At 44.5% G+C, this 288,358-nt stretch overlaps 4 protein-coding genes and 1 long non-coding RNA gene across 6 annotated transcripts; 2 read left to right on the top strand and 3 right to left on the bottom strand.

The window, feature by feature from the left end:
* Positions 1-45,194: 45,194 nt before the first annotated feature.
* LOC122929615 lies at positions 45,195-46,168 on the bottom strand. The gene is made up of 4 exons (XR_006387988.1): positions 45,891-46,168; positions 45,613-45,787; positions 45,330-45,509; positions 45,195-45,226 (listed from the first exon to the last, which is right to left on the bottom strand). It is a non-coding gene; the product is annotated as an uncharacterized LOC122929615 (long non-coding RNA).
* Positions 46,169-74,988: 28,820 nt separating this feature from the next.
* Positions 74,989-93,235, top strand: AMH (anti-Mullerian hormone). Its single transcript, XM_044283234.1, has 7 exons — positions 74,989-75,400; positions 75,799-75,968; positions 76,933-77,053; positions 83,840-83,957; positions 84,607-84,629; positions 92,032-92,057; positions 92,290-93,235. The coding sequence occupies exons 1-7, from the start codon at positions 74,989-74,991 to the stop codon at positions 93,160-93,162; spliced, it is 1,743 nt and encodes a 580-aa protein (XP_044139169.1). The 3' UTR covers positions 93,163-93,235.
* Positions 93,236-128,238: 35,003 nt separating this feature from the next.
* JSRP1 (junctional sarcoplasmic reticulum protein 1) lies at positions 128,239-224,046 on the bottom strand. Of its 2 annotated transcripts, XM_044268944.1 has the most exons (5): positions 223,898-224,028; positions 184,120-184,286; positions 134,634-134,791; positions 134,335-134,405; positions 128,239-129,234 (listed from the first exon to the last, which is right to left on the bottom strand). In XM_044268944.1, the coding sequence occupies exons 3-5, from the start codon at positions 134,773-134,775 to the stop codon at positions 128,614-128,616; spliced, it is 834 nt and encodes a 277-aa protein (XP_044124879.1). In that variant the 5' UTR covers positions 134,776-134,791; positions 184,120-184,286; positions 223,898-224,028; the 3' UTR covers positions 128,239-128,613. The 2 variants fall into 2 exon arrangements, with proteins under 2 accessions (XP_044124879.1, XP_044124874.1); XM_044268939.1 differs by lacking the exon at positions 184,120-184,286 and having other exon boundaries at positions 223,898-224,046.
* Positions 224,047-224,217: 171 nt separating this feature from the next.
* OAZ1 (ornithine decarboxylase antizyme 1) lies at positions 224,218-241,310 on the top strand. Its single transcript, XM_044268954.1, is given in 6 exon segments — positions 224,218-224,410; positions 233,127-233,184; positions 233,186-233,272; positions 234,376-234,548; positions 237,360-237,445; positions 240,957-241,310. Coding segments are annotated over 6 exon segments (654 nt in total). The 5' UTR covers positions 224,218-224,291; the 3' UTR covers positions 241,088-241,310.
* Positions 241,311-273,461: 32,151 nt separating this feature from the next.
* On the bottom strand, positions 273,462-276,077 carry LOC122927211 (zinc finger MYM-type protein 1-like). The gene has a single exon (XM_044278854.1). The coding sequence runs from the start codon at positions 276,075-276,077 to the stop codon at positions 273,462-273,464; it is 2,616 nt and encodes an 871-aa protein (XP_044134789.1).
* Between the last annotated feature and the right edge of the window lie 12,281 nt (positions 276,078-288,358).

Below are 288,358 nucleotides of genomic sequence, written 5' to 3'. Positions count from 1 at the left end.
GACCTGAGTTCTGACTCTGCACCAACCATCACATATAGCGATTTCAGAGGAGGTATATAAACCTGTTGCGGAGGTACATTGAGGCAGGTCTACTCTATGGATCTACCATTGATAAATTGGTTCCCCCCTTTCCTAGTAGACCATCCTGGTATTTCCTCCTTAAGGTGCACAAGTCACTGACCCATCCCACTGGACGCCCTATTGTGTCGGAGGTTGGATCAGTGACTGAACCCTTGTCGAGATACCTAGATTGGTTACTGCGTCCCACTTTACTTAGATTTCCCACATACTTAGGTGACACCAACAACTTCCTCCTGGCACGTGAGGATTTCCAGTGGCAGGATGGTTGGAGTTTGGTGTTCCTGGATGTGGTTAATCTTTACACCCGGATTCCGCAACGTGGGGGTGTTAACGCAGTAGTTGAACTTGTAGAGCATTCAGGGAGAGACCCTTTGTTTTGTGAATTTGTAGAAGAATCGCTGCTATTTATCTTGGAGAATAATACGTTTCTTTTAAATGACCAGTGGTATAGGCAAATTTATGGGACCGCCATGGGGACACCTGTCTCGTGTACCTTCGCTAATATATTTTTAGGTAGATTTGAGGATAAGTACATCTTCTCGACGTCCAACCCATTCCTCAGTTCCATACATCTATTTTTACGCTACGTGGATGATGGGGACACAGGAGCAGTGCGAGCTATTTGTGGCCCATCTTAATGGCACGAACGACATGAACATGATGTTCACCCTCAATTTCGGGGGGGTTGTCCATCGAGTCGTGTCGTTGTGGAAGGTGGTGCCCTGCATACCGAAGGGTATCGCAAACCCACTGCCACCAATACCCTGCTGCACCATGGAAGCTATCACCCACGTAGCGTAACAGAGTCAGTCCCTTATGGACAATTTTTGAGACGGATTAACAGTCAGGATACAGTATTCCTTAAGCAGGCAAAGGAACTGAGGGATAGATTGGTCCAACGTGGATATCCGCCTGAGCAATTGGATATAACAAAGAAGGCGAAGACATACTGTCACGGCCATGGTCATGGTCGTGACTCTTGAACCGCATGCTGTTGCCTGCGGTTTGTATGTAGGTGTTCAACCACAGGTGAGGGCCGCTAGTGTGCTGCCTCACTTGTGGTTGCCGCGGGCAACAAGTTATGTTGTACTTTTGCAGCATAGCAGCCTGAGCTGTTGTTAGGCAGCTTGCTGTAAGTGCATGCGGTTGTACTTGGCAACTTGGTTTGTATGTGTGCACTTTCCTTGTTTGGTGTGCACGGGGTTTATTTGTGTGTATTCCCCTTTAAGTTGCTGTCTTCCCTTCCCTGGTGTTGGAAGAGTTAATTCCCTTCTGTGTGTGTGAACACTGGGTGTGTCTCTATGTGGGTGTGACTACTTGGCCCTATAAAGCCTCAGTGTATAGTGCAGTTCAGGGGGGTACTTCAGCCATCCTCCTGTGTATTCAATCTGCCAGTGGGGGCCACCCTTGTGGTCATAAACTAACTGTGACTTTTATTATGTTGATGTCCACTTGATGTTTTCCTTTGTTATGTTATGCACCTATGGATCTGGGTTCCTGTGTGTTTGTGTGTGTGCTGTGTCCATTGGTGTTTGGGTGTAGACACTTGCTGTATTGCACGGGATCCAGTCTGTGTGTCTGTGGCAGGTAGGTGTGGAAGTGCTTTTCAGTCTCCTGCCATATCCATAGGCTGTTTATGTTTTTTTCCCTTTGCAGCTTGGCTAGTGAGACTCCTGTTCTTCCGTGCCTAGGAGGAACAGGTCGTCTTACCCTGCTCCTTGTTCCAGGGCAATCCTGAGGGCTAGCAGGGACCCCAAGGCATCCGGTGTATGAGCCCTCCCACCTTCAGGGTTGGCTCATATGGTTAGGAGTCAGGGTCAGGTTAGGGACGCGATAGGAGGTGACCTGCTCCCTAATTCTGTCGTCCTGGCCAAGCAGCGCTTAACATCTTCTGGCATCGCACGGATGAGGGTTTTCCCCATCCTCAGCCGTGACACATACACACAGCGATCATTGATGAAACGCAAAAAATGTAACGTTGAGAATGAGGCAGAGAAAAAGGACAGATTTGTGTTTGTGTTTAAATATACTCCAATGGCAAAAAGTATAAAGAGAGCAATTTTGAATAATTGGGAGATTTTAAAAACAGAAGGAGATCTGGGCAAACTTGTAGATCAGAAACCAATATTGGCTTTTAAAAGATGTCGTACATTTAGGGACATCTTGGTGCGTAGCCGCTACAGCGAGCGAAAACCACGCAATTGGTTGTCACTCGGTAAGCCGGTTGGCAACTATCGCTGTGGTGATTACTCCCAGTGCGGTTATATGCTTCAGGGTCGCAATCTCTTTTTTGGAGGTATCGAACACTGTGTACATCAATTCATTAATTGCAGGACAACATTTGTAGTCTATATATTGATCTGCGTATGCGGGTCTTTTTATGTAGGAAAGACAAAAAGATCCTTAATGGAGCGGGTACGGGAACACCGTAACTCTATCAGAACAGGCAAGGGACGCACTCGCCTCATTGAGCATGTACGGTGCCAACATGGAGGAGATGCGAGTGTTATGCGATTTGCGGGTTTAGAGCAGGTGCCCCCACTATTACAGGGAGGTGATAGGAACCGCATCCTGCTCCAAAAGGAAGCTCGGTTTATTATCAAAACCGATGCTACTGGTTACCTGGGCCTAAATGAACGTAATGATTTGTCAGCATTCATTGAATAAGACATTGTACAAATGTGTCTCTCTTTTTGGAATGTATCTTTCACTGCAGGGAATTAGTAATTAAGTTTTGTATGTAATTTACCCCTGATGGATATTTAGATATTATTCCCTCTATACATGCCAGTCATGTGTCACTTCTTTGCAACTTTTTTGTATCCAAGTTCTTACTGCTTTTAAATGATAAATGAATGTATCTATGTATCTATGTCTCGTGTGTGCACTGCTGCCACAGCGTCCTAGGTTTTCAAGCGATGGGTTGGTTGAACCCTCCCCTAGATGACGCTATAAGGCTACTTTCACACTAGCGTTCGGGTTTCCGTTCGTGAGCTCCGTTTGAAGGAGCTCACGAGCGGACCCGAACGCAGCCGTCCAGCCCTGATGCAGTCTGAATGGAGGCGGATCCGCTCAGACTGCATCAGTCTGGCGGCGTTCAGCCTCCGCTCCGCTCGCCTCCGCACGGACAGGCGGACAGCTGAACGCTGCTTGCAGCGTTCGGGTGTCCGCCTGGCCGTTCGGAGGCGTGCGGATCCGTGCGGATCCGTCCAGACTTTCAATGTAAGTCAATGGGGACGGATCCGTTTGAAGATGCCACAATGTGGCTCAATCTTCAAGCGGATCCGTCCCCCATTGACTTTACATTGAAAGTCTGGACGGATCCGTCCCAGGCTATTTTCACACTTAGCTTTTTTTTGCTAATATAATGCAGACGGATCCGTTCTGAACGGAGCCTCCGTCTGCATTATTATGAGCGGATCCGTTCAGAACGGATCCGCCCGAACGCTAGTGTGAAAGTAGCCTAAGTCAGCGCACACACAATCTTCTGCGTGGATTAAACAGCCGGAAGAAGCGGTGCAGACCGCGAAACGGCCGTCGCTGTACATTGAGTCTCCATGTGAGTCTGCCCCCTGTATGTCCTCTGCAATAAAGATGTGAAGATTGACGGTGAGTGCTGTTGATCTTTGTATCTTGCATCTCACTACTTATTTGTTTAAGTCCTGCACCCCGCTGTCCTGGATAGTCGGAGGAGGCCAGATCTGGGTTCCGTATCACTACAGGTGCTAGACGGTGCCTTCAGCATTTCTCGCTATATACATGTTTTGGGACTATTTGTACACTTCTGGTAAGTATTTGATGGCTGCAAATATGAGCTGAAGGTTTTTCAGGTTCACCTGCCATTAAAGTGAATGGGGCCCGCCGCAAACTTGCGGTTCGTGAACATTTGATCGCGTTTGCGCACCGTCCCGGCCAATGTTTGTCCATCACTACATGTGTACTGTCTTCCCCCATTTCCACCTCTTTCACATGCAAAGCGTCCGCCTTTATTGTGAGTAGCAAGCGTTTCAGTAGAAACAGAAGTTAGATGGTTATGCTGATAATAGCGGCATCACCGCTCACCATCTGTGTTGATTCCTCAAAGTTACGTAAAACCTCACAGAGGTCAGACATCCATGCCCACTCTTCGTTTGTGAAGAGCGGAAGCTGACTGGAAAGGCGACGACCATGTTGCAGCTGGTAGTCCACTACTGCCCTCTGCTGCTCACAAAGCCTGGTCAATATGTGGAACGCGGAGTTCCAGTGCGTGCTCACATCGCACAACCGTCGGTGAACTGGCAATTGCCAGACCGGCGGCATCTGTAGATGACTTTCTTGAATGGGCACACACACGGCGCACCTTCACCAGTAGCTCAGGCAAATTGGGGTAGGTTTTGAGAAACCTCTGAACCACTAAGTTGAACACGTGGGCTAGGCATGGTATGTGTGTGAGATTGCCGAGCTCCAAAGCCTCCACCAAGTTACGGCCATTATCAGACACAATCATGCCTGGTTGTAGGTTGAGTGGCGAGAGCCACAGCTCAGTCTGGTCTCTTATACCCTGCCACAGCTCTGCGGCGGTGTGCTGTTTGTCACCTAAGCAAATTTGTTTTAGCACGACCTGTTGCTGCTCCCCCACTGCAGTGCTACATTGCTTCCAGCTACTGACTGATCGCTGACTGGTGCTGCAAGATGAGAATTCAGAGATGGAAGTGGAGGAGGAGGAGAAGGGGGAGTTACAGCCATTAATGTAGGTGGTGGCGGAAATCCTGATGGAAGTAGGGTCCGCAATCCTTGGCGTCGGTAGCACCTGTGCCATCCCAGGGTAAGTCTCGCTCCTGGCCTCCACAATGTTCACCCAGTGTGGCGTCAGGGAAATGTAGCGTCCCTGCCCACAAGCACTTGTCCATGTGTCAGTCGTTAAGTGGACCTTCTCAATAACTGAGTTGATCAGGGCACAGGTGATGTTACGGGACACATGCTGGTGTAAGGCGGGGACGGCACACCAGGAAATAAAAGTGGTGTCTGGATCCTGAATAACGAGGGACGGCCACCGCCATCAGGCTGTGGAAAGCCTCAGTGTTCACAAGCCTAAATGGCAACATATCCAGGGCCAGCAATTTGGAAAGGTGCGCATTTAGTGCTATGGCCTGTGGGTGGGCGGCTGGGTATTTGCGCTTTCGTTCAAAGGCCTGAAGTATTTGGCCCAGCTATTAGGGTGCTTTGATGCCATGTGGCGGATCATGCTGGTGGTGGTGAGGTTGCTAGTGTTTACTCCACTGCTCATTTTAGTACGGCACAGGTTGCAAATGACAATTCTTTTATCGTCTGCCTTTCCTCAAAAAAGCGCCAGACTCCAGAAAACCTACCCCTTGGCAAGGGAGATTGCCACCAGGGGGTGCTCTGGGGAACAGTTTTGGGCCTGTTTGGTGTGGCCCACCTTCTCTCTTTTGCAACCCCACTGCCTCTTCCAGTCTGTTGCGGTACTGTGGGTCTCTCCCCCTGCTGTCCTTGCTCAGCTTGCCACCTTCCCAGGTTGAGTCAGTGATTTAATTGTCCACAACGTACTTTTCCACTTACTCACTCTGGTCATCCTCCTGACTTGTTGACCTAACAAGAACCTCACTTATTGACAACTGTGTCTCATCCTCATCATGAACCTCTTGAGACACTAATTGCGGTTTACTTATTGGCAACTGTGTCTCATCATCATCATCCACCTTGTGAAACACTAATTGCCGTTCCCCACCGTCATCTTTTTCTGACTGTAGATGCTCAAGAGTTTGGGAATCAGTGCACAAGATCTCCTCATGTCCCTCTTCAAGCGGGCTTGGCTAGAGAGCCAAATCAAGGAATTGTGATCAAAAGAGCTCCTCGGAATATCCGAGTGTGGGATCACTTGTTTGCCAAGACTATCCATGGTGGGAGGAAGGAGGATCAGGGCTAGAATTCTGTTGACCAGACTCTTGGCTACTGAGACTGGACCCTGTGGAAGACAGGGTGGTGCTTAACCGACTGGAAGCATTATCTGCTGCAATCCAACCGACCATCTGCTCGCACTGGTGTGTCTTCGAGAGTGGTGTCCTGTGCCGCCCTGCAAACTGGGACATGAAGCTAGGTATCGTGAATTAGTGCATTTCTTGTGCTCTGGCAGCAGGTACAGTTTCACTGCGCCCAGGGCTACGGCCTCTGCGTGCACCATCAGCAGCACAGCCACTTCCCCATCCCTTAGTGCTCGCCTTGAGCATATTAAATGGTATATACAGTGGATACAAAAAGTCTACACACTCCTGTTAAAATGTCAGGTTTCTGTGATGTAAAAAAAAATCAGACAACGATAAATAATTTCAGAACTTTTTCCACCTTTAATGTGACCTAAAAACGCTACAACTCAATTGAAAAACAAACTGAAATCTTTTAGGTAGAGAAAAGAAAAAATATAAAAATAAAATAATATGGTTGCATAAGTGTGCACACCCTTAAACTAATACTTTGTTGAAGCACCTTTTGATTTTATTACAGCACTTAGTCTTTTTGGGTATGAGTCTATCAGAATGGCACATTTTGACTTGGCAAGATTAATCCACTCTTCTTTGCAAAAACACTCCAAATCTGTCAGATTGCGAGGGCATCTCCTATGCACAGCCCTCTTCAGATCACCCCACAGATTTTCAATTGGTTTCCGGTCTGGGCTCTGGCTGGGCCATTCCAAAACTTTAATCTTCTTCTGGTGAAGCCATTTCTTTGTTGATTTGGATGTATGCTTTGGGTCTCTGTCATGCTGAAAGATGAAGTTACTCTTCATGTTCAGCTTTCTAGCAGAAGCCTGAAGGTTTTGTGCCAATATTGACTGGTATTTGGAACTGTTCAAAATTCCCTCTATCTTAACTAAGGCCCCAGTTCCAGCTGAAGAACGACCGCCCTAAAGCATGATGCTGCCACCACCATGCTTCACTGTGGGTATGGTGTTCTTTTGGTGATGTGCAGTGTTTTTTTTTGGCACCAAACATATCTTTTGGGATTATGGCCAAAAAGTTCAACCTTGGTTTCATCAAACCATAACACCTTTTCCCACATGCTTTTGGGAGACTTCAGATGTGTTTTAGCAAAATGTAGCCTGGTTTTTATACAGCTAAAGGGAAGCTATATGTTGGTTGATGACTTAATCACCAATATTTCTAATTTATGTAAACAGAATGGGAATGGTGATTTTAAGTTAAAACTTAACTTTTAATTAAGGTCCCTCAATATTCAGATTTGATACACAAAAGAAGTGCATGATAACACAAGGGATAGAAGATAGATTAGTGCATTGCGGCACCTTAAATAACCAGTGGTCCTACCGTTTTAGCCGGGATCCTCCGATTTCCATAGATGTCCTGGCCGAGCTACGTGACATCCTAATAGAGGCCAAACTGAACAGGATCATCTCAGAGACAGAATTAGATTTTTTACACCCAAAGTTCCCAGTGACGGCAACATTTTACAGTCTCCCCAAAATACATAAAGGCACAAACCCCCTGAAAGGATGACCTATAGTATCAGGGATAAGGAGCATATGTCAAAACCTAGGCAAATATGTTGACCAGATCCTTTTACCCTTCGTCACCTCCCTGCCCTCCTATACACAAGACAGTATGGACCTTCTCAAAAGAATAGATGGCATTACACTAGACCAACAGTCGATCCTGGCAAGTATACTCATCCATACCTCACGAGGAAGGTCTCAGAGCAGTTGAATACTATCTAAGTATGAGGGGTCAACAGTTTGGGGAACACAACCAATTTGTTCTTAAACTCTTGAGATACATCCTAACACACAATCTTTTCCTTTTTGATGGGAAATGGTACCACCAGCTCAGGGGCACCGCGATGGGATGTTCTTGTGCACCATCCTACGCAAATTTGCTCCTGGGCTGGTGGGAGACCAACAACGTCTTCATGAAACAATGTCATCATGGACAGGGCCCATCGTACTGTGGGCTCGGTACATTGATGACATATTCATCATCTGGAATGCATCTGTACCAACCTTCACAACGTTTGTTGGTAAACTCAATGAAAATGAGCTAGGCTTACGCTTCACATACGAGATAAATAAAAATACCTTTCCCTTTCTGGACATACTGATCTAGAGAAGCGGTTCGGATGAGTTGACTACCACAATATTCCGCAAGCCAACATCAACAAATTCTGTGTTACACTGGAGCAGTAGCCACCCTCTACCTCTAAAGAGGGGAATACCACGGGGGCAGTATCTGCGTCTAAGACGCAACTGCTCCAACAAAGCAGAATTCATTAAACAGGCCGGGATCCTGAGGAATAGATTTCTCTCCAGAGGATACACCGACTCAGTATTAAGGTCAGCATACCAACTGGCATCATCTTCATCACAAACTGAGCTACTGGTACCCAGAACAAAAACCCAAGATACCAGACAAAAAAATCTGGGTAACTGGTACATTTGACGAAGCTGCCAATGATGTAAGAAACATCTTACAAAAATACTGGTCCATCCTAATGATGGATCCAGACATTAAGGAGAGAATATTTGACTATCCACAGATCACCTTTAGGAGGTGAAACAGCCTCAGGGATATGCTGGTGCACAGTCACCATAACACAACTGCAAAAGGAACCTGGTTGGATCGAAGACCACTAGGGTGCTTTAGGTGAAGCGGATGTGTCGCATGCAGCACGATACAAACAGGAAAATCATTTGTCAGTATCAACCTTCAAAAATCTTTCACAATCAAAGACTTTGTAAATTGCCGTACTAAGGGGGTTATCTATAGAATCACCTGTGAATGTCCTTTAGAATATATAGGCAAAACGAAGGGAGAACTGCGCAGACGAATTGGCGAACATCTGGGGGATATCACGAATAGAAGAGATACAGCTGTATCTCGTCATGTACATGAATACCACCATGGAGACCCGTGGAGTATCAAGGCCATGGGCATTGAGGTAGTCGCCCCCCCCCCCCCTCCGCGAGGAGGCGACTGGGACCGCATGCTGTTACAACATGAAGCACGCTGGATCCACACCCTGCGCACTGCAGCTCACCAGGGCTTAAATGAGCAACTTTGCTTCGGCTGTTTCATCTGACACCCATAAGATGAGTTATTGAATCCATAATTCATATAAATAACCTGGCTTCAGTTACCCCCCAGTCAACTATAGCAAAATACAATAAGGGATGCGAATCCCTGTATATGATTCGGATAGGCCCGTCCACACTGACATGAGAATTGCACCTAGCATATGTCACTTTCGATGCATTCCACATCAATAACCCTGCTGCGGTTATCCTCCTGATATAACTGCACCTATCATGTGTCACCTTCGATGCATAGCATACTAATAACCCTGCTGTGGCCATTCCCCTGTCATAAGAACTGCACCTATCACATGTCATCTCTGATGCATACCATACTAATAACCAGTGGCGTAACTAGAACTGACTGGGCCCCACACCAAATTATTGAATGGGGCCCCCCCCCTCACGGGCAACTTCTTCAAACAACCCCCCCCCCCAATGCAAGCCCCAGTCCTGCAGCTAGTCAAAAACATTCACTCAGACCAGGCCCGGCTGTGACTTTGTCCGTTTCCCACACATATACTGCATATCATGTCACTGTATATAATACTATTGTGGGGGTCCTTTTACAATTTAGTCCTCATCTTAGGTGGGCCCCTTTTGAGTTCAGGCCCCGCAGTAGCTGCGTCCCCTGTCTCCACTATAGGTACGCTCCTGCCTTTCACAATATTACAGCTATACACACTATACAATGCCAATAAAAGGTCTGTTACCATAACTACAAGAAAAATGCAAAAAAAAGTACTCAAAACAAATATAAATAGGGAGAGTTTACATTTCCGTTCTTCTGATGTGTCAAATGGATCCTGTTGCATCCGTTATGCACATTTGGCATCCGTTTGAGCCATTTCTGAGATCTGTTCTATCAGACAGAAAAAAGTACTGCGTACAGGAGTTTTCTTTCTGTCTAAAAAACGGATCTCAGGTAGAAATGGCTCAAACGAATGCCAAATGTGCATAACGGATGCAACAGGATCCATTTGTTTACAGGATCCTTTTTTCTGTTCTTCTGACGGATCAGAAGAAGCGAAAATGAAATGGAGATGTGAACTCTTGCTTACTTGAATACACAGAATAAAATAGCATAACCAATTTCAAGCAAGTACAGGAATAGCATCCACTGGGCAGTGTATTTCCCCTATGCCTCCTCAGTATGGGGCTGACTGTATAAATATACACAGACATTCAGTATATAGTCTTAGGCCTGTTTCTCATTTCACATATGCATTGAAATTTCCACCAAATGCCTCCACTGGTGAGAAAACTAGGTTCTGTTATATATATATATATATATATATATACAGTATAATAGATAGGAGATAGATGATCACACACACACCTTTCACATACACTTGCCTTTTAGGCAGGCTAGATGGATTTGTCAGGCTGTGGAGGATCCAGAAGAGTTTCTAACCCCCCGAGCACATGGCTGGGTGTCTCCTCCTCAGAGAGCAGTGCAGCCCCCTCACTGTGTCCCGACGCTGACAGCAGAGCAAAGAGCACTACTGCCCTGCCGTAATATGACCGTAAGTGAAGAGGAGCAAAAGGGGGGGGGGGGGTTCTTAAGGAAGCTCCAGGGAGATTTTTTTAAAGGTAGCAGCTGCTGACAAGAGCTGCTGTTATCGTCAGTGCGGCCCTCCACTATACGCTGCCTGCTGCCTGTGAGGCCAGAAGTTTACATCATAGTACATGCAACCCTGCCCTGCTGACACCCCTGCTACTGCTCCCGGGCCCCTTCTAAGCTCAGGGCCCCGAAGCAACTGCTTCCCCTGCTTCCCTGATAGTTACGCCCCTGCTAATAACCCTGTTGCGGTTATCCTCCTGATATGAGAATTGCACTGATTATGCGTCATATCTGACGCATAGCAAATTAATGACCCTGTTTTGGCTATCCTCCTTTTAATCATAGTAAAATATAATACTGGATGTTAACCCCTGTCCCCGATTTTTGACAAGCTCATCCACACAGATATGAGAATTTCACTCATCATGTACCGCTTCCTATGTACCCGTGTTGAGATCTAACCGACCAGAATACACTTATTTTAATCTTACTGCAAAAAATGCCACTACAACATACATCGACCTTGCTATAGACGATGTCATAATGATTGTTGCCATACAACGTCTCGGTTACTAGGCAACCTACCAAACATTGGCCGCTGGATAGGATGTGTCTCGGGCTGATGACATAATCCTCGGCCGCTTGTAATGACGCTCTCCCATCTGTTCGCGCCAGCATGCCTCTTACCGTGCTGTTTACTTTCAGCATGGACAGCGCATGCGCGGTGACGTCGACCGCCCCGCTGAAGTCACCGCGCTGAGGTCAAATGATGTTTAATGAGGAGAAATAAGGGGCAGTAACATATTATAAAAAACTAAGGTTTATTAGAAGTAATTAAGATCCCAAATGGGGAAGACAAGCCCCTACCAGACAAAACAAAACAGACAACAGTATGGGGCCCACGTGGGTGAGTCCCCACAAAGTAGGTCACTCAGACAGAGCTGACCAACAGTTAAACACAAAAATTGGGTCTTTGGCGGTGCCTTAGACCTGAGATAATGCCATAAGGCAGAGTAAAGGGTAGATCTTACCGGGAATGCCAGTCAGGACAGATATAGTCCAATGCACAGGAGGTGGAGGAGCTTCTTGTGTTCTGAAAAACATCCTCTTGTCAGTGATACCTGGGTTCCAAGGGGCTACAGGGAAAAATCTATCCCTGTTAATGCCCTACTTGGCCTATGAGCCCCTATGGTATCCTACTAACACGGGGTCCTGTCCCCGCAAGGGGTGGCCACGTCCGGAACCTAGCCCTATTAAGTCGCCCTAAGTAGCCCTAAGGGGACAACGGGATGGTCCTGATAATAATAAGGGCTAGCAGAGTGGGATAGGGGACATGTGTATGATATATATGTATGGAGACCCCTTAACTCTTCAGGGGACAGGGATCAAAAGTGGAGGATAATATCTCCGCTCCTGCCACCGTGCGATAATATATCTAGATCAGAAAGAAACGGGGGGCCTGTTGGTTAAGAAGACCTGACTAGACCGGTGTGGTCCAAATCAGCCCAGATACCTGTGAATAGCAGAATGACAAAGAAAAATCCATTCAAGTACCGAATCTGACATTAGTCTTTATAATTGTGTCATATAACTGGTTAGTTTACTCACAGTTCTGATCAAGAGGCATAAGGCATAAGAGGCGGTGCTCCCAGCCCAATTTGATAAATATCTAGGTTGGAAGGAGGGGTAAGCAGGGGAAGCCCTGTGAGTTGCGCAGACCTGATTGGACTGATATAGTCCAGATCAGTCCAGATACCTAAGGAAGTTGAATGACAGAAGAAATAAGGCATAAGAATAAGTTAACTTACGATTTCAACATGGAGCGCGTGTGGCAGGTACCATGTGAAGCGGCAGTGCAGATAGACTGACCGCTTGTGTATCGGCGTCTGTCGGCGCTAATGTGAGCGCCAATCAGTTTAAATCAAAGAAGCAGGCTAGCTGTGCGCCTGCGTGAGGAGTGCGGCCGGCGTCATGTGACTATACGTATGTCAGATGACGCAACGGTCCGCCTCCATCCCAACGCATGCGCAGTCGTCCAGTAAGCAGCCTGGCTGCCGCGCGGTTTCAGTGACGCGGTGATAGACGTCATTGTCCGGACGCGTCATCCTGTATGGGGCGCGGCATCGGCTGTAAGGTGAGGATAACGGCGGTGGGAGGAGTCGCTTATTAAATACAGACGACTCCTACTACTTCACCTGTGTTGGTGACAAGAAAGCCACCCACACCGTGGGACCTCAAAAGAGGGGCATTAAATGGCAAGCCGCCCCCTTAGGCCTAGGCAAGGTGTAATTGCCACAGTAGGCAATAAGATAATATATAGCTGTAATTCATCTGGACCATTATGAAATGGTAACATCTGAGTGGTGCCAACAGCGTATGAATGGGCCCAGATGGAGTGTAATGGCCACTAAGAGACATATAAACCATACAAAACTAAATGATTGAGAACACCAGAGACCGATTGGATCAGATGGTGTTGTCATGAGATTAGCAATGTATACTACGATCCCAAGGCCAGGCGGCCCCTGATATATGGCGACAGGAGCAAGGCCTTAAGGTTATGAAGCCACAACCACAGCCAGAGCAATACAAAAATTACAAATAATGCAGTTGGCAGGGGTAGGGGGGCAAGAGTAACCGGACTGTCCAACCTCCATAACAAATGCTGGTGGAGGGGGAAGGGGTATTGACCCAATCACAGAAAACAGCCGAATTGCAACTGGTCGTTAAGGCCAAGGGGGTTGGTGGTCCTCAGCCTGAAGATCCACCAACACTCTCTCTGGAGAATTCTCCTGTCCCAATTCCCTCCGCGTGGTGGCTTCCTGATCACCTCCAGTCCTATAAACCTGATCCCTGATGAATTCCCGTCGTGGGCGGAATGGATGTGTCTCGCTACTGGGGTATCCCTGTTGTTGCGGATGTCGCCCAGATGCTCACCTATACGTACCCGTAGCTCCCTGCGGGTCTTACCAACATACCTAATGCCGCACTCACAGGTGAGGAGGTAAACCACGCCTGCGGTGTGGCAATTAATGAAATCCCGTATACGGTGGTCGGGGTACGTGGGGCCAACTGTAACCTCTTTGCCCTGGATGACGTATTTGCAGAAACTACATCTACCGCATTTGAAACATCCATTCACCGGTTGATCCAGCCACGTCTTCTTTTTAGGAGGATTGTAATGGCTATGTACAAATTGATCCCTCAAATTGGTCCCTCTCCTGAAGGTCACTGATGGATAAGGGCTTACAACAGCAGTCAAGTCTGGATCCATCAGGAGAGTGTCCCAATTACGTGCTAGGATCTCCTTAATTTCTCTAGCGGCTGAATCAAACGTACAGATGATGCGTAACTTATTTTGTTGTGGACCGATTGTGGGGCCCACCGTGGGATGTAGGAGTGTGGTACGCGTCTCCTGTCGGGCACTTTGATAGGCCTTTCTCAGCGTGTTATCCGGGTAGCCCCGTGCCCGGAAGCGCTGTCTGAGCTCGTTTGCCTGTCGTGTAAATTCACTGGGTTCCGAACAATTGTGTCTGAGTCTCAGATACTGGCCAACTGGGATCCCACGTTTCAGTGGGACAGGATGGCAACTGTCCCACCGAAGGAGTGAATTTGTGGATGTTTCCTTGCGGAAAATAGTGGTCTGTAGACCCCCCTTGGTGTCCCTCGAGATGCAGATGTCTAAAAAGGGCAAGTTGTTATGTACAATCTCCGACGTAAATCGGAGGTTGATGGTGTTACTGTTAAGCTCATCCACCAGCCTCTTGAACTCGTCCTCTGGCCCGCTCCACAAGACGAAGATGTAATCTATGTAGCGGGTCCAGAGGACGATGTGATCCATATACCAATTGGGTGTCTCACCAAAAACTATGGTCTCTTCCCACCAGCCCAGGAGCAGATTAGCGTAGGATGGTGCGCAAGAACTCCCCATCGCAGTGCCCCTGAGCTGGTGGTATATACGACCGTCAAAGAGAAAACATGAATGGGGCTTTTGTAGAATTAACTCGCATCTACAAAGAACACATCAGCTCCTGGTGGGAGGTCCAGGGCCTAGAAAACTATATAAAATAGGGTATTGTACCCAGAGGGCTACGTATTCCCCTTACTCCATCCAGCCGCATTAGGAACCCGGAATTATTACTTAAGTGGGAAAGGGAGGCCACTAATAGCTCCATAAGATTCATGCAGATCTTGTTGGAGGAGGAGAAGGGACTGTTGGCAAGATTGGAGAGTAACCTGACGGATCAAATTGACATAACTAAGAAGTTTCACCAGGACACAGACTTTAGTGTCAAAGAAAGTCAGCTCCAGAACACCATAGAGAAATATCAATATTTTCTCAAGGAGCGTAAGCATCGACAGTTCGCCAGGGACTCCCAAGATTTTAAGGAGAATAGAGCGTACCTATTTCTGACCAACCCCGACAACCAACAGAAAACGGACGTCTCCACCTCTGAAACAGACGCCTCTGACAACGAAAGAGATAGATACCCCAAGAATAGGGGACGGGGACGCGGAGGTTATAGATCGAGACGCCGTGGTGGCCGATACAACACCAATCAATCAAATTACCAGACACAATGTACACAATGCCCCACTGCCATCTACATCTTCAGAGTTACCCTCAGCATCCACTTTTTTAGGACAACCAATGCAGAATTCCCTACGGAACCGCAACACAATACCTCCACCCAATGGTTAGGATGTACTGATGATAGGTTGGTTATTAACCTGTCATCACGGACCCTTACAGAAGTGGAAACTAGGGTTTTGAGACGCGGCTTATCCTTTGTCCCTACCACTCCATTTGACCTATTTCGGCATAAACACTTTAGGCTTAGGGATAAAAAAGAAAGTCGCGAATTGGGCATACCAGTGGAGATCCTTGGGGATGTACACTTCTTATTCAACCTTGATAGTACACCCGACAACCCAGAGGGCAGAGGTCCCTTCACGAATCTTAAGAACAGGAGTAGCAAAATGCCACCTGTAGGAGACATTTCTTGTATAGACGTCTTCCTTAAACAGACCACCGCCAAAATTGCCAAGATCACCCCCACTAGAACCAGGCCTAATTGCAACAGTAAGGAGAGACAGGCGATAAGGGAGCTATCCGCGGACGCCAGCATTGTGATCAAACCCTCCGACAAAGGGGGTAATGTGGTCGTCCTGGATATCTCCGCGTATCGCGCTATGTGCCTAACACTACTACGTGATAAACAAAGTTATGAGACACTACCTTCAGACCCTACACCCAGACTCCAGCAAGAACTGCTAGATATCCTGACTAAAGCCAAGGTGGATGGCCTCATTAGTAGCAACGGACTTGAATTCCTCCTTCCAACATACCCGATCATGGCAACCTTCTACTGTCTGCCCAAGGTCCACAAGGGCACAGTACCCCTCAAAGGGCGGCCAATTGTCTCAGGGGTAGGTAGCTTGCCACAAAACAGTGGGGTGTATGTTGACCGCATACTAGGCCCTTTTGTGCAATCTCTCCCATCCTATGTGAGAGACACGGGGGACCTTCTCTCTAAATTAGAAAACATCAATCTGGAACCCAGCTGGTTTCTAGCATCGATTGATGTCGAGGCATTGTATTCCTCAATCCCCATGACAAAGGCCTCGCTGCCACAGCATACTTCCTGAAGGCAAGGGGACTTCAGTTTGCTGCTCATAACAAACTAGTTTTCGAACTCTTGAACTTTGTTTTGACCAGCAACTGTTTTCTCTTTGACGGTCGTATATACCACCAGCTCAGGGGCACTGCGATGGGCAGTTCTTGCGCACCATCCTACGCTAATCTGCTCCTGGGCTGGTGGGAAGAGACCATAGTTTTTGGTGAGACACCCAATTGGTATACGGATCACATCGTCCTCTGGGCCCGCTACATAGAGGACATCTTCGTCTTGTGGAGCGGGCCAGAGGACGAGTTCAAGAGGCTGGTGGATGAGCTTAACAGTAACACCATCAACCTCCGATTTACGTCGGAGATTGTACATAACAACTTGCCCTTTTTAGACATCTGCATCTCGAGAGACACCAAGGGGGTCTACAGACCACTATTTTCCGCAAGGAAACATCCACAAATTCACTCCTTCGGTGGGACAGTTGCCATCCTGTCCCACTGAAACGTGGGATCCCAGTTGGCCAGTATCTGAGACTCAGACGCAATTGTTCGGAACCCCGTGAATTTACACGACAGGCAAACGAGCTCAGACAGCGCTTCCGGGCACGGGGCTACCCGGATAACACGCTGAGAAAGGCCTATCAAAGGGCCCGACAGGAGACGTGTACCTCACTCCTACATCCCACGGTGGGCCCCACAATCGGTCCACAACAAAATAAGTTACGCATCATCGGTACGTTTGATTCAGCCGCTAGAGAAATTAAGGAGATCCTAGCACATAATTGGGACACTCTCCTGATGGATCCAGACTTGACTGCTGTTGTAAGCCCTTATCCATCAGTGACCTTCAGGAGAGGGACCAATTTGAGGGATCAATTTGTACATAGCCATTACAATCCTCCTAAAAAGAAGACGTGGCTGGATCAACCGGTGAATGGATGTTTCAAATGCGGTAGATGTAGTTTCTGCAAATACGTCATCCAGGGCAAAGAGGTTACAGTTGGCCCCACGTACCCCGACCACCGTATACAGGATTTCATTAATTGCCGCACCGCAGGCATGGTTTACCTCCTCACCTGTGAGTGCGGCATTAGGTATGTTGGTAAGACCCGCAGGGAGCTACGGGTACGTATAGGTGAGCATCTGGGCGACATCCGCAACAACAGGGATACCCCAGTAGTGAGACACATCCATTCCGCCCACGACGGGAATTCATCAGGGATCAGGTTTATAGGACTGGAGGTGATCAGGAAGCCACCACAATTTTTGTGTTTAACTGTTGGTCAGCTCTGTCTGAGTGACCTACTTTGTGGGGACTCACCCACGTGGGCCCCATACTGTTGTCTGTTTTTTTTTGTCTGGTAGGGGCTTGTCTTCCCCATTTGGGATCTTAATTAATTCTAATAAACCTTAGTTTTTTATAATACGTTACTGCCCCTTATTTCTCCTCATTATCTCTGTTACAGAGCAGTATATCCCGGGAGAGTGTTGTTGCACTATCTCCCTCTAGGGACCACCCCCATTTTTCTTGTTTACAAATGGTGTTTAAATAGGAGCGGGCGATCTACCCTAAGCAGGCTACATCACGGCCTCTGGACACATCGCTGCGCTTCATGAGAGGGACCCGATCATCACCAGGCTGCCCTCTCAACACTGTCTGCTCATCGCTAGGCAAGCACTGCATCCTGATACATGAGTGGAGCCTGGGTTAAAGGCTACCACCTTAAGGTATCAATTGTGTCATCCATTTTCTACCATAACTGTGTATAACTGTGTGTGTTGACCACTAACTAAAGATATCAACACCTTATGTTATTACATTATATTGCCCCTTTGTGTGTGCCTAATACTCCCCTGTTGAGTTATTTTACGAAACATGCGTTTAGGGATTAGCTACACTAGGGCACAATAGGGCCAAGTAGCAAAAGGGCAAGGTTCCGGATGGGGTTGTTCTTATTAGAACGGGTGCTCCGTGAATAGGATGCTAGGGCCGAGATAGCACCTATATTTTAGGGTTGTCTAGGTACCTCTAACCCACTAATACCCCTTACCAGCCTTAACTGCTCTTTTTCACAGTAAGCCTATACTTACTGGACATCTACGGAAACCGGAGGATCCCGGCTAAAACGGTAGGACCACTGGTTATTTAAGGTGCCGCCGTGCACTAATCTATCTTCTATCCCTTGTGTTATCATGCACTTCTTTTGTGTATCAAATCTGAATATTGAGGGACCTTAGTCTATCTGAGTAATTAAAAGTTAAGTTTTAACTAAAAATCACCATTCCCATTCTGTTTACATAAATTAGAAATATTGGTGATTAAGTCATCAACCAACATATAGCTTCCCTTTAGCTGTATAAAAACCTCCCCTGTGGCATGGCAGGGTTTCTGGCGGGAGGTCTAAACATGGATGCATGGCTTGCAGAAGCCAAGGAAGTATTCTCAGACAAAACATATACCCAAAAAAATTTACCCCTTCATTCAAATCAGTCTTTAAGGAGCTCAACAAACTATATTGTGAACACATCTCCAGCTGGTGGGAGGTACAAAGCTTAGACAACTACATTAAGCACGGAATTGTCCCTAGAGGTCTAAGAATTCCCATTGTCCCAGTACCTAAACAAAGGAGCGCGGGCTTCAACGGTAGATGGGAACAACTAGCTACATCAAGTTCTCTACAATTTATGACCCTACTGCTTGAGGAAGAAAAGATTCAGCTGGAGAGCTATGGCGAGAAACTGAAAGCACAAATTGAGATAACAAAAACATTCTCACAAGATCCTGAATTCAGCAACGCTGAAAAACTATTACAGACGTCTGTTGAAAAATTCCAGTACTTCCTACGAGACAGAAAACATCGCCAATTTAACCACGACTTTGCGGAGTTCAAAGAAAATAAGGCTTACTGCGTCCTTTGCGAGAAACCAACAGCGAAAGAAAGAGGCAGCCTCTGATCTATCCACTACAGAAACAGACATCTCAGACAGTGAACGGGAACAGCCTAAAAGAAATAAAACCAGAAACTCATACAGAAGAGGAAGAGGAAACAGGGGAAGAGGCCAATCTGGAGGTGCTCCATCTAATTTTTTAGACCAAGTAATCTCCTACCCCCTGAAGAACCGCTCCAGACAACGGGAGCAACAGGCCCTGAAATAATCAATCTATCTAATAGGCCGCTATCTCCCTCAGAAATGGCAGTACTGAGTAAGGGACTCTCATTTGTCCCGACACAGTGCTTTAACGAGTTCTCTTGGATAAAAGATCTCAATTTATTTATCCGAAAACTGAGATGGCACAAATGCTTCAAATCAGGAGATAAGCGCCAGTGTCGAGAACAGGGAATTCCCGTTGACATGCTGGAAGATGTAAGACTATTAAATAGTTTATCTGATACTAACAATCAAGAAGAGGGAAAAGGACCCTTCACCTCCTTGAGGGCAAAAAGTTAAAAATTGCCCCCGTTAGGAGACATTCCATGTCTGGACGTGTTCCTCCAAGTAGTGACCACAGATTTGTGTGAACTAGCAGCTTCAGACCTACCAGGCAATCTCTCCAGTAGATAACAGAAAATCATCTCAAACTTAAAAAAGGATGAATCAGTCACGATCAAACCCTCGGATAAAGGGGGCAATACCGTAATCATGGACACGGAGGACTACTGTAGAATGTGCCTACAACTTCTAAGAGATAAACAGAATTATGGCACACTTACCTGCAATCTGACAGCCCTTTTCCTGGCCGAGCTACGTGACCTCCTAATAGAGGCCAAACTGAACAAGATCATCTCAGAGACGGAATTAGATTTTTTTATACCCAAAGTTCCCAGTGACGGCAACATTTTACAGTCTCCCCAAAATACATAAAGGCACAAACCCCCTGAAAGGAACACCTATAGTATCAGGGATAGGGAGCATATGTCAAAACCTAGGCAAATATGTTGACCAGATCCTTTTACCCTTCGTCACCTCCCTGCCCTCCTATACACGAGACAGTATGGACCTTCTCAAAAGAATAGATGACATTACACTAGACCAACAGTCAATCCTGGCAAGTATAGACGTAGAGGCCCTGTACTCATCCATACCTCACAAGGAAGGTCTCAGAGCAGTTGAATACTATCTAAGTATGAGGGGTCAACAGTTTGGGGAACACAACCAATTTGTTCTTAAACTCTTGAGATACATCCTAACACACAATCTTTTCCTTTTTGATGGGAAATGGTACCACCAGCTCAGGGGCACCGCGATGGGATGTTCTTGTGCACCATCCTACGCAAATTTGCTCCTGGGCTGGTGGGAGACCAACAACGTCTTCAGTGAAGCAATGTCATCATGGACCGGGCCCATCATACTGTGGGCCCGTTACATTGATGACATATTCATCATCTGGAATGCATCCGTACCAGCCTTCACGACGTTTGTTGGTAAACTCAATGAAAATGAGCTAGGCTTACGCTTCACATACGAGATAAATAAAAACACCTTACCCTTTGTGGACATACTGATCCAGAGAAGCGGTTCGGATGAGTTGGCTACCACAATATTCCGCAAGCCAACATCAACAAATTCCATGTTACACTGGAGCAGTAGCCACCCTCTACCTCTAAAGAGGGGAATACCACGGGGGCAGTATCTGAGTCTAAGACGCAACTGCTCCAACAAAGCGGAATTCGTTAAACAGGCCGGGATCCTTAGGAATAGATTTCTCTCCAGAGGATACCCCGACTCAGTATTAAGGTCAGCATACCAACTGGCATCATCTTTATCACGAACTGAACTACTGGTACCCAGAACAAAACCCCCAGATACCAGACAAAAAATGAGGGTAATTGGTACATTTGACGAAGCTGCCAGTGATGTAAGAAACATCTTACAAAAACACTGGTCCATCCTAATGATGGATCCAGACATTAAGGAGAGAATATTTGACTATCCACAGATCACCTTTAGGAGGGGAAACAGCCCCAGGGATATGCTGGTGCACAGTCACCATAACACAACTGCAAAAGGAACCTGGTTGGATCGAAGACCACTAGGGTGCTTTAGGTGCAGCGGATGCGTTGCATGCAGCACGATACAAACAGGAAAATCATTTGTCAGTATCAACTCTTTCACAATCAAAGACTTTGTAAATTGCCGTACTAAGGGGGTTATCTATAGAATCACCTGTGAATGCCCTTTAGAATATATAGGCAAAACGAAGAGAGAACTGCACAGACGAATTGGCGAACATCTGGGGGATATCACGAATAGAAGAGACACAGCTGTATCTCGTCATGTACATGAATACCACCATGGAGACCCGCGGAGTATCAAGGCCATGGGCATTGAGGTAGTCGCCCCCCCCTCCGTGAGGAGGCGACTGGGACCGCAAGCTGTTACAACATGAAACATGCTGGATCCACACCCTGCGCACTGCAGCTCCCCAGGGCTTAAATGAGCAACTCTGCTTCGGCTGTTTTATCTGACAGCCATAAGATGAGTTATTGAATCTATAATTCATATAAATAACCTGGCTTCAGTTACCCCCCAGTCAACTATAGCAAAATACAATAAGGGATGCGAATCCCTGTATATGATTCGGATAGGCCGTCCACACTGACATGAGAATTGCACCTAGCATATGTCACTTTCGATGCATCCCACATCAATAACACGGCTGCGGTTATCCTCCTGACATGACTGCACCTATCACATGTCATCTCTGATGCATACCATACTAATAACCCTGTTGCGGTTATCCTCCTGATATGAGAATTGCACCGATTATGTGTCATATCTGACGCATAGCAAATTAAAGATATCAGCACCATTTGTTATTATACTGTATTGCCCCTTTGTGTGTGCTCAATACTCCCCTGATGAGTTCTTTTACGAAACATGTGTGTAGGGATTAGCTACACTAGGGCACAATAGGGCCAAGTAGCAAAAGGGCAAGGTTCCGGACGGGGTCGTTCTTATTAGAATGGGTGCTCCGTGAATAGGATGCTAGGGCTGAGATAGCACCTATATTTTAGGGTTGTCCCATGTACCTCTAACCCACTAATACCCCTTCCCAGCCTTAACTGCTCTTTTTCACAGTAAACCTATACTTACTGGACATCTACGGAAACCGGAGGATCCCGGGTAAAACGGTAGGACCACCGGTTATTTAAGGTGCCGCCGTGCACTAATCTATCTTCTATCCCTTGTGTTATCATGCACTTCTTGTGTGTATCAAAGGGATATTGTGTATTGAGGGACCTTATTCTATCTGAGTAATTAAAAGTTAAGTTTTAACTAAAAATCACCATTCCCATTCTGTTCACATAAAATGTAGCCTGGCTTGGATGTTTTTCTTCATAAGAATAGGCTTTCGTCTTGCCACACAGCCCAGACATATGAAGAATACGGTAGATTGTTGTCACATGTACCACACAGCCAGTACTTGCCAGATATTCCTACAGCTCCTTTAATGTTGCTGTAGGCCTCTTGGTAGCCTCCCAGACCAGTTTTCTTCTCGTCTTTTCATCAATTTTAGAGGGACATCCAGTTCTTGGTAATGTCACTGTTGTGCCATATTTTCTCCACTTGATGACTGTTTTCACTGTGTTCCATGGTATATCTAATGCCTTGGAAATTCTTTTGTACCCTTCTCCTGACTGATACCTTTTAACAATGAGATCCCTCTGATGCTTCGGAAGCTCTTTGTGGACCATGGCTTTTGCTGTGGGATGCGACTAAGAAAATTTCAGGAAAGACCAACTAGAGCAGCTGAACTTTATTTGGGGTTAATCAGAGGCACTTTAAATGATGGTAGGTGTATGCTGACTCCTATTTAACAGGATTTTGAATTTGATTGCCTAATTCTGAACAGGGCTACTGTCACGGCCATGGCTATGTCCGTGACTCCTTCCCGCATGCGGTTGCCTGCGGTTTAGTTTGTGTGTTCAACCACAGGTGAGGGTCGCTGTGTGTGGCCTCACTTGTGGTTGCCGCGGGCAACTAGTTGGGTTCTGTTATTGTCAGCAGAGCAGCCTGAGCGGTGCTAGGCAGCTTGCTGCTTTGGCATGCGGTCTCACCTGACTTCCTTTATGTTAGGTGTGTGTGTATGGTGTACACTGTGTTTTATGTATTGTGTGCACTTCCCTTTTAAGTGGTGTTTTTCCCTTCTCTGGTGCTGGAAGGGTTAACTCCCTTCCTAGTGTGTGTGTGAGTCACTGGGTGTGTCTGACCGTTGGGTGTGGCCTCTTAGGCCTATAAAGCCTCTGTCTTTGGCTGGGCTCAGTAGGTTGCTTCAGCCAGGCATAGCTGGAGCAGCCTCCTGTGTGTTACCATCTACCAGTGGGGGCCTCCCTTCTGGTCATAAATCTTTGTTACATGGTGTTATCTAGGTGTGTGTGGGGTTTTGTATTATTGCAGCTTATGGTCCAGGGTTCCTGTGTGATGTCTGGTGTGTGCTGTGTTCCTTGGTGTCTTGTACTAACAGCACCTGCACATGGGTTCCTGGTTGTGTTGTCTGTGGCAGGTGAGTGTTGTGTGGATTACTTTTGCCTGTCACTGCCATAGCTTTTTCTGTTTCCCTTTGTAGCTTGGCCACATTAGACTCCTGTTTCTCCGTCTCCGGGAGGAACGGGCTGTCTACCCAGCTCCTAGCCCAGGGAACGACGAAGGGTCAGTAGGGATCCGAGGTTCCTGCGTATGGGCCCTCCTACCATCAAGGTCGGCTCATACAGCTAGGAGTCAGGGTCAGATTAGGGAAGCGCTAGGAGGTGACCTGCTCCCTAATTCTGTGGTTCTGGCCAAGTGACAACCCTTCCATCTCCTGGCACCGCACGGCTGGGGGTTTTCCCCATCTCCAGCCGTGACAGTATGACCAGAAGTGCTCCTCACCTGGTTCCCTCGAAAGAGGGTGAAGCATGTACCGCCGTCTGCGGAAGGGGTACATGCGCGCTCTTCGGAGGGAGAGCGTTATGGGGGTTTCGCCGCTGACGGCGCGGTGAGTGACTTTTCCCCGCCACTTCCTCACCGTGTTCATTTGGCGTCCCCTGTTATTTTTATCCCCTCACCCTGGTGTTTTTTGGTGTGGGGTGCACACCTTCGGAAGAGGGTGCAGCATGCAGTGCCATCCCCTTGTGGTCTGCATGCGCGTTCTCCGAAGTGAGAGCGTCCCGGGGGGGATCACCGTTAACGGCACAGTTGGTGGCTTATTCCCCACCAGCGTACCTTCCGTGTCCGTGTTGGTGATCCCTCGTCCCTCTCCATGTTTCATCTCTGGTCGTTTGCTGGCAGCACTCCGTAAGTGGTCCGGCTGCGTGCTGGTTAGGAGTGTCTGCTGGCAGCGACTGGAGTGGGGATGTGAGTGGAGAGTCTCAGAGTCCACTCTCAGTGGTTCCATTCCCGTGTCGCTGTGTCGGGCTGCAGGCCTCGCTGGACTGGCTGAGTGTGTGCTGGGAGAGGATGCAGCTGCCAGCGACTTCCTGGGAACCATGTCCTGTGAGCGGACGTTCCCTTCTCCTATCCCCTTGTGCGAGTCTCTCACCGGTTTCCTTTTTTTTTGGTGGGGGGGGCTTTGAGGGGTGGGAGTGTCACGGCCATGGCTATGTCCGTGACTCCTTCCCGCATGCGGTTGCCTGCGGTTTAGTTTGTGTGTTCAACCACAGGTGAGGGTCGCTGTGTGTGGCCTCACTTGTGGTTGCCGCAGGCAACTAGTTGTGTTCTGTTATTGTCAGCAGAGCAGCCTGAGCGGTGCTAGGCAGCTTGCTGCTTTGGCATGCGGTCTCACCTGACTTCCTTTATGTTAGGTGTGTGTGTATGGTGTACACTGTGTTTTATGTATTGTGTGCACTTCCCTTTTAAGTGGTGTTTTTCCCTTCTCTGGTGCTGGAAGGGTTAACTCCCTTCCCAGTGTGTGTGTGAGTCACTGGGTGTGTCTGACCATTGGGTGTGGCCTCTTAGGCCTATAAAGCCTCTGTCTTTGGCTGGGCTCAGGTTGCTTCAGCCAGGCATAGCTGGAGCAGCCTCCTGTGTGTTACCATCTACCAGTGGGGGCCTCCCTTCTGGTCATAAATCTTTGTTACACGGTGTTATCTAGGTGTGTGTGGGGTTTTGTATTATTGCAGCTTATGGTCCAGGGTTCCTGTGTGATGTCTGGTGTGTGCTGTGTTCCTTGGTGTCTTGTACTAACAGCACCTGCACATGGGTTCCTGGTTGTGTTGTCTGTGGCAGGTGAGTGTTGTGTGGATTACTTTTGCCTGTCACTGCCATAGCTGTTTCTGTTTCCCTTTGTAGCTTGGCCACATTAGACTCCTGTTTCTCCGTCTCCAGGAGGAACGGGCTGTCTACCCAGCTCCTAGCCCAGGGAACGACGGAGGGTCAGTAGGGATCTGAGGTTCCTGAGTATGGGCCCAGCCGTGACAGCTACAGCTACAATACCGATGACATCATCATACCAAATAGAATAAAAACGCACATGCGATCAGGTGCATTTTCCATGCGTTTCTGATGCGTTTTGTGTAAAAAACAATAAAAACAATAAAATCCCCCTTATATAAGGTATAAAAAGCATACTGGATAGTAAATTTCATCCAATTCGGGATATGGAGAAACTCTATTCAGAGAAGAATAGGGAAATCTATCTATTTCAAACAGAGGCCTATATACGTTTTTATTTATTCTATTTGGTATGATGATGTCATCGGTATTGTCATTTTTATGTTTTATTAATTTATGAGACTTGGATGTATCATGTAAGATTGTAAAACTATCGGGTTTTGGGGTATGACTCCATATAACTATTGGATGTTTTCAAACAGATCCTTTTGTGTGTCACCAGGCACATGAAGGGATATTGAAGACGCAAGTGCCGATAATGCGTTTTTTCATGCGGCTATTTCATCTGTTATCCTGATACTGATATTACCATGTCTATATATATTTTAACATGTTTATATTATTAATGATGTTAGTGTTGCAGGATTTGATGTTTCATATGGAATATAACTAGGTTTCTATACCGGGTTTTCCTGATGTCCCAATTAGAGCAGTCCCACCTGTGGCTGGCTCTCTGGGAGGATATAAAAAGCTGTTTAGAGCTCACTGTCTCTACCACTGAGGAAGGGGTGTATACCCTGAAACGTGTTTGGGCAAGTTGGGACAGTGAGCCTTTTCCCCCCAAGTACTACAAGTGACCGGAAAGTGACTACGTCGGTCGGGGTGATCTGCATAGCCAGTCTCGCATTGAGGTGGTGTTTGTCAAGCTCTACGGAAATATGCTACAACAACTCCAGCTGATGAGTCACGTGAGACGTCACGTTTAGACTCTATACCACGTGGGACGCCGCGTCAGCTGTGATCGGCTGCTACCTCGATTCTCCACAGTGAGCTGAGTGGAAGCATATGGTAAGAGATCTCTGTTGCTATTTTGCTACTATATCCGAAGAGTGACTCTTTTCAGGACTTGACACAAGTGTCGATTCTTCTATCCTGGAGGCTTGAAACTGGACAGTGTTTGGTATCTTTACCTCCATTTGATACACTTGAACCATACACCTTGGGAACATCATTCAGGTCACTCTGACCTGCTGAGACTGATTCTATAGTGGACAGTGTCTCATGAACCCCTGAACTATTATTACCAACAGGTTTTTTCAGGACCCTGCCTTCATTTATATATTTTATTGTACTGATACAATGTTTTTATGTATGATGATCTGATGCTATATTAAATTTGTACCCCTTACTACCGTTTCCTGTTCCCTTATACGGAGTGCCCCTCACTTTTTTCTATTATCACTTTTTTCTGTTATACAAGAGATGTAGCGCAGGTAATGTCACTGTCACCATCGGCTAAGAAAAAAATTACACTGAATGTCATAGATATTTAGGATGTGCAAACGTTATACAGGAGATGTAGTTCAGGTATTGTCGCTGTCAGCAGCGACCAAACAATTGTCACAGGTATTTAGGATGCGCAAATGTAACACAACAGATGTAGCAGAGGTTGTGTCACTGTTAGCAGCGGCTGAACAATTGCATGCAATTTAGCGCAGGTCAATAAAAATAATTTTGAAAGAAAGAAAGTATGGGTCAGAGGAACGAGATAGAGAGGGAAAAATCTTTCTTTATAGTGCCCTATGAATCATTCAGCCCAGAAGCACCCCAAATGGTGCAGTGACCGGAATAAGATGGCTGCACTAATTGGCAGGCAGCCATCTTAGCTGAGGGCGAGGAGGAGTTTTTCCGCCCCCCTGCAGCCTCGATCGCTGCGATTGGCCGGTTAGTGAAGACCGGCCCATCGCAGCGCCGGCAATGTGTGGAGCTGCAGGGGGCTTGGCTAGAGGTGGGAGTGGATTATGACATCAGCCCATGTCTCCTCCTAGGTCAGGGAGGGGACAACAGACACAGATGTCCCTTCCCAGCCAAGCGTTTCCTAATTCTGTGAAATGCATGATGGGTCCAAGTGTTCACTACACACCTTGAAATATTCCTTGAGGGGTGTAGTTTCCAGAATGGGTGACTTTTTGTGGGTTTCCATTGTAGGGCCACCTAAGGGTGTCTTCATATGCGACATAGCTCCCAATTACTATTCCAGCTAAATCCGCTCTCCAAAAGCCAAATGGTGCTCCTTCCACTCTGAAGCCCGCACAGCCCATACTTCAGTTTTTGAGCACACTTGGGGTGTTTCTGTAAACTCCAGATTCAGGGTAATAGATTTAGAGTTTTGGTTGGCTGTTAACCCTTAAAGGGCTTCTGTCACCCCACTAAAGTCATTCTTTTTTTTGGGGGGGGGGGGGGGGGGGCTAGTTAAATTCCTTATACTGCGATATATGAAAATATAATGCTCTTACTAACTTTCCTTCAGCAGTTTCTTCTAAAAACGAACTTTTATAATATGTAAATGAGGTCTCTACCAGCAAGTAGGGCATCTACTTGCTGGTAGCCGCCGCAAAAAAACGCCCCCTCGTCCTGTTGATTGACAGGGCCAGTCGCGATCTCCTCCTCCGTCCGGCCCTGTCAGCATTTCAAAAATCGCGCGCCTGTGTTCATTCGGCGCAGGCACTCTGAGATGAGGAGGCTCGCCGATGACGTCTTCTCTTTCGGTGATGTCATTGGCGCAGGCGCACTGAGGAAGTTCTGAGGAGGCGAGCCTCCTCATCTCAAAGCGCCTGCGCCGAATGAACACAGGCGCGCGATTTATGAAATGCTGACAGGGCCGGCCGGAGGAGGAGATCGGGAGATCGCGGCTGGCCTTGTCAATCAACAGGACAAGGGGGCATTTTTTTGCGGCGGCTACCAGCAAGTAGACGCCCTACTTGCTGGTAGAGACCTCATTTACATATTATAAAAGTTCGTTTTTAGAAGAAACTGCTGAAGGAAAGTAAGTAAGAGCATTATATTTTCATATATCGCAGTATAAGGAATTTAACTAGCCTCCAAAAAAAATGACTTTAGTGGGGTGACAGAAGCCCTTTAATGTGTTGAAGAAAAAATGTATTTAAATTAAAAATCTGTTAAAAAAAGGGAAGTTTTGAAATTTAATTTCCATTTTCCTTTAATTATAATGGGGCACCTAAAGGGTTAACAAAGTTTGTAAAATCAGTTTTGAATACCTTGAGGGGTGTAGTTTCTAAAATTGGGTGATTTATGGGTGGTTTCTAATATGTAAGCCCCAGAAAGTGACTTCATAACTGAACTGGTCCTGAAAAATTTTGGTTTTGGAAATATTGTTCAAAATTGTTAAAGATTTTAAGCTTTCTAACGTCCCCAAAAAATAAAATGTAATTTTTTAAATGATCCATCCGATGAAGTGCGGTAGGCATATGGGGAATGTAAAGTAATTACTATTTTTGGAGGTATTACTATCTATTATAAAAGTAGAGAAATTGAAATTTGCTAATTTTTCTAAATTTTGGGTAAATTATATATTTTTAAAATAGCTAATAATGATTTTTATTTTACTTATTTTTACCACGGTCATGAAGTACAATATGTGACGAGAAAACAATCTCAGAATGGCCTGTACGAGGAAAAGCTTTTCAAAGTTATTACCACAAATGACATGTCAGATTTGCAAAAAATGGCCTGGGCAGGAAGGTGAAAACTGTCCCGGGTAGAAGGGGTTAATATCTAGTTTTTTATTACCCTACATCTATCTATATTACTTTTTCTCCCTGTACATACCCCCTGAGGAACCCACTTTCTGGGGAAAACGCATCGGGGTGCGGGTTATTGGTATCACTGGATTTCATAGGGTTTTTAGGGCGGTTTAAGGTACGAGGACAGGGAGTCCCTACCATTTGGGGGCATCCTTGTGCTGAGGGATACATAGGGCGCTATAGGAATAGATTTTCCTTTTCTATCTCCTTCCGCTGACCCACACTTGAACTCACGAGTATGCTAAGTGAATTTCTATTTACTACATTTGCCTGTGTTTTTTCATGTGTTTTCTTTTGGTCATGGTACCTCTTTTTCTTGACTTATATTTTGAGCATCATAATTTATAAACATTTTTAACCCCTTAGGGACCGGGCTCATTTTCACCTTAAGGACCAGGCAATTTTTTGCAAATCTGACCAGTGTCACTTTATGTGGGGATAACTTTAAAACGCTTTGACTTATCCAGGCCATTCTGAGATTGTTTTTTCTTCACACATTGCACTTCATGACACTGGTAAAATGGAGTAAAAAAAAAACATTTTTATTTATAAAAAAATACTAAATTAGCAAATTTCTCTACTTCTACAATACATAGTAATACCTACAAAAAAAGTTATTACTCTACATTCCCCATATGTCTACTTCATGTTAGGATAATTTTGGGAATTACATTTTATTTTTGGGGGACGTTACAAGGCTTAGAAGTTTAAAAGTAAATCTTGAAATTTCTCAGAAATTTTCAAAAAATAACTTTTTAAGGACCAGTTCAGGTCTGAAGCCACTTTGTGAGGCTTACATAATAGAAACCATCCACAAATGACCCCATTCTAGAAACTACATCCCAAGGTATTTAAAACTGATTTTACAAACACCGTTAACCCTTTAGGTGTTCTACAAGAATTAATAGAAAATAGAGATGCAATTTAAAAATTTCACTTTTTTGGCAGATTTCCATTTTAATAATTTTTTTCCAGTTACAAAGCAAAGGTTAACAGCCCATATGTGGTCGTAAACCGCTGTACAGGCACACGGTAGGGCGAAGAAGGAAAGGAATGCCATACGGTTTTTGGAAGGCAGATTTTGCTGGACTGTTTTTTGACACCATGTCCCAATTGAAGCCCCCCTGATGCACCCCTAGAGTAGAAACTACAAAAAAGTGACCCCATTTTAGAAACTACGGGATAGGGGGGAAGTTTTGTTGGTACTAGTTTAGGGTACATATAATTTTTTGTTGCTCTATATTACACTTTTTGTGAGGCAAGGTAACAAGAAATAGCTGTTTTGGCACCATTTTTATTTTTTGCTATTTACAAAATTCATCTGACAGGTTAGACCACGTGGTATTTTTTATAGACCAGGTTGTTACGGATGCGGCGATACCTAATATGTATACAATTTTTTTTTATGTAAGTTTTACACATAGTCTGAGAGCCATAGTGTTTTCTGTTTTTGGGCAATTATCTTAGGTAGGGTCTTTTTGCGGGATCAGATGACGGTTTGATTGGCGCTATTTTGGGGTGATATAAGGTGACAAAAAATGGCTTTTCTTACACCGTTTATCTTTTATTTTTTTACGGTGTTCACCTGAGGGGTTAGGTCATGTGATATTTTTATAGAGCAGGTTATTATGGACGCGGCGATACATAATGTATACTTTTTTTATTTATGCAAGTTTTACACAATGATTTCATTTCTGAAACAAAGAAAATCATGTTTTAGTGTCTCCATATTCTGAGAGCCACAGTTTTTTTGAGTTTTGGGGCGATTATCTTAGGTAGGGTCAAATTTTTTGCGGGATGAGATGACAGCTTGATTGGCACTATTTTGGGGTGCATATGACTTTTTGATCGCTTGCTATTACACTTTTTGTGATGTAAGGTGAGAAAAAATTGCTTTTTTTTATACTTTCTTTTTTACGGTATTCACCTGAGGGGTTAGGTCATGTGATATTTGTATAGAGAAGGTTATTTTGGACGTGGCAATACCTAATATGTATCCTTTTAAAATCATGTCTGTGAAGGTTCTCATTTATCCAGGTCATAAAACACTCGGTAACACTGACATGGAAAAGGATCTAGGAATTTTTATAAATAGCAAACTAAGCTGCAAAAACCAGCGTCAGGCAGCTGCTGCCAAGGCCAATAAGATAATGGGTTGCATCAGAAGGGGCATAGATGCCTGTGATAAGAACATAGTCCTACCACTTTACAAATCGCAGACCACACATGGAGTACTGTGTACAGTTCTGGGCTCCTGTAAACAAGGCAGACATAGCAGAGCTGGAGGTCCAAAGGAGGGCAACTAAAGTAATAACTGGAATGGGGCAACTACAGTACCCTGAAAGATTATCAAAAGTAGGGTTATTCACTTTAGAAAAAAGACGACTGAGGGGAGATCTAATCAAAAGGATTTTTAATAAACATCACATCCCTGTCTGCTTTAAACCCAGCAACACACTGAGGCAGCAACTGGTTTACCCAAAGGACCCAATGCCTAAACACAAGATGGACAACATTGTGTACGCAGTCCAGTGCAATGAGGAATGCTCAGAACTGCATATCGGCAAAACAAAACAACAACTACATCAGCGTATGGCTCAGCATAGAAGAGCCAAAACCTCTGGTAAAGATTCAGCCGTGTACTTACATCTAAAAGAAACAGGTCACACCTTTGAAGATAGTCAAGTACGTGTTTTGGATAAGGAGGCCGATTGGTACAAACGAGGTGTGAAGGAGGCCATCTACGTAAAAATGGAGAAGCCAAGCTTGAATAGAGACGGGGGCGGGTTAGACATCTATTGTCTGGCACATACAATGCTGTCTTGACATCTTTTTCTGGGAGGTCATTGTCACCTACTGACTCCAATTAGGATAATGGAATCAAAACCTCTGAGTATATTGCTGGGTATAATTACCAGATGTTGATTCAGTTACATATTTATTCCCAAAGAATCTTGTACAGTCACTCAGAATTGAAAAAGCTCATTGGAAGAGAGAAATCTACAGTAAGTCCAGTAGCCTTGATTTATTCTTTACAAAAAAAAAAATCATGTTTTAGAGTCTCCATAGTCTGAGAGCCATAGTTTTTTCAGTTTTTGGGTGATTATCTTAGTTAGGGTCTCATTTTTTGCGGGATGAGATAATGGTTTGATTGGCACTATTTTGGGGTGCATATGACTTTTTGATCGCTTACTATTACACTTTTTGTGATGCAAGGTGACAAAAAATGGCTTTTTTTACGATGTTTTTTTTATGTAAGTTTTACACAATAACAGCTTTTTTTTTAAACAAAAAAATGATGTTTTAGTGTCTCCATATTCTGAGCCATAGTTATTTTTTATTTTTAGGCGATTGTCTTAAGTAGGGGCTCATTTTTTGTGGGATGAGGTGACGGTTAGATTGGTACTAATTTGGTGGCCATATGCCTTTTTGATCGCTTGCTGTTGTACTTTTTGTGATGTAAGGTGACAAAAAAATGGTTTATTTAGTACAGTTTTTATTTTTTACGGTGTTCATCTTAGAGGTTAGGTCATGTTATATCTGGTCAACTTTTTTTCCCCCTAATTTTTACTTTATTTGGGGAAAATTACATTTTTGTTTATTTTTACTTGAAACTTTAAATTTTTTTGGGGGGGGAACTAAATTTTTTCAACTTTGTTTTCACTTTATTTTTTGTTCCACTGTGGGACTTCAACTTTTGGGGGTCTAATCCTTTACAATGATTCCAAAACTTCTGTATTGGAATGCATTGGCTATATGAGTAATACAGTGTGTATTACTCATACAGCTACTGGCCTGTGAGATCCAAGTGGGGCTGGATCTCACAGGCTCGTCACAGGAAGGCAGTGCCAATGCCTCAGGAAGGCATTGCAATGCCTTCCATGCCATAGAGTCCCCCCCACAGCCCCACAGGGACCCGATGGCACTACTGCCCGCCGCCGCCTGCAAGATATAAAAGCCGCAAATCGCAGGTCTGAATTGACCTGGAAGACTCTTGCTGCAGGAGGGGGAAATGCTCCCCTCACTGCCCAAGGTCTGGTCCCTTTGGACTCTTAAACTAAATCCAGCTCAAATCTTTGCAACCTCTCACTTGGTAGGAAGCAGGAGTCCCGCACTTCTGCCCAAAGGGGGGGGGGGGGGGAGGAATGGTAAGTTCCATTGTAGCTAAAGGTTATCTCTGCCAGATACACTGCCACCAGGCACAGTACATGAATATAGCAGTTTTTGCATATAAAAAAAACACTTTGCTTCTGATGGTATAGTTGGTGGAGCAAGCCAATACAATGGTGGCAAACAGGCTAACAATAGGAATGTATGAGTGGTAGTGTCCCTTTGGGCCACTACACATACAATACAAGATTGGACTGTTGTCTTTGTTTCCTATATAACGTGCTTATTCTGTGTATTATATAGCCCCACCCAGTCCTTCATACACCCCAGGAGTAACATACAACCCTTATATAGAAAAATAGTTTACTGATAACATAGAGATGACAAAGCAATGGACAGTCGGCGTAACTACCGGGGAAGCAGGGGACCCTGGCTGACAATGGGCCTTGGCGCCCGGCAGCGTGTCATTCAGATTATTTGAAGAGGACCTTTCATCGGGATCTCCCTGCACTTACTATTATATCTGGGCGCCGCTCCATTCGCCCGCTGTTGCCCCCGTTACTGTCTCCCATGCTGTATGATAATTACTACTATCAGAGCAGGGAGGAGGAGACTGTCCTTTTTCTCAATAGGCGTTCGTTCTCCCTTCTCCCTGGCTGTGACGCTCTGCGCTGCGATTGGACAGCGCTACAGCCAGGGAGAAGGAACGCTCATCGAGAAAAAGGGCAGTCTCCTCCTCCCTGCTCCGATAGTAGTAATTATCATATAGCGCGGGAGACGGTAACGGGGGTCACAGTGGGGGAACGGAGTGGCGCCCAGATATAATAGTAAGTGCAGGGAGATCTCTGGGCGCCACTCTACATGTCCTGCTACTTAGTTAACAAAGTACGGACCCATGAAAGGTCCTCTTTAATACAGTTTTTCAGGCCAGGCCCCTTCACATAATCATCCTTCCATCGTCCATTCATGTCTGTGCCCGCTGCCTGTGTGCCCCCTTGCCAGGGCAGCCACTGGCCCCTGTCTGTGCCTCCCTGACTCTTTCAGCACAGCCCCTGACACTTATCTGCACCCATCTAGGCCTTGTCTGTTCCCGCCATGGCCTGTGGGCCCCCAGGCCACTGTCTGCGCATCCTTGGCCCCTGTCTGCACCCCTGGACCTGGCCCTTATCTGTGCCCCCCCGGCCTTTGTCTGCGCCTCTGGCCCTTGTCTCTGCCCCCTTGGCCCCTATGTGCGCCACCCTGGTCCTTTCTGGGCCCCCCTGGCCCCTGTCTGCACCTCCCTGGCCCCTGTCTGTGCCCCTGGGCCCTGGCCCTTTTCTGTGCCCCGTCCATGGCCCTTGTTTGGGCCCTGGCCCTTATCTGCGCCCTGTCCCTTGCCCTTGTTTGCACCCCGCCTGGCCTCTGTCTGCTCCTCTCTGGCCCCTGGGCCCTGTCTCTTATCTGTGCCCCCTCCCTGACCCTTGGCTGCGCCCCCGGTCCTTATCTGTGCCCCCGATCCTTGTCTGCACCCCTGGCCCTTACCTGTGCCCCCCTGGCCTTTGTCTGCACCCCTGGCCCCTGTGTGCGCCCCCCTGGCCCTTGTTTGTGCCCCCTTGGCCACTGTCTGTGCCCCCCCCCGCTTGCTGTTCTGCCATCTACTACTGCTTATATACGCAGAGGGTGTTCGCTTATATGTGTCATAATAAGCACTAGTACATGGTGGAAAGGGGCCGAAAGGGGAGGCTGTCATATACTGAAAGCTATAGACAGTATCATCCCCCTTCCCAATTTTTTATATAAAAATAAATAAACAAACAAAAAAAGTCTTCACTATTAAAATATAAAATACTAAAAACACAGTTTATGTGACCAACTCGACTCCCCCCCCCCCACGCACCAAACAAAAAACCTTGTGAGTGCGATGACGTCAGCGAAGGTACTTTTGCAGGTCCTTTAAGAAGAACAAAGAAGAGGATCCCCGCTGCGCGATCAAGTGGATCAGGTGAGTAATGTTTTTATTATTTTTCACCCTCAAGTGACATTTTACTTTGCATTCTGTATTAAAGAATGCTATTATTTTCATTTATAACCATGTTATAATGGAAAATAATAAAATCTACAGAACACCTAACTTAAACCCGAACTCCAGTGAAGAAGTCCGGGTTCGGGTCTGGGTACCACATTCAGTTTTTTCTCACGTGGGTGCAAAACGCATTGCACTTGCGTGGAAAAAACTGAACATCGGAACGCAATCGCAGACAAAACTGACTGCAATTGCGTGCCTACTCATGCGGGTTTCTCGCAATGCACCCTGAACGCATCCGGCCCTCAGCCGCGACACCCGTGTGAAGTGGGCCTTAATGGCTTTGTCTTTTTTTTTCTTCTATTCATGACCTATCCAGATCGGTGGGGGCGACTCCCGACACCCCCACTGATCAGCTGTTTGAAGAGAAGGCAGCACTCATACAAGCGCTATCTTCTCCTCATTGTTAACCTGCTTACCGACTGCAGTGAAGAGCAGTGTAATTGCAACTATGGCATCCCCATTCACATTACCCTACTACTCACTTGGACAGGAAGGAGCTGTTCCATTGAAGTGAATGCAGTTGCAAGAGCAAGCAGGCAAACAATGAGGCGAAGGCAGTGCTTGTATGATCGCTGCTTTCTCTTCAAACACCTGATCTGCGGGGGGGCTAGTGTCAGGGCCCGCGCTGATCTGATATTGATGACCTATCTTGAGAATGGGTCATCAATAGAAAAAAAGCTGAAAACCCCTTTAAGGAAATGATCTACTTTTGTGAAACTGATAACCGATTCGGATAGGACATCAACATTAGAGCTCATGCACACAATAGAATTTTTCCCCCATGTCCATTCTTTTTTTTTTTTTTTGGCCTGTATGTATAACCATTCACTAGTCAGTCTATCTTTATATTTTTGTAGATCCGTTCTTAGGAGCCCAACCACCTCCTTAATATTTCCAGTCTGAAGAGAGAGGTATTTTATTGCCAGACTACAGTTCTTTATTTCTTGGAATATGTCTTGCAAGCTAGGCGCCTGCTCCCCTTTATTAGAATTACATTCATCTGCCTCTTTTATCTAATTAGTACCTCTCTCTCCAGTCTGGAGACCATCATCAGAAGTTTTCAGATTAATATTTTCCACTGACCCAAAGAGTTCCCCCTCCGGGTCTTGGGGTGTGTCATATTTCTTTTTCTTAGGGGGGGACATCTGACTTCTCATATTAGTCAAAAGTTGTTGCTTAGTCCTTTCTGTTTTTTTTAAGCATTGGGAAAATTGAAGTGTTTAATTCCAGTTGCCCCCGCCCCTTTTTCCCGGCCCCCTGTCTGGCCATCTTTACCTTGCATAGCTGACCAAATTGAGAACTGTCCAACAGTAAAATGGCCAAGCATGTAGATTCCTCCCACCGTCCCAACAATTAGTACCCTAGTAGCCTAACTTACAGTAAAGGTATTCAGCATACTACATTGGCACAGTATTCTTTATGTCCACGTCCCCCTGCCCTCATGCAGGTATCCCTCACTCTGGCCGGCTGCCCACAAACTTAGGCCAGTTATACATTAGAAGGTGTATTGCTCTGTTAGAAGCAAGCCACTCTCTCTTCATTTATTGGGCAGCCGGTCACAGAAGGCGCAGACAAGCTACCTATGCAAACAGGGGGGGAGGCTGCATTTATATGTGTATAGCAGTCCTGCTCACAAACTGTTCAGTGCATTCAACACACCTAAACATTCAGACCAATTAGCAGTATTTCCAGTTGGTATAGTGACACGCTTGGCCAACTCAAAAATCAAGCTCGTCCATTGGTGACATCTATGTCGCAGCTCTACAATATTATGCGGTCAATAATCAGTCAATAGGTTAATATTGCAGCTCTACAATATTATCAGTCAATAGGTTAATTCATGCCATGCTATAAGTATAATTAATATAATTAGCACAAGTGGATTCACGTTCCAATTAATGTAATTAGTACCTTTATAATCACAAGACCATTAGTATGGTTAGCTCTATTAAACTGCGGCAAAAAATTTCACCAGAGACAGTAGATGGTAACGGCTTTTTACACCTATATAACGGGCGGGCAGTTTTTTCGGACTATTCGTTCCACACAATAGTGTCATTAGTGCAGTTCAGCCACAGAGCCAATTAGTATAGCAAACACCACTGTGCTCCAGACCAGTTACTATGGTTAGTTCCGTTAAGTAATCCCAGGTGTCTCCGCCGATCATATAGCATGGCAGTTTATGCAGTTTTTTTGCAAACACAAAGTTAGTTGGATTAATACATTCCACACTTGTCATTCTTCAATCCATCTTCGTGACTAGATACAAACTTGGGAACAACTGGGCCAAGATATCTCAGACCACAAAAATGTTGTGGAAAGGGCCTATAGACTGCCGGCGAAACTACCCCCTCCCGGAACAAGACCGAGATTAATAATCATTAATCTATTATCAGTAAGAGACAAGGAGGAGATAGCATGTAGGTCCAGGAAGAAAGGAGTCTGGAGTGTAAGGGTGCAGCAGCGATGCTATTTCCTGACTATGCTAGGGCAACGGTAAGGGAAAGGAGTTAGTTCATTGATATAAAAAAAAGTTGTGTTTACATAATGTAAAGTATTCAATGATGTTTCCAGCTAAGCTACGGGTTAAATGGTAAAATAGAACCTGGTTCTTTGATACCGCAGAGGCGGCGGGTGAATGGATTAGAGAAAAAATAAAAAGCTGAGGTGAGAAATGGGCTGGGAGGGAGTAATGGTAAGGAAGAGAGCCAGGGCTAGATGCTATCCTGGGTCATTCAGCAAGGGTGGGACAGGTGTTGTCTTAGCTGCTTGTGTGTTCTTCTTTTATTTTTATTTTTTTTGTCTCTCCCTTCTCTCGCCCCGGCATGTTCCCTCCTCGCAATCAATGCAGGGGATAAACTACTTTTGGTAACAGGAGATTTCAATAATTTCATGGATGGCAATATAGATAGATGTAGAATAGGTAATACACAGGGAAAGTACACGGGCACTAAACTAAAAACTATCACAGAAGAGTTGGGGTTAGACTGATATTTGGAGGGTAATGCACCCGAAGCTAAAGAAATATTCATGTTTTTCTAAAACGCATAGGAGTCTATCACGGATTGATTTAGTCTTCACTAACGATAAAGGTACACTGGATATTGAATGAGTCAGGTACAATCATTTTGGATCACAACCCCATAAATATAAATCTAAAAAGGGAGGGGAAAAAAAAAAAGAGGGATGAATATAAATGTCACGAGGGTGTCAAGAGCCACGTCTGACTCCGTTATACCCGGGGTCAGGAAGTCGCAGCGGGTGGCTGCGCGCTCTATGTCTAAAGATCACGTTGTTTCTTAGTGATTGTTTTCTGTGTTTGCCTTGCAATCCTTTTTCTCTCACTCAGGGATCCGTAGCTTCTCCTCCTCAGCTGTTTCTTGTCTGCCACTCCCAACCTCCTTATATTCTCCTCTCACACTTCTCTAGTTGCCAGTTATAGAGCTTCCTGCCTGGACTTCTATACTGACCCACTGGAGCTGTGAATCCTGGTTGTTGTTCCAGAGTGCTACCCTCCGGATCCCTGTTGGGCTTTTTGTTGTCTCCTGTTGTCGCCCACTGTAAGGTACCTGTAAAAGGTAGTGTCCGTAGTGGAAATAGTGTGCTTGAGATCCAGGCAAAGCGTCGTCAGGCGAATAGTTCAGAATCAAAATCCGGAGAAGAGTCAGGCAGGCTAAGGTCATTCACGATCTGGCGGCAAGGTACAAAATCAGCAGGCTGTAGAATAGTCGGGATATCAGGCAGGAGTTCAATACAAGGAAGATCACTGAAGTCAAAACACCCAGGGAAGAAATCCAAATAAACGGGCACTGAGTGATGACCTCACTTCCTATTTAAAGGCTGTCCAGATTGAGAATTGTCCACAGCTGGCAGCAGGTGGAGCTAGAGAGTATGATGTAGTGTTGAACACAGTAAGGACATTCCCAAAGTCTAGATCTCTTCTGTAGCACAACAGGTAAGGCTATGGTTTAAGAGACCAGGAAGATCCTGGTTCGAATACAACCCGGGTCATGACAGGGCCCCCTCCCCAATGGACCCCTCCGGGGGCCTAGCGGGGCTTAGTGGGAAACGAGGTATGGAAGTCTCGTATAAGAGAAGGGGCATGCAGATCTTTGGCTGGAACCCAGGAGCGGTCTGTGACAGGATACCCCTTCCAATGAACCAGATACCGAAGGCCACGGCCCTGTCTTCTGGAATCAAGAATCTTGGAGACTTCAAACTCATTTTGTCCATCAACAAGAACAGGAGGAGGTAGTTGTTGTGATCTGGAGTAGCGGTTGAAAATAGCTTTTTTGAGGAGTGAAACGTGGAAGACGGGATGTATCCGGAGAGAAGAAGGTAATCTTAAGCGATAGGAAACTGGTCCAACTCGAGCAATGATCCTGTAAGGACCGATGAATCGAGGGCCCAATTTGGTAGAAGGTTGTTTCAGTCTCACATACTTGGTTGATAGCCAAACTCTGTCCCCCACCACATATGGAGGTATATGGCGTCTTCGTCTGTTGGAAAAAAACCTGTACTTGCCTGCTGACTTCCGTAGTAATAAACGAATCTTCTTCCAATGTAGTAGAATATTTTTCACCCGCTGATCTGCTGCTGGTACACCAGAAGAAGGCTGGAGTAGGGGAAAAGTCTGAGGGTGATAGCCTAGGGCTGCGTAGAATGGTGTGGTATGAAGAGCACTGTGCCAACGGGAATTTAGGGCGAACTCAGCTAAAGGCAAATACTCAGACCGGTTGGAGTGTAAGGCATTGACATAATGTCGAAGGTAGGTTTCTAGGGTCTGGTTCATGCGTTCGGTTTGACCATCAGTTTGAGGGTGATGTGAGGTAGAGAGTGAGAGCGTTACTCCCAGTTTCTTGCAGAACGCTCTCCAGAATCTGGAAACGAACTGGGATCCGCGGTCTGAGATGATATTGGTAGGTATGCCATGATGTCTTACAATATGGGAAAGGAAAAGAGTGGACAGTGCTTTCGCTGTAGGTAATCCCGGAATCGGCACAAAATGAGACATTTTGGAAAAGCGATCCACTGTGACCCATATAGCAGTCATGCCCTCGGACTTGGGTAAGTCTACAATGAAGTCCAAGGTCAAATGGGTCCAAGGCTGGCGAGGTGCCGGAAGTGGATGTAACAGTCCAGCAGGTAATGTGCGGGGTACTTTATTAGCAGCACAAGTTGGGCAGGCAGCCACATAGTCAGTAACATCCTTTTTCATACGAGGCCACCAGACATGACGCTGCAAGGTCTTAAGAGTGATGGTGACACCAGGATGACCGGATAACACGCCATCATGTGCCCAGAGGAGTATAGGTTTTCTGAGACTAGGGGCTACGTACAGGCGACCTGGTGGTATCTTCAAGCCCTGGGGAACACGATTCTGGGTTTCTTGTAGTTGTTGGGAAAGGGCCGTAGAGATCTGTGCGACAATTTTGTGAGGTGGGATTATATACTGCTCGGCTGGTTGATCTTCTTCAGAGGAAGCGAACTGTCTGGAAAGAGCATCGGCTTTTTTGTTTCTATGTCCTGGAACGTAAGAAAGGACAAAATTAAAACGGGAGAAAAACAGAGCCCATCGAGCCTGACGTGAGTTCAGACGTCTAGCAGTCTGAAGATACAGTAGGTTTTTATGGTCAGTGAGGATAGTAAAAGGTTTGGAAGCCCCTTCCAGAAGATGTCGCCATTCAGACAATGCCAATTTGATGGCCAGTAGTTCTCGATTCCCAACATCATAATTCATCTCTGCCGGAGAAAACTTTCTAGAGAAAAAAGCTACTGGATGGATTCTACCAGACTTTGGCTGTCTCTGGGAGAGTACGGCACCTGCTCCAACCTCAGAGGCATCAACCTCAACAGTGTACTGGAGGTCAGGATTTGGATGCAGAAGAATTGGAGCTTTACTGAACATGTCCTTTAATCGCTGGAAAGCTGATTTTGCTTCTGAAGACCACGCCTTGCAATTTGTACCCTTATTAGTCATGGCAGTAAGGGGTGCCGCAATGGAGGCAAAACTCTTAATGAAGCGTCTGTAGTAATTTGCAAATCCTAAAAAGCTTTGGAGTCCTCTTAAAGTGGTCGGTTGGGGCCATTGCAAGACAGCGGAAAGTTTTTGAGGGTCCATTTGAAAACCGTCAGCACTTATGATGTACCCAAGGAAAGGAATACAGCTTTGATGGAAACTGCACTTCTCGATTTTTGCATAAAGATGGTTTTCTCTAAGCCGTTGTAATACCTGTTTCACATGCGAGATGTGCTCTAGAAGAGTCTTGGAAAAGATTAAAATGTCGTCCAAGTAGATGATCACAAAACGGTTGCTGAAATCATGAAAAATTTAATTCATGAAACGTTGAAAGACAGCAGGTGCGTTACACAAGCCAAATGGCATGACCAAATATTCAAAGTGTCCATTACGAGTGTTGAATGCTGTCTTCCACTCGTCCCCCTCATTAATTCGAATCAGGTTATAAGCCCCTCGTAGGTCTAGCTTGGAGAATATAACAGCCCCCTTAAGTAGATCAAATAGTTCAAGAATGAGTGGCAAAGGGTAGGAGTCCTTTACGGTGATTTGATTTAACCCCTGATAGTCTATGCATGGTCGAAGGCCCCCATCTTTCTTTTCAACGAAGAAGAAACCTGCTCCTACTGGAGAAGAAGATGGTCGGATAAAACCTCTTTCCAAGTTGTCTCTTACGTATTCCTCCATAGAGTTTTGTTCGGGCAGAGACAGGGGGTAGGTCTTTCCTTTGGGAAGAGGTGCTCCGGGAATCAATTTAATTGTACAGTCAAAAGGACGATGTGGGGGTAACACCTCTGCCTTTTGTTTGCAAAATACGTCTGCAAAGTCATGGTATTCACGAGGCAAGGTAGGTGGGATAGTCACAGGAGCCAACATGCAAGCAGAAAGTCTTTTGGGTTGAGACAAACAGCGAAGGCGACAGGACGATCCCCAGGAGGTTAGTTCTCCATTTTCCCAATCAAAAGAGGGGTTGTGAACAGTGTTCCCTCTAAGCTTTGGCAGTTGCTGAGCGGGGTCGGCTTAGAGATGGGCAATGCTTAGTCAAAGGTGGGCGATAGGACAATCAAACAAGAGATCATTGCCGACATATTGGCAAAACAATAAATCTAGCCTACTAAGTAAGACAAGATAAAACAGTTACTCTGCTTACCATAGAAAGTAAAACTTTTTATTCTTCTCATGTCATAAAATGTCAGTCATCTGCCAAACAACCAAGATAAAGCATGAAATGTGGAACTAAGCCAATCCTAGCAACGTCTTCTTCCTTTTAACCTTGGATAAGTAAACCTAGTGGAAGACAAGAGGTACATATGTGATAGAAATCCACTACTAGTACAGACAAAACCAGCCAGCCAAACATCAAGGAGCTATAGCCTCTCAATCTACTTACCTTTCCACATGAAGCACCCATCTTGTATTATTTCTTTCAGGTCATTAAACTTCAGTCATCTCATCTGTCAATTTCCTTTGGAAAGTGTAGGCAACACCAAACAACCAATATAAAGCATGAAATGTGGAACTATGCCAATCCTAGCAACTTCTTCTTCCTTTTAACCTTGGATAAGTAAACCTAGTGGAAGACAAGAGGTACATATGTGATAGAAATCCACTACTAGTACAGACAAAACCAGCCAGCCAAACATCAAGAAGCTATAGCCTCTCAATCTACTTACCTTTCCAAATGAAGCACCCATCTTGTATTATTTCTTTCAGGTCATTAAACTTCAGTCATCTGTCAATTTCCTTTGGAAAGTGTAGGCAACACCAAACAACCAAGATAAAGCATGAAATGTGGAACTATGCCAATCCTAGCAACGTCTTCTTCCTTTTAACCTTGGATAAGTAAACCTAGTGGAAGACAAGAGGTACATATGTGATAGAAATCCACTACTAGTACAGACAAAACCAGCCAGCCAAACATCAAGAAGCTATAGCCTCTCAATCTACTTACCTTTCCAAATGAAGCACCCATCTTGTATTATTTCTTTCAGGTCATTAAACTTCAATCATCTCATCTGTCAATTTCCTTTGGAAAGTGTAGGCAACACCAAACAACCAAGATAAAGCATGAAATGTGGAACTATGCCAATCCTAGCAACGTCTTCTTCCTTTTAACCTTGGATAAGTAAACCTAGTGGAAGACAAGAGGTACATATGTGATAGAAATCCACTACTAGTACAGACAAAACCAGCCAGCCAAACATCAAGAAGCTATAGCCTCTCAATCTACTTACCTTTCCACATGAAGCACCCATCTTGTATTATTTCTTTCAGGTCATTAAACTTCAGTCATCTCATCTGTCAATTTCCTTTGGAAAGTGTAGGCAACACCAAACAACCAAGATAAAGCATGAAATGTGGAACTATGCCAATCCTAGCAACGTCTTCTTCCTTTTAACCTTGGATAAGTAAACCTAGTGGAAGACAAGAGGTACATATGTGATAGAAATCCACTACTAGTACAGACAAAACCAGCCAGCCAAACATCAAGAAGCTATAGCCTCTCAATCTACTTACCTTTCCAAATGAAGCACCCATCTTGTATTATTTCTTTCAGGTCATTAAACTTCAATCATCTCATCTGTCAATTTCCTTTGGAAAGTGTAGGCAACACCAAACAACCAAGATAAAGCATGAAATGTGGAACTATGCCAATCCTAGCAACGTCTTCTTCCTTTTAACCTTGGATAAGTAAACCTAGTGGAAGACAAGAGGTACATATGTGATAGAAATCCACTACTAGTACAGACAAAACCAGCCAGCCAAACATCAAGAAGCTATAGCCTCTCAATCTACTTACCTTTCCACATGAAGCACCCATCTTGTATTATTTCTTTCAGGTCATTAAACTTCAGTCATCTCATCTGTCAATTTCCTTTGGAAAGTGTAGGCAACACCAAACAACCAAGATAAAGCATGAAATGTGGAACTATGCCAATCCTAGCAACGTCTTCTTCCTTTTAACCTTGGATAAGTAAACCTAGTGGAAGACAAGAGGTACATATGTGATAGAAATCCACTACTAGTACAGACAAAACCAGCCAGCCAAACATCAAGAAGCTATAGCCTCTCAATCTACTTACCTTTCCAAATGAAGCACCCATCTTGTATTATTTCTTTCAGGTCATTAAACTTCAATCATCTCATCTGTCAATTTCCTTTGGAAAGTGTAGGCAACACCAAACAACCAAGATAAAGCATGAAATGTGGAACTATGCCAATCCTAGCAACGTCTTCTTCCTTTTAACCTTGGATAAGTAAACCTAGTGGAAGACAAGAGGTACATATGTGATAGAAATCCACTACTAGTACAGACAAAACCAGCCAGCCAAACATCAAGAAGCTATAGCCTCTCAATCTACTTACCTTTCCACATGAAGCACCCATCTTGTATTATTTCTTTCAGGTCATTAAACTTCAGTCATCTCATCTGTCAATTTCCTTTGGAAAGTGTAGGCAACACCAAACAACCAAGATAAAGCATGAAATGTGGAACTAAGCCAATCCTAGCAAGGTCTTCTTCCTTTTAACCTTGGATAAGTAAACCTAGTGGAAGACAAGAGGTACATATGTGATAGAAATCCACTACTAGTACAGACAAAACCAGCCAGCCAAACATCAAGGAGCTATAGCCTCTCAATCTACTTACCTTTCCACATGAAGCACCCATCTTGTATTATTTCTTTCAGGTCATTAAACTTCAGTCATCTCATCTGTCAATTTCCTTTGGAAAGTGTAGGCAACACCAAACAACCAAGATAAAGCATGAAATGTGGAACTATGCCAATCCTATCAACTTCTTCTTCCTTTTAACCTTGGATAAGTAAACCTAGTGGAAGACAAGAGGTACATATGTGATAGAAATCCACTACTAGTACAGACAAAACCAGCCAGCCAAACATCAAGAAGCTATAGCCTCTCAATCTACTTACCTTTCCAAATGAAGCACCCATCTTGTATTATTTCTTTCAGGTCATTAAACTTCAGTCATCTGTCAATTTCCTTTGGAAAGTGTAGGCAACACCAAACAACCAAGATAAAGCATGAAATGTGGAACTATGCCAATCCTAGCAACGTCTTCTTCCTTTTAACCTTGGATAAGTAAACCTAGTGGAAGACAAGAGGTACATATGTGATAGAAATCCACTACTAGTACAGACAAAACCAGCCAGCCAAACATCAAGAAGCTATAGCCTCTCAATCTACTTACCTTTCCAAATGAAGCACCCATCTTGTATTATTTCTTTCAGGTCATTAAACTTCAGTCATCTGTCAATTTCCTTTGGAAAGTGTAGGCAACACCAAACAACCAAGATAAAGCATGAAATGTGGAACTATGCCAATCCTAGCAACGTCTTCTTCCTTTTAACCTTGGATAAGTAAACCTAGTGGAAGACAAGAGGTACATATGTGATAGAAATCCACTACTAGTACAGACAAAACCAGCCAGCCAAACATCAAGAAGCTATAGCCTCTCAATCTACTTACCTTTCCAAATGAAGCACCCATCTTGTATTATTTCTTTCAGGTCATTAAACTTCAGTCATCTCATCTGTCAATTTCCTTTGGAAAGTGTAGGCAACACCAAACAACCAAGATAAAGCATGAAATGTGGAACTATGCCAATCCTAGCAACGTCTTCTTCCTTTTAACCTTGGATAAGTAAACCTAGTGGAAGACAAGAGGTACATATGTGATAGAAATCAACTAGTGGAGTCAAATAATACAGTAAAACTTACTGTACTTACCAATACATGTGAAGCAACAAACTTCAACTGTTCAAACTTTGCAACGTCTATCTTTTGATGTGACCCATTTGGAATAGACTTTGTCTAGGTCAATCCTTTGTCCAGAATTCAGGAAGAATTTGATCCTCATGAGCATTTCCAAGTGTGGCACTTCCAAACGATTGCGACTTTTTGTCTTGATCATATTCATTAGACTGAAACCACGTTCACAGTCACAACTGGAGGCAAGGAAAGTTCCACAGATATCTGCTAGGGATGCAACAGCTTTAAATTGCTCCTCTTTTAACACAAATTGCACAAGATCCTGAAAGGACTGCATCAAGCCACATTTTGTTTTCTCGGCTATAACAAATCTTAAATCCTGGTATTGTTCTGTTACTGTCTTCAGTATATCTTGGTCATCATCTTTGTATGGCAAACAATCTCCAGAGTATCTTGAAACAAGTGTTGCTATTTCCTGACAACCTTGTTGATAATGTAACGTACCACTGAATGTAGACATATCGAAAATTCTCCACTCCATCAGCTCATTTTCTGGAAAACGACATTCCAAATGTAGACATAAGCGCTCCACAAACCTAATAATCGGAGCCATATTGACTTCGTTTTCATTATCTTCCATTATTTTACACACTTGCTCACTCCAATGTACTGTCTCACCAAGGAACTGTGAACGTAGCTTACTTATTTTAGCCCTAACATATTGGTATGCATCGAGAGTAGTAAGATTGTTTTTTTGTAAAATCTTACTTAACTCTGCCAGCTGGCCGACAACGTCGGAAAAAACATGCAGAGCAGCAGAAAACTGTGGGTCCAACATTTTTTTCTGACAGTATTTAGAAATTGGATCGTTGTTTTTTTCTACTTGTTTGTTGCAATACGCAAGTAACACATCCAGATTTCTCATTACTGCCCGTAAAGCCATGTGTCTAGATAACCAACGAACCTCATTTAATGCCTTAAAAGAGAGCGTCTCACATTCCAGAACGTCTGAGAGTTCTTTAAACTCTGCTTTCTTGACAGATGACCTACTAAACATAGTATAAACTGTTCTAAGAAACATCTCAATGTCGCCCATAAGTGAAACTTTCTTACATGCATCCTCAATTCCCAAATCCTCTCGATGAGCTACACAATGTTGTTCAAGCAAATGAGGTATGTCATTACGAAGACGAGCAGCAACACCATTTTGCTTTCCAAGCATAACAGAGGCTCCATCAGATGTGAACATCACCATTTTCTGCAAATCCAAGTGATTATCAGAATAAAACTGCTTAATGGCATCTGTCACTGAACTGCTATCACAGCTGGTTAATTTTGTAATGCCTGCAAAAATTGTCTTGTAAACATCAGTGTTAAAAGGACGGAATTTTGCATATAAAATAAGCATTTTGCTTACTGATATATCGGTGCTCTCATCAACTACAAGTGTATGAAAAGTGGCACTTCGTAATTCAGCCATCATTTCAGCTTGAACTGTCTCATTAATACATTCTACAAATTCAAATGCATAGTTTTTCCCACGCCAAGACTGTGGAATTGCTAGATACTTTGCCATGTGATCATGTATGTCTTGGACAGAATGCATGGATGCATTCATATTAATAGCCAATAAAACATTATCAATCAATATTTTTATTTGGTCGCGACCAACAGCTTTGCGAAGTGCTATTTCTGCATTATTTTGTCTTTCCTCTGCAGTTTGAGCCAACATCTGTAATAAACCTCCTGAATTCTGTCGTCTAATTTTTGCAACTGCCTCAACGTGGATTTTCTGTTTTATATGTCTCTTCAAGTAATCGAGCTTCCAACTGTCCTCCCACCGTTTTCCTGTAGTAAAGTCACCATTTATTCCTGCTTTCACGCAGATATTGCAAATAACAGCATTTTGGCTGTCCTGGAATGTGAAAACGTCACCTAATTTCACCTTCTGTTTTATAGCAGAGTTTGGCATTTCAGTTTCTATGATCTCACATAGCCATTCTTTTTTAAAATGACTGCTGGACTTTTTTGCAGTAGAACTTGAAGCCCTAGATAGAGGGGGTGTATTAACTAAAGATCGTTTTGCCATTTTTTGTCTGCAGTGTGGAATTTCAATCTGCATCAAATTCACCAAATATCTATCTGGAAGGCCGGCCCGGGGAGAGAGAGAGAGAGAGAGAGAGAGAGAGAGAAAAATTGTATAAATATGAAATATTAAGTATCGTTCTGTATATCTGTTCTAGAATTTGGAGATGTATATTTAGGAGTTAGGTTAGGACCAAGCAGGGGCGTAGCTAGAAATGACTGGGCCCCATAGCAAAAAAAATTTATGGGCCCCCCCCGTCCCGAATCTCCCACATACCTCTCAATCCTCGCTGCCACATCCGCAGCGCCTCATGCACTTGCGACAGTTACGCGTAGGACTGAGCATTGACAGTTGGTCACTGGCAACGCATTTGTGCCAGTGTAGGAAATGTATGAATCTAAGTGTGGGTTCACACCTTAGCGTACTCTGTATGCACTTTTTTCAGGCGTTTTTATCGTGCGTTTACATACGCGCGAGGAAACAAGCAAATGCCCATTGTCGCGCGTTACCGCTAAGTCTATGTGCGGGAACGTGCGACAATACGCCCCAAAGAAGCTCCTGTACTTCTTGGGGCGTAGGGCGTTTTACAGCGCGTTCGTACGTACTGTAAAACGCTCAGGTGAGAACCATTCCCATAGGGAATCATTGGTTTTTGCCTGTTGAGCGTTTTACAGCGCGTAGGAACGCGCTGTAAAACGCTCAGGTGTGAACGCAGCCTAAATGTCTGTGTATTAAAGAAGATTGGTAAATTGTACAGGGGTCTGTAACACAGGAAGGAGAAAGTACACATCGTGGGGGGTGTATGTGTATGAGACAGAAGGTAGGGATATGTATCTTGTGTAGTTAGGGTATTAGGGACAGTAAGGGGTATATATCTAGTGCTGATACACGTGTAGGCGAAGAGCGGCTCTGTATCAGCACTAGATATATACCCCTTACTCTCCCTAATACCCAAACTACACAAGATACATATCCCTACCTTCTGTCTAATACACATACACCCCCTACGATATGCACTTTCACCTTCCTGTGTTACAGACCCCTCAGATAGGATTAGGTGGCTGTGTCCACTAACCATTACCAGAAATGCAGCTGCACCTGCCAGGCTTGAGCAGGTATATGTGTGAATATGGATTAGGGAAGATGCTGAGATCCGGCTGTACCTCACTCTCAGCATCTTCCATATTCACACATATACCTGCTCAAGCCTAGCAGGTGCAGCTGCATTTCTGGTAATGGTTAGTGGACACAGCCACCTAATCCTATCTGAGGGGTCTGTAATACTTGTCCGCTCTAGTCTCCAGTTACAGTACTCCACGTCTGACTCCACTCACTGACTGACGCTGCCGCCTGCTGCTTCGGTTGGACATACATCGCAACAGGGGCAGACTCAGTCCCACTCCCTAGCCAGCCCTCACCTCAGCCACTTGAACCGACCGACACGGTGAAGCCGTACCGTACTGTGCGCGCCGCCAAGCCAGCCAGCCACCCACACTCCAGCTTCCTTGTACATGCCGCTTCCACCTCCTACACTTCCAGCGAACCACAGCCCAGAGTGCCTCTCTGCCTCCGGCTCCGAGTCCGACCGCCCCCTATCACAGCGCCACGCCCGGGCCCGGCCCACTCGCCACATGGTTTTATATTATTATTTTTTAATCCTCAGCCGGCGGCGGGCTCCCAGTGGCGTAGGGCCCCATAGCCATTGCTATGGCTGCTATGGCGATCCCTACGCCACTGGGCGCATGGGTGCTTGCCCTGTAAGAGCCCAGGGAGCTGTTCATACCCTGAGGACTAGGGGAGAGGCCTAGCTAACAACAGCAGGTTGCAGCATGCCAGGAGAGACAAAACAGAATTGTGGTGGCCTGATCCAATGCAAGGAAGCTGAGGAAGATCGACGGGTCCAGGTCAACAGAGGAAGAGCAGACGGGCAAGAATTTATTCACTGTTGCATGTTGCTGTGCTGCTGTTTCTGCCATTCCCGAGTCTGCAGCAAGAGGGGAGATGAGAGGGGGCTTTACGGCGGCACATCTGTATTATAAACTACTGTAGAGGCTAGAGGGCCCGGCGGCCGGCCAGAGGCTATTCAAAACTCACCTCGCGCCGCCAGCCACCGCACGTCTGCAGGACCACACAGTCACTGCCGCCTGCCTGCTGCTTCTGAGTGTCTGACTGGGAGGGAGCCGGAGATGCGCGCAAACCACGCCTCCGGGCGGCTCCTCCTCACTCAGTCACTTAGACCTCACCTCACTCAATGTCTGCTTCCGCGGCCGCCCCCTCTGACACAGTCACGTGAGCTGCCTACTGCGCTGCGCCGTGCGCACTGCCCCCGGGCCCCGGCACTATTAGATCACATTTTGAATAGGAAGCGGCGGGGGGGCCGTGGGCCCCCCTGGCTCAGGGGCCCGGTCGCAATTGCGACCGCTGCGACCCCTGTAGCTACGCCACTGGGACCAAGGGTAGGATCCTATTCCTATGAGTAGGAAAGCATCTCTCAAAGGGTGGAATTCATCATCAAAGCCAGTTTTTCTTCAGTGAGAGCAGCTCTGTAGCAACAAGCTCCCTCTCTACTACAATGTTGACGGTATATTTACTTAGTTGCTCAATGTGCAATCTATTGTAAATCTAGCCAGTGTGTGATATGATGTAGTGCATTAGGCAGTCCTACAGTGATCGCACATGTGCTTCTTACCAGGCTCCTGGTGGGCAGCGCTTAGCGGTCAATCTAGCATGCATGTGATGTGGTACATTCTGGATATATGAATTGGGAAATTCAAGGTTCGTAGAATCGTAGGTAGGACATCTGGCTTCGCTGTACTTTAATCCGTACAGAATATAATCCAGTGGACCTTGGTCTGAATAAAAATAAATACAATTTCCTTAGAGGTAATGTGATTTGGAATATTCGATTTTTTGCTCAGTTACAGACTAGAACTGTTCCAGTCTATAGAGCAATATACACAGAAAAAAAAAAAAACATTTTGGCGTTTACTCCTCTCCTTCCTAATATGCTATTTTCCTAATTCCACTGTCACTCCATACCACAACAATGAATATGATTTGAATAGAAGATCCACACTTACCTGCACTTGTACTGTGATATCTTCAATTTGATGTTCATGCAGGAAGCACTATTTTGGAAGGACTTTAAGAGACTTTAAAAAAAGAGAATGTAAGAATACATCTATCAGGTCATGAGAAGCACACTATCACAACATTTCAAAAAAATTCACAAGTACATTCACTTGAAGTGACCCAACAGAACTTACCTTTGTAGCAATGTCTTTCCTCTGCCCCAGGCTCTTCTGTCTGGCTTGCTGCCTTGGTGGGAACGGAAGTGGACGGACAGTGGAGTGGATGGACAGTGGAGACAGAACCGCACACAAAATGTCTCCTGCGGAGTGAAGAAAGACCTTGCTAAGTGCTAACCCAACACTGTGGTTAGGCCACCTGACTGACCAGCAGTGACGACCTTACCCAGTGCTGTTGGGCCACATTTAGCACACCAATACCTTTGCCTCCCAGTCCCTGGCCCCTTCATTTAACTTACAGATTCTTGACACCCTCCTCTCTCTCTCTTTATTTTTTTGTTGTCGGCCCAGCAGCAGCACTCTGTCTTTCCTCTGCCCCAGGCTCTTCTGTCTGGCTTGCTGCCTTGGTGGGAACGGAAGTGGACGGACAGTGGAGTGGATGGACAGTGAAGACAGAACCGCACACAAAATGTCTCCTGCGGAGTGAAGAAAGACCTTGCTAAGTGCTAACCCAACACTGTGGTTAGGCCACCTGACTGACCAGCAGTGACGACCTTACCCAGTGCTGTTGGGCCACATTTAGCACACCAATACCTTTGCCTCCCAGACCAGTCCCTGGCCCCTTCATTTAACTTACACATTCTTGACACCCTCCTCTCTCTCTCTTTATTTTTTTGTTGTCGGCCCAGCAGCAGCACTCTGTCTTTCCTCTGCCCCAGGCTCTTCTGTCTGGCTTGCTGCCTTGGTGGGAACGGAAGTGGACGGACAGTGGAGTGGATGGACAGTGGAGACAGAACCGCACACAAAATGTCTCCTGCAGAGTGAAGAAAGACCTTGCTAAGTGCTAACCCAACACTGTGGTTAGGCCACCTGACTGACCAGCAGTGACGACCTTACCCAGTGCTGTTGGGCCACATTTAGCACACCAATACCTTTGCCTCCCAGACTCCCAGTCCCTGGCCCCTTCATTTAACTTACACATTCTTGACACCCTCCTCTCTCTCTCTTTATTTTTTGTTGTCGGCCCAGCAGCAGCACTCTGTCTTTCCTCTGCCCCAGGCTCTTCTGTCTGGCTTGCTGCCTTGGTGGGAACGGAAGTGGACGGACAGTGGAGTGGATGGACAGTGGAGACAGAACCGCACACAAAATGTCTCCTGCGGAGTGAAGAAATACCTTGCTAAGTGCTAACCCAACACTGTGGTTAGGCCACCTGACTGACCAGCAGTGACGACCTTACCCAGTGCTGTTGGGCCACATTTAGCACACCAATACCTTTGCCTCCCAGTCCCTGGCCCCTTCATTTAACTTACAGATTCTTGACACCCTCCTCTCTCTCTCTTTATTTTTTTGTTGTCTGCCCAGCAGCAGCACTCTGTCTTTCCTCTGCCCCAGGCTCTTCTGTCTGGCTTGCTGCCTTGGTGGGAACGGAAGTGGACGGACAGTGGAGTGGGTGGACAGTGGAGACAGAACCGCACACAAAATGTCTCCTGCGGAGTGAAGAAAGACCTTGCTAAGTGCTAACCTGACACTGGCTAGGACGCCTAACATATACTACTTCTTGTATATAGTATTAGTGATATGGAGCACGCTGGTATAACCTGGGCATCTCCTGTATATAATTATATATGTACAGCTGGTAGTGGTATAAGAAATCCTCACAGCCGCAGGCTCACACGACTATTGTAAGTATAGCATCAAAGGATGAGGCAGCACTCCAAATGAGGTGAAAAAATGGTGGATCTTTTATTCCCCTTGCAATGTTTCAACCGCTCAATGCGGTCTTTCTCAAGCAATGCTTGAGAAAGACCGCATTGAGCGGTTGAAACGTTGCAAGGGGAATAAAAGATCCACCATTTTTTCACCTCATTTGGAGTGCTGCATCATCCTTTGATGAGATATATATATATATATATATATATATATATATATAGTTACTTTTTTCCACCATTTTCCTTGGCTTAGACTGTCTGTGAGACAAGCAACATTGCCAATGCAAAACCTGAAGGGAATGCAAAACTGTTCCAGAGAGACTCACTTTAGCCTCCCTGGCTATCTCTTATCACGATCAGGCTAGGCCAGAGAGACTCATTCACTTCACTCACTCTCACCTATAGGATTGGTTGCTGAACTGGTCTCTCCTGGTATTTCTAGAGTGTTAACTCGTGACATGAAGTGGAGAACAGTGGGGGTCAATAGTGGCACTAGTCCCCTGCCCACAGCCCCCATCACCAGACTAACCCCCTGATCGGGCACAGTGCTCTTGATTTGCTCAGTCCAATAATACTGAGAACTGAGCAGCAGCTGATCAGTGCAAGGAGGAAACAGATAATTAAAGCCCAGGCAATGCCATAGTTTGGAGAGGTAAGTAACCACTGGACCCCAGGAATGCAGCATTAACCTTTCCACAGACCACAGCCCTCCACCAGGGTTGTTAACATTAACCCTTTTATTGTCCTAAGTTACCAGGGAGATGTTGTCTCATTAAAACAACTTATTCTCTATCCACAATTGTAGGTAGCCTATAAGAGAAACTGACTCACTCTAGTGTGTACCTCAGGCTCTGGCCTGGCTCTAAGATGGCGGCGCCGCCGACACTACCGCACCTTACTGTCTGCTGCTGCTGCTCGGTCCTCCTCTTCCTGCAAAAAGAAGGAGGAGGCAGAAATAGCGCGGCAATACGTGGTAGCTGGTAGGCGGCGCCAGCGCCCCGCTGTATTGAGCCGCACAAGACTACGTCGGCGCCGTCACCAGATGAGTCTGACGAGTGACGACAAGTGCTGGCATTTTGCCAGCAGCGTTAGCAAACGCGCTGTAGGCTGAGTGAGCGGGCAATTTAAAATTGTGAGCGGGGCCACAATAATTGCTGCGCGGCCGCCCAGCCGCGCAGCTTAGAGGGAACACTGGTTGTGAAGTTGTAACCATGGGTAACCAAGGATGATAGGCAGAAGTGGAGAATCAATAAGAGACAAGACAACTTCCTCTTTGTGGAGGAGGCCTACCTGCAGGGTGATTGTCGTAGTCTCGAATTTCACAATACCATCTCCCAAGGGCTGTCCATTCAGGGTGGTAATGTTCAGGGGTCTAGACTTAGGAACAAACGGGATGTTGTTCTTTCTTGCAAAAGTGTAGTCCAAGAATATACCCGCCGCTCCGGAATCCACAAAAGCCTCACAGAAAACAAGCTTAGAAGATAAATGGATAGTAGCCGGAACAGTAATCTTGGTCTTGGAGGATTTACCTGTAAGGTCTAAGCCAGCTCCTCCAACACTGGTTAGACCCTGCCTTTTACTGGACGGGAGGGGCAGACAGATACTAAATGTCCTTTAAGTCCGCAGTACAGGCACAGGCCCAATGAACGCCTCCTTTGTTTCTCTGACTCAGTTAGGTGGAGACAGCTCACCTCCATGGGTTCCACAGGTGTCTGGGGTTCAACAGAGGTTTCAGGTTCTGGCTGAGGTGGTGCTTGGAAGTTAGGGGCCAAACGGTAAGCTGGCCTAGGAAACTTGCAGGTTCTAAGTCTCTCTTGGCACCTTTCATGGTACCGGACATCCAGACGAACACACAGCTCTATGAATTTCTCAAGGTCTTCTGGGAGATCCTTATAGACTAATTCGTCCTTGATGCGATCCGTAAGACCTTTTCGGAAGGCTGCACGTAATGCCCTTGAGTCCCAATTTGTTTCAGCAGCAAGGGTACGGAAATCAATAGCATACTGTGCCACAGATCTGGTGTCTTGTTGTATGTCCAAGAGGGAGTACTCAGCTGCAGAAACTCTACCTGGCTTGTCAAATACAATCTGGAGAGAGGCCAGAAATTTTTCAGCATCTTGGAGTACAGGATCGTTGCGTTCGCAATAAGGAGAGACCCAGGCCAGGGCCTTCCCCTTTAACAAGGAAATTACAAAAGTCACTTTGGCAGACGAAGTGCTAAAAGTTGCAGGGTTGTTGCGGAAATGCAAACGGCAAACATTTAAAAAGCCTCTGCAGTCCTCAGTATCACCACCAAACTTGTCAGGCAAGGGAAGTTTTGGTGGTACAGAAGAGGCGGGTTGGACCGTAGTAGGAGTAGGATCCGGAGTCTGAACCGTTGCAGAGGAACCAGGCAAACAAGATTTGAGCATGGTGCAAAGTTCATCTAACTTGGCGTCCAGGGAAGCAAGATGCTGTTCATGAGCTCCGATCAATTGTCCCTGACGTGATAGTCACGCCGATCGTGATAATAAATGTAGGTTGGATAAATATAACAGGCATACACAATAAGGTTTTGAAAGAGATTAGGGAATATTTTGATATAAATGAGGGTTCAGCGACAAATAACATGGTTTGGGAGGCTGCAAAGGCCTTTATTAGAGAGATTATTACAAAATATACGTTATCATGTAAGAAAAGTTTAAGGAAGAAACTATTAGTATTAGAACATGAGGCGGAAAGGCATGAAAAAAAAATATGTTGAAAACCCTGTAGAAGCAAATTACAAAGAATGGATAGCGTCACTAAAATGGAAGATGAATTGTTTCTGCAGGCTGAACAACAAAAAATAAAATTATGTGACGGATAATTACATCTATGCATATATAGCGGGTAAAAAGCTAGTGGCCCTGGTGGCAGCACAGATAAAAGAAAATAACTATATTCATTCCCTAGTAGACAAATTAGGACATAAAACTATTGAACAAATGGCTAAAATAGAACTACTTAAGGAATATTTTGAGGATATATATAGTAGTAAAATAAAGAAAAATATGGCGCAAATACAACAGTTTTTGGAAAAAATTACTATCGCTACCTTAACTCCAGACCAAAGGGAAAGCTTGGAAACACCAATAGACCCCAAAGAAGTGGATAAAATACTAACAAAGATAACTAAGAATAAGACGCCAGGTATAGATGGTATCCCATTTGAAGTGTATGCCCAATATAGAGAAATAATGATCCCAAAACTACTAAATATGTGGACAGCCTCGAGAGAGTCAGGTAAATTGCCGGACTCCTTGAGGGAAGCCTTTATCACACTTATCTTAAAACCCGGGAAAGATCTAATTTTACCAGATTCATATCGCCCCATCTCACTGATTAATACAGATAATAAAATATTAGCAAAGATTCTGGCAGCTAGGCTTGGGGGGTGGGGGGTAATGTCAGGGCTTGTGCATGAGGAACAGGCGGGATTCATGCCGGGCAAAACCACAACTGAAAATATTATGAGGTATTTTGTGAACATCCAAGTGGAACCCACAAATAGTGGCGAGAGAATGATCCTTACTATAGATGCCTCAAAAGCTTTCAATACTATAGAATAGCCCTTTTTAATGACAACTTTGAAGAAAATGGGATTTTGCGATATATTTTCGTCTCTTGGGTCAAGCTATTATATACTGAAATATCGTCGAGGGTGATTTTGAATGCAGAATATTCTGATAACATACCTATTGGCAGGGGGGTTAGTCAGGGTTGCCCTCTCTCCCCTTCTGCTATTTGCTATAGCTATGGAACCCTTAGCGGACTTGATCAGGCAAGATAAAGATATTGAGGGCTTTAGGTATGGATCTCACGAATAAAAAGTTGCTCTATATGCAGACGGCATTATGCTGTTTGTGGGCTCCCATGGAATACTTTTGAGATATTTGATGAGTGCAGTATAAACTGGTCTAAGTCGGCATGCATCCCGATTGACCCCATGAATGGTTTAATACCGAGTCAATTGGAAACTAAGAGAAAAGATGAACCCGTAAAATACCTAGGAATTCAAATGAATCCTAACCCTAAAAATGTACTGCCCAAAATACCAGAGATTAGGAAAATAGAAGTATGGAAAAAACTATATGTCTCAATGGCAGGCCGCATTTCACTAGTGAAAATGTGTATCCTACCCTCCGTGAATTATATTATGTGGAATGCGCCAGTAATAATCCCCAAAAATATTTTCTAAAAATTTGAACTGAAAATTTGGTGGAAATATGGAATTTTCAGATGGGACAGGTATGGAAGGAGTAGATCTTAAAAATGAAGGCAGAATTGGGAACAAGGACTTGAGTCTCTTCTATCTACAATTGAAACAAGCTCTACGAGCGTCGTTAGGAAGGGGAACACAAATTGATACTCTCCCACTCCCCCTAGCCAATATTTTTAAACTAACAGCAGGAAAGAAATTGGTGTCCAGGATATATGAACTTCTGTTATATCAAAAGTAGAAAACAAAAGGACCCAATTGCCTAATGTATAAATGGCAGGATGTCTTGGAGCCTCAATGGGAGGAATTTGGGAGAAGGTGATAAAGGCCAAAAATGGGGTTCCAAATAATTTCTCCCATAGGATCACTCAATTTAATATAATATACCGGTTATACTACTCCCCTAAGATGTTGATGAAATATTATAAAACCAAAGATTTTAGCTGTAAGAAATGCGGGCAGTTGGGTGTGGATGATGTACATATACTATGGACATGCATGAAGATCCAAGAATTTTGGTGGAAGGTGAATGAAAGAATAGAGGAATATCATGGGTTTAGAGTTCCTTGGGAGTTTGAAACATGTATTTTGGGGAGGATGGATAAGATAGAGTCTGCTAAGTATCGAGATATAGCATCCAAACTTCTATTCCAGGCCAGGAAGTGCATTGTAGCACATTGGGGAGTGTGATTCCTGAGGTCAGAGAGTGGGAGAATCAGGCTAGAGTCTCGCTTGCCAGAGAGAAATTCCACCTGGTATCTAAGAAAAAAAAAGTTAGATTTGATGGACTCTGGCAGAAATGGCTAAAATGATCGGGGATGCGGGGATGAGGGGATGAGGGGATGAGGGGATGAGGGGATGAGGGGATGAGGGGTGCTGTGGGTGGGAAGAGGGAGAGACTAGGATATTTTTTCATTATTTTTTCTTTTTTCTTTCTGTCTCAGTAAGGGAACAAGCAGCGGGGAGGGGTGGGAGTATATTTATGTACAATTGTGTATATGCTGTTACATAATATAAAGCAAACTAGATTGACTGATGAATATTGTATGATAATTTGTAAAAACATTAAAGATTAAAAAGTAGGGAACAAACAAACAAAAACAATGGGCTTGGCAAAAAATGGAAATTACACAAAGTGCATTACATGCCTGTATGTCCAGATGGTGTTTCCACTGGCAAGGAAAGGACATTTCTGCAGGAGCCAAAAATAAAGAATGGCACGCCCTAGGGCAGAATCAGTGTTCTACGTTTTTTTTTAAACAGATTTTAAAATGGGTATCGGAAGTCGGCTTCAGTACTGGCTGGTACCTTGGTTTTGAAGCCAACTTCAGATACCTGTTTTTAAATCTGTTTTAAAGGGACATTGACAGCCCCAATTAGCATAATTAGGTATATTTACGTGAGTACAGGTCTTATAAAGTCTATTAAAATGATCTAAGTATCCCCCCTGTCCACCTTATAAGTACCAAAATATAAAATTATATAACCTGCTTGTCCGGTCACCAATCTGCCCAAGGGGCGGCGTTTCATCACAAAATGCGCCCAGCCAGCCGCTCCTAACTGCCGTTCTGAAGCCCAGCTCATCAATATTCACTTCGCTGGGCGGCGGCTACAACTCTCCCGACTCAAGTGCCCGGCGCATGCGCATAAAGCAGAGGCTGCAGCACTTGAGTCCGGAGAGTTGTAGCCGCCGCCCAGCTAAGTGAATATTGATGAGCTGGGCGGCGCTTCAGACTGGCAGTTGGGAGCGGCTGGCTGGGCGCATTTTGTGATGAAACGCCGCCCCTTGGGCAGATTGGTGACCGGACAAGCAGGTTATATAATTTTATATTTTGGTACTTATAAGGTGGACAGGGGGGATACTTAGATCATTTTAATAGACTTTATAAGACCTGTACTCACGTATATATACCTAAATATGCTAATTGGGGCTGTCAGTGTCCCTTTAAGTTAATCAAATATCAAAGTTATTATTATAGCGAAGTTTGAAGTGAATTGACTTTGGATCTTGACTTCGAAGATCAGTACGCTTAACCCTAGTGAGGATGCTTGTTACTGATAATCTAAGCATGTAAGGGGTATTTCAGACGAGCAGATTCTGTGTGTGGAATCCGCTGCGTGAATGACAGTCTGCGTTCTGGATAGCAGAGACACGGAGCATTAACATGATTGATAATGCTCTGTGCCTCTGTGTGACATTACATAAAGATACAGATACAACACAGTACATAGAGGACACCACCACACACAGTTGCCTCCCTTCCTGTCCTCCCTGGATGCTAAGCATATGTGGCTAATAATGTGTATGTATATAAAGTATATCCAGAGTCCACTAATATATAGGATCTACACTTCTACCTAACTCACATCCAGTACCTGACCATTCGTATATGTACATATAGAGACTTCTTCATAAACAGCATATATAATCTACACATGTGTAAACACGTCAAATGGAATTTCAGACTACAAATATCTATATGTACACATATAAAGTCTACTGGGATACTTATATACATACACACATAAACTTAGCTTGCTCCTCAAGTGTTGTTGGTCCAGGGGGTGGCAGGAAGAGAGAGAGTCCCCAAGTTTCAAATAGGATATATGTTCCTGTGTCCCAGGACCAACCATGGACTCCACCCTATGACCACCCAAATATCTTCCCAATCTGTTGGCCAAGAGAATGTTGTCCAACTGCTTTTACAATGTGCCCTTCGTGCATTTGATATACTAAAAAGGGACACAATGACCAAATGCCTTCTGGCCATACTGATATCACTCATGGGTGAATCTCACTGAATAATATCAGTATATGCTATATCATATTTGTGTGGTCTTGGACTGAAGCTCTGGCTGGGAACCATATTTCCCTGTAATAATATTTAAGTACATCCATTCCGACTTGATTCTAGTGTGAAATTACGGCCTGATACTATTGCTCTTTCACCCTTGCAGTTTATTTTAATTTACAATATGTCGGATGGGCAGTGGCCAAAATGTTTCTGGAGCTGACAGAAGAAGGGGGGGGGGGGGGGTTGCATCAGTTGCAGCGACAGTCCAGAGCTGCCCGCGTCATCTAGCAATAATGTTTTGACCAGCAACCCAGCTGTCCTTGAATGGTTGTCTCAGTCTTCTACTGTCGCAAGTGACATCAGACACCCCAGCCAAGAGTCGGTGGGTACTACAGTCCCTCTCTTTTCATGTGGTGGACTCTGCAACTTTCAGAGAACTGTTGGTTTGTTCTGAGCCAAGGTGAAGAGTCCCAAGCAGTCATTACTTCTCGAAAAAGGCAGTACTAGCCCTGCACAGGTTTGTTGAACAGAAGGTGGGCCAGTCCTTGAGCCTGTTGGTGTTTGCTAAAGTTTACGGCCGGGGGGACATGTGGAGCTGTAACTACAGTCAAGGACAATATATGTCCTTTACGACCCACTGGGTAAATGTAGTTCCTGCCCAGCCACACCAGCAACTTGGCCAGGTGACGGCACTGCCGCCTCCACGTTCTCAACTGTAGGTCCTGCACCAATGTGCTCCTCTGCCTTCTCATACTCCACCTTGTCCTGAGCCTACACTATAGTCACAATTTGGAGTGTTCTTCCAGCATACCACATGTGCATGGCATGGCGGTGTCACGCTGTTCTGAACTTAATTTGCCTGGGCAAACGGAGTCACACAGGGGAGGAACTGCCAACTAAAAATCGGAATAATTGTCACCGACAAGAAGAAGAACATCATGTTTAATCTGGTTGTAAAGCAGTTCCTGAAGTCTTCCACCCATCTGCAAGACATCCTGAAAATGGCCAGGAAACTATGCATGCACTTCAGCCACTCTTACACTGCAAAGCACACCCTTCTTGAGTTGCAAAGGCAGAATGGAGTTTCCAAACATTGCCTCATATGTGATGTTTCCACCTGGTGGAACTCCACCCTCCACATGTTGGACCGATTATATGAGCAGAGCAAGGCCACAAGCGATTTCTTGTTGATGCAGCCGGACAGGAGCACCCCCCGGTGTAACTTTGACGTTAGCCAGTGGCAGCTCATGCATGACACCTTCCGTTTTCTCAGGCCCTTTGAGAAGGTCACTTTGTCAGTCACCAGGACTACGGGATGAACAACGTCATTCTACTGCTTAATGTCCTGGAACAGATGCTGCTAAATCTGGCTAGACAGGAGACGTGGGGCATACATCTCACAGCCACCTGAGCCCTGTGGAGGCTGAACTGGAGGACGTGGACATTCACGCACAAGCAATGTATACAGAAATGGGAGGTTTTTCTGCACAAGTGACAGGAGAGGAGGAGCAGGAGGAGTTAGAGTGCGATAAGGAAGACCAGGCAGATGACCCTGACACACCGTGGCAGTATGCAATGGAGATGGAGGCAGGGTGTCCCTCCGAGTCCCTTGCACAAATGGATAAACTGAACTACTATCGATACATCCTATGTAGTCAGTTGGCCACTGCCTATGTGTGCCATCGCCCATCCTCATGAAGGTCTGACTGGGTGGGCCCTCTGCGCTCACATTCCAATACCATGGCTTCTGGAGGGGGTGGGGGGCAGGAGCAGCACCAGCTCCATCAGCAGCAACTTAAGTGTAGAGTCTTACTTACCCTGCCTAGTGAAGAAACCACCCACCACCAGCAGCAGCAAGACATGAAGCAGAACCTGAACCAGCAGGTGGTAGCATACTTGGACTGCATCCTGCCATTCCACATTTAAGATCCCCTGGACTACTGGGCAGCCAAACTTGATTTGTGGCTGCAACTGGCCGAGTTTTCCCTGGACAAGCTTTCCTGCCTAGCCAGTAGTGTGGCATCAGGGCAGATGTTTGGTGCAGCGGGGGTCATGGTTATCCCAAGGAGAACTCGCCTTTCCACCCAAAATGTGGAGAGACTTACCTTTGTGAAGATGAATCAGGCTTGGATCAGCCAGGATTTCCACAAGTCAGTGCCTGATGCATCATACTAGATAATTCTGGGTGCCACACCCAAACTTTGTCAAAAGAGACCCGTTTCTTCTGGCCATCTGCTTCGGCCACTATTCAGATGCTGCCACACACCTGTTGCCATGTGCTCCTACTGACACCCACCATCTTGTGCAGTTATTTCCACAGCTTTTGTCCCCACCTCCCCACTCTGTGACTGGGCCACAGTGTTGTCTCCTCATGCTTTTGCCACCCTCACCGCTCTGTCACTGGGCCACTGTGTTGACTCCTCATATTGTTGCCACCCTCACCACTATAATGGGGCCACTATTGTCTCTATTTGGCCTTTTTGAGATCACCATTTATTTTACTCTTCTTCTGATCTGTCAGAAGGATGGATAAATGAGAAAAACAACAGATCCTGTCTTTGAAGCAGCCATAAGGCCTGTATCTTACAGTCCCTATTTTGCATCAGGATTCGCTCATGCTTTGAAAGCCAAAAGCAGGAGTGGGTACAAAACACAGAAGATATGCAAACTTTCCAATCACGTGTCATCTCTGTTTTGGATCTACTCCTGAATTTTTTTTTTTGCCTAAGCAATACTGATGGATTACTGACCAAAGGCTGACCATGTGAAGGCAGAAGCTCAAACGGCGTACAGGTTAGCAGCCCGTCTAGGGACGTCAGGGCAACCAGGTGCCAGTGCTATGTGAGTTAGGGGTCACCACTCCTCCCTCTCCCTAGTGGAAGGATACTCCTCTTCCCTACCCTCTGTGCCGCACATCTGTTACCTGCCAAATCACACGTAATAGTACCTTAGGCTTTCCTTTTCCCTCCATGTGCCTTCGCCCTAATACTGACCCTAAAGGTCCATTCACACGTCCGCAATTCTGTTCCGCATTTTGCGGAACAGAGTTGCGGACCCATTCGTTTCTATGAGGCCGCACTTTCGGGTTCCGCAATTCCGTTCCCCCGAAAAAAATAGAACATGTCCTATTCTTGTCCGCAATTGCGGACAAGTTTAGGCATTTTCTATTAAGTGCTGGCGATGTGCGGTCCGCAAAATGCAGAACACACATTGCCTGTGTCCGTGTTGTGCGGATCCATGTATCCGCAAAGCACATACGGACGTGTGACTGGACCCTAACCCTAAGGCCTCTTGTACATGAGACATGGTTTCTGTTTCAGTTTTTTATCTGATCCATATCCGTTTTTTTGCATTTGAGTTGCATCTGAGTGTATTCAGTTTTTCACTGATCTGACAGGTTTTAATGGGTGGCTCGGATCAGGGAAAACAGACATGAATAGGACATGCTCTAAAAATATCGAAACAGGCACACAGATCTGTTTAACTAACTGAAGTGTACATTAGGCCATTGAAATGCATTGGTTCTATTGTTATCCAAGTGACATCAGTTATAAAAATAGATGCCACTCGGAAAAAAAATTAAAATTAAAATCAGTTGTGTGCAAGTGGCCTTATACTGTGCTGCCTGCATGTATTATACCTTGCATATACAGCAGTGTATGTGTACTGATATGTGAAATAGGAGGTGGTGTCATTTATATCTCGTACCTCACATGTCACTAGACTGTATATACTATATATCTGTACACAATGCATGTATTATATGGTATAAGATTGTTTGTACAAATATATAGTATATACAGCAGTACGAAGAAAAAAGGGATTTTGTCCAGCTTGTAATTGTGGTAATCCAAAGGCTTTATTCAATAATCACATAAGTATAAAATCCAGGTACAAGAAAGCAGGTCTACATGTTTCGGGCCCAATTCAATTTTAGCCCTTACTCATGACATAAGTAAGGGCTAAAATTGAATTGGGCCCGAAACATGTAGACCTGCTTTCTTGTACCTGGATTTTATACTTATGTGATTATTGAATAAAGCCTTTGGATTACCACAATTACAAGCTGGACAAAATCCCTTTTTTCTTCGTACTTCTGTATTTCTCCTGATTCGGGTGAAGGAGTTGTTCCGCGCTACACAGTGGAATCCTCGGCAGGTGAGAGCTGCTCAAACCTTTGATTTTTACTATATACAGCAGTGTACTGATATGTGAGGTATAATAGATGCAGTGTGTACAAATATATGGTATATACAGCAGTGTACTGATATGTGAGGTACGAGGTGTAATTTATACCTCACATATCAGAACACTGCTGTATATACTACATACAATATATCCACTGCATCTATTATACCTGTTATCACGTGACCATCAGCAACATGTAACCTGTGAGGTCACACCTTCTATTACCCACTCCATTCTAGTATACACACACAGTGTGTGTACACTGTATTCATGGGCACATATAAGAGGCACTAATATTAATAATGTTTCAACATATTCTGCAGTGCTTTATATTAATGGGGTACATAATACATATACATAAAGGTTGCACATACTGTATAAGAGGCACTATACATAAAGGGGGTATATGAAAGAGGCGCTTTACATAAAGGGGCACATATAAAAGGCACCATACATAAAGTAACATACAGAAGAGGCACTATACATAAAAAAGCATATTTAAGATGCACTATACTTAAAGGGAGCACATATAAGAAGCACTATACATAAAGGGGGCATATGTGAGAGGTGTTTTACATAAAGGGGGCACATATAAAAGGCACTATACATAAAATGAGTACATACAAAAGGCACTATACATAAAAGGAGTACAGTCGCGGCCAAAAGTTTTGAGAATGACACAAATATTAGTTTTCACAAAGTTTGCTGCTAAACTGCTTCTAGATCTTTGTGTCAGTTGTTTCTGTGATGTAGTGAAATATAATTACACGTACTTCATACGTTTCAAAGGCTTTTATCGACAATTACATGACATTTATGCAAAGAGTCTGTATTTGCAGTGTTGGCCCTTCTTTTTCAGGACCTCTGCAATTCGACTGGGCATGCTCTCAATCAACTTCTGGGCCAATTCCTGACTGATAGCAACCCATTCTTTCATAATCACTTCTTGGAGTTTGTCAGAATTAGTGGGTTTTTGTTTGTCCACCCACCTCTTGAGGATTGACCACAAGTTCTCAATGGGATTAAGATCTAGGGAGTTTCCAGGCCATGGACCCAAAATGTCAATATTTTGGTCCCCGAGCCACTTAGTTATCACTTTTGCCTTATGGCATGGTGCTCCATCGTGCTGGAAAATGCATTGTTCTTCACCAAACTGTTGTTGGATTGTTGGAAGAAGTTGCTGTTGGAGGGCGTTTTGGTACCAGTCTTTATTCATGGCTGTGTTTTTGGGCAAAATTGTGAGTGAGCCCACTCCCTTGGATGAGAAGCAACCCCACACATGAATGGTCTCAGGATGCTTTACTGTTGGCATGCACAGGACTGATGGTAGCGCTCACCTTTTCTTCTCCGGACAAGCCTTGTTCCTGATGCCCCAAACAATCGGAAAGAGGCTTCATCGGAGAATATGACTATGCCCCAGTCCTCAGCAGTCCATTCACCATATTTTCTGCAGAAGATCAATCTGTCCCTGATGTTTTTTTTTTTTAGAGAAGTGTCTTTTTTGCTGCCCTTCTTGACACCAGGCCATATTCCAAAAGTCTTCGCCTGACTGTGCGTGCAGTGCAAGCTCTGCACTGGTGGCACTCCGATCCCGCAGCTGAATCCTCTTTAGGAGACGATCCTGGCACTTTCTGGACTTTCTTGGACGCCCTGAAGCCTTCTTAACAAGAATTGACCCTCTTTCCTTGAAGTTCTTGATGATCCTATAAATTGTTGATTGAGGTGCAATCTTAGTAGCCACAATATCCTTGTCTGTGAAGCCATTTTTATGCAACGCAATGATGGTTGCACGCGTTTCTTTGCAGGTCACCATGGTTAACAATGGAAGAACAATGATTTCAAGCATCACTCTCCTTTTAACAGGTCAAGTCTGCCATTTTAACCCAATCAGCCTGACATAATGATCTCCAGCCTTGTGCTCGTCAACATTCTCACCTGAGTTAACAATACGATTACTGAAATTATCTCAGCAGGTCCTTTAATTACAGCAATGAAATGCAGTGGAACATTTTTTTGGGGATTAAGTTCATTTTCATGGCAAAGAAGGACTATGCAATTTATCTGATCACTCTTCATAACATTCTGGAGTATATGCAAATTGCTATTATAAAAACTTAAGTAGCAACTTTTCCAATTTCCAATATTTATGTAATTCTCAAAACTTTTGGCCACGACTGTACATACAAAAGGCACTATACATAAAGGGAGCATATGTAAGAGGCACTTCACAATAGGGGGGCATATATAAGAGGCACTATACATAAAGTGGGCAGATATAAGAGGCGCTATACATAAAAAGGGCACATATAAGAGGCCCTATACATAAAGGGAGCACATATGAGATTAACTATACATAAAGGGAGCACGTATAAGAGGGACTATATATAGAGGGGCACATATAAAAGGCACTACACATAAAAGGAGTACATACAAAAGGCACTATACCTAAAGGGAGCATATATAAGAGGCACTATACATAAAGTGGGCACATATAAGAAGCGCTATACATAAAAAGTTACATATAAGATGCACTATACATAAAGGGACCACATATGAGATGAACTATACATAAAGGGGGCACATATAAGAGAGACTAGACATAAAAGGAGTACATACAAAAGGCACTATACATAAAGGGAGCATATGTAAGAGGCACTTCACAATAGGGGGGCATATATAATAGGCACTATACATAAAGTGGGAACATATAAGAGGAGCTATACATAAAAAGGGCACATATAAGAGGCCCTATACATAAAGGGACCACATATGAGAGGACCTATTTATAAAGGGGGCACATATAAGAGGGACTATACATAAAGCAGGCACATACAAGAGGCACTATACATAAAGGGAAAACATATAAGAAGCACTATATACAGGGTGCATTGAAAAGAGGATATCATTATCTATCTATCTACAGTATTCACAAACATACATACACACTCAGAGCATACAATGCATGAGGCACTATATATGGGTTTCACATGCTCCATGCCTGTCTGATCTTTGTACTACAAAATCACAGTGACAACATTATCTCACTGTGATTTTGTAGTAAAAAGATCATTATTATCAATCATGTTAATGCTCCATCTCTCTGCTGTCCAGAACGGGGCTTGGCTGTCTTTCACGCAGCGGATGACACTCACGGCATCCACTTGTGTGAAACAGAGATCCTGTAGTGGATTCTCTCATCTATTTGGAGAGCATTTTCTGATACTGGACGAAGAACTAAGGAGGAGGGAGAGGAATCAGATTTGTTCAATTGTCTCCCAACAGACCTGGTAAAGACACTTCCATAACCTACAACTTCTCCTATGTCAATCCTACCATCAACTGCCTGCTGCCAGACTTGCATCTTGGCCTCACCTTCAGAATACAAACGTGCAATGCTGCATTTCTCTGAAATAAAAGACTCATTGTCATCCTGAGGTAAGAACACATACAGCCCTCTGTCCAATCTCGCCATGTCATCCTGACAGAGCTAGCAGAACTGTAAATGACCCCTTTGCCCAATGACACCATGTAATCCACATAGATCAAGCAGTACAGATTACAAAAGATTCAACTTCAAATATTTTTTTTACAGATTCCTTGTGAAAAGGAATTACAGTAAAGTGGGGGAAAAATGTCCCTGGGTCTTATGGGGCGAATACCAATGAGCACTTCCATTATGGAAGCGCTCATGAGTACCGGAGGACCAGGAAGGCTCCCGATTTCTGTTCCTCGAATGTGCTGTGGCTGTGCACAACGTGAGGGCACTCTGTGGCCTCACGCTGTGTACGTCGGGTCACAGAACAACTGCAGCAGGAAGAAGACAGAGAGCACTGGAGGTGAGGAGCAGCGGTTTTCGGAGCAGGAGGTAAGTTGATTTTTTTACTTTATTTGCTCTGAGGCTGGGGCTGACATGAGGCTGATGGCTGGGGGCTGACATGAGGCTGAGGACTGGGGGCTGACATGAGGCTGATGGCTGGGGGCTGACATGAGGCTGATGGCTGGGGGCTGACATGAGGCTGATGGCTGGGGGCTGACATGAGGCTGATGGCTGGGGGCTGACATGAGGCTGATGGCTGGGGGCTGACATGAGGCTGATGGCTGGGGGCTGACATGAGGCTGATGGCTGGGGGCTGACATGAGGCTGATGGCTGGGGGCTGACATGAGGCTGATGGCTGGGGGCTGACATGAGGCTGATGGCTGGGGGCTGACATGAGGCTGATGGCTGATGGCTGACATGAGGCTGATGGCTGGGGGCTGACATGAGGCTGATGGCTGGGGGCTGACATGAGGCTGATGGCTGGGGGCTGACATGAGGCTGATGGCTGGGGGCTGACATGAGGCTGATGGCTGGGGGCTGACATGAGGCTGATGGCTGCGGGCTGACATGAGGCTGATGGCTGCGGGCTGACATGAGGCTGATGGCTGCGGGCTGACTGATGGGTGATAGCTAGGGTCTGATATATGGCTGAAGGCTGGGGGCTGATCTGAGGCATAGGGGTCTGATCTGAGGTCTGAATCTTATTTATATTAGGGCTATTAGCTTAGGTATGATTAGGGGCCATGCACATTGGGGTCTGATCTGAGGTCTGATTAACATCTGATTGCTGGTCTGCTCTGAGGTATAATGAAATTTTTTTTTTCTTATTGTCCTGGGTGAAAAATATGGTAATTCCAGTCACTGAACTTTCAGTTCCTGCTGAGGACATCCACTATTTAGCAGATCATCCAAGTGACCTGCAAAGTAATCTGAGCGTGACTCAGAGAGACCATGATGCCACAGCCCATAGCACAAGACTGCATCCAAAATGATGACTACTTTCTGGATTCTGTGAAGTTATCTAACTGCATCAGGGTGATGGATGGAAAGTGTGTTAAAGGAAATGTGTCACTAAAAATGTTATCTGCCAGTTAAAATCAGATAGTATCACATTCTTTTTTTCAGTTTTTATTTTCTGATTGCAGATTTATTTTGTTCGGCCATCTTGCCAGAGCTATTATTAACAGCATTTAGAAAGCATTCAGAAAATTGCTTTATGGCAGCCCCATGGTCCATGGACACAATGGACAGGACAGGACCTCATTGATTTCTATGGGACAGTTTTCTAGGCATGCTCTGTGACCTGGGCAGAGGTCATTGTAAAAGGAAAGAAAAGATAAGCTTTAACAATCGCCTATTGTGAATGGTGGATCCGGTCTTATCTATACACAGAGATGATACTATTACAGGCAGAATTAGAAAGGGTTAACTGCAGTAAAGTAATCTGTACAAACCAAGAAGTGGCGTCAATTATTAGAAAAAACTGCAGGATTTTATCTTTTTTGTTTAAATATAAAAATATATAGAATCAAAAATTGTTTGAAATATGTTAAAGGTAAAAAAGTGATTTAAACAGCAGGTCATTTTTTGATGACACATTCCCTTTAAGAAGCTGTTACACTCAGATTCCCAGTACTTCAATTACAAGCAATTTTTCCTCGTAATGCTGTTGGCCTTGGCTGACAGTAGTTAACCGTTTGTATTTGTGGATATTGGGTCCTATGGAAGCACAGTTGTTGCATCTTCAGGGCTTCCAGAATGAGTGATAAGCATTAGTCCAACCACTCGGCCTCTTAGAACCATGACTACCACCCAGATCTTCTGGACTGTTAGCATGATTTGTCATAGTGGCTGAAGAAAGGTTTGGACTTTCACCACATATGCTGTGACCATTTCCCAGAAGATTATTGGATAACAGGAGGTGCATATTCAACTACCGGTTCACCCAGGCTTGATGGTTTGTTGAATGCGCCTTGTATATTCTATCCAACAAATGAATTGTATTTATGTCTTCAGTAAGATGGATTTGGACAGTGTGACTCTAGTTATTCAAGCCCGTGTGATCCTAAACAATTTCTTTAGGATCCATGATGCTGTATTGAATCTGGAAGAATACTTGACCACATCAGCAGTCAGACACCACGTGGAAGAACTGAAGTGTCAGGACTTAATGCGATTGAGCTAAAGGCTGACAAAGTATAAACTGCTAGTGGTGTTTGGTCATATTTTGGGTTCTGCTGCAGAGTATATGTTGAGGCAGAGTCACATTATTAGTGGGGGGCACGAATACAGGTTATCACTTTGCAAGGTAACGGTCCTACACATGCTTGATGTTCTCTTGCAGTATGTAATTCCAAGTTCTTTTACCATGGCCCCATAGTACACCTGAGGTAGTTGCTGTGAATGGGAGATCTATTGCCTCATCCAGTGCCAGACATTCTTGATAGGGGAAAGATCTGGAGATCGAGTTGGCCTGGAGAGCTCCTGGAAACCTCAAAGAGTGTAATCTTGTTAGCACCACATCTCCTAACTGAGTAAAAAAAAGACAGTAGGACTGGTTCTGTGATGTCCTACACCAGGAATGTCCAACCTGTGGCCCTCCAGATGTTGCAAATCTACAACTCCCAGCATGCCTGGACAGCATACAGCCAGGACATGGTGGGAGTTGTAGTTTTACAACAGCTGGATGGCTGCAGGTTGAGCATCCCTGTCCTAGACATACCAAATGATGGTCAATGCTCCCTCCGTGAACACCAGACTGGAACTGGCATGGTAGTTAATGGTGCCCCACACCTGCTGTTGATCCTGTTTCCACACTATGCATGCTAGCAGTAGGTGTTCTCCAGCCCTCCTGCAAACTCTGATGCTGCCATAATTAGTAGAAAGACCAAAAAAGAACCTGTTTTCCTCACTGAATACTATTGCTAGTCATTCATGCCTCCAATGGGCTTTCTCACTGTACCAGTAGTGCAGATGCTCATGACAGGTTAGTGATCACTACTTAGATCACTATCTTAACTCCCTTTAGATATTTTATCTTTTCACTTTCCAGGTCAGGTATATATATATTTGTATATATATATATTTTAATATTTTCTTTCATATACATATAGTGCATTTGGAAAGTCTTCAGACCGGTTCACTTTTTTCACATTTTGTTATGTTGCGGGCTTGTGCTAAAAAAAATATAAAGTTTTCCCCTATCAGTCTGTACTCAGTTTCCCCATAATGAGAAAGTGAAAAGAGAATTTTAAAAATGTTTGCAAATTTTTAAAAAGTAAAAACTAAAATATTGCATGTCATGGACATAAGTATTCAGACCCTTTGCTATGACACTTTAAATTTAGCTCTGGGGCCTCCTATTTCTCTTGGTCATCCTCGAGAGTCCACTTGTGGTAAGTTCATTTGATTAAACATGATTTAAAAAGACACACCTCTTTCTATATAAAGTCTGACAGCTAACAATGCATATCACAGCAAAAACCAAGCCACGAGGAAGAAATAACTGCCTGTAGAGTTCTGACACAGAATTTTATGGAGGCACAGATCTGGAGAAAGGATCAAAAATTTCTGCTGCACCGAAAGTTCTAAAGAGCACATTGGCCTCCATAATTCTTAAATGGAAGTAGCCTGGAACAAACAGAACTCTTCCTAGAGCTGGCCGTCCCACCCAAAGATTTCTAGCATTCTATTTTCACTTGCTCATCATAGGGCATTAGTGCAGAATGATGGGGAAAAACTTGAATTTTATTTTATTTTAGTACAAGTCTACAACAGACTTTACAAATGCACTGTATATATACAGTGAACTGTGCAAAAGTTTGAGTCAGGTGTGGGAGAAATTGTTGCAGAGTAAGAAGACTTTCAAAACTATAGTGTTAGTTTATTTTTAGCAATTAAAATGCAAAGTGAACTAACAAAAGATAAATCTAAATCTAATCAATATTTGGTGTGACCACCCTTTGCCTTCAAAACAGCATCAGTTCTTCTAGGTACACTTTCACACAGTTTTTAAAGGAATCCCCAGGGATGTTGTTCCAAACATCTTGTAGAACAGAACATCTTTGGATGTAGGCTTGCTCAGATCCTTCTGTCTCTTCATGTAAAGAAAAGTAAACATTCTCTTCAGCATGTTTTCCACACCTGCCTACAACTTTTGCATGTTACTGTATATATAAGCATTTTTAGATCAGACGCTTATTTTGGATGAGAGAGCCTGATTCACATTCTCTATTCTAGTTCATCCCATATGTGTTTAATGGGGTTGAGATCAGAGCTCTCTGTAGGACAGTCAAATTTCTCCCCAAAATATTCCCAAAATTTACAATTCACGCAGCCCACCAGTTTTACTATAACTTATGCCAGTAGGATAGCATAGACTCCAGTTTGCGGTGCACAAACTGCCCGACATGCGCCTAATTTTGCACCTATTAAAAGGCACTTGCCTTTTAAAAAATTAGGCGCATTTCAGGTGCACAGGAATCAAGACTGCTGTGTGGGAACGCCGGTCTTGATAAATAATTGATAAATAATTATATTGTGCGTGCTAATATAAGTCTTGCATGCAGCTGCCTGACCATGGAAACTCATGCCATGAAGCTTCCAGCCCAAAGTTTTTGTACTGATGTTAATACCAAGGGAGGTTTGCAACTATTGCAGTTATTGAAAGGAATTTATCACACCCTCTACTCCATAATTCTGGTGGTGTCAAAACGTCTCAAAGTAGGGATTTGCAACTTTTTGGGCTTAGTTGCACAAAACTTTTCTGCATTTTTACACCACTCATTCCAGTTTTTGAAAAGTGGGTGTGGTAAGCTATATTAATGTATTTCACTTCAGATTTAGGTTCAGGAGGTTTGGAACTCTGCAGTTATTAAGTGAGGAGTGCGCCACTTTTATGCATATGCGCCTTAGCACTAAGCAACCATGAGTATCCAAACAATATTCACAGAAAAAACGAGAATGGCAGCACTCCAATGCAAAAGAGTTGTCCTATTAGCCCAATGTGGGACAGCAAACAATATTAGAATACCATATGCTGGTATACATGCAAAAACAGTAACCATTTAAATAAAGCAGCCAAAGGAAATGGCCTTATTCAGCCATAAAGATGAAAACTGCTGACGTAGTCTATCGGGCTCGTAGGCTCCTTTCGGCTCAGTTATGTGCCAATTCCGTCCTTTTCGTTCTGCTTCTATAACAGAGCAGAAGAACAGAAATGCTGAACGCTGATGTGAACTCCTTAGCTCTCCTATTTATCTTATTATTGGTGGATTATATTTTCCTCTTTTTGCCCTACTTATATTTTAGGAGATGGGGGTTTAACAAATTGTATTAGTAGGTTTAAATACAGGGCTGCCCTTTTTGAGACACTCACTCCATCCCACATGAATGTGTTAGTTCAGGGCACAATAAGGTGAATGTGATAGCATCCCACCCTCCAACCCTTTACAGCCATCTATACCAGCATATTGGTTCCTTTATGTTGGAGAGCTGATTTTTCATTGTTTGCATTTATTTATACTGTATTGTGAAATATTTATAAACATCAATTCAAAGCTATGTTTTAGTATTTATATCCTTTTATTGGTAAGACTCTTACCCCTATAGACTTCAGTGGGAGAGTCAGATATGCAAAAACAGACAGGAATAGGACCTGCGGTGAGTTTTGCGGAATGGGCCACCAGAACAATGAAAAATATGGATGTGTGCATGGCCCTATTGAAATAAATAGTTCAATGTGCTATCCATTTATAAACACTAGTAAAGCAAATAACATGAAAACATATTTCCCAAAATATATATAATTTACTCTAATGAACAATGTAACATAAGAAAAAATTGATAGAAATGAAGACACATTGACTTTCAAGGCCAGGAAAATATATTAATGAATAGTTTCATGAGCACATTCCTTTAATTCTAAACATTAGTCTATAGAAGAATCATATCAGGATACAACTGATATGGGCTACAATTAGTCTCTGACAGCTGGTTCTAACATATCTCTGCTTCTATAATAACCATATATATTCTGCTTGACCCCTTTTTGGCATTCAACCATGAGGACAGCACATTAAGAGTTGAGGCGCCTTCAATAGAAGTATTGTTATCCTGACCATGTTCAAGGCCAAGGTACAGGACATTCTTTCACAGAAGCAGCAATCTAAAAATACTTTGCTAGCAATCCTAGCCCATCTGCATTACAAATATACACACATGGGAGAACTCAGTTTGGGAATATACATCCCACAGGTTGTTCAAGGTTTAAGCCTTGGCCAAAACAAGAGAACTTGCCTCCCTTTTGTACAGTTTTTTGGCAGCTTACTCTTTCTCAACTAAAGCACCTGGGGTGTGACAGTACCAACTGAGCCGTCTAATTGGAGAGTGGTCTTTCTGAAAGATGCCTGTAATCCAGGACATATTTAAAGAAACAGGTCCTAAATAGTATTGACACTTCAGACTCTTTTACCTTATTGTATTTACAAACAGGGATGGGGATTTTTCAGATTTTGTTCTGTTTCTTCTTTCCATTTTTTTGCCAGACATTTCCTAGCAATGTGCAGGAAAGAGAACTGGCGCCCATGGATGAGGAGAGGCATCTAGTCTTGGCACAAGACATGCTTCATGGTGATCATTTAATTGTTAAGGATGCTTCATTGGAGTTCCAAGGATGTGGAAGAAACATAGGCACTCGTTGGGGAAACCTAGAGACCCTTGGGTTTCTCAGAGAGTATGAAACTGGTTTTCTGGACAGAATAAAGCAGAACTCAAGGGAAGATCTTGCATTATTTGGAATTTGCCCAGAGGAGGCACAGGCTGACAATAAAGGAGCTATAAAAGAATTTGCAAGATTCATTGCAGAACCTGAAGGAAAACAACTTGTTGTCCTGCATCTTCAAAAAGGTATGTGTATGAGCTCATCCATCCAACTGATAACATCCAATTCAAGAATAATGTCTAGCAACGTCAGTGAAATTCAGCAGTGGGCCTATCACTTGTCATCTCCAACTTTGTTTTAGGCCTCTTTCACACAGTATTTGGTCAGTATTTTATTTCATTATTTGTAAGCCAAAAACAGGAGTTGGTGCAAAATATAGGAGAGGCAGAAATCTTTTCATTATATTTTTTCTCTGTAGGTTCCACTCTTGGTTTTGGCTTCTAAATAGTGATGCAAAATACTGACCATGTGAAAGTGTCCTTTCAGTGAGGCTTCTTCATCGCTATGGCTTGTATGAACATGCTTGTATTCTGCATCCTCACTTTGTTAATAATTATAATCATACATGTTTTCTTATTTACAGAAGACTGGGAGACTGAGACCAACTTCAATTTTCAAGGACCAGTGCAGCAACATATTCCCCCCTTTCTTCAGCATTTGCATTTACTCATAGCTGTTTTTTATCCTGATACAAACAACCTTACAATGGGATCGAAGGTCATGATCTCTGGGGAAGCCATCCCACAAAGTCAGGTAAGTTATGAGAACAGTTACTTCAGGGTCACCAGGAATACTTGTTAAATTATGGTTGTAATACTATAGGGCAGGAATCAGTAACCTTCACCATGCCAGCTGCTGTGAAACTTGCAAACATGCTTGGCTGTTCGTCTAAAGCAGGCATCCTCAAACTGCGGCCCTCCAGCTGTTGTATAACTACAACTCCCAGAATTCCCTGCTGTAGGCTGATACCTGTAGACTGTTCGAGCATGCTGGGAGTTGTACATTTGCAACAGCTGGAGGGCCGCAGTTTGAGGATGCCTGTTCTAAAGCCTCATCGACACATCAGTGTTAGGTCAGTGATTTCCATCAGAGATAGTGAGACAAAACCAGGTGCAGCTCTAAACACCGAACAGGTGCAGATCTTTCCCTAATACCTTATGTCTGCGGAGGCTCCAATCCTGGTTTTGGCTCATAATCACTGACCAAAACACTGACGTGTGAATGAGGCATTAGGGCTCATGCACACGACTGGATGTATTTTGTGGTCTGCAAAAAAACTAAACCGAACAGACACAGAAATAATATACGTTTGTGTGCATGAGCCCTAACTCCCATAGAAGTGAACTGAGCACTCTGGGAGTTGTAGTTTCAGAACACCTGGAGTGCTGAAGGTTGATGATCCCAGCTTTAGGGCGTCCTTAATCTGATGTCTCCATTTTCTACAGATTTGTGTTTTTTTTTAAATAGGGAAGAAATCTTTTTTTTTTTTTTCTTCCTCCTTCAGAGATCTAATACTATATTTGGCAAAAATGGGGAATTGGGACCTTGCATATACATCAGGTCTAATGGGTCTTATACAATCAGATAAACATATTTCAAACATATCTGGTACAGCTAAACCACCTTTAAGAATAAAACAATACATCTGTGAGGTGGTCATTATTCCTTGCGTCACATAGCAGGAAAACACTGTTTTCTGATAATTTTTTTGCTGTAGGTTGTTTGCTTGTCATCGGGAACTCGATATCTTGTTGTCAGGCTGAATGAGAAGGCTATAAGCGCTGAACCAGAGGACCTAAGACTCAACACATCCTTTCAAGTAAAAAAATATTCAGATGGTATGAAATAAAGACATGAACACTAATGCCTTGTGATACTCACTAGGTGTATAGTCTCTATAGAGAGAGACATTTAAAAGGGTTTTCCAGGACTTTAATACTGGAAAGGTCACCAGTATCTGATCAGTGAAGGTTTGGCACCCAGGACACCCCCTTCTTCCCCGATCAGCTGGTTGAGAAGGCACCGGTGATCCTGCGAGCATTGTAGCCTTCTCTCAGCTCACCAAGCACAGCGCCATACATTGTGCAATGGCTGATCTTGGTATTAGGCTCAGCACCATTCACTTCTATAGGGCTGAGCTGCGCCTAGGAAAACTAAGAGAAGGCTGCGGAGCTCACAGAAGCATCATCAGTATTGAAATCTCGGAATACCCCTTTAAGCATTTTTAAAGTATCATGTTGTATCAATGTATGTACAGTATATGCACTATATAGTCATGTTTTTGATATGTTTTATTTGTACAGGGAAATGTTTAATCTCTGTATAAGACTATTAATACTTTTAAATACAGTTTAACCTTTTTAAGTTACCCAAAACTACAACGATATATAATACAGGCAGATACTAAAAGGACCCTGTGCGACTAGTCTGTCTGAACTCTCCTCCCCTTAAAGGAAACCAAGCTAAAAACTTCATATTATATACATATCAGTTGCACATCTGATACGTTCCGCGCAATGCAACAAATTAGACACATGCTACACACACTCACACTCATTGTACAACTGAGGTACATGCTACACACACCACTTGCACTTCAGACACATGCTGACCATACATAAATATATGCCAAACATTTGACACACATGACACACATGAGGCACATGCCAGGCACATAACACTCACACATCAGTCAAATACATTATATACGCACTGCACACACATCACTTACCCACACTAGATACAGATTTGTGTGCAACATGTATCTAATGTGTAAGTGGCCTGTGCAGCAAATAATAATGTCTACAATTAATGTAATACATTCCATACATTCTGTATATTTGTCACACGTCAATCATACATTCCATACATGCTATACAAGCAGGGCCGTCTTTAATATTGATTGGGCAAAAATTTACTTGGGCCCCCTGGATCCCGCCTTCCCACACCTTAGCAGGCAATCACGCCCTCCACCACAACACACACACAAAAAATCCACACATCTGGTACAGTACAGTGAATGACTGTAAATACTTACAGTACTGAAGACTCCAGCGGCTCAGGATCAGTGCTCTGGGCAGCTGGGCTCAGGCTGGAAGTGGGCACCGCTCTGCAGGAAGGAGACCAGGGCTCGGCTCACCCTAGTGTTACAGTGCACCCCAGCACCCCACAGTATGCAGTATAGCACCCTATAGTATACAGCAACCCACAGTATGCAGTATAGCACCCCACACTATACAGTACCCCACTGTATATAGTAGAGCAGTATAGCAGCCCACAGTATACAGCACCCCACAGTATACAACACCTCACAGTATACAGTAGAGCAGTATAGCACCTCACCGTATAGAGCATCCCAAACTATACACGATACAGCCCCCCACACTATACAGTGCAGCAGTATAGCACTCCACACTATACACCACCCACAGTATACAGGCCCCCAACAGTATACAGTCCCACACAGTATACAGTCCCCCCACAGTATACAGTCCCCCCACAGTATACAGGGCCCCCACAGTATACAGGGCCCCACACTATACAGGCCCCCCACAGTATACAGTCCCACACAGTATACAGTCCCCCACACTATACAGGCCCCCACCCCACAGTATACAGGCCCCCACCCCACAGTATACAGTCCCACACAGTATACAGTCCCCCCACAGTATACAGCACCCCACTATACAGTAGTTTACAGTATATTAGCATAACAGCCCCTGTCACCTTTTTCTGATGTAATCTTCACACAAAAAAGCTCCACAGTTAACTTCTGCAACACTCCTGCTAGGACCTGTGATGACGTCATAGCCATGTGACCAATAATATTGCTAGGTTACTGGTCACATGGTGATGATGTCATCTAAGGTCCTAGATCACATTCACAGCTCTAACAGTACAATGCATGGACTCAGTGCCGGCAGGCATGGCATGGCAGCACCCCCTGTGTAGCTGACAGCCTGACACCTGGGGCAGTGGCTAGCAGGGCTCAAGAGGCAGCTGCCTTGGGCCCCCCAGGAGCAACTGCCCCTTTTGCCCCTTGGTAAAGACAGCCCTGTATACAAGTCACTCACGCATTCGATAATTGCCTAACATACATGTCACCCATACATATGCCATTCACACTTTGCCACACGCATTACTCAAAGTGCTTATTTCACTTATCATAATATATATATATATATATATATATATATATATATATGTATATATCTACACACTGTCCATTAAATTCACACTGCCAAGATAACCCAAACACTTCAACCATACTGAAGTAGAATTTACTTGTTTTTTAGCAGGCAATACACTGGCCTCCGGACCTTGATAGCACCAGTCCCACCACTAGTAGGCTTGTGCCCACATGGCATCAAGTTCCGCCAACTAAGCTAACAACCCATTTGCCATGGCCCCAGGGCATTAAAAAAAAAGTGGAAATTTAATCAAAATTTTAGATATAATTTTAGCAATACGGCTGAGGATCATTGTCAACAGTTATGCCTTTCTTACTTGGGTTGCCCCTCTTCCTCTCTGGATCTCTATGAAACTGTGCCTGCTAAAGGTGGTATGTCCACCCACAGTCTGGAGGAGTGCTTTACTCACCAATCTTCTAATATATAAAGCCGAGTGTGTGTATGTGTGTGTCCGCTAAAGGAATTCGCACCGTCGCATTTACAATCCCGAAATTTGGCACACAGGTAAATCAGGTGTCCTGGAAGGTTTTAGAGCAGGTCTTAGGGCTCTTTCACACTTGCGTTGTCCAGATCAGGCGTGTACTCCACTTGCCGGAATTACACGCCGGATCCGGAAAAACGCAAGTGAACTGAAAGCATTTGAAGACGGATCCGTCTTCAAAATGCGTTCAGTGTTACTATGGCAGCCAGGACACTACAGGGAGTGCAGAATTATTAGGCAAGTTGTATTTTTGAGGATTCATTTTATTATTGAACAACAACCATGTTCTCAATGAACCCAAAAAACTCATTAATATCAAAGCTGAATATTTTTGGAAATAGTTTTTAGTTTGTTTTTAGTTTTAGCTATTTTAGGGGGATATCTGTGTGTGCAGGTGACTATTACTGTACATAATTATTAGGCAACTTAACAAAAAACAAATATATACCCATTTCAATTATTTATTTTTACCAGTGAAACCAATATAACATCTCAACATTCACAAATATACATTTCTGACATTCAAAAACAAAACAAAAACAAAACAAAAACAAATCAGTGACCAATATAGCCACCTTTCTTTGCAAGGACACTCAAGCCTCCCATCCATGGATTCGGTCAGTGTTTTGATCTGTTCACCATCAACATTGCGTGCAGCAGCAACCACAGCCTCCCAGACACTGTTCAGAGAGGTGTACTGTTTTCCCTCCTTGTAAATCTCATATTTGATGATGGACCACAGGTTCTCAATGGGGTTCAGATCAGGTGAACAAGGAGGCCATGTCATTAGATTTTCTTCTTTTATACCCTTTCTTGCCAGCCACGTTGTGGAGTACTTGGACGCGTGTGATGGAGCATTGTCCTGCATGAAAATCATGTTTTTCTTACCTTGCAGACTTCTTCCTGTACCACTGCTTGAAGAAGGTGTTTTCCAGAAACTGGCAGTAGGACTTGGAGTTGAGCTTGACTCCATCCTCAACCCAAAAAGGCCCCACAAGCTCATCTTTGATGATACCAGCCCAAACCAGTACTCCACCTCCACCTTGCTGGCGTCTGAGTCGGACTGGAGCTCTCTGCCCTTTACCAATCCAGCCATCTGGCCCATCAAGACTCACTCTCATTTCATCAGTCCATAAAACCTTAGAAAAATCAGTCTTGAGATATTTCTTGGCCCAGTCTTGACGTTTCAGCTTGTGTGTCTTGTTCAGTGGTGGTCGTCTTTCAGCCTTTCTTACCTTGGCCATGTCTCTGAGTATTGCACACCTTGTGCTTTTGGGCACTCCAGTGATGTTGCTGCTCTGAAATATGGCCAAACTGGTGGCAAGTGGCATCTTGGCAGCTGCACGCTTGACTTTTCTCAGTTCATAAGCAGTTATTTTGCGCCTTGGTTTTTCAACACGCTTCTTGCGACCCTGTTGACTATTTTGAATGAAACGCTTGATTGTTCGATGATCACGCTTCAGAAGCTTTGCAATTTTAAGAGTGCTGCATTCCTCTGCAAGATATCTCACTATTTTTGACTTTTCTGAGCCTGTCAAGTCCTTCTTTTGACCCATTTTGCCAAAGGAAAGGAAGTTGCCTAATAATTATGCACACCTGATATAGGGTGTTGATGTCATTAGACCACACCCCTTCTCATTACAGAGATGCACATCACCTAATATGCTTAATTGGTAGTAGGCTTTCGAGCCTATACAGCTTGGAGTAAGACAACATGCATAAAGAGGATGATGTGGTCAAAATACTCATTTGCCTAATAATTCTGCACGTAGTGTATTAAAGTCCTGGTTGCCATAGTAGTAGTGGGGAGCGGGGGAGCAGTATACTTACAGTCCGTGCGGCTCCTGGGGCGCTCCAGAATGACGTCAGAGCGCCCCATGCGCATGGATGACGTGCCATGTGATCACGTCATCCATGCGCGTGGGGCGCCCTGACGTCAGTCTGGAGCGCCCCGGGAGCCGCACGGACGGTAAGTATACTGCTCCCCCGCTCCACCACTACACTTTACCATGGCTGCCAGGACTTTAGCGTCCCGGCAGCCATGGTAACCATTCAGAAAAAGCTCAACGTCGGATCCGGCAATGCGCCGAAACTATGTTTAGCTTAAGGCCGGATCCGGATTAATGCCTTTCAATGGGCATTAATTCCGGATCCGGCCTTGCGGCAAGTCTTCAGGATTTTTGGCCGGAGCAAAAAGCGCAGCATGCTGCAGTATTTTCTCTGGCCAAAAAACGTTCCGGTCCGGAACTGAAGACATCCTGATGCATCCTGAACGGATTTCTCTCCATTCAGAATGCATTATGGATTCTTCCGGCATAGAGCCCCGACGACGGAACTCTATGCCGGAAGAAAAGAACGCAAGTGTGAAAGAGCCCTTAGCTCTCTAGGACTGTACTGTACCCGAGATATTCCCAAAAAATGCATTAGCCAATAGAAGCTTGGTCATATGACCCTTATCGGCCAATAGAAGCTCTCAGGTCCTTCAGCTTCCACATACAGTTTTACTTCAGGTTTCCATAACAACCCATCCATTTATCTTCACTGCTATAGGAGAGCTTTAAAGGAAATCTGTCACCAGGATAATCGCTATTGAAGTAAAGCCATGGCCTAATAGCACTTAGCACCTTATTTCAACATGTGCCTTTGTTCCAGCAATAGATGTTTTTATCCTCTGAAAATCCTGTTTATTTGGTATGCAAATGAGCCAGTAAGGTGCCCAGAGGGGCGTCACTCTTGCAGGAAGGAGCCCAGACACGCCCCCTGCCACAATGTGTCCACCCTTAAAAGACTTAAAACTCCGACCCCATGTCCCACTAAGCTACGCCCCTGATCTGGTTAGGCCACGCCCCCTCCCACTCCTGAGCCGATGGGGATTGAAAAAATGAAGGTAAAAATCAACTTCTGTCACCTGCAGGGGTGGGAGGCAGGGTGACTTTCTCCTTGCAGCTCACACTCACTTAGGCTCCACTACACTTAGGCTCCATTCAGACGTCCGTAGTGCATTGCGGATCTGCAAATTGCGGAATGGATGCGGACCTATTCTACGGACTTGTGAATGGACCCTTAGAGTGAGCTGTTCAAAAGGATACGCCCCTGATCTGGTTAGGCCACGCCCCTCCCACACCTCAGCCGACTGAAAAAAATGAAGTTAAAAATCAACTTCTAGGTCCCGCTAAGCCACGCCCATATCTGGTTAGGCTACACCCCCTCCACTCCGACAGGGATTTAAAAAATGAAGGTAAAAATCAACTTCTGTCAGATGCAGAGGTGGGAGTAAGAGTGACTTTCTTCCTGCAGATCACACTCAGAGAGCACAGTGCTGCTGTCTTAGAGTAAGATGTTCAAAAGGACACGACCCCGATCCAGTAAAGGGCACTGTTAAGGGGGAGGGCCCCTGTGGAGGTTACTGTCAAGGGGGTGGTATGCTGTAAAAGTCACTGTTAAAGGGGAAGGCTGCTGTAAATGTCAAAGTTAAGGGGGTGGGCTGCTGTGGAGGTCCAATTTTAAGGGACGGGGCACTGTGGGGGGGGGGGGGGTCAGTGTTAAGGGGTGGGGGGGCTGTGGAGGTCACTGTTTTGGGGGTGGGGTGCTGTAGATGTCACTGCTATAGTGGATAGTGTTGAAATCTTTTGTGGGGGGTCAGTGTTAAGGGGTGGGGGGCTGTGGAGGTCACTGTTTTGGGGGTGGGGTGCGGTAGATGTCACTGCTATAGTGGATAGTGTTGATATCTTTTAACGATACACACAAACATTAAATTAAATAGATTAAATATACCCGAGCGAAGCCGGGTCCATCAGCTAGTAGTATAATAATGAATAGTATTTCACTGTATATGCTGATAACATTAACAGCAAGATAGACTAATCTGTCAGACTAATTTGACAAAATGGAGAATAACACTTATGAAATTACTTTTCTAATGTACTTTTTTGTTTCTTCCTTTTGATTATTAGGATCTACGCTTTCAACTGCCGACTTTGTGTGCCACCTGTTTGGAATGGATAAAAGGTGCTTTACCAAGATCACACCTGTCATATTTATGGTCTTAAGCCACAATGGCCCCATCATAAGGTCCGATCACACTTTCTCAGTAACTAGGTGAGCATATTGTTTCAGATGGAAAAGTATAACAGTTTGGTATTAACCTTCTCATGTATATAATTCATATACAGTATCTAATTGTACGTGTATATTTAAATCAGGGATGCCCAACCAGTGGTCCTCCAGCTGTTAAAAAAAACTATAACTCTCAGCATGCCCTGATGGCTATAGGCTGTTTGGACATGATGAAAGTCGTAGTTATGCAACAGCTGGTGGGCCGCAGGTTGGGCACCCCTAAATTAAATAATTAAATTTCTGGTTCTCATTTACAAGGCAAGCTGTGTCCTCCACCTGATTAATGTGTACAGTTAGTGCATGTTTTATTCCACTTACCAACAATCCAGTTACCTATCTTAATTAGATTGTACTCATACCTAGGGTTAGGCAATATACCGGTATTTACGGTATACCGCGGTATTAAGAAATGACAATATCGCCGTTTCTTAAATACCGCAGAATTTTAGTGATGTCATAGGGGCAGTCGCACTTCAGTGCTGACTGCCTCTAAAACATCGGGCGCACATTACAGTACAGTACGCCCATCAGCCGGCACAATGGAGAAGGAGAGAGTCCCTCCCTCCACACTGTGATGTGTCTGCTGCACTACCCATGAGAATAGTAGTGATGAGAAAAGGAGGGGCTGTGGTCTCTGCACTACCCATGAGAATAGTAGTGATGAGAAAGGGAGGGGCTGTGGTCTCTGCACTACCCATATGAATAGTAGTGAGGAGGAGGGGAGGGGCTGTGGCTGCTGCACTACTCATGAGAACAGTAGTGAGGAGGAGGGGAGGGGCTGTGGCTACTGCACTACCCATGAGAATAGTAGTGAGGAGGAGGGGAGGGGCTGTGGCTACTGCACTACCCATGAGAATAGCAGTGAGGAGGAGGGGAGGGGCTGTGGCTACTGCACTACCCATGAGAATAGTAGTGATGAGAAAGGGAGGGGCTGTGGTCTCTGCACTACCCATATGAATAGTAGTGAGGAGGAGGGGAGGGGCTGCTGAACTACCCATATGAATAGTAGTGAGGAGGAGGGGAGGGGCTTCGGCTGCTGCATTACCCATATGAATAGTAGTGAGGAGGAGGGAAGGGGCTGTGGCTACTGCACTACCCATATGAATAGAAGTGAGGAGGAGAGGAGGGGCTGTGGCTGCTGCACTACCCATATGAATAGTAGTGAGGAGGAGGAGAGGGGCTGTGGCCGCTGCACTACTCATGAGAATAGCAGTGAGGAGGAGGAGGAGAGGGGCTGCGGCTGCAGCACTACCCATGAGAATAGTAGTGATGAGAAAGGGAGGGGTTGCGGTCTCTGCACTACCCATATGAATAGTAGTGAGGAGGAGGAGAGGGGCTGTGGCTGCTGCACTACTCATGAGAACAATAGTGATGAGGAGGAGAGGGGCTGTGGTTGCTGCACTAGCCATATGAATAGTAGTGATGAGGAGGAGAGGGGCTGTGGCTGCTGCACTACCCATATGAATAGTAGTGAGGAGGATGGAAAGGGCTGTGATTGCTGCACTACGCATGAGAATAGCAGTGAGGAGGAGGAGGAGGAGAGGGGCTGTGGCCGCTGCACTACTCATGAGAACAATAGTGAGGAGGAGGGGAGGGGCTGTGGCTGCAGCACTACCCATGAGAATAGTAGTGATGAGAAAGGGAGGGGCTGTGGTCTCTGCACTACCCATGAGAATAGAAGTGAGGAGGGGAGGGGCTGTGGCCGCTGCACTACTCATGAGAACACTAGTGAGGGGAGGGGCTGTGGCCGCTGCACTACTCATGAGAACAATAGTGAGGAGGAGGGGAGGGGCTGTGGCTGCAGCACTACCCATGAGAATAGTAGTGATGAGAAAGGGAGGGGCTGTGGCTGCTGCACTACCCATGAGAATAGAAGTGAGGAGGGGAGGGGCTGTGGCCGCTGCACTACTCATGAGAACACTAGTGAGGGGAGGGGCTGTGGCCGCTGCACTACTCATGAGAACAGTAGTGAGGAGGAGGGGAGGGGCTGTGGTCGCTGCACTACCCATGAGAAGAGAAGTGAGGAGGAGGGGAGGGGCTGTGGCCGCTGCACTACTCATGGGAACAGTAGTGAGGAGGAGGGGAGGGGCTGTGGTTGCTGCACTACCCATGAGAATAGAAGTGAGGAGGAGGGGAGGGGCTGTGGCCGCTGCACTACTCATGAGAATAGAAGTGAGGAGGAGGGGAGGGGCTGTGGCCGCTGCACTACTCATGAGAACAGTAGTGAGGAGGAGGGGAGGGGCTGTGGTCGCTGCACTACCCATGAGAATAGAAGTGAGGAGGAGAGGAGGGGCTGTGGTCGCTGCACTACCCATGAGAATAGAAGTGAGGAGGAGAGGAGGGGCTGTGGCCGCTGCACTACCCATGAGAATAGAAGTGAGGAGGAGGGGAGGGGCTGTGGCCGCTGCACTACTCATGAGAACAGTAGTGAGGAGGAGGGGAGGGGCTGTGGCTGCTGCACTACTCATGAGAACACTAGTGAGGAGGAGGGGAGGGGCTGTGGCTGCTGCACTACCCATGAGAATAGAAGTGAGGAGGGGAGGGGCTGTGGCCGCTGAGGAGGGGAGGGTCTGTGGTCGCTGCACTACTCATGAGAACACTAGTGAGGAGGAGGAGAGGGGCTGTGGCTGCTGCACTACCCATGAGAATAGCAGTGAGGAGGAGGGGAGGGGCTGTGGCTACTGCACTACTCATGAGAACAGTAGTGAGGGGGAGGGGAGGGGCTGTGGTTGCTGCACTACCCATGAGAATAGCAGTGAGGAGGAGGGGAGGGGCTGTGGCTGCTGAACTACTCATGAGAACAGTAGTGAGGGGGAGGGGCTGTGGTTGCTGCACTACCCATGAGAATAGAAGTGAGGAGGAGGGGAGGGGCTGTGGCCGCTGCACTACTCATGAGAATAGAAGTGAGGAGGAGGGGCTGTGGCCGCTGCACCACCAATGAATATAATTAACCCATTGATATAAATGGAGGAGGTGGGTGCTGGCTGTATTACACAGCCGGCACCCAGCCTTAATGACAAGAGCACAGCGATCCCACCAACCCAGTCAATAAACCCCTCGGCACCTGAGGCCAGGTGGGGGTTAATTATATTCATTGATGGTGCAGCATCAGGGCCGTACTGGGTATGAAAACCAGCCCTGGAAAAAATTACATACCGGCCCCATAGCATTGTGTAATTATACCAGCAGTCCAGCACAGCGTACATTTTCTTGTTTACCCGCATGGCATCCGCTCGTGTTAAAGAGCCCTAAGCCCAATGCATGGCTACACTTACCCAGTCCTAATAAAATCTGGTCCTACCTCATCCAGGGTGTCGTTGGCGTGATGGTCCACTGGATCCAGAACATTAAGCTGCAGTGGTTCTGGGGACTATAGTGTCCCTTTAATGTGAGGTAAATTAGATATTAGTGCCACGAATAATATACTAGATTGCCTCCTTACAACCAGATGAGGATGATTATGGGCTCTAGCTGCAGTCTGGCTCCTCTGGTCTTGTGTAGAACAGGCTCTCTGGAGGCTGTTTGTAACTGTGGTCACAAAAATCTATGTTCTGGGAGAACGTGAAGCAGCTCAATTTTCTGGGGCCCTTTACACAGCTCAAGGTCTGGGCCCCAGGGCCTGACGGTGAGTATGCCCATAATGCCCACCCTTAAGTCCACCTACATGTTCCACCCATGAGTTTGTTCACAGTGTATAAGGTATGTATTGTGTGTTTCTGAATGTGTGTACGGAATGCGTTTTGTGAATCTGTGTTTGTATGTGTAAGGGCTGCAAGGTTTGTGTCTGTGTGTGTAAGAGGTGCATTGTGTGTGTGTGTAAGAGGTGCATTGTGTGTTTCTGTGTATGTGTGCAAGGGGTTCATTGTGATGGATGTCAATCTCTCTCCCCCCCTTGTCACTCTCTCCCCCTTCTTGTCACTCTCTTCTCCCCCCTCCCTCCCTTGTCACTCTCTTCTCCCCCCTCCCTCCCTTGTCACTCTCTTCTCCCCCCTCCCTCCCTTGTCACTCTCTTCTCCCCCCTCCCTCCCTTGTCACTCTCTTCTCCCCCCCTCCCTCCCTTGTCACTCTCTTCTCCCCCCCTCCCTCCCTTGTCACTCTCTTCTCCCCCCCTCCCTCCCTTGTCACTCTCTTCTCCCCCTCCCTCCCTTGTCACTCTCTTCTCCCCCTCCCTCCCTTGTCACTCTCTTCTCCCTCCTCCCTTGTCACTCTCTTCTCCCCCTCCCTTGTCACTCTCTTCTCCCCCCTCCCTCCCTTGTCACACTCTTCTCCCCCCTCCCTTGTCACTCTCTTCTCCCCCCTCCCTTGTCACTCTCTTCTCCCCCCCTCCCTTGTCACTCTCTTCTCCCCCTTCCTCCCTTGTCACTCTCCTCTCTCCTCCCTCCCTCCCTCCCTTGTCACTCTCTCTCCCCCCTCCTCCCTTGTCACTTCCTCTCCCCCCTCCCTCCCTGTCACTCTCCTTCTCCCCCCTCCCTCCCTCCCTTGTCACTTCTCTTCTCCCCCTCCCTCCCTTGTCCCTCTCTTCTCCTCCCTCCCTTGTCACTCTCTTCTCCCCCCTCCCTCCCTTGTCCACTCTCTTCTCCCCCCGCCCTCCCTTGTCACTCTCTGTCTCCCCCCCTCCCTTGTCACTCTCTTCTCCACCCTCCCTCCCTTGTCACTCTCTTCTCCCCCCCTCCCTCCCATGTCACTCTCTTCTCCCCCCTCCCTCCCTTGTCAATCTCCTTCTCTCCCCCCCTCCCTCCCTTGTCACTCTCTTCTCCCCCCTCCCTCCCTCCCTTGTCACTCTCTTCTCCCCCCTCCCTCCCTCCCTTGTCACTCTCTTCTCCCCCCTCCCTCCCTCCCCCTTGGTCACCTCTCTTCTCCCCCCTCCCCTCCCTCCCTTGTCACCTCTATCTCCCCCCTCCCTCCCCTCCCTTGTCACTCTCTTCTCCCCCTCCCTCCCTCCCTTGTCACTCTCTCTCCCCTCCTCCCTCCCTTGTCACCTCTATCTCTCCCCATCCCTCCCTTGTCACTCTTCTTCTCCCCCTCCCTCCTGTCACCTCCTCTTCCCATCCCTGTCACTTCTTCTCCCCCCTCTCCCTCCCTTGTCACTCTCTTCTCCACACCCTCCCTCCCTTGTCACTCTCTTCTCTCTCCCCCCCTCCCTCCCTTGTCACTCTCTTCTCCCCCCTCCCTTCCCTTGTCACTCTCTTCTCCCCCCTCCCCTCCCTTGTCACTCTCTTCTCCCCCTCCCTCCCGTTGTTACTCTCTCCGTCCCCCCCTCCCTTCCCATTGTCACTCCTTCTACCCCATCCCTTGTCACTCTCTTTCTCCCCCCTCCCTTGTCACTCTCTTCCCCCCCCCTCCCTCCCTTGTCACTCTCTTCTCCCCCCTCCCTTGTCACTCTCTTCTCCCCCCTCCCTCCCTTGTCACTCTTATCCCGCTCCCTTGTCACTCTTATCCCGCTCCCTTGTCACTCTTATCCCCCTCCCTTGTCACTCTTATCCCCCTCCCTTGTCACTCTCTTTCTCACTCCCCGCCCCTTGTCACCCTCTCCCCCTTATTGTCACTCTCTCCCCCTTCTTGTCACTCTCATTCCCCCCCCTCCCTTGTCACTCTCATTCCCCCCCTCCCTTGTCACTCTCATTCCCCCCCTCCCTTGTCACTCTCATTCCCCCCCTCCCTTGTCACTCTCATTCCCCCCCTCCCTTGTCACTCTCATTCCCCCCCACCTCTAGTGTAGCGTGGCCGAGGTCTGTTCGGTCCGCGGTACAGGAGTATTTGTTTCCTGTACCCGGCCTGACTGAAAGGAAGTGCACACTAAGTGAGCACTTCCTGTCAGTCCAGCCGGGTACAGGAAACGATAGCTCCTGTACTGCGAACCGAACAGAGCTCTGCCATGCTATACTAGAGGCGCTTCCCTCGTGTCAGTCCCTCTCTTCAGGCTGTGCCTAGGCGGTGCACAATCATAGATGCGCCAGCCTGGGCAGTGCTGCAGCCGCCCGATGCAACGCAGTGCCCGTCGCCGTAATAAAAAAATTAAAAACTTGTGGCAGGACCGGCCGGTGGCCTACCGGAAACTCCCCTCCCCCTCTACTCCAATATTATCTTCATTGGTGGTGCAGTGCTCCCCCTTCCCCTCATATCATAATCATTGGTGGCGCAGTGCGCCACCCCTCCCCTCAGAATTAAAATAATTGGTGGGGCAGTGCGCCCCCCCAACCCCAGTATTATCTTCATTGGTGGCAGTGGCCACAGGGTCCCCTCCTACTAAGAATATCAATTGATGGCAGTGGCAGTTTCCGATCGGAACCCCAGAAGTGAAATTGAGGAGCTCCGATCAGTTACCATGGCAGTCAGGACGCTACTGAAGCCCTGGATGCCATGGTAATCTCCCTGCTGCTGTATGCACAAAGCACAGGGCAGCAGGGATAGTGTAAAAATATTAAATAAAAAGTAAAAAAAAAAAAAAAACATAAAAATATATAAACAATAAAAAAAATATTAAAGGGATTCTGTCACCTCTTTTTACCCTATAGAGATGCGGACATGCACAGCTAGATCGCCGATAGCATGCCCACAATATACCTGTCCCATAGCTCTGTGTGGTTTTATTGAGTGTAAAAAATTATTTTATATATATGTAAATGAGCCTGGTAAGGAGCCCAAGGGGCTGTACTAACCGTTCTGGAGCCCAGCCACATCCCCCTGTGAAGGAGCCCTGCACCGCCTGTAACCAGGAATCTCCTCCTTGCTCAGGAAGTAAGATCGCCGTAATCTTTCAATGTGCGAACTCGCGCATGCGCAGTGCCGGGATAGTGTTTCTTCCCTGTGCTGGCATCAGCCTCAAGGAAGGAACTGCGCATCGCGAGATTATGGTGATCTGACTTCGTGAGCAAGGAGAAGATTCCTGGTTACAGGCGGTGCTGGGCTCCTTCACAGGGGGATGTGGCTGGGCTCCAGAACGGTTAGTACAGCCCCTTAAGCTCCTTACCAGGCTTATTTACATATATATATATAAAATCATTTTTTACACTCCATAAAACCACACAGAGCTATGGGACAGGTATATTGCGGACATGCTAGCGGCGATCTAGCCAGAATCCCTTTATGTATCGCCGCGTCCCAAAAAGTCCGAACTATTAAAATACTATAAAATATCTCCTATGCGGTGAACGCCGTAACAGATTTTTTTTTTTTTTTAAACACGCAATTTGCAACTTTTTTGTCACCTTGTCCCCCCAAAAAGTAGGATAGGACTGCTCTATTATGTGCTGGACGTTCCATAAAATGCAGATTGGGCATGGCTTTTTTTGTGTTTTATTTTTCTTTTGTGTGGTATCAAATGGTATTGAGTATCGTAATACTTTTTCATGAGATCGAAATTGAATAAAAATGTTGGTATGGTGACAACCCTATTTACAGGGGCATAACATAATGCTGCACTGTGTAGGGACTAAGACCCATATGGGAAGCACCGGTCTTTAGTAAATGACCCCCAATGTTTTATTTGACTGAAATATATGTTCATGATGCCAGTGTGCTCTTTCTGACAATGTGCACCTATGATGGGCACACTCTGAACAACCCATTTATCAGGGTTAACTATTAGCATGTCCCATTTTCTATGGGAGCGCTGAAGATAGATTATCGCTCCAGCACTCCCATAGAGAATGAATGAATGAATGAAGCAGCAGGGGGGCCACTCCATTAGATTGGGGGGAACAGTGACCCCATTCTGTGTGGGGAAACTAAGAGATATTACTGTATGGGGGCATCAAGGAGACATTATAATGTATGAGGAAAGAAATGCTCCCTAGGCTAATTTGGGATTTTTCTGAACAGCCATCCTATAAAGTTATGGTCCCTTTATTATAGCGATTTACAGACATTATCATCCCTCTGTCCCAAATGAGGCTCATCTGTAATCAATATCAGTATGTCTTTGGAGTGTGTCCAGAGGAAACCCACACAAACATGGCGAGAACATACAAACTCCATGCAGATATTTATCTTGGTCGGATTCGACCAAGCCACTGTGCTGCCCATAAAGTTAGAAATCAGAGCAACACATGTATAGCATCTTTTAAAGGTCCTTAAACAGCAATAATTAAACAAAACTAAAAATTAAATAAGATAGGCCCCTTTACCATACTTCTGAATCTTGCCATATAAGTTTCAGGAGACAATGATTTTCATTTTGTGTGATAATAGGACAATTTAGCTTTTTCTGATGTAATATGTTTTTCTTACATTGGGACAGATATATACATCAGGTTTCTATGTTTATCTCTACAGGGTTCAGAAAAAGATAATTCATTCCATGAAGGATGAGTTTCTGGAAATTCTATCCCGTTTCTCAACACTTCTGATGCCTTCTAACACCAAACCATCTTCCACTATTCACGTGTCTCTTGATCCTAAAGATGAAAGTGATGTTGAATTTCGTCCTCAACTGCTGAATGTTACAGAGGTAGAGACATTGGAGTGGTTGGTGGACTCTCAGGAACCCCTTGTGTTTCTTTTTTTACCTGGGAGCAAACATCTTTTGGCTAATAGAATTCACGAAAGAATGAATGTGACATTGCTAGAGAGAATCACTGAAAAGACACAAGAGGTGCTAGAAGAGATGAAAGATATCTTTTCAACTGGTGATCATGTCCAAATTCTTCAAAAACTTATTATCTCTTGCCATAGCCACTTCAATGTTAGCTATCTATCTATAGATGAGGAGCAGTCACCACAGTTGGGAAATAAACAGCATAGGAAACTGCATTCACTGATGCTCCTTAAAACGTTACAGACAATTCGTGCCTATTGGCAAGACCGCAAAAAATTATCACGACAGAACCGTGGAGCAGGCCTCAAACCTCACTGTCGCCTGCAGGAGCTGACCATCAACTTAAAACCATACCCAGAATATAAAGACATCCATTTTCCAGAAGAAATAAACATCAACAACTGTGTAGGGCCTTGCCGATTCCCACAGACCACTCAAAGTGAATACCATGCCCATGTAATTTTGCTCATCCAGCTCCAGGAGAGAAGACAATCTAGCCTTGATCGACCACCTTGTTGTGTACCTGTTCAATATCAAGAACAGTGGCTGATGGTGGCACATGAAAATGGCATTAGACTTCACCTCTATCCAAATATGGTTGCCAAAGAGTGTGGTTGTAGATAGGTATATTATATACAACTATCATATTCAGTTTTACAGCAAATTTAAAGTGTTAATTTTTATCATTTTTTAAATAGAGGACACACTCATATACATTGAGCACTGGCAGTCCAAGCCATACAGTTCAAGCCCATCATGGTAAAGAGATTTTCTAGGCCCATCATCCAGATTCCTTGACTTCAGTTCTTGCATGTTTGGTTATAAAACCTCTAATATGCAATATCAAAATGATTTACAAATGAAATGTGCAAAATACAGGGCACATTTACTATGTTAATCTTCTTCATGTATATATGTAGTTTAGGTCACATATATAACAGAAAACTATTTCTTTGTATTTCTTGTATCATCTTCACTCCATAGCTGCATCTTGACCTTTCATGGTTACACCTACCCTATTATAGGGCTCTGCAGTAAATCTTCGTCATTTTTTCTTTTAGTAGTATTCATGAGATTGAGGCTGTTGTATATGTATAAGCATGCCGCTTCATCCTTTGGCCAAATGTAATGTTTCAGGTGTAGCCATTTAATTATTTAATAAACTGTGATTGGAGTTCCTTAGTCCTGTTCCATGCATTTGAAGCTAATGTGGCCCAAGTCACAACACATTTCTATCCACATTTTAGTATGTTTTTTGGTAAAAAAATAAAAATAAAATAAATGATCACTAGTAATAATGTGGCTAGTGTGCCTTTTTATTTCATAAAAGATGCTTGAATTTTCATTAATCAAGTTCATTATTAAAGGGCTTGACCACTATACATTACTAGTCGCACATGTGCTTTGAACAGCACATATCTGTCCGATAGCTAAACTAACTTGCAGGTCCGCTCAACTTCTGTGAGCACTGTGCTCTGAAAAAGACCACTGATGGAGAGTTCCGTCCATGAGCTGCCTCCATTAACTTGTAGAGATGACAGTAGAGACCATTGATGGTCGGAACCCTTCATCAGTGCCTATTTTCGGAGCAAAGTACCGGCAAGTTATTCATATTAAACTATGAGACATCAGTGCAGATAGTTGATCACATGGACACAACTTCTTTGTACATGTATAACATAGTTACTTGGCCCAAGGCATTACATGACTGACATACATGTACAATCACTGTGTGCCAAGGGGGTAAAGTGTACCTTGGACTACTAACAGCTTAGTGCATGGCCAGTTTTACACACAGCAATTAACCATATGTTCTGCAGAGCTCCAGAGTTGTACTCACTATTCTGATGGTGAAATGCATGTTTAAAGGGAACCTGTCATGTGGATATTTGATTACAATCTAACTAATTATATACAATCATTAACTACTAAAAAGTACCTTAGATGTATTCACTTACTGGTGTGACAGATGGTTACCTCATAATATACACACAAAGATGCCGCATGCTAATGAGCTGATTTGAGTCCAGCGTGATGTCAGTGAGTCCAGCGTTTTTTTAATTCAGAGCTATAACCACTCCCCTGCCCACCTGCTGCTGATTCATATGGAAAACTGTCAATCAGCAGCAGGTAGGCGGGGAGAGTCAGGAGCTCATAAATATTCATGACTCATCATTATCAGCTGGAGCTTTTCAATACAAGATGTTGGCAGATTGACTGGGTCAATTAAAGAAAGTGACCCAGCATTTTGCTAAGAGAATCAGTCACTTATTTATGTTGCCCTTAGTTAGGCTACTTTCACACTTGCGTTCGTCGGTCCGCTCGTGAGCTCCGTTTGAAGGAGCTCACGAGCGGACCCAAATGCCTCCGTCCAGCCCTGATGCAGTCTGAATGGAGCGGATCCGCTCAGACTGCATCAGTCTGGTGGCGTTCAGAGGCGAGCGGATCCGTTCAGACTTACAATGTAAGTCAATGGGAACGGATCCGCTTGAAGATGACACCATATGGCTCAATCTTCAAGCGGATCCGTCCCCCATTGACTTTACATTGAAAGTCTGAACGGATCCGCTCAGGCTACTTTCAGACTTAGAAATTTTTATAAGTTATTAATGCAGACGGATCCGTACTGAACGGAGCCTCCGTCTGCATTAATATGATCGGATCCGTTCAGAACGGATCCGATCAAGCGCAAGTGTGAAAGTAGCCTTAGGACACCATAAAACTGGTGACAGGTTCCCTTTAAATACACTATCCCTCTGAAAATCCTGAGTTAAATCCCTCTGAAAATCCTGAGTTACATCCTGCATTATACTCCAGAGCTGCACTCCCATACATTACTTATCCTGCACTGACCCTAAGTTACAGCCTGTATTATACTCGAGAGCTGCCCTCACTATTTTGCTGGTGGAGTCACTGTGTACATACATTATAGATGTAACCAGTGTTAGTACAAATAGTCCACTTCCCTATTGATATAGTGTGCCATAGCAGAGATTTTGGTTATGACGCCAAAAGGTTTGCACACCTGGATTTGAGGATTTTCTGCCATTATTTTCTGCAGATCCTCTCAAGGTCTGTCAAGTTAGATGGGGACCATTGGTGGACAGCCGTTTTCAGCTGTTTCCAGAGATGTTCGATTGGGTTCAAGAAATAATGACGGTGCCCGTCACGACTTTTGTGGTCTGGCGAGCTGGTGGACGTGAGGCGCATATCACAACCGGATTGGAAAATAAAGGTTTATTGAGAGACAACGTGTTTCGGGGTGCGCATGACTCCTTTTATCAAGTCTACAAGAAACATAAATCATAACAAAAGAATATATACATGTACAATTTGTACTCAAAGGGGGAGAAACATTGTAGGTATAAAAAGCGAGGGTTTGATAAAACTCACGATAAGAATAATGTGAAGAGTGGAAATATCTTTCAATTAAAATAGTAGAATGGAATAAAAAGTGCTATGTTCAAAAGACAAAATGTAGAAGAGAAGAAAAATATAATTATATATATATATATATATATATATACACACAGTTGCAAGAAAAAGTATGTGAACCCTTTGGAATGATATGGATTTCTGAACAAATTGGTCATAACACCAGTTCTGGGTTTGCTTTTCACAAGAAGCATTGCCTGATGTGAATGACGCCTCACACAAAAGAGCTCTCAGAAGACTTACGAATAAGAATTGTTGACTTGCATAAAGCTGGAAAGGGTTATAAAAGTATCTCCAAAAGCCTTGCTGTTCATCAGTCCACAGTAAGACAAATTGTCTATAAATGGAGAAAGTTCAGCACTGCTGCTACTCTCCCTAGGAGTGGCCGTCCTGTAAAGATGACTGCAAGAGCACAGCACAGACTGCTCAATGAGGTGAAGAATAATCCTAGAGTGTCAGCTAAAGACTTACAAAAGTCTCTGGCATATGCTAACATCCCTGTTAGCGAATCTACGATACGTAAAACAGTAAACAAGAATGGATTTCATGGGTGGATACAACAGAGAAAGCCACTGCTGTCCAAAAAAAAATATTGCTGCACGTTTACAGTTTGCACAAGAGCACCTGGATGTTCCACAGCAGTACTGGCAAAATATTCTGTGGACAGATGAAACCAAAGTTGAGTTGTTTGGAAGAAACACACAACACTATGTGTGGAGAAAAAGAGGCACAGCACACCAACATCAAAACCTCATCCCAACTGTGAAGTATGGTGGTGGGGGCATCATGGTTTGGGGCTGCTTTGCTGCGTCAGGGCCTGGACGGATTGCTATCATCGAAGGAAAAATAAATTCCCAAGTTTATCAAGACATTTTGCAAGAGAACTTAAGGCCATCTGTCTACCAGCTGAAGCTCCACAGAAGATGGGTGTTGCAACAGGACAACGACCCAAAGCATAGAGTCCTGACCTCAACCCGATTGAGATGTTGTGGCATGACCTCAAGAAAGTGATTCACACCAGACATCCCAAGAATATTCCTGAACTGAAACAGTTATGTAAAGAGGAATGGTCAAGAATTATTCCTGACCATTGTGCACATCTGATCTGCAACTACAGAAAATGTTTGGTTGAAGTTATTGCTGCCTATGGGGTTCAACCAGTTATTAATTCCAAGGGTTCACATACTTTTTCCACCTGCACTGTGACTGTTTACATGGTGTGTTCAATAAAAACATGGTAACGTTTAATTCTTTGTTTAATTCTAACGTTTAGTTCTTTGTTATTAGTTTAAGCCGACTGTGATTGTCTATTGTTGTGACTTAGATGAAGATCAGATCACATTTTATGACCAATTTGTGCAGAAATCCATATCATTCCAAAGGGTTCACATACTTTTTATTGCAACTGTATATATATATATATATATATATATATATAGTACAGACCAAAGGTTTGGACACACCTTCTCATTCAAAGAGTTTTCTTTATTTTCATGACTATATAAATTGTAGATTCACACTGAAGGCATCAAAACTATGAATTAACACATGTGGAATTATACACATAACTAAAAAGTGTGAAACAACTGAAAATATGTAATATTCTAGGTTCTTCAAAGTAGCCACCTGCTTTGATTACTGCTTTGCACACTCTTGGCATTCTCTTGTTGAGCTTCAAGAGGTAGTCACCTGAAATGGTTTTCACTTCACAGGTGTGCCCTGTCAGGTTTAATAAGTGGGATTTGTTGCCTTATAAATGGGGTTGGGACCATCAGTTGCCTTGTGGAGAAGTCAGGTGGATACACAGCTGATAATCCTACTGAATAGACTGTTAGAATTTGTATTATGGCAGGAAAAAAGCAGCTAAGTAAAGAAAAACTAGTGGCCATCATTACTTTAACCTCCTCAGGACTGCCGTACGCAGGATTCTGTCTTTGCGGCGGCCCTGTTATTCCGAGTGGACGCGCAGGGGCGTCATCTCGCGAGACGCGAGATTTCGGGCAAAGCCGGCCCGCGCATGCGCATCTCGGGCCGGCAAAAGTTAAAAGACAATTTCATCATCAGCTTGCCAGCCAATGATCGTAGCTGGCAGGCTGATGATTTTCAAAAAAACTAAATCAGAAGCCATCTAACACATTATATTTATAAATATAATGTTTTAAATGGCTTCTCTGCTCCTCTGCTGGTCCTTTTCGTCGGTTGGTTCCAGCAGAGGAGCACAGTTCACAGTGAGTACACCCAACACTACACTTAACTCCCAGATCAGCCTCAATCACCCTAATTATCCCCTTGATCACCTCTTGATCACCCCTGTCAATCACCTAGTGAAAGGGAAAAAAGTGATCAGTGTAAACGGTCACTTTTTTTTTTCACTGGTATTGACCGTTAGGTTTTAGGATAGTTTAGGCCCCTTGGTTAGGTAGTTAGCGATCGTTTAGCGCCCAGCCCACCGCATCGCAGTCACTGATTCGCTGATTAGCGTATCGCTAATTAGCATTTGTACTTTTATAGTATCTGTAAGTGATCAGAACTGATCACAGTCAGATCTATAATAGTATTAGTGTCACCTTAGTTCGCCCTCCACCCAAAACGCAGTGTTTGCCCGATCAGGCCTGATCGGTCGCCCACACGTGCGTTCACCCACGCCCGCCTCGCCGCAGTGACAATGAAAATTATTTTTTTTTAATCACTGCACAATCACTTTACAAGCGCTGCGGCGATAAATAAAAATCAGTTTTGATATTTTTTATCAATCGCAGCGGCCTCCGGTACTTCGCTAGCCTCCCATTTGTAAGACAGGCTTGCTTTTTTTCTTGGGTAGTCTCAGGGAATACCCCCTAAATTTAGTTGACCAAATGGCAAACAAGGGGTATTCTTCTGAAGAGGCCTACAGGCTTCTGACCCAGTCGGATGAGGAATGGAAACCCTCAAATCCAGCGTGAACCTGTAAAAAGCGGTGGCAGTCTGACCCAAAGTTCGGACGAGGAGATTGAGGTCCCTGATACCACCAGGCGTACCCGGCCCAGTGTTGCTAGACCACAGGTTGCACAGGATCCGCTTCAAGGGCAGCAGAGTAGGGCTGGCGCTGTCTGATTACACGGTGATGCATACACCAGCAGCGCAGCCAATCCTGGACCTAGTACCAGCACTGCTGTACAACATGGTAAAGCGGCGAGCACCAGAAGGGCAGTTGAAGCTGGTACGGTGGCACGTGCATTAGTTCCCCCGTTGCAGCCACCGCACAGACAGGCCCGTAGAGCCCCTAGAGTCCCTGAGGTGCTGACAAACCCCGATTGGCAGCCCCCAACTTCAGCCGCACCAATAGTTCCCCCTTTCACCGCCCAGTCTGGAGTTCGGGTTGAGACAGCTCAGATCGGTTCGGCACTGGGATTTTTTGAGCTGTTCTTGACTGCGGAGCTCTTGGACTTAGTTGTGGCAGAAACAAACTGATATGCCACTGAATTTATAGCCGCCAACCCGGGAAGCTATTATGCCTAGTCTTTTCGGTGGAAACCCGTCCAAGTTTCCGAATTTAACATTTTTCTGGGCCTTCTCCTCAACATGGGCTTAACCAAAAAGCATGAATTGCGGTCATATTGGTCCACGAACCCAATTCATCACATGCCCATGTTCTCTGCTGCCATGTTCAGGACACGATTTGAGACCATCCTGCGTTTCCTGCACTTTAGCGACAACAGCACCTCTCGTCCTAGAGGCCACCCAGATTTTGACCGGCTCCCCCTGAGCAAAACATCTGCGTAGACGAGTCCCTTATACATTTTAACGGGCGCCTTGGCTTCAAACAATACATCCTAAGCAAGCGCGCCCGGTATGGGGTCAAATTGTATAAGCTCTGTGAAAGGGCCACAGGCTATACCCACAAATTTTGGATCTATGATGGTAAAGATCAGACCCTGGAGCCGGTTGGTTGCCCTGACTACCTGGGGAGCAGTGGAAAGACAGTCTGGGACTTGGTGTCACCCTTATTTGGCAAGGGACAATTTCTACACAAGTGTGCCCCTCTTCAGGCATTTGTTCCAAGAACAGATTGGCTGCTGTGGCACCGCGCGACCTGGTTGCCGGGGCTTCCCCCAACGGCTCGTTACCACCCGTCTTGCAAGGAGGGAGAGGGCTGCCTTGTGTAACCAAGAACTGCTTGCGGTGAAATGGAGAGACAAGAGTGATGTTTACATGCTCTCCTCCATTCATGCAGACACGACAATCCAAATTGAATGAGCAACCAGTGTCATTGAAAAGCCCCTCTGTGTCCACGACTATAATTCGCTCATGGGAGGGGTGGACTTCAATGACCAGATGTTGGCTCCCTATTTACCTTCCCGCAGAACCAGACGCTGGTATAAGAAGGTGTCTGTATATTTAATTCAATTGGCTGTATATAATAGTTTTGTTCTCTACAGTAAGGCTGGGAGAACAGGATCCTTCCTCAAATTTCAGGAAGAGATCATCGAGAACCTCCTGTATCCAGGAGGTTCCGTGGCCCCATCCACCAGTGTAGTGAGCCGTCTACACGAGCGACATTTCCCCAGTGTCGTTGCTGGCACCTCAAACCGACCGCCACCCCGAAGAAAATGTTGTGTCTGTAGCAGGAGTGGAATAAGGCGTGACACCCGCTATTTCTGTCCTGACTGCCCTGACCACCCTGCCCTATGCTTAGGGGAGTGTTTCCGGAAGTACCACACACAGGTACACTTAGCATAGGGATTGCGTTTCACAGGACAGGCACACAGGGCTGTTAGGGGCCTTTCACTCACAGCTGCTGCAAACCTCTCCTTTCACCTGGGACAAAGTGCATAATGTACTTCGCCACATCTTTGGACAATTTGCGTTTTGCACATTGTCCCATGGGGAAGGAGAGGTTTGTTTTGTTCAAAAAGTTAAATAAAGTTTATATGTTCCATTCAAATGTTATTATAAAGTTAATAAATTTATTGCGTTGTGGCTTGGTTTTTTCTTTTTTTGTTTTACCTTCTAGGTGGACCAACCGATCAACCAGCTGCAGCACTGATGTGCATTCTGACAGAAGCATTGCGCTGCTGTCAGATTACACAAAAGTCGGTGTATGCGGCGCTGCAAGACGAGATTTCTTCTCTGCTGTAAAAGATACGTTTGCCGAGGCTTATAAGCCGAGGGTGCGGTGGTGTTCATATGCTTGGAGAATGGAGAAATCGGGTTTGCCAGGGCATACGAGCTAAGTGGGTATGGATGTTGGGCGGAGCTCCTATGTCCTGGCAGACGCCTTTCCCCTCCTTTTTTATTTTTGGCAGAGATTTTTTCATCCACATTGATCAATGCGAATGAAGAAATCTGTGCCGTTCATTTTTTCTTTCAGCCCAGAGGCTGAACGAAAAAAAAAAAAATATATCATTACCCGTATGCTCAATGTAAGGAGAATAGCAGAAACTCCTAATGCTGGCCATACATGTAATGATTGCGGAGACCCTCAAATGCCAGGGCAGTACAAACACCCCACAAATGACCCCATTTTGGAAAGAAGACACCCCAAGGTATTCGCTGAGGGGCATATTGAGTCCATAAAAGATTGAAATTTTTGTCCCACGTTAGCGGAAAGGGAGACTTTGTGAGAAAAAAATAATAAAATCAATTTCCGCTAACTTGTGAAAAAAAAAAAAATCTTCTATGAACTCGCCATGCCCCTCATGGAATACCTTGGGGTGTCTTCTTTCCAAAATGGGGTCACATGTGGGGTATTTATACTGCCCTGGCATTTTAGGGGTCCTAAAGCGTGAGAAGAAGTCTGGGATCCAAATGTCTAAAAATGCCCTCTTAAAAGGAATTTGGGCCCCTTTGTGCATCTAGGCTGCAAAAAAGTGTCACACATGTGGTATCGCTGTAGTCAGGAGAAGTTGGGCAATGTGTTTTGGGGTGTCATTTTACATATACCCATGCTGGGTGAGATAAATATGGGAAAAGTTGCCTTTTGCCGAGATATTTCTCTCACCCAGCATGGGTATATGTAAAAAGACACCCCATGCTGGGTGAGATAAATATCTCGGTCAAATGCTAACTTTGTATAAAAAACTTGGAAAAGCTGTCTTTTGCCGAGATATTTTGGGAACCCCTGCTCAGATCTGGGTGATTTCTGGATATGTTGTTCACCCAGAGCTATGCAGGGATGTATAATTTATGGGGATATGTGGGGCTTTGAGGTGTTTTCTGTGTTTTGGGGGAAAATGTGTGTTTTCTGCCTGTGGGTGATTAAGTTAGCCCATTGTGTTTGGTAATTGTATCACAGGCAGAGACCATTGTGTTTGGCAATTGTATCACAGGCAGAGCCCATTGTGTTTGGTAATTGTATCACAGGCAGAGGGGGTGTTGTGTACAATTGCTGGGAGTGTTTCAATACTGTAAATGCATCTGATTGGCTAATGTATAAACTGTCTCAGTCTTCCACAAGGTCCCCAGGGGAGTGTCCCTTGCTGGAAGACCTGCATAAAAGGCTGACATGTAACCCCATTAAAGAGTTCCTGTTGTACCCTCAAGATAGATCCTCGTCTCGTGTGTGGGGAAAAGGCTGCATCTACATTGGGGAATGCTATACGCTGTATACTCTCCTGGCTATAATCCCTGAGCTCTTTTAAGAGCTTGTTCCTGCATCGCTCTCTGAAGGAAGAGAGGTTCACCCACTGGAACCTGGAAGCCTTGTCGTAGGTCCAGGGTGGGTAGAAGATGGCGAAATCCCAACCAAGCTGCAGCGGTTCGTGGGGTCGGCAGTGCTTACGGTGTCAAGTGGAGTGCTTGCAGCCCTCGGGAAGCACTAGGAACATCCATCAATGGAGGTACCCAGTCGGGGTGCCAGCAGATCAATTACAAATACTCTTTGTGATGTGATGACAGCTTTAACTGGGCCCCGCAGCCACTGCAGCAGCAGTAGCCAGCCTCCAGGTCCCCTCTCCCCTGAGATGGAGCTTCTGACTACACGGCCATTTCCCCCCCACTTTTGATTCTTATAAAGTGGAAAATACGGTATATAAATGTCATACTGACCAAGAGAATGAAGGGAACCGGTCAGTTGTACTGCATATTAAACACCGCAAAATCAAAACCCACAATACTATGGCAGAATTGCCTTTTTTTCCCAACTTCCCACTACATCATATGCCATATTAAATGGTGGCAACTTGTAAAGCAAAAATAATAATAATAATAATAATATGGCTAGTTGAACGGAAAAATAAAAAAGTTATTGCTCTAGGAAGGCAGGGAGTAAAAAACTGAAAGGCAGAAACGGAAAATCGCCATGTCATGAAAGGGCAAGAAAGGAAAGCCCCCCCTAATCACCCTCCAGGGATGACACAAACAGTCCATTTTTGGGCAGCTTTGCATAAAGCCTATCCCTTTTGTGGTCTGGTTCCCAGGGGTGTCCTGGCAAAATTTGAGCAATGTTTATGAGTTCAGTCCTGCCTAGTCAAAGAAATGTGAACCAAATATCTACATGGCTACAATTTCTTGTTAATTTGAGCAAGATTGTCCAATGAACACAATGTCTCATTCAGTCCCATTTCCACAGGTGTATAACATCCAGCAACTAGCCATGCAGTCTGCCTTTAAAATTATGTATTCTTTTACAAATGTATGTAAAGAGCTCACTGAATTCCAGTGTGGTACTCAAATAGGGTGCCACCAATGTAACAGGTCAGTTCAACTTTCTTTACTAAATATTCCACAATCAGCTGTGAGTCGTATTATTACAAAGTGGAATATTTAGGAACTACAGCAACTCAGCCACAAAGTAGCAGACCATATAAAGTTACAGAGTGGGGTCAGCAAGTGCTGAGGTGCTTAGGATACTTCCATCCTAGGGGCTCTGTACCGGAAAAGAACTGATCAGTTTTATCCCCATGCATTCAGAATGGAGAGCAATCCGTTCAGGATGCATCAGGATGTCTTCAGTTCAGTCTTTTTGACTGATCAGGACAAAGATAAAACTGCAGCATGCTACGGTTTTATCTCCGGCGACCAAAAAAAACGAAGACTTGCCTGAATGCCAGATCCGGCATATTTTTAAATAGGAATGTATTAGTGCCGGATGCGGAATTCAAAATACCGAAATGCCGGATCCGTTCTTCCGGTCTGCACATGCAGGTGAATAAAATAAATGCCGTAGCCATTTTTCCAGATGACACTGTTGGTGTTAGGGTGCCCACTGTAAGGAGAAAATATTGTAAGTTGCACCCATAAGCCTATGGAAAACTACTAATTGGTTTTAAAACACCAAAAAGTCATCCCAAAATAATATAAAATAGACAGTTAAGACAAATAAGCAGGTAACTTAGACAGATAAACAAGTCCTTACATGTAACAGTCAGACATAGATGCCAGAAGTTGTAAATCACTTTCTGTGATGAGGACAGGAGCTTCTTTAGGGTCCTGTATAGCACACAGTGTACCGTAAAACTAAAATGGAGCCACTCTTCCCTGAGGGAGCAGCTGATCCTGGCACAGACAGAGGGCAGAGCAGGACATGTAGTACCATCCTGTACCATTAAGAGGATCTACTACACAACCAATACAGAGAAATGGCCATGTTGATTGGTTGCATCTTATTCTGAGGCATTGTATGTTGAGTCTAGTGTTTGTGTTTTTCCGCTGTCATTAATTTCCCAAAAAGATGGCGTGGTGAGGGTGATGCTAGCGACCCTGGCATATTGACCCTCTTTTTTGACCAGTTTTCTGGTGTAAAGGAAGACTGAAATCTATGCCAGCAAGGAGCTTGCATACATTTCAGTTTATGTGCATGGACTGCTGGTGTGAAGCCTCGTCATAAATTAGGCGCAGCACATGGTGACATCATAGACCTGCATAAAACGCTTGTCTATGATACATTTACCCCATTGTATGTTGAAAGTATTGTCCTGATGTTTTCCAAGATTCTGATGACCTATCCTCAAGATAGGTTATCAATGACAGATCGGTTGGGGTCCAACACCAGGGACCCCTGCCACTCAACTGTTTAGGGAGGCTGCGGCTCAGGTGAGGGCTTCAGCCTACTAGCAGCTAACCAAGCACAGCACTGTCCATTGGAGAACAGCTGTGCTTGGTGAGGTTGCTGGCAGTAGGACCCCCACAGATCTGATATTGATTATCTATCCTAAGGCTATCAGTATTAAATCTCCGCAAACCCCTTTAAATCAGCTCTCTAAGTTGATATGTTGGAAGCATGAAAATGGGCAAATGTAAGATGTGAGGGACACAAGTTGCAGTATCCATTTTTGGTCAACACCACCTGCGGTGGCCAAAATTAGTTCAACCTACAAAATGGAGGTATCATTGACCACCATAGGTGCGCACTAGGTTTTGGTCACATGCAGATGCCGAAATATGCGTCCATAAGCTTAGGATTTGGGCAACTTGACAGCAAAATTGTTATAGCTAGATGACTGTGTCAGAGCATCTCCAAGAAGGAATGGAATGTAGTGGTGGTTAATACCTACTAAGAGTTGTCCAAGGAAGAACAACCAGTGAACTCGCAAGAGAGTATTACAGATTGCTGTGTATGGGAATGCATAGCCCCAGACTGGTCAAAGTAACCATGCTGACACAGTGAACAGCAGGTCTCTGGATTCATTAAGAAAAGCTTCTGACTCTATTTTTCCACACCTCATAAAAGACTAATAATTAGTAATTAACTCATTTAGAAGAGGTTTGGCGGATTTTCGGTAATAACTGAGATCATTAGAGTGCTCTGACATGCATAATTGATCCAGTACTGCATTCTTATTGCTACATTTGGTGTTAGAAAGGATTTTGCCTTCTCCTTGATTAACAAAGCATGAAAATCATAGGATAACGAGCAAAGGAACTATGTAACTGTACTGTTTGCAAAATAGTCCTCTGAAAACTAAATTCTTTGGAGTAATTCCATGTGAGCAATCATATTTTTCTTTCCTATTTATTATAGAAAATTGAGTTGATGAATAACCAAGGATATACTGTTTATATGTGACCAGGGGTAAAAGTGGGAGAACTGCAGGACACACACAAAATATTTAAAACAAAGGAATGCCATATTATTATTATGAAAAAATGCTATCTTATTTTACATACTTCACTTATTAAATAGCACTTTCGACAGAACAGAGCCATCCAACAAGCTTAACCCTTTCAAGACCAAGCCATTGTTCACCTTTGTGACCAGGCTAAATTTGCAAATCTGACATGTGTCACTTTATGTGGTGATAACTTTAGAATGCTTAAATTTATCCAAGCCATTCTGGGATTGTTTTCTCGTGACATCTCGTACTTAATGTTAGGGGGAAAATTGGGTCAATAATTCTTACCTTTACATTATAAAAAATCCCAAATTTACAGAAAATTTAGGGAACATTTTTTTTTTTTATTTGAATTTCTACGCATTAAAGTCAGATAGTGATAGCTAATTAGATAGTTTTAGTGATACATCATTAGATAGATTCCATATATGTCTACTTTATGTTTTTAGGACGTTAGAAGGCTTAGAATTTAAGAAACAATTTTTGATCTTTTCTATAAAATTTTCAAAACCAACTTTTTCAAGGACCGATTCATTTCTGAAGTCACTGAGGTCCTTACATAATAAAAAATAACCCATAAATGACCCCATTTTAGAAACTACACCCCTCAAATTACTTAAAACTGGTTTTACGAACTATGTCAACCCTTTAGGTGTCCCACAAGAATTAAAGGAAAATGGAGGTGAAATTAATAATTTTCAGTTTTTGTGCAGATTTTTATTTTAATCCATTTTTTTTCTATAACACAGCAAGGGTTAACAGCAAAATGAACCTTAATATTTATTACCCCGATTATGCAGTTTACAGAAACACCCCATTTATGTTCGTAAACAGTTGTATGGGTGCACGACAAGCAGATTTGCTGGAATAGCTTTTGAATGTCTTGTCATATTTGAAGGCAAACTAGGGCACCCCTAAAGTAGAAACCGTCCAAAAGTGACTCCATTTTGGAAACCACAGCCCTCAAATAACTCATTGAGGGGTTTACTGACCACTTTTACCTCAGAGGCGTTTCATAATATTTAGAAACACATGGCTTTGAAAATGAAAAATTTACAAAGAAAAATTCACCAAAAAGCCCAAATTTTTCTTTTTAACAAGGGATAACAGGAGAAAATGCACTCCATAATTTGTTACCCATTTTCTCCTGAATACGACCACACCCTATATGTGGTTGTAAACTGCTGTATGAGCAGATGGCAGAATTAAAATGGATAGGGGCGGCATCTGCATTTTTTTACATTAAATCTTCTGAAATAGATTTTCAGGGCTATAACTTTTTTTTTTTGTTTACTGTGAGCTGTGTGGGGCTAATTTTTTGTGGGGTGAGATTTAGTTTTTTAATGGTACCATTTTTGGGTATATATGACTTTTTGATCGCTTTTTAATACATTTTTTATTAGGTGAAGTGGCTAATATTGCAATTCTGCCAGTGTTTTTGTGTTTTTATGGGGTTCTCCATGTGGTATAATTGATAACATGGTTGTACTCTGTGGGTTGATACGGTTCTGGAGATACCAAATTTATATTGTTTTATTCATGTTTTTCCAATTTTTATTGGGGTCTATATGGCTTTTTGAGTGCTTTTTATAAAAAAAAATAGGAGGTGAAGCAGGCAAAAATTGCATTTCTGTCAGTGTTTTTAATGGGGTTCTCCATGTGGTATAGTTGATATGATAATTTTATTCTGTGGGATGATACGGTAATGGTGACACCAAAATTGTATAGTTTTTTTTTTTCATTTTCTACCACTTTTAAAACATAAATCACTTTTTATTAAACTTTTTTTTTTGCATCACCAAAATCTAATACCCATAACTTTTTTCTTTTTCAGTCAACATAGTTGTATGAGGGCTTACTTTTAGTAGGATGGGCTGTAGTTTTTATTGGTATTATTTTTGAGATGCATATGAGTTTTTGATCACTTTTTATTCAATATTTTTGGGAGGTGAAGCAAAAAAAAAAAAAAAAAACAACAGCAATTCTGCCATTGTTTATTTTTATATTTTTACAGCGCTCACCACGTGAGATTGGTACCATGATAATTTTATAGATCAGGTCATTACAGACACGGCGATACCAATTATGTGTAGTTTATTTTATTTTAATCTCTTATAAATAAGCGGATGTTGGAAAAGGTAATTTATTTTATTTTTTTATTAACTTTTTTTAATTTGACATTTATTTTAAACTTTTTTTTATTTTCACAGCTTTTTATTTTTTAAATCAAGTCCCACTTGGATCTTGAAGATCCAGTGGGGCTGATGGCTCTACTATACTTTGGTGATGGACCATGTGTTGAGCCCAGTGACATCAACAAAGGTTCTTTTCCTCCCAGGTCCTCAAAGAAGAAGAAAGAAGATGAACCGGATGAGGTGAGTTTAATTATTATTTATTATTTTTTTAACCCCTCCATCCCAAATGTACTAGGGAAAATAATAAAATAATAAAATCTACACAACACCGATCCCAAACCCAAACTTCTGTGAAGAAGCCCGGGTTTAGGTCTGGGTACCAAACATGCTGATTTTTCTCACGCGAGTACAAAAACGCATTTAAATGCTTTGCACTCACGCCGAAAAATCGTGCATTTTCCCGCAATGCACCCGCATTGCCCGTGTGAAAGAGGCCTAATGCTATCAGTTTTACACTGATAGGTGGCAACACAGGACGCCTTTGCAAGGCGTCCAGTTGCCATGGCGACAATCTGTCGCAGCTCAGCAGCCCGATGGTTGAGAGAGGGATCCCCCTCCCTCTGTTAACCCCCTGGATGCCGCTGACAGTGGCATCTAAGTGGTTACGGCAGAGTGTCAACATACAGCAGACACTCGCTGCTGATGGTGACTGCTCAGGAACAGAGCCGCAGCCATCAGATACAGCAGGGGCACCGCACACAGATGGGCAGGGGACACAGATCGCAGGGGGCATGGATGGGGGCAGGCGGGCACAGTTGCCGGCGCATACACAGTGCACGGCCGGCAAAGCTGGAGGCAGGGCGCACAGAAGGGGGCACAGATCAGGGCAGGGGGCTCACATACTGGGGGCACGGAGGATATGGTACCTGATTTGAGGCTCTGATCTGCAGAGAGCAGACCAGAGCCTGAAAGCGACACTTATACACTGCGGCGATCCGATTTGTTAGTCTGTACAGACTAACCAATCAGAGCGATCATCGGCAAGGATCAACTCTGATTGGTCCCTTGCCAGCATTACTGGACTCTGCACTGTCCCTGGCAATGCAGGGGCAGAAGCTTTAATCCAAGCTCTTTGCAGCGCTTAGATTAAAGAGCTGCGTGACGTTTATATACGTGCTATCTGCACGGGGTATGTGCAGATAGCATGTATATAGCCGTATGGCAGTCGGGAAGGGGTTAAAATGTGTGTGTGTGTGTATATACAGTACAGACCAAATGTTTGGACACACTTTCTCATTCAAAGAGTTTTCTTTATTTTCATGACTATGAAGGCATCAAAACTATGAATTAACACATGTGGAATTATATACATAACAAGTGTGAAACAACTGAAAATATGTCATATTCTAGGTTCTTCAAAGTAGCCACCTTTTGCTTTGATTACTGCTTTCCACACTCTTGGCATTCTCTTGATGAGCTTCAAGAGGTAGTCACCTGAAATGGTCTTCCAACAGTCTTGAAGTACTTCCCAGAGATGCTTAGCACTTGTTGGCCCTTTTGCCTTCACTCTGCGGTCCAGCTCACCCCAAACCATCTCGATTGGGTTCAGGTCCGGTGACTGTGGAGGCCAGGTCATCTGGCGCAGCACCCCATCACTCTCCTTCATGGTCAAATAGCCCTTACACAGCCTGGAGGTGTGCTTGGGGTTAATGTCCTGTTGAAAAATAAATGATGGTCCAACTAAACGCAAACCGGATGGAATAGCATGCCGCTGCAAGATGCTGTGGTATCCATGCTGGTTCAGTATGCCTTCAATTTTGAATAAATCCCCAACAGTGTCACCAGCAAAGCACCCCCACACCATCACACCTCCTTCTCCATGCTTCACAGTGGGAACCAGGCATGTAGAGTCCATCCGTTCACCTTTTCTGCGTCGCACAAAGACACGGTGGTTGGAACCAAAGATCTCAAATTTGGACTCATCAGACCAAAGCACAGATTTCCACTGGTCTAATGTCCATTCCTTGTGTTCTTTAGCCCAAGTCTCTTCTGCTTGTTGCCTGTCCTTAGCAGTGGTTTCCTAGCAGATATTCTACCATGAAGGCCTGATTCACACAGTCTCCTCTTAACAGTTGTTCTAGAGATGTGTCTGCTGCTAGAACTCTGTGTGGCATTGACCTGGTCTCTAATCTGAGCTGCTGTTAACCTGCGATTTCTGAGGCTGGTGACTCGGATGAACTTATCCTCTGCAGCAGAGATGACTCTTGGTCTTCCTTTCCTGGGGCAGTCCGCATGTTAGCCAGTTTCTTTGTAGCGCTCGATTGTTTTTGTGACTGCACTTGGGGACACTTTCAAAGTTTTCCCAATTTTTCTGACTTTTCTTAAAGTAATGATGGCCACTCGTTTTTCTTTACTTAGCTGCTTTTTTCTTGCCAAAATACAAATTCTAATAGTCTATTCAATAGGACTATCAGCTGTGTATCCACCTGACTTCTCCACAATGTAAACTGATGGTCCCAACCCCATTAATAAGGCAAGAAATCCCACTTATTAAACCTGACAGGGCACACCTGTGAGGTGAAAACCATTTCAGGTGACTACCTCTTGAAGCTCATCAAGAGAATGCCAAGAGTGTGCAAAGCAGTAATCAAAGCAAAAGGTGGCTACTTTGAAGAACCTAGAATATGACATATTTTCAGTTGTTTCACACTTTTTTTGTTATGTATATAATTCCACATGTGTTAATTCATAGTTTTGATGCCTTCAGTGTGAATCTACAATTTTCATAGTCATGAAAATAAAAAAAACTCTTTGAATGAGAAGGTGTGTCCAAACTTTTGGTCTGTACTGTATATATATATATATATATATATCTACAGAACAGACCAAAAGTTTGGACACACCTTCTCATTCAAAGAGTTTTCTTTATTTTCATGAATATGAAAATTGTAGATTCACACTGAAGGCATCAAAACTATGAATTAACACAGGTGGAATTATATACATAACAAAAAAAGTGTGAAACAACTGAAAATATGTCATATTCTAGGTTCTTCAAAGTAGCCACCTTTTGCTTTGATTACTGCTTTGCACACTCTTGGCATTCTCTTGATGAGCTTCAAGAGGTAGTCACCTGAAATGGTTTTCACTTCACAGGTGTGCCCTGTCAGGTTTAATAAGTTGGATTTCTTGCCTTATTAATGGGGTTGGGACCATCAGTTTGCATTGTGGAGAAGTCAGGTGGATACACAGCTGATAGTCCTATTGAATAGACTATTAGAATTTGTATTTTGGCAAGAAAAAAGCAGCTAAGTAAAGAAAAACGAGTGGCCATCATTACTTTAAGAAAAGTCAGAAAAATTGGGAAAACTTTGAAAGTGTCCCCAAGTGCAGTCACAAAAACAATCGAGCGCTACAAAGAAACTGGCTCACATGCGGACTGCCCCAGGAAAGGAAGACCAAGAGTCATCTCTGCTGCGGAGGATAAGTTCATCCGAGTCACCAGCCTCAGAAATCGCAGGTTAACAGCAGCTCAGATTAGAGACCAGGTCAATGCCACACAGAGGTCTAGCAGCAGACACATCTCTAGAACAACTGTTAAGAGGAGACTGTGTGAATCAGGCCTTCATGGTGGAATATCTGCTAGGAAACCACTGCTAAGAAGAGACTTGTTTGGGCTAAAGAACACAAGGAATGGACATTAGACCAGTGGAAATCTGTGCTTTGGTCTGATGAGTCCAAATTTGAGATCTATGGTTCCAACCACCGTGTCTTTGTGCGACGCAGAAAAGGTGAACGGATGGACTCTACATGCCTGGTTCCCACCGTGAAGCATGGAGGAGGAGGTGTGATGGTGTGGGGGTGCTTTGTTGGTGACACTGTTGGGGATTTATTCAAAATTGAAGGCATACTCAACCAGCATGGCTACCACAGCATATTGCAGCGGCATGCTATTCCATCCGGTTTGCGTTTAGTTGGACCATCATTTATTTTTCAACAGGACAATGACCCCAAACACACCTCCAGGCTGTGTAAGGACCATTTGACCATGAAGGAGAGTGATTGAGTGCTGCACCAGATGACCTGGCCTCCACATTCACCGGACCTGAACCCAATCAAGATGGTTTGGTGTGAGCTGAAATGCAGAGTGAAGGCAAATGGGGCCAACAAGTGCTAAGCATCTCTGGGAACTCCTTCAAGACTGTTGGAATACCATTTCAGATGACTACATCTTGAAGCTCATCAAGAGAATGCCAAGAATGTGCAAAGCAGTAATCAAATCAAAAGGTGGCGACTTTGAAGAACCTAGAATATGACATATTTTCAGTTGTTTCACACTTTTTTGTTATGTATATAATTCCACATGTGTTAATTCATAGTTCTGATGCCTTCAGTGTGAATCTACAATTTTCATAGTCATGAAAATAAAGAAAACTCTTTGAATGAGAAGGTGTGTCCAAACTTTTGGTCTGTACTGTATATATATATATATATATATATATATATATAATTTTGTATTTATTTTTTTACCCCAAACCTGGGTGTTAGTACAATTTTGTAGATAGTTTTATATAATTTTATGTTGTAATGTTATGTGTTATTTTATATGTTTCTGGCCATTTGTTTCAGCTAGGTATGGATGTCAATGGTTGACAAAGAGCAGAGTTAATTACCTTCTTGGTAGCAGGAGGCTGGTCCTGCTTTCTGCCAGGAGGGGGAGTTCCTGGATAACCTAAAATGGACTTTCCGGAGAGATCAACTTACTCCAAGCCACAACAGGCATTTTGAGACTCTAAACAGCAGACTGGAATGCTTTAACCGTCATCTACAGACAATACAGGGAGGTGAGGATCTACGGTCAAAAGGGATCCATCACCCACAACATCACTAGGCCAGTATGACCTAAATTACGTTGCCTCGATCCAACCTGCCTCCATAATCCTTACTGGTGCCAGAAGTTTTGCACTTGAAATCTTCTGCTATCGGATATATCTGAAGCTAAAGGGTTTCTGTCATGAGAAATAACGTTATGTAGCTGACTGACATGAGTTCTCCTCATCATCCCATAAATCCCGTCCCAATTAGTATTCGGCGCAGTGAGTAAGGGACGCGCTCCTGTTGCCGGCTTCTTCACTGCGCCTGCGCTGTATACTAAACGGGACGGAGGAGGCGCGGGATTTACGGGACACTGAGGAGAACTCAAAAGTCAATCAACTGGAGCTGGGTGTGCCAAAGGGTGCGTAGACCGAGCCTCTAGGTGCTGAAGCAACGCCCTAATAGCACCTAGAGGCTCATTAGCATATTTCCAAAGTCTTTATTTTAAGAGAACTCTGGCAGGCAGGGAGTTATAAAGCATACTGTTATGTACTGCTGACATTAGCAAATCGCTAATGTGAGTCAGCTACATGACGTTATTTCTCATGACAGAAACCCTTTAAGTTCTATATTGCACTTAGTAAAAGGACTGTTTTATGTTTTAGTCTGGGCTCATTCTTCAATACTACATTTCCACTGTATCACTCACCAGGGAGCAAAAGCTTGAGGGAATACACTGTAACAACACTTCATCAGGGCCACTACCACTCCCATCTACTGCATAACATTAGCACTGTTGCCTTGAAGCACTGGGGTCCTAGGTTTGAATCTGACCAAGGACATCTGTATGCAGTTTGTATGTTCACCCAATAAATTTCCTGGTTCTATTAGAATTGGTGTTAAAACAGTCCTCTTCATCATGCTGTTCACATTTTGACATCATGAGACCAAGACAACACCTAACAATTGATCAACAGTACCTCGCCATTCAAGCAGGATGTTCTCAGATGGATGTGGCCGTTGAGCTTAGTGTGTCACCAGCAGATTGCAACAGACATACAGGGAGACTGGAAGAGTTACAGAAAGGCATAGAAGTGGATGTCCTTTGGCCACATCCCACACTGATTCATTATGAAGCGGTTGATGAATGCCATACAACTCCAGGCACATTTAAGGGAGGTGAGAGGCACCCAAAGGTCACATCAGACCATTCAAGACTGTTTACATCAGCGTGGTCTGCGTGCTAGATGACCTGCAAGGGTACCTGACCACAGGCATCGCCGTCTTGCATGGGCCAGGGAGCATCTACACTGGACGAGGGACCAGCAGGCCTCAGTGCTGTTCACTGATGAAAGTCGATTCACTCTGAGCAAAAATGATGGACACCAACAATGCTGGAGACGTCAAGGAGAGCGCTATGCATCAGCCACTGTTGTCAATAGTGACTACACCAGTGATGGTGGATAGAGTTACAGTGTGGGCAGGAGTGTCTATTCAGTACAGAACTGCCCTACACTTTGCAAATGGTACAGTGACAATGCCCATACTATTGAATAACATCATGAATCCAGTCATTGTGCCTCTGCGTAAACAACACAGGCCAAATTTCATCTTCATGGATGACAATGCGCCAACTCATCGAGGTCACATAATTAGGGAACAGCTGCTGGAGACTGGGGTACCTCAAACGGAGTGGCCTCCACTTTCTCTAGACCTAAATCCCATTCAAATCCTATAAAATCAGGTAAGACTCCGTGTAGAGGTTTGTAACTCTGTACCCCAAAATCTCAATGACCTGATGGGAACCCTTCAAGAAGAGTGGGATGCCATGCCTCAGCAGACAATATGTCAACTTGTGAACAGCATGAGACATCGTTGTCAAGCTGTAATTGATGCTCAAGGCGAAATGACAAGTTAAACATATAATTTTTTTGTGGGGGTATACCCAGCACTGTTGTTGGCTTTTGTTTTAATAAATTGTTTGAGATGAGGAAACCACCATTGCATCCTTCTACTTAAATGCACTACTTTAGTGATATAATATCACTGTTGTGTGAACTTTTTACGTTTTCCATAAATTTCACCTGAAAGCCAAAAAACAACCCTAACTTTTTGTAAATAGTGTATCTATACAGTGAGGCAAAAGTCTCACACCCTTTTAACTTGTTTAATTTGTAGAAAACGGACTTCCAGTGTGTGAAAGCATGAAGGCATTAATTGGGAGGGAGGCTGCATTATTTGGTGAAGGAAACATTTCAGCTGCCATTTTGAAATCAGCCATATTGAATTCAGCTCAGTTTTTTTCCAATGGGAAGAGGGTCATCTAATATATCACTCTTGGCTAGAATTTACTCAGAAACAAATTATAAATGTCAGTTTGGACCTAACTTTACCTGTTTAGGAGTAAAGCAATGTCAAAAGTGCTTTACATGTCATGTTTAATGTGTCCACCATTCTACCAGATGAATAAGTTAAAAAACTGCAGGTGATACTTCTTCACAGCACTGTAGGATCCAACATTTCCGGTGAGCCACATTGCATATACATCCAAGGCCATTGCAACTTAAATGTATTGAGACCATGAGGCTAAGTCCAGATGTGAAGGATATTTTGTGATATATGAGCAATAAATCCATGGCAAAGTATGTGCTACATGTGGATTATGTTACAGATTTTTTGAATTGCAACAAGTAGAAACTTTAGTGAAAGTCCACAATCATTCCGAACAAGAAAAGGAGCATTATCTGCAAATTTTGAAAACAAGTATTGTACTGCAAAATGCAGCAGATTTGAGGATTCAGAATCTGCATACTAAATATGCACCAATTCTGATGTTTGAATATGATCTAATTCCATGAAAATCTTGTAATATGAACTCAAAGTACATGTAGTACAGGCAGGGGCGGATTGGCCATAGACCCTACCGGGAATGTTCCCAGTGGGCCGATACGCAGTGGGCCGCCAGACTCTCCACCATCTCCTTACATTTCTGCATTGTGTTTTTAATGCATCCATTAATGTACTTCAGTACTTGACGTTCCCAGACTTAATTAGCGCTGGGAGCACCAGATTCTGACACACAATGATGGATGGCAGCAGGCCCTGCAACATATGGGCGCACTGAAGGGAGCCCACAGTTGTGAGACAAGGTAGTAGAACAGTGCTGCGCTGTCAGTGATGCGGCTGCGATGGATGAGTGCAGAAACAGGGTGGGCCTCACACTCCCAGGATCAGGGTGTCACATGATCACAGTCCGGATGTTGAGAGAGTCCATTAGAGGCACAGACCATTAGTGGAGTCTGTTCTAACTCACTGCCAATAAGGAGTCAAGTCCTGATGGATGACACCCATGTAGACTTATCCCCGCCTCCCAATGTTCACATGCGCCTGAACCAGTAGTATATGGGAGTCTATTTCACTGTGGACTGGAGACTGTCCACTCTACTGGGGACTGGAGTCCCAGGGGCCAGGGCCAGGATGCCTCCTCTACAGCAACTCAGGCTGCCTCTGCCCAAGGCCCAGCCTGCCTAAGTGCCTCCCTGCCTCAGGCCTATCCTGTTTCACTGACCAAGGCCCTAGGCTGTTATGGTGAGTGCTTGCTAGCCAGTTTACTGGTAGGATAACTGTTTACTGTATCTATAGTCTGTCTGAAAAAGGGCATTCAAACATATACTACAAAAGCTCAAGTGTGTTATTTTCTGGCTTTTTTTTTGTCAGAAAACAAATAGTATGTTAAACTGCACTATTCTGTTTTAAGATATTCAGAAGTACTAAAAAGCAGTATATATGCATGCATGTGTGTATATATAGTGAGGGACAGAAGTATTTGACCACCCTGCGATTTTGCAAGTTCTCCCACTTAGAAATCATGGAGAGGGTCTGAAATTCACAATGTAGGTGCATTCCCACTCAGAGACAGAATAAATAAATAAAAATTCAGGAAATCACATTGTATGATTTTTAAAGAATTGATTTGTCTTGCACTGCTGAACATAAGTATTTGAACACCCGAGAAACAGCAAGAATTCTGGCTCTCAAAGACCTGTTACTGTGCCTTTAAAAAGTCCACCTCTACTCCACTCATTAATCTAACTTAGCACCTGTCTGAGCTCTTTAACCACTTCAGCCCCGCTAGGTGAAACCCCCTTCATGACCAGAGCACTTTTTACACTTCGGCACTACACTCCTTTCACCGTTTATCGTTCGGTCATGCAACTTACCACCCAAATGAATTTTACCTCCTTTTCTTCTCACTAATGGAGCTTTCATTTGGTGGTATTTTATTGCTGCTGACATTTTTACTTTTTTTGTTATTAATCAAAATGTAACGATTTTTTTGCAAAAAAATGACATTTTTCACTTTCAGCTGTGAAATTTTGCAAAAAAAACGACATCCATATATAAATTTTTCGCTAAATTTATAGTTCTACATGTCTTTGATAAAAAAAAAATGTTTCGGCAAAAAAAAAATGGTTTGGGTAAAAGTTATAGCATTTACAAACTATGGTACAAAAATGTGAATTTCCGCTTTTTGAAACGGCTCTGATTTTCTGAGCACCTGTCATGTTTTCTGAGGTTCTACAATGCCCAAACAGTATAACTACCCCACAAATGACCCCATTTCGGAAAGTAGACACCCTAAGGTATTCGCTGATGGGCATAGTGAGTTCATAGAACTTTTTATTTTTTGTCACAAGTTAGCGGAAAATGATGATGATTTTTTTTTTTTTTTTTTCTCATATTCCACTAACTTGCGACAAAAAATAAAAAATTCTAGGAACTCACCATGCCCCTCACAGAATACCTTGGGGTGTCTTCTTTCCAAAATGGGGTCACTTGTGGGGTAGTTATACTGCCCTGGCAATTTAGGGGCCCAAATGTGTGAGAAGAACTTTGCAATCAAAATGTGTAAGAAATGACCGGTGAAATCCGAAAGGTGCACTTTGGAATATGTGCCCCTTTGCCCACCTTGGCAGCAAAAAAGTGTCACACATGTGGTATCGCCGTACTCAGGAGAAGTTGGGGAATGTGTTTTGGGGTGTCATTTTACATATACCCATGCTGGGTGAGAGAAATATCTTGGCAAACGACAACTTTTCCCATTTTTTTATACAAAGTTGGCATTTGACCAAGATATTTTTCTCACCCAGCATGGGTATATGTAAAATGACACCCCAAAACACATTCCCCAACTTCTCCTGAGTACGACAATACCAGATGTGTGACACTTTTTTGCTGCCAAGGTGGGCAAAGGGGCACATATTCCAAAGTGCACCTTTCGGATTTTGCAGGGCATTTTTTACACATTTTGATTGCAAGGTACTTCTCACACATTTGGGCCCCTAAATTGCCAGGGCAGTATAACTACCCCACAAGTGACCCCATTTTGGAAAGAAGACACCCTAAGGTATTCCGTGAGGGGCACTGCGAGTTCCTAGAATTTTTTATTTTTTGTCACAAGTTAGCAGAAAATGATGATTTTTTTGTTTTTCTCTTTTTTCCTTACAAAGTCTCATATTCCACTAACTTGCGACAAAAAATAAAAAATTCTAGGAACTCGCCATGCCCCTTACGGAATACCTTGGGGTGTCTTCTTTCCAAAATGGGGTCACTTGTGGCGTAGTTATACTGCCCTGGCAATTTAGGGGCCCATATGTGTGAGAAGTACTTTGCAATCAAAATCTGTAAAAAATGACCGGTGAAATCCGAAAGGTGCACTTTGGCATATGCGCCCCTTTGCCCACCTTGGCATCAAAAAAGTGTCACACATCTGGTATCGCCGTACTCAGGAGAAGTTGGGGAATGTGTTTTGGGGTGTCATTTTACATATACCCATGCTGGGTGAGAAAAATATCTTGGTCAAATGCCAACTTTGTATAAAAAAATGGGAAAAGTTGTCGTTTGCCAAGATATTTCTCTCACCCAGCATGGGTATATGTAAAATGACACCCCAAAACACATTCCCCAACTTCTCCTGAGTACGGCAATACCAGATGTGTCACACTTTTTTGCTGCCAAGGTGGGCAAAGGGGCACATATTCCAAAGTGCACCTTTCAGATTTTGCAGGGCATTTTTTACACATTTTGATTGCAAGGTACTTCTCACACATTTGGGCCCCTAAATTGCCAGGGCAGTATAACTACGCCACAAGTGACCCCATTTTGGAAAGAAGACACCCTAAGGTATTCCGTGAGGGGCATGGCGAGTTCCTAGAATTTTTTATTTTTTGTCACAAGTTAGCAGAAAATGATGATTTTTTTTTTTTTCTCTTTTTTCCTTACAAAGTCTCATATTCCACTAACTTGCGACAAAAAATAAAAAATTCTAGGAACTCGCAATGCCCCTCACGGAATACCTTGGGGTGTCTTCTTTCCAAAATGGGGTCACTTGTGGCGTAGTTATACTGCCCTGGCAATTTAGGGGCCCATATGTGTGAGAAGTACTTTGCAATCAAAATCTGTAAAAAATGACCGGTGAAATCCGAAAGGTGCACTTTGGAATATGCGCCCCTTTGCCCACCTTGGCATCAAAAAAGTGTGACACATCTGGTATCACCGTACTCAGGAGAAGTTGGGGAATGTGTTTTGGGGTGTCATTTTACATATACCCATGCTGGGTGAGAGAAATATGTTGGCAAAAGACAACTTTTCCCATTTTTTTATACAAAGTTGGCATTTGACCAAGATATTTATCTCACCCAGCATGGGTATATGTAAAATGACACCCCAAAACACATTCCCCAACTTCTTCTGAGTACGGCGATACCAGATGTGTCACACTTTTTTGCAGCCTAGATGCGCAAAGGGGCCCAAATTCCTTTTAGGAGGGCATTTTTAGACATTTGGATCCCAGACTTCTTCTCACGCTTTAGGGCCCCTAAAAAGCCAGGGCAGTATAAATACCCCACATGTGACCCCACTTTGGAAAGAAGACACCCCAAGGTATCCAATGAGGGGCCTGGCAAGTTCAAAGAAATTTTTTTTTTTTCGCATAAGTTAGCGGAAATTGATTTTTTTTTGTTTTTTCTCACAAAGTCTCACTTTCCGCTAACTTAGGACAAAAATTTCAATCTTTCATGGACTCAATATGCCCCTCAGCAAATACTTTGGGGTGTCTTCTTTCCAAAATGGGGTCAGTTGTGGGGTGTTTGTACTGCCCTGGCATTTGAGGGTCTCCGCAATCATTACATGTATGGCCAGCATTAGGAGTTTCTGCTATTCTCCTTATATTGAGCATACAGGTAATGAGATTTTTTTTTCCGTTCAGCCTCTGGGCTGAAAGAAAAAAATGAACGGCACAGATTTCTTCATTCGCATCGATCAATGTGGATGAAAAAATCTCTGCCAAAAAAAAAAAATGGAGGGGAAAGGCGTCTGCCAGGACATAGGAGCTCCGCCCTACATCCATACCCACTTAGCTCGTATGCCCTGGCAAACCAGATTTCTCCATTCGCATCAATCGATGTGGATGAATAAATCATTGCCGGGATTTTTTTTTTAATATATATATATATATATATATATATATATACAAAGTGCTTGCCAAAGCATAGGAACGCCGCCTCCTCCTCAGCTCGTATGCCTTGGCAAACGTATCTGTCACTGCAGAGGAGAAAATCCCGTCTTGCAGCGCCGCATACACCGACTTGCGTGTAATCTGACAGCAGCGCAATGCTTCTGTCAGAATGCACATCGGTGCTGCAGCTAGTAGATCGGTTGGTCCACCTGGAAGGTAAAAAAAGAAAAAAAAAGAAAAAAGAAAAAACCAGGCCGCAACGCAATAATTTTATTAACTTTGCAACAGAACATATAAACTTTAACTTTTTTAACTGAACATTAACGTGTTTGCTTACTGGTGTGTTTTTTTTTTTTTTTGTTTTTTTACCTTTATAGAACAAACCTCTCCTTCCCCATGGGTCAATGTGCAAAGCGCAAATCGCCCAAAGATGTGGCGAAGTGTGTTATGCACTTTGTCCCATGTGAAAGGAGACGTTTGCAGCAGCAGTGAGTGAATGGGCCCTAATAGCCCTGTGTGCCTGTCCTGGTGAGATGATCCCTATGCTAATAGTGTACCTGTGAGTGGTACTTCCGGAAACACTCTCCAAAGCATAGGGCAGGGTGGTCCGGACAGTCAGGACAGAAATAGCGGGTGTCACGCCTTATTCCACTCCTGCTACAGACACGACATCTTTTTCGGGGTGACGGTTGGGTTGAGGTACCAGGAACGACATTGGGGAAATGTCGCTCGTGTAGACGGCTAACTACACTGGTGGTTGGGGCCACGGAACCTCCTGGATACAGGAGGTTCTCGATGATCTCTTCCTGAAATTTGAGGAAGGATCCAGTTCTCCCAGCCTTACTGTAGAGAACAAAACTATTGTACAGAGCCAATTGAATTAAATATACAGACACCTTCTTATACCAGCGTCTGGTGCGTCGGGAAACTAAATACGGAGACAACATCTAGTCATTGAAGTCGACCCCTCCCATGTGGAGGTTATAGTCGTGGACTGAGAGGGGCTTTTCAATGACACGGGTTGCTCGCTCAATTTGTATTGTCGTGTCTGCGTGAATGGAGGAGAGCATGTAAACGTCACGCTTGTCTCTCCATTTCACCGCGAGCAGTTCTTCGTTACACAGTGCGGCCCTCTGCCCCCTTGCAAGACGGGTGGTAACGAGCCGTTGGGGGAAGCCCGCGCGACTAGTTCGCGCGGTACCACAGGCGCCAATCCGTTCTAGAAACAAATGCCTAAAGAGGGCCACACTTGTGTAAAAATTGTCCACATAAAGATGGTACCCCTTGCCGAATAAGGGTGACACCAAGTCCCAAACTGTCTTCCCACTGCTCCCCAGGTAGTCAGGGCAACCGACCGGCTCCAGGGTCTGATCTTTTCCCTCATAGACCCGAAATTTGTGGGTATAGCCTGTGGCCCTTTCACAGAGCTTATACAATTTGACCCCATACCGGGCGCGCTTGCTTGGGATGTATTGTTTGAAGCCAAGGCGCCCGGTAAAATGTATCAGGGACTCGTCTATGCAGATGTTTTGCTCTGGGGTATAAATATCTGCAAATTTCTGGTTGAAATGGTCTATGAGGGGCCGAATTTTGTGGAGCCGGTCAAAAGCAGGGTGGCCCCTGGGACGGGAGGCGGTGTTGTCACTAAAGTGCAGGAACCGCAGGATGGCCTCAAAACGTGCCCTGGACATGGCAGCAGAGAACATGGGCATGTGATGAATCGGGTTCGTGGACCAATATGACCGCAATTCATGTTTTTTTGTCAGGCCCATGTTGAGGAGGAGGCCCAGAAAAGTTTTAAGTTCGGAAACTTGGACTGGTTTCCACCGGAAAGGCTGGGCATAAAAGCTTCCCGGGTTAGCGGTGATAAATTGTGTGGCATACCTGTTTGTTTCGGCCACAACTATGTCTAAAAGCTCCGCAGTCAAGAACAGCTCAAAAAATCCCAGGGCCGAACCGATCTGAGCCGTCTCAACCCGAACTCCAGACTGGGCAGTGAAAGGGAAAACTACAGGTGCGGCTGAAGTTGGGGACTGCCAATCAGGGTTTGCCAGCACCTCTGGGATTCTAGGGGCTCTACGGGCACGTCTTTGCGGTGGCTGCGACGGGGTCACTACTGCACGTGCCACCGTACCAGCTTCAACTGCCCTTCTGGTGCTCGCTACTTCACCAGGTTGTACGGCAGTGCTGGTACTAGGTCCAGGGAGTGCTGGGCTGCTGGTGTATGCCTCACCACGTAATCCGACAGCACCAGCCCCACTCTGCTGCTCTTGAAGCGGATCCTGCGCAACCTGCGGTCTAGCGACACGGGGCCGGGTACGCCTGGTGGTATCAGGGACCTCAGCCTCCTCGTCCGAACTTTGGGTCAGAGAGCCACTGCTTTCTACAGGTTCGTATTCTGACCCGCTGGATTCATCAGATGAGGGTTCCCACTCCTCATCCGACTGGGTCAGAAGCCTGTAGGCCTCTTCAGAGGAATACCCCCTGTTTGACATGTGGGCAACTAAATTTAGGGGTATTCCCTGAGACTACCCAAGAAAAAAAAAGCAAGCCTGTCTTACAAAGGGGAGGCTAGCGAAGTACCGGAGGCCGCTGCGGTTGATAAAAAATATCAAAACTGATTTTTTTATCGCCGCAGTGCGTGTAAAGTGAATGTGCAGTGATCAAAAAAAAATTTTTTTTTTGTCACTGCGGTGGGGCGGGTGTGGGCGAACGCACGTGTGGGCGACCGATCAGGCCTGATCGGGCAAACACTGCGTTTTGGGTGGAGGGCGAGCTAAAGTGACACTAGTACTATTATAGATCTGACCGTGATCAGTTTTGATCACTTCCAGATACTATAAAAGTACAAATGCTGATTAGCGATACGCTAATCAGCGAATAACGGACTGCGGTGCGGTGGGCTGGGCGCTAACTGATCGCTAACTACCTAACCAAGGGACCTAAACTATACCTAAAACCTAACGGTCAATAACAGTGAAAAAAAAAAGTGACAGTTTGCACTGATCACTTTTTTCTTTTCACTTGTGATTGACAGGGGTGATCAAAGAGGTGATCAAAGGGTTAATTGGGGTTCAGGGGGGTGATCAGGGGCTATAGTGTAGTGTTTGGTGTACTCACTGTGAAGCCTGCTCCTCTGCTGGATCCAACCGACGAAAAGAACTAGCAGAGGAGCAGGCAGCCATATAACAGATCATATTTACAAATATGATCTGCTATCTGGCACTTTGATTGGATTTTTTAAAAATCAGCAACCTGCCAGCCACGATCATTGGCTGGCAGGTTGCTGACGAAATGGTCCTGAACGAAATGCCGGCGCGAACTGCGCACGCGCGGGCGCATACTCGCGTCATCTCGCGTCTCGCGAGATGACGCGTATATGCGTGACTGCGCCAGCCTGCCACCTCCGGAACGCACATGTGCGTTAGGCGGTCCGGAGGTGGTTAAAGACACCTGTCTACCCCACAATCAGATGCCAACTTCTACCAAAGGGCTATGGGGCAATTGCCAAGCAGCTTGGTGAAAATAGATCAACTGTTGGAGCAATTGTTAGAAAATGGAAGAAGCTAAAGACGACTGTGAGTCTCCCTTGGACTGGGGCTCCATGCAAGATCTCATCTCGTGGGGTATCACTGATGATAAGAAAGGTGAGGAATCGGCCCAGAACTACAAGGGAGGAGCTGGTCAATGACATGGAGAGCTGGGACCACAGTTTCAAAGGTCACTGTCGGTAGAACACTATGCAGTCATGGTTTCAAATCATGCATTGCACGGAAGGTTCCCCTGCTCAAGTCATCACATGTCCAGGCCCGTCTGAAGTTTGCCAATGACCATCTGGATGATCCAGAGGAGGCATGGGAGAAAGTCATGTGGTCAGATGAGACCAAAGTAGAACTTTTGGTCTAAACTTCACTCTTCGTGTTTGGAGGAAAAAGAAGGATGAATTGCATCCTAAGAACACCATCCCTATTGTGAAACATTGGGGTGGTAACATCATGCTTTGGGGGTGCTTTTCTGTGAAGGGGACAGGGCGACTGCACATTATTAGGCTACATGCACACGACCGTATGTGTTTTGTGGTCCACAAATTGCGGATCCACCCAAAAAAGGATGACGTTCCGTATGGCATCCGTTTTTTGTTGTTGCAGATCCATTGTAATAATGCCTATCCTTGTCCGCAAACTAGAAAAAAATAGAACATGCACTATTTTTTTTGCGGGGCAACGGAACGGACATACTGATGCGGAAAGCACACTGTGTGCTGTCCGCGTTTTTTGCAGACCCATTGAAATGAATGTGTCCGCATTCTATCCGCAAAAAAAACGCAACGGACATGGAAAAAAAATACGTTTGTGTGCATTAGGCCTTAGGGAGAGGATGAATGGGGCTCAACGACCTGAAACCTGACAGATCTAGAGGAGATCTGTGTGAAGGAGTGGACCAAAATCCCTGTTGCAGTGTGTGCAAACCTGATCAAGAACTACAGGAAACTTTTGACCTCTGTAATTGCAAACAATGGCTTCTGTACCAAATATTAACACTGATTTTCTCAGGTGTTCAAATACTTATGTTCAGCAGTGCAAGACAAATAAAATTCTTTAAAAATCATACAATGTGATTTCCTGATTTTATTTTGTTTTTTCTCTCAGAGTGGGAATGCACCTAAAATGTTAATTTCAGACCCCTCCATGATTTCTAAGTGGGAGAACTTGCAAAATCGCAGGGTGGTCAAATACTTCTGTTCCTCACTATTCCATCATAGTTTTATGGGTTTTGTTTTTACAGCGTTCCCTATGAGATAAAACTGACCTGTTCTCTTCATTCTCCAGGTCAGTGTGATTACAGCGATACCACATTTATATATTATTCCTTTTGTCTTTATACTTTAAAAAAAAAAAAACTTTGAAAGTAACTTTTTTTCTTTGCATTGCCATATTCTGCCCTCCATAAATTTTTTAGACATATTTTTTGGGAAGGTAAAGTGAACAAAAAATTTCAAATTGACCATTTTCATTATTTTTCCATTACGCGATTCACTGTACGATAAATAGTACAAGAGTTGTGGGACATGATGATACTAATGATCTTTATTGATATTTTATTTATCATTGCAGTCTGTGGGAGAATCGCTACTTTCCTGTAAAACTTTGCTGTGGCAGGCTTTGGAGCATTTAGAGGGCCATAGCAAATAAATGAGTCCCTGAATCTCAGTCTGGGAGAGCCGGTCAGGCTCCAAGAGTGTAATGGCCCCAGAAAAATACAGCTCAGATGCCAAGGTTGCAGTTGGTGGGCAGCAGTAGTGTCAAATGTGACAAAATATGATGCATACACAGCTTACTATGTTCACATCCAACCCTATGCTGTGTTTTCCATCTTGTGTTGACCAGTTAAAAAAAAATAATAATAATATTAGACAATTTTTTTTTTCCAGTGGGTCCTATGGTGACAGATGTCACTATAATGTTAACCCCACCTTCTGCCAGTTTAGTCCCGCCTATAATAGGGCCACTTTTAGCTTTTTTTCCAGGGCCTTTACATTCCCAATCCGCCCTGAGTACAGGTAGAGAGCACTGCAGCTTACATAGCAAAGATAGATCGCTTTACATATAGTACCGGGAAGAGCAGTCTTGTCCATGTAGTACAGCAAAGGGGCAGCACAGCACATGTTGTACAGTTAGCAGTACAGTAAATAGCTCAGGTAGAGAGTGGCACAGACTATTCAAGTCATATGGATAACATTGAAACATTTCCTCATAATCTAAAAATCAGTAGACATGTTTCATTTAAATGATACACCAGTAAAACCAAAAGGTTCTTATTTTTATTAGATAATTTGCTGAATTTTAAGAAAGTCTAAATTAGTGTCATGTCCAGGTTCACACAGTGTCATTCATAAATAAAAAAGGAAATATATAGATATAAAAATTACTATATTCACACTTTACTATCTAAGGGTTAACTATATTTTGAATCTATTTAACTAAAAAAACACCATGGGGTCTGGTTCATTGGTGATCTTGACAGACAAAATATTCATGGACAAGGCCATATAGTGTTTCTTCTTATTGTATTCTAGTTACTGAATAAAATATTATATTACCTAAAGTACCACCCTTTAGTCACAAAAAGATGATGCTACAATAAGGTTCACACAGAGTATTTTGGAGGAGGATTTGAGGCAGATTTTCCTGCATGTTTTTCAACCAAAGCCAGAAGTGGGTCCTTTATTTACAGTGGGCAAGAAAGTATTTAGTCAGCCACCAATTTTGCAAGTTCTCTCACTTAAAAAGATGAGAGAGGCCTGTAATTTTCATCATAGGTATACCTCAACTATGAGAGACATAATGAGAAAAAAAATCCAGAAAATAACATTGTCTGATTTTGAAAGAATTTATTTGCAAATTATGGTGGAAAATAAGTATTTGGTCTATAACAAATAGTTATAATAAAGTTCATCTCATACCCTTTGTTGGCAGTGACAGAGGTCAAACGTTTTCTGTAAGTCTTCACACGGTTTTCACACACTGTTGCTGGTATTTTGGCCCATTCCTTAATGCAGATCTCCTCTAGAGCAGTGATGTGTCGCTGGGCAACACAGACTTTCAACTCCCTCCAAAGGATTTCTATGGGGTTGAGATCTGGATACTGGCTAGGCCACTCCAGGACCGTGAAATGCTTCTTACGAAGCCACTCCTTCGTTGCTTGGACGGTGTGTTTGAGATCATTGTAATGCTGAAAGACCCAGCCACGTTTCATCTTCAATGCCCTTGCTGATGGAAGGAGGTTTTCACTCAAAATCTCACGATACATGGCCCCATTCATTCTTTGCTTTAAACAGCCCCAAAGCATGATGTTTCCACCCCCATGCTTCACAGTAAGTATGGTGTTCTTTGGATGCAACTCAGCATTCTATCTCCTCCAAACACGACGAGTTGAGTTTTTACCAAAAGATTCTACTTTGGTTTCATCTGACCATATGACATTCTCCCAATCCTCTTCTGGTTCATCCAAATGCTCTCTAGAAAACTTCAGATGGGCCCGGACATGTACTGGTTTAAGCAGGGGGACACGTCTGGCAATGCAGGATTTGAGTCCCTGGCGTTGTAGTGTGTTATTGATTGGACCCTGTTACTTTGGTCCCAGCTCTCTGCAGGTCATTCACTAGATCCCCCCCATGTGGTTCTGGGATTTTGCTCACCATTCTTGTGATTATTTTGACCCCACGGGGTGAGATCTTGCTTGGAGCACCAGATCGAGGGAGATTATCAGTGGTCTTGTATGTCTTCCATTTTTTTATAATTGCTCCCACAGTTAATTTCTTCACACCAAGCTGCTTGCCTATTGCAGAGTCAGTGTTCCCAGCCTGGTGCAGGTCTACAATTTTGTTTCTGGTGTCCTTTGACAGCTCTTTGGTCTTGGGCATAGTGGAATTTGGAGTGTGACTGTTTGAGGTTGTGGGCAGGTGTCTTTTATACTGATAACAAGTTCAGACAGGTGCCATTAATACAGGTAACGAGTGGAGGACAGAAGAAGTTACAGGTTTGTGAGAGGCAGAAATCTTGCTTGTTTGTAGGTGACCAAATACTTATTTTACTGAGGAGTTTACCAATTAACTCATTAGAAATCCTACAATGTGATTTCCTGTATTCTTTCCCCCCATTCTGTCTCTCATAGTTGACGTGTGCCTATGATGAAAATTACAGGCCTCTCATCTTTTTAAGTGGGAGAACTTGCACAATTGGTGGCTGACTAAATACTTTTTTGCCCCACTGTATATTTTCAAATCCTTTTTAATCCACTTCTGGCTTTGGCTGAAAAACATGTAGGAAAATCTACCTCAAAACCTCCTCCAAAAAACACAGTGGGTCATTTATTAAACAGAAATACAGCTCTATTAGCTGCTTACGGGTCTAAAGAAGTGGACGTGACGTGGGTGGGGAAGGGGACCATTTTCTACGCCTGGTTTAGGAAAAGAAAATGGTCTAAATGTGAGACAGCTAGGAAGCTGTCTTACATTTAGAAGCAGTAGTGGATCTGTCAAAGTTATGCAGAGGCTGGCGCCTCCTTTTAACTATGGCGGATCCACCGCTAGCACAGGGCCTTATTAAGACGCCGGTCTTAATAAATGTGCCCCTAAGAAGTATTAACCATAATGCCGTGAATCATGCTTCCTCTTGTATTCCTTGTCCTGGGGATATTGCTTATTTCCCTTATATTCCTTTTCAACTTTTCTTCCCTTGTCTTGTTTGACATTTTTATGTTGCTCCTCTTTTTGATTTCTGTATGGCTTTCCAAAATCCAGTTTCTTTGAGTGATCAGGTTTCTTTTCATCATATTTTTTCTGGTAACTTTTTTCTTTGTATGACTTGTCTTTGGCATCTTCAAAAGACTTGATTAGTTCTTTTGGTTTCTTATGAAATGGAAATATATCTCTTCTCTGAGAATCATCCTCAGTTGCTATTTTTATTTTGCCGACTTTGGCTTCCATGTATTTGCTTTTGGGCTTTAACCCCCATTGTCCATTTAGTTTTTCTCTGTCTTTTCTTTCCTCTGTTTTCTTAAAGTGTGGTGATTCTTCGTCAGTTTCAGTTGTTTCAGCTACTTCTTCTATGGTTAGTTCCTGTTCTTCAACTACAGGTGGTGGTTCTTCTTCTTCCTCCATTGGAAGGTCTGGCTCTTCAATATCAGGAGATCCTGGTTGCTCCACTTCAGGCAATTCTGCTTTCGATGACCCAAACCAGGCTTCAAAAAACCATGGCTCTGCCTGACAGATAAAAAAACTGATAAATATCAAAATGTTTCTATTTGACATTAAAGGGAACCTGTCATCAACTTTATGCTGCCCATACTAACGGCAGAATAAAGTAGAGACAGGTGAGTTGATTTCAGCGGTCTGTCATTTATAAGTTAAAAGTAAGTTGTTGCTGAGAACCAACATCACAATCATTGCAGACTGGGCCTGGAAAAGAGTCACGGCAACCTGAGAAGAGTCATGGTTATTCATGAATTCCTGCTCTCCCTGCCCACCTGCTGATGATTGACAGGCTTCTACCTAGTTTTCTCCCTTTCTCTCTAGGAGAGAACTGCCAATCATCAGCAGATGGACAGGGAGAGCAGGGATTATGAATAACCAGGACTCTTCTCAGGTAGATTTGACTCTTTTCAAGGCCTGGGCTGCAATGATTATGATGCTGGTTCTCAGCAAGCACTTACTTGCAGCTCATGAACACACCGCTGAATTCAGCATTTCCGTCACTAATTTATGCTGCCCTCAGTGAGGTCAGCATAAAGTTGATGACAGGTTCGCTTTAAGTACATTAACGAGAAAATAAGGAACAGCCCAAAATAAGAAATAATGTTAAAAATAGTTAGTGGATTTTAGTCAATAGACATGAAGATCAATATAAAAAACTGCTGCAAGTTCTAAGACTACATTGGCAAAATGTAAATATTGACTCATCCAGTCAAGGGCACTGTAGTAAAACTGTACATATGGATATTGGCAAGATTGAGGTCTCCTAAAGCTTTAGTTTGATGTTTTCATTAAATACCCTACCTCTCAAAAAATTGGCAGGAGAGGCTTCTAATGTTGTACAGTTGCCTAAAAAAGGGGTCATTTACTAACAGAAATTTGCCTATTTTGGCGTATTTCTGATGCAGATTACGCAGCAAAGGTTATTTGCTCCACAATCTGTGACTTTTCCCCACTCATGCCAGGTCTAAAAAAGTGGGAGTGGTGTGCGCGGGGGAAGGTCATTTATCATTTTCTACCCCTGTTTAGGCGAAGAAAATGGTTAAAATTTAAGCCAACAAGGAAGGCGGCATAGATTTAGACCGGCAGTGGATGTGCTGAAGTTATGTAGAGGTCGGCACCACTTCATAACTTCGGCACACCCAACGCCAGTGCACGGGGTTATTAAAACTTTGGTCTTAATAAATGACCACCACAATGTCTACATTTCCAACCACATCTCCTGACAAAACTTGTAGACTTCTGGTGGTAAACACACTTGTTAACAATACCAGAACTACTAAACAATTTCTCTTATGAACAAGAACAATTCTGCAATAAATGTAAAACTTTTGGAAAAGTGACCATCATGGTTGGGTGCATATGCTTTATATATTAGCATATTACATATTTTTTCTAACAAATGGCAAAAGACCCTCTGCAGTGCTGGTCTAGAAATGTATAAATATGCTTTTTGTATATTATACAAGAGTGAAAGCTGATGTACAAACTCCATTTAAGATCTCCTTCATACAAGGTTAGGAGGCAGGGTTTGTAAGTGATCGGTTATAATCCTAGTTACAAAGTGAACATTCAGTTTCAAAAGTGATATGAGCTAAGCAAAACAATCTGAACCTATGCCAGCTCTAGAGAGACTAAGCACCCAAACATTTACATGCACTAGTACTGGAGAAGAAAAGTGGGACAGAGAACATTAGTGTCCTCTGGATCCCATTATTATTACTTATTAACGCCCAGGAGAGAAGCGGATGTCTCCTCCCCGTTGCTCCGATAGTAGTAATTAGCATACAGAGTAGGGGACGGTAACTGGGCCACAGCGGGCGAATAGAGTGGCGCCCAGGAATAATAGTAAGTGCAGGGAGATCACTGGGCGCCTCTCTATGTAACCTGCTACCTTAACAAAGCCCAAACTCATGAAAGGTCGTCTTTAACTTTTAATACGGGAGGCAGATGCCGGCAGCAGAATCACATAGCTGACACGCTGCCTCTGACAGGAAGCTGCAATAAGCTCAGTGCGGCACCTGAGGGTCTAACTGACGCTGATCTGCTGCCGGAACCCGCCTCCCTTTATTAAAGGTTAATTATTGGTGGAGCAGTGCGCCTGCCCCCCTCCACCCCCCTATTATTACAATCATTGGTGGCAGTGGCCACAGGGTCCCCTCCCTTCCCCTTCTCATTGGTGGCAGTGGCAGCTTCTGATCGGAGCCCCAGCAGTGTAATCCTGGGGCGCCGATCGGTTACCATGGCAGCCAGGAAGCTACTGAAGCCCTGGCTGCCATAGTCAGCTCCCTGCTGCTGTGTGTACTATGCAGAGGGCAGTATGGAGAGTGTGAAGTCCTATTCAGCCTGATAGAGCTCTATTACGGTATATAGGACAAGGGATGAAAAGATCCCTGGTTCTAGCCCCTAAGGGGGGGAAAAGTTATTAAATGAAAAGTAAAAATTAATATATAAATTAATTCAAAAACAAACACCAAAATATTAAGTATAACTCACCCACTTTCCCAATTTTACATATAAAATATGTAAACAATAAATAAATAAACATATCACATATCGCCACGTCCGAAGAGTCCAAACTATTAAAATCTATGCAGTGAACGCCGGAACAGAAAAATAAATAAATAACAACTGCGCAATTCGCCATTTTTTTAAATGGCAGAATGCATGTGGCTTTTTTGACGTTTTCTTTTTTCACGCAGTATCGAATATCACAATACTTTTTTATGGTATCGAAATCGAATAAAAAATGTGGTATGGCAACAACTCTACAAGCTACACCTGAAACAAGAGGTGTGGTCATACCAACAACAACACTGCAAAGTGAAAACCGAGAGACTGTCCGATAACCTCACATGATGCAAGTCTCTCAGATCTTCTAACCTCTGTCACTGGAGGGAACGTGACAATAACATCACCAAAACTTATATACCGTATTTTTTGCCCCATAAGACGTACCCCCTCCCCCCCCCCAAAGTGGGGGGGAATGCCCCTGCGTCTTACGGGGCGAATGCTTCCATTTTACATCGCAGTCTGTGATGCTGCAGCATCGCAGACTATGATGTATGAGCCAGGAGAGAGGAGGGGCTGGAGTCAGGAACTAGGGGCGGGGCCCGGTGCAGTCACTGTACTCTTACACCGGGCCCCGCCGCACACCGCAGTATTTATAAACATTAATCCTTATCCTGTTATTAAGTTTAACTAACGTTTCGCTCTCCCCTGTTCCCCTGTATCCCCTTCCATAGCAGGCAGAGCGGACGGCAGCAGTAACGTCACTCACTGACGTTGAGCGCCTGCCCCTCCCACTTTATGAATGAAGCAGGCGGAGCAGGTATGCGATGTCAGTGAGTGACGTTACTGCTGCCGTCCGCTCTGCCTGCTATGGAAGCTTGTTCGTAAGTGCTGTACTGATACAGGGCAACTAGAGGAGAGCACAGCTTTAGTTAAACGTATTAATAGGATAAGGATTAATGTTTATAAATACTGCTGTGAGTAAAGGGTCGGTGTATTGGGGGACACTGTTATGAGGGGGATCTGTACATATAGCAGTGCCATCCACAGATCCCACACCCCATAACAATGCCATCCACAGATCCCCCACCCAGTAGCAGTACCATCCACAGATCCCCCATAAACAGTGCCATCCACAGATCCCCCATAAACAGTGCCATCCACAGATCCCCCATAAACAGTGCCATCCACAGATCCCCCATAACAGTGCCATCCACAGATTCCCCCATAACAGTGCCATCCACAGATCCCCCACATGACATTGCGTCATCCACAGATCCCCCATAATAGTGTCATGCAACGACCACCATTAATTCAAAACCCACCAAAAGCACACCTTTTGGTTAAAAACATTTTTTTTCTTATTTTCCTCCTCAAAAACCTTGGTGCGTCTTATGGGCCGGTGCGTCTTATAGGGCAAAAAATACGGTAGTCCTTTGTGTTTAACTACCTTTGCATAACTAAAATGCTTTTACAAAAAGAATAATTTGTTTGTGTCATATGTTATAAAATCCTTTGGAGCTGTGAGAGGGCTTGTTTTTTGGAGGACAAGCTGTAAATTTCACTGTACCATTTTAAAGTACACAATTATTATTTTATTTTTTCATTTTTTTTGTGGGGCAGGATGAACAAAAAAACAGTATTTCCGGAATAGTTCTTTTTTATAGAATTCACTATAATTGACATGCTAACTTTATTCTATGTGGTTAAACTTGATCCAATCCCAGACAATGTAGTGGATACTCCGACTGTATAATATACTATATACGATATAAATGTATATTACATCTAGCATCTGCTGTGGATGTTGTACTCAGCCCCCGAGCCTGCACCATGTGAATGTTTTAAATTATTGTGGTACAGCTCACCTACCCTCTGGGGAGGGGTTGAAACACCAATAATTTAAGGGCACGCACATATTAAAAAGGGTTTAAGTACATAAACGTGAGACAAAAGCAACAAATACAATAAACATGAGTTAACCCCTTAGCGACCAGCCTGTTTTTATCGTTGCCTTCCAAGAGCTATAACTTTTTTTTTTTTTTTGCAGGAAAATAGTTTTTAATGGTGCCATTTTGGGGTACACATAAATTACTGATCAACTTTTATTAACTCTTTCTAGGGGGGTGGGAAAAAACTGCAATACTGTTAATGAGTTTTTACATTATACATTTTTTAACCATTTACTAGTTCCACAAGGGAGCTTTAATTAATGATTTTTTGACAGCTTCTAAAATAAATTGCACTGTTCATGCAGTGCAATGTATTTTACTGTCAGTGCCATACTAACATCCATCAGTAGCCTGTGCCAGATATGTGACAGCTTACATATCACAGGCGCTATTGCTCGCAGCATCTATGAGGTTAAACGGCCCAGATATCCATTTCTCCTGGTACGAGCTGTTACAGCAGGAGCGCGGGAGACCCGCCTAAGACCCCTTAGTGACCGCTGTAATAATTGGTGGTCAATAAGGGGTTAATGAATGATGTACTGTAAGAAAAGGATATAGGACTCTGTTTTTTTATGTGTTAGGTGTTATTTTTGTTTAGTTTGTTTTACTATAGTGTGTGTTTATTATCTTCCCCTAACTATATTCTTACAAGTTCATCACTTTGATCGGGTGGAGTCCAGGCTTCAGCTTCTACATCTGCAGGGTCATCATCAACAGCATCTGAGGAGTAAACCACAAGTCTCATTTACTTCTGTTTACATCATTTACAGTTTCCAGCTTCTGTATTGGCTACTTCCATGAAGCAGACCTCAACTTGAGGCCAGCAAAGGAAGCATTATAGACAATCACAATACATTAGTAGGTGCCTTGTATTAACTTCCTCTCATTTACTGAAGTGAAACAACCCCTTTAACAACTACCACGGTCACAATCACATGGTTATCCTACCTTGCAGCACCTGAAACCCCATACTCAGAAGGGCGGCAATAGCAGCAACAGCTAGACATCTATTGAGGGTAATCCCATTCCATGGAGAAGACTCCTCTTCTCTCACAGGGCCGACACTCTTGGATTCTGACTTCTTTTTCATTGTTGCACTTCAGGCACTAAGAAAGAGAAGATATATTTATTTAGTTATAATACATTATCATAATATTACATATTCTGGATTATGTGTAGAAAATACTTCCTTCATAGTTGTCAACATTGCTGATTGTCTAATCACGATATATAAATGTAAGGGCTCATTCAGATGGCCGTATGCTGTCCGCAGAAATGTGGATCCGTTTTTTGCAGACAGTTCAGCATGTCCGCAAAAACACGATTGCATTCTGTTTTTTCACTGATCCATAGACTTCATTAGGGCCATGTCCTGATTTTCACTAAAAAGTATAGGACATGTTTAATTTTTTTGCTGAGCCATGCAATTGAAGAAAAGGGCCCCATAGAAGTGAATGGGACAGTATCTAATCCGCCAAAAAACGGATCCGCATTTTTGCAGACAGCATACGGTCGTCAGAATGAGCCCTAAGTTGTCTAAGAGCTCTCATGGTACATAATTTCTGTGAAACAAAGCCCAAAAAATTGTGGCATATAGTCATTGGCAAAATTCATGTAAATTTTGCTGCAGCTTTCACCCTAATCGTTATAAAGGGTGAAATCAGCAGTAGAAATCCACAGCACAATGAGACATGCTGTGGATCTAGAATCTGCACCTCGTTCACTTTGTTGCTGCTGCAAATGCTCCAGATTTTGTGCCCGGAATTCCATGGCGGAAAATCCACAGCGTATTCGCCACGGTGACAATACTAGATTACAGAAATGTTACTATATATTAATATTAGCAAAATCTCAATAGCTGAATAAGGCTACTTTCACACTGCCGTTTCAGGGTCCGCCTGTGAGATCCGTTCAGGGCTCTCACAAGCGGCCCCAAACGGATCAGTTTAGCCCCAATGCATTCTGAAGGGATAAGGATCCATTCAGAATGCATCAGTTTGGCTCCATTCCGCCTCCATTCCTTCTGGAGGCGGACACCAAAACGCTGCTCGCAGCGTTTTGGTGTCCGCCTGGCGGTGCAGAGCCAACCAGATCTGTCCTGACTTAAAAGGTAAGTCAATGGGGACGGACCTGTTTACATTGACACAATATTGGTGCAATTGTAAACGGATCCGTTTGACTTACACTTAGACTTTTTTTTTTTACTTAGTTATGCAGACGGATCCGTACTGAACGGATATCAGCTTTTGGATTTATAGGTGCGGATCTGTCTGTGCAGATACCAGACAGATCCGCACCTAACGTAGGTGTGAAAGTAGCAGGCTATATACTGTTCTACCACAGGCAGGCTAAGCTCTGCCGATTAGCAAGCCATGTTTTCATTAAAAAACAAGGGGTACAAATGACCACAATACATGCTTTACTGTCATGTCATTTTAAGCCCCATTTTATTTTACACCAGCAAAAACTTGTGACCACTGAGTCACTGGAAGTGTCTACTGAAACAACACTGTATTTTTAGCATCTATAGACAACAGATCTTGTTTCGGTTTGGCAAGACAGATAAAACTGCCCAGCTAGTCTGCATAGTGCCGTTCCAAGACTCAGCATTCATGTCTTATCCACCAGTGTTTTACCTTTTTGCAATGAGCCACCCTAAATGACCAGATTACAAAAAACTGATGGGGTATTCTTATCTTGAATATTTAATGCCTCACTGTAACAGGTTCCAGAGGAGGGGCCCAGACCTACCTTGAGAATGGCGGTCCGTCAACCGCTGTATTGTGGCTGGTGTGAATGGAGACAGCCATGCATGTGTGGCCGCCTCTCCATTTACAGTTGCTGCTGTGAATATGCTATAAACTTCTTAGATGGAAATAATCCTTTAAATCTTCCCTGCTGGTTCCGTACAACTAAACCACCACCAAATAAAAAATTAAATAAAATCAAAGACTATGGGGGTCCTTTATTAAGACCTAGGAAGCTGGCTTACATTAGTTATGGAGAACTGGGAGTAGTTAGAGACGTGGCTTAGTGTAGCCGTGGCAGTGCAGACTTTGTTCCTTCTTCTGCTGGATAACCCACTGACTTTTCACTAATAGAGGGGTTGTCCAGGAGAAAGTGTTTAGACCCCGGAACTGCTAACAATGTCCCTGTAGAGATGGGATTTTAGCTGGCTCTTAACCCTTTTGTTGTGTATTGAGCTGTAACTTGCTCTTTGACTATATTGTTGTTGGATTTTGATGATGGGATTTCCCCCTTGCATTCATCATCATACTAACATAGTCACACTCTGTTGTCCTACAGTTATAGATGGTTCTAACAGTCTGACCAGTTTTCGATGGTACCTTGTCCCCATATCCTCTCTCTCTCTCTCTCTCTCTCTCTCGATGAATCCTTTGAAACTCAAGGAAGAAACACGTAGGAAGGTTAGGGTCAAATTAGGATACAATAGAGGCAGATTCTGATATAGGGCCATCCTTGTCAAGGCAACACCTGTATTTGTCAAAAAGGGCATATTGGGTTTGCTTAGGGATAGTTTATATAGGTTGTCACAATTAGCAACACACATATCTGCAGCCTATTCTACAGTTACCTGACTGCTGCATTATCCATACAGGAACCAACCCTCAACCAACTCCTATCTAATGTATGTGGCCATCTTTAGTGTTCACTGTCACTGCAGAGCCACTGCTAAAGGCCAATAGGGAATGAGCAGGCCTAGTGTTTGTCTTGTGTTACTCAGCCTTGGAAGCCAATGAGTGCCGCGAGCTGTATTGTCTGCAAGTGATTTCCAGATTTTCCTCAGCTCGGTGTGTTCTTCTGTGTTTGACCCTAGTTTGTTTCCTGGATTCTGCCTTTGCCTGCTATTCTCATCTTGATTTGCGCTGAACAGGTTATTGACTTTTGGCTATGATTCTTGGATTAGATGTCAGTCTGCAGATCTGGTACAACTAACTGATTAAACTATACTTGGTTTGCATGATTATGTTCTTCTCAGCCACCCACTTTCTAACGGCCGACAGGCTCCGCCAGTGTCAGATGTCACTTGCGGCTGGCTATTTAAACAGACAGCTGCTGGCCACATGTGACTGGTGTTCTAGCTAGCTGTATGTTTGCTACTCTGGATCACTGACTTTTGCCTGTTTCTTTGACATTGCCTCTGACTGATTTTCCCTATTTGACCCCTTTGTCTACTGATTTGGTCTCTGACATTTTCTCCTTGTTTCACAATGCTGTGTATTTGTATGTGATTTTGGATCCTTAACTGGTTCTGGTTTTGCCTGTCAGTTTTTTTTACCTCTTTTTGTCTGACTACTCTTTTGTGTATCACACTTTTGACAGATAAGTGGGTAGACGTTCCTAAATACTAATAAATTCACAGCCTGATGAACGTTTAAAAATAAAAAACAAAACCTTTATTTAAAGTCTGTTTAAAAGGGGGCAAAAAGCCTATATGTCACAGTCTGTGACCATCAGGCAACCAGTCTTCAGCATGTACAGAGAAGGGTAACAAATCCTCTGTGCAGTTGAGGGACTGGACTAAAAAGACCTGACTTGTTAGCCAGTAATTGCTAATTGGTTGCAAATCAGAGATGAGGGCACGGTAACCAGTGTGAATGGACACTAGTGTGTTTGTTACAAGTGATCCTGTTAGGTGTATATGCAGATGTGGTTGTACCTCCTAGCTCATAGGTCGTATAATGCTAAGTACAGTTGATCGCACTGCCTCTACCAGAGTGGAGTCTCTGTGGACATAAATACACTCTAATATAGTGCAGTGTTCAGACCAGCCTATTTATATAGCCTGCGGCCAGTATATAGGTCACAACCATACACCTGAAGGCAGTATATTTTGGCTATATACAGTCACTCATAGCCAGTATATTTTGGCTCCATCCACACAGCTATAGCCAGTATATTTTGGCTCCATCCATTCATCACATACACACTCTAAGGCTATTGGGTAGAATATCGCATCTAGTGCAACCCTACCTAAAGAGCCGTGTCCTATTGAGTAACAGCAGCTCTACGCGTTTCTACGTGACTTGTGGTTGTCACGTATCTTCAGGAGCTTATTCTATGCCTATGTCATGACAACATGCCACACTGTAGCGTGCTATGGCTCTAGCGCTGTAATGGCCGCACGCGGCCGATAGAACGCCGAGTGACTACTCTTTTCCCACTTTGATTTAGCTAAGAAGGGACTGTCGTCCAGTTGTTGGCCATCACTTAGGAAGGATAGTGCACGTAGGTAGGGACAGTGGGGTGGGTGGAGTACAGGGCTCAATACTAAGTGTGATCTAAATGTTTAGGTTTTTTCCACTGTGGTCCTATAATGCATATTGGGAACTTGTCCTTATACAGTTAAAGATCTATAGGTCAAGAATAGTTTTGTCACAAACATAATAATTTTTTACTTATTGTGCAAACCATGAGAAGTGGTGAAACTATTCTTAAACCAAAACTCCACATTTCAAGATGGTTTACATAAAATAGAACAACTTAGGGTACTTTCACACTTATGTCAGAGGATTACGGCAGTCAGTTCTGGAGGCAAACTGATAGCATTTGTCAGACGGATCCGCTGTGCTTGTATCGCAGCTCAGCCCCAACCAGTTCAATGGGCCTAAGTTGTGCCTAGGCCGTGTGACTGATGGAAATGATGTCACATGGCCTAAGAAAATTACTACTACTTTGAGCTCCAATGCCTCCTCAAAAAGCAAACTGTAATCCAGCAGTGGTGCTCGTGCTTGCACAATATAAGAAAAAATGGCAGCCTTTCTGGTGGCTGGGACTGCTTTTTTCTATAGTGTACAAGCACAGCCATGCTGCTGGACAGCAGGGTGGTCATAACCATGGAAACTTTCTCTGCATATTAAATGCTATTTGCTCAAGTGGCAAAACCCCTTTAAGGTAAGGCCACATGATATAGACTTATGGTCCATTCACACGTCCACAAAATGGGTCCGCATCCGTTCATCAATTTTGCGGAACATGTGTGGATCCATTCATTTTCAATGGGGCTGGAACGTGCTGTCCGCATCCGCAAAAAAATAGAACATGTCCTTTATTCTTGTCCGCAATTGCAGACAAGAAAAGGCATTTTCTATGAGAGTGCCGGCGATGTGCAGTCCGAAAAATGCGGAACGCATATTGCCGGTGTCCATGTTTTGCGGATCCGCAAAATACATATGGACGTGTGAATGGACCTTTAATCAGCTGTTGACTTTGGGGCAAATCCTCATGCAATCGATGGAGAATATTTTCTGCATTGTGCTATTCTTTTATTATTAAATACTAGGAGTCTTCAAATAAATTAATGATAACTGGGTGTTTCCAGTTGGGAAAGTTCAATAAGTAAACCTGTGATCACGTTTAACGGGCAACCTCTTTGTATACAATACGATATAATAAGCTTCTTAATTCATACTCATGAACCACAGGTAGTTCATCTTCATATTTATTTTATTGAGTAAAAAAATACAAATCGTTCAATAAGCGTGAACTAAAAACTGAGACGTTACTTTTATTGTGGTTGGGTGACGTAAATTTTTTCTGTTAATTCAGTTGAAAAGTCAAATTTTTGCAGATATTAAGAAAAAGGTTGAGGAAAAACATTAAGTAGCAATAGATTATAGATGGTTCAACCAGTATAAATTTCAAGAGTACATTCTGCAGTGTGCTATTAAAGTGGACCTGTCACCAAAAATGCAACGCAATCTGAAAACTCTGTTATAGAGCAGGAGAAGCTGAGCGGATTGATGTATATTTTTGTGGGAAAAGATCCAGTAAAGCTTGTAATTCTTACATTTACATCTGCAGCCCTGTGAAGAGCTATTGGTACAGGGAGATGGGGTTATCAGTGACTGACAGATCTCTGTCTATGTACACTTATACACACAATGCTATCCATCACTGAGAACTCCTCATCCATACTGTACTGATAGGTGTTCAAGTTTATAAATTACAGGTTTTACTGAATCTTTTCCCACAAAAATATATACATCAATCTGCTCAGCTTCTCCTGCTCTATTACATGGTGCTGTCAGATTGCACTGCATTCTTCAGTGACAGGTCCCCTTTAAGTTGCAAAACAGCAAGTGCAAAGTAGAGTTCCAAGCCAGAAGAGGCTATATACAATTTGCTCTGTTTTTGTAAGGGATGATAGCTATCGCCCAAATCCCTTTTTTTAGAGTAAATTGTTTTTATTGATTTTCACATTTCAATAAAGATAAGCAGTATAATGTCTCTGAAAATACAATCATGTATTACAAATTCACTTCAGTAAAGTTATTTACAGTTGTTAAAGCGATCTTTGAGTCTCAATCCCAGGTTACAAAATACCTTAGAGAAAGGAGTTTTGAAAAAAAAAAATACAAAAAAAAGAGGAAGATAACAGTAACAGGTATCCAGTGTATGGATAAACAATGTTTGCCGCTATTATAAATCAACATAGGAACTTACAGTTTTTAAGGGGAGTATTTGGGATTAGTTATCCAGGGAGCCCATGTAATTTATTGTAGCTGATAGGGATCGCTTGTAGAGACATTGTGTTTAGTTCCTGTATCACCTCCGATAGAGCAGGCGGTTCTGCCTGCTTCCAATGGTGAGTTATCATTAGTTTAGCACTAAGTAGTATGTGTCCTATAAAGTTTCTGTATTTGGGATGTATTGTCTGTATGCCAAGGGACAGTAATGCAAGGTCCGGAAGTGGAATGACAGTTTCCAGTGTTATTTCAGATACTAACGCAAATATCTGTTGCCAAAATTGGGAACATTTGGGGCAGGTCCACAAAATGTGGTACAGAAAACCTATGTTACCACACTTCCTCCAACAGCAGGGAGAAGTATCTGTATACATTTTGTTCAGTCTCTGAGGGGTGAAGTACCAATACAAGAGTGTTTTTATCTCTGCTTCATAATAGGTAACACATTTAAAGTTTGAGGCGAGGAATTTTATAGCTGCTGTCCATGTGTCTTCGGAGAAAGATTGTCTCAGTTCAGATTCCCATGGTTTAATGGGTGTAGATTTGACGAAAGGAAATGACGTACTCTTAGGTAGTTGTAAAGTTCCCCTTGTGGCAACGTAAAGGACTGCTTAAGTGATTCAAAAGAGAGGAGCGAGTTTGCTTTCATCAGTTGGGAGATATTATTAATTCCTCTCACACGCCATTCAGATAAGATAATGTTAGATTTCGTTGTTTCTAGTGTGTGAGTAGTGGCTTGTTGGAATAGAGGTGACTTCGAGTCCCCCTGTGGCCCGTGAATTTGGGTCCAGAGTCTACCCGCATGATCCACTGTCAACAATTTAGCTTTTTGGAGCCTTTAGTTCCATAGAAGCTGTATTAAGTAATCTTTTAATGTGCCCTGCGCCATTGACTGGGATTCTATGTGAAACCAGGCTTTTGTGCCATCATGGGACCACCATTCGTGGGTAAATGAGAGGCCAATTGCTTTATAATAATCTTCAATGTTCAGTAAGCCCACTCCTCCTGTTCTTTTTTTCTTAAACAACAGCATTTGGGCGACTCTGGGTTTAGATGAACCCTTAATATAACTACTCAATATGGCCTGTGCTTTCTTGAAGAATTTGGATGGTACGGGAATGGGAAGAGCTCGAAATATGTAGATAAGTTCGGGGAGTGTCATCATTTGGAATGATGCAACTCTGCCAACCCATGATATTGTTTTCATTGCAAAATTTGAGAAGTCTTTGTTAATAGTTGAAATAAGTGGCTCATAGTTCTGTTTATAATAGAGAACACAGTGATGTAAGCTTGACTCCCAAATAGGGCAGCTCAGATGTTTGCCAATCTAAGTCATATTGGGACTGTAACAGTGTCACTTCGTCCCGTGGTATATTAATGGGGAGGGCTTGGAATTTGGAACTATTTTATAGTAGGATAATGATCCAAAGTAGGAAATTATGTCTAAGGCTTAATTTAGAGAGGTAAGGGGTTCTGTTAATGTAATGATGATATCATCTGCGCAAAGTGTGATCTTGTAGGTTTGTCCCCCTATCTCGATTCCTGTAAGGTTTGGTAAATTTCTATTGTGTTGCACCAGGGGTCAAGTCCTGGGAAAAAAAGTGTGGGAACTCACCCAAGATCCACTGCAACCCCCCCCCCCTCCAAAAAATAAAAAAGCACAGAAAATCTAGCATGCTGTAATTTGTGTCGCTGCGGACTAAAAAATAAATTAAAAAAATAGCACTTTTAGAAAAGTTTGTCCTGGGATTCGATCTCATGACCTCTACACAGCAGAAGCAAGGCATATGCCCTCACAGCTATGAAAGCTGTCTAGCTTGCTACTTAAAAAAAATATATATATAAGACTTCTACTGTAGGTAACTTTGCCCACTGTGTATGGATGTAGCAGAGCTGGGTGTGTTGGGGCAGCTGTCATGTGTATGGTTGTACACTAGGTATCAGTACACAAGGTATCAGTAGAAGTATCAGAAAAAGAAAAAAAAACACTTTTAGTTTGTCCTGGGATTCGAACTCATGACCTCTACACATTACAGGCAAGGCATTTACCCTCACAGCCATAAAAGCTGTTGAGGTAGTTGCTTAAAAAAAAAAAACTAAGACTTCTACTTATACCTAGTGTACTGATACCTAGTGTACAACCATACACATGACAGCTGCCCCAACACACCCAGCTCTGCTACATCCATACACAGTGGGCAGCTGTCATGTGTATGGTTGTACACTTGGTATCAGTAAACTAGGTATCAGTAGAAGTCTTATAAAAAAAAAAAAACACTTTTAGAAAAGTTTGTCCTGGGATTCGAACTCATGACCTCTACACATTACAGGCAAGGCATTTACCCTCACAGCCATAAAAGCTGTTGAGGTAGTTGCTTAAAAAAAAAAAAACTAAGACTTCTACTTATACCTAGTGTACTGATACCTAGTGTACAACCATACACATGACAGCTGCCCCAACACACCCAGCCCTGCTACATCCATACACAGTGGGCAGCTGTCATGTGTATGGTTGTACACTTGGTATCAGTAAACTAGGTATCAGTAGAAGTCTTATAAAAAAAAAAAAACACTTTTAGAAAAGTTTGTCCTGGGATTCGAACTCATGACCTCTACACATCAGAGGCAAGGCATTTACCCTCACAGCCATAAAAGCTGTCAAGGTAGCTGTTTAAAAAAAAAAAAAATAAGACTTCTACTTATACCTAGTGTACTGATATCTAGTGTACAACCATACACATGACAGCTGCCCCAACACACCCAGCTCTGCTACATCCATACACAGTGGGCAGCTGTCATGTGTATGGTTGTACACTAGATATCAGTACACTAGGTATAATTAAAAGTCTTATATTTTTTTTTTTAAGCATTTACCTAGACGGCTTTCATGGCTGTGAGGGTAAATGCCTTCCTCTGATGTGTAGAGGTTGTGAGTTCGAATCCCAGGACAAACTTTTCTAAAAGACATTCTAAATGATCTCGTAGTGAAGGAGATGATGTCATTAGGGGGCGGGGCGCCATGAGAGGAGTCGCAGGCAGCGGCACCGCACAGACAGCTTCCTCTCAACTGAAGCCGCCCCTCCTCCCTTAACCTGCCCTGCACAGTGCGCTCCGTCTCCCCCTGTGAATCTGATTCAGCCGTGAAAGGGCTGAGGCTGAAAGGGAACGGCGTTCCTGCCATGAAAAAAGTGCAGGAACGCCGTTCCCATGCGTTCCCCCTCCACTCGACCCCTGTGTTGCACTAGGTGTTCTAAGGAGAGGATAAATAATAGGGGCGATAGGGGGCATCCTTGTCTGGATCTGTTGGTTATTCAGAAAGGATCAATGACAGTCTGCTTACAATGAGCTTGGCAAAGATTTTTATATCAGAATTGAGTAAAGAGATGGGCCTAAAATTTTGAGGTGTGTCCGGGGGTTTACCTGGTTTTGGGAGGGTTACTATTAATGCTGTCAACATGTCCATTGGAAAGGGGGTCCCCTCTAATGCTTGATTGAATATGTATTGTAAGTATGGGATTAGTATAGTTTGAAAATGGCGATAAAACTCATTAGAGAGCCCATCCGGGCCCAGAGATTTGCCCATTGGGAGTGAAAAAAAAAATCTGTTTCTTGATTTCCAGTTCAGTAAATGGAGCATTTAGAGACTGTAATAGTGCAGGGGTAATGGTTGGGAGTGTGGCCTGTGCTAGAAAGTCTGCTACCAAGGTTGACTAGTTATGAGGTAAAGAGGTAATGTCTTTGAGGTTGTAGAGTCACTGGTAGTATATGCTAAATTGTGCCATGATGTATCTTGGGTCTATCAGTTTGGCTTTAGTGTTGGAATGTATTATATGGGATATTTTGGATTTTGATTGTTGGGATTTAAGTTGTCTTGCAAGTAGTTGTCCCACTTTATTACTTTGGAAATAATGTTTAGATTTGAGCCGAAAGAGAGACTTGCTATAATCATAAAGTAGTATTCCTCTTAGTTTGTCTCGTTCTGTTTTTAGTTCATCAGAACATTGGATTGTGGGGGAGCTTTTGTTAATTTTTTCCAGATGGGGTATTTTTTAATGCGTTTGGGTAATTTATTTTTCTCTAATTTTTTTTTCACTTTATGGACCAGTTTAATTAAAGACCCTCTCATATATGCTTTATGTGCTTGCCAGGGAACATATTTGTCCGAGACAGACCCCTTATTGAACTGGAAAGTTCCTCAACATATTTGGGGTTATGGAATAAAAATGTATTGTTCCTCCATACAGGAGCTCTTTGGGATGGATAAAGTTCGTTCAAGGCAATAGTAATCAGGGCATGATCAGACCACTGAATTAGTCCGATATCTGTAGAGAAGGTGTGTGGCAGAGTGGTGTGATCGACCATAAACATATTGATATGGGAATATGATAGATGAGGTGGTGAAAAGAAGGTAAAGTCCCTCTCCTGACTCGGCCAAGGCCTTCAGAGTGTAGGAACGAAGCTATTCCCACTTCAGATTTCCGTGTTGGGGATGTAGACTCCAGGGATGGGTCTAATACGGAGTTAAAATCTCCACAAAGAATAACTTTTCCTTTTTTCAGTTTATTTACATGTCGGAATATTTTGTGTAGGAAAGACAGCTGGTGCGTATTGGGCGCGTAGAGGTTAACCAATGTGTATGTAATATTGTTAATGAAGCATACCAATATGAAGTAGCGGCCTCCAGGATCAGCTCTGGTGGCGACAGGGGTATAGGCAACCGTATTCTTAATGGCTATAAGTACCCCACTTGACTTCTTACTGAAAAGAGAATGCATAATGTTAGGGAAAAGGTGGTGGCGTACTCTCGCCGCGTCACCTTGCATTAGATGGGTTTCCTGAATACACAAAACATCAGCATTGGACGCAGATGCTTCTTTCCAGGTAAAGGACTCCTTTTGAGGGCAATTGAGCCCCTTGGCGTTTAATGAGATAATTTTGAGCCCTATAGTGGTGGAAAGAAAGCTGCTGTGTAAGTTCCGCAGTTCCTAAGAAGATGCTATGCTGGCACAAAGTATAATCACAGAGAATTGTGTCTGAACAAGTTATAACCAGAACTTGGGAATGTGAACCAGAAAAAGAAAAGGAGAGATAAGAAAGATAGCAGATCAGGACGGTACTCAACAGTCTATAATGTTGTAGGGCGTAAGTCCCTTTTTGAGGCTGAGCGTGGTAGTTATAATATGGTATTCTCTAGAGGAGGGCTGGAACCTCATCAGGAAACACTAGGCTAGTTCCCAAAAGATGTAGTCCGTTGAGCGCTCTTCTGCCCAGTGTGAAGTGTTTGAATAGCAAGATGCTTGTAGAAGTCTCTTCAATATCAATATCAGTCCATACTTTTGACCTTCAGTTCGCTGCATATCCAGTTGAATTAGAAGGGTCCATCGAGGGGCCACCGTATGATTTCCTAGAAGGTAATGGAATTTGCCAGGCATGGAGTAACTCCTTTCCATCTTCAAGGGACTTGATGACTTGAACCTGGCCGTTCTTGTGGAGTAGTAATTTCAAGGGGTACCTCCATTTATGAGGAAAGCCAGGTTCCCGGAGAGCCATTGTTATGGGTTGTAGTTATATGCGTTGGCTGAGGGTTGCCATTGACAGGTCAGTGAAGAGTTTGACAGATTGATATGGCAATGGAAGTGTTCCTTGTTTCTGGGCTACTGTCATTAATGCTTCTTTTGTATGGTCGCTTCAATTTAATGGCTTCTAGTTTATCTGCCATATCGTTATGGGCGTCTTTCATAGAGTTTTGGGAGTTAGCAAACTCACCCATTTTAGTTTCAACATGGAGAATTCTATCGTCCGCTTCTTGTACTCTGGCAGTGAGTGGGTTAATCAAACCTGCGATATCTCGATATCTGCATGCAGGGAGGATTTTAATGCTAGGAGCATATTCTTTAATGGTTCCTCTGATAGAGATTTATCTGAGGTGGGGTAGTGTCACGAGGGTGTCAAGAGCCACGTCTGACTCCGTTATACCCGGGGTCAGGAAGTCGCAGCGGGTGGCTGCGCGCTCTATGTCTAAAGATCACGGTGTTTCTTAGTGTTTGTTTTCTGTGTTTGCCTTGCTATCCTTTTTGTCTCACTCAGGGATCCGTAGCTTCTCCTCCTCAGCTGTTTCTTGTCTGCCACTCCCAAACTCCTTATATTCTCCTCTCACACTTCTCTTGTTGCCAGTTATAGAGCTTCCTGCCTGGACATCTACTGTATGCTGACCCACTGGAGCTGAGAATCTGGTTGTTGTTCCAGAGTGCTACCCTCCGGATCCCTGTTGGGCTTTTGTTGTCTCCTGTTGTTGCCCACCTGGGATTATATGTTTAGTTTGTATTGTCTGTCCTCCCCTTGGTGTTTTCCTTTAGAGCTAGTGGTGCGGACTAGTGTTCCCACCGCCCTGTTCACTATCTAGGGCTCATCCTAGGGAAAGCCAGGGTTTTAGGCACGTGATCGGCGTACGGGTGAGGAACCCGTCTAGGGACGACAGGGCAGCCAGGCGCCAGCCGCAAGGTGAGTCAGGGGTCACCACCTTCCCTCTCACTAGGGCAGGGCCTCCCTCTTTTCCTCCCTCCGTGTCACGTATGTGACAGTTACGCCGATCGTGATAGGTAGTCTTGAAATGAGTCAGTGGTTGTGGTAGCAAGCCTAGTGTGCTCACTGACCTGTATTTTGTCTGAGATCTCCATTCTAGGTCTCTGCTTCTGCGAGCTGCTGGATGGGGATTCCCGTGGTGCGTTGGTCGGGCGCCATCTTGGATTCTGTGAGCCGCGTTTGTGGGAGATCTGACATCCTCTGGTGTTGGAGGTAAGGAAGGTGTTGCGATGTCCAGCGGGGTTAGTGCACCGGACAGTGCCTGAGGAGATGGTGATCTCAGTGTTTGTGAGGGAGACATGTTGCATGCAGGCGCTGGTGGAGACATCATACTGTTAGGCTCTGCACCATCTTTGGTGTTTCCTTTATCGGAGTAGTTGTCCAGATTACTACTTTTAAGTCTGGGTAACTGCCGTTTGGACTTCCCAATATTGTCAGGGAGGATGTTAGGCATTGATAGGGGCTGAATGGAGCAAACAGACCAGTGATGAAAGTGGGTTTGTTAGCTTTTAGTCGATGCTGGAGCTCTCCTCTCAAGCGGCCATCTCTCTGAGCGGCCAAGCCACGCCCCCTCAAATCCCTTTTTTAATATAGACACGATTGACTTTTATTGGGAAAAATAGCTATCATGTACATTCAAAGACTTGTAACAAGTCTGAGAAACATTATTAGAAAAAAAGCTAATGTAGTACTTAAAGGGAACCTGTCACCAGTTTTATGGTGTCCTAACTAAGGGCAACATAAATAAGTGACTGATTCTCTTAGCAAAATGCTGGGTCACTTTCTTTAATTGACCCAGTCAATCTGCCAACATCTTGTATTGAAAAGCTCCAGCTCATAATGATGAGTCTTGAATATTTATGAGCTCCTGACTCTCCCCGCCTACCGGCTGCTGATTGACAGTTATTTTCCATATGAATCAGCAGCAGGTGGGCAGGGGAGTGGCTATAGTTGTTAATTAAATAAATGCTGGACTCAATTACATAACGCTAGACTCAAATCGGCTCATTAACATGTGGCATATTTGTGTGTATATTATGAGGTAAAGTGAAATAGAAAAAATGATTCCGGCACCTATTTTTCTTCCCATAAAATCTTCCTCTTTATTCAATCACATCATATGCAGGACAGTATCACAAACAAGCTGTTAATTATGAGGTAACCATCTGTCACACCAGTAAGTGAATACATCTAAAGCACTTTTTAGTAGTTAATGATTGTATATAATTAGTTAGATTATAATCAAATATACACATGACAGGTTCCCTTTAAAGAGGACCTGTCTCCATAAAAATGCACATTAGAGTTGATGGAGCCATGCAGACTGACATATAGTTTTCCAATATTTTCTGGGATTTTATATTGATAGCTTATCCCCAAGTAACCAGCTCCATTCACCATAAAATTGACAGAGTTGTAGCTCCAAAGCTATTGCAGAACTGCTGATCAATGGGGACGCAGGGTGTATATAATATAATTCCGCAGTTTTCGCACTCGCCCTAATCATAGGTGACAATTCCTAGTCTGTATAGATCACTTTTCAGCAGTCATCTCATTATCAACACAGGCAGGAGTACAATGACAGATATCACCTATATATAGACAACACGGGATCCACCACTCACAAAAGGTGATTGTCAAAGCTTATCTACTCTTTCCTGGTACAATGTCCTCTGCACAGGTCATGCCTAGTAAACTCTCCCTTAGAAGTCAATAAGACAGCTGCTGTTCATTGTATTTATGGCTCATAGGGGCTACTATAAAGCATGGCTCTAAATGCTGTTAACAGCTCATGCAAGATGGCCGCCCTCATAATCATGTTCATGAAAGAGAACCAAAATCATGTACAATCAGAGAATTGTTTAAACTGGCAGAAAAAAAATCAAAGTGACACTTTCCCTTTAACCCCTTAGGGACACAGCCTTTTTACACCTTAGGACCAGGCCATTTTTTGCAAATCTGACCAGTGTCACTTTAAGTGCTCATAACTTTAAAACGCTTTGACTTATCCAGGCCGTTCTGAGATTGTTTTTTCGTCACATATTGTACTTCATGACACTGGTGAAATATTTTTTTTTGCACCAAAAAAGACCTAATTTAACAAATTTTTTGAAAAATTAGCAAATTTCAAAGTTTCAGTTTCTCTACTTCTGTAATACATAGTAATACCCCCAAAAATTGTGATGACTTTACATTCCCCATATGTCTACTTTATGTTTGAATTGTTTTGGGAATGATATTTTATTTTTTGGGGATGTTATAAGGCTTAGAAGTTTAGAAGCAAATCTTGAAATTTTTCAGCAATTTACAAAAACGACATTTTTAGGGACCAGTTCAGGTCTGAAGTCACTTTGCGAGGCTTACATAATAGAAACCACCCAAAAATGACCCCATCTAAGAAACTACACCCCTCAAGGTATTCAAAACTGATTTTACATATGTTGTTAACCCTTTAGGTGTTGCACAAGAGTTATTGGCAAATGGGGATGAAATTTGAGAATTTCTTTTTTTTGTCAAATTTTTTATTTTAACCCATTTTTTCCACTAACAAAGCAAGGGTTAACAGCCAAACAAGACTGTATCTTTATTACCCTGACTCTGCCGTTTACAGAAACACCCAATATGTGGCCGTAAACTACTGTACGGCCACACAGCGGGGCATAGAGTGAAAGGTGCGCCGTTTAGTTTTTGGAGGGCTGATTTTTATGGACTGGTTTATTTACACCATGTCCCATTTGAAGCCCCCTGATGCACCCCTGGAGTAGAAACTCCCTAAAAGTGACCCCATCTAAGAAACTACACCCCTCAAGGTATTCAAAACTGATTTTACATATGTTGTTAACCCTTTAGGTGTTGCACAAGAGTTATTGGCAAATGGGGATGAAATTTGAGAATTTCTTTTTTTTGTCAAATTTTTTATTTTAACCCATTTTTTCCACTAACAAAGCAAGGGTTAACAGCCAAACAAGACTGTATCTTTATTACCCTGACTCTGCCGTTTACAGAAACACCCAATATGTGGCCGTAAACTACTGTACGGCCACACAGCGGGGCATAGAGTGAAAGGTGCGCCGTTTAGTTTTTGGAGGGCTGATTTTTATGGACTGGTTTATTTACACCATGTCCCATTTGAAGCCCCCTGATGCACCCCTGGAGTAGAAACTCCCTAAAAGTGACCCCATCTAAGAAACTACACCCCTCAAGGTATTCAAAACTGGTTTTACATACGTCGTTAACCCTTTAGGTGTTGCACAAGAGTTATTGGCAAATAGGGATGAAATTTGAAAATTTCATTTTTTTGCCTTATTTTCCATTTTAACCCATGTTTTCCACTAACAAAGCAAGGGTTAACAGCCAAACAAGACTGTATCTTTATTACCCTGACTCTGCCGTTTACAGAAATACCCAATATGTGGCCGTACACTACTGTACGGCCACACAGCGGGGCATAGAGTGAAAGGTGCGCCGTTTGGTTTTTGGAGGGCTGATTTTTATGGACCGGTTTATTTACACCGTGTCCTGTTTCAACCCCCCTGGAGTCGAAACTCCCTAAAAGTGACCCCATCTAAGAAACTACACCCCTCAAGGTATTCAAAACTGATTTTACATACGTCGTTAACCCTTTAGGTGTTGCACAAGAGTTATTGGCAAATGGGGATGAAATTGGAAAATTTCATTTTTTTGCCTTATTTTCCATTTTAACCCATGTTTTCCACTAACAAAGCAAGGGTTAACAGCCAAACAAGACTGTATCTTTATTACCCTGACTCTGCCGTTTACAGAAATACCCAATATGTGGCCGTACACTACTGTACGGCCACACAGCGGGGCATAGAGTGAAAGGTGCGCCGTTTGGTTTTTGGAGGGCTGATTTTTATGGACCGGTTTATTTACACCGTGTCCTGTTTCAACCCCCCTGGAGTCGAAACTCCCTAAAAGTGACCCCATCTAAGAAACTACACCCCTCAAGGTATTCAAAACTGATTTTACATACGTCGTTAACCCTTTAGGTGTTGCACAAGAGTTATTGGCAAATGGGGATGAAATTGGAAAATTTCATTTTTTTGCCTTATTTTCCATTTTAACCCATGTTTTCTACTAACAAAGCAAGGGTTAACAGCCAAACAAGACTGTATCTTTATTACCCTGACTCTGCCGTTTACAGAAACACCCAATATGTGGCCGTACACTACTGTACGGCCACACAGCGGGGCGTAGATTGAAAGGTGCGCCGTTTGGTTTTTGGAGGGCTGATTTTTATGGACCGGTTTATTTACACCGTGTCCTGTTTCAACCCCCCTGATGCACCCCTGGAGTCGAAACTCCCTAAAAGTGACCCCATCTAAGAAACTACACCCCTCAAGGTATTCAAAACTGATTTTACATTAGTCGTTAACCCTTTAGGTGTTGCACAAGAGTTATTGGCAAATGGGGATGAAATTGGAAAATTTCATTTTTTTTGCCTTATTTTCCATTTTAACCCATGTTTTCTACTAACAAAGCAAGGGTTAACAGCCAAACAAGACTGTATCTTTATTACCCTGACTCTGCCGTTTACAGAAACACCCAATATGTGGCCGTACACTACTGTACGGCCACACAGCGGGGCGTAGAGTGAAAGGTGCGCCGTTTGGTTTTTGGAGGGCTGATTTTTATGGACCGGTTTATTTACACCGTGTCCTGTTTCAACCCCCCCGATGCACCCCTGGAGTCGAAACTCCCTAAAAGTGACCCCATTTTGGAAACTACGGGATAAGGTGGCATTTTTTGGGGGAGTATTTTTAGGGTAAATATAATTTTTGGTTGCTCTATATTACATTTTTGTGAGGTAAGGTTACCAAAAATTGAAATTCTGATATTTCATCTCCATTTGCCATTAACTGTTGAGGAACACCTAAAGGGTTAATAAAGTTTGTATAATCATTTTTGAATACCTTGAGGGGTGTAGTTTCTTAGATGGGGTCAATTTTAGGGAGTTTTTACTCTAGGGGGGCATCAGGGGGGCTTCAAAAGGGATATGGTGTCAATAAAAAAGGCCATCAAAATCGGCCTTCCAGAAACCATGTCGGTCCTTTCCTTTTGCAGCCTCCCTTTTACGGATACAGCAGTTTACGACCACAAATGTGGCGTTTCTGTAAACTGCAGTATCAGGGTAATAAATTTTAACTTTTGTTTGGTTGTTAACCCTTGTTTTGTTACCGGAAAAAACGGACTGAAATGGAAAAGTGCCAAAAATAGCGGTTTTGGCACCGTTTTTTTTTTTTTTTTTTAACCGTGTTAATCTGGGTAGTTAGGTCATGGGATATTGTTATAGAGGAGATTCTTACGGACGCGGCAATATCTAATAAGTCTACTTTTTTTTACAATTATTTAGGTTTTTGACTATATTATCTTTTTTGATACAACTTTTTTTTTGGGTATCTCTAAAGTCTAAGTGTCATTTTTTTTATTTTATTTTAGCCAATTATCTTATGTGGGGGCTCATTTTTTGCGGGATGAGCGGACGGTTTTATTGGCACTATTTTGGGGGCTATATGACTTTTTGATCGCTTGCTATTAAACTTTTTGTTATGTAAGGTGACAAAAAAAAATTTTTTTGCACCTATTTTTTTTTTTTACTGTGTTAATCTGGGGGGTTGGGTCATGGGGTATTTTTATAGAGGAAATTCTTACGGACGTGGCGATACCTAATAAGTCAACTTTTTTTTTACAATTATTTAGGTTTTAGACTATATTATCCTTTTTGATACCCTAAAAGATTTTTTGTATCTCTAAAGTCTAAGAGTCATTTTCTATTTTTTTTTTTATCTGATTATCTTATGTGGGGGCTCATTTTTTGCGGGATGAGATGACGGTTTTATTGGCACTAATTTGGGGGCTATATGACTTTTTGATCGCTTGCTATTAAACTTTTTATTATGTAAGGTGACAAAAAAAACTTTTTTTGCACCTTTTTTTTTTTTTCTGGACCGTGTTAATCTGGGGGGTTAGGTCATGGGGCATTTTTATAGAGGAGATTATTACAGACGCGGCAATACCTATGTCTACTTTTAATAAATTATTTTAGTTTTTTTGGGTGTCTCAAGTCTGAGAACCATTTTTTTTTATCCGATGTCAGTGCTAAATTGGGATATAAATTTAGTACTCCATGGAAGTGTGATACTCCCTGAAGCAACCGTCAATGCAGAGGCCCGGATGATCGGGGCATGTGTCGCACTGAGTAGTCGTGTCCTTCCGTATCCCCCTCCTGCGACACACTCTGCACTTTTTTTGGGTTCGTCCCTTCTTTCCAGTATGGGGGACCACACCTGGAAAGTGTTGGCCAGGGACGATCCGGGCGCCTACAGTTCCCGAGGTACTCCGGCCTGCTCTTTCCCGGTCCGAAAAGATCAGGCCCTTGAGGACTGCCTCATAGAACTGGAGGAATGTCCCTGTGCTGCCAGCGCTTCGGGATAGTACAAAAGAGTTGTACATGGCAACCTGTACCAAGTAGACCGCAACTTTTTTGTACCATGCCCGGGTTTTGCGCATGGCGTTATATGGCTTGAGGACTTGATCCGAGAGATCAACTCCTCCCATATACCGATTGTAGGCGACGATACAATCGGGCTTGAGGACCGTTGCCACGGTACCTCGCACAGGGACAGGGGTGATGCCGTTACCATGAATTGTGGACAGCATAAGGACATCCCTCTTGTCCTTATACCTGACCAGCAACAGGTTTCCAGTGGTAAGGGGACGGGTCTCACCCCTGGGGATAGGTACCTGGAGGGGGTGGGTAGGGAGGCCGCGTTGATTTTTTCCGCACGGTCCCACAAGCGGACGTGGATCTGGCGGCAAGGGACTGGAACAAGGGGATACTGGTATAAAAGTTATCCACGTACAAGTGGTAACCCTTATCCAGCAGTGGGTGCATAAGGTCCCACACAAGTTTCCCGGTAACACCCAGAGTGGGGGGACATTCTGGGGGTTGAATCCGGGAATCTCGCCCCTCGTATACACGAAATTTGTAAGTGTACCCTGAGGTACTCTCACAATTTTTCACAAATTTTGTATAGCTTCACGCCATACCTCGCCCGCTTGGAAGGCACATACTGGCGGAAAATGAGTCTCCCCTTGAACGCAATGAGAGACTCATCAACCACGACCTCCCTTCCAGGTACATAGGCCTCCATGAATTTGGCCCCAAAGTGATCGATGACCGGCCGTATCTTGTACAGACGGTCATGGGCAGGATCACCTCGGGGTGGACATGCTGCATTATCGGAATAATGCAGACATTTCCTGATGGCCTCAAACCGGGAGCGTGTCATAACCGTACTGTAAAGTGGGGTCTGATATAGGACGTCCCCACTCCAGTACAGCCTGGCACTGGGTTTCTTGACCAGGCCCATATGCAGCACGAGGCCCCAAAATGTCCTCATTTCGGCTGCACTGACCGGCGTCCAGCCACCGGGCCTGGCCAAAAAGGAGCCCGGGTGTTGAGAGACGAACTGTTGGGCGTACAGATTCGTCTGCTCCACCATCAGATTTACCAGTGGGTCACTGAAAAAATGACAAAAAAAGTCATATTCAGTGTAGCCCACTGTGGAAATCTGGATTCCTGATTGGCCTACGAAATCAGGAATCACGGGCTCGTATCGCTCTGGGCTACACCAGACAAGTTCACCGGCAGGGTGCTCCGGTGGATTTAACTGGTGGGCCGGGAAACCAGTACGAGCCCCAGAGCTGCTCGTACTAGTGTGGGCCACAGGGTCCCTAACATGGCGGTCCCCTTGCTCCGCCTGGCGGCGTCTCCGCCGCCTTGGGGGCTCATCATCATCGCTAGATGATGAGGAGGATGCGGATGACAACAGGAATGTGGGGTCATCCTCATCCTCACTGGGACTCTCGGACTCGGAGGCAAGCTGGGCGTATGCCTCCTCGGCCGAGAACGTCCGGCGGGCCATAGGGGAGTGTGTGTCTGCGTGTATATGTGCGTGTGTGTAACTCTTTATTTGGTGTGCGTGTGTGAGGGGGCACGGGTGTTCACGAACTCACCCTAAAACTAACAGAAAAAAATAAATAAAACTAACTAAAAAAAGGGCAAAAAAGTGAGGGAAAAAAAATTCAAAACTGTTGATCAACCGTCCGAAGTTGATCAGCGGTGGGGTGTGCGATGCGCTAACAGTGGCCGGACGCTAAGTGCCGGTCACAGTCAGCGAACTCAAAAAAAAAAAAAAAAAAAAAAAAAAAAGCACCCCAAAAAAGGTGGGGGGGGGGGGGGGGGCAAGTGGCAGGGGGGGGGGGGCAAGTGGCAGCACCCCTGGGGGGTCTAGGGTCACACAGCTGTGCTGTGGACCCCAGACACCCTAACTGGGGTGATGCAATAAAAAGTCAAAAAAACTACCTTTCCCTTTTTTTTCCCTGCCTATCCCAAACTTTCCCTAGCTGTCCCTATGTACCTGATGGGGTGCTGGGGGCAGAGATCGGGTCCTGGGGGGCACAGATCGGGGTGCAGGCAGCGGTGGCAGACACGTGCAGGCAGCTCCTCTCTCCTCCGGCGCTGGAACACAAAAGGAGGAGGAGAGGGGCGCCTGCCTCTTTTGAATCTGCCGCCGGACCGCCCCCTGACCAATCAGAAAGCGATCCTGAGTGGTGATGTCACCATCACCACTCAGGATCGCTGGATGGTGATTGGTGGAGTGAAATCACACCACCATCACCATCCTGTTCCGGGTTATCGGGTCTTCAGAGACCCGAATAACCCGGAAACGCAGAAAACCGCAGGTCTGAATTGACCTGCGGTTTTCTGCGATCGCATACATGGGGGGGTCACCGGACCCCCCGACGCATTTGCCCCAAGTGCCTGCTCAATGATTTGAGCAGGCACGGGGGTTCCGATCGCCGCCGGCCGCGCGGCGGTGATTGAAAATGCACAGGGCGTACATGTACGCCCTGTGTCCTTAAGTACCAGGGCACAAGGGCGTACCTGTACGCCCTGTGTCCTTAAGGGGTTAAAGGTGATATTTCACTGCCTAATTTTCAGGCCATTTATTGGGAACAAGCTTTCATAGGAACTCTCCTTTACCGTATTTGGCCGCGCAATTGTGCTCCATTACAGCCGATAAGCGAGCAAATGCTCATTTGTTGACTGACTACATCTTTTAGGGTACGGCTACACAGGGACTTTTAATGTAATGTATTTCAATGGTGTCATAATGCGACAAGAGACCTGTGACGTGATTTTTTTTGCAACTGTCACATCGCAGTTGCAGCATGTCACATTGCAACACCATCGAATAAGCAAAAACAAACAATGCAGCAGCGCTCTGCAAACACAAGTAAATACAATAGTGCCATACACATTATAGAAAATATACTAATGCTACGTTATAAATGTGAGAGTTTTGTCAAATACATTTTGTACAAAATTATCTGTGCCTGTCCACCACGTTAAGGCGATCTCTTTAGGACAGGAACCTACATTAAAGTACGACCTCCGCTGGTGCCATACCGGTCTCCAGTAAATTCAGTGAATGCAGGTTCCACGTGTATGCTGAGCCCACGTACCTCTTCTGGGGTCACAAAGGCCTCCATTACATTCAGTAAATGCAGGTTCCACATGCAAGCTCAGCCCACACTATATTATTCTCTTATGGTGCCACAGTGGCCTCCATTAAATTCAAGGATTGCAGGTGCAGATGTGTTTGAGCTCAGTATGAGCCTTTTTCGAACAAGCTGATATGGGTTATAAAGGAAAAATGTGGATGCTTGTATATGTTTTTGTTTGTTAAAACAACAGATTCTAATAGTTTAACAAAAGCATCCGTCCATCCAGGTAAGCTTGTTATCCTGCAAATTGATCCAAAGGAAGGCAAAAAAAATAAAAAAACATGAGGTAGAAGACAATTTTCCTAATTTTAGGGGAACAATTCCTTCCTGACTCCAATCAGTCAATCAGAATGAGTCCCTGCATCAACAACCCTTCTCCAGAAATCTAGTAACTATGGCCTGTATTATTACACTCCAGAAATACATCCAGGCCCCTTTTGAACTCTTTTAGTGAACTCACCATCACCACTTCCTCAGGCAGAGAGTTCCATAGTCTCACTGCTCTTACTGTAAAGAATCCTAATTCATAGAAAAACATAACTTTTAACAGATTATTAATATATTATTATTGGGCAGACTAGATGGGCCAAATGGTTCTTATCTGCCGACACATTCTATGTTTCTATAGATAAATAAAGGGCAATAATCTCATAATAATGATACAACGGTAAAAGAGACACCCACAAAATATATTTATTTATTGTAAGTCTGGACGGATCCGTTTGGCTCCGCACGGCCAGGCGGACACCCGAACGCTGCAAGTTGCGTTCGGGTGTCCGCCCACTGAGCGGAACGGAGGCCAAACGGTGCCATACTGATGCATTCTGAGCGGATCCGCATCCACTCAGAATGCATTAGGGCTGTACGGATCCGTTCGGGGCCGCTTGTGAGAGCCTTCAAACGGAAGAGCCTTCAAACAAGTTTGAAATACTTCAATAATTTTCAGGCTTTGAAAAAACACCAATTTTTGGCAATACCTTTCATTTTGGGCCTCTGCCACATTAGTCAGTGTGTAATTTAAGCTAGAAATACAGCTATCATTTTCTGGGTTTTAAAAAACAACCTTTTTGTGCAAAATACAAAATTTTACAGCCATTGCTGCATCTGCACATGTGAAATTCAAGCGTTATATACTTACAAAAGCCCCGCCTAACCCAGGAAAGTGCCCGGCAGGGGGGTGCTCCTGCGAGTGGTGGGGCCCCTAAAAGGGACACAAGGTCCAAAGCTGTTGCCAAGCTGTTGATGTTTGCCAAGAGGTTTGTTCTATTGGGACCCCTGAAAAGGTCTATAAACATCTGTGTCCTGTGTCAGTAGAGAGGAGAGAGGGGAAGGCTCTCCTGGATACTGGCAGTATGATCACCTTAGTCAAAGCCAGTTTGGTAAACTCTGATAGCTTACAGACCCAGTCAGTAGGGGTCACCTGTATTCATGGGGAAACTTGCGAGCATAAAACGACACGGGTTACCATAGGAACTGTGCTCAAACAGGTAATCTATCAGGTAGCGATAATACCCACTCTGATGTATGATGTAATACTGGGGAGGGATTTTCCTTTTCTCTGGGAATTGTGGGAAAAAAGGGTTAAAGAGCCAACAGTGGTTACGATCTCTGGAGAAAGGGCAACAGGAGTCACAGAACCTGAGCTTCTACACCAAAACCACTGATGTAAATGGGGAGCCAGAGGAGAGGGTTGACAATGTCTTAGCGGATATAAAGGTTTCACGTGACAATTTTTCCACAGCACAGCTGAATGACCATACTTTGGTTCGGGCCCGGGAAAATGTAAAATATAATAAATGGAGTACTGGTTTACCCAGGTGTCACGCTTGCTTATCCCCATATCGCGATGCAAAATAACTTACTGCATCAGGTAGACAAGCAAGGTGAAGACATTGTAGAACAACTGATAGTTCCCAAGCCATTTAGGAATATAGTCTTGGATCTAGCACATAGTCATTTGTTGGGGGACATCTTGGGATGGAAAAGACAAAAGAACGAATTTTAATGCGTTTGTTTTGGCCAGGGCTAGTAGCAGAGGTACGAGATTACTGTGCGTCTTGTCCCGAGTGCCAATATACAGATCCGTCCCCTAACTTTAGAAGCCCATTGGTACCCTTACCTATTGTGGAAGTGCCATTCAAACGAATAGCTATGGATCTGGTAGGCCCTATGGTGAAATCAGCTTGCGGACATCAGTACATACTGGTGATCCTAGACTACGCCACCAGTTATCCAGAAGCTATCCCATTAAGAAATATGACGGCAAAGACCATAGCCAAGGAGTTGGTTCTGGTGTTCAGTAGGGTTGGCTCAGGGCACCCCATTTATGTCCAAGGTGACCAAAGAATTATGTTGGCTATTCAGGGTGAAGCATATCTAAACCTCAGTCTAGCATCCGCAAACGGATGGATTGGTGGAAAGAGTCAATAAAACCCTGAAAAACATGTTGAGAAAGGTGATCGCCAAGAATGGTAGGGATTGGGATTGCCAACTTCCCTATTTACTGTTTGCCATACGAGAAGTACTTTCACCCTTTGAACTTTTGTATGGCAGGCAGCCCCGAGGGCTACTCGATGTAGCTAAAGAAATGTGGGAGCAAGAATCTACCCCGTACCGCAGTATAATATGCAGCAAGCCCAACAGGCCCAAAGTAGAATATATAACTGGGGTTCGAAACTGCGTCATTTTAGTCCAGGGGACCGGGTGCTTGTAGAGAGCAAATTCTTAGCAAAATGGCAAGGGCCCTTCACAATTATTAAAAAGATAAGCGAGGTGAACTATCTAGTTCATCAGCCCGGGAAGAGAAAACCCGAACAGAACTATCATATTAACGTGATAAAGCCGTGGAAAGATAGGGAAGCTCTGGCGGTAAACTCGGTACCACGAAGCTACGCCGTACCTGAGGTTAGAATTGCTGAGTCCCTGTTTCCCCATCAAAAACAGGAATCACAGGAATTCGTTATGAGAAATAACGATTTCTTCTCAGAACTCCCAGGCCTCACTCGTGATAAAACACGATATTGTCACAGAACCCAGTGTAAAGGTGAAGATTAATTCCTACCGGGTCCCCAAAGTGAGGAGCAAGGTCATTACCCAAGAGATTAACAAGATGTTAGACCTAGGGGTAATAGAAGAGTCCGTAAGTGAGTGGTCTAGTCCCATCGTTTTAATTCCCAAACCTGATGGGTCCATTAGATTCTGTAATGACTATCGCCAGTTAAACTCAGTCTCAAAGTTTGATACCTACCCAATGGCGAGAGTAGACAAGATAATAGACAAGCTGGGTAGTGTTCGGTACTTAACAACATTGGACTTAACTAAAGGGTACTGGCAAATTCTGCTAACTGAAAGGGCCACGGAAAAGACTGCTTTTTCTGAACCCAGCGGTCATTACATCAATACACTAGGTTGCCATTTGACCTCCATGGGGCCCCGGCAAAATGTCAGCGTATGATGGATAGGATCCTAAGGCCACATATTGGTTATACATCAGCATATCTAGATGATGTAATAATTTACATTAGCGACTGGAAGTCTCACCTACAAAAAAAGCAGGCGGTCGTCGATTCACTAAGACAGGCAGGTCTCACCGCAAACCCTAAAAAGTGTGCCATCAGCTTGAAAGAAGCCAAGTATTTGGGATACACCATTGGGCGAGGTCTGATCAAACCTGAGCTAAACAAAATAGACGCAATACAAAACTGGCCTAGACCCCTAAACAAGAAGCAAGTGAGGTAGTTTTGGGGAATTGCAGGGTATTACCGAAGGTTTATCCCTAATTTTGCATCTAGGGCGGTTCCCTTAACCGATCTTATGAAAAGAAAACATTTGGTGATGATAAATGGATCCCAGAGACCGAGAGGGCGTTCCAATCCTTGAAACAAGCCCTGTGCTCCCAGCCGTTACTGGTATGTCCGGATTTTCATAAACCCTTCTCACTGCAAACCGATGCTTTGGAGGCCGGGTTAGGAGCAGTGTTATCACAAATAATTGATGGGGAAACTTCTGTAATACCCTGCAATTCCCCCAAAACTAAATCTTATACATAAGTCGGAAGCTGAATGACCATGAAAAGAGGTTTGCCACTGTAGAGAAAGAGGCTGTGGCCATTAAATGGGCCCTGGACGCTCTCAAATACTACCTACTGGGCAGAGAATTCACCCTCATCACAGACCATGCACCCCTAAAGTGGATACAGAACAAGAAAAAATAGTAGGGTTACCAGGTGGTTTCTGTCCCTCCAGCCTTCACAGTACAGCATCGAGCAGGCAGTCTCCAGGGAAATGTAGATGGTTTGTCTCGTACTTACTGTTTGTCAAGCCAGGGTGCCCCAACCCATAGGTTAGTGCAAAGGGGAAGGGGGGGGGGGGATGTGGTGTCTCTCAGGGTGAAGTAATTGAGGGTACATATGTGTCTCCCAGGTTCTTAGCATATGCTGAAGAAAGTTATTTAGGAAAAGGGTTAAAAAACCTAAGCCTGGGTCCTGATGAGCTGCACCTGGGGAGTTGCTAGATAACTGGGCTGACAACACACTTGCTCAGAACTTCCTGGGAGTGAGAGAAGCCACATCTCACTGAGGGACCCTGAAGGTCCAGAGCCTGCAAACTGCAAGTATCACAGGTTGCTGTTCAGACAGCATTCTTATTTTGGGTGGACTTAGGATAGCTCAGCCACGTCCTAAAGAGGGACCTATTGTTAGAGCCTGGACAAGGCTAGGTGTTCCATTTGTTTTATGTTTTAATGCAACCTGTAAAATAAAGCTGGCAGGACGCCAGTTGAAATGCACTTCTGTCTCCTGAGGTCTCCTTGTGCGAAATAATCTGACTAATCCCACTACCTTTTCACCTCCGGAAAGGTGAGCTAAATAACGGACTATCACATCTGCTATTAATAAAACATCTATTTTGGGCAAAAAAATTTAATTGCGGCCTAGTTTGCATCTGTACGTGTGAGATACATCCTTTACATACTGTGGTTCTATTCTGCTATTAATAAAACAACCAATTTGGGCAAAAATCTTTAATTGCGGCCTAGTCTGGATCTGTACGTGTGAGATACATCCTTTACATACTGTGGTTCTAGTCTGTTATTTGAAAAACAGCCATTTTGGGCAAAAATCTTTAATTGCGGCCAAGTCTGGATCTGTACGTGTGAGATACACACTTTAGATACTGTGGTTCTATTCTGCTATTAATAAAACACCCATTTAGGGCAAGATCCTAAATTTGAGAAATATGACAAGAGCGTCAAATAAGGGACGTGGCCCAGCTCGTGGTGCTGCTGGTGGAGCTCCTGTTGCAGAGAGAGGACGTGGTCAATCTGTGCCAGCTACACGCACAAGTGAAACCCCTTCCTCAGGTGCGAGTAGGCGACAGAACCTGCAGGGGTATTTGGTCGGGCCTAATGCGGCTCTACGAATGGTGAGGCCAGAACAAGTACAGGAGATAGTAGATTGGGTGGCTGACAGTGGATCCAGTTTATTCACATTGTCTCCCACCCAGTCTCCTGCTGAAAGATCAGAGTTGGCACCTGCAGCCGATGTCCATCAGTCTTTCACCTCACCCCCTTGCAAATCAGCCAAGCAGTCTGAGCCCCAAGTCATGCAGCAGTCTCTTCTGCTTTTTGATGACTCTGTTAGCAGGGTTTCCGAGGTCCATCCACCTAGCCCTGCACCAGAAGTGGAAGAGATTAAGTGCATCGATGCCCAACCACTTATGTTTCAAGATGAGTACATGGAAGGACCATCGCAGCATGTCTCGGATGATCACGATACACAGGTGCCAACTGCTGGGGTTTTTGAAAGTGTGCAGACTGACGAGGAGGGCAGGGGTGAAGACTGGGTGGAGGACGATGAGGTCTTCAATCCAAAATGGAATCAAGGTCATGCGAGTGACCTGTGTAGTTTGGAGGAAGAGGCGGTGGTCGCACAGAGCCACCAACACAGCAGAAGAGGTTGCAGGGTGTAAAAGCGGAGTGGCCGTCCCCTAGACAGTACACCTGCTACTGCCCACCGCAGCAAGGGACCGAGCACCAAAGCCAGCTCCAATGAGTTCCCTGGCGTGGCAGTTCTTCAGACAATGTGCTGACGACAAGACACAGGTGGTTTGCATGCTGTGCAATTAGAGCCTGAAGCGAGGCATAAACGTTCTCAACCTCAACACAACCTGCATGACCAGGCATCTAAGTGCAAAGCACGAGCTGCAGTGGAGTAGACCCCTCAAAAACCAAGAAAGGTCTCTGGCTCCTCCTGCTTCCTCTTCTGCTGCAGTCTCGGCCTCTTCATCAACCTCTAGAGTTACAGTGCCACCTGCCACCCTGCAAACAGAGGATCTACCAGCAACACCACCACCTGGGTCACCAATCATCTCCACAATGTCCCACGGAAGCGTTTAGCTCTCCATCTCCCAAACACTGGAGCGGAAGAGGAAGTACCCACCTAACCACCCGCGATCCCTGGCCCGGAATGCCAGCATTTTAAAATTACTGGTCTTTGAAATGCTGTCATTCCATCTGGTGGAGACGGAGAGTTTTAAAAGATGATTGAAGAGGATGTGGCACAGGAGGAGGAGGAAGAGGGATCATTTCGTAGGGTTTCCGGCCAGTCATTCACAAGTGGCTCTGAGGGTGGGTTCCTGCACCCACAAACGCCAGGTACACAATTGTCCAGCCAGGGCACAGTTCTGGAGGATGAGGAGGTGGAGGATGAGGGGATGGAGGAGGAGGAACCTTGTTCATGGCAGGGTGGCACCCAGACCAGCTCATGGCCATCACTGGTGCGTGGCTGGGGGGATACAGAGGACACAGGCGATACTCCTCCCACAGAGGACAGCTTTTCGTTGCCTCTGGGCAGCCTGGCACACATGAGCAATTACATGCTGCAGTGTCTCCACAACGACCGCCAAGTTGCCCACATTCTAACTTATGCTGATTACTGGGTGGCCACGCTGCTGGATCCCCATTACAAGGACAACGTACCGTCCATAATTCCGTCACTGGAGCGTGATCATAAGAAGTGCGAGTAAAAGCGCACGCTGGTAGACATGCTGCTGGTGGCATTCCTACCTGACAGCGGGGGCACAGTGGAAGCACAAGGTGAAGGCAGAGGAGGAGGAAGAGGTCGCCAACGCGGCTGGGGCATCACCAGCACCTCAGAAGGCAGGGTTAGAATGGCCGAAATGTGGAAAAGCTTTGTCAGCACGCCACAACAACCAGCACCACCAGCTGATATGGAACGTCTTAGCAGGAGGCAGCATTTCACCAACAGGGTGGAGCAGCCAGTGTATTATCTGAACGTGTGTTTATTACTTGAAATATTTTACTCCACCCTTCGGAATTTATCTGTTCCACTCTCCCATTCCATTTTCCCATATTAATCTTCACACCTTGTTTTTCCCTCATTTATTTTTGACAAGATATTATACATATTTGATATTCTCCTCCTACCATTAATCATTTTTGAAATTGCCTTGACTGGTGAAGGGCGGGAGGTAGCTATTCTTTTCCCCAACAATGATTGTTTAAGAGCTCTGAGTTGAGAATAATGGAACCAATCTTTATCTACAAGACTATTTTTACATTTAAGATCTTCAAACCCCATTATTTCTCCATTTCCCCATATCTGGCCAAGAGTACTGATTCCATGTGTCTGCCAGAACCTCTTATCAATACCTAATAATTATTATTATTAGGTATCAATACCGATAAATTCCCCAAAGCAGCGTATCGTCGTGATAATCTGTCTTTTCCCATAATTGTCTAATAGCTTGCCATGTTTTATACATTAATTTCATAGTAGGGAATTTATTAAACTGGGGATGCAGGTGTATGCCAGGTTCTAATATTCGGGATATTCCAGTAGAAGTAACATTTTTATATAGGCAGCTCAAAACCGAATTATAAAATTGGGATTTACTCCAGTCCAGTTTTTAAACAAGCATATGCTTGTAGGTCAGGGATCGCCAGACCACCTTCCCCAGTTGGCAACTGCAACAGTAATCGCATTCTTGGCCTTCTACCCCTCAAAATGAAATCACTCAGGAGACTCTGTATCATCTTGGAATATTTCTTAGGGATTTCGATTGGGGAGTTCCATAAAATATGATTTATCATTGGGAGTAGACACATCCGAATAAGCGATATTCTACCAGACATGGACAGGGGAAGTTTTTTCCAAATGCGTATCTTATTTTCGCTATTGTAGGAACTAAAATTTAATTTTATGTAGTCTTGAGGGTTAGATGATATCTGTATTCCCAAATACTGCAAATTCTCTCCCTCTTTTTTATAATCTTCAGGCAACCAGGGATAAAAATACCAATTGGATCTAATGGTATACAGGCTGGTTTATTCCAATTTATGGACAGGCCAGCCACCTTCCCGTAACTCTCGAATGTTGCAATTGATCGAAGCAGGGAGTCATGGGACCCTACAAACAGCATCAGGTCATCCGCATACAAAGATTTTTTTTTTCCTCTTGCTGATCAAATTTAAAACCTACTATATTCTTATCCTGTCTTATCTGAGCGGCGAGAGGTTCCACTACAATAGCAAAAAGAAGCGGGGGATAATGGACACCTCTATTGTACCCCCCTCTTGATGTCAATTGGGTCCGATATCTCTCCATTAATTGTAATTCTTGCTGTTATGTCTATATACAGAAGCGCAACCCAAGCTATAAAATTATTCCCAAAGCCCATTTTCCTTAAAGTGGCTACCATAAAGGGCCACTCTACTGTGTCAAAAGCCTTACTCGCATCCAGTGAGACTACTAGTCGTTGACCGGTATTGGCATCTTTTATTTGCATATTTATATAGCATCTTCTGATATTCTCCGATATAGATTTATCTGGCATAAAGCCTGTTTTATCGCCAGGAATTACCGTAGATATCACCTGTTTCAATCTACTAGATAGAATCTTTGCCAAGAGTTTATTATCAGTATTTATTAGGGATATCGGCCGATATGATATGGACTTTTCCCTGTTTTCAGGATCAACGTTATCAGCGCCTTTCTGTCACGGAAGGTGTACAGAAAACTAGAAGACACTAAATGAAGATCCGACTGACTGGATCCGAAACTAAGGAACAAAAGGGAGAGCCCTGCATCAGACCTGACTCTCTCCCTAACTGCTCAGCCTATACGAAAATCCCAATGGTAGATGATCGCATATCCTCGTACCTCGACTGTATAACACCTGAACACCCTATAATAGTGAGGGGACACGACCACCGGCTCCCTACACTTGATACGGAGGGAGACAGGGTCACCTGGGATCCAGAAAACAGGAAAACACAAATGAACGAACAAAACTTATCTGTATAAGACTCAGTAGTAGCATCAGCATGCACACACTCCAGGAAGAAATATAAACTGCAAAGTGATGCAGTATGGGGAGGGATTTAAAGGCATGCAATCAGTGCAACTACATGACAGCTGAGAGAGGCTAACGAGATGAGAAAATGAAAGTAAAACAAAAGGAACCTCAAGGAGGAGGTTCTGAAGGACGTCTGTCAGAGCTTCTCAGATGTCTGGTGGTGACAGTACCCCTCCTTCTATGAGTGGACTCCGGACACTCAGAGCCCACCTTCTCAGGATGGGACCTATGGAAAGCCCTGATGAGACGAGTGGCCTTAATGTCCGTCACTGGGACCCACATCCTCTCTTCAGGACCATAACCCTCCCAATGAACGAGGTACTGGAGAGAACCGCGAAAACACGAGAATCCACAATCCTAGAGACCTGAAATTCAAGATTACCATCAACCACAATCGGAGGAGGAGGCAAAGACGAGGGTACAATGGGTTGGACATAAGGTTTAATAAGGACTTATGAAAAACATTATGGATCTTCCAAGTCTGAGGAAGATCAAGGCGGTAGGCAACAGGATTGATGACGAACAAGATTTTGTAAGGCCCAATAAACTTAGGACCTAACTTCCAGGAGGGAACCTTCAATTTTATATTCTTAGTAGACAACCACACCAGATCACCAACCGGTCACCTGAAACTGAGAAAGAGTCTTACGGAGATCTGCTACCTCCAATGAAAGACCCTGCATGCGTTCAGTCAAAAGTGAAACCGGATCCATGCTTGAGACGGTTTTGGCGGTTTATAATGTCACGGAAGGTGTACAGAAAACTAGAAGACACAAAATGAAGATCCGACTGACTGGATCCGAAACTAAGGAACAAAAGGGAGAGCCCTGCATCAGACCTGGCTCTCTCCCTAACTGCTCAGCCTAGGCAAAAATCCCAATGGTAGATGATCGCATATCCTCGTACCTCGACTGTATAACACCTAAACACCCTATAATAGTGAGGGGACACGACCACCGGCTCCCTACACGTGATACGGAGGGAGTCAGGATCACCTGGGATCCAGCAAACAGGAAAACACAAATGAACGAACAAAACTTATCTGTAGAAGACTCAGTAGTAGCATCAGCATGCACACACTCCAGGAAGTAATATAAACCGCAAAGTGATGCAGTATGGGGAGGAATTTAAAGGCATGCAATCAGTGCAACTACATGACAGCTGAGAGAGGCTAACGAGATGAGAAAATGAAAGCAAAACAAAAGGAACCTCAAGGAGGAGGTTCTGAAGGACGTCTGTCAGAGCTTCTCAGATGTCTGGTGGTGACACTTTCGTAAAGAATCGGGTAGTGTCCCACATTCCCCCGAAACCTCCCACATTTCCAGGAGCCTGTGGGACAGCACCCCACTGAAAGTTTTATAGCCCTCAAAAGGGATTCCATCTAAACCTAGAGACTTATTCTTCGGTATGGAACTAAGGGCCTTGTTGCTTTCCTCCAAGGAGATACCTGCTTCGAATAGTTCTCTCTGTGGGTACGACAACTGTTTCAATAATATATTCCCCAAGAACCTGTTTATATCCACTACAGGGAGTGCAGAATTATTAGGAAAGTTGTATTTTTGAGGATTAATTTTATTATTGAACAACAACCATGTTCTCAATGAACCCAAAAAACTCATTAATATCAAAGCTGAATATTTTTGGAAGTAGTTTTTAGTTTTAGCTATTTTAGGGGGATATCTGTGTGTGCAGGTGACTATTACTGTACATAATTATTAGGCAACTTAACAAAAAACAAATATATACCCATTTCAATTATTTATTTTTACCAGTGAAACCAATATAACATCTCAACATTCACAAATATACATTTCTGACATTCAAAAACAAAACAAAAACAAATCAGTGACCAATATAGCCACCTTTCTTTGCAAGGACACTCAAAAGCCTGCCATCCATGAATTCTGTCAGTGTTTTGATCTGTTCACCATCAACATTGCGTGCAGCAGCAACCACAGCCTCCCAGACACTGTTCAGAGAGGTGTACTGTTTTCCCTCCTTGTAAATCTCACATTTGATGATGGACCACAGGTTCTCAATGGGGTTCAGATCAGGTGAACAAGGAGGCCATGTCATTAGATTTTCTTCTTTTATACCCTTTCTTGCCAGCCACGCTGTGGAGTACTTGGACGCGTGTGATGGAGCATTGTCCTGCATGAAAATCATGTTTTTCTTACCTTGCAGACTTCTTCCTGTACCACTGCTTGAAGAAGGTGTCTTCCAGAAACTGGCAGTAGGACTGGGAGTTGAGCTTGACTCCATCCTCAACCCAAAAAGGCCCCACAAGCTCATCTTTGATGATACCAGCCCAAACCAGTACTCCACCTCCACCTTGCTGGTGTCTGAGTCGGACTGGAGCTCTCTGCCCTTTACCAATCCAGCCATCTGGCCCATCAAGACTCACTCTCATTTCATCAGTCCATAAAACCTTTGAAAAATCAGTCTTGAGATATTTCTTGGCCCAGTCTTGACGTTTCAGCTTGTGTGTCTTGTTCAGTGGTGGTCGTCTTTCAGCCTTTCTTACCTTGGCCATGTCTCTGAGTATTGCACACCTTGTGCTTTTGGGCACTCCAGTGATGTTGCAGCTCTGAAATATGGCCAAACTGGTGGCAAGTGGCATCTTGGCAGCTGCACGCTTGACTTTTCTCAGTTCATGGGCAGTTATTTTGCGCCTTGGTTTTTCCACACGCTTCTTGCGACCCTGTTGACTATTTTGAATGAAACGCTTGATTGTTCGATGATCACGCTTCAGAAGCTTTGCAATTTTAAGAGTGCTGCATCCCTCTGCAAGATATCTCACTATTTTTTCCTTTTTTGAGCCTGTCAAGTCTTTCTTTTGACCCATTTTGCCAAAGGAAAGGAAGTTGCCTAATAATTATGCACACCTGATATAGGGTGTTGATGTCATTAGACCACACCCCTTCTCATTACAGAGATGCACATCACCTAATATGCTTAATTGGTAGTAGGCTTTCGAGCCTATACAGCTTGGAGTAAGACAACATGCATAAAGAGGATGATGTGGTCAAAATACTCATTTGCCTAATAATTCTGCACGTAGTGTATATTTCCATTTCCTTTATTCAAATATATATCCGCAAAATATTCTCTAAAGAGCTGCATTATATCCTCTTGTTCCAAGACTACCTGTCCATTGTCATTCTCCAAATGGGAAATATAATTATTACTTCTGTGTGTTTTTATTAATGATGGAAGCAGTTTCCCTGGTATATGTCCCTGAGTGTAGTATTTTTTTAACATAGTTTAATTTTTGGTGTTCTGCTAACAGATATATTTCATTATTATAGTTAGTTAAGTTTTCCTCCCACCTTTGTAAATTAATTTCAGTGGGATACTCCACATATTCTTTTTCACTATCTCCAGCCACCCATGCTAGACACTGTCCCCATGTTTTTGTCAAAATATTCCATTATTTCAGTGCAAATCGTTTCATACCTATGCTGTGTAATTAAAGGGGTTGTCCAGGTTCAGAGCTGAACCTGGACAGCCCTCCATTTTCACCCAGGCAGCTCCCCTGACATGAGCATCGGAGCAGTTCATGCTCCAATGCTCTCCTTTACCCTGCGCTAAATTGCACAGGGCAAAGGCATTTTTCTGAGTTCCGGTGACGTACCGGGCTCTCTATGGGGCTGACAGGAACCCCGGTGACGTCACCGGCACTGATGGGCGGGATTTGGCTCTGCCCTAGCCAGTAAAACGGCTAGGGCAGAGCTAAAGCCCGCCCCTCAGAGCCGGTGACGTCACCGAACACACCGCTGGGCGGAAGTTACCGCCCGGCAGTGTGTTATTGAAAACACAAGAGCCCGTGCCCTGCGCGATCTAGCGCAGGGCACTGGAGCGCATCGGAGCATGAGATGCTCCGATGCTAGGCTCAGGGGGGCTGCCAGGGTGAAAATAAGGGTATGTCCGGGTTCAGCTCTGAACCCGGAAAACCCCTTTAAACTATCTAGCTGAATTCTGACCCGACCTTCTCTTACCAGTCTGTCTCCCGTAGTTCAGACCAAAAGTGGGCAATGATCAGATACTGCTTTATTAATATAGTTAATCTTAACCAATGTTCTTTTTATTGAAGAAATAGGTACATAGTCATATGACAATAAATATCCCTTATACACCAGACGCAGCTGGATAGACGTCAAACCATGATCAAGTTGAGTCTGAGGCGAGAGCCATATGACATGAAATACATTAACATGTGCAAGCTAAGAAATAATGGGGGGGGGGGGGGGTAAGACAAGACACGAGGGGTGGAGGAAAAAAAGGGGGGAGGGAAAGGAGGTCAGATGTCAAAAGCCTACAGGTCTAGAAGGCATGATAACGCTTCCAGGGGAGCCACATTTTAATAAAGAGAGCTCTAGAATATATGTTTCCCAGTGTGCCAGCTCTTCAAACCGATACAGCTGGTCAATTTTCTCAGTCCACATCAGGATGGATGGAGGGGAGTCGTTTTTCCACAACAGGGGGATCAGTAGGCGAGCAGCAGTTCTGAGCATAGTCGGGAGATTCGACTTAGCAGGTGTGAGCGAGCTGTTAGGACACCACAATAATAGCAGTTTAGCATCAAACTTGACCTTAGTGTTACAAGCCTTGTTTATGGCAGCTTCAACTTCTATCCAGAAGGGCCTAATTTTCACACAATTCCACCATATGTGGGACAAAGAGCCTGTCTCTCCTCCGCACCTCCAGCAGTGATCTGGAATAGCAGGATTAAGCTTTTGGAGGTATTCAGGTGTTTTGTAACACCTGGTAAGCAATTTATAGGAGTTAGCTTGTATTCTGATGCACCGGTTAAAGCCGTGCGAGTGAGTGAGGATGAAGGCTTTCTCAGGCTCAGAGAAAGTTACAGATAACTCTTTTTCCCAGGCAGCGAGAAACTACAAATCTGGTGGGGTGGAGCAGCTCCCTATAAGGAGAGAGGTTTCCGTGGACGTTAGGCTTGTGAGATTTTCCCTTCTATCCAAGAGGGAGCTGTGGTAGGGTGGGGAAAGTTTTCGAGGAGCGCCGGATCCTTTTTAAAAGGCCATAGACGCCAAGAAGGAGGCTGTTTGGACCTTAGGGAGAGCAAGGACTGTGCTCCAGTCTAAAGTGCCGGACTCAGAGATAACGTCCTGCAGCTTAAGATTGGATAGTAGTGCCCAGATTCCAGAAGCAGCTGAAGTATTGGGGTGGATATGGTATTGGAGCAAGTGCAAGGGGAGATTCGGGTTAGGAAATGAGAGGGCCGAGGCCCCGTACAGTTTGGACCATTCAAGCAGTAAGCCTTTCCATAGAGGAGGGGTAGATTTGTTGTTGGCTGTGCACTTGCGCAGACCCCATAAAGCCAGCTTGTCACTGTAAGTAAGCATATCACACTCCAATCACGAGACGAGACTGAGAGGGCGCCAGGAGAGGAGGCTCAGGGCTCTATTAAGCATTGAAGCCTTATAGTAGAGATAGATGTCCGGAAGGCCAAAGCCTCCCAATCTCCTCTCCCGAGTGAGAGTGGTGTACGCCAATCTAGGGGATTTACCTGACCATATAAAGGCTGAGAATATTCTGCGGACCTCCACAAAGAAGGAATGGGGTAGCCATATGGGGAGTGTTTGGATAAGGTAGAGCAGTTTAGGGACTATAAAGGCCTTAATATAGTTTTTCTTACCAATCCACGAAATGAATGGCAGTTTTAAGGAGTGTAAATGAGATTTAATAGAGCGAAGCAAAGGGGCCTGGTTAAGCTCATAAAGGTCTTCTGGTCTCGCCAATAGGTGAGTGCCCAGAAAAGGGATCGACTTGGGGGCCCACGAGAACGCAGTAGCGCGCTTAAGTGTTTCTGTATGGGTGACCGGGCATGATATATTCAGGGCTTGTGACTTACTATAATTAATTTTGAAGTTTGAAACCTGTCCGAGGGTTAGACGTGATGACCAATAGATCATCAGCGAAAGCTGCTGTAAGGTGAGTGTGGGACCCCAAATCGACCCCCCCGAATATCCGGGTCTTGTCTAATTTTAGCCAGCAGTGTCTCCATGACAATAACAAAAAGGGCTGGTGATAATGGGCAGCCTTGCCGTGTCCCGTTAGTAATGGGGAAAGCAGGAGAGAGTGTGCCATTGATCCGTACTCTGGCAGAGGGGAGCGAATAGAGGGAGAAGATAGATGAGATAAATTGGTCTGGAAGGCCAATTGTATAGTTAATCTTGTCAATGCAATGTGCTCCTTAGTTATTACTAAGGGACAAACACAGAAATATAGTGGCAAATCTGGGGGAGCTGCTCAACCCCTAACACTGTATGTGGACCGCAGCAAACGACCATCCCCAGCAAAAAAATGCATACGGTGGAGGATGTCAGCGCGGTCCACATGCACCACAAGGGCATCCTACACAAAACGGAGCATTGTGCGGATGAAAATATAATCATATAAATCACAGAAAAAAATGCACCAAACGGATATGCCACTGACTATACTGGCTAGTCATAAATGCAGATATTAAAAGCTGAGACTTTTGCCAATATATTCCTGTCAGGAAATTATTACTAAGGGCCATATCAATCCTAGACATAACTTTATGTGATTTAGAGTAGCAAAATAATTTCCTTTTTCTAGGATTCTGTGATCGGCAGATATCCTCAAACTCATCAGTGATATTTTTCCGTGCAGATTTTATAGTACCCGATTTATTTATTTATTTTTATTTATTTTATTGCCAATCCTACATCAAAAGTTTTGTCCATCACCATATTATAGTCCCCAATTACTATTAGTGCTCTATTACTTCTGTTTATAGCAAAGTCATAAACCTTAACCCCTTAAGGACACAGCCTTATTACACCTTAGGACCAGGTCATTTTTTGCAAATCTGACCAGTGTCACTTTAAGTGGTGATAACTTTAAAACGCTTTGACTTATCCAGGCCATTCTGAGATAGTTTTTTCGTCACATATTGTACTTCATGACACTGGTAAAATAAAGTTAAAAAAAAATATTTTTTTTGCATAAAAAAAAAGCCAAATTTACCAAAAATTGGAAAAAATTAGCAAATTTCAAAGTTTCAGTTTCTCTACTTCTGTAATACATAGTAATACCCCTAAAAATTGAGATGACTTTACATTCCCCATATGTCTACTTCATGTTTGAATTATTTTGGGAATGATATTTTATTTTTTGAGGATGTTACAAAGCTTAGAAGTTTAGAAGCAAATCTTGAAATTTTTCAGAAATTTACAAAAACCCAATTTTTAGGGACCACTACAGCTCTGAAGTCACTTTGCGAGGCTTACATAATAGAAACCACCCAAAAATGACCCCATTCTATAAACTACACCCCTCAAGGTATTCAAAACTGATTTTACAAACTTTGTTAACCCTTTAGGTGTTGCACAAGAGTTATTGGCAAATGGGGATGAAATTTGAGAATTTAATTTTTTTGCCTAATTTTCCATTTTAACCAATTTTTTCTACTAACAAAGCAAGGGTTAACAGCCAAACAAGACTGTATCTTTATTGCCCTGACTCTGCCGTTTACAGAAACACCCCATATGTGGCCGTAAACTACTGTACGGCCACACAGCGGGGCGTAGAGTGAAAGGTGCGCCGTTTGGTTTTTGGAAGGCAGGTTTTGCTGGACTGTTTTTTTGACACCATGTCCCATTTGAAGCCCCCCTGATGCACCCCTAGAGTAGAAACTCCATAAAAGTGACCCCCATCTAAGAAACTACACCCCTCAAGGTATACAAAACTGATTTTACAAACTTTGTTAACCCTTTCGGTGTTGCACAAGATTTAATGGAAATAGAGATACAATTTCAAAATTTCACTTTTTTGGCAGATTTTCAATTTTTTTATTTTTTTTTCCAGTTACAAAGCAAGGGTTAACAGCCAAACAAAACTCATTATTTATGGCCCTGATTCGGTAGTTTACAGAAACACCCCATATGTGGTCATAAACTGCTGTACGGGCACACGGCAGGGCGCAGAAGGAAAGGAATGCCATACGGTTTTTGGAAGGCAGATTTTGCTGGACTGTTTTTTTTTACACCATGTCCCTTTTGAAGCCCCCTGATGCACCCCTAGAGTAGAAACTCCATAAAAGTGACTCCATCTAAGAAACTACACCCCTCAAGGTATACAAAACTGATTTTACAAACTTTGTTAACCCTTTAGGTGTTGCACAAGATTTAATGGAAAATAGAGATACAATTTCAAAATTTCACTTTTTTGGCAGATTTTCCATTTTAATATTTTTTTTCCAGTTACAAAGCAAGGGTTAACAGCCAAACAAAACTCATTATTTATGGCCCTGATTCTGTAGTTTACAGAAACACACCATATGTGGTCGTAAACTGCTGTACGGGCACACGGCAGGGCACAGAAGGAAAGGAATGACATACGGTTTTTGGAAGGCAGATTTTGGTGGACTGGTTTATTTACACCATGTCCCATTTGAAGCCCCCCTGATGCACCCCTTGAGTAGAAACTCCAAAAAAGTGACCCCATTTTAGAAACTTCGGGATAGGGTGGCAGTTTTGTTGGTACTAGTTTAGGGTACATATGATTTTTAGTTGCTCTATGTTACACTTTTTGTGCGGCAAGGTAACAAGAAATAGCTTTTTTGGCACCGTTTTTTTTTTCTCTGTTATTTACAACATTCATCTGACAGGTTAGATCATGTGGTAATTTTATAGAGCAAGTTGTCACGGACGCGGCGATACCTAATATGTATACAATTTTTTTTATTTATGTAAGTTTTACACAATGATTTCATTTTTAAAACAAAAAAAATGTTTTAGTGTCTCCATAGTCTAAGAGCCATAGTTTTTTCAATTTTTGGGCGATTATCTTAAGTAGGGTCTCATTTTTTGTGGGATGAGATGACAATTTGATTGGCACTATTTTGGGGTGCACATGACTTTTTGATTGCTTGCTATTACACTTTTTGTGACGGAAGATTACAAAAAAATGCTTTTTTTACACCGTTTTTATTTTTATTTTTTTTACGGTGGTCACCTGAGGGGTTAGGTCATGTGATATTTTTATAGAGCCGGTCAATACGGACGCGGCGATACCTAATATGTATACTTTTTTTTATTTATGTAAGTTTTAAACAATGATTTCATTTTTGAAACAAAAAAAATCATGTTTTAGTGTTTCCATAGTCTAAGAGCCATCGTTTTTTCAGTTTTTGGGCGATTACCTTGGGTAGGGTATGATTTTTGCGTGATGAGATAACGGTTTGATTGGCGCTATTTTGGCGTACATGCGACTTTTTTGATCACTTTTATTACCTTTTTTGGGAAGTAAGGTGGGCAAAATTTCAATTTCATCATAGTTTTTTATTTTTTATTTTTATGGCGTTCACCGTTCGGGTAAAGTAACATGACCGTTTTATAGATCAGGTCGTTACGGACGCGGCGATACCAAACATGTGTAGGGAATTTTATTTTTTTCATTTTTAATCAGTGATAAATGTGTTTTTTGATTTTTACTTTATTTTCACTTTTTTTTTTACCCAGACCCACTTGGTTCTTGAAGATCCAGTGGGTCTGATGTCTGCATAATACAGTACAGTGCAATATATATTGTACTGTATTTTACTTACACTTTGTCTGAACAGATCTATGCCTTCAGCACAGATCTGTTCAGAACCATGGACAGCAGGACGCCTGAGAAGGCGTCCTGTTGCCATGGGAACCTTCCCCGTCTGCTCAGTAGTGGCCAGAACTGCGCAGACGGGGAAGAGTAAGGACGGGGCTTCGGGGGGCTGCCTGGGAGCTCTCTCCCTCTCCATTCGGGGGGCTGCAAAGGCACAGCAGCCCCCCAATGGGAGAGGGAGGGAGCTCCCTGAGCTGTTAACCTTTTCCATACAGCGGTCCATACGGACCGCTGTATGGAAAGGGTTAAACGGCTGACATCGCATCACCGATGTCAGCCGTTTATACCAATGTGCTGGCACCCTGGTATACCCACTAGACGCCAACGATTATGCAATGGGAGGCCTCCTCAAATAACTCAGGGGTGCAGGGGGGAGGGTTACTGGAACATTTTTTTGAATCTTAAAGTTTCTGATCCCCGCGGTCCAGAAACTGCAGAAATCGCAGCAAACCGCAGGTCTGAATTGACCTGCGGTTTGCCGCGATCGCCAACATGGGGGGGGTCACGGGACCCCCCCCCCCCCCCCGCGCATTTAGCCTAGGTGCCTGCTCAATGATTTGAGCAGGCACCTGGTTCCGATCACTGCCAGCCGCACGGCAGTGATCGGAAATACACAGGGCGTACATGTACGCCCTGTGTCCTTAAGTACCAGGGCACAAGGGCGTACCTGTACGCCCTGTGTCCTTAAGGGGTTAATTAATAGTTCCATCTTAAAGGGAGGAGGAATATAAATGTTGGCAATTATTCAGGTTTTATTTTCTAATAGACAATCAAGCAACAGGTATCTACCTTCACTATCAACAACTACATCATTTATTTTAATTTTAATAGCCTTATGTATCAGGGTACTTACACCCCTGGAATAGGATGAGTATAAAGCATGAAATGCATGCTGTATCCATGGCCTATCCATGGTGGTTACAGTATCTTTGGTCAAGTACGTCTCTTGAAGAGAAATAATAGCGGGGAGAATTTTTTTTATAACATTAAATATTGCCATTAGTCTCACCCCCGTACCTAATCCTCTAACATTCCATGAAACGATTCACATATTTTATCAATCCAGTGTTGATCAAATACAGCTGAATATTCAAAAGGGCATCGATATGAGAGAGAGAGAGAGAGAAAAAAATAATTAAAATTTATATATATATAACAACCCCACACCTTTGACCCAGTGGGCACTAGACCCTGGCTCTCTTCCATAGCATTAACCCCCCCTTCATCCCCAATCCCATCCGTTTAATTAGACAGTTTGTCCTCGATCCATGCTTTGCTATCTTCCGGGGAATAAAAAAAACAGACTTTGTCTTGCCATTGAACACCGTAACCTAGCCGGGAACATCATTGAAAAACTCACATTCTTCCTACGCAGTTCTTTTTTAATCTCTAAAAAACGGGTTCTCCCTTGCATAGTCTGGAAATAACATAACTGTAGCCCCATTGCAATTTAACTTTCCCTTCCTCCTGGCTCTACATAAAATTTCATCTATCCTTAGCCGACAACAACTTGACTAGAATTGCTCTAGGTCTTGTACCCGTAGGGGGCTGTTTGAAGGGGACTCTGACCTCTCTCCACAAAATCCTTTAATGTTGAGACCTCCTGTCCGAATTGCTATATAAACCAATTCTGGACAAATGTAAACACATCCCCTCCCTCCACAAATATTATTCAAATAACAGGGCATCTTAAGAGTCCTGTATTGTTATTTATCGTCACTACCTCCCCGAGTCGGGAGTGGGTAATTGCCGCGCGCCCCATCCTTTCCTTCAATTCTTCCGTTTTAATAGCTTCTCCCACATTTCCGCTCGATCACAATTAAATGTCATCTATTGATCTCCCTTTCTCGTGCTCCCTCTCCAGGGTGGAACCCCGATTTCCCGCTAACCGTGATCAACATGGTAGGCGGAGAAAAAAACATTGAACGTTGATAGTGCAGATATCCAATTGGATCGTGATCATTACAGGGACGTGCGACATGGAGGGGCAGTATGTTTGCACACGCCTACACGAACTGACTGATGGTTCTGCCCCCTGCAACTTCTGGGTCTCCAAATTGGGCACATGGCCTGAGCTTGCCCTTTATGCCCTGGAGGTTCTGGCCTGCCCTGCAACCAGTGTATTGTCTGAACGTGTGTTTAGCACGACTGGAGGGGGTTATCACAGGTTATATTTCCCAATGTTTTATGGTGTACCCTAATAATAAAAAAAAAGCAGTGTAGGCTAACTCCTCCTCATCCACCATCGCTTCCACCTACACCACCACATCCACCGCCTCCGAAATTCAGGGATTTCAGGGTTCTGAGGTTCCAGTGTATGTGCCCTCCTACCTTATGGGTTGGCTCATACAGTTAGGAGAACAGGGCAAGATTTAAGGATGCTTTAGGAGGTGACCTGCTCCCTTATTCCGGCGTACTGGCCTAGCAGCTACCCATTATCTCTTTACATAGTACGGTCCCACCGTGACACTACAACTCCTCCCTCATAACTCTGTAAGGGGCCGACTCTTTCAGATTTAAACTTTTTTCCATTTATATAATTGAAGAAAAAAAATTCTGTTCGTTTTACTCTTTGGCAATGAGTCTCTCTGTCTCCAGCTTCGCTGCTTTAATCTGTCTTTTGCATATTTTATTTTTTTCCTTATAGTTTTTCAATGCTTCCTCACTACCCTTCTGTTTTAGTGATTTAAAGGGAACCTATCAACTTTATGCTGACCTCACTGAGGGCAGCATAAAGTAGTGACAGAAATGCTGATTTCAGGGGTGTGTCACTCATGAGCTGCAAGTGGCTGCCGAGAACCAGCATCATAATCATTGCTTTCCAGGCCTTGAAAAGAGTCAAATCTACCTGAAAAGAATCATATTTATTCATAATCTCCTGCTCTCCCCACCCATCTGCTGATGATTGGCAGTTCTCTCCTAGACAGAAAGGGATAAAACTAGATAGAAGACAGTCATCAGCAGGTGGGCAGGGAGAGCAAGAATTCATGAATAACGATGACTCTTCTCAGGTGGCCGGGACTCTTTTCCAGGCCCAGTCTACAATGATTGTGATGTTGGTTCTTGACAACCATTTACTTTTAACTTTTATAAATGGCATACCTCTGAAATCAACTCACCTGTCTTTACTTTATTCTGCCGTTAGTATGGGTAGCATAAAGTTGATGACAGGTTCCCTTTAAATTCTTTTTTTTTGTCATTCATTCCCTTTATATTTCTATTTATCCACATTGTTTTTTTCTTGGTCCTCACCCTTCTATTCCCATACGGTATGTAGCTCTGACAATTAGAGTTTAGGAAGCCTTTGAAAATATCTCATTTTGTGTCTGAATTCCTATTCCAGAGGACATTGTCAAGTTAGTGAGGTTGATGGCCTCTATTAGCTGGTCAAATTGTGCGTTTTGGAAGTTTGGCAATTTTTTGTGCCTCCGTAAAGAAACACTCTTTTGAGTGACAATTGGAATGTTATTACTTTGTGGTCACTATTTCCCAGGTGTCCCCCAACCTGCACATCTGTTGTTCTGTCAGGTCTATTGGTTAGTACTAAGTCCAGTATGGCCATCCCTCTAGTCGGGTCCTGAACCAGTTGGGAAATGTCTTTAGTTATTGCCAAGCATCTGTTTCCTTTATGAAATTCACAGGTTTCAATTTTCCAGTCTATATTTGGGTAGTTGAAGTCCACCATAATAATGACCTTATTGTGATTTACCGCCTCATCCATTTCCCTTAGGGCCCATTTACACGACCGCATATTTGAGTCCGCATCCGTTCCGCAATTTTGTGGAACGGATGTGCACCCATTCATTCGCAAAAGATGAGAACAGCACATTGTGTGCTGTCCACATGCATACTTCTGTTCTGTGGCCCCGCAAAAAAGATAAAAAAAAAAAATGTCCTATTCTTGTCCACAATTGCACATAGCTGATATCCGTGTTTTGCGGATCTGCAATTTTAGATTTTATGTAGACTCTGGTATATCAGGTGGCTTATAACAAACAGTATCAGTATTTTATTATTGTTTTTGCCTCCATGTATTTCTACTCACAGTGACTCCACATGTTCATGTCCCTCACTTATATCTTCCTGTAGTGTGGGCTTTAGACAGGACTTTACATAAAAGGCAAACCCCTTCCCAATTATCACAATCCTTTCTAAACTGACCATGACCCTTTTCTTATGAACTGTTCTGGTCCCTCCCTCCATTCCACCCCCCCCCCCCCCCATTCCATTACCTTGTCCCAGGTCACTATCTTCCCCTGCTATAATGGGATTACCCTCACCCCAAGTCCCTAGTTTAAACACTCCTCAAACCTTCTAGCCATCTTCTCCAAGAAAACAGCTGCACCTTCCCCACTGAGCAGCAGTCCATCCCTACTATACAGCCTGTAGCCGACAAAGAGGTCAGCCTGTTTACTTTTATTTTCAAGCAATCGCCCACCTTTAGTACAAAAGGTACTTATAGTATCAAAGAGTTAGACGCATTGTGACATGACCCAGGGCCTGTTTAAAAGGTTGAACATTGACTTTGGTTGAACATTGACTTATAGGATAGCTACCTTACATCTGGTTGCATTAGAGGCAGAGCTTGCTAAGAGCTTATTTGCATACCCTCCAGCCATTCCTACTATACAGCCTGTAGCTGACAAAGAGGTCAGCCCGTTTACTTTTATTTTCAAGCAATCGCCCACCTTTGGTACAAAAAAAGATCCCTTCCATACTTATAGTATCAAAGAGTTAGACGCATTGTGACATGACTCAGGGCCTGTTTAAAAGGTTGAATATTGACTTATAGGATAACTACCTTACATCTGGTTGCATTAGAGGCAGAGCTTGCTAAGAGCTTATTTGCATACCCTCTTCTCAGAGCTCCAGAGCAGCATTGCCTGATCTAAAAGACTCCTAACGTTGTTTCGTTTAGGCGCTGTCCATAAGGCGAGATATTATCTCCTGAATCCTTATCTACGCCTCTCACCCAGTACTATCTGCTATGCACTGATGAGGGGCAATCATCCTGAAACAGCTGTCTGCAGATGAGCGCTGGCTTATTTATCATCCAAGTCATGTTTCAAGGTTTGTTTAAAAGGTTGAACATTTACTGATAGGATAGCTACCTTACATCTGGTGGCATTAGAGGCAGAGCTTGCCAAGAGCTAATTTGCATACCCTCTTCCCAGAATTCAAGAGGATTGTTGTCTGGCCTGTAAGACTCTTCATGCCAATTAAACGCTCTCCGTAAGGAGATATAGTATCCCGTGAACTTTGCCTACATGATAAATGCAATTTGCTGAAGTGAGACAACCCCCTTCAAGAGAAATTGTCACCAGGACTGACATATAAAGCTGATTAAGGCTAATTTCACACTAGCATTTGGTGCAGATCCATCATGGATCTGCACAAACGCATCCGTTCAGATAATACAACCGCATGCATCCTTTCAGAACAGATCTGTTTGTATTATCTTTAACATAGCGAAAACGGATCCGTCCTGACACACAATGTAAGTCAATGGGGACGGATCCGTTTGGCTACGTTTCGTCAGGCGGACACCAAAACAAGCAGAATGCAGATGGAACGGATCCAAACTGATGTATTCTGAGTGGATCCTTATCCATTCAGAATGCATTAAGTGCAAAACTGATCTGTTTTGGACCGCTTGTGAGATCCCTGAACGGATCTCACAAACAGAATCCAAAACACCAGGGTGAAAGTAGCCTAAATATTCTTACTGTGCATCCTCCAATCGTTCCTAAACTGTCTTTGTCTATACTCAAAAGCATTGTATGCATGTAAAAAAAATAGCTTTGAAAATGTCCCTGATGTTATGACTAAGTACCTCATGGAGTCATCAGGCTGTAGTTCTGCCTTAGGGGAGCCATGAGTTATCTCCCCGCTCTTACACCCATCTCATTCTTCAAGACCTCCCTTCTGCCTCACCTACAATGCCCCTTTGTTTCCAGACATAAGCGCTGGCTGAACGAAATCTCATGCTGGCACAAAAGACTTCTGTGCACTGCCATGATACAGCCATGTGCAGTAAGCGGAGGTGAATACACTTTGGCTTAAAGCGCTCACTGTGCATGGCAGTATTGTGGCAGAGCATGGAAGTCTTCTGAGCCTGCATGAGATTTCACCCAGCTGCCTTTGGGGTCAGGAGACAAAGGGAAGGTGTAGGAGACGCAGAGGGGAGGTCTTGATGAATGAGATGGGTGTGACCGCAGGGAGGTGACCATTGACTCCCCTCGGGGAGCCCCAACGACTCCAGTTTTCTTCTCGTCTTTTTATCAATTTTTGAGGGACGTCCAGTTCTTGGTAATGTCACTGTTGTGCCATATTTTTTTCTTCACTGTGTTGCATTGTATATCTAATGCCTTGGAAATTCTTCTGTCCCCCTCTCCTGACTGATACCTTTTAACAATGAGATCCCTATGATGCTTTGGAAGGTCTCTGTGGACCATGGCTTTTGCTGTGGGATGCGACTAAGAAAATTTCAGGAAAGACCAACTAGAGCAGCTGAACCTTATTTGGGGTTAATCAGAGGCACTTTAAATGATGGCAGGTGTATGCTGACTCCTATTTAACATGATTTTGAATGTGATTGCTTAATTCTGAACACAGCTACATCCCCAGTTATAAGAGGGTCTGCACACTTATGCAACCACATTATTTAAGATTTTTTTGTATTCGCTCCACCTAAAAGATTTCAGTTTGTTTTTCAATTCAGTGGTACAGTTTATAGGTCACATTAAAGGTGGAAAAAGTTCTGAAATGAATTATCTTTGTCTAAGTTTTTTACATCACAGAAACCTGACATGGGTGTGTAGACTTTTTTGATCCACTGTACCTATGGCAATGTGTACAATAAAAGGTAAAAATAGGAACGATCACATAGAAAAAAAAATCATTACATGAAAATGAGTAACAGTCTGGCTGACATACCATATGCTGCAATATAAAATTTTCCCCATGCCACCTAATGCTTTAGAAAAAAAATTAAACTCACCTACCTCTCCCCCAGCATTCTCAGAACCATTGGTCTTGTCCTCTTCTCACTGTTTGTATACAGGGCTGCTGCAGTGATGCAGATATATCTACGGTATCTGACAGCTGAAGCCAATTACTGTCCTCAGAGGTCCGATACCATATACCACTGAGGAAACTGAATGGCTGCAGAAGTCATGTGCCATCTACCTGCACATAACCTGTGCAGATTGTACACAAACCTCGAGAGGAGGACTGGACGGTCAGAGTAGGAGAAAGAGATAAGTGTATCATTTTTTTTAGATTTATTTAATTTTAAAACATTAGGTGGCATTATACAAATTTGTAACTACCTGGACAACCACTTTAACAAGGCAAACCTGTCTACGAGAAGCCATACAACTGTCCATCATTAAGAACCTGCAGAGTAATTAAATTACGGTAAAGTAATTACGCAAAATAATTATGGGAATTTAAGGAAAACCACCTTCGTTTTAGAACTTGATATATGTAGAAAATTGAATACATTTCTGGTTTGAGAAGAGACCTCTGCACTAGAAGGAGTTTGTTAATTGAAGTGACTACCAGTTGTAGTGAGCTACCTTACTAAATATAGACCAAATATCTGCCTCACATAGCTTCCCTGGGCTATTTGAATGGTTCACAACTCATTTTCTGCTACCTTAGAAGGTTTTCCATATTTGTTTCATATATATTTTAAAAGTATATGTCTGGAAAGCATAGAGATAAAAAGGTGTCCCTTACCTTTAGATTTCAGATCCACACTACATGTCCACACCCCAACTGGCACTCAGTGCCCAGCTTAATATACAGAGACAGGTGCAAATCTCAGCCGGTGTAAAATGATGACCAATCAGAGTAATATGAGCCATGTGGATGTAATTTTCATATGTTGCTATTGCTGGAGCTGACTGTGGAAGGGAAATCAGCCATACTTAAAGGGGTTGCCCCGCAAAATGCTTTATAGTTAAATCCAGCCTATTGCTCTAAACAATGTTTGCATTTATACATTTTAAAAATGCTGATATCCCCAGCTATTCCAATAATAATGTTACAATAGTGCCACCTGCTGTTTCTAATGATCAACCTTTCTATGTCCACCTCAGTAGATGTGCTGAGGTGGACGCACACAGAGGTTGAGCCTAGCTTCTCTGCTGCCTGAGGAGAACTCTAGAAAGGTGCCCACTCCCCACCAAGAAGACAACACCTAGCTAGAGAGCATACCATGTCAAGATCTCTTTGTAGGGAAGGTGTACTATGTGGTTGCCTAAGGAAGTGGTGAGAGATGTTGCTCGCATTTTAAAGTGGTAGGCTAGCCAAGAGCTTGGCTGTTTTTGTCATCGCAAACAGAAGTTGAATGGTGCAGAACCCCAGAATGCACGCTCAACTGCTGCTACAGTCAAACTCTTCATTGCTTCCATCTTGAGGCTGTAACGCCAGCAGGTAACCTCCTGATAAACAGTGCTAGATACCACTATGTCTGTAGATATCTAAAGAAAAAAAGTATACGATAAACAGCTAGCATAATCAATGGATACTAAGTTGATTGTTCATAAACCTCCCATACGCAGTATATAAGGTAAAAACCAACAGTTGAGTATAGGTCATCAATATCAAATCGTCAGGGGTCCGACACCCGGCACCCCCGCCAATCAGCTGTACGAGGACACGGCACGTGCAGTGTGCACATGCAGTCACCCTTCCTGTTAGCTGCTGCTTTGCCATAGACAGCAGCTGTGAACAGGAAGAGAGACAGCAGGTATATCACAGTGGTTTATGCTGGATGATAAATCTTGCAGACACAGAGATTGAACTAAATTTTTTTTAGTAAAAATATTCCTCTTAGCATTTTTAGCCAAGGAGGAGTATAAGATAAGAAATTGGGTGGCCACAGCGCAGAGATGCCCAACCTACTCCAGCTGTTGCAAAACTACAACTCCCAGCATGCCCAAACAGCCTACAGCTATCAGCCTACAGCTGGGCATGATGGGAGTTGTAGTTTTACAACAGCTAGAGGGCCACAGGTTGAGCATCCCTGTCATAGCGTTTTTCACTAGCCATATGAAGGCTTGTTTTTTGCAGCACAAACTTTATTTTTCCATTTTGCTCTATGACAGCACCTGTGAGAACTCATTCCCCATCCTGGACAGGAAACAGGAAGCTTAAGAATTGCTTTAAAAGGTCTATCCTCCTTCCTCTCCTCAGTTTCCTGTCCATAGGACAGGGATTAGAGTTGAACTCCAACTAGGAGCGCAATGTAGGGGGCTGCAGCACCTCCCTCCCACGTAATACCAATAGCGCTGGAGGTCCCACTAGGAGCTGCCGCGCATTGATGATGCTTCCCTCCAGTGAACAGAAGGAGGTAATCAGGATTCCCATTATAGAGCACAGGCTGATGACTGGATATGATGCAAAGCGAGTGACCTCACCGTATATGGGTCTGCGTTCCAATATGGAACCGAAAGGAGGAGGCATGATTACAGGCAACCAAAAGTGTTCCAAGCAGTGAGGGATCTCCAGGCGACCACCCAGGGAAGAGTTTATGTCTGCTGGTGATCCGAGTAGCAAGTCTTCCCTAAAAGAAGTCTCCAGTGTTATCATGCAGGACGAAAGAGAGGTGGATCAGTGCGCTGAACGCCAGCAGGCAAATCTGGAACAAAGCACTGGACTCATATCTAGCATGGGGGAGGCGTTTTTATTTTATTACAACAGCTATTGGAAGCAATTCCAACCAGAGGTCGCACTACATTTTTTCCAGAAGCGTAAAAATACTCCTCTAAACAATTCTGTGGAGTATTTTTAGCCAAGGAGTACAAATTTTGCGGTAATTCACATATATAATGCATAGGCCCACATTATGAGGCTGATATTTCTGCAGGGAAACCATTGCTAGTCTCCCGTGCAGAAATAAATCTGGACAATTTTTACATTTATCCAACATCATACACTAAGGCCTCATGTACACGGCCGAGAGCGGACCGTGGAAACCCGGCCGGGATTCCTCCTGACAGTATGAGCGCACGGCGTCATTGGTTGCTATGACGCCGTGCGCTCCCTGCTGCAGCCGCAATACAGTAATACACTGGTATGATCTATTCCAGTGTATTACTGTACTGTGGCGGCAGCAGGGAGCGCACGGCGTCATAGCAACCAATGACGCCGTGCGCTCATACTGTCAGGAGGAATCCCGGCTGGGTTTCCACGGTCCGCTCTCGGCCGCGGAACACGGCCGTGTACATGAGGCCTAAGGCCTCTTTCACACAACTGTTTTTTTTTTCCGTTTACGGGCCGTTTTTTGTGTTACGTATTCATTTCAATAGTTCCGCCAAAAAAACGGAATGTACTCCGTATGAATTCAGTTTCTGTATTTCCGTTCCGTTGAAAGATAGAACATGTCCTATTATTGCCCGCAAATCACGTTCCATGGCTCCATTTAAGTCAATGGGTCCGCAAAAAAAAAACAGAACACATGCAAAAATGCATCTGTATGTCTTCTGTATCCGTTCCGTTTTTGCGGAACCATCTATAAAAAAATGTATGTCCAGACCAATTTTTTCTATGTAATTACTGTATACTGTATATGCCATATACGCAAAAATGGAACAGAAACGGAAACACAACGGAGAAAAAAAAAAAAAAAAACAGAACAATGGATCCGTGAAAAACGTACCACAAAACAAAGCCATACGGTCGTGTGAAAGAGGCCTAAACATAAGACCATTACTGCCATACACAGCAGCCACCTGGCGCAGCCGTACACAGCGGCCACCTGACGCAGCCACACACAGCGGCCACCTGACGCAGCCACACACAGCGGCCACCTGACGCAGCCACACACAGCGGCCACCTGACGCAGCCATACACAGCGGCAGCTTCTGATCGGAACCCCAGCAGTGTAATACTGGGGCTCCGATCGGTTACCATGGCAGCCATGATGCTACTGAAGCCCTGGCTGCCATGGTAAGCTCCCTGCTGCTGTGTGCACTATGCACAGGGGAGCAGGGAGTGTGTAAAGTTGGTTTTATTTTTTTCGCGTGGTATCGAATGGTATCGAGTATCTCAATACTTTTTTCATGGTATCGAAATCAAATCAAAATTTTGGTATTGCAACAACCCTAGTGCTCACCTGAGGCTGGCATACACAGCGCCCACCTGACACTACTATTCTAAACATATTACATATAGAGTTAAGCGGACATCTGGATGTTCGGGTTTGACCGAACTTCATAAAAAAGTTCGAGTTCGGGACCCGAACTTGACCCCGAGACACATTGAAGTCAACGGGGACCCGAACTTTTGAGCACTAAAATGGCTCTAAAAATGTCATGGAGGGCTGCAAATTGCATCAAAATGTGGTTAAGAGCATAGCAAGTGCTCTGCAAACATTTTGATGCAATTTGCAGGGCTAGAGGGCTGCAAATTGCATAAAAATGTGGTTAAGAGCATAGCAAGTGCTCTGCAAACAAATGTGGATAGGGAGATAACTTAATAACATGAAATACGTAAAAATAAAAAAATAATAATCTTGATCTAGGAGGACATGGTCCATATGGAGTAGGAGGTTGAGGAGGCAGTGGATGTGGCGGTGTAGGTGGAAGCAGCGGTGGAGGAGGAGGTAGCATACACTGTTTTTTGGTTTAAAATGTATTTTTATTTTTTTAATTTAGGGTACACCCCAAAACACGGGGAGGCCACATACAAGGGAGGTCAATTGATTAAATTAAATGTAATCGAGCGGAAATGTGGGACAAAGTATTGAAGCATAAGCTTCCAAGTTAAGGAGGGGGCGCGTGGCAATTACCCACTCCCGACTCTGGGAGGTAGTGACGATAAATAACAATACAGCACTCTTAAGATGCCCTGTTACTGGAATAAGTTATAAAAAAAATATAGGGAAAAATCACTGGGGTATTTTAGATTTGGAAACGTTAGCCAGGAGAGGCCCTGCTGCCGCTTTGATGACTCTAAATAAATTCTGCCTGATCGCACGTCCATGTGACATCCACGATCCATTTGGATATCTTCTCTATCAACTTTCAATGTTCTTTTCTGAGCCTACCATGTTGATCACGGTTATTGGCGAATCAGGGTTCCACGCCTGAGAGGGAGCTTGAGAAAGGGAGACCTCATCCAAAGGAGGTCAATGGCCGCAATGGGATGAAGCAGAAATGTAGGACAAGTTATTAAAGCAGAAGGATCGAATGAAAGGGCCAATTAAAGACGAATTTTAGAAATTTAGGTCCCTGTCATCTATGCAGAGCAGGGGTTTATTCATGGCAAAAAATTTAAAATGTCAACCCAAGAATGTAACAGAAAAATGTGTGAAATTTATTAACCTGTCTACTAGGTAGAGCAGTGGTATATCACACCCAAAAATTGGTGAATTTCACCTGAAAATGTAACAGACAAATTAGTGATTTTTTTTTTACTGTCTACTAGGTACAGCAGTGGTATATAATACCTAAAAATTGGTGCGTTTCACCCGAAAATTTAACAGACAAATTAGTGAAATGACATAAATAAAATACTTAAAAAATAAAAATAAAATGTATTTATGAGGTGGAGGTCCATATGGAGTAGGAGTTTGAGGAGGCGGTGGACTTAGCGGTGTAGGTGGAAGCATTAGTGGAGGAGGACGAGGTAGCCAACACTGGGTTTTATTTTTTTATTTTTATTAGGGTACACTCCAAGAGTGTGAAAGATCAAAAATACAAGAATAAGCAATTGTGCTGTAGTATAACGATGGCTGGTTAAGGCCAGTATACATGTCTATTCTGCCCAAGTTACGGACAAGTCCTGTGGGATCCATGCCTGGTTCATTTTAATGAACGTGAGCTTGTCCACATTGAACACATGTTCAGATAATACACTGGCTGCAGGGCAGGCCAGCACCTCCAAGGCGTAGGGCAAGCTCAGGCCATGTGCCCATTTTGGAGACCCAGAAGTTGAAGGGGACAGACTCGTCATTCAGTACGTTTAGGCGTGTGCACACACACTGCTCCACTATGTTAATGAAATGCTGCCCCCTGCTAAGAAGTTCCATATCAGCTGGTGGTGCTGGTTGTTGTGGCATGCTGACAAAGCTTTTCCACATTTCGGCCATGCTAACCCTGCCTTCTCAGGTGCTGGCGGTGCCCTAGCTGCATTGGCGACCTCTTTCTCCTCCTCTGCCTTCGCCTTGTGCTTCCACTGTCCCCCCGTCCCCCCGCTGTAAAATGGGAATGCCACCAGCAGCGCGTCTACCCACGTGCGCTTGTACTCGCGCATTTTACGATCACGCTCCAGTGAGGGAAAAAGCTGTCCTCTGTGGGAGGTGTATCATCTGTGTCCTCTGTATCCCCCCAGCCACGCATCAGTGATAGACATGAGCTGGTCTGGGTGCCACCCTGCTGTGAAAATGGTTCCTCCTCCTCCTCATCCTCCACCTCGTCATCCTCCAGAACTGTGCCCTGGTTGGACAATTGTGTACCTGGCGTTTGAGGGTGCAGGAACCCACCCTCGGAGCCATTTGTGGATGACTGGCCGGAAACCCTATGAAATTATCCCTCTTCCTCCTATGCCACATCCTCTTCCATCATCGCCAGCAGCGATAATGACGTTATCGGCACTGGCCATGTTGGTAGAGTACTCGAAACAGCGCAACAAGGAAGACAGTTCTCGTATGGAGGCCCAGTCATTGGTGGTGAAGTGGTGCTGTTCCGCAGAGCGACTCACCCGTGCGTGCTGCAGCTGAAACTCCACTATCGCTTGTTGCTGCTCGCACAGTCTGGCCAACATGTGTAAGGTGGAGTTCCACCTTGTGGGCACGTTGCATATGAGGCGGTGAGCAGGAAGGCCGAAGTTACGCTGCAGCACTGACAGACAAGCAGCAGCAGGGTGAGAAAGCCAAAAGCGCGCACAGACGTCCTGCACTTTATGCAGCAGCTCTGACATATCGGGGTAATTTTTAAGGAATCTCTGCACCACCAAATTTAGCACATGCACCAGGCAAGGGATGTGCGTCAAACCGGCTAGTCCCAGAGCTGCTACGAGATTTCGCCCATTATCGCACACCAGGCCGGGCTTGAGACTCACTGGCACCAACCACTCATCGGTCTGTTGTTCAAGGCCCGTCCACAGCTCCTGCGCGGTGTGGGGTTTGTCCCCCAAACAGATAAGTTTTAAAAGTGCCTGCTGTCGTTTAACCCTGGCTGTGCTGAAGTTGGTGGTGAAGCTGTTATGCTGACAGGATGAGGGAGCGGAGTAGGAGGAGGAAGCACCAGGAGGCAAACTGAAGCGCCCTGCAATCCTCGATAGTGGAAGGACATGCGCCAAACTGCTATCCACCTCAGGCCCAGCCGCCACTGCATTTACCCAGTGTGCCGTTAGGGAGATAAAACGTCCCTGACCGTGCTTACTGGTCCATTCCACGTATCTGTAGTGAGGTGCACCTTGCCACAGATGGCGTTGGGCAGTGCACACCTGATTTTGTCCCCCACTTGGTTGTGCAGGGAAGGGATGGCACGCCTGGAAAAGTAATGGCGGCTGGGCACAACGTACTGTGGGACAGCCACTGCCATAAGTCTTTTAAAGCTCTCCGTCTACACCAAACCAAATGACAGCATTTCAAAGGCCAGTAATTTTGAAATGCTGGCATTCAGGGCCAGGGATCGCGGGTGGGTATGGGGGTACTTCCTCTTTCGCTCCAGTGTTTGGGAGATGGAGAGCTGAATGCTTCCGTGGGACAATGTGGAGATGCTTGGTGACCCAGGTGGTGATGATGCTGGAAGATTCTGTTTGCGGGGTGCCAGGTGGCACTGTCACTCCAGAGGTGGATGAAGAGGAAGAGACTGCAGCAGAAGAGGAAGCAGGAGGAGCCTGAGACCTTTTTTTGTTTTTTGAGGTGTCTACTCCACTGCAGCTCGTGCTTTGCACTTAGATGCCTGGTTATGCAGGTTGTGCTCAGGTTGAGAACGTTTATGCCTTGCTTCAGGCTCTGATTGCACAGCGTGCAAACCACTCGTGTCTTGACGTCAGCACATTGTCTGAAGAACTGCCACACCAGGGAACTCCTTGGAGCTGGCTTTGGTGTGCTCGGTCCCTTGCTGCGGTGGGCAGTAGCAGACGTATTGTCTAGGGGACAGCCACTCTGCTTTTGCACCCTGCTCCCTCTTCTGCTGTGCTGGTGGCTCTGTGCGACTAGGGCCTCTTCCTCATCGTCCTCCACATCATCTTCCACCCAGTCTTCACCCCTGCCCTCCTTGTTGGTCTGCACACTTTCGAAAGCCCCAGCAGTTGGCACCTGTGTTTCGTCATCACCAGAGAAGTGCTGCGATGCTCCTCCCATGTACTCATCTTGAAACATAAGTGCAATCTCTTCCACTTCTGGGGCAGGGCTAGGTGGATGGCCCTGGGAAACCCTGCTAACAGAGTGATCAAAAAGCAGAAGAGATTGCTGCATGACTTGGGGCTCAGACTGCTTGGCAAGGGGGTGAGGTGAAAGACTGATGGACATCGGCTGCAGGTGCCAACTCTGATCTTTCAGCAGGAGACTGGGTGGGAGACAATGTGAAGGAATTGGAGGCACTGTCAGCAACCCAATCTACTATCGCCTGTACTTGTTCTGGCCTCACCATTCGTAGAGCCGCATTAGGCTCGACCAAATACCGCTGAAGGTTCTGTCGCCTACTCGCACCTGAGGAAGGTGTTTCACTTGTGCGTGTAAGCTGGCACAGATCGACCACGTCTTCTCCCTGCAACAGGAGCTCCACCAGCAGGGCCATGTCCCTTATTTGACGCTCTCCTCATATTTCTCAAATTTAGGATCTTGCCCAAAATGGGTATTCTTTTAATAACATAATAGAAGAACAGTATCTAACGCGTGTATCTCACAATGACAGATGCAGCAAAGGCTGCAAAAGACATAAATTACTCTTACCGGTAATTGGATTTTCCTTTAGCCTCCACAACTGCACTTACCTGGAGGTTGGCCCGCCTTCTCAGGGACAGGAAACAATTAGCGAGATCAGCCAATAAAGGGCCCCCTCCCTCTTACCTCTCCAGTTAATAACCTAGGACTCAGAATAGGCATGAAAACAAGGAGTAATAAACTCCTCAAAAATAAAAGCACTTCAAAACTTCATAGTGTGCTCATAAAAAAAGGGTAACTACTCCTATTTCCTCAAAGAATATAAAGCAAAACATATGTAGAACTATCTACATACTGAACATTTTTTCGGGTGGGAATCCCGTGCCGTTGTGGAGGCTAAAAGGAAAATCCAATTACTGGTAAGAGTAATTTATGTCTTTTCCCCACACCTCCACAACGGCACTTACCTGGAGGAATAACATAGGATACCTAACTAGGGTGGGACTACCGCAGATAAGACTTTGCGGCCAAATGACAAGTCTCTATTGGAGGAAACGTCCAGCTTGCAATGCTTAAAGAAAGTACACGGGTTGGACCACGTCGCTGCTAGACAGATCTCTTCCAATGAAGCTGAGGCACCTTCGGCCCAGGATGCTGACAATGCTCTGGTGGAGTGAGCTTTCAGTGAAGGAGGTGGAGCGATCCCCTCAGTTTCGTAGGCTAACGTAATGCATGCCTTTATCCATCTGGAGATGGAGGTTTTGCTTCGCCTCTGTGAATTCCCAGATATTGTATTAGCAACTGGTTTGACTTTCTCAAAACTTCCATTGCACTCAAATACTGAAGTACGCAACTTCTAACATCCAAATTATGAAACAATTTTTCCTTATCTGATGTCGCCTGGGAACAAAAGGAGGGGAGAGTGATTTCCTGTTGACAGTGAAACTTAGAAACTACCTTGGGAAGGAACTCTGGAGCATGTTTTAATATAATCCTGTCGTCTAAGACCGTGAGATATGGAGGCAAAATAGAGAAAGCCTGGATTTCTCCTACTCTTCTTGCAGTGGTGATTGCTAATAGGAAAACTGTTTTGAGTGTTAATGTTCTCAAGGAAATTTCCTCGAGGGGTTCAAAGGGTGGATGCATTAGCCTGGATAGGACCAGATTCAAGTCCCAAGGAGGGACAGAAGATCTAAGCCTAGGGCGAATTCTACTTGCCCCTTTAAGGAATCTTTTGACTACACTCAAATCTGAAAGTTTGATATTTAGAAAAGCACTCAAAGCTGCTACTTAAGGTTTCCCAGGTCCTTAAATAGATTTTAGACATTACAGGTTTCCTACTCTGCAACAGCGTGGAGATTACTGACTCTGAGAACCCTTTCCCTCTTAGGATGCTTCTTTCAGTTTCCAGACTGTCAAGCGAAGCTGGCTGACTCTGGGATGCATTACTGGTCCCTGGAGAAGCAAATCTGGTCGGGGTGGTAGCAACCAGTACTCTTCTCCTGCTAGGTTTTTCAGAGTAGAGAACCACGTTCTCCTGGGCCAGTAGGGTGTGATCAGGAGAACCTGAGCCTTCTCCTCCAGGATCTTGGAAATGACCTTGGGTATTAGAGGAAAGGGTGGGAATGCATAAAGAAGATCCTGAGGCCAGGGTGATGACAGGGCATCCACTGCAAGGGGTCGGTCTAGAGAGGATAGGGGAAAAAAGTCCGCGACTTGTCTGTTTCTCCTTGTCGCAAATAAATCGATTTTTGGAGTGCCCCATCTGGCACAAATCTGGGCAAAGATCTGATGGTTCAGGCTCCATTCCCCCGGCTGTAGCCGATCCCTGCTTAGGAAGTCCGCCAATTGATTTTCTCTCCCTCTTACGTGGGCTGCTGATAGAGAGTTTAGGTTTTTCTCGGCCCACTCTAGAATCTTCCTTGCGACTAGGGACAGGGAGCGGCTTCTCGCTTGTTTAGGTCAGCTACCGTGGTAGAATTGTCCGATAGGATTTTCATGTTTTTTAGATGGATATAAGGGGAAAATTATATTATGGCTTCCCAGACTGCACTTAGCTCCCTCATATTCGATGAAGCTTGTTGTAGCTTTGTCTTCCAGGACCCTTGTGCCATTTTCCCATTCATGTGGGCCCCCCAGCCCTGTTGACTGGCATCGGTGGTGATGACTAATAAGTCCGTCTGTCTCCACTCTAACCCTCGGGATATGTTTGACAGTTTCATCCACCAGGTTAGGTTCATCTTTAGATACAATGGGATTTTTATCTTCTTGTTCAGAGATAATAGATTTTTGTCCCAATTTTCTAACAGGAAGGCTTGGAGTGACCTTGAGTGGTGCTGAGCCCACTTTACACATTAAATTGTTGACGTCATGAGTCCCAATATTGTCATTATTTCCCTGAAGGAGGTTATCCTTTGTCTTTGGAAACTCTTGATACTGGAAATTAAATTGCTTTGTTTCTGTTCCAGCAGAAAAGAGATTATAAGGCGTGAGTTCAGCAGAACACCCAGGAAAAAAAATTCTTGTGAGGGGAGAAGACAGGACTTCTGGTGCTTTATTATCCAACCCAGGTCGGCTAGGGTAAAAAGAATTGTTTGAAGGTGGCACCGAAGAAGACTTTCTGATGGGGCTGTAATTAAAAAGTCGTCTAGGTAAGGTATGAAGGAAATTCCTGCTAGGTGAAATAATTTTGCTACTTCCGCCATGACTTTTGTAAACAAACAATCAATCTCGGGGGAGAGCTGAGGCCGAATGGGAGAACTTGAAATTGGTTATTGGTAATGATGGAGAGATCCCTTGAACCAAACCGCTATTCTCAGAAACTTCTGGTCTTTCTTCTGAATTGGGATGTGATAATAGGCATCTGCCAGGTCTACTGTCACCATATAGCAAATTTTTGTAGAAGATTAATCACTGACCTCACTGTCTCCATTTTGAATTTTTTGTAAACCACGTATCTGTTTAGGGTCTGTAGATTTATTATTGCCCTGAAGGTACCGTTTGTTTTTTTCACCAGAAATATGGGAGAGTAGAAACCTTTCTTCTGTTCCCCGACTGGTACCGAAATAATGGCTCTTTTCTCCAGGAGATATTTGCTGGTCCAATGCTTCCTGATTTTTTTCCCTTGAGTCTGGAGTTTTCCATGTAACGGTCTGGAAAGGGGGGGGGGGGTGCGGATTAATTCCAGACAGTAGCCTTCTTTTATAACCCCCAGTACCCAAGGGGAGGCCAGAATTTTTACCCAAGCTGAATAAAAATGCATTAGCCTTCCCCCTACCGCTCTTCTGGCGTCATTGGGAAGTAGTGGCCCGGGAAGACTTTTCGGGATTAAATAGGAAGCCCTTCCCTCTTCCTTTAGATGACTGCCACGGCGCCCCTGATTCTTTTTTCTTCTGATCAGGTCTACCACGTCTCTGGGGCCGAAAGGAAGGTCTCTGATGAAAGAACTTTGATTCCATGGGAAAGCCTTTTTTCCTATCCGATGCTTTCTCCAGTATATCATCGAGTGCCGTGCCAAACACTCTATCCCCCTCGCAAGGTAGGGCACATAACTTATTATTTGATGCCGTATCCCCCAACCAGGTTCTCAACCAGATGGCTCTACGAGAGGCATTGGACAAGGCAGCTGTTCTGGCTGACAGTTTTACTATGTCAGCAGAAGCGTCCGCCATAAAGTTCGCAGTCTGTTTCAACACGGGGATAGAGGCTAGAATATCTTCTCTTGGGGTGCCTGCCTCGATGTGTTCTTCCAACTGACCTAACCATAAGGACAATGTTCTGGCCGTATAAGTCGCCGAAATTCCGGGTCTTAGAATCACAGTAGAGGACTTCCATGTTCTTTTAAGCAGACTCTCAAATTTTTTGTCCATTGGGTCTTTGAGTAAGCCCAAATCCTCAAAGGGCAGTGCTGTCTTCTTAGAGATTCTTGCCACTGGTGCGTCCACCCTAGGGGTCTTGTCCCAGGTAGCTGAATCCTCTTCCGAAAAGGGATATTTTCTTTTAAAAATCCTTGATGCCGCCTGACGTTTCTCAGGATCTTTCCATTCATTAAGGATTAAGGTCTTAATGCTGCTGTGGACCGGACAGACACGTTTTTTCTTGTCCGCCAAGCCTGCAAACAGCTGGTCCTGCACCAATAGTGGTTCCTTAGGTTCCTCCAAATTAATTGTGGCCCGGATGGTTTTTAGTAATGAATCTGTCTCTTCAATAGAGCAAAGAGGCTTTCTATAGACGTCGCCAGAGATAGATGAGTCTGAGTCGGCAGTGACTTCCCCTTCGTCTACGTCAGAATCTTGCTAAAAAATGGAAGCACTTGACGTAGAGGGTTTTGGCGGAACAGTAGTCATTTTTGCTTCTACTGCAGCCCCCACTTCCTCTTTAATAATGCTTCTGAGACTCTCAATAAGTGAAGGGGATTCATCTGAAACCACCTTATCACAGCACTTCTGACATAAGGTCTTCTTGTGAGAACTAGAAAGCGCTTTCTTGCAGATAGGACACTTCTTTTTGATAGACGGTTCCTTTTTTGAGACGTCTCTCCCCTATGAGACACAATTTAAAGTGCCATAGTAAGAATTTGAGGGATATATATATATTTTTTTTTAAACCGCCACCAAAAAGAGAAGTGTAGGAGGGAGTCAAGAAAATTACACCTGAGTGTCCCTTAAGCAATACTAATAGTAATAGGGAGGAGGCTTACCGGGCTTGAGGGCCTGGGAGCATCTGTGGATTTTTCAGGGGCCTCGGATCCAGATTGCAGGGACATGCTGCCGGAGGACAGAGCTTGATGGCTGCTGGAAACGCCGGCAGCCCGCTCTGTATTTCAACTTCCTGGTTCCGGGTTGCGTCATAGCCCCGCCCCCGTGCGTGCCGCCATAACTTTGCCCAATCAGCGCGGTGCACGACGGAGTCACATGGGGAGCGTCTGTCAGGCCAAGAACGCCCCCTGCTGCCCAGAAATCTGCCGGTCCACAGTCCAGGACACGGGAGAAAAAAAGCCCGGGGTCACCAGCGTCCGCCGGATTTACACCGAGAGGAGGGAGGGATGGAACAAGGCAACATGGGAATACTTACATAAAGGCCGCGCAAGCTGCTGATCCGCGATCCCGACCTTCTGAGGGACAGGAAACATCTCGCTAATTGTTGATCTCGCTAATTGTTTCCTGTCCCTGAGAAGGCAGGCCAACCTCCAGGTAAGTGCCATTGTGAAGGCGTGGGGAAAATTAAGATTTTTGCCCTAAATGGGTGTTTTTTAAAACCCAGAAAATTATAGCTGCATTTCTAGCTTGTTTTAACAATAACAGATGCAGCAAAGACTGCAATATTAAGTACTCTACCCCAAATGGGTGTTTCTTTTTCTAGTAACAGAATATCACAGCAGTACAGGTCCTTCTCAAAAAATTAGCATATTGTGATAAAGTTCATTATTTTCTGTAATGTACTGATAAACATTAGACTTTCATATATTTTAGATTCATTACACACCAACTGAAGTACTTTAAGCCTTTTATTGTTTTAATATTGATGATTTTGGCATACAGCTCATGAAAACCCAAAATTCCTATCTCAAAAAATTAGCATATCATGAAAAGGTTCTCTAAACGAGCTATTAACCTAATCATCTGAATCAACTAATTAACTCTAAACACCTGCAAAAGATTTTTTAAAAACTTTTAAAAACTCCCAGCCTGGTTCATTACTCCAAACCGCAATCATGGGTAAGACTGCCGACCTGACTGCTGTCCAGAAGGCCATCATTGACACCCTCAAGCAAGAGGGTAAGACACAGAAAGAAATTTCTCAACGAATAGGCTGTTCCCAGAGTGCTGTATCAAGGCACCTCAGTGGGAAGTCTGTGGGAAGGAAAAAGTGTGGCAGAAAACGCTGCACAACGAGAAGAGGTGACCAGACCCTGAGGAAGATTGTGGAGAAGGACCGATTCCAGACCTTGGGGGACCTGCGGAAGCAGTGGACTGAGTCTGGAGTAGAAACATCCAGAGCCACCGTGTACAGGCGTGTGCAGGAAATGGGCTACAGGTGCCGCATTCCCCAGGTCAAGCCACTTTTGAATCAGAAACAGCGGCAGAAGCGCCTGACCTGGGCTACAGAGAAGCAGCACTGGACTGTTGCATGTCATTCGGAAATCAAGGTGCCAGAGTCTGGAGGAAGACTAGGGAGAGGGAAATGCCAAAATGCCTGAAGTCCAGTGTCAAGTACCCACAGTCAGTGATGGTCTGGGGTGCCATGTCAGCTGCTGGTGTTGGTCCACTGTGTTTTATCAAGGGCAGGGTCAATGCAGCTAGCTATCAGGAGATTTTGGAGCACTTCATGCTTCCATCTGCTGAAAAGCTTTATGGAGATGAAGATTTCATTTTTCAGCACGACCTGGCACCTGCTCACAGTGCCAAAACCACTGGTGAATGGTTTACTGACCATGGTATTACTGTGCTCAATTGGCCTGCCAACTCTCCTGACCTGAACCCCATAGAGAATCTGTGGGATATTGGGAAGAGAAAGTTGAGAGACGCAAGACCCAACACTCTGGATGAGCTTAAGGCCGCTATCGAAGCATCCTGGGCCACATAACACCTCAGCAGTGCCACAGGCTGATTGCCTCCATGCCACGCCGCATTGAAGCAGTCATTTCTGCAAAAGGATTCCCGACCAAGTATTGAGTGCAGAACTGAACATAATTATTTGAAGGTTGACTTTTTTCGTATTAAAAACACTTTTCTTTTATTGGTCGGATGAAATATGCTAATTTTTTGAGATAGGAAATTTGGGTTTTCATGAGCTGTATGCCAAAATCATCAATATTAAAACAATAAAAGGCTTGAACTAATTCAGTTGGTGTGTAATAAATCTAAAATATATGAAAGTCTAATGTTTATCAGTACATTACAGAAAATAATGATTTTTATCACAATATGCTAATTTTTTGAGAAGGACCTGTATATAACGCTTGAATTTCACACTTACAGATGCAGCAAGGGCTGTAAAATTGTGTATTGTGCCCAAAAAGGGTGTTTTTTAAAACCCAGAAAATTATAGGTGTATTTCTAGCTTAAATTGCACACTGACTAATGCTGCAAAGGCGCCAGATGTAGGATATTGCCAAAAATTGGTATTTTTTAAACCCAGATTATTATAGTATTTTAAGCTTGGATTTCAATGTCACAAAAGCACATATGCAGTACTGGTGCACTGAGCTTGCATAAAATGGCCGCCGCTGCCTACCTAACAGACGGATAAAAGTTCTTTTTCTGTGTCACTGGGCTCAGGGCAGAGTAAAAAGATTGTGCACTGCACCCACACAACTAAATCTATGTAGATCGCTGAGTTCACAAGCACTTCTGATTAAAGATTCTTTCCTATTCTCTCCCTCACAGCAGCAGCATCCTCTCCCTACACTAGTAAGAGCAGAGTGACATGCAGTGCTACGTGACTCCAGCTTATATAGAGGCTGGGTCACATGCTGCAGTGGCCAATCACAGCCATGCCATTAGTAGGCATGGCTGTGATAGCTTCTAAGGGCACAGAGTTAAACGCTTGTTGATTGGCTGCTCTGCAGACTTTCAAAAAAGCGCCAAGAAATTGCCGAACACCGAACCCAAACTTACTGAAATGTTCGGGTTCAGGGTCCAAAAATCCTAAAGTTCGGTTGCTCAACCCTAATTACATACACAGCTCTACCACATGCCCATTACACAGATAGTTTACTATACAGGGAGTGCAGAATTATTAGGCAACTTCCTTTCCTTTGGCAAAATGGGTCAAAAGAAGGACTTGGCAGGCTCAGAAAAGTCAAAAATAGTGAGATATCTTGCAGAGGGATGCAGCACTCTTAAAATTGCAAAGCTTCTAAAGCGTGATCATCGAACAATCAAGCGTTTCATTCAAAATAGTCAACAGGGTAGCAAGAAGCGTGTGGAAAAACCAAGGCGCAAAATAACTGCCCATGAACTGAGAAAAGTCAAGCGTGCAGCTGCCAAGTTGCCACTTGCCACCAGTTTGGCCATATTTCAGAGCTGCAACATCACTGGAGTGCCCAAAAGCACAAGGTGTGCAATACTCAGGGAGACATGGCCAAGGTAAGAAAGGCTGAAAGACGACCACCACTGAACAAAACACACAAGCTGAAACGTCAAGACTGGGCCAAGAAATATCTCAAGACTGATTTTTCAAAGGTTTTATGGACTGATGAAATGAGAGTGAGTCTTGATGGGCCAGATGGATGGGCCCGTGGCTGGATTGGTAAAGGGCAGAGAGCTCCAGTCCGACTCAGACGCCAGCAAGGTGGAGGTGGAGTACTGGTTTGGGCTGGTATCATCAAAGATGAGCTTGTGGGGCCTTTTCGGGTTGAGGATGGAGTCAAGCTCAACTCCCAGTCCTACTGCCAGTTTCTGGAAGACACCTTCTTCAAGCAGTGGTACAGGAAGAAGTCTGCATCCTTCAAGAAAAACATGATTTTCATGCAGGACAATGCTCCATCACACGCGTCCAAGTACTCCACAGCGTGGCTGGCAAGAAAGGGTATAAAAGAAGAAAATCTAATGACATGGCCTCCTTGTTCACCTGATCTGAACCCCATTGAGAACCTGTGGTCCATCATCAAATGTGAGATTTACAAGGAGGGAAAACAGTACACCTCTCTGAACAGTGTCTGGGAGGCTGTGGTTGCTGCTGCACGCAATGTTGATGGTGAACAGATCAAAACACTGATAGAATCCATGGATGGCAGGCTTTTGAGTGTCCTTGCAAAGAAAGGTGGCTATATTGGTCATATTTGTTTTTGTTTTGTTTTTGAATGTCAGAAATGTATATTTGTGAATGTTGAGATGTTATATTGGTTTCACTGGTAAAAATAAATAATTGAAATGGGTATATATTTGTTTTTTGTTAAGTTGCCTAATAATTATGCACAGTAATAGTCACCTGCACACACAGATATCCCCCTAAAATAGCTAAAACTAAAAACAAACTAAAAACTACTTCCAAAAATATTCAGCTTTGATATTAATGAGTTTTTTGGGTTCATTGAGAACATGGTTGTTGTTCAATAATAAAATTAATCCTCAAAAATACAACTTGCCTAATAATTCTGCACTCCCTGTATACACAGATTAAGGAACAATAAGAAACCAATGTGGATAAATAGAAATGAAAGCAATAAATGACAAAAAGAAAGCATTTAAATCACTAAAACAGGAGGGAGTGAGGAAGCATTGAAAAACCATAAGGAAAAAAAATAGAATATGTAAAAGACAAGCAAAAAAAGCAGCCAAACTAGAGCCCGTGAGATTAATTGCCACACAGAGTAAAACTTACCCTAAACTGTTCTTCAAGTATATAACGTATTTTTCGCTTTATAAGACGCACTTTTTTTCCACCTAAAAGTGTGTGTGGGGGGAATGGCAATACGTCTTATAAAGCGAATGGTGCGCTGACACTGATACATTGCCGGCCACTATGCTGCACAGCATGGCCTGCAATGTATTAGCGGGGAGGGAGGAGGGGCTGGATGCCGCAACTGATGTTGAGATCACAGTCACTGTACTCTGTTACACCGGGCCCTGCACAGAGCAGTATTCATATGTAAAGTGTAGTCATTTAATCCTTAACTTCTTGGTTAGCATTGTTAAAGTAGCGCAATCCTCTGTAGTATGCAGCGTAACGTCACTCACTCCATCACGCTTCTGCTTCATTAATAAAGTGGGAGGAGCAGGCGCGTGACGGAGTGGGTGACGTTACGCTGCTGGCCGGCCTGCTACGGTAGTTTTATAGTGAATACTACTACAGACCATTACGCTACTTTAACAAAGGTAACCAAGAGATTAAAGGGAGTCTGTCACCACATTTCGACATTATAGACCGCTTAAATAGCTCTGTAGCATAACTGTAGCCGATTCAAATGGTACCTTTGTTGTGTTCTTATGAAGTTCACCAGAGGCAAAAACTGACTTTTATTTGTATGTAAATGAGGGCTCGCGAGTGCCCAGGGGTGGTGTTCACCTTGTTGGAGCCCAGGCTGCTCTGCATCTTTTGCTCATATCCCCGCCTCAGCCTCTGCCCGCCCTTCTCTTCCCTTGCGTCCTCCTTCTCTCTCAGCGAGATCCCATGCCTGCGCTTTCTCTCGCTGGGACGGGTCATGCGCTATGGCATCACTGTAGCCTCTGGTTCGCCTACTTGTCTCTGGTTTTGCGTCGATGGCCGGCATATGCACAGTAGCTACAGTGATGCCGTGCCCACAATGGGCATTCCAGTGTGCATGCCCAGGCCCAGCGAGGGAGAGCGCAGGCACGGGATCTCGTAGGAGAGAAGGAGGATGCAAGGGAAGAGAAGGATGGGCAGAGGCTGGGGCGGAGATATGAGCAAAAGAGGCAGAGCAGCCTGGGCGCCAACAAATTGAACGCCGCCCATGGGCACTTGCGAGCTCTCATTTACATATGAATAAAAGTCAGTTTTTGCCTCGAGTGAACTTCACAAGAACACAACGAAGGTACATTTGAATCATCTACAGTTATGCTACAGAGCTATGTAAGCAGTCTATAATGTCAAAATGTGGTGACAGACTCCCTTTAAGGATTACATGACTACAATTTACATATGAAGACTGCTGTGAGCGGGGTCAGGTGTATAGGGGGTCACTATTTACCCAGGTGTTATGGGGAGGGGGATCTGTGGATGACACATATATAGCGTCTGGAGAAAAGAAGGTTTGTACACAAACAGAAGAGAATTCTTTACGGTAAGAGCAATCAGTCTATGAACTCTCTGCCTGAGGAGGTGGTGATGGTAAGTACAATAAAATAATTCAAGAGGGGCTTGGATATATTTCTGGATTGTAATAATATTACAGGCTATAGCTACTAGAGATGGGTCGTTGACCCAGGGAGTTATGCTGATTGCCTGATTGGAGTCAGGAAGGAATTTTTTTTCACTTAAGTTGGGAAAATTGGCTTCTACCTCAGTTTTTTTTTTTTTGCCTTTCTCTGGATCAACTTGCAGGATAACAGGCCGAACTGGATGGACAAATGTCTTTTTTCGGCCTTATGTACTATGTTACTATGTAAAATCAAAACTATATACACTACCTTGTGAAGGTGAATTTTTATTTGGGTCTGCCATGCGGACTCATGATCCCATTGATGCCGGTAGCCCGTATACGCTCTTCTGGGTTCCTAGCTTAATGGGAAAAGGAATCAACTGATTTGTCTCTCCGACTTATGACTTCAGGAGGAAGAGCGTAGTATCTATGAAAAGAACACTGCAATCCTCCGGGAGCAGATTGAGACTGTGAATACATTTTCCAATAATCCTGAATTTGCGAGAAAAGAGCAGGCACTTCAACAAACAGTCGAACACTTCACGGCTCAATTGAAAGAGCGTAAGCACTACCAATATAGGCGAGATACAACTGATTTTAAAAAGGGTATCCAAAGAGGACCTAGCTGATGTGCAGGTTCTGGCTTATTTATGGGAAGAGGGCAATAGTGATGTGAGGGAAAGACCATTCACTAATTTGAAGCCCCCATCATCTAAGAATCCCCCATAGGAGATAATACTCCTATGGATGTCTTCCTGAAGGTGGTCACGGATAGCGCTGAAACGATTACTTGATTGAATCAAGTAATTTGACACAAAAAAAATCATCGATAGATTCGTTTGTATCATGTGACCACAGAGCGGGAGAGAAGCACTTGCTATTACTCACCGCTCCGTGGTCACCAGCTGGCCTGCACCGCACTGCACTGTACTGTATCCCGACACATCATCAGGTCATAGTGCACGTAAGCGCGCACTATGACCTGATGCTGTGTGAGAAGAAGATGAAGGAGCTGTGGAGCGGCACCCCTACAAGAAAGGTAGGTACTGCATCTGGTGACATGGCTAGGAGGGGGACATAGTGGCACTGGGGGGGCAAGCTGGTGGCACTGGGGGGGGGGGCAGCTGGTGGCACTGAGGGGGGGGCAGCTGATGAGTTTCTATAAAGAAAAACACTTTTAATTAGTTTTTTATTACAGTGCTCAATTAATCGTTGGATTAATCGATAGAATACTCAATTCCAAAAATAGTCGATAGCAGCAGCCCTAGTCACGGACCAGTTAAGATTCCTGGTGGGACAAAAATTTGGGAACAACAATATGACTTGCTCAGAGATGGAAGGACTGATAGCTTTAGAAAAGGATGCATCCATATAGGGCTGAAACAATTACTCGATTGAATCGAGTAATTCGACCAAAAAAAATCCTCGATGCAAGACTCGTTTGTGTCATGTGACCATGGAGCGGGAGTGAAGCGTTTGCTATTACTTACCGCTTCATGGTCACCCGCCAGCCCGTACAGCGCTACACTTTCAGCCCTGACACATCATCAGGACATAGTGCATGCCTACGTGCACTATGACCCGACGCTGTGTGACGTCAGGACAGCAGTGCAGAGCGTGGAGAAGAAGACTCAGGAGCTGGCACTTAGGGCGGGCAAGCTGATGGCACTAAGGGGGTAGCTGAAGGCACTGGGGGAACGGAGCTGATGGCACTGGGGGATATTGGAGCTGATGGCACTGGGGGGAACTGATGCACTTGAGCTGATCACACAGGGGGGAACGAAGGGTGTTGGGGAATGATGGCAGGGGGTCTGATGAGTTTTTATAAAGGAAAATAGCCTATTTATGATTTTTTTTTATTAGAGTACTCAATCGCAAAAATAATCGGTAGAATACTCGATTGCTAAAATAATCGTTTACTGCAGCCCTACATCCATAGTAAGCAAACCCTCCGACAAAGGGGGAAATGTGGTCATTCTGGATTAGGCACATTATACTGAAATGTGCTTGAATATTCTGAATGAACTATCACGCTACAACACCCTTCCTAATAATCCCTTTAATGTCCCATCGGAAAGAGTTGAGCGGCATGCTCAGCCAGGCACTTCAACCTAGGCTCATTAATAAATCTGAATTAGAATTTCTGCTACCTCCGCACCCCCAGGTGTTTCTATGGGCTACCATAGGTGCATAAGGGACTTGATACACTGAAAGGGAGGCCCATTGCATTGAATACCAACAGTTTGACGCATCCCATCAGCATCTATGTGGATCATGTCCTTAGGCCCTTCGTCACCTCACTACCCTCTTATGTGCGGGATTCCATGGAGGTCAGCAAGAAGATGGATGGCCTCCATGTTGATGATGATACCATGTTAGCGAGTCTTGATGTGAAGGCTCTCTATAGCTCCATACCACATGGGAAGGGATGTGAGGTGGTGGCATAATTTCTGCAAGAACGTGGTATGCATCTTTGGCCTCATAACAAGTTTGTGCTATAACTATTGAGATTTATATTGGAACATATTACGTTCCTCTTTAACAACGAGGTTTATCATCAGACAAAGGGTGTGGCCATGGGTAGCCCCTGTGCCTCTACATACGCCAATTTATATCTGAGAGGTTGGGAACGTGAACTCGTCTTTGGGGAAGGGATGTCAAAATGGACCATCATCGATTTTTGCTTTGGCTCAAATATATCGACGATGTCCTGATATTGTGGAAGGGGGATGCAGTATCTTTCGATTTCTTTGTTCAGGTCCTCAATGTAAATGGCTGGGGGTTATTTTTAACTTTTAGAAATTCATTCTACAATGATCACCTTCTTAGATTTGACCATCTAGAAAGGGACGAATGGTGATATTGGCACTCGCCTTTTCTGCAAAAAGACAGCCAGCAATAGTTTGAGGGTTTGCAAAGTTGTCACCCCCTGCCCCTGAGACGGGGTATCCCAAAGGTGCAATACTTGCGACTATGTTGCAATTACTCGGCCATGGAGGATTTTCGGTTGGCAGCCACTGATCTCAAGCGGAGATTTCAGCAGAAGGGCTATGCTACCACGGTCCTTAACCAAGCATATCAGCATGCCATGAGTTGTACTAGGGCATGCCTGCTGAATCTGCGACCACGACCTGACAGGACTGAAATAATTTGCATCATTGGCAACTTTGATGAGGCACATTGCCCAGTGAGGGAGATATTGTCTCAATTCTGGGGGATACTGCAAGCTGATCCTGATGTGGGTCACTTGGTGGGCAGTGTCCCGGCCATCTCCTATCGCAGTGGTAGGAACATCATGGTCCACAGCTTCCATCAACCCCCCACTCCTGGCTCCCAGTGGCTTAGGAATCCATTGACTCACTTTCCGCTGTGGGAAATGCATAGCATGAAGATCCATAAAAAAAAGGTAGGACATTCTGCAGCACAAACCCCCTGTTTGTGTATGACATTAGAACATTTATTAATGTCAGAACTACAGGTCTTGTCTACCTAACCACTTGTGAATGTGGGGCCCAATATGTAGGCAAAACATTGAGGGAGTTTAGAAGGAGAATCGGGGAACATTTAAAGGACATCAGGAATAAAGCTGACACTCCTATTGCAAGTCATATAGCAGAATCACATGCCGGTCGTCCTGAACTGCTAAGTTTTCAGGGGATTGAAGTGATTAGACCCTCACATAGAGGGGGAACTGGATAAGCACCTCTTACAAAAAGAGGCGCAATGGATCTTCTGCCTTGGTACAGTGCGTCCAGATGGGTTGAATGAACATATCTCATTTACATGTTTCCTGTAGGGGACACTTCCCTTATTGGGACATAAGTGGTAGTCGCATCCACCTGTAGAGATATAACGATCTATGTCTCGGGCACTGATGTCCCCCGTGTCAGGGGGTTGCTTTTGGAAAAAGCCAGTGGCTTTTGATAATGATTACAGGACTTTTGTGTCACAGCTGGTGACCAGGGACATACGTTCAATCCAGACATCTGCCCTCTGTTTATACTAATGGGATGTTGCCTTTTATGTAAATAGCTGGCTATGTGGTCCCCCGGATAACACTGAAATTACCAGCAGCAATGTACTATGTAACTCCTAACAACTGTACCCCTGCCATGTTTCATATTTGCAGTTCAGCGTATCCCCCTCCCTGTCTATATCTCAAATGGAAACATTGATACAATTTGTATTATGGATACTAAGCACACCCCCCAATACATTACCTTCAAGCGTTATCGATCCTTTCAGGGCTTGGATGAGGGGTATAAAATAGGGATGTGCTACTTAATATCACAATCTCTCTAATCTCTACAGTCGGCATCTTCACCAGACCCTGCCCGTCATCCTAATACCACAGTCACCACTATGCTGCCAGTTGTCGTCCACCTGAGGTCGCTCGTCATGTATATTCATCCTAACCTTACTGGCCCTCATCTATTGAGAAGGCAGTGGATTACATTGTGGGGAGTGTCGGGCTCGATACTCCCTTTCCACGCGACTCGACTGCTTCTTGGTTCGGCCCAAAAATGGGAGGGGTTACCATTTCAAATACCTGTGATTTTGGCGGCTGCTCCACGGCCGTTCTAGTGCCACATTGTAGGTGGCATGTGCATCGCTGCTGCTGCAAGCTACACTGTCATTCTTCGCTATCTCTAGCTTTAGGGCTCCTGATGCGGGAAACGCATCGAGCGAGGTAGCAAGTTAGATAGCTACATAGCATCAGCATATTGCAACATTTAGTTAGTATTCAGTCTGGAGATTTTAGTGGGGTTATACTCTGTTTGTAGTGAGAAATATCATATAGCAACCAAGCTTAGTAACAAGAAGGGCGATTTGATTGAATTGAGCTCCATTTGATTCTACCCCTTCCTCCAGAGCTGATTTATATACAGGGCACAGGCGGTCACCATCAGGCCTAAATAAGAGAGGCATTGAGTGTCAGGAGTCTGTTTAAAAATTATGTAACTAACCTACTCTCTAGACTCCACGGGGCCATTTCCTATTAGCCGCTGGGGTTTGGACTGAATTGCTGTTGCCCTAGGGCAGTGGTGGCGAACCTATGGCACGGGTGCCAGAGGCGGTACTAAGAGCCCTCTCTGTGGGCACCCGCACCCTGGAAAAATGTCTACGGTGTACTAATATGCCTTAGACTTCTCCTGCCATTCATTAGTGCAGGGCACACTATGAACAGCGCAGGCAGCGCACTATGAACAGCGCAGGCAGCGCACTATGAACAGAGAAATAAGTGGGTTTTGGGCTACAGTTTGGGCACTATGTCTGTAAAAGGTTCACCATCACTGCCCTAGGGGAACAATTACCCAGGGCCCTAGGCAATTCAGAACCGAGTATAGTGAATAGACTAGGTGTTGGATTATTTTTTTTATGTTTGATTTTTATTCCCTTACTTTAATGGAATTTTAATGTATATAGAGCAATAAAGATTTATTTTTAATTTAGCGCCGTTCAGTATCTGTGATTTGGTCTAACATACGGCGTGTTTAGGTTCAACTGTTCCATCTCTAAGCCCCCTTTCACACGAGCGAGTTTTCCGCATGGATGCAATGTGTGACGTGAACGTATAGCACCCACACTGAATCCTGACCCATTCATTTCAATGGGTCTGTATACATGAGCAGTTTTTTCACACATCAGTTGTGTGTTGCATGGAAAACGCAGCATGTTCTATATTCTGCGTTTTTCACCCGGTTTTGGCCTCATGGGGCTTCAATGAAAAACGCATTGCATCCGGAAGCAAGTGTGGATGCAATGTGTTTTTCACTGATGGTTGCTAGGAGATGTTTGTAAACCTTCAGTTTTTTATCACGCGCGTGAAAAATGCATCAAAACGCATTGCACCCACGAGGAATAAACTGAACAACTGAACGCAATCGCAGATAAAACTGACTGAACTTGCTTTCAAAATGGTGAGAGTTTCACTGAACGCACCCATCCGGACTTAATCTGTCACGCTCGTGCCTTTCAGCCTTAGACATACTGTATTTTTCACCCCATAAGACGCATTTCTCCCCCCAAAACTGCATTTTAAGGGGCGAATACCAATGAGCCGCTTCAATTATGGAAGCGCTCATAAGTGCTGGAGGATCGTGAAGCGGTGAAGGCTTTGTACTCACACGGCTGCGCACAGCGTGAGGCGCTCTGTGATGCCATGCTGTGCGCAGCCTTCACAGCACAGCCAACAGCAGGAGGATGCAGATCGCGCGGAGAAGAGGAGCGGCGGCGTCCGGGAGGAGGTGAGGTAAGTGTGTTTTTTTGTTGCTGTTTTTTTTATAGTTATGAGGCTGATGGACACTTCTGGGGGCTGGTGAGAGGCACTTTGGGGTGATGAAGAGGCTGCTGGGGGCTGCTACGAGGCTAATGGGGGCTGCGGTAAGGCTACTGGGGGCTGATGAGAGGCATGGGGCTCTTATCTGAGGTCTGATCTGATGTCTTATTGGGGTCTTATTAACATTGGGGATCTTATTGGGCCTGTTAACTGAGGTCTGATTAACACTGGGGGTCTGATTGGTGGTCTGACCTGAGGTATAATGAAAATATATTTTTTTTCTTATTGTCCCCCTCTAAAACCTAGGTGCGTCTTATAGGGCGATAAATACGGTACTTGAAAAGGCAACAAAAAGAAGGGATTTCCATTGACTACCTTTCCTAGACAAAAAAGATCCTTTCATCCAAGAGAAAAAGAGAAGAGTATAGGGATTCTAGGAAGATCACAGAATGGAGGAAAGGTGGCAAGCCAAAGGGGTTTCTCTTTAAATCCCAGATAAAACTAGAAAGCAGTCAGTCAGTGACCATGCTTTACGTGGTCTACACTTTGTGGGGGAGTCGCTGTGGTTCTAAATGCTTCCAGTTTACAATAACACCACCCAAAGCTGAACATGGAATATCTAGGAGGGAAAAATTTCACAACCTTACTTGTTACAGTATAACAGTGAGTCACCTGTTTTTAAGGCTTCCTCACCCAGTCCCAGGCAGTCTATAGATGCCTATGCACTATATAGCTGCCAGCAGATGGCGCTCTTACAGATCTGCTTACTGTAAAGGAAAGGGGCCTGACTGACTGTCCACAGGTAATACTTTATCATAGGTTAGTGCTATCAGGCTGAGTAGGGAGGCCACACAAAGTCATAGTGTGACTATGCAGGACTTCTGTCAGGCACCAGCTGCTGAGCAGCATGGCAGCACATCCTTCAGATTCAATGTCACAGCACAAACAGTCACACTAGCAACACTTATTAGGGGATAAGCAAACCAGGACACATTTATTGAAGGAACTAGTAACAGAAGTACAGAAATGGGGGGTACACTGTGTGTTTTATGGAGCGAGGGGGGACAGTGATGGAGGACAATGGCATGTCACATGGAGGAAGGTCAGTATATGAAATGAGTAAATGGAAGCCAGTCCATACTTACCAACATTTTAGTAAATTCTGGGCATCTAAGCCCTGCCCCCGGGAACTCCCCAGGTCCGCCTAAAATAGGGTTCTGAATATATTTAGGGGCAGACTGGCCATAGACCCTACAGTAAAATTTCACGGTGGGCCACCTGAGCCCTCCTCAAGGCCACCAGCTGGGTACATAATGATCAGTTGCTCTCTGCATTAATTAAAGTAGGAGCATTGGGCACTCATATGTCTGACCCCTCCTGAATTAAACTATATTGCCGTCTTTAGAACAGTGATTCTGTTGAATACTGCAATGGGGACAGCTGTATTTTGTGCTGCACTATGATATTTGGTTCTGCTGGGGCAGTATAATGTGCTGCACTGTGATATTTGGTTCTGCTAAGGGAGTATATTGTGCTGCATGTGACATTTGCTTCTGCTAGGGAAGTATATTGTGCTGCACTGTGATATTTGCTTCTGCTAGGGAAGTATATTGTGCTCCGTGTGATATTTGGATCTGCTAGGGAAGTATATTGTGCTGCACTGTGATATTTGCTTCTGCTAGGGAAGTATATTGTGCTGCATGTGATATTTGCTTCTGCTAGGGAAGTATATTGTGCTGCACTGTGATATTTGCTTCTGCTAGGGAAGTATATTGTGCTCCGTGTGATATTTGGATCTGCTAGGGAAGTATATTGTGCTGCACTGTGATTTTTGCTTCTGCTAGGGAAGTATATTGTGCTGCATGTGATATTTGCTTCTGCTAGGGAAGTATATTGTGCTGCATGTGATATTTGCTTCTGCTAGGGAAGTATATTGTGCTGCATGTGATATTTGCTTCTGCTAGGGAAGTATATTGTGCTGCATGTGATATTTGCTTCTGCTAGGGAAGTATATTGTGCTGCATTGTGATATTTGGTTCTGCTAGGGAAGTATATTGTGCTGTATTGTGATATTTGGTTCTGCTAGGGAAGTATTTTGTGCTGCATTGTGATATTTAGTTGGTTCTGCTAGGGAAGTATATTGTGCTGCATTGTGATATTTGGTTCTGCTAGGGAAATATATTGTGCTGCCCTGTGATATTTGGTTCCGCTAAGGCAGTATTTTGTGCTGCACTGCGTGATGTGGTTCTGCTGGGGCAGTATTGTGTCCTGCACTGTGATATTTGGTTCTGATGGGGCAGTATTTTTTGCTGCACTGTGATATTTGGTTTTGCTGGGGCAGTATCTAGCATTGCACTGCATTTGGGTCTGCCTGGCCAGTATTTTTTGCTGAACTACACTATTGCTAAACCCGCTTACTTGTGTTGCTCCACCTTCTTTCGATTTGGACCTGCCTTCAAAATGTGACCACTTTTAGGTTTCTTTCCAGGGCCAGCTCCAGTTCACAATTCGTCCCTATCTATTAATTTAGCAGTCTTCTACTAATATAGGGGTCTGGATTGGGACTTCTTTAACAACTGGAACTGGCTCTGTACTTTTACATACTTTTCTTATCTGATTCTGGTTTATTTTTTTCTTCTGGCCCACCCATATTCACCTACAGTCTGTGCCATTAGTTTTAGCACATGATCCTAGTAAATTGCTATGCAGGGAGGGGGGTCTCCACCATGCAGTATCAGTGGATCCTCCCCTTAACCAACTGACAACTTACTAGTTCAGGTGCTAAAACTAACAGCATAGATAGGGGTGGGTTAGAAGAAAAAAATATAAGCCAAAATCATAATCATATTCACCAACTGGTTGTTTTACATAATATGCCCAGAATTTACATGGGGCAATGAGTGAAAACAAGCAGTTTTTTTTTCCTAATCATCGACCCATGTAAAAAGGCCCTCAGGCTGTAATCACACAACTTGCTATGTCTATCACAGCTATGGTCATCTATCCATCATGGATAGATGAGAGAACAGTAGATGGATAGATGAGGAATAGTAGATGCAGGGGTGTAACAATCACCATTGCAGAGGGTGTGACCACGACCGAGCCCGACAGGAGAGGGGGGGCCCGCAAGTGCTTGCAGCTAGTCCCCTCTGCTTTGCATTATAAAAGCCAGTGCAGCTGCACATATACCCATACCCTCTCTTGCACCACCACCGCGTTGTCATGTCGGCGAAACACAGTGTTGGAGTTCATGGGTCTTGCGGGATGACAGGATGAAGTAATGATGCGTGCAGCTGAGGGTAGGACGAGATGTGTTCGCAACTGATTGAGCAAGCAGAAACTGAGCGGAACAGAACAAAGGTAAAAAAAAAAAAATTATGTATGCTCACCCCATGCTAAGGAGGCACCCGGCATTATGAACTTTTTAGAATTTAGAAAGGGGGCCCACTGGCCATTTATATGAGACAGAGGGTGCAGAAAAAAAAATCTAATATATACAGAGTGAGATCGGGCAGAATCAAACTTATACAGAGTGAGAAGGGGGCAATCATTCAACTATATAAAGAGGGGGCAAAATGAAATATATATAGCGTTGAAGGGGGCAAAATTCAAACCTATAATGGGGGGCCCAAAGTTTACCCTGGGGCCCATAGAATTCTAGTTATGTCACTGAGTAGATGGATATGTGAGAGTACAGCAGATGGATATAAGAAAGAACAGTAGATGGCTATGTGAGAGTACAGTAGACGGATATATGAGAAAACAGTAGAAGGATATAAGAAAGAACAGTAGCTGGATATGTGAGAGAACAGTAGATGGATATGTGAGAGTACTTTAGATGAATATGTGAGAGTACTTTAGATGAATATGTGAGAGTACTTTAGATGAATATGTGAGTACTTTAGATGGATATGTGAGAGTACTTTAGATGGATATGTGAGAGTACTTTAGATGGATATGTGAGAGTCCTTTAGATGGATATGTGAGAGTCCTTTAGATGGATATGTGAGAGTACTTTAGATGAATATGTGAGAGTACTTTAGATGAATATGTGAGAGTACAGCAGCCGGATATGTGAGAGTACAGCAGCCGGATATGTGAGAGTACAGCAGCCGGATATGTGAGAGTACAGCAGCCGGATATGTGAGAGTACAGCAGCCGGATATGTGAGAGTACAGCAGCCGGATATGTGAGAGTACAGCAGCCGGATATGTGAGAGTACAGCAGCTGGATATGTGAGAGTACCCCGTGTAAAGCTGCTGCTGAACACCTCATGAATGAGCAAGCACTTGTTCATCCGGTGAAAGTATTGTGAATGCAGGCACCAAACCCATGGTTTCTGAGGAGAGGAAATTATTGTCTCACATAAATGCAGCTCTCATCTACTGTAACAAGCAGGTAATAATCAGGAACTAGGTTTGTAGTGGGTATCGAATTATCGATACCCAATTGATACTTTTGTACCGGTATCAATTCGATACCGGGATTTGCCATTTACCGATACTAAGCTGCGCTACTGCACAGCCTAGTATCAAAGAACATGGCGCACGCTGCTCTCAGCGCGCACCATGTTCTCCTCAGCAGCACACGGGAGAAAGAGTCTCTCACTCCCTCCCCCCTGTTCTGCTGCTGCCAATAAGGAGAGAGAGGAGTGGAGGGGCCACTGCGCCACTAATGATAACTCACCCATTAATACAAATATAGGCGCCCGACTATGACAGGGCGCTGGAATCCGCGGCAGTTAACCTCTCAGGTACCGCACCTGAGGGCCCCTCAGGTACCGCTCATGAGAGCCATATTTTTTTATTATTTTTTTTCTGGGCGATTGTCTGTGGCCAAATAGAATTAAAATTGGGGAAGAGGATTATAAATGTAGTACTCCATGGAAGTGTGCTACTCCCTGAAGCAACCGTCAATGCAGAGGCCCGGATGATCGGGGCACGTGTCACACTGACTGGTGGTGTCCTTCCGTATCCCCCTCCCGTGACACACTCTGCACTTTTTTGGGGACCGTCCCTTCTTTCCAGTATGGGGGACCACACCTCGAAAGTGTTGGCCAGGGACGATCCAGTTCCCCCCGGCCTGCTTTCCCGGTCAGAAAAGATCAGGGCCTTGAGGACTGCCTCATGGAACTGCAGGAATTTACCTGTGTTGCCAGCACTCTGGGACAGCACAAAAGAGTTGTACAAGGCAACCTGTACAACTTTTTTGTACCATGCCCGGGTTTTGCGCATGGCGTTATATGGCTTGAGGACTTGATCAGAGAGATCAACTCCTCCCATATACCGATTGTAGTCCACGATACAATAGGGCTTTAGGACCGTTGCCGCGGTACCTCGCACAGGGACAGGGGTGATGCTGTTACCGTGAATTGTGGACAGTACAAGGACATCCCTCTTGTCCTTATATCTGACCAGCAACAGGTTTCCACTGGTAAGGGCACGGGTCTCATATCTGGGAATAGGTACCTGGAGCGGGTGGGTAGGGGAGCAGCGTTGATTTTTCCGCATGGTCCCACAAGCGGACGTGGATCTGGCGGCGAGGGACTGGAACAAGGGGATACTAGTATAAAAGTTATCCACGTACCTTATCTAGTAGTGAGTGAATAAGGTCCCACACAAGTTTCCCGATAACACCCAGAGTGGGGGACATTCTGGGGGTTCAATACAGGAATCTTGCCCCTCGTACACACAAAACTTGTAAGTGTACCGAGGTACACTCACAAAGTTTGTACAGCTTCACACCATACCTCGCCCGCTTAGAGGGAACATACTGGCGGAAAATGAGTCTCCCCTTGAAAGCAATGAGAGACTCATCAACAGCGACCTCCCTTCCAGGCACATAGGCCTCCAAAAATGTGGCCCCGAATTGATCGATGACCGGCCTTATTTTGTACAGGCGGTCATAGGCAGGAACACCTCGGGGGGGACATGCTGTATTATGCAGACATTTCCGAATGGCCTCAAAAGGGCAACATTTCATGGCCATACAGTAGAGTGGGGTCTGGTAGAGGACGTCCCCACTCCAGTACTGCCTGACACCCTTTTTTTTTTTTTTACTAGGCCCATGTGCAGCACGAGGCCCCAAAACGTCCTCATCTCGGCTGCACTGACCGGAGTCCAGTCACTGGACCTAGCCAAAAAGGAGCCTGGGTGTTGAGCAATGAACTGTTGGGTGAACAAGTTTGTTTGCTCCACCATCAGATTCATAAATTGGTCACAGAAAAAAAGAAAAGAAAAAAGTAATATTCAGTGAAGCCCACTGTGGGAATCTGGATTCCTGATTGGGCAACAAAGTCAGGAATCACGGGCTCAAAATGCTCTGGGGTACACCAGACTAGTTCACCGGTAGGGGGCTCAGGTGGACTTATCTGGTGGGTCGTAAAACTAGTACGAGCCCCAGGACGGCTCATACTAGTGTGGGCCACAGGGTCCCTGGCATCGGGTCCCCTTGCTCCGCCTTGGGGGCTCATTATCATCACTAGATGATGAGGAGTACGCGGATGACAAGAGGCAAGTGGGGTCATCCTCGTCCTCACTGGGGCTCTTTTAGAGTCGGAGGTATGCCTCCTCGGCCAAGAACGTCTGGCGGGCCATAGGGGAGTGTGTGTGCGTAAAACTTTATTTAGTGTGCATGTGTGTGTGTGGGGACGGGTGTTCACGTTCACTACCCTAAACCTAACTGAAAAAATAAATAAATTAAAATAAGAGCCTCAAAATTGTGAGAAAAAAAAATAATAAAAATGATTCAAACTCGCTGATCAGCGGTGGGGTGGGCGATGCGCTAACAGTGGCCGGATGCTAAGAGTGCGCCCCCCAAAAATGTGTGTGGACCCTCGCCCGCCGTCCAGCCAATAGGAAGCGATCCTGAGAGGTGATGTCACCGCCACCTCTCAGGATCTAAGGATGGTGATTGGTGGTGTATTATCACACCACCTCTCACCATCCTATTCCAGGTTATCGGGTCACCAACTGTTCAATTATGGGCCGGACGTTCCATAAAATGCAGAATGCACGCTGCTTTTTTGGCGCTTTTCTTTTTTTCGCGTGGTATTGAGTATCGCAAGTTTTCCCATTGGGTCTCTATTTCCTGAATGAAGGGCCCAGTTCTGTAAATTAAGCATTACAGCTTCTGGGTTACACGGACATACAGTATACACCTATCTTTTGGAAGACATCCTGGTGAATGGGAGGATTCCCTTTCTGGAACATCCTTGGAAAGGGAGAAGAGTTCAGCAGTTGGGATAGACAGAAAAAGGAGGTGAAGAGTGTGTGCGCAGGAACAGTGCTAGTTGGTCAGGACACTTTCACAGTCCTTACCTCCTGCAGCTTAATGGGGTTGTCTCATCTAATTAATCAATAGTTCCTTGCAGTGTGATGATTGATTTTGCCATTCTGTTTTCCATTTTTCCTCGGTGAACTCTTTTTTCCCCAGCTATGACCCCCAAATTTCCTGCTCGTTTTTAGGGGTTACGGCCACTGCTGTAATACTATCAGCTGGGGCCGCACAGGTGCATGGAAAGAGCTTTGGCCGGCTGCTCTGGTGGACGGGATTTACAGGAGCGAGCGTGCACATATTCAGGCGCATGCGCAGTGATTTCCAGCCCAAGCGCCTGTGCTCTGTCACATTCTCCCGCAGCTTGGAGGATCTATAACACGGGAGCGTTCACGCACAGGCAGGGAGTGGTATTGCATTATCCCTGCCCTGCTCACCTGTGCCTTCAATCAAATGTAGGAATCAAGGCCCTGAGAGGCATGTGGAAGCCAGGAAAGACCGAGGTGAGACAGCACCTTTAGGCTTAAAAGTGGCCCCGTTTTGGATACATAAGGTGGGGCAACATAAGTAGGTGGGGACAACACAAGTAGGTGGAGCCAGCAATATCAGTGCAGCACAAAATACCACCCCGCAGAACTAGGGTTGGGCGATATACCGGTATCACGATATACCGCGGTATTAAAAAAACTGCGATATGTCGATATCGCTGTTTCCATACCGCTTCTAAACGTGCGCCCGCCCGCCCCTGCACCTTGCATAGCGCTGCCGCTGAGTAACATTACTTCCTCTCGCTACTTCCTGTTCCTGGCCTGGCTCCTTCTTGCTCCGCCTCCCCAAGTCTCCACCCACCATCTGACATCATCGACGTCGTCACCCACCAGTGCCGGCTCTATTGTATATGTGGCGAATCGATCCCCTGTGTGAGTACTGGTGTCTCTTTTCCTGCGGCTGCCTCTCTAGTGTGTGCTCTGGTGACGAAATTATAAACTTACTACTTCCCGCAGCGGCCGCCCCGGCTCTCCCTCCTCCTTGCTCCCATATTCAAATCTCCGCCCACCGGCATCTGATGTCAGAATCAGAGCACACAAGCGAGGCAGCCGCGGGAAAGGTATATCGCAAAGTATTACTGCATGTATGGTGGCCTGTGGTCACAATACCTTATTATAACGCCTCCTTGTGGCCCCCCATACAGTGTAACGCCTCCTTGTGGCCCCCCATACAGTGTAACGCCTCCTTGTGGCCCCCCCCACAGTGTAAGGCCTCCTTGTGGCCCCCCCCACAGTGTAAGGCCTCCTTGTGGCCCCCCCCACAGTGTAAGGCCTCCTTGTGGCCCCCCCCATACAGTGTAAGGCCTCCTTGTGGCCCCCCCCCATACAGTGTAAGGCCTCCTTGTGGCTGCCCCCATACAGTGTAAGGCCTCCTTGTGGCTGCCCCCATACAGTGTAAGGCCTCCTTGTGGCTGCCCCCATACAGTATAACGTCTCCTTGTGGCTGCCCCCATACAGTATAACGTCTCCTTGTGGCTGCCCCCATACAGTATAACGTATACTGTATGGCTGCCCCCATACAGTATAACGCCTCCTTGTGGCTGCCCCCATACAGTATAACGCCTCCTTGTGGCTGCCCCCATACAGTATAACGCCTCCTTGTGGCTGCCCCCATACAGTATAACGCCTCCTTGTGGCTGCCCCCATACAGTATAACGCCTCCTTGTGGCTGCCCCCATACAGTATAACGCCTCCTTGTGGCTGCCCCCATACAGTATAACGCCTCCTTGTGGCTGCCCCCATACAGTATAACGTCTCCTTGTGGCCCCCATACAGTATAACGCCTCCTTGTGGCTGCCCCCATACAGTATAACGCCTCCTTGTGGCTGCCCCCATACAGTATAACGCCTCCTTGTGGCTGCCCCCATACAGTATAACATCTCCTTGTGGCTGCCCCCATACAGTATAACGCCTCCTTGTGGCTGCCCCCATACAGTATAACATCTCCTTGTGGCCCCCCATACAGTATAACGCCTCCTTGTGTTTTTTTTCTTTTAAACGGGTATTTATCGCAATATATATCGTTATCGCGATAAATTTTTTTATATCGTTATCGTCTGATAATTTTTGATATCGTCCAACCCTACGCAGAACCAAATACCACAGTGCAGCATAAAATACTGTCCTATAACCAGACTGAGGGCAGGGATACCATTGAATTCAGGAAGTCATCTGGCTGCTGGTCAGGAGTATAAACACGAGAGCCAGGGTTGGGGGGCAAACTGGGCAATTGCCCAGGGCCCCCCATCGTCTAAGGGACCCCCTGCTGTTGAGCTGAACGTCCGTGAAAACAAACGAGCAGACAGATGTAAAGCTGCACTTCATAATGCAGTGTAAGGTCCCCTCCATCACATATAAGAGAAATCATTACCCTAGTGCTGACAGCTCCGGACACCAGCAGCACACTGCTACTGGAGCTGTAGGACCTGCCATGATGTCAGATGCAGGAGGCGGAGCTCAGCAGAGAAGAGGGGGATGAAGGACCTGCGATAACCTCACTATCATGTGACTAGAACAGGAGCATGGGAAGAAGGGATAGGTTCAATGTAAGTGACAGGGAAATGCTGGAAGTTGTAGTCCTCTCCTCTTATACTTCCTGTTATGTAATAATAGAGTACATTACAAGAGGAGGTATAAGAGGAGAGGATTACAACTGTCAGCATGTCCAGGCCATTATTATGTAATATCAGGGTACATTACAACATCCTGGATATGCTGGGAGTTGTAATCCTCTCCTCTTGTAATGTACTCTGATATCACATAGTAATGGCTTGAACATGCTGGGAGTTGTAGTCTCATCCTCTTATACATCCCCCTGTAATGTGCTCTAGTACAGTACTGATCAAAAGTTTAAGACCACTTGAAAAATGGCAAGAAAATCATATTTAGCATGGCTGGATCTTAACAAGGTTCCAAGTAGAGCTTCAACATGCAACAAGTTGAAAACAACGAATAAACTGAAACAGGCTGTTTTTCAGCTGATCAAAAGTTTAGGACCACACCTCCAAAAATAAACTAAACCCCCCCAAAACAGAAATCCAACTTCCAAACATGAACTTAGTAATGAGTAGCTCCGCCGTTATTGTTTATCACTTCAAAAATGTGTTTCGGCATGCTTGATGCAAGCGTTTCCATGAGGTGAGTGGGAACATTTATCCAAGTGGTGAAGACGGCCGCACGAAGGCCAACTACTGTCTGGAACTGTTGTCCATTTTTGTAAACTTCCCTTGAAATCCATCCCCAAAGGTTCTCAATTGGATTTAGATCAGGGGAACACGCAGGATGGGCCAAAAGAGTGATGTTATTCTCCTGGAAAAAGTCCCTTGTCCTGCGGGCATTGTGTACTGTAGCGTTGTCTAGCGTAGTTTTTTTTTTATCTCTTTTTGGGGGGATGAGAGGGAGGCGTTTTTTGTATCCTAAATGTCCACACTGCTGGAGGCTGTGGGTCCTGAAACGCGTATGGTCGACACCTGTCTATCCAAGAAGGACTTTTATGAAATGTAATACTTTACTGGACTGCTTCTTATTTCCCCTCTTTGGTTAGCCAAACAAATACTTTACTTGAAAGGATCCAATCTGTGACAAACTTATTTGAAAGGATCCGCCCTCAAGCTCACATCACATGACACAGTATGTGATACACCACAGGTCCTACGATTGAGGACACAAACACATTTTCTTACCTGCTCCGCTCGTTGTGAAAAGAAACTAATACGAAAACCGTCTGGAGAGGTAATTGTGGCCACGGAGAGCCAGACTCCACGCCGTACCACCTTATGTTACATAACTAACATTCATGCTAGTATACTAACACATGCTGTGGCTGAGGTTTTACAAGCTGGGCAAATCATATCTCTGGTCCTCTGAAGAAATCCATTACTCGGCCTTTAAAGGGGATATATCCTCGAAAGGGGGCCATGTGTGTTATTTTTGAGGACTACACTTATGATAATTTTACCTAAAGCAAAACATTATATTTGCTATCCTATATATACCTGAATGTGCCTGCAGCAACATTATTGTTTCAAGTGTTTTGCATCAGCAGTGATTACCTCCGGTTCCTTGTTTGAATGACCGTTCTCTAGTTTAAACTGTTTTATGTGTTTTTAGTAGTTTTTATAAATAAGTTGATACTTTACTGTAATCTGTGATCTGGATGTGAGTGCTCGGTCCATACTATTATCTGGTTTGATACATTTTCTCTGTTGATGTGGTGGATCAATAGGACTTTGTAGCACCTTCTGTGTTATTGTGGGGTGAGCCACCATATCCGTTTTTCATTTCATTATATATACTTGCCACTACTGGGGAGGAATGGAGGAGCATTATATACTGGCACTACGGGGAAATATTATATATATATATATATATATATATATATATATAATGGTACTATGGGGGGGAAGCATTATATATTGAACGAGTGGGGGCACTACAGGGGGACATTAGAGCCACTGGGAGCATTATGGTTATATTGACACAATATGGAGGGCATTGCTACTAATGGGGGCTATCTTGGGAAGTATTATCACTATTGGGGGCACTATTACTAATGAGGGCAGTCTGGGTGTATAGTATAGTATAGTGTTTGTGGACATGAGGGGAGCACAGTATTAGGAGTAGGTTCAAGAGGTTCTCCGGGTTTTTTCACATTGATGAACTATCCTCAAGATAGCTCATTAATATCAGATCGACTGGGGTCCGACACCCCCCGATGATCAGCTGTTTGAGGAGACGGCACATGCAGAGCACACGTGCCGTCTCCCTTCTCGCTCAGCTGCTATGTCTATGGGACAGCAGCAGTGAACTGCACGCACCGTCTCTCAAACAGCTGATCGGCGGGGGTTCCAGGTGTCGAACTGTGTTTTTAGCACATTATTACAAGATTTGGGGCCCCCTTTTGATTTTGCCCAGGGCCACATTTTGTCTAAAACCGGCCCCGGTCCTAACATTAACCACTTCAGCCCCCCTAGCTTAAACCCCCTTAATGACCAGACCACTTTTTACAATTCGGCATTACACTACTTTCACGGTTTATTGCTCGGTCATACAACTTACCAACCAAATGAATTTTACCTCCTTTTCTTCTCACTAATAGAGCTTTCATTTAGTGGTATTTCATTGCTGCTGCCATTTTTACTTTTTTTTTTATATTAATCGAAATTGACCGAAATTTATGCAAAAAAATGAAATTTTTCACTTTCGGTTGTAACATTTTTCAATTTAAACTACATTTCTATATAAAATTTTCTCTAAATTTATTGTTACTACATGTCTTTGATTTAAAAAAATGCAATAAGTGTATATTTATTGGTTTGGGTAAAAGTTATAGTGTTTACAAACTTTGGCGCAAAAATGTGAATTTACGCACTTTGACTTTCTGAGCACCTGTCATGTTTCCTGAGGTTCTACAATGCCCAGACAGTAGAAACACCCCAGCAATTACCCCATTTCGGAAAGTAGACACCCTAAGGTATTCGCTGATGGGCATAGTGAGTTCATGGAAGTTAGCGGAAATTATTTTTATTTTTTTTCCTTCTTACAAAGTCTCATATTCCACTAACTTGTGACAAAAAATAAAATTTTACATGAACTCACCATACCCCTCACGGAATACCTTGGGTTGTCTTCTTTCCAAAATGGGGTCACTTGTAGTGGCATCACAAGTATGGAGGGAGCCGTTCTAGTCATTTTTAAGACTTGTGCAGCATTCACCTCCACACATATAGCTTATATCCAAAATGTTCCTAACACAATGCCATTCACCAACGCCCAAACCTGAGAACTGCCAGCAGCCACCGGCACGCTGCCTGTTTCTTCTGACAATAGCAGCTCATACCTCTGTGACATTACTATGATGTCTGTACCTGCACCACCACATCCCCCGCCTGCATCATCTCACGTCACCTCAGCAGATGCCCACAGGCCTCCATTTTGTGGATTCCTTAGGTCCTCCTCCAGGTGCAGTACGCACCACTGCAGCACTTACAGGCCATGGCCACAAGGAGACGTCATCACAAATGCGCACAATCATTGCAGGCCTCAGAGCCTGCATCCACCCAACACCATTTAAAGGGCCAGACACCTACTGAGTTAGTCAAGCCCTAGAATAAGAAGACAACCAGATTCAGCAATAGCATTAACCCTTTGCACGGTTAAGGCTGGTGGCCACGGTTTTTCTAGAATGGTTCTAGAACAGTTTCACACTCCCTGCAGTACAAGTGAGGGCATTACCACAAGCCAGGGAGCAATGACCGGGCTCAGCCTGACCCTAGCCCTTGGATGGGCAGAGGAAGCAGCAGGAGGAATAACAGGGCCGCCTCCAGGACACAATCCTGCGTGCGGCGGTCCTGGGATGGTTAAGGGCCCTTGCACATGGCCGTATGCCCTCCGAGACATTCGGTCTGTGAGCAGGCCATATGTCCCGGAGCGGCGTTGATCGTGCGCACAGGAGAACACAGCATCATAGATTTCAATGATGCTGTGCACAATGGGTCACCCGCAGGACTAGTGTCCTGCACTCATATGACCCGCTCACGGACCGCATGTCTCGGAGGGCAAACGGTCCTGTGCAAGGGCCCTAATGCTGAGAGCGCCAGGTGGTTTTGTACCTGGCCAGTGGTCTATGGCCAGTTCCGGCCTGCTATGTATACACACTACTACGGTCAGCACCAATCTACCAGGCTGTGTAATGCAGGGAGTGCTGAGAGTACTGCGCCAGAGGAACACTTATGGTTCATAGCATAAAAAATATACATTTTCCCTGCATATTTATACACTTCTAAAGTTTTCTCTTACGAAATAGTGCAACAACTATCTGAATATAGAAATTTCTAAAGTTCTAATTGCATTAAATAATTAAATAATATACACTTTCTGGATCAATATTGTAAACACAATAATGAAAATCTATACCTCAGTTTATAAAAAAAAAAAAAAAAAAAAAAGTGGGGCATTTGTGGAGGACAGAGGGACACTTGGGAGGTCTGGGTTATATACTGAGCGCTCAGGAATCGTCACGTGTCCTCTTCAGCTTAGCACGTGACTCTTACGTCATCACACAGCTCATGGATATGACCTTCACTACTAGCATAGCATAGGGTTCTTCTTTTCCGCAGGCGTCATCTTACCACGTGACTACGCTACCATAGCAACAATTACGTCATCTTTTGATTTACACAGGTACACCACTGACTGTGCTACCGACCCCCCCAGGAGCTCTCATTTCCAAGTGTCTATTCACTTACTGTTTGCCGTTACTGCCAATTATGTGTCGCGGACTTCCGGTGTTAGCACAGTAGCTGAAATTCCGTATTTGTGCGCAGTCTCACCATTTTTCGGTGACGTCACTAGCCTATCGTCCCGTGCGCGCGCTGTTGCCAGGCCAAAGAAGGGGCGTGGAGAGGAGGCACGTGACTTTTCCTCCCAGTGCAGTCGTCGGCCAATGAGCTGAAGAGGCAGGGAGCGCGCGACCAGAGGTGGCGCAGTGGACGAGTATAGGCATTGGCTAACGCTGTTGACAGGGTGTGGGCGGGGCCACAGCCGAATACTAAAAGGTGCTATTCTAGGCGGTTGCTCGCCATTTTGAGAGACTCCGACGGAAGACCGAGGGTTTTCTGGCTCTGTGACCAGAGAGGCCGGATGGTGAAATCCTCTCTCCAACGGATACTCAATAGCCATTGCTTTGCCAGAGAGAAGGAAGGAAATAAAAGAAGCAGCACCATGCCTCTTCTGAGTATTCCCAGTAATAGTAGTGAAAGGTAGGACGTGTCCTCGCCGCCCGTCATCTTGTTTTTTTGCTGCTGTCGTAGACATGATTGCCTAATAAAGCTGTCCTGAGTTGTCGGTCCGTGTGCTGCGCACCATAGCGCCCGGGCCTGACGTAAACAAGGGGCAAGTGTCGCCCCCTGCAGGTAGTGGTGTGGATGTGTGAGTAGGCCTGCGGCAGGGCCGTGCTTTTACCTATCAGCAGTGCCAGCTGCTTCCTCTGCCCATCCAAGGGCTTAGGGTCAGGCTGAGCCCGGTCATTGCTCCCTGGCTTGTGGTAATGCCCTCACTTGTACTGCAGGGAGTGTGAAACTGTTCTAGAACCATTCTAGAAAAACCGTGGCCACCAGCCTTAAACCGTGCAAAGGGTTAATGCTATTGCTGAATCTGGTTGTCTTCTTATTCTAGGGCTTGACTAACTCAGTAGGTGTCTGGCCCTTTAAATGGTGTTGGGTGGATGCAGGCTCTGAGGCCTGCAATGATTGTGCGCATTTGTGATGACGTCTCCTTGTGGCCATGGCCTGTAAGTGCTGCAGTGGTGCGTACTGCACCTGGAGGAGGACCTAAGGAATCCACAAAATGGAGGCCTGTGGGCATCTGCTGAGGTGCCGTGAGATGATGCAGGCGGGGGATGTGGTGGTGCAGGTACAGACATCATAGTAATGTCACAGAGGTATGAGCTGCTATTGTCAGAAGACACAGGCAGCGTGCCGGTGGCTGCTGGCAGTTCTCAGGTTTGGGCGTTGGTGAATGGCATTGTGTTAGGAACATTTTGGATATAAGCTGTATGTGTGGAGGTGAATGCTGCACAAGTCTTAAAAATGACTAGAACTGCTCCCCCCATACTTGTCTTGCCACTGATCTGATATTTGTGTCCTGTAAGCTTATGACTAACGTATCCCTTTAAGGTAAATTCACAGTACAGGTTGGAGGGTTTCCTGACTTGTACCTCTAATGTATGCTCTATCATACACCGAATGGGGGAGGGGGGGGGGTTACCTTTTCTTACAGAGCAATGTGTCATATTCCATACAGCAGTAAAGGGTACACATCCAGAAGGACAAAAACCCTCTAAATATGTTGTAAATGGGTCTGGGGACACATTGTGGTACACCGTGTGAAGGATCAAGCTTTCCTGCACTTCCATGGTGTTCTCTTAGGAAAGAGTGCAAAAATGATCTGAATATAGACATTTCTAAAACTTGAAATGCATCAAATAATGAAACCTAGAAGACTGGCTCAAATATACAGAGGGACCGGACAATTTCTGGGTCATTATTGTAAATGCAGAAATGAGAAGCTATATATTGGATCAAAGGAGGCCAGCCGGACACTTGGAGGTCTGCATCTTACATAAGTGACCCGCATCTTTGTCGGTGTAGGTATACACAGCAACCTCTGGGGGTTTCCAGGGTCCAGATACCGATGACCTGTCAGATTGTGGTGGTCTACAGGTGCCCAAAGCAAATCTTTAGATGATGCTGTGTAATCTTGAAATTAGTCTGCACAGCAAAAAAAAAAAAAAAAAATCCAAATTAAATTATTTTTTTCTCGTGCATGGCATTGGGGGACACAGCACCATGGGTATATGTCCAACTACCACTAGGAGGCACTAGACACAAAGTGTTGGCTCCTCCCAGGTGGGCTATACCCTCTCCACAGGCACGAGGCTATTCAGTTTTAGTCTAGTGTCCGTAGGAGGCAGACCTGTCCTGCTTTTTTGCAGGTTCTGCTGTTTTTTATTTTTATTTTCTTTTTTCTCTCTTCCGCAGGTCTCGGTGTTCTCCACCGTTATACCTGCTGCAGGCTGGGGCTCCATCGTGTTCCACTTTAGTTGCCCCCCTGCGGGCGCGTACTTCGGTACCATCGCCGGTCACCCAGTCCCCACGGACTGCATCCGCAGTGGCTTGCCGGCATTCCCACGGTTTCCGTGTTGAGTCTGCCGAAGGGGTGACCCTGCTGCGCCCGAAGACATCGGATGGTGAGTATATCTGATGGTGAGTATACTCCCCTGTCCCTGTGTCCCTGCCCCAGGGTTAGGTTCCCTCCTGTGGCCAGGGGGATGGGATCCACCTTAGCTGGGGGTCCTGGGGAGCCTCCATCTTCCCCCTAGCCAACCCCCCCTTTTTTCTGGGGGGGGGTTATATTCTTGTTTCCCCTCCCTTCTCTTCCCCCTTGGTTGGTCTTTTCTCTCCTCCCTGGCCACACAGTCTTCTCCCTGGCTTCTCCGCTACTTTAGTCCCCGGCTTCTGCCGGGACTAGGCCTCATCTTCTGTGGCCCGTTCCCGGCTCCCAGGTGCTCCGTTTGCCCTGATCCACCTGTCCCTAGGTGTCGCTTCTCCCCCCCTACCCTCCTCACCTATTTTTATGATTCGGTGGGCCCTCTGTCGGCCGCGGTTCGCCCCGCCCCCCTCGCTCCATTCCCGGCCGCCTTAATAAATCGAGGCCCCGGCTTTTGGGCCTGCTAGGCCGCAATCTTCCCGGCCCCTCCTCCTTGCTTCCCGGGCTTTTCTGAGCCCCGCCCGGCCCTTGGGAGGGGCTATCTCTTCACCCTTTCCTGGGCTAACGTGTTTTTTCTGCTGAAGGGGGTGGTTAACCCCTTCCCTCCCCTCAATTGCTTCATGTCCCCTGCAGCCCTACTGACCACCTCTTTTGGGGGGACAAGCTGCTGCAGCGCCTCTTTGGGGGAACAGGGCGTCCGGGTCAGGATAGACAGCCTCTGCTGGCTGCTTTTTGAGCATCTCCTCTCCCAGCCTCTCCTCGGTCGCCACGTGTTTTCACGTGCGTCCGCTGGCTGCACCTCTCTGGGTCTAACAATGGCTGCCGTGCGGTCAGCCTGTCCCTGCTGGGTGCAGTACCTCTTCCCAGATCCTTTCCCCGAACAATCCCTTTGTGTCGGTCCCCCATGAATGGGCTCCCTCCGTGTCAATGCCATGGGAACCTTGACCGCCTCTCCCTGGCGGTGTCGCTGGCCGCTACCAATCCAAATTGCGGCCACCTCTGCCCTCCCAGGGTCCTCCCTGCAGATGGGGCACGCTCAGTTAGGGGTACCTGCACCCGGGTTCGGCTAGGGGTAGCTCACGGTACTCCCTCGGGTGGTCTCAACGGGGTACCACCCCTCCTCGGCATCCTCGGATCCCCCCCCAGGACAGGCCTGAGGCTGGTGACGAATCCTTCCTGTCACCCCATCCGTTGCCTCTGGGGACACCTCTGCGCCGATTCCCTCGGAACAGAGCATCAGGCGGTCTTCCTCCATACAGAAGCCCTCTGGGAGGTCAAGACGAATGTGGACGGAGGAACCTTTCCTTCCCAGGGTTGGTATCCCCTCTAGTGGATTTTCGGATGGTGCTCCCCTGACCGCACAGGTATTCAACCGCACAGGTAAGGCAGCCGTCCCCGTGTTTAGCATACTGAGTCACCTACGCGGTGTCTCTGATACGTACGCCTTCTCCTTAACAGGGGGATTCCTGCACCACTGCCATAGGCTGTCCCTGATGAGCCTTCCTGGTTCCCCTATACCAGGGGCTATCCTCTACACATTTGAGAGTGTTTCCACAGGGTCCCCATCCTGGTGGTGGTGTTCGCCACTCTACCTCATTACAGGGGGTTCCTGTTCTGGGCAAGCGGTTAGCTCGGCTATCGCCTCCTGTAGGTTGGGGAGTTAAGAGCAATTGTACAGCTGCCTTGCCCCTTTTCATAGGTAGTGTACCTACACCTACTCCAGATGCTGAAGCCATTACTCCTGGCTGGCTCTGGGGTGTTCCATACAGCACTATTTCTCCCCTCCGGGCGAGATGTACAGGCCACTTCGATTGCCGTTGCAATTGCACCTGTCTGTTCCCAGCCACTTTGCTCCCGTCATAGGTAGAGTATCTACGCCATCTCCTGATGCTGTAGCCAATTCCCCTGGCTGGCGCTATGGTGTTCCGTGCGGCACAATTTCTCCCTTTCTGGCGAGATTTACAGGCCGCCTTTAATTGCCGTTGAAATTGCACCTGTCTATTCCCAGCCATTTTGCTCCCTTCATAGGTAGAGTACCTACGCCATCTCCGGTGCTGTGGCCGATACCCCTGGCGGGCTCTATTGTCTTCCAGGCGGCAACATTTCTCCCTACGGGCGAGATATAGAGGCCACTTTCTATTGCCATAGAGTTGCCCCTGTCCGGTTCAGTTACACCTGTCTGTTCCCTGCCACCTTGATCCCTTAACAGGTAGAGTACCTGCACCATCTCCGGATGTGGTAGCCGTTCCTCCTGTCCGGCTTTATGGTGTACCATGTGGCATTTTCTCTCCCTTACAGGACGAGATTTTGAGGCCTCCTCCAGTTGCCGTGGCCATTGCACCTACCTCATCATAGTGTGCACCAAACAGCCATCTTACTTCCTTCATAGGTAGAGTTCCTGAACCGTCTTTGATGCTGCAGCCGTTACACCTGTCTGGCTTCTATGGTGTACTATGCGGCCCTGTTTCTGTTGCCATTGCACCTACCTGATTGTAGTGTGCACCTGTCTTGTTCTTTGTGGTACCGTGCGGCCCTATGGGTTCCATTGTTAACGCAGTTGCTGTTGCACCTCTCTGGGTCTGGGGTGCACCATGCGGCCACATTGCTTCGATCTTAAATGAAGTTCCTCTTCACAGCCATATTTCTACTTTACAGGTTGTGTACCTGTACCCTCCGAATGCTGTCGCATCCCCAGATGCTGTGGCTATGTTTCCACTCTCCTTGGTCGGCAACATGCAGCCACTTTACCTTTATTTTAGGCGTGTGTTTGTAGTACCCCAAGTGCTGGGCCCTATGGTGCGATCTGTGGCCCAGACAGTTTCTTTCTTACTAGGTGTTTTCTGCCCACGGGTTCTAATCTGTGCTGCAGATGTTGGTTCCATCCGTTTGGTTCTTCCATATGTCTGCCACTCCGTTACTGTCGTCCTCATTGGTCTCCTTGTGCCGCTCAAGGCACTGTCAGCACCAGGTCACCCTTGTTCAGCATGTGCATGGTTACCATATCTGGCAGGGGTGGGTCAGCCCATCCCCCACCTTATCGGTCTAGTGCTGCTTCTGGTAGCTCCAGTATATGACTGATCTGTCTGGTCCGGCGGGTGGTCCTCATTCAACCTCCTACTCCATGGCCAGGTGGTTGTTGGCCTTTGTGCTAGAGTTGCTCTTGCTTTCTCTTTAAGGTCCTACGGTATGCTGTGCTCCGCGTTACCCCATGTTATAGGGGAGTACTCACATTGTTTCCTATTGCTGAGCGGGCCATTCCTGGTGTAGTACAAGGATCTCCACTGGATCTTCTACCTTGTTTGGACATGTAGCTGGTGAGCATCGGCCGCGGCAGCGGTTTTCGGTCATCGCTGGATGTCCGCCTCACGGTATCCTTCTGGGTCCACGGCTTTTTTTTTTTTTTTTTTTTTTCGTCGCTGGACGTCCTCCCTGACGGGTCAAGGACAGGACCACTGAGCGCCACACATCTGTCTGAATTTTCAGCTGATTGCTCTGGTATCGGTCAGGGCCCCGTAGTTCCTTCTGGGTCCAGGTGTTCTCGGGTTTTCCCTTGTATTTTATGCTTGGTTGCACTACATGGCGGAGGGACGTCCCCCTTGGACCTTGCCGTCGTCTGTACCTATCAGGTACTTTCTCCCCCCTGCGAGTTTTCTGTATGCCGGTCGCAGCTGGTTTCTACATTTCTATGTAGGCTACCCCGGTTTTTTCATGGCGACTTCTGCATTCCTTATGCATATCGATGTCTGTCGTTTTGTGGTACCTCCGAGCTGCTGTACTTGCCCTCTCTGGGACAATGTTTACGGTTTGCTGGTCAATGTTTTTGGTGCGGCTAGTTGTCCATGGCCAATGTCCCTTCCCCTATGGCGGTTTCTTTTCGCCTTTCCTGGATATGCTGGCTTGCGTTGTCTTCCGGTGGTTCAGCTCCTGGTTCCTTGTGACCCCATCTGGGTACTCCTTTCTGGAGTCCCTGTCCCTGTTCATTTGAGGTCCTCTTGGGATTTGTCTTTTTTTCCATCCTCCCACGTCAAGTACCTGGTATTGAGTGGTTTGGTGCTACGGTTTGCAATTCCACCGTATGGTCTCCTTCGGGAGGGACCTCCTCCTGTTGTAGACCCCTTCCTCCTTAGGCTGTTTGGAGTGCTCTTCTTCTACTCCCATGTCTGTCAGTCCAGTGTGTTCCTGCCAAGGTTGCCTGGGCCTGTCTCTGGTTCCTTTTTTCCATGATACTTCACATGCCCAGAGTTTCCTCTGGTCTTGCGCTTTACAGTGCTATCTTGTTTTCGGAGGCTTGTGCCTCGTTTCCTGTTTTTGGGGACGCAGGAGCGATCGTTCTTTGTTCCTGGCTTTTACCTACAACCCCCCCCTTCTCCAAGGGTTGGCAGTTTCCTCTAGCAGCCTTGGGTTTTCGCCTTTACATGGGGCGCTTGGCTTCTTCACCTGGCCTTGCGGTGAGGGGAGTCCTTCTCCCTTCACATGTGAGCCTTGCTATGGCTTCCCTCACTCGTTTGGTTTCCAGTGCTTCCCTGTTTCTTTTCTCCCCTGGCCTTTCAGGGGTTGGCCACAGGTTTATGGGTCTGAGACAATGTAGGGCGTTGGGTCGATCCAACACGCAGTGCTGTCCTAATTTTTTTTCTCCAGCCCTTGGCTGCGCTTGGTGTTCCCTTTTGCCACCTTCTTGCATTTGGGATTTTCTTCCAGACATTTGTCCTGGGGTGCTGGCAGTCTTCCCTGCTTCTTCTGAGGTTTCTTCCTTGTTATGAGACCTCTTGCCCATTCCGTGTTTTTTCCTGTTGGGTCACATGGTCACATTCTCCTGCACCTGTATGCCCAGCCGGTGGCACGTCTCTTTTCCCACCCTCAGGGACTGCTTTGGGACGTCCCATGGTGCTGTGTCCCCCAATGCCATGCACGAGAAAATTGGATTTTTTGTACTCACCGTAAAATCCTTTTCTCGTAGTAGGCATTGGGGGACACAGATCCCACCCTATGTTTTTACTTCCGCTTCTCCGGGCTGGTCTCTTGATCTTTCCCGGTACGGGAGTTGTTGGTTCCTTGCTTTTCTTCTCTCTCCTACTGCTTTTGGTACAAACTGAATAGCCTCGTGCCTGTGGAGAGGGTATAGCCCACCTGGGAGGAGCCAACACTTTTTGTGTCTAGTGCCTCCTAGTGGTAGTTGGACATATACCCATGGTGCTGTGTCCCCCAATGCCTACTACGAGAAAAGGATTTTACGGTGAGTACAAAAAATCCAATTTTTTTACCTCTCCGTAGTGATTCTGTGCCTCAATTCCACACTGCAGCTCCAGGTTACGGACCCATTCAAGTGAATGGGTTTGCATCTGTGATGCAGGGTATACATGGCTGGTGGACACAAATTGCAGACCTGCTTTTTTGGTGCCGCAATACAGGAACGGCCATGCAACGGCCTGATACTAAGGCCTCATCTACATCTGTGGTTGGTTAGGAGCCTCCTAGGTTCTGGTGAAAAATGCAGGACAATGGCACAGCAGGTTGTCCATCAGTACTAGTGCAGACAAACTTAGTCACTCTTGCCAGCCAGTAGGGTTATTACGGTCATCCTCAGACTTTGGCATTTGATAATAGGATGTCTGTCTCCTTAAAGGGGTTTTCTGATCGGTGGGGGTCTGATACCAGGGTCCCCCACAGATCAGATGTTTCAGAAGACACCAGTGCTTGTAACACCATGGCCTTCTTCCTGCTCACCAAGCACAGCCCTGTACAATGGCAGCTGTGGTTGGTATCTCGCCCTCACTTACTGAGCTGCGCCTAGGTCATGTGACTGATTAACTCAATATCATATGGTCTGGGATAAACTGTGAAGGTCTAGTCGCTACTTCATTGCCTTCTCAAACGGCCAATCGACGGGGTTGTCAGACCTCCACTGATCGGTTCACAAATCTCAAAACCCATTTAAAGGGGTTGTGCAGCAGTATATATTGATGGCCTATCCTTGGGCTAGATTATCAATATCTGATCTGTGGGGGTCCAGCACCTCAGCAGTTTGAAGCGCTGACGCTCCATGCGAGTGCAGCTTCCTCTTCGTTACACTGCCAACCGTCTTGAATAGGGATGAGTGAATCATCCAAAGTCGATTCGCATACTACTTCGTTTGAATACTGCATGGTGTGAGTGCTCCGTACATTATTGGCAACTCTGAGCCGAATTAAATAACTTTGAAGTCTAAAACGTTGCGTAACTTCAGAAATTAATTTGTACTGTAAAATACAATTTCCTGAACTTTTGGTTCAGTTGTAAGGTACCACTTGAAACCGAACCCAAGTTTGGGAAATGGTTTTTAAACGTAGAAATTGATTTCTGAAATTATGTGAAGTCTCACAAGTAATAACTTCGGCTCATCGGTGCCGATACATTCTAATACTGTACAGAGTGCTCGCTCCATACAGTATTTTAAATGAAGTATTATGCAATTTGACTTTGGATGTTTCATTCAAAGTAGATTCTCTCATCCCTAGTCTTGAAGTGTAACTGCTCCGTTCACTTGAATGGTAGTTGTAATAACAGTATAACGCTACACCGCTGTTGCAAGGGAGATGACCAGCAGTGTAATGTAATGATCAGATATTGGTCACCTGTACTGAGCAGATGTATACTGCTTGCAAACATCTATTCTTATAGCGGTAGTAAGTCTTTTGTAACAAGTGTCTTATTTATTCTTTTTTGTTCTAGTTCCAGGGTTTCTTTCAATTGCTGTAGTAACCTGGGTCCCGGGCCTCGGTGGTGTTCCTGATGTCCCTCACCCACCCCTGAAGATCCCAGGTGGGCGAGGGAATAGTCAAAGGGATCACAATCTTTCAGCTAACTTATTTTATTCTGTAAGTATTAATGCACCTCAGGAAACGATAACTTGTGCTATCCATTTATGTAAATGGGACTGTTCTAATGCAGTGCAATTTGCAGGAGTGGAGCATGTTCATATAGATTTATGGGAAAAGATTTGGTAAAACTCGTATTTCATTAAAGGGAACCAGTCACCTCCAAAAACCATCTGAAGCCACCAGCAGTACCTGAGTAGCGCGTTTCCCACAATTTTGTTCCTGCAGGCAGATGCGGCAAAAGCTCTGAAAACATTCCTCTATTCTCTGCCCGCGTGCGTCTCTAGACTTGCTGCAAGTCAAGGTAACCATGCCCCCTTCCCTGCCTCTTCACTGACGGGTTCCCTTTTAAAGGGGTTGTTTCATCATAGACAATGGGGGCATATCACTAGGATATGCCCCCATTGTCTTATAGGTGTGGGTCCCACAGCTGGTACCTGCACCTATATCGAGAATGAAGCCCTGTAAGGTGGTGGCTGGACTTGCTCCCCATAGAAGTGAATGGGAGCATACCGCACATGTGCGACCCCAGCTCCCATTTGTTTCTATGGGTCTGAAGTAAATAGTTGGCCCCATAGAAAATGAATGGAGCGCAGTTCACACTCTGTTCTAGATATAGGTGCAGGTCCCGGCGGTGGATGTATACATGCCTACAGAGTGCCATCACTGATAACACCTCCCTGTGTACAACTATCAGCGATGACAGCCATCTATGTATACACACTTAGGGCTCATGCGCAGCAAAAGGAACGGACACGGAAAGAAAATACGTTTGTGTGCATGAGCCCTTACACAGAGAATGCCTTCAATCTCTAACACCTCCCTGTGTACAAAGATCAAGAAGAGCAAAGGTTTAAATGTATAAATTGCAAGTTGCACAAAATCTCTTCCCATAAAACTCTCAATCTGCTCAGCTCCTCCTGATCTATAACCTGCTTGCCTGCAGATTACACAGCATTTTGTGGTGACTGGTTACAGTATATGAAGTTGGAAAATCTGTTTATGTAAATGAAAACGGTTTAGATGTACGGTACTTACCGAATCTTGAGTGATTAACACATGCCTGCAGTCTTCTATGTTAATCTCCTCTTTGCTTTGTGTAGGATAATAGGCTGATTATTACAGAAGATCTTGCGTCCAATAACCGGACCCGAGTTCTTAATGTCCAATCCAGGCTAACAGATGGCAAGCAAGTGGACTGGAGAGCCGTGTTAAACAATAATAACCTCTATGTAGAAATACCGACCGGCACACTCCCTGATGGGAGCAAAGATAGGTAAGTCTTCAACTTCATTCCCTGGTTTACAGCAATACCACATACAAGATCTGACATGCTTATTTATGGCGCTGTAAAGAATTTCTAATTTTTTTTTTTATTTCTACATAAATTTGGTATTCAATCAGCACAGGGACACGGCTATGGGACAGTCAATGGCCTCAATGTGTTGAGAACAGCATATGGCCGCTCAGCTTTAGCAGTCACATGCTGTTCTTTCTCTCCACTTGGCCACTGAATTCCAATATCTTGCATGGATGGAGCAGAGGCTCTTATAACCATGTAGCATCCAGCAGCCGGAGCAATCGGATAAATAAAACCTACGTTTATTTCCAATCCACTTGGCTTGTAAATGCAAACAAACTGGCCGGCTCCTCAAGGCTTTAATAAAGCGGCAGATGGCTTGCTAACCGTCCCCATGTCATAAATTTATTACAACTGATGCATGCTTGAGGGTGCCTTAAGACACATGCAATTTACTGGCTCTCATGTTTCTATTCGGCCTTGTGACATGACTTAACAAGAATACAGGGAATTATGAAAGGTAAGTCATGCTGTTGTCTAGAAGCGGGTTGCACAGATGGGTTTTGTCTGAAGGGATTATCTAATAAAGACGGAATTAACCTGCAGTAAGCTGCTGGGGATGTTGAGGATGCCCCTCCTGTGTAATGAAGGCTTATATGAAGGTCATGCTGACCGCACCTCCCTTTAGCCACAGTAGGCTACATTCACATGATGGGTGGAGGACAATTAAAACTGTCCCTTTCAATTGTATGGGGGGCTGTCAGTCTGTGAAAATGAACAACCCTATGATTACCATTGTTAAAGCAGTTGTGACTGTACCTTAACTGTATGGAAAGTATATGATCCATATTACTCTAGATTTTCAGTGACTTAGAATGGCTTACTGTAAGGTGATGCTTAAAGAGGACCTGTCTCCTCTCCTGACATGCTTGTTTTAATAGCTTCATGCATTCCCCTTGTAATGACAGCCATAAGAATAGAGGCTCCAGAACTATTCTGCCATTCTTTTATTTCTACTAGAAGCGGTGAAGGAATTGCTAGCAGTCTGCAGTAAGGGTACAGAGGGGAGGTAACACATGACTTTGTTTACAAACCAAGTCTGTGATGTATAAGAGAGATAGATAGAGATAGTGTGTGTGTGTGTGTATATGTGTAAGTGTGTGTGTGTATATGTGTAAGTGTGTGTGTGTATATGTGTAAGTGTGTGTGTGTATATGTGTAAGTGTGTGTATATGTGTATGTGTGTGTGTATATATATATATATATATATATATATATATATATATATATATATATATATATATATATTTATATATATATTATTTATATTTTGCCAAATTTCAAGAATATTGGATAATATTTAGGGGTTGCACACATTGATCACTTTTATTACGACTCACTTCTTTACCTAGGAGGTTGGTCTAAAACAACTTGAGTTTCAGGATCCCAGGGGCTCTGCACCTTTAAATTGTCCTTCACTAAACAGTTGAATATTCCTCAGCGAGAATCGAAGGGAATGAAACCGGTTGCACATTTTGTCAGCCTCACATGTTTGCTTTTTGCACGAGGCAAGTGTAAGGCGATGGGCTCCAAAGAATGATTTGGATATGCTACAGTTTCTGAACACTTGCCCTAAAGCAGATGTCAAAGTGCTCTCATAGTTGCTAAGAGACACTTTTTGGTATTTGTCAGAAACAAACGTAGGATTGGCTCTTTTGGATGAATGTATTACTCATGCTGTTAAGGAAAATATGACTAAAAATTTAGAAACCAAACCTGTAAAGGAAAAAGAATGACACTATCAGAGGGTAAAAACCTAGTCTTTTTAAGGAAAAGACCTGAGTTGGTTAACAAAACAAAGATGTTCTCTGAATTGTTTGGGATCCACAACGTGTCAGAATACTGCAGTGATTCTCTAAGAAGCCATGTGAACACTCTTAAGGTGGTCAATGATGCCACAGAGAGGAATTGCTCAGATTAAAGTTTAACAAATTAGTCAGGGACAAACAATTGAGGGTAGTCAAGAATCACAGAAAAGTAGTCGCCAAGCTAACAAAAGAAGGGAGTGCATCGTTCAAAGTTGATTAATATAACACATGTTTTGCCTATCATGCTACCTAATTAATCTTGGTCTAGTTTTAATATTTTAAGTTTGATTTCCCAATAAAAGTAGTTTAACATTGAAAAATCTTATATTTTGCATACTTCTACAAAACTGAAAGTGTGCAACCTCTATATGCCATATTTCAGGATTGGATAATATGTCTTACATCACTGAGATGTAAGTGAAGTCTGCAAAAAAATTGGACACTTTAATTTTGTAATGGGGGAAAAAAACACCCTAAGGGACGGTTCCCCTCCTCCCCTGATGCTCCAGAATTGTTACATGGGGAATGCATGAAGCTATTAAATCGGGCATGTCGGGAGTGGTGAAAGGTCCTCTTTAAGAGACATAAGGGGAAATTTTACCACTTGCCTCTACACCATGGGAAATGATTATGACAAATGACACTTTTATGCCGTCCGTTTCTGAAAGGGTGAAGCTGGGCAGAACATTGTGTAAAATATAACTGATATGGATGGCAGGTATGAGATTTCAGCCTAGCGCACGGACTGCTGGAGGAGGCCTGTCCCAAACATGAACTAAATGCCTGCTCCTGCAGGGCTCCACATGCAGCTCTTATAAATCAGATGCAAAGTTCTTATTTGAAGCATGATTTCGATTCTACTTTCATATATAATATATTTATAGTTGAAATGTTTTTTTTTTTTTTTTTTTTCTTCTAGCTTTGCTGTTCTGTTGGAATTTGCAGAGGAGCAACTCCAAGTCGATCACGTCTTCCTCTGTTTCCACAAAAACAGGGATGATAGAGGTGACTATTCTGAATAACCATACATTTTTGCACATACATGGCACTATAAACAGGTTCTCTCATTTCATAGTGATGTATTGTGACTTTCCTCTGTACTTTGCCATGCCTTTTCTTAGTTTGAGAATAAAGGGGGGGGGGGGGGGGGGCGGCAGGGCATGTTGAACTTCATAAATTTGTCTGCAGCAAATCCAACCCATATGACAAAAATGACTGTGTAGAAAGATCAAAGCCAACCTAATTCCTGCAATGGGAATAAATCTCTAGGTTAACGTACTGAGGGAACTTGTTTGGGCTGTCACTGACAAATGCTCAGTCATGAGCTCATCCTAACTGTACAATATTTATGGCAGTACTTCTATATAGGCTGTTTCCCAGCTGTTTTTCTTCTTTTACATGTGTGGTATTTGAGTTGGATGTATGTAGCAGGCTTATGGACTGAGGCATACATGGCAAGTGGAACTGCCAGTAATTGGTGCCAACAGTAGGTGTACAGGGACAGAATACACCTAGAATACCAGCACTAACCACTGGCACGCCAATTCTCAGTAAGAGAAGTGCAAGGAATAGAGGGAAGGAGCAGAACTGCCAGTTATCGGCAGTCATGGGCAGAGATTGAGTAAATGTCACCAAATCAGATCTGCGAGTTGATCTTAGTTTTGTTTTAATTTTCTGAACATTATTATGGGGGCCATCTTGTATGAGCTGTTAACATTTAGTAAGCTTTTAAAAAATAAAATTGGACAGAAGAGGACTCTGACTTCTATATGAGAGTTTTCTAGGCATGACCTGTGACATTGTCAGAGCTCATCTATTCTTTCCTTGTACAATCGCCTAATGTGAATGGATCTGGTCTTGTCTAATACAGAGATGATATCTTAAAGGCAGGGCTAGAATGAGTTAACTGCAGTAATCTGTCTAAACATGTAGACACCAATGGGGAACAACGATAAAATCCTGCTGTTTATGCACTGGCCCCTATGCCTATAGAAGTCTTCAGCATTCAGCATGAGTGCTTTCTGTGGAGAACATGGACAGCACAGGTCTATTCACTGACATGTGAAGAATGAAGCTGCAACCTAAAACTATTCAATTTTTCCAAGTCCTTAGAAGAAATTTGAAGATTTGGTTAACTTTCCACTTTACGGAGTCTCTTAATATGCACTTCTGATACCACTAGATGTCACTTTCTTGCATTACATAGTTCTTTGTCTATTCAGATCTGTGTAAATGCATGCTTCCTGCTGAAACAACCCCATGGATGGATTTTCTGGACTTCTCAGGGTAGACTTGCATGCAGCACACAGGGTGTAAATTTGGACAATCTACTGTAACTTGTGTAGCTTTTGCTGCAAATGGTAAAATGTGACATTGACTGACATACAATGTAGATTTAGTCAACAGGGTTGTCATCTGAGAAATGGGTAGCATATTGCTATGATATACCAATGTCAGTTGCTGGTCCCACCTGAGACCCCCAGTGTGAGTGGAGGGCAGCCGTATATGCACAGCATCACTCATTCCTTTCTATGGGACTTGTGAAAATGGCCGACTGAGCAGATGCTACTATTTTCAGGAGTCCCTTAGAAGTGTGTGGAGACCTGTTTTATCGAGGTGCAGTTCTCACTTCTGACTGATGCTGTATCTTAATGACACTTCAGTCCCAGGTGAAACAACCCCTTTAACCACTTCAGCCCCCCTAGCTTAAACACCCTTAATGACCAGACCACTTTTTACAATTCTGCTCTACACTACTTTCACTGTTTATTGCTTGGTCATGCAACTTACCACCCAAACTAATTTTACCTCCTTTTCTTGTCACTAATAGAGCTTTCATTTGGTGGTATTTCATTGCTGCTGACTTACTTTTTTTGTTAATTGAAATTTACCGAAATTTTTGCAAAAAAAATGACTTCACTTTCAGTAGTAAATTAAAAAAAAGAGAAATTTCTATATACATTTTTCTCTAAATTTATTGTTCTACATGTCTGGTAAAAATGGTTTGGGTAAGTTATAGCGTTTACAAACGATGGTACAAAAATGTGAATTTCCGCTTTTTGAAGCAGCTCTGACTTTCTGAGCACCTGTCATGTTTCCTGAGGTGCTACAATGCTCAGACAGTAGAAACACCCCACAAATGACCCCATTTCGGAAAGTAGACCGCTATTCGCTGATGGGCATAGTGAGTTCATAGAACTTTTATTTTATTTTTTTTGTCACAAGTGTAAGGAAAATAAAATATTTTCCGTAAAAGTCTCATTCCACTAACTTGTGACAAAATAAAAACTTCCATGAACTTGCTATGCCCATCACTAAATACCTTGGGGGTGTCTTCTTTCCAAAATGGGGTCACTTGTGGCGTAGTTAGACTAAATATCTGTCAAATGACAACTTTGTATAAAAAAAAAAAAATGGGAAAGTTGTCTTAGAGATTTCTCTCACTCAGCATGGGTATATGTAAAAAGATACCCCAAAACACTGCCCAACTTCTGAGTACAGCGATACCACGTGTGACACTTTTTTTTTTTTTTTTTTTTTTTTTTTTTGCAGCCTAGATGTGCAAAGGGGCCCAAATTCCTTTTTAGGAGGGAATTTGGATCCCAGACTTCTTCTAACGCTTTAGGGCCCCTAAAATGCCAGGGCTGTATAAATACCCCACACGTGACCCCATTTTGGAAAGACACCCCAAGGTATTCAATGAGGGGCATGGTGAGTTCATGGGTTTTTTTTTTTTCCCCCTCCCTTTCCGATAACTTAGGACAAAGTTAAATCTTTCATGGACTCAATATGCCCCTCAGCGAATACCTTGGTGTCTTTCCGAAATGGGGTCACATGTGGGGTATTTATACTGCCCTGGCATTTTAGTGGCCCTAAAGTGTGAGAAGTCTGGAATATAAATGCGTAAAATATTTTAGACATTTGGATTCCGTGAGGGGTATGGTGAGTTCGTGTGAGATTTTATCTTTTGTCACAAGTTAGTGGAATGAGACTTTGTAAGGAAAAAACAAAAGATAAAATTCAATTAACGCTAACTTGTGCCCAAAAAAGTCTGGAGAGCCTGACAGGGGGGTGATCAGGGGGTTAAAAGGGGTTAATAAGTGACGGGGGGGGGGGGGGGGGGTGTAGTGGTGTTTGGTGCTACTTTACAGAGCTGCCTATATCCTCTGGTCGATCCAAGCAAAAGGGAGCACCAGGTAGCAGGTATATTAGATGCTGTTATCAAAACGGCATCTAATATACCTTTTTAGTGGTTAAAAAAAATCGCATCTACAGCCTGCCAGCGTACAATCGCCGCTGGCAGGCCGTAGATCAGCTAGTTTACCTGCACTTCCTGTGAACGTGCACGTTCAGAAGTCTCGTGAGATGACGCCCCAGCGCGTCCAGGAGGAATAACAGGGCCGCAGCAAAGACGCAATCCTGCGTGCGGCGGTCCTGAGCTGGTTAAATGTCGTCCACGTTGCTTTTGTGTCCTGATATTGGTCTAACTTGCTCATGGATTTACTTTTATTTTCAGCTGCACTCCTCCGGACTTTCAGCTTCTTGGGCTTTGAGATTGTGAGACCTGGACATCCTCTTGTCCCTAAGCGACCCGATGCTTGCTTCATGGCTTACACGTTTGAAAGAGATTCTTCTGATGAAGATTAGAAACCTGCAATGTTCTGCAACTTTTTAGAGCTTTTTTTTTTTTTTCGTTAGTCTGAGTTGTGAAATGTTGTAAACATCTTCTTTTTTACTGATGTGGTTACTGGACCTGGGTGGAGCAGGTAGTAGGGGGAAAGATGTTGAAGTTTTCAGACGGATCTTTTCTGAGTAATTTTTTGCATGTTTGATGTTGAATAAATGCGCACTCCAGATTACTGCTACATCAGTGGAGGTTTAATGTGTATTTTTTTTTGTGATATAAAAGTTTTGCTCTAATTCTAAATAAAACATTTATATTTTTCTGATTAGGAGACACCTTTAATTTACATAGCTTATCTACATATAGGTAATATACACAGTAAATGTAATTAGCTTTTTTTATACACTTAAAAAAACTGAACAATGATTTAAAGGGAAAGTCATCCACACTACTGCTTTTGTTCTGCAAAAAAAAAACTCATACAGCTCTTTAACCCCTTTAGGACTTAGCCCTATTTCACCTTAAGGACTTGGCCATTTTTTGCAAATCTGACCAGTGTCACTTTAAGTGCTCATAACATTAAAACACTGACTTATCCAGGCCATTCTGAGAGTTTTTTCGTCACACATTGTACTTCATGACACTGGTAAAATTAAGTAAAAAAATAAATAAAAATTTTGCATAAAAATACCTAATTTACCAAAAATTTATAGGTGATTATATAGAATAAAAACATCTCGCCACAGGGGCGCCACACCTGGACAATCCCACCAGATATGTGCCATTGTGCCCTTCGCAGCAAGACACCTCCAGCATACATCAGGCACCTGGGGGTAAAACTGGTGAAGTTGTACTGGGGTCCTATACCATCTGGTAAGGATTTTGTAGTTAAGTTAACTGTGTCCTGTAATTTACAGGAGCTTATGAGTAAAGAGGAGTGATCGAGACCATTGGTCAGCCGAGAAGGTGGACCCCAGTTCCGTTTCCCAGTCAGACATGAATTTAGGCTTAGCTCCGTGAATACCCGCGGAGGAGTCCCCCTTCTCCCAAGAGTTTAACATGGCATATAGCAGAGATATAGCATGGTCAGGAGCTGAGCTCTCTGTACACATTTTCTCTAATTCAGTTAAGGGGGGACATGACTGCAATCCAGGCATCAGGGAATTAATAAAGCTCCGTAGCTGGAACTATAGGAGCCAGCGACCAGAACACGATGGTATGATATGGGAGAGGTCTTCAAGAGGGAGTAGGCCAGTCTGTTTATATACGTCCATCAATTTAATTGGATGCCTGCTGCGGCATCCCAGGGCTGAGAGCTGGTTCAAACCTACAGGAAGATCTGATTGGCCCGTGAGAGGACCAGGGTACTACTGCATAAGTTCAAGTTTGACAGAAAATTTAGTCCAGAGTCTAGCTAAAGTATAGAGAAGCATCGGAAATTGCAAGTCAGGCAATGCATTTAAGGAGGTAAGAGAAAGCCCAAAAATTCTGGTAGCCAAGTGTGGAGCCATTTCATGCTCAATTTCCACCCAGAGTTTAGTAGAGCGGTTGTGACACAAGTCGAGAACACAGTTCATGACTGTCGCTCTATAATACGAGATGAAATTTGGCAATCCCGTACCTCCTGAGGCTTTAGAGCGGGATATCAGACTGTAACTAAGTCTAGCCCTGGGCGCTTTCCAAACAAAGACCGAAACCATTCTCCTGAGCCTGGCAAAATAAGTTAAGAGAATTTTACATGGGATCGTCTGGAACAAATAAAGAAGGCGCGGTAAAATGTCCATTTTCACCGCATTGATCCACCCAAACCAGGAGATCTGAAGCGGGGTCCATTTATGGATACTGGATTCAATGGATTTAAGCAGGGGTAAGTAATTAAGCTTAAACACATGTGTCAGATTCGTGGGGATGTACACTCCTAAATATTTAATGTGTTGAGAGGTCCACCTAAAGGAGAAAGATCCCTTAAGATAATCTGCTTCCCGTTGGGGAATGTTAACATTCAATATCTCGGATTTTTGCACATTGACTTTAAAGTTGCTAAGGTAACCAAAAAGGTCAAATTCACAGAGAATCGAGGGCAAGCCTATCATGGGAGAGGTCAAATATATAACAGGTCGTCCGCGAACAAAGACAGTTTGTGTTCCGTATTACCCAGTCTAAGACCCGAAATAGAGGGATTCGCACGAAGGGTATTCGCCAGGGATTCCATCACAAGAGTGTATAAAAAAGGTGACGGGGCACCCCTGACGTGTACCGTTTCGAATCTCAAAAGGGGCAGACAGCAGCCCATTAACACGAACACAGGCCGAAGGGGAGGAATAAAGAGCTAATATCCTATGAATCATTCTGTCTCCTAGGCCGATATGACGTAGAGTCTCCTCTAAGAACCGCCAGTTTACCCTGTCAAATGCCTTCTCTGCGTCTACAGCGAGAAGGCATAACGGAATTTTGAGCTGTTGTGATCTCGCTATCAGCCCTAACGTTTTAAGTGTATTATCGCGAGCTTCCCGCCCCGGAACAAATCCCACTTGCTCTTTGTGGATACAACCTGAGATGTGGGGGTGGAGCCTCAGGGCCAAAAGCTTGGCGTACATCTTGAGATCCACATTGAATTGAGCAAGGAGATAGGCCTGTAATTGGAACAAGTTGCAGGGTCCTTACATGGTTTAGGAATGACCGTGATATGTGCCTGGAGGGTTTGACGTGTAAATGGGCAATCCGGTGAAATGGAGTTAAAGGTTTCAACCAGTAAAGGAGTAAGGTCTTCACAAAGGATTTTATAAAACCGAGAGGTCATCCAATCAGGGCCTGGGGACTTCCCATTCTTAAGATTTTTGATCACCGCTTCTAACTCAGGAGGGGTAAAATCATCTTCCAGCGCGATCGCATCTGCGTCAGGAATGGGGGTGGGGCCAAATTGGGCTAGATAACTACGAGCCTCATCGCCATGTGAAGATTCCCGTGGGAGATCAGGTACTGGAAGGTTATACAAGGAGGCATAATAGGACCGGAACGCTGCAGTGATTTCCACAGGGTTATATACGGAGTCTCCTGTTCGTGTATTAATTGATGGGACATGAGTCAGGGCCGTTAGGGGATGCAAGGCCCGAGCTAACCAACGGCCACATTTATCGCCATACTCAAAGAACCCGTGTCTAATTTTGTCTCTAAAGCATAGGGATTTTTGATCCAAAATCTGCAATATTTGTTGTTGCACGAAATGTCCGATTTTAGAGCATCAGAAGGGGAGGTTTTGTTTAGATTTTCTTTTGTGGCGAGATCAGATAAGAGGGATTTCAATTTGTGGGAGCGTTCCTTTTTCAGTCTGGTACCATGGGAAATAAACACCCCCCGAAGCACGCATTTGAGGGCCTCCCATTTAATAGGGGGGCGGTCAAATCTGTTTGATGGTAACTAATAAAATCAGATATGGCTTTCCGAATGTCCGGTAAGCAGGTTATGTCTGAGAGCAAGTTGTCGTTCAATCTCCATGAGAAAGGACGGGGGCAGGAGGGTTGGGACGAGATAAGGCCAAACACAGGTGCATGGTCAGACCACAGGCGAGTGTCAATTGAGCACCTAGGCCCAAAATCCAACAGCTATTGGGAGATGAAGATGTGATCAAGTCTACCATAGCTATTGTGTATTGGGGAATGGAAGCTATAATCCCTGACACCTGGATGTAGAATACGCCACAGATCTACCAGACGAAGTGCCATGAGATCAGATTTGAATCTGCGAAGAGAACTCGGGGAGATCGAGGACCTACCAGAGGAGGAGTCCAGCAACAGGTCCATCACTAGGTTGAAGTCACCTCCAAGGATGATCGGGGAGCCATTAGCGAATTTGGACAGTTTTTTCAAGATCTTGGATCCATAAGTAGTCTGCCCCTGGTTAGGGAAATACACATTAGCTACAGTTACAACAGAGCGATCTACCGAGAGCTTAATGAACATAAACCTGCCTTTCAAGTCTATCTCAGAAGATAGGACCGTATGACCAAATGATTTGTGAAACCCTATGGACACTCCCCCCAACCTACTGGTAGGATTAGGACCATGGAACCAAGTCTGGTAATAACGGTTAGCGTATTTGGGCACGGCCCCTGTCTTAAAGTGAGTTTCCTGGATCATGGCAATCATAACTCTCTTCTTGTGAAGACTATACAAAATCTGACTACACTTCTCAGGTTTATTGAAACCCCGGACATTAAAAGTGCAAAACGATATAGGCGCCATTTTGAGGAGTAGTAGTGAGAAGGAGGCATAATCTCCTAGATCCGTTCAGAGACAACAGGAACGCAGCAGGGGCACAGCAAGGGAAACATAAGGACGGGGAGACAAAAAGACAAACATTCAAACACATAATAGTGCATATAAAAGACATGTAAACCTATTGGGAAAACCTAGAATGTCGGTTCAAAAGGTACTAAGAGATGACCGAGGTCTAAATGGGGTAGGGAGAAGGCAAGGACTGAGCCGTCTCCTTACTGGACTCCAATTTACAATAAAGCAGAAATAACATTGCAAAATACAACAGGACAAGTGCGTGCGTAGATCTAAAGGACCCACCCACGAGAAAATACTATGCATAGATAGCTATAACAGTGTAAAACAATAAAGTGAACAAGAGGGTCAAAATCCCCTCAGGTGTATAGGCAAAAACGGAAGGATATCTTTGACAATCGTCAGGATCAGGCGCGCGTCTAGAGGCCCTCTTCTGTTTAGGAGAGGTCATCTGCCATCTTTCCCTCTGTGGAACAGTGATGGGTTGCCTTGGGCTCGGCCAATCAGGTAGCTCTAGGCGTGGAAGATGAAAGGCTGCGTGGAGGCCAGCGAGGTCATCTAGGGATCTGAATACAGCTGATTTCCCATCTTTAGAAGCAGACAATTGGAATGGATAACCCCATCTGTAGGGTATGTCCTTGGCTTTAAGTGCTGCCAAAAGCGGTTTCAGCGCTTTGCGTAGCTGTAAGGTACGCCTGGCCAGGTCCTGCAGTATGATGACTTCTTTATCAGCATGCATAGTCTTCCCAGCAGTTCTGGCCGCTTTAAGAATGGCCTCTTTATCTTTATAAAAGTGTATACGGCAAATAACATCCCTGGGGCGATTAGGATCACTCACTTTAGGACCTAGGGCTCTATGAATGCAATCAATTTCAAGAGATTGTCCCGGATCTCTGGACAGCAATGTATTAAAAAAGGAAATAGCCCATTTCTCCAGATCTTGTGGCAAGATATCCTCAGGGAGGCCTCTAATGCACAAGTTATTCCTCCTATTTCTATTTTCAATATCGTCCAAATGAGTGAGAATGTCCTGAATCTGGACAGAGTGCGCCTGGATAACTTGTTGGTGTGAGTCTAGGACCACTAACATTTGATCCTGCATGGACTCTGCCTCTTCCACCCTCTAACCCACTTGTTTAAGATCATGCTGCAAGGCCTCAATGTCTCTTTTATGAGAGGTTTCTAGCCTTGTGAATAAGGCATCTATTTCATGCCTGGTGGGGAGGGATTTGAGGTGCACCTTCCAGTCCTCATCATCCCCCTGTGGGGTCATGGAGGCCCCCGATCCGGACATCGTGGCCTGGGAGCAGCGGTTCCTGGGAGAATGGCCCTGCAGTGCTGCTGAGGTCGACCCTGCAAATGAGGGAGACGAGGTCGCTGACGAGCCGGTGCTAGCTGCTGCAGCATAAGATGCCGGAGAGCCGGTAAGTGTACCTCTCAACTGCGGCGGTGAGTCTGGGACTCGTGGGTCTGGTTCCTTGTGGCGTGCAGGGGACGCCGCTCTGCGCTGTCTGGATGCCATCTTAGGAGAATCGGCTCACTCCTGGTGAGCGTCTGTCTGGCTGGAGGAGGCGAAGAAGCGGGAAATCGCTCCCGTTTTGCGGTGATCGGAGCAGGAGTCGATGAGGGTCTCCTCCTGCGTCCTTTCATGTATTCAGCGGGGTCGGGGGTATCCTGTATTTGCGGTGAAGCTGGAGTCTGTCAGGAGCCGATGCAAGGCACGTCTTACTCCGCCATTGGCTAGCTCCGCCCCCCTCGATAGTTACATTTCATCCTGTGACCGCCTAATGTATCTCCAGCCACAGAATCCAAAGTTCTTTGCTGTCAGGTGAATGCCTATTGCCTAATTTTTGGGGCCTGTACTAGTCTGCTGTGTGCCCATACATCAGTTTTTGAGCACATATGGGGTGTTGGCATATTTAGGGGGAAATGGGGAACAAAATGTGGTGTGCATTTTGTCCTGTTACCCCTTGTGAAAGTGAAAAATGTGGGTGCAAAGCAACTTTTAATGGAAAAAATTATAACTTTTCATTTTCACAGCCAAGCGTTTCCTAATTCTGTGACACACCCGATGGGTCCAAGTGCTCACTACATACCTTGAAATATTCCTTGAGGGGTGTAGTTTCCAGAATGGGGTCACTTTTTGGGGGTTTCCACTGTAGGGCCACCTCAGGGTGTCTTCATATGCTTCCAATTAACATTCCAGCTAAATCCACTCTCCAAAAGTCATATGGCACTCCTTCCACTCTGAAGCCTGCTGTGCGCCCATACATCAGTTTTTGAGCATATATGGGGTGTTGGCGTATTCAGGGGAAAATGGGGAACAAAATGTGGTGTGCATTTTGTCCTATTACCCCTTGTGAAAGTGAAAAATGTGGGTGTAAAGCAACTTTTTCTGGAAGAAAATGTAATTTTTCATTTTCACAGCCAATCGTTTCCTAATTCTGTGACACGCCTGATTGGTCAAAGTGCTCACTAGACACTTTGAAATATTCCTTTAGGTGTGTAGTTTCTGGAATAGGGTCACTTTTTGGGGGTTTCCACTGTAGGGCCACCTCAGGGTGTCTTCATATGCGACATAGCTCCCAATTAACATTCCAGCTAAATCTGCTCTCCAAAAGCCATATGGTGCTCCTTCCACTCTGAAGCATGCTGTGAGCCCATACATCAGTTTTTGAGCACACGTGGTGTTTATGTAAACTCCTGATTAACACCTTCAGGACCTAGGACGAGTATACTCGTCCTGGAGCAAGGGTACTTAGCGCACCAGGGCGAGTATACTCGTCCTGGCATTAAACTGTCACCATGTCTGCAGACATGGTGACAGCGCTGAGTGCTGGCTGTTACACACAGCCAGGCACCCAGGGTCAATGCCGAGGGGGGTCCTGTGACCCCCCCCATATTGGCGATCGCTGCAAACCGCAGGTCAATTCAGACCTGCGGTTTGCAGCGCTTTATGTAGTTTCTGATCCCTGCTGCGATGTCAGCCGTTTAGCCGTTTCACCCTTTCCATACTGCGGTCCGTACGGACCGCGGTATGGAAAGGGTTAAGTCAGGGAGCTCCCTCCCTCTGCCATCGGGGGGCTGCTGTGCCTTTGCAGCCCCCAGATGGATGGGGGGACAGAGGGAGGGAGCTCACCTTCTTCCCCTTCCCCGTCTACTCAGTTGTGGCAGACGGGGAAGGTTCCCATGACAACAGGACGCCTTCTCAGGCGTCCTGCTGTCCATGGTGCTGAACAGATCTATGCTAAAAGCATAGATCTGTTCAGTGTAAGTAAAATACAGTACAGTACAATATATATTGTACTGTATTATACAGACATCAGACCCACTGGATCTTCAAGAACCAAGTGGGTCTGGGTCCAAAAAAATGTAAAAAAAAAGTGAAAAAAAGTAAAGATAATAAAAACACATTTATCACTGAATAAAAATTTAAAAAATAAAATACACTACACATATTAGGTATCGCCGCGTCCGTAACGACTTGATCTATAAAACTGTCATGTTACTTTCCCCGCATGGAGAATGCCATAAAAATTAAAAAATAAAAACTATCAGGAAATTGAAATTTTGACCACCTTACTTCCCAAAAAAGGTAATAAAAGTGACCAAAAGAGTCGCATGTACGCTGAAATAGTACCAATCAAACCGTCACCTCATCCCGCAAAAAATGAGCCCCTACATGAGACAATGGCACAAAATAAAAAAAACTACGGGGACACTATAACATGATTTTTTGTTTTGTTTCAAAAATGTGTAAAACTTACATAAATAAAAAAAAGTATACATATTAGGTATCGCCGCGTCCGTATCGACCAGCTCTATAATAATATCACATGAGGTAACCCCTCAGATGAACACCGTAAAAAATAAAAAATAAAAACTGTGCTAAATAAACAATTTTTTGTCACCTTACATCACAAAAAGTGTAATAGCAAGCGATAAAAAAGTCATATGCACCCCAAAATAGCGCCAATCAAACCGTCATCTCATCCCGCAAAAATCATACCCTACCCAAGATAATCGCCTAAAAACTGAAAAAACTATGGCTCTTTTTTTGTTTCAAAAATGAAATCATTGTGTAAAACTTACATAAATAAATAAAGTATACATATTAGGTATCACCGCATCTGTATTGACCGGCTCTATAAAAATATCACATGACCTAACCCCTCAGGTGAACACCGTAAAAAAATAAAAATGGTGTAAAAAAACCAATTTTTTGTCATCTTATGTCACAAAAAGTGTAATAGCAAGCGATTAAAAAGTCATATGCACCCCCAAATAGTGCCAATAAAACCATCATCTCATCCCACAAAAATGAGACCCTACTTTAGATAATCGCCCAAAAACTGTAAAAACTATGGCTCTCAGACTATGGAGACACTAAAACATATTTTTTTTGTTTAAAAAATTAAATCATTGTGTAAAACTTACATAAATAAAAAAAATTGTATACATATTAGGTATCACTGCGTCCGTGACAACCTGCTCTATAAAAATACCACATGATCTAACCTGTCAGATGAATGTTGTAAATAACAAAAAAAACTGCCAAAAAAGCTATTTCTTGTTACCTTGCCTCACAAAAAGTGTAATATAGAGCAACCAAAAATCATATGTACCCTAAACTAGTACCAACAAAACTTCCACCCTATCCCATAGTTTCTAAAATAGGGTCACTTTTTTGGAGTTTCTACTCTAGGGGTGCATCAGGGGCGCTTCAAATGGGACATGGTGTCCCAAAAAACTGTCTAGCAAAATCTGCCTTCCAAAAACCGTATGGCATTCCTTCCCTTCTGCGCCTTGCCGTGTGCCCGTACAGCGGTTTACGACCACATATGGGGAGTTTCTGTAAACTACAGAATCAGGGCCATAAATAATGAGTTTTGTTTGGCTGTTAACCCTTGCTTTGTAACTGAAAAAAAAAATAGTAAAATGGAAAATTTGCCCAAAAATTGAAATTTAGAAATTTCATCTCTATTTGGCAATAACTCTTGTGGAACACCTAAAGGGTAAACAATGTTTGTAAAATCAGTTTTGAATACCTTGAGGGGTGTAGTTTCTTAGATGGAGTCACTTTTATGGAGTTTCTACTCTAGTGGTGCATCAGGGGGGCTTCAAATGGGACATGGTGTCCCAAAAAAACTGTCTAGCAAAATCTGCCTTTCAAAAACGTATGGCATTCCTTTCCTTCTGCGCCCTGCCGTGTGCCCGTACAGTGGTTTATGACAACATATGGGGTGTTTCTGTAAACTACAGAATCAGAGCCATAAATATTGAGTCTTGTTGGCTGTTAACCCTTGCTTTGTAACTGGAAAAAAATTATTAAAATGGAAAATCTGCCAAAAAAGTGAAATTTTGAAATTGTATCTGTATTTTCCATTAATTCTTGTGGAACACCTAAAGGGTTAACAAAGTTTGTAAAATCAGTTTTGAATACCTTGAGGGGCGTATTTTCTAGAATGGTGTCATTTTTGGGTGGTTTCTATTATATAAGCCTCACAAAGTGACTTCAGACCTGAACTGGTCCCTAAAAATTGGGTTTTTGAAAAGTTCAGAACAATTGTATCATCCCCAAAATATAAAATATCATTCCCAAAATGATGCAAACATGAAGTAGACATATGGGGAATGTAAAGTAATAAATATGTTTGGAGGTATTACTATGTATTATAGAAGTAGAGAAATTGAAACTTGGAAATTTGCAATTTTTTTTGCAAAATTTTGGTAAATTTGGTATTTTTTTATAAATATTTTTATTTTATTTTTACTTCATTTTGCCAGTGTCATGAAGTGCAATATGTGCCGAAAAAACAATCTCAGAATGGCCTGGATAAGTTAAAGCGTTTTAAAGTTATTACCACATAAAGTGACACTGGTCAGATTTGCAAAAAATGGCCTGGTCCTTAAGGTGAAAATGAGCCGGGTCCTTAAGGTGTTAAGGGTGATAGATTTTGAGTTTATTTTGGCTGTTAACTCTTGATGTGTTGCAGAAAAAAAATCTATTACATTTTAAAATTTAAGAAAAAGTGAAATTTTTTAATTTCATTCCCATTTTCATTTAATTCTCGTGGGGCACCTGAAGGGTTAACAAAGTTTGTAAAATCAGTTTTGAATACCTTGAGGGGTGTATTTTCTAAAATGGGGTGATTTATGCGTGGTTTCTAATATGTAAGCCCCAGAAAGTGACTTCATAACTGAACTAGTCCTGAAAAAATTGGAGTTTGGAAATGTTCTTAAAAAATTTATTTCTAAATTTGCTTCTAAACTTCTAAGCCTTCTAATGTCCCAAAAAAATAAAATGTAATTTTCAAAATAATCCAAACATCAAGTAGACATATGGGGAAAGTAAAGTAATAGCTATTTTTGGAGGTATTTATCTATTATAAAAGTATAGAAATTGAAATTTGCTAATTTTGTATTTTTTTATAAAAAAAATAAAAGTTTTTTGACTCAATTTTACCACTATCATAAAGTACAATATGTGATGAGAAAACAATCTCAGAATGGCCTGGATAAGTAAAAGAGTTTTAAAGTTATTACCACATAAATTGACACTTCAGATTTGCTAAAAATGACCCGGTCCTTAACCCCTTCCCGACCGCAATCTGTATATATACGTGATAGCTGCACATACCCCGTGCAGCTACCACGTACATATACGTTCTGGCAGCTCTTTAATCCAAGCTCTGAAAAGCGCTTGGATTAAAGCTTCTGCCCCTGCCCTGTATGCTGTCACGGACAGCATACAGTGCAGTAATGCTGGCAAGGGACCAATCAGAGTGGTCCCTTGCTGGCAATCGATCCGATTGGTTAACTAATCGGATCGCGGCAGTGTTAAAATGTCGGTTTCAAGCTGGAGCAGAGCGCAGATCAGACCCTGAAATCAGTGTCCTTATGACCCCCCCGATCCATGCAGCCCCCCATCTGTGCAGTGCCCCCCACCCCCGATCTGTGCAGATACCCCCCCGATCTGTGCAGCCCATCTGTGCCCCCTCCATCTGTTCCCCATCTTTCCCAGTGCTGCCCCCTCCTTGAGTCCGCCCCCTGCGGGCGTGACATACCTCCCTCCCCCCCTTCCAGCGCTGCCTCCCGTCTGCCCCCCTGCTGTGTTTGATGGCGGCAGCTCCATTCCTGAGCCGCCGCCATCATCAGAGTGTCAGCTCTATGCTGACACTCTGCTGTAAGTTCTGTAACCCCATAGATGGCGCGGCAGCGGCATCCATTGGGTTAATAGAGGGAGGGGGCTCCCTCTCTCCACCATCCGGGCTGCTGCCCTGGCAATCGGACGCTTTGCAAAAGCGTCCGCTGTTGCCACCTACAGGGCATCTGAATGTATTACACTTTGCAATGCAAGAGCATTGCAAAGTATAGTACAGCCATCAGCCCCACTGGATCTTCATGATCCAAGAGGGACTTGATAAAAAATAAAATGAAAAAATAAATAAAAGTAAAAATAAATAAATATGTAAAATAAAAATATTGCCTTTTCCTATAAAAAATGAAAAATAAAAAAACTACACATATTAGGTATCACTGCGTCCGTAACGACCGTCTCTATAAAGATATCACATGATAGACCCCGTCCGATAAACACCATAAAAAAATAAAATAAAAACTGTGTAAAAAAAAGCCATTTTTGTCACCTTACATCACAAAAAGTGCAACAGCAAGCGATCAAAAAGGCGCATGACCCCCAAAATAGTACTAATCAAACCGTCACCTAGTCCCGCAAAAAATGATACCCTATTTAAGACAATCGCCCAAAAAATAAAAAAGCTATGGCTCTCAGACTATAGAGACACTAAAACATAATTTTTTGGGTTTCAGAAATGCTATTATTGTGTAAAACTTAAATAAATAAGAAAAAGTATACATATTAGGTATTGCCAGGTCCGTAACGATCTTCTCTATAAAACTATCACATGACCTAACTCCTCAGATGAACGCTGTAAAAATAAATAAATGAAAACTGTTCCAAAACAGCCAATTTTTGGGTCACCTTGCCCCATAAAGTGTAATAATGAATGATCAAAAAATCCTATGTACCCAAAAATGGTACCAATTAAAACTTCAACACTTTCTGCAAAAAACGAGCTACTGCACAAGACGATCGGCAGAAAAATAAAAAACATATGGCGTTCAGAAAACAAATCCAGCACAATCCGCCTTCCACAGCAGTTTACGACCACATGTGGGGTGTTTATGTAAACCACGGAATCAGGGTAATAAATATTGAGTTTTGTTTGGCTGTTAAAGAGGACCTTTCACTACTCTACAAACGAAAAACTAACTATACCTGTGGGCAGAGCGGCGCCCAGGGGTCCCCCTGCACTTACTACTAAGTCTGGGCGCCGCTCCGTTCGCCCGGTATAGGCTCCGGTGTCTGCGCTCCCTCTGACTGATTTCTTGTAGGAGGCGTGTCCCTTGCTGCACTGCTGGCCAATCGCCTGGCTATGAGCTGTGCGCTGCGATTGGCCAGCAGTGCAGCAAGGGACACGCCTCCTACAAGAAATCAGTCAGAGGGAGCGCAGACACCGGAGCCTATAGACTTAGTAGTAAGTGCAGGGGGACCCCTGGGCGCCGCTCTGCCCACAGGTATAGTTAGTTTTTCGTTTGTAGAGTAGTGAAAGGTCCTCTTTAACCCTCAATGTGTTAAAGAATTTTTTTTTATAAAATGGAAAATCTGCCAAAAATTTGAAATTTAGAAATTTCATCTCTATTTTCCTTTAATTCTTGTGGAACGCCTAAAGGGTTAACAAAGTTTGTAAAATCAGTTTTGAGTAACTTGAGGGGTGTAGTTTCTACAATGGGGTCATTTATGGGGGTTTCCACTATGTAAGCCCCACAAAGTGACTTCAGACCTGAACTGGTCCTTAAAAAGTAGGTTTTGGAAATTTTCTTAAAAATTGTAAGAATTGCTTCTAAACTTCTAAGTAGACATATGGGGAATGTTAAGTAATAAATATTTTATTAGGTATGACTTTCTGTTTTAGAAGCAGAGAAATAGAAATTTGGAAAATTGCGAATTTTTCCAAATTTTTGGTAAATTTTTGATTTTTTTCATAAATAAAGGTGAAATATATTGACTGAAATATATGACTATCATGAAGTACAATGTATCACGAGAAAACAGTCTCAGAATGGCATGGATAAGTTAAAGTGTTCCAAAGCTATTACCACATAAAGTGACGCATGTCAGATTGGTAAATTTTGACCTGGACACTGGGGCATCAATGACCCTTGGTCATGAAAGGGTTAAGGTGAAAAATGGCAGGGTCCTTAAAAGGTTAATTAATAAAACAAAATAAAAACAAAACAAATTAGCGCACAGTGAACACAGTCAACCCCAAAAGCCTTTGTGGGGTAAAATTGAAAAGACTCATAATTCCACCGAGATTTTTTTCCCCCCATTAAAAACAAAAATGCATCTCGTTCTGCAAAAAATAAGCCCTCATATGGCTTGGAACATAAGGAGTAAAATTCTAAAATGCAAAAATGAAAAGGGGCATTAAGGAGGTTTTCTGGTGTTAATGATTACATTTAGTTACTTAGAGAACAAGCTGTTGGAACTTTTATTTTTTTTTCTTGCCGAGCATTTATTATATCCTACAGTAGTAATTAACCCCTTAAGTACTCAGCCCTATTTCACCTTAAGGACTTGGCCATTTTTTGCAAATTTGACCAGTGCTGATAACTTTAAAACGCTTTGACTTACCCAGGCCGTTCTGAGATTGTTTTTTCGTCACATATTGTACTTCATAACACTGCTAAAATTGGGTCAAAAAAGTTAATTTTTTTGCACCCAAAAAATACTAAATTTACAAAAAAAATTGAAAATTTAGCAAAATTCAAAGTTTTAGATTCTCTACTTCTGTAATACATTGTAATACCCCCAAAAATTGTGATGACTTTACATTCCCCATATGTCAACTTCATGTTTGTATTATTTTGGTAATGCCATTTTATTTTTTGGGGGATGTTACATAGCTTAGAAGTTGAGAAGCAAATTTTGAAATTTTTCAGAAATTTTCCAAACCCCACTTTTTATGGACCAGTCCAGGTCTGAAGTCACTTTGTGAGGCTTACGCAATAGAAACCACCCAAAATTGACCCCATTTTGGAAACTACACCCCTCAAGGTATTCAAAACTGATTTTACAAACTTTGTTAACCCTTTAGGTCTTCCATAAGACTTCATGGCAAATGGACATCAAATTTAAGAATTTCGATTTTTGGGAAAATTTTCCAATATAATCCATTGTTTCCAGGAACAAAGCAAGGGCTAACTGCCAAACTAAACTCAATATGGGTTGCCCTGATTCTGTAGTTTGCAGAAACACCCCATATGTGATCCTAAACTACTGTTTGGCCAAACGGAAGGACATAGAAGGAGGGGAACGCCATATGGTTTTTGCAAGGCAGATTTTGCAGGACTGGTTTTGTTTATACCCTGTCCCATTTCACGCCCCCCCCCCCCCCCTTGTTGCACCCCTAGAATACAAATTCCAAAAAAAGTGACTCCATCTAAGAAAGTACACCCCTCAAGGTATTCAAAACTGGGTTTACAAACTTTGTTAACCCTTTTAGGTCTTCCACAAGAGTTAATGGCAGATGGAGAAACAATTTTGGAATTTCGATTTATTGGAAAATTTTCCATTTTAACCCATTTTTTCCAGTAATAAAGTAAGGGTTAACTGCCAAACAAAACTCAATATGGGTTGCCCTGATTCTGTAGTTTGCAAAAACACCCCATATGTGGTCCTAAACTACTGTTTGGCCAAACGGGAGGACATAGAAGGAGGAGAACGCCATATGGGTTTTGGAAGGCAGATTTTGCAGGACTGGTTTTGTTTATACCATGTCCCATTTCAAGCCGTTCGTTGCACCCCTAGAATAGAAATTCCAAAAAAGTGACTCCATCTAGGAAAGTACACCACTCAAGGTATTTATGCAGCTTATAGTGGTCCATATATTGCTTATATTGAGTGCCCCCCAATTTCATTTATTTCAGTTCCTTTTCATATTCAGGCTTTGGGTGAGCCAGTGGGGTGTGCACCAGTCTACTTTCTGGTTGTTAGGTGAACCGCTTACATTTGATCTAGTTACTGTAATAACCACAATAAAAATCATGTATATATATGTATATCACATGAATTTGTCCTGCATGCTGACCAAGCATATGTATGACATGTAAGTAGGCTTGAGGGAATCAACCTTTTTGATCATAGATCCGAAGTTGATTTGGTCAAATACTTCATTGTTAATGATATTTCTGTACAGCATTAAAATGTATTGGCTCCCTGGAGCCAAAGTTCTCACTGAGACTTGTATCCATATCTGCATCTTTAAAAACTATTTTAAAATGGCAATCTGAAGTGGGCTTTGGTACTGGCTGGTACTTCGGTACCAAAGCCCACTTCAGATTGCTATTTTGATTTTTTTTTTTATATGCAGATAATACAGTAGTAATTCACCAAAGTCTCAGACGGGACGGTTTGGCTCCACTGAGCCAATACATTTTAATGCTTAGGCAAATCGACTACAGATCTATGGTCCAAAAGGTCAATTCGCTCCAGCCAACACCTACTGAATGTCAGGGACCTTATGGTGTGAAGATGCCATGGATACATTACACAGGACTGATACATGGACGGTACCATTCTACTGCATATAAGGGTCAACTGCCAGATATAAGAAAGGAATGTAGAATTTTAAATACACGTATATTAGGAAATTGTTTCCTATTATATAAACAAATTAAAAAAACTAACTGAAGTACCCCTTTAAGGCTAAAATTAGTCATGTTAAAAAATGCACGTATCTCCCCGAGTTGTGCGCTAGCTAGAATTACTTCAAAAATAGAACATGTCCTATACTTGTCCCCATAATGAAGGGAGCAGAGGACCTCTGTATAATAAGTGCAATTTCCAGAAATGTAACCCCCGCTTATCAAATATTTATGGCATTGTTAGTTATTTAGCTCGCCCTTCCAGCGGTGAAAAGGTAGGGGGATTAGTCAGATTATTTCGCTGAAGGAGACCTCAGGAGACAGAAGTGCATTTCCACTGGCGTCCTGCCAGCTTTATTTCACAGGTTGCATTTAAAACAAAAAACATAAACGGAACACCTAGCCTTATCCAGGCTCTAACTAAACAATAGGTCCCTCTCTAGGACGTGGTTGAGCTAACCTCAGTCCACGCAAAATAAGCACGCTGTCTATACAGCAACCTATGATACTTGCAGTTTGCAGGCTCTGGACCTTCAGGGTCCCTCAGTAAGATGTGGCTTCTCTCACTCCCAGGAAGTTCTGAGCAAGTGTGTTGACAGCCCAGTTTTCTAGCAACTCCCCAGGTGCAGCTCATCAGGACCCAGGCTTAGGTTTTTCTTAACCCTTTCCTAAACAACTTTCTTCAGCATATGCTAAGAACCTGGGAGACACATATATACCCTAAATTACTTCACCCTGTGAGACACCACATTTCCCCCCTTTTTGTTCAAACCTGTGGGGGTGAACACATGTACCAACTGGATGCTTGTGACAGGGCATCCGCATTTTCTTGCCATCGCCTGGCTCAACCTTCCCCCTGGAAGATGTGGTCCGTGTCAGAGGCTTCCCTTTATTTTGCCAGACCCATGCCACCAGTGCTTGGTTTGTTACCCACACTGACATCTTGCCCAAGAGACATTGTCTGCAATGTTCCCATGTCCATGTGACAGGCAGACCCTCTCTTTTTATTTTTTTTATCTTTCTCTCTCTTTAACTTACACAGCTGCTTCAGCCGAGCACGCTTTTTATGACTCCCCTCTTTTTGTCATTTTATTTTAACAGCAGAATGTACATTTCTTTTTCCTTTACTCTTAGAATTTCAATCTCGGCTTCTGGAACTCCCTTCAGAATATATTTTTATGCAAACAACAGACTCTCTGTTTGACTTCGCTGGCTCTTGCAGACGCTTAGGCATTTTTTTCTTGTCTTTGCGAAGCTCCATCAGCAGAGCTGGCTTGCCCCTGCTCGCTTCTTTTCCAGCAGTGGTTTTCTCAGATGGTGCCTCAGTTTCAGGGTCTTCTGCCTCTTCACTGCCTCTCCCCACTTCGGCTTTACCCTTGATCTCTGGAACATCCAAGGATTTCTCCCACTTCAAGAGCTCGGCCTTAGCTTCCTTGGCCTCTGTCTCGTTGGCCTTTACTTTATTAGCCTTCTCACCCTTCAGGGACATGGCATCATATCCTTGCTTTCTTAATTCCTCCTTCCCTTTCGCATCAAGGTTGGAGGCACTGGGGTCTTCAGCATACTTCTTGTCTTCTGGCGTTTTCTCCAGAGGCTCACCCAGGACACTGGTCTCCTTTTGGGGAGGAGTCAGGAGAGACAGCCCATCGTAATAGCCCGGATCTGCATACTGGTCGTCCATCTCCTCATATTTCTTCCCCAGCAGGCAGCTGGCTACTTGGAAGGCCTTGTAGGCGGAGGGGACGTCTTTTGCGACCTGGTCCTGGTTACACACTGTCATGAGACTCTTGGCCTCTGCATCGACATCAGCCACATCAACTGGTTCAGCCGATACCTTTTCCACCTTCTCTGCCTTGGCCAGTACCCTGGCACCACCATCTCCAGACCCACTCTTACCAGGCTCTGACTTCTTGGCACCTTCCAAAGGATCTTCCTCTTCCGGTCTCTCACTTTCTTCCACCTGCTGTGCAGGAGCACGCTTAGGCTTCTCCACCTCATAGATGGCATCTTTTGAGCTCATAAGAGCTTCCATCTCTACTCTGAGTTGCTTGCTCAGTCTCTAATTCATTTCGCTCCTCAAGCACTTCTTCAAGGGCTCTAGCCAAGGAGAGGGCCTTGGACTCTTTCTCCCAAGCATCAGCCTCCGCTCGGTCACGTTCTTCGGCATATCGAGCCGATATGTATTTCTCTTCAACCAAGAGCTGGTCAAACTTCTTTTGTCTCTTCTCCAATCTAGATACAGTTTGTCTCTGGTGGTCCAGGTCCACCATGCGATCACATAACTCTTGATAAAGTTGAGCCATCCTGGCTTCCAAATGTCTTTTCTCCTCCAAGAGAGCAGATTTTTCTGAGGCGCTGTTTAGAACCTCATCAGCCAGCTCATCTCTTTCCTGCTCTGCATGAAGTCTGGATCGCTCAGAAGCTGCAAGTTTCTCTTGAAGTTGGAGAATTTACGCTTCTATTAGTGACTCCAGTTCCTTCAGTTCATTCATCTCTTTCTGTGACTCCTCTGGAGCTTCCTGCAGTTGCTCTGCGAGAACCGCTAGCCCCATCTCTAGTGTATCTAGGGACTGTGCAGAGCGAGCGAAAACATCTTCAAGTTTGTAGCTGTACTGTCCTGTCATCTACAACTGTCAGTATATGAGCTTCAGACACTAGGCTGTCACCCGACTGAACTCTCGTCTCGTCAGATATAACTGTCATCTGGTCGCTAGACTCGCTACTATGAACCACTTTAGTTTTGCTGGGTGTTGACATGGTAGCCTCACTCTCGGAATTGCTAACTGTCACGGCACATAGGCCACTTATACTGCTCGTGTCATTATTAAGATAGTAGTTGATAGGGTGGGCACTCTAATATCTGGGTCACAGAGTAGGCAATGCGGCAGTGTTTAATTAACAGTAATTTATTTTAGTAACACCAAAACAGAACAGATCAATGTCTGCTAAAACATAATGTATCGATAAAATTGATAAAATTAATAAAAGTAAATATACTTGATAAAATATATTGTGGTATGTCCACTGGTAATACTATGATATGGCCTGAATGTAAATATAATAGCCGTAGATTCTGATTTATGCGGGCTATATTAGCAAGTATATTTATTTTCTGGAACAACAAATTGCAGTCTCCTTTATCTCCACATAATCAAATAAATATGGAATATAAAAATAAGTGACCAGTGCATAAAATATAAAGAAACCAAAATTGGGTGATGACCATATAAATATTATTATTATAAATATTATATTAAGGTGCAATAAACTATAAGTGTTCAAAATAGTTGCAATAGTGTGCAAACGTGCAAAGTATCTGTGGAGATTTGTCCTCAAGCTCAATCTTCCTAGATGTAACAGAAAAATTGTAACAAAAAAGTTCCTGAGAATCGGCTTGTTATTCCAGCATCTAATCCAACATATATACTCTGTTGTACAATATGTCAGTCCGGCGAATCTCTAGTTAATGCCGCTATAGAGCACAGCAGCGATAGTTGGTACAATGTATCAGTCCGGCAAATCTCTAGTTAGTATCGCTATGAAGCGCAGCAGCGATAGTAAGTTATTTCAGCAGTGGAGCTATTGAGTGATGTTGTATGCACACATAATCAATGGTTTTGTTACTCACATGCGGGTTTTCTGCCGTCTTCACCGTGGCGTCCCACGTAATAGAGATTCTGGGTAAAGTGTGTCACTAAACCCCAGATAGCATACGGCCTGGCTGTTTAAATGCAGGTTCCTCCGGTATATTACCGTGTTTTTACCAGGTCCGGCTGTGAGTAACAGTGCTGGTGGTATTCGTTCAGCTCCGCTGCAGGTTCACCTAGGTGTCCTTAATTAGGATACGTGCTCCACCTTTCTTTTAGTGCGGTCACGTACATAGGTGTCTATTCAGTGTCCATAAAACTTTTAAAATCCTAGAAAGCGCTTTCTTCTGTCCAATATCAGGTGGCAAACTGTTTGCGGTTTATAGTCAGGTCCAATTGGTCCACGCCAGACGCGTTTCGAAGGGTATCCACCTTCTTCCTCAGTGGCTCTGTTGGATCTGACTAGTTTGCCTTCTTTTTATTTGTTGTAGTTGACAAGGAGTGTTCTATAGAAAACCTGGAAAGGTTCGGGGAAATCTGAATGTCTCAAATACAGGTTATCATTAGATGCGGTATTAGTGCGGTTTGTATGCGTTTTTATGTATGGTCCTGCGTTTTCTTGTCCAATAAAGGCCAAAATCCTTCTCAGTCATTATCCATACTTAATTTTATGCATAATTAGTTGCATTGTCCTTTTATATTAACAAAAGTGCGTAATTTTGCTGCAGTATGAATTTGCATAAAAAAGAACTATAAAATCCTTTTGTCACTTGTTCTTATTATGATTCTAATCGGTATATATTCATACACTGTCTTATAGATAAATGAAGTAAAAATATTAATAAAAATATAAATAAAACATTTATATATAAATATATATAAAAAAAGTATATGTAAAAAATTATAAGATTTTTATTAAATCATGTCCTATCTAGTGGACTTCTGTTTTGGATCAGATTATTAAAATTTGTATTTTTTATATATCGTATGATTAAGGATGTTTAATTCATATCCAGCAAGATCCATCCAAGAGGTGACTCGTTAGGTAACCCCAAAAATTCTTTGGACAGAGGAGGGAACTGGAGATGGATGGCAACCAGATTGAGTGGTGTCAGAGGCCTGAGGTGACTGGATGGTATAGGAGTGTCATTATTAACCCTGGCCTCTAGGGGCACCCCTGAGTCAATCCCCACCTGGGACATTTTATTAATCATAGAAACCTGTGGAGACTGCACATCCACCTCTGGTCCGTGTGGTACACCCTCTAGCCCCGCCACATTGTCTACAATGGGGTCTCCTAGCGGTGTTTCTTCAACATTTATCAACACTTTTATATCAGACACATGTTTACCAACAGGGGGAGCTTTTTCCCCAATCACAGCCTGCAAAGGAAAAGGCATGTCATTATTATCACATATATCACATGACTTCACATTTCCATTATGCATTTTGGCAAACATGGTATCATCACTGTTTTCAATGGTCCTTTCCCTTACACGTTCACTTAAAGGTACAAGTTCTGCAGGAGTTTTTGCACTCTCTGCAGAAGTGTCTCCATCACTCCACAACTCCCAGCATAAGGGAAAAGTACACCCCAACACGTTCTCATGCATAAGCTTATCTGTAACATCAAGTTCATCAGTTTCTGTTCTCATTGGAGTCTCACGCTCAGTGAAAATCAGCGGATAGTCCTTATCCGCACGACTGTCCAGCACCTTTATTATTTTACCAGTCTCAGGTTTCAATATTGTGCTACCTCTTACCCGGGCTAGCATGGGATCCCGGATCCTTGTCATCCCATGTCTAGCTTTGGTCATGGGCAACTGAGGTAACACAGAAACCTTCTCCCCTGCAGGTTTCTGCGAGGGAGCAATCACAGCAGGCTTATCCGCCTGTCCAGACACAGTTTTTTCTGTGTGTGACTTATTACCTAAGGGCCAGCAGGTATCCCCTGCCGCCGGCTCACTGTCACTGGCTCTGCCACATGGTTAATAACAGGAACAGTCTTACCCTTTGTAATCAACCATTCTGGTAAAGCAGTGACATTCTCTCCCGTGGACTCATCAAGGTTGTGGTTGCTCCTAGCAACAGCTTTACTGCACCTCCGCACTTCCTCTCTAGGACTCCGGGCACAGTCGCAGGGAAGATATGCACTTCCCGATGGTTGCCCTTGGCAACGGCACATCTTTGCTTTTTATCCGGAACTCCGCTCCACAACTGCCCAAACAATGGAAAGTCCTTGCCCAGTACAAATTCCACATCCAGTGTCTCACATTTTAACAGCTCCCATTGCACAGAGCCATAGTCAGTCACAAAGGTCAGTGACACCATCCTTTTTGTCTCTGGCCCCCTTGTTACAAAGTCCAGAATTACAGGCAGGACCCGAGACACTTGCTGGCGGGAGTCTAGAATGACCCCCAGCGGGATTCCCCCGATCACTAAATCGCAGGATTTGTCCCACGGGCTATACCATTTTGTAGCCATTTCCACTGAAAAAAAAAAGTCCAGATTAACACCAGCAGTCTCTGCTCCTGCAAACTGCAAACTAGCTGGCTTCCGGCCCTTTAAATCACTGCACAGCAACACAGCAATTCCTTGGCAACATTCAGCAGCACCTGCTCTTTTCCATCAGGTCGTTGCCCTTAGCAACCACGTTGGCTTTTTACTTTTCAGCACGGACATGTGCCCGCATCCGACACCAATTGTGACAGTCAGTTATTTAGCTCGCCCTTCCAGCGGTGAAAAGGTAGGGGGATTAGTCAGATTATTTCGCTGAAGGAGACCTCAGGAGACAGAAGTGCATTTCCACTGGCGTCCTGCCAGCTTTATTTCACAGGTTGCATTTAAAACACAAAACAAACGGAACACCTAGCCTTATCCAGGCTCTAACTAAACAATAGGTCCCTCTCTAGGACGTGGATGAGCTAACCTCAGTCCACGCAAAATAAGCACGCTGTCTGTACAGCAACCTGTGATACTTGCAGTTTGCAGGCTCTGGACCTTCAGGGTCCCTCAGTAAGATGTGGCTTCTCTCACTCCCAGGGAGTTCTGAGCAAGTGTGTTGACAGCCCAGTTTTCTAGCAACTCCCCAGGTGCAGCTCATCAGGACCCAGGCTTAGGTTTTTCTTAACCCTTTCCTAAACAACTTTCTTCAGCATATGCTAAGAACCTGGGAGACACGTATATACCCTCAATTACTTCACCCTGTGAGACACCACAGGCATACACCATCAATGTGACTCAGATGGAAATACTCTTTAAGGTTTATTGTGGCATTTGGGAGAGCTACTCTACTTATGTGGACCTTCGACCAAAAAAGATTGTGCCCCACTGCTCTAGAAGAACCTAACAGAAACTGGGAGCTATGAAATTCATAAGCTCATTCCTTTACATACAAATCTTTGAAGGTGACAGTGGCCCCTCTTGCCTTGGGGCACCACATATGATTTGTCCACTTCTGAATAAAGAGGTTAGGCTACTTTCACACTTGCAGTAGCCTGTTCCGGCAGAGGAACAGCCTGCCGGATCCGTGCTACCGCAAGTCCACTGTGCTGCTGGATGTCTGCATGTTTCCATTCTGCGGCTGGACCTCCGGCCCACCCCCATTATAGTGAAGGGGACCGGAGCGGACTTGCGGTAGCACGGATTTGTCAGGCTGTTCTCCTGCCGGAAAAGGCTACCGCAAGTGTGAAAGTAGCCTTATTCAGGTTTTACAAAAATTTTTACTTTTTTTGTAACTGCAGTTAGTGTCTGAGATCACCGTTGCAGACAATCTTCTCCCCTATACTATCCATACTGTAATGGAATAATCATAAAAACTCAGACAAACCCCACCCCATGGCAAGCCATACTTGAACAAATCCCGTCCAATGGCAAGCCATACTCGAACAAACCCCACTTCATAGCAAGCCATGCTCAATCAAACCGTGCTGCATGACAAGCTATTCTCAAACAAACCCCGCCCCATGGCAAGGCACACTTTGGAATCCATGCCCTATGTAGGAAGGCGCAAGGGTCTGTCGTTGACGGAAGGTATGTGTCACTGAGGTTCCTGGCCTCAGTGAAGTAAGAGCCGGTATTTTAAAGTGTCAGCGGCAGCTAGTGCTGGTTGACACGTTGTTATGTTAGTATGGCTGTAAGTTGATCTGGGCCAGCTCTTACTGGGAGTAGCCAAAGTGCTGGGTGGGTGGCTTCTCCCCACGCTCTAGGCCAGGTCTTTACTGGCCTATATCAAACCCAGCCAGCAGTCTCAGCTGTGGGTGGATTACTCCTCTCTGACAGTGGCGTTCTGTCAGTCCCTGTGTGTTTTGGGATCTGAAAACTCATGCCGTGAAAAAGGGCTGGGAGCCACATGCTGAGAAACAGGCTCCTAAAGCCTGCTGTGGACTACAGGTGGAGAAACTACAAACCAAATGAAGGTTTTTGTTCTATGGACTTTTCATGGTGTGAACAAACACCTAGACTGCAAAATGTCACTTTCTGTTTTTCATTATGTGTGAATAAAACACAGAACTGTGTAAGTTAAAGACTTTGTGGTTGCCTCTATACTGCGTCCGCTAGCCTGTCTACCAGAGCAAAACTCCACAATTGGTGTTGGATGCGGGCAAACGCAATGAGGCAGGCCTGAAGGCCGAAAAGTTTTAGTTTTTCCAGGGTACGAGTGTATGTCCCATATAATAAACTGGTAAGGTTACGACCAGTGTCCCCTGACAAAATGGAGGCTAACTTGCAGCAGCGGGAGGCTAACAAGCAGTAGTAGGAAACTAACCAGCTGCTATTACAACATGTGATGGCGTTGCAAGCATCAGGAGCGTCCCAGAACTTCCCACGATGCCCGGAAAGCTGTCCGTGCGGCGATCCCTAAGATGACCCCCTCGGATGATGTCGAGACCTATCTGGCGGTGTTGAAAAAGGTGGCCATGAGACCAATGGGCTGAGGTCATCGCTCCGTTCCTGGTGTCTGGACCCCAGCAAGTGTTTTTTGATCTACCCGATGATCAAGCGGCCGACTACCTGACCGTAAAAGGTGAGGTCCTGGCAAGACTAGGGGGGAATGTGTTGGTCCAGGTCCAGCTGGTAAATCAGTGGAAATTTAACCCGGCTGAACCCGCCAGACCACAATATTATGACCCGCTACACCGGTTGCAAAAATAGCTGCAGCCTGACGTATTGACTCCTACTGCTATGTTGGACCGTCTGTTGGCGGATGTGATCTGGAGGGCTTTGCCGTATCCTCTCCAGCACTGGATCGGCCAGGTGTCTCCTAGCAATGCCTGAGAGATGGTCGACCTGGTGGAGCGCTACGAGGCCACCAGAAAACTACAGGGGGGTTCTTTTGGGAGGGGGCACATCAAACCCCGTAAATCTCCACCCCAGACCCAGTGGCTAGTGCCAGCAATAGCCCGGGACATACCCCCTGCAGACCCAGCCTCGGTAGTCTGCTGGCGGTGTCAGGAGCATGGATACATAAGGGCTGACTGTCTCCATCAGGGGGAACCCATGGATACCAACTATGGCTATCGCCACTCATTGTAGGCCAGGAAGCTGTGTGCCACAGGTACCTCCGAGACTATAGACAATAGCCACCTGTGCCAGGTGGAAGTGGGGGACACTCTGGCGGTTGCACTGCTGGATTCACGGAGCCTGGTGTCCCTGGTAAGAGCTGCCCTGGTGCGGCGCGCCGAGTATACTGGCCGAAAAGTTGGCGTTGTGAGCGTTCATGGAGACTTGAAGGACTATCCCACCACCCTGATCTCTCTGTCATCGGTGGCCGGCAGCTGGACTCATGAGGTGGCCATCGCCACAAAATTACAGTATGAACTAATAATTGGGAGAGACTTCCCCGGTTTCCCAGCACTATGGCCGGAAATGAAGTTTACCGATACTCGTGAGACAGATATAACCCTAGCCGAGTGGCCCGGCTCAGGAGGCAGACCAGAACCCTGGGAACCTGGGTCCGAAGGACCAGCGGTAGGGGTGATGTGGGAGACATGGAGGACTTGCTGCCGGGTCCTGAGCTGGCAGACCTCAATGTCTCCGGGAATAATTTTGGTTCTGGACAACACCGGTACCCAACCGTATCCCCAGCCTAGGAAAATGTATTAATAATAGGTGGGGAACCACAACAACCGGGGGCAGAGTCGGTGTTTCCCTGTTTTGTGGTTCATCAAGATATGTTGTATCGGCTAAACCAGCTGCGAGGTGAATCCATTGAACAGTTGGTGGTGCCCGAGGCTTATCACAAACTCGTCTTAGAGTTAGCCCACCTGCATGTTCTCAGGGGTCATTTTGGAATGCAAAGAACACAGGACCAGATACTACAACGGTTTTACTGACCCTGTGTGTTCAGAGAGGTAAAAGAATATTGTAAGTCTTGCCCAACCTGCCAGATAATGAGCCCCCAGACACATTTCGGTAGTCCCCTGGTACCACTCCTGATTATCGAGGTCCCATTTGAGCGAATCGCTATGGATCTCATAGGCCCTGTACCAAAGTCCGCCAGAGGGCACCAACACATCTTGGTCGTCCTCGACTACACCACTCGGTGCCACTGCATCATACATCAGCCTAACTCATAGCTAAGGAGTTAATGGAGATGTTTTCTCGAGTGGATCTGCCTAAGGAGGTTCTGACTGACCAGGTGATAGAACAGGTCAAAAGACCTAGGAGAGGGGGTGATATTAAAAAAGAGTTGCTCCGCAGGGAAGCTTACTGGATCCACACCCTGGGCACATTGCCCCTATGTGCCCAGGGGGTTGAACGGAGATTATGAGATTACTCAGTTATAATAGCGTTATTCGCTAATGCATGTAACTAAATTAATATTTATTTTTGCAGACTGAAAACCTAAGATGATTGGTCTCCTGAGTAGTATCGTAAATTTTTTTATTGATTTGAGTTAACTATTGTTTGTATACATGTTGCTATTTGATTGATATGTGTTTAAGCGCCTCCCATGGCGTCTGACGTCATTCCATGTGTCTAATCAGTTCTGTTATAAAAGTGTGTAAGAATGTATTATACATTGAGCTGATGAAGGCTATATGAGCCACAACGCAATATCCTCTGAGTTTTTGGAATAAAAACAAGCATATTGATATAAGAAGAGAACGTCCGCTGAGATTTATTATATACGGTCTGGAAGCATTTCCTTTTCGTGCGGACTGAGTTTTATGTCGAGTGCCAACTGCTTTCTACTTTGATCTACTGCTCTGGTACGTGCACCGATTGCTCCTATGTCTACAATAGCATCTACTTTGATCTTTAATGAAGATGATACATCAAGGATTTTGTCACAAGTGACATCATCAAGCAAATTTTTTACGATACCGTCCACTGAATATAAGAAAAGACACTGAGAACGAGAGGCAAAGAGATTGATGTCATATGAGTTACATGCAACAACTCCTGCGGAATATCACAGATTGAATAGAATCCCGAGAGGTCTAAGGGTACATTTGCGCCCGACTTTCTTTCGGGAGGACACTGTGTATTGTGGCGACTTTGAGAGGATTATTAACAATTGTTCGCTTGACCTGATATTGCTGACCGTTTACAGAAGGCAATATCTGAAATTAAAGAACAGTTGAATACCACTGAGAATCAACTGAGAGATTCCCTGAATACAGAATTCATTAAATTGAAAGAAACTGTGGATACATATCTCGCTGGGTACATAAGGGAAGTGGAAGAAAAGAAGCGATCAAAGTTCGTAAGGGATAACGAGGATTACTTCCTTAACAAGGTATACAGATGGCAAAAATCCTCGGGGCGCTTCGGAGCGGGCTACAGGAGACAACCACGGAAGGGTTACTATACTACAAGCTCTGGAAGCGATTCAGCGGGTTTCCAAGAGTCACGCCCTTTTTTCAGGAGGGGCAATGGCCATCGACCACCAGGAGGAGGCGTAGGGCAGGCCGCAAACATCGGCGGCTCCGTGCCAATAGGACTGACTCAGCAGATGCAGACACGGTCGCAGGTATGGCCCCCTCTTTGATTATCAACTTATCATAAGATTTTAAGCCTGTTCCAGATAAAAGCATTGGAGAAAGGCTTATCCTTTAGTCCAGTGGCACAGTTTGACAGTTTTCAGGTGGACGTTGAATTACAACACTTGTTCAGAAGGATTAGATTGAAAAAAACATTTCATGGGTTTACCTGCGATATCATCCTCTGAAGACTGTGCAACTGACAGACCTATTGTGACTGATATGTTCAGGCTGACTGAATTGAACTTGTCAGTAAAAAGTACTTTGATGCCACCTAAAAATGCGCACCCAATGGAAACATATGTGCAGTTGGTGATGAAAGATATTGAAACACTGATGGACACTAAAGAAAGCGTTTTTAGCCAACAAAAAGAGACGGCGCTCATAGGGTAAATATGTAAAGTGCTGTTTTCCCTTACCTAGGGGAGGTAGTATGCTCACCTGTCAGAGTTGCACCTAATTGGGTGCAACTACAATGAGGGATGAACAATAGTGAGAATTGGTTGGTGCCGCCGTCTTGTCCAATCACCCTTCGGTCGGGGCCAAACCGCCAATCGGGTGAGTGTGAGAGCTGTAGATTTGCTGGACCAAGAAAGTTCAAAAGGAACGGACAAAGTAAAGGGCGCAGAACCACAACCAATGGTCAGAAAGATTTCAATTTAATCAAAGACAACGTGTTTCGGGGTGCATGGCCCCTTTATCAAGCCTGATGGATCACAGAGGAGGCCGCTCGCTCTCCAGCACGTGGGGCGTCAGGTACGCTGTGAGTAAATGAACTCACAGCGTACCTGACACCCCACGTGCTGGGGAGCGAGCGGCCTCCTTTGTGATCCATCAGACTTGATAAAGGGGTCATGCACCCCGAAACGCGTTGTCTTTGATTAAATTGAAATCTTTCTGACCATTGGTTGTGGTTCTGCACCCTTTACTTTGTCCGTTCCTTTTGGACTTCCTTGGTCCAGCAAATCTACAACTATTAAGAAAGGGGAGTTACATTTAACATCAAATGTAACTCCTCAGGAGCGACAAGCCATACAATCTCTGATGTTAGATAAGAGTCTAATTATTAAGCCAGCAGACAAAGGGGGATCATTGGTAATAATGGATAAAAGTGATTATGTGAAGGAAGTATTACGTCAGTTGGCAGACACTAATACATGCATGAAATGTGATAATTATCCTGTGTTCCGTATAAAAGCAAAGACATTGTCTGTTGTATATCACTATAAAACTTTGGGCATAATTGATGAGAAAATTAGTAAATATTTGGTAAACCAATCACCGGTGACTCCGGTGTTATATATACTTCCTAAGGTACATAAGACCTTGGTAAGGACGCCCTATTGTAGCGTCAGTGAATTCAGTTTTATCCCCGCTGGCAATGGTATTGGAAAAGCTATTGACACCTTTGGTAAAACAGAAAACTTATTTTCTTTTGGACACTTCAGAGTTTTTGAAAATAATAAAAGAATTGGGAAAGATCCCCCGGGTTAGCTGGTTGGTAACTATTAATGTGGTCAGCCTCTACACCTACATTGACCATGGTGGAGGTGTGGAGGCTGTATCACTGTTGTTGCAATCAAGTGGTTATACTGATACACAGCAGGAATTCTAGTTGAAATTGTTACATCTGGTTCTGTATGAAAATTCCTTTTTATTTGGAGACACATTTTATTTACAGCGACTGGGGGCCACAATGGGCTCGTATGTGGCCCTGCCCTATGCAAATGCATTTATGTTGATGTTTTGAAGAAACTTTTGTATACAATAATTTGGACTATCAGGAAAATGCCATATTATGGAAGAGATTTATCGACAACATCATTTTCATATGGGCGGGGACACTTGAGTCCCTCATTGTCTTCCATGAGCATTTGAATAATTCAGTAGATGGTTTAAAATTCACTATGACCTATGATCAGGTGAAGGTCAGTTTTTTGGACACTGAGGCGATTAACGATGAAGAAGGATTTATAGATACTGATCTTTTTAGGAAAGAAACTAATAAGAATAGTGTACTGCATTTTGATAGAGCTCATCCTTTAACGTTAAAAAAGGTGATTCCGAAATCGCAGATCCAGCAAGTGAGACGTATAGTTTCCTAACCAGAGATACAGGGACAGAGAATAGGTGAAATGGTTGAGAGGTTTAGGGTGAGGGGCTATCCTGAGAAAATTCTTAAGAAGGCAGTGAGTACCCCTATAAGGGATCCGATAAAAGAGAAAAATCATAGGATAGTCTTCTCACATAAGTTTAACTCTTTTAACAAGCAGTTTGACTATATAATTCATAAACATTGGCCGTTTCTAGGGAAATCCTATCCACAAATTGTGGAATTTAACAACCCTCCATTGATTTGCAACAAACGTAACAAGACTTATCGTTATCAGCAAGTACTACGCAGAAATTGGCCCTCTGAGAGATGTTTTGCGACAGATCTTTTTAAAAAAATCTGAAGATGGGGACATATTCCTGCTTACATCGTGCGCAGTGTTCACATATTATTAAAGGGGAAACTTTCCATCATCCATATATGGGTAGGGCCTTCCGTGCTCAGGGGTACTTCACGTGCGACTCCACTAATGCTATTTATCTAATAAAATGCCCTTGTGGTTTAATTTATATTGAGGAAACTATGCAAACTGTGACAGATCGCATTTGCAAACACAAATCGACGATACGGACGGGCAATTTGTTGTTTCCTATACCAGCACACTTTCATGATTCTCACCACTCGATCTCACAGCTGCGATTTCAGGTGATAGAACAGGTCAAAAGACCTAGGAGAGGTGGTGATATTAAAAAAGAGTTGCTCCTCAGGGAAGCTTACTGGATCCACACCCTGGGCACATTGCAGCCCAGGGGGTTGAACAGAGATTATGAGATTAATCAGTTATAATAGCGTTATTCACTAATGCATGTAACTAAATGAATATTTCTTTTTGCAGACTGGAAACCTCCGATGATTGGTCTCCAGAGGGGTATCGTCAATTTCTTTATTGATTTGAATTAACTATTTTTTGTATACATGTTGCTATTTGATTGATATGTGTTTAAGCGCCTCCCATGGCGTCTGACGTCATTCCATGTGTCTAATCAGTTCTGTTATAAAAGTGTGTAAGAATGTTTTATACATTAAGCTGATGAAGGCTATATGAGCCGCAACACCTCCTTATATTATATCCTCTGAGTTGATGGAATAAAAACAAGCATATTGATATAAGAAGAGAACATCCGCTGAGATTTATTATATACAGTGAAAATTGCTCTCCTCTAAACAGGCTCAGGAAGCCAGGGAGTTCATTAGTGGGAACACGGATGTGTTCTCGGACCTCCCTGGACGCACTTCCATAATCCAGCATGACATTGTCACTGAGCCTCAGGCAAAAGTCTGGTTAAAACCGAATGCTGCAGCTAGACGTCATTGAGGAATACAAAAGTGAATGGGCCAGTTCGATAGTCTTAATACCCAAGCCGGATGGGACATTATGGTTCTGTAACGATTTTTGAAAACTAAACAAAATCTCTAAGTTTGATGCATATCCCATGCCTCGGGTCAGTGGCGTACACACATTCCATGGGGCCCCGGTGCGAAATTGATCCATGGGCCCCCCCCCAACCCGCCGCCGCACCCACCCCCACTACCGCCCCTACCATTCACTCAACATGCCTCCAGTCCCAATAGTACCACTTTGTGCGGTAAAGTCTGATTTTGAATGCCAATCTTGCTGTCCTGCCAAGCTCCACCTCTGAGAGAATTGCCAGGGGTAAGAGTTGGGAGGTATGTACATTATATGCCATAAGCATGCAGAATGAAAAAAAAAATAGATGCATACTGTACTTATTCCACCAAAAACAAACTTTATTTAGGGGCATTAACAGTTTGGTGTTCTTCCAAAAACTATCCTCATCCTTCTTGAAAAGAGACATACCTACGAAATAAGAAAAAGGCAGACACATTACTACAGGAAATGTAATTCTGTTGTGCTAAACTAGTCTATGAAGCTAATTTTCATTCACCAATTAAAGATATTTTTATTTACTATCCTTTTGCCTTTGCCTCTATTGTGACAATTATTGTACAATTGGACCAAGAAAAAAAAAAAAAACAACTTACTCAAATTCTCCGCTGGTTCCAAACCGTATTTTATTTGCTACAGCAAGCTGGATGAAGTCTGAACCTGCAGAAATAAGAAACAGCAATAACTTACCACTTTATACTATTTCCACTGTAGTTCAGACACATAATAGAAGTAACTTACTCAAATCTTCCATAACGAGGAATCTTATTCATGAAACAGGATTGCTAGACAAACAATGGTAACTTCCAACTTGGTAAATTCAAACAAGATGCCTTCCAGCTCTATAACATTAAAATCTTCTTTAATAGAACTTTTCAACAAACATCCACAACATAACGAGAAGATCGATCTGCAGAAAGTAACCAAGGAAGAACCATGTATTAGCACCTTTTAGTAACAATAAAGAATAAACTGTTAAATAACTTGGTTAGTACAACAATTTAAAACCATGCAACAAAGGTTAGTATAAACTCAAAACGGCAAGCCAAACTAAGGGCCAAAACGAGGCCCGAACACAAGGCAGAACTGAGGGCCGAACATCAAGGCCGAACACAAGGCAGAACTGAGGGCCGAACATCAAGGCCGAACACAAGGCAGAACTGAGGGCCGAACATCAAGGCCGAACACAAGGCAGAACTGAGGGCCGAACATCAAGGCTGAACACAAGGCAGAACTGAGGGCCGAACATCAAGGCCGAACTGAAAACTTACGAATCTCTTTAAAATGGACGCTGCCGTGCTTTCATTTCAGCAAAGTTGTCCACAATGGCTTCAATGTTAAGTCTTCTAGCTCTCTGATTTTCAATACTTAACAGAGCCAGGCCAGAAAGTCTCTGTTGGGACATGGTGCTTCTCAAGTAATTTTTTATAAACTTTAATTTTGAAAAGGACCTTTCTGCACTTGCAACTGTAACTGGAATGGTGAGGAACAGCAGCAACGCTATGCACACATCTTGTAGATTGGATGACAAGGCACAATTTTCAACAATTAGAAGGTGAGAAAGGTCCTTTACAGTGGAGCATCTACGAATCTCTTCCTGAAATGTTGATCGGAAGCTCAGAAGCTGTTCTGGGAAAGCTGGTGACATGTCCTCTGGGTAGCATTCCTGTAGCTGTGAAGCAGCTTTGAACAAATCATCATCGGTTTCAGAGGCAAGTACTGTAGGCTGTAGTATATTAAATCGCTGCATGACATTGCTCATTCCAGCAAATCGGTTAGACAGCTGGTTGGTCACAATGTCTAAACACCTATAAAACACACCCGTTTTAAAGTATTGTTCTGGATCCTGCAACCTTTCATCTATTGAAAGTTCATCAAAGTGACGCTTCACTTTTCTTGCTCTCTTGTTTTCAAACTGCGGCTGGATGTTCCACTTTTCTGCCAGTTCTACCGCTGTTTGTTTTGCTCCATCAAAATTATCCCTATATTTTGAAAAGACTGGAGCTGCCTTTTGTATAAGATGTGCTGCACTGGATAAATCTATATTTTTTGACTGCAACAATTTAGAAACCACATTTATGGTGTCAAAAATCTTGCTTTGCAGGACGAGACAAACAAATTGAAAAGATCCTAATTTATTTCTAAGGCGAGCAGCATCATCCCTTTCTTTTGGCTTGGATGATATCAAGTTTATTTTTGTTAAAGCTTGCATAATGTCCACAAAACGAAAGCGTAGAGCAAGCAGTGAATCATGGCGAGATGACCATCGAGTGGGGCAAAGTTTTTTCAATGTAATTGAGGACTCTGTAGAGAATGATGAAAGAATGTTCCATCTGCGTATGCTTTCCCCCAAAAAAACATACAATTCCTGGACCACTTCAAAAAAACTAGAAATTTCTGGTATGTTCCCAACAGCATCCTGAAGTACCAGGTTGAGATTGTGAGCTGTACAATGTACATACAAGGCATTTTTTTCTCTCTGTGCAATTCGAGCCTGAACACCAGAATACACCCCACTCATTGTCGCTGCCCCATCATACCCCTGGCCACGACATTTTGTTATATTGAGGCCGTTGCTCTCTATGCATGAGGAAATGTCATGTTCAAGGCCTGCAGCACTCTGGTCCTCAACGGCATGAAACCCTAGGAAAACCTCTTTGATCTCCACACTAGTTGCTCTCTGGCTTTCATCTCTTTCCACAGAAACATATCTTATTATTTGACTCATTTGGTCTACTTTTGATATATCCTGTGTAGTATCCATTATAATAGAAAAAAAAGGTGCCTGTTTTATTTCAGACACAATGATGTTCCGGACCTTATTTGAAAGTATGTCTATAATTTCATTTTGGATTCTAGGACTCAAGTATCTTACTGATTTTTGGGGTAACTGGAGGAGTTGCTTTAGAACAGGGTCATATTCCGCGAGCAGCTCTATAATGGAGAGAAAATTCCCATTGTTTACCTCGCCAAGTTTTTCTCTATGACCACGGAAGGAAAGATTAGCCATTGACATTGTTAATGTTACATTGACAATCTTATGTAAAACTTGTCTCCAATAGTTTTTTTCCTGTCTAATTTGCTTTTCATTTTCCTCATCTATTGTTTTGTTCTTCCTCCACTGTTCATACACTACACAGGCTTCTATATGAGTTTTGGAAGACTCACGAGCCTGAATTCTTGCAGAAAGCCTTTGCCATTTCTGTATTCCTTTGGCCCATGCAGGTTCAAATCCTGTCTTTTTACGGTCCCCAAACAGCCAGCATGGTTCACAGTAGGCTACGTTAAGTTTAGGCGAGTAGCATAGCCACATCACAGGGATCTTAAGGCCTGTTTTTGTAACGCGTACATAATAGCTTTCAGAAAAGCACCTTCTCTCATCATCTCGTGGAAAAGGTCCTGGAGGTCGGCACGGGCCATGAGCTATTATAAATCTTTTGACATTTGAATCCATTATTGTAATAGGGTAATGTCCCCTATCAGTAACATGTTTCTCTCCCACAACAATACTTTCTATAGAAACCTCTGTAGATTTCAACAATTCAAAATCATCACCTGATTTGGTGCTTTCTGTTGACTGCACTATTTCTTTAGTTGGTAGACTTGTGCTACTACCTTCATCGGGATTCTCGTCACCTGCTACATCTAAAGAACTGGAGTAAGTGCACTCGCTGATTTCCACCTCTCGGACATCAACAGCACTTTCCACCTCTCTGACATTAACAGCACTTTCCACAGACATTTCACTTTCAGTGTTACTCTGTACAGGAGGAACACTAGCAGGTGTAGGAGTGGAAAAGTAGCTGCTTATTTTTGGAAGTTTGGAAGTTATCAAACTGTCTTCCCTTTTTTGTTTACGTTTCTGAGCATCACTCTTATGTTGATAGGATGCCATACTTTGAAGAATTAGTTTTCTGTAAATAAAGTTAAAAAAAAACCTTAACCTAATTATTCTTATAATTCCACCATAAACTGCAGCCCTGAATATGCGTCCCCAACTCCTCCATGTGTCTCCAATATGAAGCATGCTGGTATAACCTATGCATCTCCTGTATATAAGTATATATGTATAGCTGGTATAACCTGGACATCTCCTGTTATGTATATAATTATATATATATGTACAGCTGGTATAACTTATACATCTTCCTGTATATAGTGATAGGGACCATGCTGGTATAACCTGGTATCTCCTTATATGATTATATATATACAGCTGGTATAAGTTATACATGTTAATGTACCAGAAGATGTATACCTTATACCAGGTCAGCTGACATATAATAATATACAGAACATACCAAGGCCAGATAGTAACTCTTACCTGAGCTTGCTCCGGCTGAAAGCTGCTGAATCGACCTGCTGAAAGTTTGTGGCAACTGCCTGGCAAGGCTGAATGCTGGAGGCTGGATGGGCTCAGTGTGTGCTCTGGCTGGCTGAATGAGTGCTGCTCCTGGGCCAGGTTTCAGGCTGGCAAAAATGTCTGGCAGAGAGAGAGAGAATGAGGTGGGTAAGTGACTGTAGTATAGAGTCAGGCAAGGGGGCAGTGGCAGACGAGCAGTGACTATGCCTAAGCCGGACCTGCCGTCGCATCATCTTTAACAACAAAAAAGGGGGACTTATTATGGCCGTCCGGCGTGGCCTTGTGTCAGACCAGGAGTCTAAAAAACAGACTGTCAGGCCTAAAACCGGACGTCTGGCCACCCTAAAAGCAGCAGTGGCAGAGACTGAATACAGCAGCAGCCATTACAGTCAGATTACAGACAAAGCTGCAGAGTAGCTGTAATCTGACTAAAATGGCTGCTGCTGGCCTCAGTGAGTCTCTCTGCAAAGAGACCTCATATCAGCTACCTCAATCCCCATCAGCCCAAAGACCCGCCCCCACTCAGCCACCAGATCAATCATCAGCCCAAAGACCCCCCCCAGTCATCCCCCCATGCCCATCAGACCTCAGACTCAAAGTCGTCCCCCCCCCATCAGCCACCAGATCAATCAGCCGAATTGCCTTGCTTTGATGGGATTGCCAGATTGGGGCCTGGGCTGATTTGATCATCTGAGAGGTCTTTGAAAGCAAAGACCCCTCAGATGATCAGATCAGCCCAGGCCTCAATCTGGCAATCCCATGAATAAATTCAGGCTGCCCCCCAGGGCCCCACTGCTGCAGGTCATTGTTCTCAGCAGCAGGCCAGGGGCCCTACTAAAAGTAGTCAGACTCTGTAAAGCAGCTGGCCTGCTGCTGAGAACAATGACCTGCAGCAGTGGGGCCCTGGGGCAGCCTGAATTTATTGATGGGATTGCCAGATTGGGGCCTGGGCTGATCTGATCATCTGAGGGGGTCTTTGAAAGCAAAGACGGTCTTTGCTTTCAAAGACCCCCTCAGATGATCAGATCAGCCCAGGCCCCAATCTGGCAATCCCATCAAAGCAAGGCAGATGACGGGGGTGGGGGGGTGGGGGGGGGGGGTAGGGTTTACAGTCACTGGCACTTGTCTCTGGCAGGAAAAGCCCGCAGCAACAGGGCAAACTGAGCCCCCCCTGACAGACTACAGTCACTGGCACTTGTCTCTGGCAGGAAAAGCCCGCAGCAACAGGGCAAACTGAGCCCCCCCCCTGACAGACTACAGTCACTCGTTTCTGGCAGGAAAAGCCCGCAACAGGGCACACTGAGGCCCCCAGGCATCCCCCCTGGCAGATGACCGGGGGAGGGGGGGAGGGTTTACAGTCAGACTCAGTGTGCCCTGTTGCGGGCTTTTCCTGCCAGAGACGAGTGCCAGTGACTGTAAACCCTCCCCCTGTCATCTGCCAGGGGGGATGCCTGGGGGCCTAGTGTGCCCTGTTGCTGCGGGCTTTTCCTGCCAGAGATTGCCGCTGCCCCCAACTCCCCCCCCCCCCCCCCGCCCTGGTCATCTGCCAGGGGGGATGCCTGAGGGGCTGGGGGCCTAGTGTGCCCTGTTGCTGCGGCCCTGCAGGTTTTTCCTGCCAGAGATTGCCGCCGCTAAACCTCCCCCCCCGGGTCATCTGCCACTCCGGGGGGATGCCTGTGGGCCTAGTGTGTCCTGCCGCTAGCCCGCTACCCCCCCGGTCATCTGCCAGGGGGGGGTGCCTGGGGAGCTGGGGGCCTAGTGTGCCCTGCTGGCTGCTGCAACCCCCATCCCCCCCCGGTCATCTGCCAGGGCCCGGGGGTGCCTGGGGGGGCATAGTGTGCCATGTATGCCGCTGGGCATAGTGTGCCATGCTGCTGCCCCCCCCGGTCATTTGCCTGGGGGGCTGTGGGCCTGCTGCTGCCCCCCCCCGGTCATTTGCCTGGGGGGCTGTGGGCCGCCCTAGTGTGCCCTCCTGCTGCTGCTACCCCCGTCATCTGCTGGCTGCTGATCTGCTGGCTGCTGGCGGCCCCAGGGTCCGGTTGGGTCGGGTCGGGTCCCGCGCGCCCCCCCCCGGCTTTTACTTACCGACCGTCGCGGGCAGGGCAGAGGAACTTCGGTTCTTCTTCTTCTGTTCTTCCGGTCGGCGCCTCGGCGGGTCCTCTTCTCACGAGACACGTCCTCTCTTCGTCACGTCCGGATCCCGTCTGAGATCAGGCGCGTGTTCCCGCGAGACCTGCACAGGAGTTCGCACAGGTCTCGCGGGAGTTCACGGGCCCGGCGCCGGCGCTGACGTGAGTGACCGCAGGGAGGAGGGAGGACTGGGAGGAGGAGGGAGGAGGAAGAAGGAGGTGGAAGGAGGAGGAAGGAGGAGGAAGGAGGAAGGAGGAGGAAGGAGGGCGGGACCGGGGGGCAACGTATGTGACGGCCGGGTCTGAGTCTGAGACACAGCTGCAGCAGGGGCCCCAGGGGTCCGCAGGCGGCCGGGCCCCCCTGGGGTGCCGGGCCCGGTCGCAACTGCGACCCCTGCGACCCCTATATGTACGCCACTGCCTCGGGTGGCTGAACTTATTGAGAGGTTAGGCCAAGCTCGGTATTTTTCGGTTTTGGAGCTCACCAAAGGGTACTGGCAGGTACTCTTGACAGAGGCTGCCAATATACCAATATAAGGTGTTACCCTTTGGTCTGCATGGCGCCCCTGCGACTTTTCAACATCTCATGGACATTGTACTTTGTCCACATCGTCAGTACGCTTCGGCTTACCTGGACGATATTGTCATTCATAGTACCGACTGAGAAAGTCATCTACCAAAAGTGCAGGCTGTAGTGGACTGCCTTAGGAAGGCTGGACTAACCGCTAACCCCCAAAAAATTGTGATTGGGTTAGAGGAGATTAAGTACCTGGTGTATGTCATTGGACGTAGAGTCATCAAACCCCAAGTAAATAAAATAGAGGCTATTTGGAATTGGCCCTGACCTGTACTAGGCAAATAAAGTCGTTCCTGGGAATTGTGGGCTATTATATGAGGTTCGTTCCCCATATTGCCACTTTAGCGGCTCCGTTGACTGGGAAGTCCGTGATGGTCCGCTGGAATGACCAGGCAGAAGAGGATTTTTTCGCATTGAAGTCGGTCCTGTGCGGGTCATCGGTTTTGGTGATGCCCGACTTCAAGAGGGAGTATGTGGTACAGACCGATGCCTCTGAAGTAGGCCTCGGAGCTGTACTCTCTCAGGTGTTTTCATGAGCCGCAAACTTACCCCAGCCAAGACTAGGTACAGTATAGTGGAGAGAGAGTGCCTGGCCATCAAGTGGGCACTCAAGTCTCTCCACTATTATATGTTGGGGAGAAAGTTCCGTCTGGTGATTGACCACTCCCCTCTCAAGTGGATGAGCCAAGCCAAAGAGAGGAATGCTTGGGTCACCAGATGGTTCTTGTTGTTACAGAACTTTAAGTTCTCAGTGGAACACAGGACAGGCCGCTTACAGGAAAACGCGGATGCCCTGTCCCGGGTACACTGTCTGGCAAGTGTTCACCCCCTCAGGGTTGAACAAAGGGCGGAGGTATGTAGGAAGGCACTAGGGTCCGTCGTTGACGGAAGGTATGTGTCACCGAGGTTCCTGACCTCGGTGAAGTAAGAGTCGGTATTTTCAAATGTCAGCGGCAGCTAGTGCTGGTTGACACATTGTTATGTTAGTATGGCTGTAAGCTAAACCGGGCTTGCTCTTATTGGGAGTAGCCAAAGTGCTGCGTGGGTTGCTTCTCTCCACGCTCCAGGCCGGGTCTTTACTGGCCTATATCAAACCCAGCCAGCAGTCTCAGCTGTGGGTGGATTACTCCTCTCTGACAGTGGAAATATGTCAGTCCCTGTGTGTTTTGGGATATGAAAACTTGTGCCATGCAAAAGGGCTGTGAGCCGCATGCTGAGAAACAGTCTCCTAAAGCCTGCTGTGGACCACAACTGCAAACCTGGTGAAGTTCTGTGGACTTTTCATGGTGTGAACAAACACTTATACTGCAAAATGTCACTTTTAGTTTTTCCTTATGTGTGAATAAAACATTGAACTGTTTAAGATTTTGTGGTTGCCTCTATACTGCGTCCGCTAGCCTGTCTACCAGAGCAAATCCCCACACCTATCAAAGCTAAAGCGTCCCTAGAAAAAAAAAAAAAAGCCAACTTTGTAGAATATACCTCTAGGTTTCATAATACCTTGCATTTTGAGATCATATCTATCATGATTAACCATTTGCTCTTGCTTTCTGTCACAGTGCGGCTAATCTACTAAAATCCACGATACTGGAATGCTGCCAATTCATTAAATGGGGCCTACACATCTGCCATCTTTTACTGACCTTGAATATGTTCCTCATAAGTCTTGAGTATTCATGCCTAATCTCTAGTTTTGGAATTTCAAGCAGCTTTCTTTATCTCATAGTTTCCGTTAGGAGGATAAACAGGTGCAGCCTGAGTAACATTTCTTAGAAATTAACCCTGTTATGGTGAGTGCAGACACTATTAACATTTAATGCTGTCCACTAAAAGTGTTTTTTCTTATTGTACAATACTTTAAAGGTGCAGTCCTGGCAAGACTAGTAGTAGAGACCACGGCACTCACTAGAATTTTTTTAGTAATTTCTTATTTATTTCATTTAATAATTTAGATCATTTCATTCTTTAGATACATCCGCATGGTACATTACTGGCCAACGTTTCGGTCCAACACAGACCTTGTTCACGGCCTGTTGTAAATATAGGCAAAGTAAATACCTTGTGAACAATCTGATGTATGATTGTAAAATAACAGCACATGATTTGGTAAATTATAAATGATAGTGACTGGAATAGACTGATTATAGACAATGATTAAGTTGTATTACATTGCATTGCAGCATGTGGAAAAGGGAGTACATAAAGTCGCACTTAGAGTATTTGGGATTATAAATCCGGTTATACATAAAATATATGGCACATAGACCCCATAGACAAATTATATGTGAGTACTGAAGATAGATTGGTCCAGTTGCTTCTAGCGGGGCTGGTTGTAAGGTCTGTGAAGTCCAAAAAGAGGAGGAACTTAGTAAAGTATAAACAATGAGGAGGAGCATTATGGATACGATAGTCAGACAAGGGCTTACTTTAGAAAGTAGGTAGTATACAGATAGGGTATAGTGGTATTTATCATTATGTTGTAGCCAGAGTAATAGGGTTAACTAGTATACAACTGATGCAGTCCTACTTGCACTATACTTGTGGCTATCGCAAAATAGCAAATGCAGCACTGGCTAGAACATCGAATTTAGTAATGGCTAGAAGCTCTCATAAATTAGTGTTGTAGTTGTCACAGGTGGCGGATGGTGTGCGGGCACCATCAGGGTGTATGGTTTTATAGAAGCACGCATTCTCGGCGCGTTGTAGCCAGAGTCTGACGTCAGGGGCGTGCGCATGCGCAGTAACGCTCTATCTATCCATTTTGGGATGCGTCTTGGCGTATTGACGTCATTGGCGGCGGGCGCAATCATGTGGGAGGTATAGTGAGGGCACTGGCGGTGATACGGAGCACTATAGGTGCAGGATCGGACCCTGGATTGTTGTTTATAGTATACATGGTTATATCTTATAATAAAGTACTTGCTGCATGTGGTATCTGGTCTGTGATGGGATTACATAATTAGTTTGTCAGTACTTATAGTGGTAAGGGTAAGTCAGACTAAGAGTTAGGAATTGACACAGAGAGTATCATACTACAAAGAGCTATATTGGCGATATACTACCCGTCAGATTGGGATCATTTCGTCTGTAAAAGGTAAAATAGAAACTAGTTAGTTTCTATTAGCACGCTCATTCCTCCTGGATACATCACATTTCCTATCCATCATTCTGAATCTTCTGAAAGCCTACTCATAACACTTGATGTAAATAGCTTATATACCTCCATTTCACACGACAAAGGTATCCGAGCAGTCTCCACATTTCTAACCAACTCAGAGCTCTCCTCGCCAGCCCAAATCTTTTGTATACAACTATTACAATTTGTACTAAAACATAACTTTTTTATGTTCGGTGACAACTTCTACATACAAAAGAAAGGTACCGCCATGGGCGCAAATGTAGCACCCCCCGACGCCAATACCCCAACGAGTTATTTCAGTCACATTGACAACGTATTCTGTATCTGGAAAGGAGATCAAAATTAATTTTCCACTTTTCTGACATATATAAATAACATAGACCAAGATCTACAGTTCACAACACACGTAGACCCACAGTCCATCAACTTCCTAGATACTGACCTCTACAGAAAACTGACGGATCTCAATACCCTCCTCCACTATTCTAGTTGCCATCCCCAGACCACAAAGAACTCTCTACCACGTTCCCAATTTCAAAGAGTTGCTAGAATTGTCACAGATCCCACCCTTCGTCACCAATGCCTACAAAGGATGTCTCAAAAAACAACTCCCTACTCCATCATGAACAATCCCTTCTTCAACATCCTTTGCATGACATGAATACTTCCCCACCACCACCGCGACTCCCACTAATAATAACCTACCATCCTATTATGTCCATAATCCAGTCTATAATACATAAACACTGGTCCATTCTCAAACAATCATATCCGGATATTCCAGAATTTTAAAATCCAATCAGAATGTGTTACAAAAGACCGCAAAATCTTAAGGATAGACTAGTCAAGGCAGATATTTGCCCCCTAAAACCATCCATAAAACAGTCCACCGGCTAAAACTGATACCTATCCCTGCCTCCATTGTGCACAATGTACGAACGTTATAAAGGTAATATAATCATCCACCCTTACTCAGGCAAAGTGTATCAATGCAAAGGTTTCTTCACTTGTGCATCCTCATATGTGGTCTATCTTATACGCTGCCCCTGCGGCCTAGTGGGATGCCTTCTATGTAACCTACTTGTCTCCTCTCAAATACCACACCTCCCCCCTCCCCATTCTAATTGATTATACTGCTACGACACCTCTCTTCATTTAGATATCCACTAGTGTAATATATCTCTAGGAACTACAGTGATTCTATAAATATATGTATACTAACTAGTTTCTATTTTACCTTTTACAGACGAAATGATCCCAATCTGATGGGTAGTATATCACCAATATCGCTCTTTGTAGTATGATACTCTCTGTGTCTATCCCTAACTCTTAGTCTGACTTACCCTTACCACTATAAGTACTGACAAACTAATTATGTAATCCCATCACAGAGCAGATACCACATGCAGCAAGTACTTTATTATAAGATATAACTATGTATACTATAAACAACAATCCAGGGTCCGATCCAGCACCTATAGCGCTCCGTACGTCCGCCAGTGCCCTCACTATACCTCCCCACATAATTGCGCATGCACCAGCCGCCACTGACGTCAACACGCCAAGCCGCATCTCAAAATGGATAGATAGAGCGTTAATGCACACGCCCCTGACATCAGACACCAACTACAACGCGCCGAGAATGCGCGCTTTTAAAAAACCATACACCCTGATGGCGCCCGCACACCATCCGCCACCTGTGACGACTACAACACTAAGGTATGAGAGCTTCTAGCCATTACTAAATTCGATGTTCTAGCCAGTGCTGCATTTGCTATTTTGCGATAGCCACAAGTATAGTGCAAGTAGGACTGCATCAGTTGTATACTAGTTAACCCTATTACTCTGGCTACAACATAATGATAAATACCACTATACCCTATCTGTATACTACCTACTTTCTAAAGTAAGCCCTTGTCTGACTATCGTATCCATAATGCTCCTCCTCGTTGTTTATACTTTACTAAGTTCCTCCTCTTTTTGGACTTCACAGACCTTACAGCCACCCCCGCTAGAAGCAACTGGACCAATCTATCTTCAGTACTCACATATAATTTGTCTATGGGGTCTATGTGCCATATATTTTATGTATAACCGGATTTATAATCCCATATACTCTAAGTGCGACTTTATGTACTCCCTTTTCCACATGCTGCAATGCAATGTAATTGTCACGGCTGGCGGTGGGGGAAACCCCCAGCCGTGCGGTGCCAGGAGATGGTAGGGTTACCCCTTGGCCGGGACCACAGAGTTAGGGAGCAGGTCACCTCCTATAGCGTCCCTAACGCTGACCCTGTCTCCTATCTGTATGAGCCGACCTTGGTGGTAGGAGGACTCATACGCCGGAACCTAAAAGTCCCTACGAGCCCTCAAGTCGGCCCTGTACTAGGGGACAGAGTGAGACGACCTGCTCCTCCTAGGCACGGGGGAGCAGGAGTCTCAACGGCCAAGCAACACAGGGGAACATCAACAGACATATGGAAATGACAGGTAAGTGAGACCAGTCTGCACTCACCTGCCACAGACAAACAACCCTGGAACCCATGAACAAGTGCTGATGTCCACAGCAACATAAAGGACACAGCACACACCAGACATAACACGGGAACTCAGGAAACCATATGCTGCACCAACAAAGAGACCACACAAACATCTTCAGAACACCAAACATGAATACAACCAACGAAGATTTACTGACAAAGGTTTTATGACCAGAAGGATGGTCCTCACCAGGCAGATGGAGGAGACAGGAGGCTGCTCCAGCCAGCATGGCTGAGAGCAACCTACTGAAGCCTGCAAGAGACTCAGGCTATATAGGCCAAAAGGCCACACCCACCAGTCAACCACACCCAGTGACATCACACACACTGGGAAGGAAGTTAACCCTTCCAGCACACAGAAGGGAAAACACACATATAAGGGGAAGTGCACATAATACATAACCCACACCAACCCACTCACCTGTTACCGCCAGCAACGGCATGCGTGGCCACCATGTACTGGGGAACAGCCCGCAGGCTGAAAACCTGCCACCACATGCATACAACAACAGACGTTGCCGCGGACAACCACAGGTGAAGGGAGGTGTCTACGTGCATACAACACATAACCTCGTGCACCACAAAACGACAAGGAAGTGCACACAAACACAGACGAAGGACGTGCACACCAAAACACGTTGCCAAGGGCAACCGCACGCATGCCTGTTATTCGCGGCAACCGCACCTGAGGCAAACCACTAAGTGCCCCCAGCTGCGGTTGCGACAACACCAGACCACGGATAACTGCATGCGGCTCCCAAGGAGTCACGACCATGACCAAGGGTCGTGACAGTAATACAACTTAATCATTGTCTATAATCAGTCTATTCCAGTCACTATCATTTATAATTTACCAAATCATGTGCTGTTATTTTACAATCATACATCAGATTGTTCACAATGTATTTACTTTGCCTATATTTACAACAGGCTGTGAACAAGGTGCGTGTTGGACTGAAACGTTGGCCAGTAATGTATCATGCGGATGTATCTAAAGAATGACATGATCTAAATGATGAAATTAAATGAATAAGAAATTACTAAAAAATCTCTAGCGAGTGCCGTGGTCTCTACTACTATTGTTGATACCTTTTACCATTGAGCATTGGCTATCTTGAAAGAGGAGTGCAGTTCAACCACTTTATCTTAAGTCCTGGCAAGACTAACTTAAGATCCTGAAACCCACCTTGGACAAATTCTAATATACTTTATTCACCTGCAATGTCTGTATCACAAGATCTAAAGCCCAATTGTTTTAACCTGTCCTCTGCTTCACACAACGTTTCCACCAGCGTCATGTCTGTCCCTGAGCTCTTCCCATCCAGGGAAATACTCTGGGCACAACTTTGGCCCTTCACAGGAAAATAAAGCATATTAGAAAGTTAAAGGGAGTCTGTCACCAAAATATGACGTTACACACCACTTACATGGCTCTCTAGCACACCTATCCATGATTCAAATGGTGCATTTGTCATTTTCTTCTGACATTCACCAACAAGAAAAATGCTGTTTAATCCATATGCAAATGAGGTCTTGCAAATGCCCAGGGGCGACGTTCCATGTGGAGGTGCTCAGCCTTCTGTTTACATTTCTGCGCCCCAGCCTCTTTCTTGGCCCATCCTGCAAGTCCCTTGCATCATCCACAGGAACGGGCGAGATCCCGCACGCGCGCAGTGCACCGCCGACCCGGGCATGCACTGTGATGCCCATTGTGGACACGGCATCGTTACATGTAGTGCGCATGCACCAGCTTTCAGTCCTTCTATTTGCTTCTGGTCCGCCCCCTTGTCACAGGTTTCAGTCCGTTTGCCGGCGCATGAGGCACTCCATGTAGCGATGTTGTGCCCACAATGGGCATCACAGTGTGCATGCCCGGGCCGATGCACGTACAGGATCTCGGGCGGTTCTTTGGATGACACAAAGGGACTTGCAAGGCGGGTCAAGGAAGAGTCTGGGGAGGAGTAATGTAAAAATAAGGCAGAGCAGTCTGGGCACCTACACACCGAATACCGCACCCTTGGCACTTGCGAGCCCTCATTTGCATATGGATTAAACTACATTTTTCCTACTGGTGAAAGTCAGAAGAAAATGACAAAGGTACCATTTAAATCATGGATAGATGTGCTAGAGAGCCATGTAAGTGGTGTATATTTTGGTGACAGACTCCCTTTAAAGATGTGTACAAAGTGAGGTTCATGACCCTAAGTTAGTTTTGCACAAATAATCCCTTTAAAGGGGTTGTCCACCTCCTGTTAACTTTCCCACATGTAGTGGAAACACCACATAATGTCACTTAGTATATGTCACTTACTGTAGTAATGTCACAATGTTATGATTTGTAAGGTTCCCATCCTCGCTTGTTTAGTCCAGTCTTCATCACTCACTCTATGGCACTTCAATCCCAACATGGCCACTGTAGGTGGAGCATGTGACCAGACTGATCCATCAGTGGCCTCTTTTGAATAAGGCGGTGTAAGGCTTGCTGCGTGTTATTTAATGGAGGCCACGGTTGCCATATTGGGACCGGATCACAGTACAATTAGTTAGAAACAAGCAAGTTTGAAGGAGCAGACCTTCTAAAATACGTTAGTAAGTAACATGACTGTAAATTAAAGGGGTTAGCTTCTAAAACTTTATTTTTCAGCACATTTTGGAAAATAAATATAAAGAGGCCAACCATTTTAATTTACTTTGTGAGATCACACACATCATAACAATCTTTGAATTAGAATTACTTAAAAGAAAGGGCCAGTAAAGGTCAAGCCAGTAAAAGTAGTCTGTAAGTCATTGTATATATGACTACACTGTAATCAGTGGCATGCTAAAGGGGGAGGAGTGATCCGGACCGGGTGCCCACTGTCAGGTGGGTGCCAGAGGCCAGAAGCAATGAGCGCTTCCATCAATGCAGATCCTTTCTTCCTCCAGGCCAGCGCACTGAATGGTGAAACAGGGAACCTGCCCCTGCTGCACCATTCAGCCTACAGGCACATATCGCGCTGCTGACCAGTGTGGAAGGAGCCTGCAGCCCGTGAATCTGCCTGTGCTGCAGAGCGATCTGTGTCTGCAGGGGAGACCTGAATGTGAGCTTCAGGATCAGGACCAGGTGAGTAGTTACTGTGTTTTTTGCTTTATTAACACAGGGGGGCATTACTACTATAAAGGGGGGCACAGTGGGCATTACTACTACGAAGGGGAAACAATGGACATTACTATTATGAAGGGCTCACAATGGTTATTAGTACTATGAAAGGGGAACAATGGGCCTTACTACTATGAATGAAATGCAATCGGCATTATTACTATGAAGGAGGAACAATGGGCTTTACTACTATGAAGGGGGCACAGATGGGAATTACTATTAGGAAGGGGGCACAATTGGCATTACTACTATGGAGGGGGCCCAATGGGCATTACTACTACGAAGGGGA

This window comes from Bufo gargarizans, chromosome 1 (assembly GCF_014858855.1).
Source record: "Bufo gargarizans isolate SCDJY-AF-19 chromosome 1, ASM1485885v1, whole genome shotgun sequence".
Classification (NCBI taxonomy): Eukaryota; Metazoa; Chordata; class Amphibia; order Anura; family Bufonidae; genus Bufo; species Bufo gargarizans.
Note: the sequence above shows the minus strand (reverse complement) of the source record. Positions and strands in the feature narration are given on the sequence as shown.

Coding starts and splice junctions, on each gene's coding strand:
- AMH (XM_044283234.1), top strand. CDS start 74,989: ATGGGGATTTTTCAGATTTTGTTCTGTTTCTTCTTTCCATTTTTTTGC. Junction 75,401..75,798: donor TGTCCTGCATCTTCAAAAAG/GTATGTGTATGA, acceptor TCTTATTTACAG/AAGACTGGGAGACTGAGACC. Junction 75,969..76,932: donor AAGCCATCCCACAAAGTCAG/GTAAGTTATGAG, acceptor TTTTTGCTGTAG/GTTGTTTGCTTGTCATCGGG.
- JSRP1 (XM_044268939.1), bottom strand. CDS start 134,775: ATGAAAAAGAAGTCAGAATCCAAGAGTGTCGGCCCTGTGAGAGAAGAG. Junction 134,406..134,633: donor GGGGTTTCAGGTGCTGCAAG/GTAGGATAACCA, acceptor TTTACTCCTCAG/ATGCTGTTGATGATGACCCT. Junction 129,235..134,334: donor CCGATCAAAGTGATGAACTT/GTAAGAATATAG, acceptor TTTATCTGTCAG/GCAGAGCCATGGTTTTTTGA.
- LOC122927211 (XM_044278854.1), bottom strand. CDS start 276,077: ATGGCATCCTATCAACATAAGAGTGATGCTCAGAAACGTAAACAAAAA.